This window comes from Canis lupus, chromosome 25 (assembly GCF_011100685.1).
Source record: "Canis lupus familiaris isolate Mischka breed German Shepherd chromosome 25, alternate assembly UU_Cfam_GSD_1.0, whole genome shotgun sequence".
In the NCBI taxonomy this organism is placed as follows: Eukaryota; Metazoa; Chordata; class Mammalia; order Carnivora; family Canidae; genus Canis; species Canis lupus.
In genome coordinates, this window is record NC_049246.1 from 17,461,618 (window position 1) to 17,749,975 (window position 288,358).

At 39.2% G+C, this 288,358-nt stretch overlaps 3 protein-coding genes, 2 long non-coding RNA genes, 1 other non-coding gene and 1 pseudogene across 15 annotated transcripts in view; 2 read left to right on the plus strand and 5 right to left on the minus strand.

Moving 5' to 3' along the window:
• Nucleotides 1-4,241: 4,241 nt before the first annotated feature.
• IL17D (interleukin 17D) lies at nt 4,242-23,472 on the minus strand. Its single transcript, XM_038574495.1, has 3 exons — nt 23,458-23,472; nt 22,825-23,120; nt 4,242-4,551 (listed from the first exon to the last, which is right to left on the minus strand). The coding sequence occupies exons 1-3, from the start codon at nt 23,470-23,472 to the stop codon at nt 4,242-4,244; spliced, it is 621 nt and encodes a 206-aa protein (XP_038430423.1).
• A 7,923-nt stretch (nt 23,473-31,395) lies between these two features.
• On the minus strand, nt 31,396-166,981 carry IFT88 (intraflagellar transport 88). Of its 7 annotated transcripts, none has more exons than XM_038573513.1 (26): nt 166,814-166,981; nt 162,258-162,353; nt 158,494-158,556; nt 145,203-145,259; nt 144,000-144,053; nt 143,067-143,130; nt 142,060-142,129; nt 132,010-132,100; nt 130,091-130,195; nt 128,667-128,769; nt 127,503-127,617; nt 125,203-125,434; nt 123,578-123,648; nt 116,890-116,976; nt 102,484-102,583; nt 97,548-97,634; nt 91,133-91,319; nt 89,265-89,373; nt 86,252-86,402; nt 85,597-85,712; nt 70,720-70,772; nt 69,121-69,186; nt 65,625-65,731; nt 58,654-58,720; nt 31,930-32,040; nt 31,396-31,698 (listed from the first exon to the last, which is right to left on the minus strand). In XM_038573513.1, exons 2-26 carry the CDS (start codon nt 162,345-162,347, stop codon nt 31,577-31,579), a joined length of 2,478 nt encoding a protein of 825 aa, XP_038429441.1. In that variant the 5' UTR covers nt 162,348-162,353; nt 166,814-166,981; the 3' UTR covers nt 31,396-31,576. The 7 variants fall into 7 exon arrangements, with proteins under 7 accessions (XP_038429441.1, XP_038429437.1, XP_038429436.1 ...); XM_038573509.1 differs by lacking the exon at nt 166,814-166,981 and adding an exon at nt 166,528-166,546; XM_038573508.1 differs by lacking the exon at nt 166,814-166,981 and adding an exon at nt 166,500-166,519.
• Nucleotides 166,982-167,143: 162 nt separating this feature from the next.
• LOC119865923 lies at nt 167,144-193,146 on the plus strand. Of its 3 annotated transcripts, none has more exons than XR_005378501.1 (4): nt 167,144-167,476; nt 178,348-178,461; nt 190,072-190,224; nt 190,973-193,146. It is a non-coding gene; the product is annotated as an uncharacterized LOC119865923 (long non-coding RNA). The 3 variants fall into 3 exon arrangements; XR_005378500.1 differs by having other exon boundaries at nt 190,072-190,091; XR_005378499.1 differs by lacking the exon at nt 190,973-193,146 and having other exon boundaries at nt 190,072-190,961.
• On the minus strand, nt 178,133-187,997 carry LOC111092289. The gene is made up of 2 exons (XR_005378502.1): nt 187,686-187,997; nt 178,133-178,554 (listed from the first exon to the last, which is right to left on the minus strand). It is a non-coding gene; the product is annotated as an uncharacterized LOC111092289 (long non-coding RNA).
• A 4,013-nt stretch (nt 193,147-197,159) lies between the features above and the next one.
• On the minus strand, nt 197,160-197,267 carry LOC119866021. The gene has a single exon (XR_005378959.1). It is a non-coding gene; the product is annotated as a U6 spliceosomal RNA (small nuclear RNA).
• A 6,383-nt stretch (nt 197,268-203,650) lies between these two features.
• CRYL1 (crystallin lambda 1) overlaps nt 203,651-288,358 on the plus strand; it is a 145,313-nt gene continuing 60,605 nt past the window's right edge. The window contains exons 1-3 of one of the 2 annotated variants that reach the window (XM_038573515.1): nt 203,651-203,669; nt 215,329-215,436; nt 234,571-234,697. In XM_038573515.1, coding sequence (XP_038429443.1) covers nt 215,354-215,436; nt 234,571-234,697 — 210 coding nt within the window. In that variant the 5' untranslated portion in view covers nt 203,651-203,669; nt 215,329-215,353. Of the gene's footprint in view, nt 203,670-204,046; nt 204,205-215,328; nt 215,437-234,570; nt 234,698-288,358 lie in introns of those variants that run through there. The other variant, XM_038573514.1, reaches the window with a different exon arrangement.
• Nucleotides 254,571-255,002, minus strand: LOC100688761 (annotated as a pseudogene).

The following is a 288,358-nucleotide window of genomic DNA, read 5'->3' on the forward strand; positions in this document are numbered from 1 at the left end:
CCTTATTATTTCCTCATGAGTCAGTTTACTAGAAATTACCTAGACCAGTAACAAATTTTAGTAACAAATAAATCATGTATAGAAGTGTAATGTGTAACTTAGGAACTGTGGGCAGGCAGCAGCCTAGAAATACAGGATTTTAGTTATACTGCAAGTCTAGCGTCTAGATGAGGAGGAGAAACCGCATTTCTTTGTGGAGGGAGGGTAAGGGAAAGGCAAAGCCTGACTCATTAAACATTTAATTAAATTGCTGTATAATAAGCAGCCAACATGTGTTTTATTACTTTGGACCCCTTGTGATTTAGCAAACCTGTGTTCCCATGCGATCCACTTCTGGATTTCATAAAAGGTCAGCCGCTCTGCCTCCGCAACCTTCAGAAACCTGAGTCAGGGCTGCCCCACTGCAGGCTGGGGCAGAGGAAGGCAGGTGCGCCCTGCATGGCCTGCCCAAAATCAGCTTCCTGACTTCTTAGGAGGCACCCTCACCTCCTACACTCGACCAAAGCACTTTAAAAACTAAAAAGAACATTTTAAGAGACCCCTTTTTAAAGTCTTTGCTAATTCAAAGATTTGCACTGAGACCCAAAATAACCATAGTAGGAGTGGAAAGAGGATAGTAATTTCTGTTTTACCCACGATCCAAAAGTCCACACAGCGACTTGGGTTGTTTAGGGTAGCTGGGAAGCACAGACAGGTGGAACACTGAGATGCCAGAGTAACTTGGGAGCCCCATTTCACAGGGCGGGGGGAGGCGGGGGGGAGCATCCTGCTCTTCCATTCCTCTCTCAACTCAGCGCAGGAACCAGTGGCTAAGCATGACCCTTCTCTCTCCTTCGCTTCGCTGGTAAACCGAGGAGTCTGGGTGACTGGCCCCTGAATGTGGAACTGTTGGCATTTGACTGTCAGTTGGCTGGAAAAGATCGTCAGTACCCAGCAAGACACGTCCATCCTGAGGGCTGCCATTGGAGCCCTCCAGAGAATCACTGGAAGGAAATGCAGGCACCGTGGCTCTTCTTGGAGAGGAGGAAGCAGCGATGAAATTCCCACCAGCAAAGTGGCCGCTCGGGAAAGCCTGAGGGGGGAGCCTGAGGCCTGCGTGCCCTGGCCCTGGGAGTGGGGTGAGGGGGTTACCAGGGCCCACGCAGTATTTCCGCAGATGTCTGATATGACATGAGAATAATCACTCTCCAAAAAATCCGTTTCATTTTAACAAGGGAACAAAATTGTGTCCCAGTAAACTCCCATTAGTCACTGAAACAGCATCTCCTCAGGAGAAATCACTACCCTCTCCCCGCAACACATTCTCTTTTCCCCGTCTTTAATTCCCGTTAGTTAACATTCACTCCAACATATTCTATCTGGTCGCAGCTGCCTAACGAATAGATTTTTTTTTTTAAGATTTTATTTATTCACAGAGACAGAGAGAGGAAGAGACATAGGCAGAGGGAGAAGCAGGCTCCATGCAGGGAGCCCGATGTGGGATTCGATCCTGGATCCCAGGATCATGCCCTGAGCGAAAGGCAGACGCTCAACCTCTGAACCACTCAGGAGTCCCGATCTTTTTTTTTATACAAAAAGTTTAATGATCTATCCTTGCTAAAGCAATAAACAATGTGAAGAAAGAGTAGCTTGATATTTATTTTCCATGTAGCTTATAAATCATTGGGGCCCATCAATACATTCTCCTACTTCCTACATGCCAGGCCCTGTGCTTTACAAAAGGTGTTCGGGCCTCATTGATGGAGGGAAACGCAAGGTCCCTCTCTAAGCGCTGCACATGGCTCGGGTTCTGGGGGCAGCGCTTCCTGCGGGGAGCGGCCACCAGCCCCAACTGGGCCCTCCAGCCAGGGCGGGTCTACTTTTGGCTGAGGATCGGACTGTGCCTGGTTCACAGGTGGCTTCTGGGGCTGCTCCGTGCCTGCAACAGGGCAGGTGCTCAATAAATATCTAGTGGCTGAATATTCCATCCAGCGAAAAAACACAAAGAAAGAAAGGTTGCCTTTCTGGTTCTATAAAATGGAAAGCTCAGTTTCTTCCACGGGGAATGTGCTACCGTTTCACAAGCGTAGTTCAACAATACTAATAAAATAGATATTTTCCCCAGATATTTACTCTCCTGAAGTCTATTCTCTGAGGTTTGCACTATTTATATTTAAGGAGTAACTGGAAAAAATGCTACCCAACAGTGGTGATGGCTGCAACGATTACCCAAATCACTGGTTTGAAAAGGAGTTTTTTGGGAGTGCCTGAGTGGCTCAGACCTCTGTGTGGCTCCCTGCTCATTGGGGAGTCTGCTTTCCCTCTCCTCCTGCCCCTCTTCCCTGCTCATGAGCACACTCTCTCTCTCAAATAAATAAAATCTTTTATTTATTTTTTTAAAGCACTGGACTTCTTCTTTTTTTAAAGATTTTTTACTTATTCATTTACGACAGACATAGAGAGAGAGAAATAGAGACACAGGCAGAGGGAGAAACAGGCTCCATGCCAGGAGCCCGACGTGGGACTTGATCCCAGGACTCCAGGATCTCACCCTGGGCCAAAGGCAGGTGCCAAACCACTGAGCCACCCAGGGATCCTCTCAAATAAATAAAATCTTTTGAAGCAGTTTTCTTTTTAACTTATGGACTTGATGTTACTGTTGAGCTAGGAATGGAAAATTGCTCTGAACCTTCTGTTTTCTGGACAAGAATGTATTCCAGATAAACTGGCACTAAGGATACTTTTTTTCCCCACCTCCCCACCCCAGGTTGAATGGAGAAGTAAAATTTCCCCAGACTGTGCAAAACTGTCCACAGCTAGCACTTTGATCTTTGAATTTCCGAATTTTTGGAAAATCTGGATTTTGCTCAGGAATGTATTTTTTGCATACAACTTCTGTCAGTACAAGTTGAAAGTTTTCTCAGTGGACCTTCCAGGTAGATCAAACTAAGGCTGATACTTGGTAACTAGGGAGCGGAAGCTCCGTTACTGACAGCTGAAGTTTGAGAGTGAAAGACATATAAATAAGGGACAGTCCTTGGCTTGGTCGGGGTGTCCCAGAAGAGAGACTGACTTTGCAGGAATAGTTGATCTTTCAAAGACCAATTCAGATCTTAACTTAAACTTCAACCATAAAATTAAGTGAAGACTTTAGTTTCCTCAGAAACTGTGTCAAGCCCATCAAAGCGGACGGAGTCCAGAGAGAAATGCACGCAGCCAACATGCCCTTCACCTGTAATTGCTTTAATGACTTAGAAGAACTCATTTACAAACGACTGTGTTCAAGGACAGACTTTCAGCCTACAGAAGGGAGTATGGATTCAGCTCACATTGCAGGATGTAGACAAAGAGGCTCCCAACATTGATTTCTGGAAATCCTAAGCTGGCCTGCTGCTTCTCATATTTGGCTAGTTCCTGAAGCCCTTAAAACTAAGATTAAGACCCGGATTCTTCCGAGAACTGGCAAAGATATGCCAGTTGACCTCTCACCTTCTCCCACCACCTCTTATTTGGCCCCACTTACTTTCAAAAGTGAAAACACTGCTTAATTATATGAATCTGTGGCCATTTATACACTCATGAACATCACACGTTTGCGGTTCCTGGAATCCCTGGCCTGTCTGCGGTGAGCACGAAGCAGCCCTGGAAGCTCCTCGCTGGAGGCAGTCACCGCAGCCCTGCCCCTCCGGCGGGGTCCGCAGGGGCAGCCCGGGGCCAGGGCAGGGCAGGGCCAGGGCAGGGCCAGGGCAGGGCCAGGGCAGGGCCAGGGCAGGGCAGGGCAGGGCCGCGCTGCTAAGGCACCCGCCAGAGAAGTGGAAACAGAATGCTTATCAAATACTTAAACGTCAAGTACAAAGATTTTAATACAATTATCCAAAATCGCTAATATAAAAATAGTTTCTGCCTCACTGAAAACACTGAGCAAAAAAAAGTGGGTATATATTCTACAATTTTTTTTTAAAGGATTTCTTTTAGAAGCGCTTATCGGCCCCGGTCCTGTGAGGCTCACCCCCTCTTCTCCGCGTGCCCCGCCGCGGGGCGCCGGCGGGCGCGGGTCTGAGCCCGGGACCACGAGGACACCTGTCGGCCCCGGGTCTCCAGCCCCCGCCCCCGTCCCGGCCCCGGCCCCGGCCGCCTTCCGGACCGCGCTGTCCCTGAGAGGAACCCGGGCGGCTGCCGAGAGACCCGCCGCGCTGGCGTGGTCGCGGGGCCGCCGCGGTGGCGAGCGAGCCCGCCGAGCGCCGAGCGCCGGGGCTGGGACGTCAGGGCCGCGCCGGCCGCTCGCTGGGGCTGGGGCTGGGGCTGGGGCTGGGGCTGGGGCTGGGCGCGGGCGCCTCGCCGGGCCGGCCGGGGACGCAGGTGCAGCCCACCGGCACGCTGACGTACTCCTCCGCGTACACCGCGCGCCCGCCCGCGCACGCCGCCGTCCGCCGCAGGACCACGGTGGGCACGTAGACCGGGGCGCTGCGGAAGCGCGGGTCCTCCTCGCCGAGCGGCCCCGTCAGGCAGCCCCGGCACAGGCAGTAGGCCTCGGGCAGGTACTTCGGGTACCTGGCGGGGTCGTAGGAGATCCTGCGGGGAGAGAGCGGGGCGTCAGCGCAGGCCCCGGGGCTCGGGCTCGGGCTCGGGCCGTCGGCTGGCGGAGCGGAGCTGAGGGGAGCCGAGCGGAGCTGAGGGGAGCCGCCTAGGCCCGTGCTGGGCGCGGGGCCGGGCCGCCGTCCGCGCAGCCCCCGAAGCCTCAGGCTCTGTGCTGATACGCAGGGAGGGAAAACGGACCTGTTCACGCGAGGGACCGAGACTCGTTGGCAGAGCCAAGGCTGGACGGTTAGGTAGGTGCACAGCGCCGGGCGCGGCCTGCGGAGGCGCGGGGCGGGCGGCCTGCGCACCCACCAGCGCCTGAGGCGCCCCGGGCTGTGGGCCCCAAGGCCCCGGATCCGCCTCCCTCCAGACGCCGGGCTCCGCGGCCCCGGGTGGGGGCCATGCCCCAGGGTGCCACCGCAGTGGTCCCCAGGAAGCAGCTGGCCCAGCTGCCGGACAGTGCAGACACTGGCCACCCGGCCTCTGACAGCCGTGAGCGAAGGCAGCAGCGAGACACCTGCCCAGAAGGTCACGAGGTGTCCCTGCGTCCACCATCTGTCGCGGTCCGTGTGCCCTCCTCCATGACTGGGTCGGCGGCCCGGCGGCCTGGGACATGTGAGAAGCCAACGCTGGTTTGAATGTGATCGTTTCCGCCCTCCTCCAAGGCTATTTTCTGGTCAGATGTGAAGAACCAGTGTCCACAACCTACAAAAACGCCCACGATGCCAGGGGCGTCTAGGGCTTGGCCCGGCGGTGGCTCCCTGGGAGAAAGAACAAAGCACCTCCAGACAGGACTCTGCCCTCCGCCACCATCCCCTGCAGTGAGCCAAGAGGTCAACACTGCCTGGTCACTAATGGAGCCCCAGGGCTCCCCCTGAACGTCCCCTCGCACAGGGAGGGACCGTCCCCATTTCTCATGGGATTGCCGTGACCCCAAATTCTCATTTCCATGAATCTCCCCCACTTAAAACACATGCAATCAATCCTCTTACGAGTGTTTCTTTTTCTTCTGGAGCTAAATCTTAGGAACCCTAAACCCTAAATTCTCAGAGTCAGAAGTCAGAACTGCTAACCTGTCAAGCAACACACAGACATTTGTAGATGCACAACGTGCCAAGCCCTAGGGGCCCCCCAAAAGTGCTGTGCCGGTGGGAGCCTATGATATAAATTTTTTTTCAAGATTTTATTTATTTATTCATGAGAGACAGAGAGAGAGAGAGAGAGGCAGAGACACAGGCAGAGGGAGAAGCAGGCTCCGTGCAGGGAGCCCGATGCGGGACTCGATCCCGGGTCCCAGGATCACGCCCTGGGCCAAAGGCAGGTGCTAAACCACTGAGCCACCCAGGGATCCCCCTGATATAAATTTTTAAAAATGAGGTGTACCTAAAGGTTTTAACAGCCAAGAAGTTGAGGTATGTATGCTTTCTCATCCAGGTTCCTGTTAAGGCATGCTCTGACGGCAGAGTGTGTCTCCACAGGGAGGGGCAGCGGCCTGGGCTGGCCTGTCCCTCAGGAGGAAACCCCTCTCATAGGTTCTCTTGTAGGTCCTCACTGCTAATGACTAAAACTCACCCACAGGGTGAAGAAATTTCCAGTTAAGTATGTTTGGACCGTCCAGTTAAAGAATGGGAAGTAGGGGACTTGGGAAAGGTAGGGGGCAGGGGAGCAAGCAGTGCTTGGGGTGTCCAAGAACACAGCTGAGGGATGGACAGATGCGCGGTGCTGACTGGGGCAGCTGTGGCCGGGTGGGGGTGGGGAGGCAGAAGCCGGAGGGGCTTGCAGCATGGGAGTGACAGGGCTGTTCCAGGACGGGCCAAGACACTTCTCTCCTGAGGAGCTCATGTCAAGAGGCCGGTGCTAACCCTCGGCGGCAGGGAGGGTGGGTGGCTGCAGAGGCGTAAGGGAAGTTCATGGTGTCTTTTTCTGTTTGGATCCAACATCTTTAGACATTAGTGGACTAAAGCATGATGGGGGGGGCGGGGAGTCGAGAAATAGTTATCTTCACGCAGCAACAAATGTACTCACCGCCAAAAACAGGCCATTTACACAGTATGAAAGAACTCAGGAAGCCGAGCCTCTCAGAGCGCAGAGCTGGGGTCCCCCCAACCCCCAGGCACTGCGGCGGGGGAGATGGGTAACACCGGCCCATGTGGGCGGAAAGGAGGCCAGGGAGGCCAGGAGCCGGCAGTTAAGCTAGAGGACGGAGCTTAGCTTGCCACTTGGGCGCTCAAAGCCAAGAGGGACGTGTGCACACACCCCGCCGCTGTCTGAATGTGCGCGGGGAGGTCAGAGTCTGCGGGGACTCCACAGCTGCCCGCGGCGGGACCAGAAGGATGGGAGTAGCAGGGGGCGGAGCTAGAAGGCCTGCGGTGGGGGGCGGTCCCCGCGGGGCTGGAGCGCTCGGCCCAGACCCTGCACCTCCCTTCTCGCTGCCGTACTTCCAGGGCAGAGTCGAGGGTGGAGGCCGATACACCTGTTCTGTGCAAACGAGCAGGGCGGGGTGGGGACCGTCTACACAATGTAAGTCGTAAGTCGTCTCTGAAGCCAAAACACTGAGATGTATACTGATTTTGTCTACTCATCCTTCCCTCCAACATGAACACAAAAAAAGTAGTTGAAAACTATCTTTTAAGTTTCTCATCACTACTTTTTCCTCAGTTCTGCCATGAGGAGCTTTTGGAACACCATGAGCTCTATTCTTGCAAGGGCTCCTAAGGCTGCCCACCCTTACCGTTCCAGCTTTTTCAGCCTCCTCTGTAAAGCCTTGTTCCTACCCCCCAGCTGGGGTACGTGGAGGCAGAGCTGTGAGGGTACAAGTCAGGACAAATCCAGACTCCTCTGCTTTGCCTCCAAAGGCCTCCACAGCGTGGTCCCTACACATACCTTTCGGGCGTTCCTTCACTGTCTCCTCCGAGCGTCCTCGCCTCCAGGCATCCAAGATGCCCTCTCCCCAAGACCAATATCAAATCTCGCTGTATTTTAAGGTCCAATTCAAATCATTAAGAGTTTTCAGATTTCCTTAGTCAAATTGATCCTCTTCATCCCCCATATCCTCGTAACAGTTGGTGCCCATGAGATAGAGCGTCACTGGTTCTGTGTTCCCCTTGGAGGGAGGATTCAGGATGGTACTTTTACTCAACCTTGTGCCCTAACAGAGTAAGGGTTCGGAAGATGGTGAGCTGTGACAATGAGTCTAGGCTGCCCAGCTCCCTGTCCTTCACATCCCTATGTTCATATAAGGCCCTAACTTAAAGTTTGAAGGGAAAGGAATTTATACTATCCCCAGCCGCCTTCAGTATTTATTCAGCAACATCTGAGTGGCAGTGATGTTTCAGGCAATGAGGATAGAGATGAAACACAGACCTACCATCCAAGGACTCACCATCTGGGGGGATGAATGTACAAACACCAGAGAGTTCATCCAGCTGTGGCAGCTAGGGAGGCTTCCTGGCAGAGGTGGTTCCTGGGGGGATTGGTCCAGATGAGGAAGGGAGAAGGGGCAGTTCAGGGGGAAGGCAGATCCCAGAGCCTACAGAATAGCATCAGGAACTGCGGCACAGGAGGGGCGCCATGAGATGAGGCTAAGGGCAATGTGTGGAGGCTGGGTCAAATTCAGGTAGGGAAATTGGATTTAACCCTGAGGGCAATGGGGAGGATGTTAAAAAGGGAAGTGACCCAATCAGATGGAATTTTAGAACTCTAGACTACAGAGTAGAAGATGGTCTGGAGTCTAAGAGCTACTACTAGCTGAAGGTGGAGATTTTTAAGTTATATAAGGTCATTCGGAGAAGTGTATGGAGAGACACAAAATGAAAGAGAAAACCAACTTTTTTTCTTTTTAAAGATTTATTTATTTTAGAGAAAGATCGTGCATGAGTGAGGGGAGGAGCAGAGGGAGAGGGGGAGAGAGACTCAATCAGACTTCCCACTGAGCATGGGGTTCGGTGTGGGGCTGTACCCTACGACCCCAAGATCAGGACCCGAGCCAAAAATCAAAAGTTGGACGCTTAACCAACTGAGCCATCCAAATGCCTGGGAAAACCAACTTTTAAGGGAGAATATGTCTTATTGTGGAGAGTGACAGAATCAGGAGCGGCATTCCACGAGCCAAGGAAGGCAGAGGGGCTGGCCAAAAACTGGGATTGATTGAGTCAGTTTCCTGGGAATACAGGGTTGGAGGAGCACGTTAAATGGCACTTTGAGGACATAACCAACAGCATACAGGGTGTTGGAAATTCAGCACGTTTGTTCAAGGGGGAAAGGGAGGGAGGGAACCCAAAAGGGCATGGAGTAGAGTGACATGAGCACCGGGCACGGGGCATCGCTGACCTGCCTGACACCTGCTGGCTCAGTGCAGTTGTGAACAGAGCACCTCTTTACTTGCAAGTGTCTCCGTTTGGATGAAAACTTATGGTTGCTTAAAAAACACATCACGCCCAAACGGGGACATTCCACAAACGACTGACCAGTACTCTTCAAAAGTGTCACAATCACAAAAGACAAAGAACTGAGGCACTGTGGTGGACCAAAGGCCACAGAAGGGCCTGACCATCGGGAGGCCGAGTGTCAGCCCCAGGCAGGGGTCCTGGGCAGACAAGGGGTGTGCGCAGGCCTCCTCTGGACGAGGTCTCCAGATTCCAGTGTTGTTACCTACATGTATTTCCCGATCTTGCTAATTCTGCTGAGTTATGATGCTGATATTTGGGGAATCTGGGTAAAGGGTACACAGGAATTCTTTGTGCTAATTTCACAAAGGTTTTTTGTTTGAAACTATTTCAAAATGTAGACTTAAATAATATAACAAAAAACACAGAGAAAGAAATTTTAAAGTTTTAAAAAAACACTTATGAGATAACCAGGGAAATTTGAACCTGATGGATATTAAGAAAGTATTAATTTCCAGGTGTGTTAATGGTATTGTGTGGTTTTATTTAACAGAGTCCTTATCTTTTAGAGATGTACACCAAAAACAGGAGTGTACACAGACACCCACATGAACAGTGCTACATGTTCATGAAGTTACAGAGTGCCCTGGGGATTTGCCAAATGGAAGGATAGTAGTGATCATTAATTCAGCAGAATTTTCAAGCTCCCAAGGCAGGCGCTGGGCAAGGGAATAGCCTGTCCTCCAACGCTCAAGCCAGCTGGTCAGGACAGAGCAACCAACGCATAGCGCACAGACCTCTGCGAACACATGGGTGGCTGAGGCTCCCGCCCCAGGGAGGTCTGAGGTGGGTTTATTTTATTTTATTTTATTTTTTATTTTTTTTTCTGAGGTGGGTTTAAAAAGGAGGGCTGAGCTGGATGAAAAAAGGAGCGGGAGGAGGTGCCAAGCAACCTACACCAGGCAGGACAGCAGGGGGCCACAGGGCTGGCCGGGGTAGCAGGAATGACGTGTGTGCACTCTGCCGCCGTGTGCAGGGGGTGCTCAGGAGGACGTGGGAGAGGTGGACAGGAGCCTTGAAGACCAGAGCTGTTTCAGCTTCCAGGTCACGGGAAGCCAAGCGAGGACCGGAGGCACGTAGAGATGTGATCGGTGGACATTTACAAACACCATTCTGATGGTGGCATAGACCCAATTACAGGACAAAATTGGGGCTGAGGCAGGAAGGTCAGGAACAGCCTCTTCAGACTCAGTTTCCTCCTCTGTTACGCTAGTGTGACCTGGGAGCATCCAAGATCCCTCTCAAGTCCAAGTCCCTGGGATTTATCTTTTCTACACACCACAGCAGGCAGGTAAGAATCTCTGCACCAATCCCCATACCATCTGTTAATGATGAATAGAACTGACGTCACTTGGATGCTATGATGGTCAGAAGGCTCATCTGATTAAAAATATCTGCTCAACCCCCACCAGTCTGCCCCCCAGGACTGAAATTTCCACTGTCACAGTGACACCTGTGGGCTAAGGCTTTATGACAAAGAGACATCTGCCTACCCCCACCTCTGCCTCGTACGTGGCACATGATAAAAAGGCTTAAGGACTGATAGTTTTCATATTATGGTTTTATGACCAGGAGGTTTCTCTTAAAACAGAATTGCATGGGGACGCCTGGGTGGCTCAGCGGCTGGGCATCTGCCTTTGGCTCAGGGCGTGACCCCGGGGTCCTGGGATCCAATCCCACATCAGGCTCCCTGCATGGAGCTTGCTTCTCCCTCTGTGTCTCTGCCTCTCTCTGTCTCTCATGAATAAATAAAATCTTAAAAACAAAATAAAGAAAAACACAGAAATGTGCTACCAAGGGGAGGAGGGAGGATATAGTGCAGATCATAGCCCAGACACCCGTATGGTGGGTTATCAATGCCAGGAGGGACCATGGTAGACAGCACAGGACAGACACATTCTGAAGGACACTGGTTGTGGGAGGTGGGGAGGAGATCAGGAGAGAGGTCTGAAAGCCTAGGGACAGCCAGGGGACAGACACAAAGCTAAAGCCTGTCACCCCAACCTCCTGCCTTAAGAGTCTGAGGACATTTTCAGCCTGGAGGGCTTTCTGGTTACAAGAATGAGACCTCAAGGATCTCCAGCAGGGATCCTCTTCTCTTACCAAACATGGAAATGCAATCGAGTAAGAATCCTTCACGGCTGTCTCGCCTCCTTGTGAGCAATAATTCTGTTGTCTCTATGTTTTCTGCATGTTGCTCTGTGGAAGGTTGGCACCGGGACACACTTGAATCAAACCAAGTTTTCCTTTCTGATGGGATCCAAAAGTGTCCCTGGGGCCACGTGTGAAGCTTGGCTTGACTGAGTGACAGCTGGTTCAGCTTAATCCAAGAACAAAGGACAAGTCCTCCAGGGATGATTAGAGGTGATGGAAACTGAGCTGTGAGAGGAATGTGAGTGACAGCCGAGACGGAAAAGAGCACTGCCCCAGGGAGCCTGAACGTGGTAGGAAACAATTCGAAGCGGTTCCCGAGGACTGCCACCTGGAGAACAATGAGTCACATTCCAGTGGGCAGGGCTGAGGCCACCTGATGCGCTCTGTCCGCTGCCCAAGTATAGCTGTGGTATCTACTGGCACAGGGTCCCCACATGGCTCACCTTCCTGCTTTGCAAAACATACAATTATTTTGATCTCAAGACAACAAAGGATAAGTATGACTGTTTCGCAGCCATTCTAAGACCCTGAACCCAGGAACAACGTTGGGGACGGTGCCTTCTCCAGTTCAGACTGGAGACCCACCAGGACAGAAGCAGTTAAGTGGAAACAGATCTGCCTCAGGAGTCACGGTTGGCCAGGACTCAAGGTCAATGAGTTCAACTCATCAATTACTTTTTAAAAAGGGCAGAATGGAGTTAATAAGAGTCTTGAGCATAAAATTTCAATCCAGTTTAGTTATCAACAAGTGCCAGTGGGCAGATCACGGCCTCTGCCTGCTTCTCTGAGGTGAAGGGGATGATCTGATGACCAGGCTAACTCCTTCAGCTTCTTCATGGCGGGACGCTAATGTGATGTGTTGTTTTTGTTTTTGTTTTTTTAATCAATGTTTTCTGCCTTGAAAGGACAGCTGTCATCCATTGATTTTCCGAGATACTAGAGAATTCCCTGAATTAATCTATAAAGTGCAGTTCTAAGCAAAATCCCAGTAGAGTTTTTGCAGAACTTGGCAAGCTGATCCTAAAATTCGTAGAGAGAGAAAAAGTCCAAGAATACTCAAGACAATGTTGAAAAGGAAGGAGGGGGCCCCACTTTCCCAGAGATCAAGACCTTCTGAAACTGTGGTAAGACTAAAACATCTGGCAGCTCTCTGGGGAAACTGAGGATAACCAGTTTCCCTTCCTAAGAGCTAAAATTCCTCTGAAGAATACTGGTCTTTTTGTCCAGGAGGTGGGCAATAAAGAGAAGGCATAAACAAGATTTCCAAACTGTGCTTTTCAGGCCCCCTGTGTAAGAACCAAGTGGGAGTCACAAGCTGCCCGAGAGATCTGTCCTGCTCACTCGAAGTGGGCACACCTGATGGGCAGCGGAGGCCCGGTCCACGGCACAGTTGGCAACGAAGTCAGCAATACCTCCGAAAGGTGGTTAGCCACTCTCGGATTGGCTCAGTGGATAGCAACAACTGGATGCTTGCATTTTCCCTGGTACACCCACAGGTCATGAGTCTACCAGTGCGGGAGTCCCTACGCTGAGAAACGTAACTAGGCCACTGCCACCCAAACGAGCAACTGGCATTGCAGGGAGGATGGTGTGTGGATCTCAGGTGGAGGCACACAAATGAGCTTTCACAACTAGTGATCACTATTCCCCCACCGTGGAGACTCCGAATTCATGGTTCTGGCGTGGGGCCAGGACATTGGGGTTTTTTCAAGCTCCCCTGATAATTCTAACATGGGGCCCTGGTAGAGGCCATTAGGTCTCCAGATCTGAGAGGGAGAATAAGTCACTGAGATGAGGTTTGTGTAACCTTCCAACCTCTTTTTCCCTTTGGAACCAGCCCCACAGCTGGGAGGGGGATGGTTATGAGACTATGGGGGAAAGAATGGTGCGTGACGAGGCCCAGGGCCGGCCAGGGAGTAGCCAGGGTCATGAAGACCGTTTCCCTCTGCTGGAAAGCTGGAGCCAGCAGCCCCAGCGGCTCCACCCTCTCTCCATTCCCTAGGGCGCGAGAGAGCCAAGATCTTCAATACATGCTGCCAAGGAGCTCTGAAAAATGCTCCTCTGGCCCCCACAAGAAAACATCAGTTGTGCATTTCTCCTGAAAGAGGACATGGAAAAATCAGCCTCGGGGAGCAAAGTCTGACCTGGCACAGATGCCCTGGAGTCAGAGCCCCGGCGGATTTCACCTGGCCCTCTTCACCAGCCAAGGAGAGCTAGGGGTCAGCTCTACCCCCGTGTGGGGACCGAGGCTGACTTTGGTGTGATCCTGAACTTGGCATCAAGGTCAGCCCTGAAGGCGAGCCAGTGAGGCCAGCTCCAGAACTGACCGGGCTCTCCTGCCAGCCGCGCTGGCTCTGGGCTACTGGGAACCAGCAAGGACTCAGCCTGTCCGTCCTCTCCCTTTACTGGGAAGGAAACCGAGGCACCGACAGGGTGAGGGGCTTGTCCAGTCTCCCCCACTCACCTGGCTTAGTCCCACCCACTGCCCCACCCTCGCAGCCACGTGGTGAGTCAGCTCTGCAGTTGGGGATATTTAGCAGTTAGCCAGATGCTTGGTAAGTGCTAAATCTACAACCAGGAAACCCACAGATACCATGTAAAATCTGTTCTGGAAGATAAGGCAAGACTGGAGAGAGACAAATGGCTTGGAAAAGAATTTGAAAGATAATTTAGAAAAAAAGCTTTCCCAGAGGGAAAGAGAGAAAGAAATTCGAATGAGGGCCAGAATTTCTCAAAGGGTTTTATTCTTTTGTCATGGCAAATGCCACACATTCAGTGCAGCTGGGAAATACCGCTTCAAAGGGAAAACATAGCTCATGCCCACGGGGTGGCTTAACTATCTGTCCAGGGGAAGCTGCAGAATTTGCGTTCAAAGCCATCTTTGATGTGTCCGTCCTTGGGGCAGGCGGGAAGCGCCTGTGTGCACCAAGGGTGGAGCTCACCTTGATCTGAAATGAACCAGCTGTTGCCATACGTTGGTTATGAGAATTCATATCAAAACATTAGGCCAGAGTCTTTATTTAATTCTGGAAGTGTCCTTGGTAGATTATTTTTGCTTTGACCTCGTTAATCTAGTGAGCAATGTACTCATTACCATCCTTCAAAATCTTCATGTGTCCTTTCTGGAAGACAGACACCATAAGGAATTTCACTTGGTGGTATGTGTGTTCCTTCCAGGACTTGGCACGGTTCTTCAGTTGGTATTAAGAGTACAAACATTCTATTCAGGTGAGGAAATTTGGGAGAGTGGGTGACGATGGAATGAAATAGTATCATCATCCCTGGTTACTCTAAGAATGCCAAAGTAAAACCCGGGCAGATGAGAATAACTATCAAAGCAAAACGAACGTATCTATTTTCAGAAAGAGAGACTTTAATCCCATGACAATGCTCCATGACAATGCTCTTATTTTTACTCTGTGAAACAGTGATAGGTGCAGGAGAGCCTGCTAGATTGAGTGGCTCAGAGAAAATAAATCCACATAGTACTTTGGTCAGTTAAAGGTCACTCACTTATCCATACAAAGTTTTTTGGGGCTGGGGCGCCTGGATGGCTCAGTGGGTTGAGCATCTGCCTTTGGCTCAGGTCATGACCCTGGGGGTCCTGGGATCTAACTCCCCACCCCCAGTCGGGCTCCTGGCTCAGTGGAGGGTCTGCTTCTCCCTCTCCTTCTGCACCCCCTCCCCTGCTAGTGCACGTGCTCTCTCTCAAAATCTTTTTTTAAAGATTCATTTGGTTTGTGGTTCAGTGTGTTTAATGCTACGAGGAACCTGACAGTGGCTTGAGAGGTTGAGAAGTTTTTGTCTTTCAAGGTGGCTTGGTTGCAAAATTGCTGAGCTTGCCAAAAGGCAAGGAGAATCTTTATTTTTCATTGCAAATGTGCCTCTATCCAGTAATGACTTTGACCCTGAAGCCCCAACAAAGAAAGTCAAGGGTCACCCAGGGTGAATGAAGACCCTACTTGTCCTGTTTAAGGCTATATGCTTGTTTACTTAACCTCTCATCTTCTGTCTTGGCATGCTTTACTTTCTTTTTCTTTTTTTTAAAAGATTTTATTTATTTATTTATTAGAGAGAAAGAGAGGCAGAAACACAGGCAGTGGGAGAAGCAGGCTCCACGCAGGGAGCCTGATGTGGGACTTGATCCCGGGTCTCCAGGATCACACCCTGGGCCGAAGGCGGCGCTAAATCGCTGAGCCACCAGGGCTGCCCTTGGCATGCTTTTTTCTTTTTCTTTTTTTCTTTTCTTTTTTTTTTTTTTTTAAGATTTATTTATTTATGATAGACACAGAGAGAAAGAGAGAGGCAGAGACACAGGAGGAGGGAGAAGCAGGCTCCATGCTGGGAGCCCGACGTGGGACTTGATCCCAGGACTCCAGGATCGCACCCTGGGCCAAAGGCAGGCGCTAAACCACCGAGCCACCCAGGGATCCCCCTTGGCATGCTTTTCAAACCAAAGATCTACATCACCTGTTCTCTTGTTCTTTCTCCTACCCCTCCAGAATCCTGAGGCTAGACAAAGGTAAAGTCCATGAATGACATCTTCTCTCACTGAATGCAGAAATGATTTGGAAAGAAGCACAGTAGTTTTAATGGTGATGAAATCCTTAGTTTCTGACAAGGAGCTGCCGTCTCTTTGGACATAGTTAAGTTCAAGCACATGAATTCCCCTGGACAATATTATACTCATCACAACCTCTGTCACATATGGTTGTATAGGTTGTGCACTGCACAAGGGAGACACGTCTGAGGAAGTGTTACATTACAGATACCATAGATTTGGTACTTATAACAGTGATAAAAATAATTTTTCAGAAGATGGCAGTAAAGTATCTTGCTCTAAGAAATATCAATACATTATGACAATTTTCTGCAGATGGAAATATAAGTGTCTCGAGGAAGAAGTGCTGTTTAAAAACGCATAGAGGCATGAATTTGATGATCACTTGCACAAATTTGATGATCACTTAGTCCTGCATAAAATCAAATCTCTGTTATTAGTGAAAGTGAAACCGTGCAGTTTAATAGGTAAAGAAAAGGAAAAAGAATTACCAATGATATATATTGAAATTCTAGCTTCCAAAATGCTCTTTTGTTAAAATAGTGATATCATTATACTATATGAGATATATAGTATAAATAATATAGTGTAAGTCAAGCTGCCCTAGGCCTCATGGGAGTGTGGGTACAAACGTGATTGGTGTAAACAGAGAGGAATATCTTTCTGTTTCCTCAAAAGTCTCCCCAATGCATACAAACTGTCTTCTATCTTTGGTTCCCTCAAAAGAAAATATATAAAAACTGTGATGTTAAAGAAGAAAAGGTGGCACAGAAAAAAATCCCTAATTCAGTTTGTGACATGTTTAAATCATTTTGTTGTCCTTCAGAACTGTGGTCTTTCTGGTACGTCAGCTCAACCGCTGAGCCACCTAGGTGCCCCAATAAAAAATGTTTTCAGGATCCCTGGGTGGCTCAGTGGTTGAGCGCCTGCCTTCAGTCCAGGGCCTGATCCTGGAGTCCCAGGATCGAGTCCCAGGATCGAGTCCCAGGATGGAGTCCCACGTCGGGCTTCCTGCATGGAGCCTGCTTCTCCCTCTGCCTGAGTCTCTGCCTCTCTCTCTGTGACTCTAATGAATAAATAAATAAAATCTTAATAAAAAAAAACTTAAAAAAAATAGTGTTTTCTTGGGGGAGTGTGTGTACCAACATTTCTTAAACAAACTGCTTTGAACCGTGAGTGTCTCCCTTTCTAAGACCTGGGTTTGCCGCCGAGCAGCGCCTCCGCCAGCCCTGCTAGCGGTACCTGGAGAGCGGCCAGGGCAGGCCGGCGCCGCCTGGGCCCTGCCCCCTCGGCCCCCTCGGCCCCCTCGGCCGCCTCCCCAGCCCTCCTGTCCCGAACCCAACGCCGAGCACCGCGCCGCCGGGACAAAGAGCCGCTCCTCCACCGCGTACAGTCCTTGAAGGCAGACACGCTGTCCTAGTTGTGGCTCTGAAGCAGAGACCCAGGAAAGAGTGAACGAAGGAGAATGACAGACCGGGAAGGACGCGCCGAGTCCCAAAGGTCCCGCGGGCCGGGGAGAGGGCGGCCGGCGCGGTGCTGCCCCCTGTCGGCCGCGGCGGCCCCGCGCAGGTGCAGCGCCCGCCCCGCCCCGCCCCGCCCCGCCCCGCCCCGCGAGGGGGCTGCAGGCGGCGCAGTCCCCGCGCGGCCCCGGAGGGGGGGGGGGGGCGCCCTGTTCCCGGGCCGGGGACACACACGTGCAGGTGCCGCCGCGCAGGGGGCATTTGAAAGAAGGGCACTATGTAAAAGGGGGCCCGGCGCGGCGGAGAGGACTCTCGGATGCGCGCTCGCCTCCTCCAGGACGCAAGCTGAAGGATGCCCGGCCGCGGGGGGTGCGGTGAGCCGCGGGGCGGCGTCCCGAGGGCCCTCCCGGCGGTGTGCGCAGCGGGGGCCCGGGGGGCGGGGCCTGGGCCAGCTCCACCGAGGGGCAGCGGACGCTGATGCAGAAATACCCCTTTTAGATCAACCTTTCCTGACGAAAACCTTTCCACTAAATATCCGACGAGCGGTTTACCGAACCCTGAAGGTCGTCCCCAGAGATGGGCATCGCGGGTCAGGCCCGGGGGCAGCGCCGACCTTGCCTGACTCCACAGGAGCCAGAAGCTGCAGCTGCCGCTGGGGCCCCCGCCCCTAAAAAGTCAACCGCTGGGTCGCCTGGGTGGCTCGGGGGTTGAGCATCTGCCTTCGGCCCAGGGCGCGATCCCGGGTCCTGGGATCGAGTCCCTGCAGGGAGCCTGCTTCTCCCTCTGCCTGTGTCTCTGCCCCTCTCTCTGTGTCTCTCATGAATAAATAAATAAAATCTTTAAAAAGAAAAAGTCACCTGCTGAAGGTTCTGGCTATAGGGACTGGTCCCCACTTGGGTTCTACGTTGGGGCTGGTGGCTCTGGGACTAACCCTGTTGGCCCCGGTGGCCGTCCCCCTGCTGAGGCACCCCCTCCACCGGCTCCTCCGTCCACAATTTAAGTCACTCCCCTGTCCCATGCCCTGTCCTCTCTTCTCATTCCCTGTCCTGTTACTTCTTCCTTGCATCTATTCCCTTGCTGTTCTTGATACCCCATGGAGTTGTTTATTGCAAAATCAGTTGAGGTGTAGTCTCATAAATTCACAGGAGGAAAGGAGTTATATAGGAAAGTAACAAAGCCTAAAATTAAATTGTTGTGCATTAGTCATAGCCTAGAGAAAATTTATCTTTAGCTCATGACCCAAAATTGAAAAATATAAACAATTTAAAAATTACTTAGAGTATTGGTAGGTGTTTATCTTTGGGGTTCCAACGTAGGTGAGTGATGTGTACCTTTAAACTTTAATAAACCTCAGTGGTCTTACAATATATTTCTTACTATGCCAATTTGGCTTAATGAGCAATTGCATTGATTTTATTTTTGGCATTTTTGTCTCTAAAGCTTAAGGGAAACAAACATGATGCCACAAAGTAAATGAGAAAATAATTTTATATTCTGGGAGTTGAATGCTGCTTTTCTACTAGCATGAAAGTCGGGAGCACGGGCTAGACGAGTCCGAGATCTGGGATGAGGTCCTGGCTCTACCTTGTAACGCCTGTCCCTGGGCCCAATTCCTCCCTGTCTCCAGGCTCCTCGTCGTGTCACAGCCTGGCTGGGAGGGCACAGGGCGCCCGGAAAACTGCAGCGCCTCTGCCGGCAGCCCCACGGCCTGGGAGAGCAAACCATCCTCTTCAGACCGTGCTCTGGGAGAACCAAAGGCTGCTCTTACCTGCTGAGTTTCGGGTCTTCACTATCTGCCTTCTCCTCATGGTTGGGGAATTTCCCTTTCTGCTCCCAATTTAAAAATTAAGACGTTTTTGAAATAAATAACATGGGCACATGGTTGAAATTCAAAAGGTACAAAGGAGTGGAAAGGAAGACCTTCCTGCTCCGTCCCCAGCCTTCAGCTCCCCTACTGACAGGCAGGGTGGTACCACGTCCACAGATGCCCCTAAGTGTGTGGGGTGGGGTGTGCACGCATTTAAAAATAACATATGTGTATGTTATGTAATAGCTTCTCTTCGGCAGCCTGCACGCCGCGCTGCACCTTGCCTGGTGTCCCTCTACGTCTGTGATGGGCTCTTCTCCTCAGGCAGGGTTAGGGCTGCCCCATTCCTTTTCTGGCTGTTTGATGGCATTTTATTGAACATGCTGGGGTGGTGTCCAAGCCCTGTACTACCGCGATGGACACGCTTGTCCCTACAGCATTTGGGACCCAGGCAAGTGTGGCTGGAGGAGAAAACCAGCAACCGAGATTCCTACCCTCTGCGGTGTGAGAATGCTGCTTTCCTCACTCCCTTGCCAACAGAGCCTGATGGGTACCCCCCCCCCCCCCAAGGAAAGGCTTCTCAGCATCCTTTTAATATGCATGTCACTTTAGGGTGCCTGGAGCTGGGCATTTCACATGAGTGAGGCATTTGACTCTCCTTCCCTAGGAACTACCCACAGCCTTTGTTCCTGGTTTATTATGTCTTTTTCTTATTGATTTGTAGGAGCTCTTTAGGAAATGAGCCCTTTGTGACAAGGGTTGCAAATATTTTCTCCCAGTAAGCCCTTGTATTTTTCTAATTTTATTTTATTATTTTGCCAAGAAGAAATGGCATATAATTGTGTAGCTGAATTTAACAGTCTTGTTTTCTTATGGCTTTGGGGGTCTGCAAGCTACTAAATAGGCCTCTCCACTCTGAGACTGTAAATATAATTGACTGTATTTCTTATGTGTTTGTGGTTTTATTTTTACATTTAAATCTGCATCATTTGGAATTTATTTGTATGTTTTTCCAGCTGGTTTCTCAGTTGTCCCAACACTATTTATTGAATGACCCATCTCTCCCTTAAAAGTATGAAAAGCCACTTTATAATCCAAATTTCTATTTGAATCCTGTCCTATCCTTTCTGTGCCATGCAGTATTTCTGACTGGCAGTCTGTTTCCCCATCCGTTTTCCTTAGGAGTTCTCAGTTTTTAGCCTTACATACTACTTCTGATTCCACACTGACAGTTGCACAGGTGAGCATACTCTCCCCTCCCCAGGCTGCACGGGTCCCACAGTGGCACCACTAAGAAACCAACCCTGTCCTTCTAGACACCTCTTGTAGAAGAGGTTTTGAGCTTCTACCTGCAATGCTTTTTCCAGTCTTCCAATTACTCAGGAGGTAGTAAGAAGTGACCAGAAGCCAGGTGAGCAGAGAGGCGGTCTCCTGGTGGGAGAAGGCAGGGCCAGCTCTGGCACCCAGCAATCTGGAGTCCTGACCTAGTGCCCATCCCTAGAAGACCATCCTTTCTTCAGAGAGTGTAAGCCTCCATTGGCTCACTGGGGGAGCAACTGCATCAGTGTTGTTAAATAATAAGAAAGGTAATGCAGATGATACCATCCGCCACCCGATTCAGATGTAGCTCAGGTCCCAGGCCCCACAAAGGCTCCATGAGCAGACTTGGGCAGCCCAGGCAGGACCGCTATCTGTTATGTGTTGTTCTTGCCCATGACCTCTCTTAGCCATTCCCTCTTCCCTGCTGCCCTTGGATCGTTCCTAGGAGACACAGGTAAGGTAGTAGGGGGAACCCAACTCAACTCACTACGCAGCATCCTAGGGCTGACAACTCCTGCCTGGTACTTCAGCCCCAGTCGTTCTTCTGAGACCACACTTCCAGGCCAAGTTGATAATTTATACCTGTGCTCCTCTTAGGCACATAAAACTCCTTGAATTTACTTCCCTCCAAAAAACTCACTCCTCATTCAGTTTCTCCATTTTGCTTAAATACTGTCAACAATCCAAGCCAGAAACATGGGAGATGCCCAACTGGAGGTCTTGAAAAATCACTTCTGTGTGTTCTTCTGCTTTCAGCCCACAGCCTAGTCTGGGAGGCATCCATTTGCCAGGAGAGCTTAGAATTCATTAAATAAAGATGTAGACATTGCAGCTTCTGTCTGGAGAAGCCAAGCCGCTATTTTGAGAGATATTCCAAGTTTCTTTAATGCTATTTAGCGTATCAAAGGTATAACATGAGGTTGGAGGAAGAAGGATAATATAAAATCCCACCCTTTTGGACTCTGGGAATGATAGGAAGAGGGAAAGCCAGAGAATGAAGCCACCAGAATGAACGGTTCAACATGTGGGTCCTGAGGGCATCAGATGAATGAAGAGAAAATGAAAGCAGGAGGGTGCTCTGGGCCTGACTTCCAGGGTGGGAGGGAGCTCAGCCACAAGTGAACTTGGTCCTCTGCAGAGCAGCCAGGCGCAGGGAGACCCCCACCCAGCAGGTGGAGGCTTGGATAAGCCCAGATTGGTTTTTGACAAAATCATTACATTTTCTCTGCACCTCTTCATAGCAGCGTGGACTGAAGCCTTAAGCCGTTACTCATTTTATGCCCTCCCCTCCCTCACTCCCACATATAAACATCATCCACTAAATCCTGTCACTTTAACTTCTTTAAGTAATATCTTTCAAACTGATCCTAGTCTCACTTTTTCCACTTCCACTGCCTGAGTGCAGACCCTAATTGCTTTTTGCGGGAAGAATGACTGCATGCACTGCATGTCCTGTATCTCCTCTCGGATCTGTCCCTCAACACAAAGTGGTCACATGATTTTCTTTATCAAAAAACGTCCTGCAGGATACACTTCAAATCTGTGGCATTGCTTTTAAGGCCAAATCTAGTTTCTGGTCCCCTCTGTAGGCTCCTCTCTTGCCACCCCCAGCCACACAGAAACACACCAGCGCTTGTGATTCTTTGGTCTCCTCCCCCTTGTCATATGCCACCCCTTCCCTCTGAACCACCCTTGTCCTGTTCTTTCACTGAGGGCTTTTCCACATCTTTGGCAGCAAGGGCTCCCTCCTTGTACAGCTAACTGTGAGCCCCTTGAGGGTGATGACACCCTGCAGTAACAGCAGGGAAGGGGACAGTCTCCAGCCACACTCTTCCCTACCCAAGCCCCAGAACACCCCAGACTACCTGCTTTGCATGTTGTTCCTTTCTTCTGAGATGACCTCGTCTCCAGGCCCATCTCAGAATTATGGCCATTCTCCAAAATACATCTCAGATGCCATTTTGATCCCTCTCACCGCTTTACACTATCAACACACTAAAGTTTTCGTGTCAAATCGTGTTCTGCCTTGATAACTGGGTTTCCTTCTCAATTATCTCCACGCGTCCCTTAAACGATAAGCTCAGAGGATGGGCTTCGGAGGGTTTAACTCTCAGCAGTGTCTGGACCACCACCCAGGCACTCAAGACATGTCCGCGGGCTGCCACATGAGCGCCTCGCAGGCCTCCTGTACGAAGTCCTGTAAAACTTACTGAAGGCCCACTCACTCGTCTTGGTCCCTCGTGGAACCCACTGGATCGTAACCCTGGCAAGGAACAGGCACCAAGAAACATCTGCTCCAGTGGAACAGTGAAAGGGTAATAACGGGAGGCAGGTTTCCTTCAAGGGAGGCGAGGAGACGTTTGTCTCCGCGCTTGCTCCGCCCTCCCCACCTGTCCCCCGCCGCTCCACCTGTCCGGCTCCGGGCTCCTCCCCGGCCCCGCCCCCGCCCCGCCCGCGCGGCCCTGCGCCCCGCCCCGCCCCGCCGCGCCCCGCCGCGCCCCGCCCCGCCCCGCCGCTCACCTGTAGGCCCAGGGCGACACGCTGCGCAGGTTGGTGGGCGGCCGGAAGCGCCGGTCGCCGGGCCTGCCCCCTGCCGGGCAGCTCGCGTTGCGCGCCTGCTCGCGCGGCCCCAGCTGCAGCGTGTGGTGGAAGGCGCCCAGCACGCCCGCCGCCAGCCGCCCGTACAGCTGCTCCAGGAGCTCCTCGGGCCGGTCGGCGCAGCCCCGCGGCCGCGCAGGCCGTCTGCTGGCCCTCGGGGCGCCCGCGGCCCGGCCCAGCGCCAGCGCGAGCAGGACGCCGAGCACCAGCATCCAGACCTGCGAGACAGGCCGCGCTCAGCGTCCGCGCGGCGGAGGAGCCCGCGCCCCCCGCCCCCGCCCCCCGCGCGCCGCGGGACCGTGAGGCCGTGAGGCCGGCCCGGAGGATGGGCGCGGACCAGACGGGCCCCCGAGCGCCGCCGCCGCCCGCCCGCCGCCCGCGGGGGCCCCGGGACCCCGCCCTGCGCCGGCCCGCGCGCCCCGGGCCGCCGCCGCCGCCGCCGCCCCGAGCCGGGGGCCGCGCGGGGGGCGGCTGCGGGGTGCGCGTGTGCGTGTGCCTGCCGGGCTGCTGCGCGCTGGGCTGCGAGTGCCTGTGACGGCCGTCCGCGCCGCTTACCCCCGCGCGCGCCATCCCCGCCGCCGCCTCGCCGCGCCGCGCCGCGCCGCCCCGGCCGGTCCGCGCCCGCAGACTCACGCCCCCACGCCCGCGTCATCCGCCCGCCCCCCCGCGGGGCTGCGCGGCCCAGGAGGGGCGGCGCGGGGTCTCGGCGCGCACGGCCCCGGGTGCCGGCCGGCCCCGCGGCGCGCGGCTCCCTCGGCGCTGCCCGCCCCGCGTCGTCGCCGGGACTGGAGCGCGGCGGCCCCGGCACGGAGAGCGCCCGGCCGTGAGCCCGGCCTCCCCCCGGGGCAGGGCACGGCCGCGGCACCTGAGCGGGGCGGACGTGGCGGCTGCCGAGGCCCGGACTGTGTGTGCGCGGCGGGCCTGGGGCCCGAGGGGCGCGAGGAGGACCCCGAGGACCCCGAGGACCCCGAGGACCCGCCCGGCCCCAGGAGGCCTGCGAGGAGCTGGCCTGCAGATCTCCGGAGCTCCAAAGCGGGGCCACCCTTGTGGAGTCGGGGGACGCAGATTTTGGCTCAGGGCAAAAAGCTGCTTCTAGTAATCAGAGCTCTCCAAGGATAGAACAGGCCTTCTGGAAAAACCTAGAAGGATTCTGTTCCTTAGGACGACTTCCTCTTCTGAGACTATAGTTCAAAGAAATACATTTATTAGATACTAACAACTTTCTTTTTAATAGGGCGAGGGGAGGCTGCATCTCCTTTCCCCTACACTCTCATGAAATGAACCTTCTGTGCCTCTTCCAGCAGCTCTCACGTCAAAGTACTGAATCCCCCTACTCGTACTGTTCCGTCTGTGAGTGGGCATCAGTTGGGCTGTTACAGTGTTGGAGCGGTCCTGCTCCGTGGGATCTGTAAGTGCAAGCAGTCTTGTAAAATAAGCCTATTCTTCTGTGGATAAATTGAAATATATTTAAATGAAGGAACTGTGTTGTACTTCAAAATCACAAGATAACTTGTTCATTTGTTCATTCTACAAATTAATGCTTTTTAGGTGGCAGGCTAATGAATATGGCCATTTAACAGCAGTCTTCGAAAATGAAAACAAGAGACTGATACCAGCTGAAAGTGTAGAAAATAGGTGATTTATGCCTCCCTGAATGGTTTGAAGCTTTGGTATTTGACTATTTTGTCAAGGTTTCTGTCTACTTGATTAAACTACATTTTAGTTGTGCTGTGTAGAAAAACATCACTTTTTACATGCCTTGAACATTATGTAACAAGAGTTTCAGAATTAACTGCTAAAAATCCCACTGAGATCTTCAATTTAAGCAATTTACAGCTCTTGGTGAGTAAACATTTGTCTTGAGGTTATAAAACACCTTTTTCCTGACTAGTGGATAAATTGTTCATGTTCTCTGTTTCTGGTAAAATGGGAATAAAGATCAGTACTCAAATACTGTTTATTTTGTATTTGATAAAAAGTGTGGGAGTCCTCTAGAAGAAGGAGACTATCATCACAATTGTTTTCCTAGGAATATTCACCATGGCTCATTACAACAACATCCTTTCATGTGTAAGGTGACACACCTTAATTGTGCCGGACTGTTAATTATCTGTATTTCAACAAAATACCGTATATTGACTGATAACATGGCAATTTCTCTCTTCTTCCTTGATTATCTTGGAAATAGAAAATAAAATATTCACTTCCCAACAATTTCACCCGAAAAGGCTCACCTATTTTGATGAAACATAAATTTTATCTTTGTGAGACTAGAGTTGAGAAAATTTCTTATAAACGGGCAAAATGTTTCATCAGTTACCCTCCAGTCTGAATGTACATGAGAAATAAACATGTTAATTATTAAATCCAAATTTAAGAAAAGTCAGAAAAAGGCAACCAAGTTCTTCATGTTCCCTTAGAAATTAATTCCTCTCTGGTGCTCTTTACAGAAGATGTCACCATCCTTCTAGTCACAAAATCTTGATCTCAAGTCATCTTCCATTCCTCCTCCTCACTGCTTCTCTTACTCAACTACTCCAGTACCAGGCACAACATATAACAGACCATGCTGTCAGGAAAGATCCTTTCGGCACCGTAATTCCAAAAGCCAGTATGAGGTTGGCCACTTCCATAGTCAGCTTCTTGGGTTGCTGATGTACCTATCTATCCAAGCTTCCTTCCCTCCTTTAAAGGACTGTCACATTTTCCCTGCCAGTAGTTCTCTTTATTGCTGTCATCTTCTTGGGTAGCACCTGGATCTACCACTACTGCTCATCATGCTTGGCACCCCTAACATCCACACAGATGATTTATTCAATACCCTGGCTTCTAAATGACTAACTTCCAATCATCTTTTCTCCCATTGTATCTCAGCTATCAAATCATATGATTATGCTCATTATCATTACCAAGAACTGCACCATATGCAAACATAATTTCAAATACCTACTCTCTGATACAGGCACTTTGTCTTTTCATCCACTCCTGTAATTCTCTGATCGCATTAGGTCTTCTAAACCTACCACTTTCCTACTAAGGTCTTCTAAACCTACCACTTTCCTACTAAGCATCCCATTCTTGAGTCCTTATTTCCTCCTTTGTCTAGTTTAGAGTTCATAATTCAGCACTATTACCACATCCTTGCAAACACTCTTAATCTCTTGTTCTCTTTTTCCTCTTAATATCTGCCCATGATAATCCCAACTTCATTAAAATCCTACAACTTGTTGACTAGACTCCATTCTAATTTCTGACCACAAATCTAAGATTAGCGTTCAACACAGTCTTATTCCCTTTTACCAAGATGACTAATTTACATTTCCTCTCTCTCAAATCTCTGCTACTCATTTCCCTCTTCATCAAATGTTCCATACCCACAGATGAGAGCTAGTTTTTTTTTTTCTACCACTGAATATACTAACCTGTTTGCATTCACTTTCACATATCCTGCCTTCTTTCCTGATATATTTGATAAGCCCTTGACTCCAGTTGCCATTCTATCAATCGTTGAATTTCTTCCTTTTGTAATAAAGTGTTCTGAGCTGTCTCCATTCTCTGGCTCTGAAACCTCACTTCCTATTTTCTGCTCAACCCACTCCAGTTGGGTATTTATCCCCAATACTTCATTGCGATAACTTTTAACAAGATTGAAATGATACAATTATTGCCAAAGTTAATTGTGTTTAACTATTAAATTCTTTTTTTTTTTTTAAGATTTTATTTATTTATTCATGATAGAGAGAGAGAGAGGCAGAGACACAGGCAGAGGGAGAAGCAGGCTCCATGCACCGGGAGCCCAATGCGGGACTCGATCCCGGGACTCCAGGATCGCGCCCTGAGCCAAAGGCAGGCGCCAAACCGCTGCGCCACCCAGGGATCCCTAAATTCTTTTGCTAACATATTTGACCACTCCCTTAGTCCTTACTCCTTTTGATTAATGTTTGTATAGTGTATTTTTTCCCATCTTTTCATTTTCAACCTATCTATGACTTTATATTTAAAATGTGTCTTGGGATCCCAGTCTGCTACTATCTGAACAATATAGTAACCTTAGAACAATTTAATACTCCTTCCCAACCCTTACTATTGTCATGTAATTTCTATATATGTTAAAACCCCACAAATCATTACTATTGTTGTTTTAAGTAGTCACTATTCTTTTATATATCCTGGTACCTCTTGGGTGCTTTTCACCCTTTCTGTCTTTCATGCTTTTGGGGATAATTTTCCTTTAGCCTGTAGAAATACTTGTAGTATTTTCTATAGAGCTAGCCTATGGTAATTCATTTCCTCAAATTTTGTTTGAGAAGTCTTTAACTTTAAAGTATGAAAGATATATTCAGTGGGATAGAAATCTAGGTTGGCAGGGTTTTTTTCTTTCAGCACTTTTAAAGATACCATTTTATTGTCTACTGGTTCCATAATTTCTATGGAAACGTAAGTCTTATGTCGTATTATTGTTCCTCTGAAAGTAGTGTGTTCTTTTTATTCTATTTTAAAGCAGTTCTTTGTCTTTGGTTTTCAGCATTTGAGCATATCTCTAGGGTGCAGTGTTCTTTGAATCTACTCTCATTGTGTTCACGGAGCTTCCTGCATCTGTGGGTTGATGCCTTTCATCAATTTGGGATAATTTTAGACACTGTCTCTTCAAATGTTACTTTTAATCCATTTTCTTTCCTTTCTGAGATTCCTATTATATTTATTTAAACTTCTGACCATGTCCCAAATATCTTATCTGCTTTAATCTTTAAAAAATTTATTTTACTTAAACTCAATTAATATATAGAGTATTATTGGCAGAGATTGAGTTCAGTGATTCATTAGTTGCATATAATACCCAGTGCTCATTACATCATGTGCCCTCCTTAATTCCTATCACCCAGTTTCCCCATCCCCCCACCCACCCTCAGTTTGTTTCCTATAGTTAAGAGTCTCTTATGGTTTGTCTCCCTCTCTGATTTCTTCTTATTTTATTTTCCCTCTCTTCCCCTATGATCTTCTGCTTTGTTTCTTAAGTTCCACATTTGGGTGAAATCATATGATAATTGTCTTTCTCTCATTGACTTATTTCGCCCAGCATAATATCCTCTAGTTCCATCTACATCATTGCAAATGCCAAGATTTTTTTTTTTTTTTTTTTTTAAGGGCTGAGTCATATTCCACTATGTATATTTACCATATCTTCTTTATCCATTCATCTGTTGATGGGCATCTGGGCTCTTTCCATAGTCTGGCTATTGTGGACATTGCTGCTATAAACATTGGGGTGTAGGTGCCCCTTTGGATCACTATGTTTGCATCCTTTGGATAAATACCTAGTAGTGCAATTGCTGGGTCATATGGTAGTTCTATTTTTAACTTCTTGGGGAACCTCCATACTGTATTTCAGAGTGGCTGCACCAACTTGCATTCCCACCTATAGTGTAAGAGGCTCCTCTTTCTCCGCATCCCCACCAACATTTGTTGTTTCCTGAATTGTTAATTTTAGCCATTCTGACTGGTGTGAGGTGATACCTCATTACAGTTTTGATTTGTATTTCCCTGATGCTGAGTGATGTTGAACATTTTTTAATGTGTCAGTTGGCCATTTGTGTCTTCTTTGGAAAAATGTCTTTTCACATCTGCCCATTTCTTGCCCGGCTTATTTGTTCATCTGCTTTATTCTTTCCATTATTTCATTTGTGCTTCAATTTTGGTATTTCCTAATGACCACTTCACTAATCCTGACTTTTGCTATGTCCAGTACATTGTTAAATCCATTCAAATAAATTAATTTCAAATATTGTATCTTTCAGTTCTAGGTTGTTCATAGATTCCAATATACTCTTGAAATTCTCTACTTTTCATTCATTTTGTCCATCTTTCTCCATTTTATTTAATATACTAATCATAGTTGTTTTAAAGTCCATCTTTAGATCTATTATCTGGATTATCTAAGGGTCTGCTTCTATTTATGTTGTTTGTTGGCTATTTTCTTGCTCTTATTTTTTACTGTATGCTTAATGTTAGATATATAAGAACCACAGAGGCTACAAAATGATATTGTCACTAGAGAAAGTTCTTTCTTCTGCTGGCAGAGATTATTTGGGACCAATGATGTTGGTTCAATCCAGGATTGAGCTAGGTTGGGGCTGGGTTGCAGTTTTTGTAAGTCAGTTCACCTCTGGTTCGAATCTGTCCTTCCAGGCTTTTGGATTGAGAGCTTGGCAGATCTGTCTCCTCAGCTGTGAAAGACGGCAAGAGAGTCAAGTCAGCCCCTGGAGGTTTTGAATTTAGATCATTAGCCTCCTACCCCACACAGCTCACAAAGGAGCAAATGTCTTGAGGATAGACAAATTGCGTAATTGTGGAAAGCCCTTCCCTATAGCAGAACTTTGTCCCCTAAGGACCTAAGATTGTGGGACATTTAACTTTAAATCTCCTTAGGCTTTAAAAACTTTAACAGCGCAGTTCCCCAGACTCCAGGACCACCATAGAGCTCAGCAAATGCCCATGGTGGAAAACTGGTAAAAAATTAGGGGCTTCTCAAAGTTTTTAGTTTGTTGTGCCAACCACAACCACACAACTACTGAAAGTTCTGCTAGTTTCTCTTTTCCCTGAAAGACCCCCTTTTTCTGGCCAACCCTTATTTTCAGCCCATGCTCAAAACTCACAAATGTCTCCAGAGATGAAATGAAGACAGTTAGGATCATCAACTCATCAGAAAGAGTTCTTTTCAATCTAGAATTATAATCTTATTGCTTTCACAGCTGTGACTTTATTTATTTATTTATTTTTTAAATTTTTATTTATTTATGATAGTCACACAGAGAGAGAGAGAGAGAGAGAGAGAGAGTCAGAGACACAGGCAGAGGGAGAAGCAGGCTCCATGCACCGGGAGCCGGACGTGGGATTCGATCCTGGGTCTCCAGGATCGCGCCCTGGGCCAAAGGCAGGCGCCAAACCTCTGCGCCACCCAGGGATCCCCCACAGCTGTGACTTTAAACATGATTCTTTTTTTTTTTTTAAACATGATTCTTACAATGATTTGTTGCTTTCCCCCCATAGATGTTACGGTGGGAGCATTGGCCTAATATGACCTCTTGCATCCTTTTTAGAACTGGAAGTCTCATTCCCCTCAAATATGAAACCTCCTACATCACTTACTGCTTTTTTTTTTTTTTTTTTTTTTTAAACTGACCTCCTTTTTCCTGACCTCCAGGGCTGGTCACTTAGACTTCTCTTTTACTTTTTCTAAATGGTCTCATTCAATTGCAGTGATATTGAATACTATCTCTACACTGAGAGTTCTCCACCTTGCATCACCAGCCCTTACCTCTTCTAATTGCCAAGTTTGTAAATCTAACTGCATTGTTTCTATCTCCAATTGGATGCTGAAGAGACATCTCAAATCTAGGATGGTTAAATCATAGCTGATCCCCACCCCCACATCCACTCCTCTCAGTTCCTCATCCTTTCCTCTTTCCCTTGCAACCCATATCCAATCCATTGGATAAATATTTTTATGTCTGCCTCCAAAATGGATGCTGACTCGACCAATTCTTATTTTTATTGCTAAAAACCTGGTCTCAGGGGCACCTGGGTGGCTCAGTTGGTTAAGCATCTGCCTTTGGCTCAGGTCATGATCCCAGAGTCCCAGGATGGAGTCTGGTGTTGGGCTCCCTGCTCAGTGGGGAGTCTGCTCCCCCATCTGTCTCTGCTGCTTCCCCCGCTTGTGCTCTCACTCTAGTAAGTAAATAAAAATCTTTAAAAAAAATAAAAATAAAAATCTGTTCTCAGTCTTGCCCAGGATACTAGGAGTTCTAATCTTTCCCTTCCCCTCCAACCTGCCTACCTGTCAATTCATCTTCACAGCAACTGATACAATTGCCAGTTCTTTTCTTTTTAAAGATTTTATTTATTAATGAGAGACAGAGAGAGAGAGAGAGGCAGAGACACAGGCAGAGGGAGAAGCAGGCTCCATGCATGGAGCCCGATGTGGGACTCAATCTCAGGACCCCAGGATCACACCCAAGTCATGAATGGGAAAAGCGCTATCATTGCTCAGTGCTATTGGTACATGCTACTGGACTGTAGAAAGGAAATACAGAAAAGAACAATACGGTTATGGTTTGGTATTTTCTCTCACTATACTATCCAAAACATAATTGTTTTAATAGTATTATAATCCCTGTGAGGGAAACCTTCTAAAGACTTAACAGTTTCTAAACTCTAAGTAATTAAGCTTAACTGCAGATCCATCAGTGGTATGTCCTAGCACTGTATTTTACAAGCTGTGAATGATGAAATCAATGTAGTGTTTTCATTGCTAACACTTTATTTTAAGGAAATCACAGAAAATATTAGCATACACTGCAGTAGTAAGGGTAAATTTCTGTGAGCACACCCACATACTTAACATGTATGTGTAGGTACTAGGCGGTGCTAGCTTCAAAATGTAATTATTACTGTGGTCAATGTTTTCAAGAGTAAGGAAGTCACTAGCCTAAAGCATTAGTTTCACATATTTTTATTCCATATAAAACAAAACTTAGACCCATCACGTAGAATACACTTATTTAAGGTTTTGACAGTGTACAAAATTAAAATCTGGGTGTTTAATCCAAAATTTCACATAAGTATTATCTTGTCTGGTAATTTCTTTCATTTAGTAAGTAAAATTTTAAAGTGTATATTATTCTGGAAGCAAATCATCTCCTAATTCTTCATCAGCAAAATCATCCTCGTCGATTCTTTTTTTGGCTGCAGTTTTTGGTCTTTCTATTTGAGGGCCAAGTGGATCCACATAGGAGGCATCTAGGTTTCAAAACAGATTGTTACATTAGAATAATAAACACAATAAATGTGAAACCAATTAATCTCATAATCTAAACTGAACTGAGTGAGCAGAAATGCTCTCCCAAGTCATTAAAATTTTGTCTGTATATAAAAAATTCTTAATGCCCAGTTATACATTTTGCCATCTCACCAAATCTTCTCCAGATCTGATTAAGCCTTAGGAACTAGGTGGGGAGCACCAGCACTTGCCTATTTCTTTGTTACTGCTACTTTCATAAGGTTCATTTGTTCCAGGTAAAGCTCTGAGTTTGGCACTTAGTCGTTCACCTTTACTACTGGCACTACAGTTCTGGCCACTATCTGAAAACACAAAGATAAAAATGCATTTGTTTTACATGTTGACAAAACATAACGCTATATTATGAATCTTAAAGTATAGTTATTTGCCAAGAAACAGGTTGCAAAAACAAACAAACAAAAAAACAGGTTGCTTCATTTGGAAGCCAACTTCTGAGGAATATAATTCTTGTTTCCTGAAACTTAAAAAAAGAAACCTCTTATTGGCAATCTTTAACATAGATAAAACCACTTAGAAGTACTCTTTATATGTAGGCTTTCGCATGTATGAAACCTGTATACAGGTTTCAATTTTATAGATTCACTGGTGAGAAGTTAGAGACCATGTTGACAAGTATAACCTAGGAAAGAACAAAGAGCAACTGGAGAAGGAACAAACTGGAAGTGGTAAGATGAGTATGAGCTGTATTATCAACCTCATTATCAAAGCTGGTGAGTGGTGCTAAAATCACATCAAATGAAAAACAGCAGAAGAGGTAGGAGAGGACCTGGATCATATAATTACTTTCTTCAAACATTTGGAAAATGTTCATGTAGAAGAGGATTAGATTTGCCCTATACAGAATAGATTTTAGCTTAGTATAAGGAAAACCTTTAAAAGGATTATAGCATCCAAATATGGACTGGCTGCTATGGGAAAAACTGCAATCCATATCACTGAAGATTTTCAAACGGGGCTGAATACTCACATTAGTAGGAAATACTAGGGAGTAATTCTCAACCTTAAATTTCCAATATATTTTGTAAAAGAAACACTCCTCTAGCTCTACAGTTTTTATTTCTTTCCCTTAAAATTCCCATAATGCCATTTTTTCCTATTATGGGAGATTCACTTTTAATAAGTGTATATGTCCATCAACATATACTGATCATTTCACTTTTAATAAGTGTATATGTCCATCAACATATACTGATCATTTCTTTGCTGAGTATACTTCATATTTTAATGTATTGATAACGTCTCTGGGATTAAACCAAAACAAGGCAGTCTTTAAAATCCCCATATTTTGATGGTGGCCAACCAAACAAAAATTTTGAGTCTAAGTTCTTATAAAAAGCATTACTATTTCCCCCCACTGCTATTATTGGAAAATAAAATCCTTAGTTTTAGACACTGAATGGGTGTAAACATTTTAGTATTTTTTAAAATAATTTTGCTCCCTTCTAATTTTTTGTTATAATTAGGCCCATCTTTTCCATCTGTAAGGATAAATGGGTATCTTTCAACGGGATTAAGTGAGCTCAAGTCAAAGAGTTTGAAAACCATTGTAGGCACTATTTCTTTTTTCACTTTTCATATTCATATACGTTATCTATATGAATAAAACAAAACTCTGACATCTCCTTCAGGCATCCATAGCACTTCTGAAATCCTAACATACTGAAGGGTTCCAATTCTGTGGAAAGAGCAAACTTTAAAAAATAAAAATAGACTTCCTTATAAGAACTTCCAAATGCCCAACTGAAAAGCCATGAATATGTTTTTTAAACATTTTCTATTATAAAACATCAGTGAGGGCATATCATGAATATTCTCATTTCATAATTTTCAATCAACTTTCATGGAGTAACATGGGCAAGTGTAAATGGATCAATAAGCATTTATAAGTATGGGTGAGTTTTATGCCTAAATAATGAAACAAGTTATTATATTTGTTTCACCATAGCAACAAACAACAATTACTATTTCCTAGAGAAAAGTTAACATATTAAATAGCTTTCAAAAACAAGAATCTGGAGAGCAATTTATCTGAATTATCAATCAATTAACATTAAAACTTCCAAATGATACTTTTATAAGAGAAAAATCTTAGAATCATAGAATTTAGAGTAATAGGATTCTTGAAACTTACCTATACCAGAAAAAAGAGAATACCCAATGAAATAGGCAATGTATATAGACCATTCCCAGAGTAAGCAATACAATTGGTTAATAAACATAAAAATATTTAAATTTACTTAGCCTTTGAAACATATTAAGTGAAGAAAGTCAAGTCAGAATTCTAGATACCATTTTTATAAAGCTTAAAAAAAGCAAAATTAAAAAGTGTTTGCATACATGATAAAACTGTATGTGAAAAGGCAAACTAAAAAAATATAAACCTGGATATACATAAAACATAAAAAAAACCCAAAACCCTCTCACAGTGGTTACCTGTAGGGAAGGCAGGAGGTAGTGTGAGAAAAATCACATAGATAGGCATAGGAGTAACGTTCTGATTCTAATGCTTTATGATAGCTTCATTAATTTTAATTTTATATGCTTTGTAACTGAAGAGTGCTAAATTGATTCTTTTGTAGGTACCAAGTATTACATAATTTAAACCTCCACATAATTCTAAATGTAAGATTCAACATTGCCTATTAAAATGGCCAAGATTTAAAAAATATCAGGTAAGTGAAATGAACAAACCTTCAAAATTAATGTGGTAGTATATATCAACACTTAATTTTGTGGTCACCAAGATAGAAGAGGAATCTCCAGAACTTTTTCCCTCACAAAGATACCAGCTTGACAATACACAGTCCAAAATACCTTTATGAGAATTCCAGAAACCAGTTTATCTGCAGTACCCCAGATAAACTCAAATCCAAGAACAATTGCATTGAAACAGGTAAGAAAAGCCATTTGATGTCAACCGTGTCAGTCCCTATCACAAACTGGCATAACTCAGATTGGAAGAAAAAGTCCCAACATTCTCCCTTGGGGAGGAAAAAGTAGGATGGAACATACATCCAACATCTTGGCTTTTTAGGGAACCATGTGAGAGACTGGTTTCTGTTTTGCTTTACTTGGAGTGCTGATAAGGAACCAACATACTCTTGATGATAACAAAAGAGAGCTTGGTGGTTTGTTGCAGTGCCAGAGTACATTCTCTCACTATGCCCAGAAGCTAACACAGCTTGCTGTGATCTAGGGAAAGGATCTAGCTAGCTCATGGCTTCTTCCTGAGCAAGGAAAAATTAGAGTAGAATGTACATCCAGTAGTCCAGCTTGTGGTGTTGGCAGTGATTCCCAAGGGCCTGGTCTCACCTGACTCAGAGCGCTAATGGGGAATTGGCACATCTTGGATGCATGGGGGCTGCCCAGAACAAAAGAGGGCTCAGTAGCTTATGGTAGTGCTAGAGGTCCTACAGCACTATAGATATCAGAGGAAGTAACAGATTACAGATCCTGAAACCTAATTGGGAAATTACGTATAAAAGCTGAGAGAAGATGCCATACCATACCATAAAAGCTTTAAGAAACTCGCATTGTCTCTAGTGGGGCTGACATGTGACAGTTTCCCTAGTACACAGCCAGGCACCTAAACCAGAGAAAAGTAGCTGTTTTTTCATATGAAGAAATAGCAAGAAACATGAAAACATGGCCCAATGAGAGAAACAAAACAAATCTTCAGAAATTGACCCTGAGGAAATGGAAATCTATTGATTACCCGACAAAAAATCCAAAATAGATGTCTTAAATAAGCTCAGTGTGCTACAGGAGAACACAGACAGACAATAAATAAAATCAGGAACATGAAGCAAGAATGAAAGTAAACTATCAGAGACAGAAACTAAAAAAGGACCAAGCAGAAATTCTGAGGCTGAAGAATAAAACAATAACTGAATTGAAAATGCACTAGAAGGATTCAAACACAGCTGTGGTCAAAGAGAATAAAGGATCTGTGAGCTCGCAGAGAGGTCATCTGAAATTACCATCTCAGAAGAACAAAAAGGAAACAGAATGAAGAAATGTGAGGAAAGCCTAAGAGAATTATGAAACATAATTTAGATTTTGGGACATAAATAAATATATGTATTATAAGAGTCCCAGAAAGAGATCAATATACATATTATGGGGCAGAGAGATTTGAAGAAATAATGGGTGAAAACTTCCCAAATATGAGAAAGGAAATGAATATCCAAATTCAAGAACTCAAGGAACTCCAAATAGGATGGACATAAAAAGATGCCCATTGAGACCCATTATAATCAAAGTGAAAATTCAAAGACAAAGAATCTTAAAATGAGCAAGAGAAAAGCTAATTCATCATAAACAAGGAAGCCAGCATATAATGATGAGCTTTCACAGCAGAAACATTACAGGCTACAAGGGAATGGGGTGGTATCTTCAAAGTAAAGAAAGAAGAAATATCTGCCAACCAAGAATACAATATTTGGCAAAACTATCCTTCAAAAAGGATGGAGAATCAGACTTTCCTGGATAAAGAAAAGCAGGGGAATTTATCACCACTAGACGTGCCTTGCATGAATTGCTAAATCCTTCAAGTTGAAACAAAAGGACATTAGATTATAAGAGAAAAATCTGGGGATCCCTGGGTGGCGCAGCGGTTTGGCGCCCGCCTTTGGCCCAGGGCGCGATTCTGGAGACCCGGGATCGAATCCCACATCGGGCTCCCAGTGCATGGAGCCTGCTTCTTCCTCTGCCTATGTCTCTGCCTCTCTCTCTCTCTCTGTGACTATCATAAATAAATAAAAATTTAAAAAAATTAAAAAAAAAACTTTAAAAAAAAAAAGATTATAAGAGAAAAATCATACGAAAATATAAAGCTCTCTGTAAAGGTAAATATAAACACAGAATCCTGTAATACTGACATGGTAGTATATAAATCACTTTTTATTTTATTTTATTTTATTTTTTATTTATTTTTTATTTTTTTATATATATTTTTATAAATCACTTTTTAAAAAAATTTTTTTTATTTATGATAGAGAGAGAGAGAGAGAGAGAGGCAGAGACATAGGCAGAGGGAGAAGCAGGCTCCATGCACCGGGAGCCTGACGTGGGATTCGATCCTGGGTCTCCAGGATTGTGCCCTGGGCCAAAGACAGGCGCCAAACCGCTGCGCCACCCAGGGATCCCTATAAATCACTTTTAATTCAGGTGTAGAATATAAAAGAAAGATAAAATCATAAAAATAACTATGAAATTATGTTAATGAACACAAATGATAAAAAGATATAATTTGTAATATTGATAACACAGTGCTGGGGCAATGTAAAGGAGTAAAGTTTTTGTGTGTAATTGAAGTTGTTATTAGTTTAAAATAAATTGAAATAGATTGTTATAAGTATAGGATGTTTATGTAATTCCCATGGTAATCACCTACAGAAGATACACAAAAGAAAATCAGAAAGGATTGAAAGTACGCTGCTACAAAAAAACAAACAAGTGAAAAAAGCAAAGACACACAAAAGAAGACAGCAAGAGAGGAAAAGGACAAAATAACTACAAGGCATACAAAAATTTAACATAATGGCAATAGTAAGTACTTATCTATTTGTAATTATTTTAAATATGAATGGATTAAACTCCATAAAAAGACACAGAGTGGCTGATAGGTTAAAAAAAATTTCCAGCTATATGTTATCTATAAGAAACTATACTTATTTTAAAAATATTTTATTTGAGAGAGAGCGAGCGAGCACACATTTGAGGGAGAGGCAGAAGCAGACCCCACTGAGCAGGGAGCCTGACTTGAGGCTTGATCCCAGGACCCTGAGATCATGACCTAGGCCAAAGGCAAATGCTTAACTGACTACGCCACTGAGGTGCCCCAGAGACTAACTTTAGATACAATGACACACATAGGCTAAAAGTGAAATGATGAAAAAAGATATTCCATGAAAATGGTAACAAGAGGAGAATAGGAGTGGCCATACTTATTTCAAACAACATGGACTTTAAGTCAAAAACTGTCACAGAGACAAAGGACATTATATAATGATCAAAAGGCCAGTTCACCAAGAAGATATAATAATTATATATGCACTTTAACAGCAGAGGACCCAATATATGAAAGGAACATTGACAGAAAAGAAAAAGAAAAGATAGTAACATAGTAATACTAGGAGGTTTCAATGTCTCACTTTCCATAATAGTTCAGTGAGCAGAATATCAAAAGGAACCAGAGGACTTGCAACACTATAGATTAATTAGACTGAACAGATATTTACAGAATACATCATCCAACAACAGCAGGATAAATGTTCCAGTGCACATGGAACAATTAATTATCCAGGATAAATCATAGGTTAGCTATTAAACAAATTTCAACAAATTTAAGAAGTTTGAAATCATACCAATCACACTCTTGAACACTCAATGAGACAAAGAAGAAATCATAAGGGGAATTTAAAAGTGTCTCAAAGCCAATGAAAACAAAACTGGATGTGGCAAAAGCAGTGCTAAGAGCAGTAGAGTTATAAATATATGCATTTAAAAAGAAGAAAGATTTCAAATTAATAACCTAAATAGGTTCGCCTGGCTGGGTGGCTCAGTGGTTGAGCATCTGCCTTCAGCTCAGGGTGTGATCCCGGGGTCCTGGGATCGAGTCAGGCTCCCTGCAAGGAGCCTGCTTCTCACTCTGCCTATGTCTCTGCTTCTCTCTGTCTCTCATGAATAAATAAATAAAATATAAAAAAAAAAACCTAAATAAACACCTCAAAGAATTAAAAAGAGAAGAACTAAACCTGACTTAGCAAAAGGAAGGAAATTATAAATATGTGAAAAGAAATAAACACAATATAGCAGAGAAAAATAATAAAAAAAAATAAAACTAGGAGTTAGTTTTTTTTTAAAAGTTCAAGAAAACAAACCCTTAGCTAGACTGAGAAAAAGAGAAAAGACAAAATAACAAATGAAGATGTGAAGACAAATAAATCAGAAATGAGAGGAGACATTACAACTGATGCCACAGAAATAAAAAGGATCATAGAAGACTACTGTGAACAATTTTATGTGAAAAAATTGGGTAACACAGAATAAATAATTAAGTTTCTAGAAACATACAATGTACTAAGACTGACTAATGAAGAAATAAAAAATATGAACGACCTAGAAGTAACAAGTGGATTTAATCAGTAATCAAATACCTCCCAACAAAGAAAACCCTTGGACCAGATGGCTTTACTGGAGAATTCTATCAAATATTTAAAGAAGAAATAACACCAATACTTCTCAAACTTCCAAATAAAACTGAAAAGGAGGGAACACCTCCAAACTCATTCTATGAGGAAAGCATAGAACATCTATACCCAAATCACACAAAGATACTATACGAAAACTATAGATCAATATCCCTGATGACTACTGATACAAAAATCTTCAATAAAATGCAAATTTATGGGGCAGCCCGGGTGGCTTAGCGGTTTAGCGCTGCCTTTGGCCCAGGGCGTGATCCTGGAGACCCCGGATTAAGTCCCATGTCGGGCTCCCTGCATGGAGCCTGCTTCTCCCTCTGCCTGTGTCTCTGCCTCTCTCTCCCTCTCTGTCTCTCATGAATAATAATAATAAAAAAACCTTTAAAAATGCAAATTTAACTTGACAACATATTAAAAGAACTATGGTTCTTCATCATGTGGACCAAATGGAATTTATTCTTGGAATGCAAGGGTGGTCCAATGTATGAAAACCAATCTGTATAACATATCACATTAATAGAATGAAGTAGCAAAATCCATGTGTACAATGGAGAAAGGACAGTTCCTTGAACAGTGTTGGTAAAAGTGTATATCTATATCCATATAATGAGGTTGGATCCTTATCTCACAATATGCAAACATTAATTCAAAATGAATTAAAGATGTAAATGTAAGACCTGAAATTATAAAACTCCTAGAAGAAAACACAGGGTTTGGAAAGCTTCATGACACTGGATTTGGCATGATTTCTTGGATGTGACACCAAAAGCACAGGCAACAAAAGAAAGAAAAGACAAATGGGATTACATTAAACTTTAAAAACTGTGCAGCAAAGCAAACAATCCATCAGGGTGGAAGACAACCTGAGGAATGAGAAAAAATATTTGCAAGCCAAATATTTGATGAGGTTAATATTTATACTTATTAAAAAATCCTACAACTCAACAACCATAACATAAACAACCCAATTAAAAAGTTAGGCAAAGAACTTGCATAGACATTTCTCTAAAGAAGATTTTTATATGGCCAACAAGTATATGAAAGGATGCTCAACATTACTAATCATCAGGGAAATGAAAATGAAAAGCACAATGAAACATGACCTCACACCCATTAGGTAGCCAATACCAAGTAACAGAAAATAACAAGTGTCGCCAAGTACAGTATCTCTACACTTCTGGCAGAAACGTAAATGGTGTAGTGCTATGTAAAACAGTAAGGTTTCTCAAAATATTAAAAATAGAATTGCCATATGACCCAGCAATTCTGCTTCTGGGTATATATTCAAAAGGATCTTGTAGAGAGATCTGCACACCTCCTGTTCATTATTATTTGTAATAGCCGAGAGATAGCAGCAATCTAAATGTCCATTAATAGATGAATGAATAAAGAAAATACTGTGTATACATACAAGGGAATATTGCTCACCCTTAAAAAGGAAGAAAATCTGGTCATATGCTACATCATGGATGACCCTCGAGGACATTATACTAAGTGTAATAGAAGCTAGGGGGTAGGAGAGGATTGTTGTTAAATGGGTACAGTTTTAGTTTTGCAAGAAACAGAATAGACAGTGGTTGCCAGTGGTGGGGAGAATAGAGGGGGAAAAGGGCAGTAGTTGTTCACTGCGTATAGAGTTTCAGGTTTGCAAGATGAGAAAGTTCTAGAGACCTGCTGCACACCAATGCAGCACTAACACTGTACACTTAATGTTAATTAAGATAGTACTTTTTTTGGTTTTGACCATGATTTTTTTAAAAAGGCAAAAGTTTGCACATCTTTACATTTGGCAATTCTACTCCTAAAATTTACTAAGGATATGATGGCAAATAAAGGAAGCATGCTACAACATTTAGCAGCATTATTATCTGGGTACGAAATTTTGAGTAACCTTAGTTTTTTCCTTTGTTTTTGTCTGAAAGTCTACATTTTCTGTAATAGTATTCATTTTTGGTAGTATTTTAGGAAACTATTATCTTTCTGAAGTTAAGAGAGTTCATTGGAGAGAGCAATGTGATGCTTTAAGGCTCTAGCAAAGGAACAGATTCGACTCACGTTTCTCTCATGTAAATCTTTTCTTTACACTGTGTATCACAAGGGAGACCAACCCTGTCCCTGCCCCAGTTATATGTAGTTATAATCAACATACAAAAGATGGCACATACTTAATGTGTAGATAGAGGAGTCTCATAAAGCCATCAATATAATGAGGATGAAGTACAAATCTATCACCCTCCAAAGTTTCCCTTTGCCCCTTTGAAATTCCTCATTCCCACTTCCCGCCCCATTCATCCATCCCAATCTTCAGGTAACTACTGATCTGTTTTCCATCACTACGTATGTGTGTGCTCTTTTTAAAAAAACCTGGCTTCTTTGATTCAGCAGAGATTCAGCTATGTTGTTTCAGGTGTTTTTCCATTTAATTGTGTAGTAGTTGTGTAGACATGCTACAATTTATTCCTTTGTTGATGACTTTTGTGTTGTTTCCAGTTTGGGGGTATTTGAAATAAAGCTGCTATGAATATTTTTGTCCAAGTCTTTGTGTGGACACATACTTTCATTTCTCTTGAGTAAAATCTTAGAATAGCTAGGTTATATGGTAAATAGATGTCTAACTTTAAAAGAAGCTGTCGGGCAGCCCCGGTGGCACAGCAGTTTAGCGCCGCCGGCAGCCTGGGGCGTGATCCTGGAGACCCGGGATCAAGTCCTGCGTTGGGTTTCCTGCATGGGGCCTGCTTCTCCCTCTGCCTGTGTCTCTGCCTCTCTCTTGCTCTCTCTGAATAAATAAATAAATAAATCTTTAAAAAAATAAAAAAAACTGTCAAACTACTTTCTAAAATGGTTGTGCCATTTTACATTCCCATCAACAGTGAATGAGAGTAACAATTGCTCCACATCCTCACCATCACTTGGTTATGGTCAGTCTTTTCAATTTTAGTCATTCTACTGGGTATCTAATGATGGCTTTAATTTCATTTCCCCAATGACTAAGAAGTGGCCATATTTTCATGTGCTTAATTAATTTTCATCTGTATACCTTCTTTATCAAAAATTTTTGATGACTTAGTTTATTTTAAATAATTAATATGGTGTATTGTTCAGAATGTTGAGGACATGTTTTCCTTTCCTAAATCCCTGTGAATAAAAGTAAATCTATATAAAAACTACAGCAGTACAGAGCGTATGTTTGTGTGCTATGGGGGTAATAACAGGGGAGGCACCAACATGAATAGATTTTGGAGAACTATTCCTCCCACCCCAGCTTTATTGAGATGTAACTGACATATAGCATTATGTAAGTTTATGGGATGCAATGTGATGATCTGATACACATATATACTGCAGTATTATTACTAACATAGCACTAGTTAACACCTCCATCATGTCACATAATTACCATGAGGTGGGGGGTTGGGAACACTTAAGTTCCAAGCATCTTTTTAGTATATAATACAGATTTGTTAGCTATAATCACAATGTTGTACATTGTATTTCCAGAACTAATTTACCTTCTAATTCCACTCCTGATAACCACGTAACCATGATTCTACTCTCTGTTCCTACAAGTTTGGCTTTTTATTCCATATGTGAGCAATATCAAACAGTACTGTCTTTCTGTCAGACTTATCTCACTTTGTATAATGCCCCTAAGGTCCATTCAATCCTATTATTTGTTGTTGCAAATAATAGGATTTCCTTGTTTTAAATTAATTTTTATGATGCTTTTTTAAAAAGGATTTTATTTGAGAGAATGCTCAAGAGAGCATGAACAAGGGGGGAGGGGCAGTGGCAGAGGGAGAAGCAGACTCCCTGCTGAGTAGGGAGCCCTGCTCAGGACTCCATTCCAGGACCCTGGGATCATGAACTGAGCCAACAGCAGATTCTTAACTGACTGAACTACCGAGGTGCCTGCAAATGGCAGGATTTCCTTATTTTATATGGCTGATTAATACTCTTATTGCACATATACACCACATCTTCATCATTTTATCTGTTGACAGAGACTTAGGTTGTTTCCATATCTTGGCTATTGTGAATAATGCTACAATGAACATGGGAGTGCAGATATTGCTTTAATATCCTGTTTTCATTTCCTCTGGATATAAACCCAGAAGTGGGATTGTTGGATCATATGATAGTTCTATTTTCAATATTTTGAAGAGTTTCCAACTGTTTTCCATGGTGGTTGCACCAATTTATATTCTCAAAAGTGTACAAAGTTTCCCTTTATTCCACATTCATACCAATACTTGATATCTCTTGTCATTGAGATGACAGTCATTCTAACAGGTGTGAAGTGATGTCTTATTGTAATTTTGATTTGCATTTCCCTGATCATTAGTGATGCTGAACATCTTTTCATGTGTGTTAACCATCTTTATGCATCCTTTGGAAAAATGTCTATTCAATTCTCTATTTTAAAATCTATTTTTTTTGTTATTGCATTATAGGTGTTCTTTATATATTTTAGATATTAGCCCTTATCATATATATGCTCATTCATAGACCTTCCTTCATGAAGTGCCTGTTCAAATATTTTCATGACGGAGCACCTGGGTGGCTCAGTGGTTGAGCGTCTGCCTCTGGCTCAGGTTGTCATTCCAGGGTCCTGGAATCGAGTCCCACATTGGGCTCCCGGTAGGGAGCTTGCTTCTCCCTCTGCCTATGTCTCTGCCTTTCTCCCTGTGTCTCTCATAAATGAATAAATAAAATCTTAAAAAATATATTTTTTCATGATTAAAAAAAGACAATTGGGTTGTTTTCCTACTTACTATTGAGTTGTAAGAGCTCTTTTTATATTTTAGATACAAGTCCCTTGTCAGATATGTATTTTTCAAGTATTTTCCTATTTTGGCTTGCCTTTTCACTTTTATAGCAGTGTCTTTTGAGAAGTAAAAGTTAATTTTGATGAAGTTCAATTTATCCATTTTAAAAAAATTTATGGATCATAAGCTTTTAATGTCATAGCTAAGAAATCTCTGGCTAGCCCAAAATCATGAAGATTTTCTTCTGTGTTTTCTTCTGCAAGTTTTTTTTTCTTCTGCAAGTTTTATAGTTTTCAATTTTGTGATCTATTGTTTTTCTTCCAATTAATTAACATATAGTGTATTATTAGTTTCAGAGGTAGAGTTCAGTGATTCATCAGTTTTATATAATACCCAGTGCTCATTACAACATGTGCCCTCCTTAATGATCCATCTTGAGTTAATTTTTGTATATGGTGTAAGGTATAGATCAGTTATTATTATTATATTTTGCATGTGGATGTCCAATTATTCCAGCACTGCTTCCCATAAAATTGCTTTTCGCACTTGTTAAAGGTTAATTGACTATGTATGTTTGGGTCTATTTCCAGACACTATATTTTGTTCCACTGCTACTAATGAATGTATCAAAAGAAAAACTTTTGATGTCCACATTTCTAGAGTCACATATAACATCTGTTTTACCTGTTCATTTAAATATTTACCTTTTGCTAGTTTGGAAGTTATACATCCCATTTCACTTAGTTTTATACTTACTAGATATTTTAGGCATTTTAATATGTGCATTTAACATAATCTAAAATTAATCAGTCTCTTTACCCTCCTCCCAAACAAAGCCAGGATCTTTGAATGCTTTATTAAATGACAACTTACATCCCTGCCTTAAATGGTACCGTGGTCTAGGAATTTAACTGTATCTTGATTTTTAAAAATTCTACAACACAGAGTATTGCCGTTATTTTAAATATTGAACATATACTTAGATTTAATAGCCTATTTGCCATCATACTTGCTTTCTTTTCTTTTTGTACTTCTGGCTTTCCCCCCTCAACTTCAAGTACCCCCTTTTCGATTTCTTTTAAAGAGAACCTGCTGGTTAAAAATGCTCTAAAATGGCTTTGTATTATGTTCATTCTTGAAATACAGACTCAATGGCATACAATTTCAAGTTGAAAGTCATTTTCTCTGCACACATTGAAGATATTCCACTATTTCTGGTTTTCTTTTTAGGCTTTGAGAAATCAGCAAGAGTTTTTCTGCCTTTCATATATTGTAACTTGGCTATAATATATGTATTTTTATCCCATTTGAGAGTTATTTAGCCTCAATAATCTGAGCATCTTTTTTTTTTTCAAAGATTTTATTTATTCATGAGACACACAGAGAGGCAGATACACAGGCAGAGGGAGAAGCAAGTTCTTTGCAGGGAGCCTGATATGGGACTCCATTCCAGGACTCCTGGATGATGACCTGAGCCAAAGGCAGACATTCAACCCCTGAGCCACCCGGGTGCCCCCTGAGGATCTTATTAATTCTAGAAAATCTCAGCCATTATTTATTTCCTTTTCCTTATTCTAGGAATTATATCTAGGCTAGACCTTATTCACCACATCCTTCATGTCCCTCAATCTCTCCTGCTTTCCATCATTATGACCCTCTATCCTTCATTCTTAGTAATTTCCTCAGCTCTATCTTCCAGGTCATGTATTCTCTCTTCATCTGATCTAATTTGCTGTTCAGGGCCAGCAAACTTTTTCTGTAAAGGACCATTTAGAAAATATTTTAGGCTTTGTGTGCCATATGGTTTATGTTGCAACATTAAGGCAGAATGAGTATAGCTGTGCTCCAGGAAAACTTTTATTGACAAAAATAGGTGGTAGCTCAAGCCAGATCTGATCTATAAACTGTAGTTTTCCAACCCCTGGTTTAAACCATAAATTTTCAGGGCTCCTGGGTGGCTTAGTCAGTTAATCATCTGCCTTCAGCTTGAATCATGATCCTGAGGTCCTGAAATCAAGCCCCATGTTAGGTTCCCTACTCAGTGGAAAGCCTACTTCTTCCTCTGCCTTCCCCCCACTTGTGTTCTTGCTCTATCTCAAATAAATAAAAATCTTAAAAAAAAATTCTCAAAAAACAAAACAAAGCAAAAAAACAAAACAAAACAAAAAACAAAAAACAAAAAAACCCCAAAAACAAAATTTCTAATAGAGGAGTTTATAATTTCAATTATATTTTTTAGTTTTGGAAGCTGTATTTGGTTCTTTTCAATCTGTGTAGTAACTTTTATATTCTTTTATCCCTTTGTCATACTTAAAATACACAAGTTTTGCCCACTATCTTGATCTGATTCCTGAGTTTGTATAGTGAGAATCTGGACAATGAGGGAGGGATTGTGCTGATTCTTCAATTTTAGATAGCAAGTGTTTAAGAGCTCAGGTACCAGAGGATAAAAACACATCATCAAACCCCCCACCCCAAACACACAAAAAAAAAAACAAATTCAATCCATTCAGTTCTAGAGTTCAAATAACAAGAGATATCTCCATTCTCACTTTTATATTTTTACCTGATAATTAGAACATCTGTAGTCTTTGAAAATTGGATTCTACAGCTTCTGTTGTTGCTCATTCATAGTGCTTTTTCCTCATGCGCTCAGACATCTTTAAATTGTATGTTCCTGCTTTTTTAAACTTTATCTGAAGGATGTATTTGAGGTTTATTTACAGTTTATTACTTCAGGATAGATTTAAACTTGTTTCTCCTTAGGTACCTGGGAGCAGCACCAACTCCGTTCCACTTTGTGCCAAATTTTCAGTGTGGGGTTCCTTCAGGTCACACAGGTAATATATATTCTAGCTCCCAAAGTCTGTGATTGAGGGTTTATGGTTAGGAATTTTCCAGGGAGCTTTTCCTGTTTTTTACATTCCAGTAGTGCCAACATGGAAATCCATCCTTTGCAGGGTGGATTTTTTTTCTAGTTGACCTACTGCCAGTATTTCCTATTAGGGGTCCTGGTTTTATAAAGGGATTCTTTGATTTGATCTCTGACTTTTTGGGGCCCCTCACTGCATCCTTTGTTCCTCATGAATGGCCTATAAATCTAGGTTCTAGGCCACCAGGGATTAGCTAGAACCAATGCCAGCTTCTACACAAATTTATTCCTTTGGATTTAAATTTACTACCTTTTTTTTTTTTTTTTTTTTTTTTTTTAAGGTTCCACATCCAGCAAGGAGCCCAATGTGGGGCTTGAACTCATAACCCTGAGATCAAGACCTGACCGTGAGATCAACAATCAGACACTTGGGCACCTGGGTGGCTCAGTGGTTGAGCATCTGCCTTTGGTTCAGGTCGTGATCCCAGGATCCTGGGATTGAGTCCTGCATCAGGCTCCCCATAGGGAACCTAATTCTCTCTCTGGCTTGTGTCTCTGACTCTCTTAAAAAAAAAAAAAAAAAAAAAGAGTCAGACACTTAAACCAACTGGGCCACACAGGTGCCCCTCTACTCATTTTTAATCTCCAAAGATTTTCCTTTTTTCTTGCCATTTCAGCCATGCATTTAAAAACCTTTTTCATTTTCTTATTTTCTTTCCTCTCCACCAAACCCCCCGTCCAATACTGAATTCACCATTTTTAGGAGTGCTATTCCTGGAGGAGTTTCCCTGAATATTTAGTCCATCTTACTGTCAGAAATAGAAGTAATAATTTTATAGTCAGCAGGAAACACATAATGTTACTAAAAAGATTAAGCCTAACCTCTTTATGTTTCAGATGAGAAACAGGCCTAAGGAAGTAAAGTCACTTGTTCAAGAGTTCACAGTTTAAGTTAGTGCCAAGGCCATCTGTGAAACCGAGGATTCCAATTGCCAACCTAGTCCTTGCCCATTCTACAATTATGCCTTTTTAGCAAAGGACCTATGTAAAGTGTGGCACTTTCCATCCAGTTGTGGAAAGTTTATATGAGTAAGCACAGCCTTATTCACGTACACGTACCTATCCATACGCTATTCCAAGCTTAACAGCACAGAATATGGCTGTCTTAACAATGTATCAAGGCAAAGTAAACTCACGACCTCTTTTCATAGCTCTATGTTTTAGACCCTTCTCCTATCTCCAGAATAGCCTAAGTCCTCTTGTCTTATAAAACAAGCTTGCAATCTTGAGATTTGGGGAAAAAAATCTCATAATACTACTACTGCTAGAGGAGAGACTACATCCTGCCTTGACCAATGTTTTTACAAGGTAACTCATACTAGGAAGGCAAACTGTTTGTAACATTTTAGAAAGTAAAGGCCTTAAAATACGAGTTCCTTTTCTGGTAAGAAAGTGAGTTTTATTACATAGGCTCTATTCATGGCACAAATTAAATAAAGAGGCTCTACATAAATTTTCAGCATTCTCTTCAAATAAAAATGCAATCACTTTCCAAGGGAAGACAATCTCTACTTATTTAGAAAGAATATGGTTAAGAGCATGACAATATTTATAGTTGTAGATAAAATGAAGGCAGAAAAAGTAACTATAAAGAGAAGATGAAAAGCAATATGCTTCATTTTTGTCAATTCTTTTTTTTTTTATGCAGTTCTTTTTTTTTTTTTTTAATTTTTATTTATTTATGATAGTCAAAGAGAGATAGAGAGGCAGAGACACAGGCAGAGGGAGAAGCAGGCTCCATGCACCGGGAGCCCGATGTGGGATTCGATCCCGGGTCTCCAGGATCGCGCCCTGGGCCAAAGGCAGGCGCCAAACTGCTGCGCCACCCAGGGATCCCCATTTTTGTCAATTCTTTAAACAGAATCAGATTACAGCAAAAATTTTACAAAACTGAGTCCATACTACATTTACAGGAATCATGTAAAAATAAGACAAGTATATAGATTTATCTTTCATGCCATCAATGATATTTTAAAACCCTGATGAGTATAGGGGTGCCTGGGTGGCTCAGTTGGTTGGGTATCTGCCTTCAACTCAGGATATGATCCCAGGGTCTTGGGATCGAGCCCTGTGTTGTACTCCCTGCTCAATAGGGAGTCTGCTTCTCCCTTTCCCTCTGCTCATTCTTTCTTACTCTTTTCTTGCTTACTTTCTGTCTCAAATAAGTAAATAATAATAAAATCTTTAAAAATAGTAAAATAAAATTCTGATGAGTATTAATTGCGCTCCTCCTCTCCTCAGTACCTGAAGCTGTTCCATATGGCAGAGGAAAGATAACATGGCCACTACCTTCAAATCCTTTACCGTCTGTGGGTACTTTTATTTTATTTTTTTTTAATTTTTATTTATTTATGATAGTCATACACACACAGAGAGAGAGAGAGAGAGAGAGAGAGAGAGAGGCAGAGACACAGGCAGAGGGAGAAGCAGGCTCCATGCACCGGGAGCCCGACGTGGGATTCGATCCCGGGTCTCCAGGATCGCGCCCTGGGCCAAAGGCAGGTGCTAAACCGCTGCGCCACCTAGGGATCCTCTACTTTAAATAATCACTATAAATAATTTCTATGATGCTCTATCTTTAACATATTTTTAAAAATCCAACAAAAGATCTGATTATTTTGCCTTCTTCCTATTTTGTTGATTGCGGTATGCTTTTAACACTTCTGTATAAATTACAGACAAGTAAAAAGGAAACCATGTTGTATAATTACTGTTATTCACTACATTCTAATTGCAAATAAGATTCTTTTTCAAAAGTTCTATCACCTCTGGAAGCTGTCATATTCAATGTTTGAAGGCTTTGGTGTTCTAATGGCAACATAAGTCCCTTAAAGAGTAGGCAAGGAAGCATGATGTCGGATGTCCCCACAGTAGAGAAGCGCAGTGATAACTGTCACAGTGATACACTGTGGAGAACAGAATTAAACTTGGAATTATTTCCAGTTGAACATTTAGCTCATTCTGATGTTTTCTATCACAAATAATGTAATCAATATGTGTATATATAATTCTTTGTCCAAAACTAGGGTGTGGACATTTAAAAGTCTTAATGAATACTACCAAATGTTCCCAACAAGGTATACCACTTAGAGTTCCCACCAGCAGCATTTAATTTATAGAGAATGCCCATCTCATCTCATCCTTGTTATCCTACAGTATTATCCTTTTCAAAATCACTGATTATTTTTTAGGTTAATTTACATTTAATTCTTGGTGATGCTGCATACTTACCACCATACATGAGAGAACAGTTTTTATCCTCTTCTCCACCTTCTTGCATCCTATACATTCCTTAAGTCATTGGAATTCGATTTTTGCCTCCAACAGTGTACTGAGGCCACTTTCCTTAGTTACCAACAGTATCCTAAGTGAAAAATCTAATGGCCTTCTTTAGTTTTCAAGGTCAAATTAACCATTATCTGATAATTCTCTAATATCCTTCCCCCTTCCTTTAGGGCTAGGGGGAACTGTCCCTGATTTCTTATTTTTTAAAAGTGCTATCCAAATGAAATCTTTAAAAATTCTTCCTACTGCCCTGAATATGTTACAAACACACTGCCCTTACTTTTTCAATCTCTTCTTAAATTATTCTCTTTTGGTGAGCTGTAAACTCTAATTTCACTATCCATTAGACATTAAAAAAATATTTTTGGTCTTTCTCCTCCATCTCCAAGATGATACTCACTTGGCACCTATGAAGATGCAATCACTATGGGAGATCTTCTCTCATTCCGAAAGTATAAAGAAATTTTTGTTCATACCTAGAAATACTAAAGAACATCAGACAGTACTTTTGAGACCTGTAGCATGAATCTATTGTCCGAATTACTTCTAGGTACTTTGTAGTCAGGCTTATAAATGATCTATTGTCTTATGAGGAAGCTGATCTTCCTTTGCCTCTGCCCCTTCTGAAAGTTAAGGGCCGTGTACCACAGCCATGGAGCCAAAGTACCCTCCCAACCCCTTCCATCCAAGAAAGGAATGTGGCATCATCAGCTCAGATGATGTAGTCCTCACATAATTTTACAAGGCCCATTGCTTGGACCTAGTTTTACTGTGAAAACTTCAGCTCATTTTTACATTGTTACAGCTGTGAGTCTCAGTTTAACTCCTTATTCTTATTCATCTAATTGTATTTATTACCCAACAAAACAGCCAACAGGGATGTATGAAAATTGGAAAAGTTGACTGTGATAGCTCCTATAACAGGCAACACTCAGTTGAAGAAGGCTGTGGAAGGAATCAGTGAAGATATATGCAAAGTACATAACTGATTTATTACATTTTATTAAAGCTCAATTAGGCTGAGCATGGAGCCCAATGCAAGGCTTCACTCACATGACTATGAGATCAAGGCCTGAGCTGAGATCAAGAGTTGGACACTTAACCAACTGAGCCACCCAGTTATATTTTGCATATCTTAAATGCTTAATTCAGTACCTGGTATATAAAAAACATGGGAGAAGTTGAAAGGGAATTGGTATTTATTAATATACCTGCTATGGTCAGGAACTTGATAAATGCTTATTTACTGATAAACGGAAAGACAAGAAAGGAAAAAACTGATGGAATATATGTTGTGTATGTGTATATGTGTATGTGTGTGTGCACACGTATATATATAAATATATATATTTTAAAAATATATATTATATGTTTTACATATTCTATCATTTAAATACATATATTACATATATCAGTAAAACGTTTAGATTGGATTTCCTTTGCTTCCTGTAATCTGTCTCTGATGGAAATCCCAAAAGAGGAGTTTCATGAATGTTTTGACTAACAGCATTACTGGAATAAATATTCAGCTTTTTCCAAACTGGTAACTTCAAATTATAGCTCATTTGCATATATAATTTCTAGAATTTTTGCTTAAAGAAATCCTTTTATAAACTCTATATTCTGTAGTAAGAGGTACACTTGACATTTATCTTCATGTATAGCTAAATGTGATCCTGTGGTGGTAGGAAACACTGAGAATAACCAACTCCAAGATCATATATGCAGTAGAGGTAAGAACATGGACCCTCACTCTACACAGATGTGGACACCAGAATTTCAGGTACTGCCTCTGTTCTCTTTGGTCAAAGAGGAATCACCCTTATTAGGTGCTTGCCTGTGTCAGGCACTGTGTTAAGAGCTTTCTATGTATTAACATATCTCTCCCTCTCAAAACCCTATTAGGTAGGTCCTATTTTCACTCCCATTTTACCTATAAGAAAACTGTGACAAAGAGATTAAGTAATTTGCCCAAGATCACATAAGATGTGGTGACTTAAAAAAAAAAAAGGGTCACAGATGTTGAATGAATACCAGGATTGAGGAATTAATTACAACGATCTCAAATGTAGGGCAATAAGCTAAGGGCCAGAGGAAGGACCATGTTCTATGAAGACACAAAACCTCAGACACTCTGTTATTATGTGTATGACGTATCTGGAGGTGGCTGGGATGTAAACAGCTAAGTCATATAGCTGAAATCAGCGCTCTGATTAAGTGGGTACACGGAAGGTCCCCACCTGTCGCACTCAAGAATATTCATGGAGAGGTTGGCCTGGAGCAGGAAGTAGGCCAACTACAGTTTGGGGCCCAAACCTGGCCCATCCCCTTTTTTTAAACACCCAGTGAGCTAAGAAAGGTTCAGACATTCTTTTTTTTTTTTTTTTTTTTTCCCTCCAATTTTAAATACAGTTTAGGTTCAAACTGGGGGAAAAAAACCCAAAAGAATAACAATATTTTGTGACACATGAAATTTACAAGATATTCAAATTTCAGTGTCCACAGATGAAGTTTCAGAGAGCCCAGCTGTATCCATTCACTTACATGTTGTCCATGCCGGTCAACACGACACAGCAAGTACAGGTACAGCCCTGGAGCCTCAACCATATATTACTTGGCTCTTTACATAAAAAGTGTGCTGACCCCTTGGCTTAGAGAAACACTGTACCAGAGAACATATGACACATAAGCAGATGAGACCAGCAAGGAAGACAGACACAGAGACATTTCTTCAGAATCTGTGACATACAGAATACTTTGGTGCTACAGTCAGTGCTATCAACTCTCTCCTAATATTTACTGCTAATAAAGCTCACTTTGTGTTACACACCAGCTTTCAAATGCTTCAATACCAGGGCATTCAGCACAACTACTCTATGACTTTCTGAGGTGAGGAAGGTACTTGCCCTGGGACGAAGTTGACAGGAGTAACAATCTTGCAAAATATGAGTCCTCAGTCCCTCTGGCTTCTCCAGGCTGCTTTTGCCCTACACATACTCAACCCTCTTTCTTCTAGAGGCCAGCTACATTTTGTTGATGTGATTCTTTGAATTTAGGTCTATTTATATATGCTTTTGCTATTTCCCCTCCTCAGAATGTAACCTTTGGCTGGTCCACAGGTGGTGGGCACTGAGCATGAGTGATCACTCTGCCTGGGATACCACTGAAGTCAGCAAAACTGTGAAAAGATATTCTAGTAAAAAAACATATCCTTGGAGTATATAATCTGAAAACAAAACTTCAAATTAAAAAGAAAAAAATGGCTACAATGTATTTTATAAAGCACACATTCCTCAAAAAGTTAACCATAAAGTTAATTTCTGTTCACTGAGTCATATTACCCTACTCACTTTCAATATAAAATTATTTTTAGTGTAAAACTAAGAGATATATTGTCACAGGAAAAGTTCACACCCAGGACAATAAAAACTAAAAAATGCAGTGAACTATTAAGTAGCACCCAGAATAAATAAAAACAATTTTAAAATGAAACCTTAATAATGCAGTACTGAAATCACAAAATGCAACCATCATGCTAAAATGGAAGATGTAAGATGCCTTATAAGAAGGCACTCGTTTCCTGAGGACAGATACACATGAGAAACAGAGGTGTTCTGTGGATTTCCTGGTTTTTTTAATGCAAGCCAGCACATTGGACAGGAATCTGATCACTCCTTTCATCTGGTCTATCCATGGTCTCGAGACCATACATCTGCTAACTATGGAGACCTGGAACTTGTCAAATATAGCTCTCCTTGTGGAAACTGACTTTCACTGTGACTTAACTTTTTTCTGAATTGTTTGATGTTTTGGCACTGAGCAACTGGAACCTTAACTCCAAATTTGGCATTTAAAAGTCATGTATTTCTACCTCAAGGAGTTAGATTCATTTCATTTTAAGTTCATTCTACAAAAACATGGGATCCCTGGGTGGCACAGCGGTTTGGTGCCTGCCTTTGGCCCAGGACGCGATCCTGGAGACCTGGGATCGAATCCCACGTGGGGCTCCCGGTGCATGGAGCCTGCTTCTCCCTCTGCCTGTGTCTCTGCCTCTCTCTCTCTCTCTCTGTGTGTGACTATCATAAAGAAAGAAAGAAAAAAAATATTAAAAAAAAATTCTACAAAAACAAACTAATGTACTGAAGATCCTGGAATGGATAATTCAATATCCTAAACCAAACACTATTGCTTTGCATGCAGTTTGTATATAATAATAATAATAATAATAATAATAATAATAATAATAACTACTACTCAGTGTGTGCCAGGCATTGCACTGAGCCCCCTTCCATGAGTTGTGCATATAATTTTAAGTTAGTCTCAAGCTCACACCACCTCCCAGGGTAATGACACTTGGGAGTGACAGAGCTAGGGCATGAGGCCAGAGGCTGGATAACTGCTGCTACTGTGAATTTGAATTTGGTGGTAATACTTGTAGCAACCTTTCTATACACTGTATCACATTTACTCTTGTAATATCTCGTTTAAGGTCCCATCAGCTGGGACCTTGTCAGAAATACAAATTCCTTGGTGTGGCCCAGACTGGTTCAGAAATGCTGGACTTAGAGGAGTTTGGCAGGCTATTTTTACAAGTGTTCCAGGTGACTCTGCCATATGCTAAAATTGGAGAATCACTGAAGAGGACAGGAGCTGGGGCTTATTAAACAAACTAATAGCAAAAGTAAGGCTGTAGTAGGACTAGCCTGATCCACAAAAAAAAAAAAAAAAAAAAAAAGGCCAAATTTCAAGGGCCCTCAAGCATTTCATTTTATATAATCTAATCATTCTGATATTTAAGTTCCCTATGGTCCTCTCATCTGGGCAATACTTTAAAAACCTAGATGCAGGCACTACATTTATTTTAACATCTTAAGGCTGGCCTCTTGGATGCATTTAGAAAATCACCCCTTTCCACTATGTGATCTGTGGATCAAATCCAGAGAGAAGTGCCAAATATTTCCATGTTACTACATAAATGTGCATCTCAAGGTTTCACAGGCAGAGGCAGAAGATGGGTAAGATTGGGGTCTGTCACATGTGGGTTTGTACTGGGAAATCCTGAGGTATAATAGGTAAGTGATTGGCACTGTTGAGTGGGAGGGAGAGTGCTGGTGAGGATGGAGGTGCATTGGCAGTGTGCTGCAGCAAGCTCTGAGAGGGCCCCATGAGGTGGAAGGGAAAAGAAAATGAGACAGGCATCCACAGCACACTTTATTCACACTTCAAAGCCAGGACATCCTGCACTGTGCAAGAGCTGGAGAAAAAAAGTCAGAAAATATGATTCTTGAAAAAGTGTCAGGGTAACCAGCAAGGTCACCAAAAGAGGCATTCCAACTTGGGCTGCAGGAGGGAATGAAGAAGTCTGGGATGCCATGTATCTCAAGGGATCAGGAAGTAAAGAACAAAAAGGCAAATGGTGTGGTGGGGGGGGCGAGAAAGAAAGCAAGAACCCTAAAAAGGAAGTATTTAATGCTTTAAACTTGTGCCAAGAGGACCAAACAGCATGAAACCCAGCTTGTAAAAGTGTCTCAGTAACACAGAATTTCGACTCCAAGATTCCCTCCTGTGAGAATAAGGCTTATTTGTACACCAGAATTGTTTGTGTTGGACTTAAAACAGACTGGATGAGAGAAAGGAAAATTTATTAAAAAAGAGAAAGGCAATGGGGGAAGGGCAGGACCAGGAAGCAAATTTGTAACAGAAAGGCCTCTCCTGTGCACTCAGATATCAGATCTGAGGTAGCCTCATATTTCTCTATTGTGAGTCTTTTCTTAAAGATTTTATTTATTCATGAGAGACACAGAGAGAGAGGCAGAGCCATAGGCAGAGGGAAGAGCAGGCTCCCTGCAGGGAGCCCGATGTGGGACTCAATTCTAGGACCCTGGGTTCATGACCTGAGCCAAAGGCAGATGCTCAACTGCTGAGCCACCCTACTATGCTAGCCACCTAGGATGCTGAGGCATCCCTACTATGAGTCTTTTGTTTGCTGCACTAACCCTGACCATGGTGGAGGTCCCAGGTCCAAGTGAGGCATTTTGTTTTGTTCTGAAACATAGTGTGATATAAGGAGTATTAGGGAGAGGTCACCTTGGGAGGCTGAACAGCTCTACACGTTGAAGGACCTAGCACCTCAGTGGCATCTGAGGCATACTTTGATCCTTTTGATGTTCTGAGAGGCGGATGTTAGTCTGCCAGGGATAATTTCTTGGGGTGGGACTGTGGACACTATCCTATGGGCTCTGGCTTAGCACCAAACTATTCAAGGTTCTTAGAGCATGCCGTGGCATTCTGTTAGGAGGTCCTTATGTTTTTGAAGCAAATTTTCAAACATCTCAGACATCTGGGTAACTCAGGCTCAGGCTTAGGGGTTAACACTGGTGACATTTTGCAAGCTTACAAATTACCAGGGAAGGCTCCGAGAATTTAACATAGGCTGTTGGGGGTTGTTTGGGATGCGCTGGTTGGTTACTCTGAACTTAAGAGTTATTTAATTTATTTGAGAGAGAGAGAGACAGAGATAGTGACAGAGATAGTAGGAGTGGGAGGAGAGCAAGAAGCAGGCTCCCCACTGAGCAGGGAGCCCCATGAAGGGCTCAATCCCAGGACCCTGGGATCATGACCTGAGCCAAAGGCAGACGCTTCACTGACTGAGCCACCCAGGCACCCCTGAACTTCAGATTTTTAAGAGGAAGTGTAGAAAACTTAGAAGATAGTGAATCCAGTCCTAGAACTTTAATAAATATTTAATACTCCCCTAGGGGTCACTTAAGACAATTATTCCCTACGGGACAGTCAATTTCAAAAAAAAAAAAAAATCATATCATAGGCTACTTGTTTCCTAAAAGAAAAGGATGAACAAGGACAGCAAGTTGGTCTGGTGAACCTAAGTTCCTCTTAACTGATGCACAAACCTTGTGGGCTGACCTCTTGGCCATTTGGGACATTTTTGGTACATGTTCTCTTATATACAATTCCAAAATCAAAAGCTCCTGAAAGCCAAGTTTTCAGGTGACAATATGTAAACTTCATGGGCATAAAGCCTGACTTGACCTGAAGCTATTTTTAGCCATCATTTATCTTTAGTGTTATTATTCATGTTTCACGAATCAGTAATAGTTATGTTTGACTGAGATGCTCCCTAGGGGTACTATATATGGGTGATGCACCATACAACTTTTCTAAACTCCAAAAAATGTTGAATTCTACAACACATTCAGCCCTATGGGCTTTGGAGAAGAGGTTGCAGGCCTGTAGTTCTCCAGCTTATTATGAGAATAGCTAGAACAGATCTCTCACAACCAGGACTCAGTTAAATCCAACCCCACATGAAAGCAGAAGTGGGGCCAGGGAAACAGAACTGAGCTGACATCTGAGAGTTAGGGGACACTATGGAGATGCCAATGCCCATCATGACCATGGAGGGCTGACCAGATAGTAAATGGCGACTTCCTGATGTGGCAGATGCCCCTTGGCATCCCTGGGACTCAAGCTGAAAGCTACTTCTACTAATTTCTGAAGCTCTGGTAACGACTCCTGTGACCTAAGAGTAAACAGGTGAGGACTGTGAGGTTCAGCTGGAGAAGCTGGACTATTCCTTAGAGAATCAAATTGTCTTGTTAGAACTAGATGCCACTGACGATTGTAACTGCTTAAACCCATCTGGCAAAGCAGAGCTTAGAACTCAGGAAAGAATCTTTGTCCCAACTGCAGTTTCTATCTACAGGAAGTTAGAACACACATGTGCATTTCTCTAGCACAGCACCTGAAACCTGTGTGTCTTTCTAACTAGATTTTAATTTCCCTGGGCACAGGGATCATGTCTTACTCATCCCCATGTCCTTGGCACTTGGCACAGTATTTATCTGGCACCTGATGTGCATCTAATAAATGTTTGTGAATGAAAGGCCTATCTGAACTAGGGTCGCATTTGCCTTTGTCCTGACTCCTAGATCACAGAGATAGGAGAATGATGTTGGGTAGTGCATGGATTTGAATCATGTATGTATGATGGTGCTAAGTATGGATATGAGAGATTATATATGTATTTATAGATCCCACTTTAGCATTTATTTTTCCACTTGGTTTCCTTAAAACCACCAAACTTCTATTACTCCCCTGACAAAGACACAGAAGCCGTATTTTGAGGAATGAGGGAAGGAAAACCTAACAATCTTATTAAGTAATGGTGTGACAAGCAATCAAAGTCAAGGAACTGAGAGATTCAAACAAATTTAGAAATCACCTGAAGCCTACAGTATTTACAGTTGGTCCAAAGACAGTTAGCTGTCATGATCAAGACAGGGACTAGAACCATGGCTCCTAATTCCCAGACTGGCACTATTTCTATAAGAAGAGTGTAAAGACTCAGGACTGCCAGCATTCTTTAAGATCATCTTACTTCTCAAGGTACTGCCTTAAAATGTAAATTTAAAAAATGTAACATAGTAAAACCTCATTAGTATGGAAATCTATATTAATCTATCCAGCATGAACTTACTTAGAAATCACTTAGCAGAAACAGGTATGGTTACTTAAGAAAGTGAAATCCACTAACATTTATAGTCATTTACATAGCAGACTGCTTACAAAATTAATTAGAATAAGTGAGACTTTACTGTGTATGGAACAAAGGATATATTTTTCTGGATTATTCCAGATGTTTCTAGAAGCCTGTGTACTACACATCTGTCAGGAAATACTTACCACTGCTGGCACTGCCCTCTCTTCTGCTGCGGGGACCCCCACTGCCATCTCTGCCAGACTTTATGCGCTAGAACAAGAAGATGAGTTTAAAAGAATAAATATTCTCTCAGAGTTGAATATAAATAAATATTGATTTTTTAAATTAACATTACGTGTAGTGTTTAAGATTCGCTGTTCTTACCCCCTAAAAGCTGAGTTCAAATTGCTCCTTATCTGAGAGTTGATTCTATGGGAGAGATGAGGTTGTTCTGTAAGTAAAGGATTCACAGCCTGCCCTCTACCAGGGTGCTCAGTCTTTATTAAATACTCAAGTGGGACCTCCACTTTTAGCTTTTGAAATTCAACTTCTACAATAAAAGCATGATTAAAACCTCACAAAACACCTAAGATCTGTTCAGTAGTCCACTTTCCCAGGTATAAACTCACTCTTAAAACATAAATATCTTCAAGCTGTGACATTCTTAGGTTTCTTGAAGCAATTTATGGTTATTTTGTGTTTTGCTTAAGTGTTAGACATTTTGTATTGACATTGAATCTGTCTCAGTTCACACTGCCAGATTCTCGTATGTCTAATGCTGTGTTTAGAGACACAAGGCAGTTAGTGACCAGAATCAGACAGCTTTTGATAAATGTTTACTCTACAACTGACTGAAAAATTTTAAACATAGGTTGGTAGTACCTTATTTAGATCTTTAATAATATAAACACAATTTCATATTTAATTCAAAGGACAAGGGACTATTTATTCCCTCAACCCTGACAACTCCCTAGATATTTATAAATTATTAGGTCATGGATGGAATTATTGACATTGTGGTCTGCTAGGAAGAAACAAATTTCCTTTCAATAACTTAAGACTTGTTTCTGTAAAATGGAACACTCTCCTAAAACTCAGGACTTTCACATATATGTAAACATGCTCACATTTTTTGTTAAAAAAGAAACCTCCCTTGAAATCCCATCTCTCTTCCTTGACCCTTCACTTTTGAAAATCTAAAAATGATTTAACAAAATAAAAATTTTAAGGTCTATAATCAGATTTTATCTCAAAACTTGTTTTTCATCTCACCATAGATTATTTCTAGCATATCTAAAAGACCTATATAATGCTAAAATAAACTCACAAAGACAAATGCCCATGTAACTTGAAATTTTTTCAAATCAAATGTGAGAAAAGATCTTGCATCCTGTTTTAGTAACCATACATTTAGAATAGGACAATTTAAGAAAGTGAGCACTTTCCACAATCACCATTCTTCACCCCTTCACACCTATTCTTTGCTCTCATCTAGAACTTCCCAATCCTTTAGCTCCTATCCATATTTTCCTAATTAATTCCCTTAAATCTTTATTTTCATCCTAGAATCACCCCATCACCTTAAGGACAACTCCATCAGGACCTCCAGGCCCCTTGCTTGCCCACCTGTCTTTCTGCTCTACTCACCAAGAAACCTAAAATCTGGCTTGATTCAATGACTTCTCTTCTTCCTCTCCTATTCCCAGGACACTGTGCTCTACTGGACACATATCACATAAGCACATGACAGTGCCAGCCTCCAGGGGCCTCCCCACTGCTGGTTCAGCTCTGTCCCCACGGAATAAGCATATTTTTAATACACCACGTTCTGTTCTTCTCACCTTTGGAAACTGACTGTGCCCCTCCTACTTTGTGAATAAAAGGCAGCCTGCACCCGCTGGATGTGCCAGCTCCCTCCTTCCATGGATCCTGTCTGTCTGCCATACCCTTCTTCATCTTCTTCCCAGCTCCCACTCATCCCTTAAAGCTCAGAGCCACTCTCATCTCAGGGAAACTCCCCAGCACCCATGCCCTCCTTACACTCATGGTCTGCCCTGCTTGTCTTTTTCCTTCACTACTCTCCTGTGGGCAGAGAATGTGGAGTTTGTTTTGTTTGGGGTGGGGGAGGGGCAGAGGGGAAGAAGGGAGAGAGAGGAAAAGAGACTAAGAGAGGAGGAGCAACAAGAGAGGGAGAGAGAGACAATCTTAAGCAGGCTCCATGCCAGCATGGAGCCCAGTGTGGGGCTACATCTCACAACCCTGAGATCATGAGCTGAGCCAAAATCAAGAGTTGGATACTTAGCCACTTGGGTGCCCCAAGAATGAGGGTTTTTATCCCCTTCCATCTGAATACCTATTTGCTGCTGAAAACAAACAAATTCCACTCCTAAATCTTATGGACTTTGTTTTCTAATCCTCTTTGAATTTCGGCTGATACTTTTCCTTTTCTATTTAGATTACTAAGTCTTTAATTCCTGCTCCTGCCATTTTGTTCTTTTCCAGACATACAGTCAAGTTTGACAGAATGCTTTGCAGCTAACTTTATGGGTTCAGTGAAGAAGAAACATAAAACATCTCTTTATAAAGTGGCACTATGAGGCTCACAGTGCTAAGGGCCAGGTCACACTGCTCCAGGCCCGTAGTAGGCAGGTGTGGCAGAGAAGGTCTCTCTTGCCTGGCCAAACAGCCCAGTGCCTGGAACTGCTTACTGATGGCACTAATGAATACTTGTGTAAAGTTTTCTTCCTACTCTGGAATGTAGGTCCCCCAAGCACAAAGGGGAGAACAGTCTTTTTTTTCCATAATAGTTCCAGGAAGAGAAACAAGTTCTCTGAAAAATCAGTCTAAATACATTTCTCGCTTTAACATTTTAAAGTAGGAGTTAAGGATTCAGGGGGATACTCTACCCTTGACCCAAATAAACTTGAATCAATTTATCTTTCTTTCTTTGGTCTAAATAAATCCTTCTCCATTTTTAAATAATTTTAAAAAATCCATGGCCTGATTTATTTTACATCCACTGCCTACCTCCCCACCCTCCAAATCAGATTCCACACCCTGAGCTGGTATTTGATCATTTGCATGATGACCCTGTGGGAACATATACTTTAGATAAGTGCTTTTCAAAATTTAGTGAATAGAAAAATACCTGGAGGGGCTTGTTTGAAAAAAACAAAAACAAAACACAAAGAGATGCTTGAATTTAACTCTGGGATAGGTTTTGGGTAGGTTTGAGGTGGGGCCCAAGACTGTGTAATGCTAAGACATGCCCAGGTGATTGTGAGGCTCCAGTGGTCCATAAAGCATGCTTGAATAGCACTGTTTTGAGACCTTAACGCCTAATCAAATTCTGGTGAGCAAGGTACATTTTCATTTAATTCATGGTATGAGTTCCCAACTTCTGTGAGTGCAGAGTAAGGACAGACTATGTATCAACTGAAAATAATGATTTGCATCATCCTTTTCCAGTACTATTCATAAGGTAGTAAGGCATAGTAGTTAGGAACCTGGACTTGGGAACCAGCCTCCCTGGAGTTGAAGCCTAGGTCTGTCCCCAAAAGGTGTGTGACCTGGAGGAAGTTACTTAGCTACCATGGGTCTCAGTTTTTCCGTCTGTTTAAAAAAGTAATAATAAAGCCAAATCCAACATCATAGGTCTACTGTGATGATTAAATTAGTTAATACATAGAGTGCCTGTACTTATCATGCACTCAGTAAATGTTAGCTGTTGCTGTTATTAATGTCTAGTTAAGCAGATGTAATCATATGGAATTAAAGGGAAAACTGTAACCAGAACCATGAAGAGTGCTAACTAACATTCACGAACATTCATCCAGCATCTTCACTTCTTTTCCTTCCTGCTGCCAAACTTCCACGACTATTAGTACTTCCAGAGGAAAGGAAGGGATAGGACTTGGGGTCAACTTTGTATTCCTTTCAGCATCTCTAGGTAAACATTTGATGTGATTATCTATGATATCCCTGCTTTCCATTAAACGTCCATTTCACAAACTGTCTCCAGTTCACAATACAGAAATGTTCTTCTTCAGCAAGAAACATCAAAATTAGACTGATTGTAGAGAGTCACCAACTCTAAAAAAGATAGTTGACTAACTGTGAAGATGTTTAAAGAAATCACGGCCTATCTATACAAAAGTGCATTAGCAGGCATTAACAATGATTATATGAAGACATTCTGATGACATAGAAAATGTTAAGTTTCTGCATTAGGGCAGATTCTAAATAAACACAGGAAAAATAACAAGTTTTAAGTTCAGATTTAGAAAAGAAGAGTGTCCTTAACTCAGAAGTTTATTTATTATACTTTATGTACTACGCAAACCAGGAAATAGAATGCTCTGCCCATGGGCTCACAATCTCAGAAACACAAACTGAAATGGGATATGCAATAATTAAAAGATAAATTAGCTCTCAGTGAGAACTCTTTTTAAGTCTCTTCTTCCTAGGACCTTTCTCTTCCTTTATTTTTTCTCTTCCACTGTGTATTTATAAGCAAAACATAAGTGAGAAAACTTTAAGAAAATGTTTCTTTTTAAAAATTTTTAAAAAGATTTTATTTATTTGACAGAAAGAGAGAGAGAGAGAGAGCGCGTGCGCGCACAAGCAGGGGGAGTGGCAGGCAGAGGGAGAGGGAGAAGCAGCCTCTCACTTGAGGAAGAAGCCTGATATGGGGCTTGCTCCCAGGACCTTGGGACCATGACCTGAGCTGAAGGCAGATGCTTAACCAACTGAGCCACCCAGGAACCCTGAAAATGTTTATTTCAGATTTAATGAAAAGTACCAAAGAACAAAGAAATTGATTTCAAGGGCACTGAAAAAAGAGTGCTTTGTGGATGAGGACTGTGACTTTGACTGTAAAGAAAGATTAGGCAGTAACATTTGAGGGAAAATATTAAAGAGAAGCTATAATGAGAGAAGATATCTAAGTGATCTTAGGTTTTATACAGATTACAATGAGGACAGTGATAAAATATTACCAAAAGAGACACTGCTCAAGTACTGTGAGACATTAATAATCAGAGTAAATATGTAAGAGAAACACTGGATAATCTAAATGCATCTAAATGCATCAATAGTAACTTGTATGAGTTTACTAAAGTATTCTTAATTAAATCATTAAGGAATTATTTTAGTGAGGACAGTGGAAGGATATCAGGTCTATGAGAGAGAAAGATAAAAATTGATTATATTCAATGTACATATATTTTGATGGAAGAGGAATCAAAAGGCTGGGTACTAACTAGAAAGAAAAAGCAGTCTCAATGACATTACGTATTCATTCATAATAGTATCCAGTAGCCCATAGCAGTCAGCCAGAGGAAGAAAGAGTTTAACACCACAGAGAAAATGCATAAAGGAAAGAGGATACGATAAGAGGAAAGGCAGAAGGAGAGAGGAAACCAATAAAGAGGTGAAGTACTACAAAGACTAGAACCAGCACATGGGGAAATCAAGTGATAAGAAAATTGTGTAAAAGCAACTCTCATTTCTTTAAAGGGGGCATATTTGGTCTCTAATTTCCCAGGGACTCCTCATAATCAGGGTTTCCTACACTGTAGTTATATCCCTTGGAAGCCAGCTGCAAAGGAAGTCCCAAGGAATCCGTGTTTCTTACACGTGGAATTCCCTTGTGGGCTGCCTGCAAGGCAAGTCCCAGGGGGTCAGAAGGGCTGCTACTTATTGTGTAAAAGGGGGCCACACTGGAAGTCTACTAAATCAGAGATAGCAATACATATGTCAGTCTTCCTGTTTAAGGTTATAAGTTGTGAGAAGTATATTATGAAAGATCCATAATTTGTATTAGTCGTGTGTTCTCTGTTCAGTATAAACTTAAACTGCAGATGATTAAACTTAGGAAGTCTTAAGACTTTAACTCTACATACCTCTGTGGTTCTATACTAAGTAACTTAACGAATCTAATTTTAAGCTCCAAATAATGTTCTTGGTTTGAAATATATAATTTTTTTGATTCTTCTTAATGAAACACATTTAATAGTGATTATGATAACAATTATGATAACTTGAACTCTGATTTATCTCCATTTAATTTTACAAAGCTTTCATACAGGTTACCTAATTTAGCAATTGGTACATGGTAGTAAATTGGTTTTCACAGCAAGTTTTAAACTATTTACCCTACCATGGCATTTTGATACCAACTTGATGTTTTATAGAATTTTTAAGGTAAAAATCTATGTCATGCTCATAATCCTTAAACAACTGATACTTTAAAAAACAATAAAACAATCAGATCACATCTCCAAAGCAAAGACAAGATAACCACATTTTGAAGCAAAGACAAGATAACTACATTTTGAAAGCAAATATGGAACTTAGATTTAATTATCTAAGATAATTTCTTTAAAAAGTCTAACCTTAAAGAATATATTTTTCTGTGAAAGGCAGACACTCAAAAATCATGCTAAATTTTTAAACATTCTAGGCTCAAACTTAGGAGAGATTATTTTCTTAAAGAAGTAAAACTAAGAACACTGTTATTCCATATATTGCATGAAACACAGAAATACACTTAAAATGCTTCCATGTATATTACTAATATTCTCAGAGCCATGCTCTACTACATAATGAAACAGCTTAAAGAAAAAGTACTATTATCATATACAATTGCCTCTTAGTTTCCATGGACCACTGGATACTCCAACTGAAATTAACTGTATAAATTAACCTGTAATTTATTTTGTATTGTGGAAAGTTACAGTGATTTGAGTAACCTCCACGAAAGTATGTTGACTCTGATGTACTTTCTCCTATTAAGAATTGGTTCTTCATGAGACTCCTAACTCTGGGAAATGAGCAGGGGGTGGTGGAAAGGGAGGTGGGTGGGGGGTGGGGGTAGCTGGGTGGTGGGCACTGAGAGGGGCACTTGATGGGATGAGCACTGGGTGTTATGCTATATGTTGGCAAATTGAACTCCAATAAAAAAAGAAAAAAGGAAAAAAGAAAAAAAAAGAATTGGTTCTTGATAAGAATTTTATCTTCAAACTAGAATTTTAGGTATTCTTCCTTTTATGACACAGCAGAAAAAAATTCAACTTTATTTTCCTAAGAGAAGCTCTCAGAATCACCGTTCGAGCTACAGAAGACTGACATTTTGAAAATTAACAGACAGCAGTTTTTGGCCCATATGAGATACCTGTTCTCTTATTTCTTTCATTTTTTCCAATCTCTTGAGTTTTGTTGCATATTCTTGAACTTCTTTTAATCCAATATCTGTACAGAGACGAACCAAGAAACGGAGACCTAAATTGCAAAATATAGTTTTAGAAAAATATTAATGCCCAGTGTTGAAAATATAACAAATCAATAAAGTCAGTCTTTTGGGACACAAGTAGGATTGATACTTGCAAATAGTGTTTGTTTCTATTAACAACTACAGTTTGTATTCTCTGGCCCTAAGGTGACAGAACCTCCTGGGAAGGGGAGCTAAAGGGATGGTTCTCTCCACCTGCCCTACCCTCAGGCGAGGCCACACCATCTACTTAGAGCCCTTCCCATACTCTTCACGTCCTTATCTGCTTTTCCTTTACACCATTTAGGACCACTGACATGTATATTTGTTTATTATCTTTCTCTTCCCAGGGGTTTTCATCGGTTTTACTTTTCACCATATGCACAGTGCTTCAACAGTGCTGTACACCAACACTCCACAAGAATTTTTAAGAAAGTCAACAATTCATAACCACTGACATATTGCAAAAGTAACAGTACTAAAATAATTTAAAATGTCACACATTACTATATAAATTGCCCACATACATATTTATCTTAATAATTCACACTAAGGTAATTTTTATATATTGTACAAATAATACTAAAATATTTCTCTTACCAATCTGTCCTTAGAAAGAGTGGCTTCGGGGTATTTATTTAATGTAAAATAAAAATCAATGTTTTTGGTAGATGTTCTCTGAAATTTAGCATGTCATCTGAACTCTATAGAGCAGGTTAACTTTTGATAACTTAAGAATACATTTTAAGAATGGAATTATCCTGTTGGGTTTATCAAAAAACTGTTCTGTTCAAAATGAGATATTACATGAGTGCAAATGTTTTTTTTTATAGCTATAGTTAAGAGAGACAAATTGTATTTGCTGTGAAAATGATCTAGGTCAAAGCCATCTTGAACACTCCCTATGGCATAGATAATCATTCAAGTTTTTAGAGTGAATCTTTTTTTAAAAAAAGATTTTATTTGTAAGTAACCTCTACACCCAATGTGGGGCTCAAATTCACAACCCTGAGATCAAGAGTCACATGCTCCACAGACTGAGCCAGCCAGGCATTCCCTCCTTAGAGTAAATCTTAGACTCTCAATAAAGAAAGAAATTTGGATTTGGCTGGAGATTCTCCCTTTACTGGTCCAGAGCAGAGGTACTAAGCTACTGCAGTGGTTCTCAATCAGCAGCAGTTCTGTCAATGCAATTTGGCAATGTCGGTACATTTCTGTTTTTCACAATGAGGGGGTGTAAGTGCTAGGAACATCTGGTGGGTAGAGGCCAGGAATGCTGCTAAAACATTCTATGATCCATATGATGGTCTCCCCCAGTACAGAATTATCTGATCCCAAATGTCAATGGTGCCAAGGGAAAAGTCTTGCCTAGCAGACTTTCGGGTTGCTTTATTTTTACAAAATGATATTATTGCTACCTCTCAATCTCTAAATCACCAGTTTCCTAAAGTGATCGAGATTAAGAATCACATCAAAAAACAAAAAACAAAAAACAAAACAAAACAAAACAAAAACAAAACAAAAAAAACCCCCAAAACCTTCTAAAAGAAATGGGAAGGGAGCCTGGGTGGTTCAGTTGGTTAAGCCTCTGATTTTTTGCCTAGGATCATGATCTGGGGCTGCCCCCCACCACTCCTGTGTTCTTTTTCTTTCAAATAAGTAAACAAAAAAATCTTAAAAAAATTTAATAGGAAATGAAAGATATCTGCATCCACTGCAAATTTAAATGAGGATCCCTGTAGGTTGGGCTAGAATTTGTGCTTTTTAAAGTTTTACAAGTAATTCCACATAGCCTGTTTCCTGACGGCATTTGCAAACCACTGCTGTAAATGAACAAATCTGCTTCTAATCAGCATTAGAAAAGCCCTTGCTCCTAAACTGCTACCAAAGGCCATAATTCTGAGCTCTCTGCTGTTGACCTTTCACAAAAGCCAAATGGAGAAAAATATTAATGAAGGAACATTCAGTACATCTCATCACTGGATCAGGCTGAGCCATGGGAAAACTTGGTATAGAAAAGATTTGTCTTACTGAACTGAAATGCATTGTTTAGTGCTGTCACTGAAGGACAAAATTAAAAAGTCTTTCAAACGTTTTATTTGCTGTAAGGATGTCATGAAAGCCAGGAGCTGCTGTAGCTTTAATTGAGCTTATCTAACATATCTCTTGGTTTCAAAACATAAATGAAAAGTCAGAAATGTTTTCTTCTTCCCCAAGAATTACTTTATGTTTCCTCATAAATAGAAAATATTATATAACTGATTATATTTTTTCTCTTTCCTTTAGCTGCAAAGCTATTCAGGGCCAAATACACAGTTTAATGGGAGTATGTCATGTGAATATGGTTATTTTGTATTTTTCTTTTCTTTTCTTTTTTTTTTAGATCTTATTTTTTTAATTTTTATTTATTTATGATAGTCACAGAGAGAGAGAGGCAGAGACACAGGCAGAGGGAGAAGCAGGCTCCATGCACCGGGAGCCTGACGTGGGATTCGATCCAGGGTCTCCAGGATCGCGCCCTGGGCCAAAGGCAGGCGCCAAACCGCTGCGCCACCCAGGGATCCCAATTTTGTATTTTTCTTGATCATGACTTTGTTGTTGGTACTCCTGTTATACTTCACATTATTACTTTAAGTTACATCAAACCTTTTGTGCAACAAGATGGGGAATAAATGAGTATTTTCTACAAAGCTAACTTCACAAAAGGGAAATAAGTAACATACCAACATAATATTTTAAACTTAAGGTAACATTAAAATTCATTTGCTATCCATATGAGCAAGATGATTGTTCTATTTTCATAAACTCAAAGTATTTTTCAACCTCAGAAAGCTGCATACTAAGTAGAGAGTTAAAAATGCCTTTTCTGGGGCGCCTGGGTGGAGCAGTTGGTTAAGCCTTTGGTTAGGCATCTGCCTTCAGCTCAGGTCATGATCCTGGTATCCTGGGATCAAGCACTGGGCTCCCTGCTCAGCAGGGAGCCTGCTTCTCTCTTCCTCCGTCTCTCCTCCTGCTCATGGCACACACCCTCTCTCTTTCATTCTAGCTTTCAAGTAAATAAATTTTTAAAAATGCATTTTCTATAAAACATCAGTTTATGAACTTTAAAAAATAAAAAATAGTCCAAAATTTATTCTTCAAATTTCATAAAACTTTGAAATAGAGATCTGTTTACTACTGAAGAGAACCTAGTGGTATACTTAAATCCATCAAAAATTAAATTCTATAAAATGTACTTGCATAGTCAAATTTTGTGATCCCATAACCACATGTGTAAACATGTATCACAAATTATAGGCTGGTGGCTATATATGTAATTACTGTAGCAAATGTAATTATCATACACAAGGACATAAAATGTGAGAACGGATAGCTTCAAAGTTACAAGACATAAACTCACATTCAACATTTTCTGGAAATTTTCTGTGAATATCCTTATAAGTGTCTAATGCTTTTTGGTAGTTACCTATAAATAAAAAAGGAGAAAAAACCACACTAGTAGATTATCAAAATTAGTAAGATTCAGCAAAATAGTAATTTTAATCCAAGACACTGGCACCATTTATTGGTTTAGTAAGAAGACTTCCAGGTTTGCCACAAGCATATATAAACCATTCTTAATATAAGTTCTGGAAAAAAATGTACAGATAAAAGAAATTTGAAAAGGGCAGAGCAGAAGTAAATGGGTGATGACTAAAACTTAGTTTAGTTCTTAAAATAAATATGTTAGTGTCAAAGATTAAGATCTATTCAATTTCTTAAAAATTAATGATTGTTTTAGAAGAACAACAAATTTAAAAATAATTTAAGTGATAAGCTAACATTAATTTCAATGTCATTCACTTAGTTGGAAAAGATGAAAAATAACCTTTTCTGGTAGTTTTTATTTTGAAATATTAAAAAGTTTATCCAAAGCGTTTTGTTTTAGAATATAACTTAGCTTCATAGCAGCAAAGAATAGGAAAAATGAATTTTAGATCAAGGATTTTTGCTAATATCTCAGTAAACAAGTAATATCAATATCTCTGAGCCCCACTACACACAAGGGCCAGCCATGCTGATCCTCTAAGAGCTGTGGTAAGAATTGGATGCAACAGAGTCAGGAAGCCCACAGCACCCAGCATCTCTCAATAAACATCAGCTTCTCTTCTTCAGATCTGTACTTCAGTAACATAAGGGAGTTTCTGTTTTAAATCACTCAGAATACCTTATATGTACATTTCACATATGGCTGACACTGTAATGAACACTGGTAATTCAGAACTCACTCTAATAGAAATAACATGTACATACAGTACAGTGATATTCTAGGTATCATAGGAAATACAACAACAGCAAAGAAATCATCTAAATGCTCTGAGGACTCCTGTGTATATATTCTGATCCCCATTCTAAAGGAGTTCACAGACGTAAAGAAAGAAACCTTCTACACAACAGGATGAGAACACTGTTAACACTGTCACAGTCTGTGCTCCTCTGGGATCAAGGAATTTCTTTTCCTGAATCATTTGCAGGCTCTACAAGAGGGATTACAAATCTGTTAACATTTATCTCCTTGCTTAATCTCTGATGAGAGATTCTACTTCACAGTTAGTCCAGCACTACTACATCTCCATGCTTCAGGACAAGTGTCAGCAGTACAAGATATAATAAAAACAGTTACCGAAAACACAAAGATACCTAGTTTTATCTGGTATACCAGTTGTTCCAGCTCTGGGACTTCTTCAGGCTTCTCAGGAGTGAGACAGTCTTACAAGTTTGGCAGAGCATACAAGGATGTTTAGACTTATGTGAATAGAAAATGGAAATATAAACTATAGAATGTCTATTTTTCTGTGACTAACTTATGTTTCTCATATAATGCTTTGAGTATGTGTAGTAATCAAAAGCTAATGTTTTAATAAACAAATATGCAGTTGGAACACAGTTACATGCATAATTACCTAAAAGATAGAAAGAAGCAAGTTATATAAAAAATGAATAAAATTAAAGCATTTACCACTTCTTCTAAAACAGCTAGCTACCATCAGCTGCCATTTCACTTGTGTAGGCCTATAAAAGGAATAAATTATATGAAATCAGAGATGAAATATAAATAATCTGTGATTATTAGTTTTATAAAGCTATATATCTACAGTATCTTTCAAGTACTGTTTTTTTCAAATACTTTTTGACCTTTGATTAGATCTTTATTATTGACACTAGCATACAATTTCCTTCGTTATTACCTGTCACATGCATATTAGAAAATTTAAATTTAAGAGTCCTTCAATCCAGTTCATGCCTTTATTTAGATTTTATGTGAACCACTTAGCCTGTTTGACTAAAGATTCTATTTTATTTTATTATTTTTTAAAGATTTTATTTATATATTCATGAGAGACACAGAGAGAGAGGCAGACATAGGCAGAGGGAGAAGCAGGCTCCATGCAGGGAGCCCAATGTGGGATTCAATCCCAGGACTCTGGGATCACACTCTGAGCTGAAGGCAGATGCTCAACCACTGAGCCACCCAGGTGTTCCTAACTGCATTCTATTTTAAACATTATCACTACCTTTGTCCTAATTTTATACTTTGAGAAATTTAGGCTTGCAAATTTAGTACCCATGAGGCAACTTTTGACCTTGTGTGTGAAGAATTAGGCTTCAACCAAAGACAGAGTAAAAAAAAAAAAAAAAAAAAAAAAAAAGAATTGTATTTGTCCTTTTTTTTCCTCTTAAAAGAATTTTTCTTTCTTTCTTTTTTTTAAGATTTTATTTACTTATTCATAGACACAGAGAGAGAGGCAGAGACACAGGAAGAGGGAGAGAGAGCGGGAGAAGCAGGCTCCATGCAGGGACTGGATCCCAGGTCTCCAGGATCACACCCCAGGCTGCAGGCGGCGCCAAACCACTGCGCCACTGGGGCTGCCCAAGAATTTCTTTTCTAAAATAAGTATCATGACCAGGATTTCTAAAGACTGGTATAAATAAAAATAAAATTAGAAGAACTGAAGACTAATCGAATGCTTTTCTCATTTCTTTTTACTCTTCCTTCTATTTACCTGATGGCTTCAAAGACAGATACCCTCATTCCTACTCAAAATGATGGCACACCTATCAGAACTTTGGAGTTAGATTAAATCACGATTTAAATCACAGCCCTACTACTTGGGCAAATTACTTAACCTCAAATCCACTCCCTACACAGCTCTCCACTTTGATCTAAAGAAAACATGTATCTAACCACATTAATTCCCTCTTTAAAATATGTCACCTCTTCTCCAACTACATGATAAAACCCTAGGTCCTAATCCAGTTCATCCATGGTTAGCCATTTGCTGCCTCTCCAACTCCACTTCCATGGTGCCTGAACATTTCATGCTATAGCAAATCAAAACAGGAAACCAAGTCCCCTGCATTCACTGGATTTTCTATCTAGACTCCCAATGTTTCCACATACCAGCATCTTCTCTTAGAGGCTCATTCTAACCTCATTTCTGCTTTTCCATGCTAGACAGGATTCGATTGTTCTAGGCACTCTTCTAATGTCCTAGAATCTCTTTAGTACTGCATTTACTATACTGTATTAGTTTCCAAATACCGTATTAAACTATTAATTCCTGAAGGAAGCAGAGTTTTTGTATTCCTAGGATTGGCATGATGCCTGATATATACAGGGTGATCACTAATCATTAATTCCTCTTCATTTACATATTTAAGTACTTATCTTGATTATTTCCTTCAAGGTTGGGATTTGGTAATCTATTAATTCTGTGAGCTTGGTAAGTTATTTAAACTTATGTCTCTGTTTACTCATCTACAAAGCAAGGACAATAACAGGACCTACTTTGTAAAGCTATTGTGAGGATTAAATAACAATATATGTAAACAATAAACACTGGTTATTATCATAACCACTTCTCTCTTCTTCAGGAAAGCCTTATTTCATGAATGCCACCTACTGGGAAATTTAAAAAATAGCCACCAGAGCAGTTGTTAAGTAGTGTGTGCACGGATATGTGCGCAAGGTTATATGGAAAATGGATTAATTCTTTTCAACCACTAAAATAGGGAAGAGTTATTATCTCCATATTTGGAATAAGTAAGCACCACTGGAAAGTAAATTTCTGGATTTAAGATGGCAGAGTAAAGACCTTTTACTTCACAATGTCTTTTCCGGAAATTAAGCCTGCCAAAACAAGGAGAGTAAGACAGATAAACTCCATCTCAGATGAAACTCAAATCATATAAAACCATATATAAATGATGGATGACAGATAAAAAAAATGGAAACGGACTTTAGTAGGGCAAAGAAAGGTAAAATTCAAGTGCTTGTAAACAGCATACTGAAGACAGGTGCTCAGATCTTCCCTGCAAACACCAGAAATGCTCAAGAACTGGAATCACCAGCATTGAGGAAGGAGGCATAAGGCATAAAACTACAAAAAAAGGAAAATAGACTGGAAATGTGATGGAGAAGCAGTGGGACACCCCCTCTGTGTGGTCAGGGAATAACTCCTCACCTCCAGGAGCTTCTCAGGAAGGCTCCAGCCCAGGAGCCCCAGCTGATTGGAGGTGCTGGACAGAAAACTGGAGGATGAAGCAGAGAGTCTGCTTCTGGAACAATGGAATCCTCAGCCCAGCCTTTCAGCTGCTGGAATGGTAGCAGCCAGCCTTAATTCCTGATGCACATCAGAGGATGCTTCTCTGAATACACTGGCCCCAGAGAAAAGACTTTAGAGCTTTAAGATTAAATAATTTTTATTAAAGATTTTATTTATTTATTCATGAGAGAGAGAGAGAGAGAGAGAGAGAGAGAGAGAGAGGCAGAGACACAGTCAGAGGGAGAAGCAGGCTCCATGCAGGGAGCCTGATATGGGACTCAATCCCGGGTCTCCAAGATCACACCCTGGGCTGAAGGTGGCGCTAAACGCTGAGCCACCCCGGCTGCCCAAGATTAACTCTTAAAACACAATCATACTATTAACATGTTCTAATGCAGCATTTGGTGAAGGTGCTATTGGCATTTAGGCTGAGACAACTCACGGTACAGGTCCTGTACACATTACTGAATGTTTACTGTCCTTGGTGGCTGCCTACCTAATGCCCACAGTGCTTCCCCATCATCATAATAAAAATGCCCCTCTCCCTACATTTCCAAATGGCTCCCCCAGGGTTGGGCAAGGTTGCCTTTCTTTGCTCATATTGTCTTTATTCTTTAATTTTAAAATCTTTTATTGTGAAGTATAACACATATGTAAAAGTACACAAAATTATACAGCTCAATAAACTATTATAAAGTGAATGCTCATGTAACTATCCTAGAGTTCAAGAAATAGAATGTTGCCAGAAGCTTCCTTCACACTTCCTTCCAACATTACCTCCTTCATCTACAAAGGCAACTACTATCCTGACTTTTTTTAAAATTTTTATTTACTTATGATAGTCACACACACACACACAGAGAGGCAGAGACATAGGCAGAGGGAGAAGCAGGCTCCATGCACCGGGAGCCCGACGTGGGATTCGATCCCGGGTCTCCAGGATCGCGCCCTGGGCCAAAGGCAGGCGCCAAACCGCTGCGCCACCCAGGGATCCCTATCCTGACTTTTTAACACTGATTTAGCCTTTCTGAACTTTACATGAATGAAATAATATACTAGGTACCCTCTTTTTATAGCTTTATTGCAATACAATGCATTAATATATAATACACCCATTTAAAGTGTATTATTCAAAGGTTTTTAGTGTAGCACATTAATTTTTAAAATTATGATGAAAATAAACAGAATTTTTGCCATTTTAGGACATTTTGGGGTGGTACAATTCAGTGGCATTAATTATATTCAGAATGTTGTGCCATCATGACCACTGCCTTTTCAAAACCTTTTCCAATAGCCAAACAGAAATCACACAACCATTAGGTAATAACTCTTCATTTCTCCCCCCAGATTCTAGTAACCTCTAATATGTGATCTATCTCTGTGAATGTGCCCATTCTAGATATTTCATACAAGTGAGATCACACCATATTTGTCCTTCTGTGCCTGGCTTCTTTCACTTAGCGTGTTTTCCTGGTCCTTCATGTTGTAGCATGTGTAAGAATGTCATTCTTCTTTATGGCTGAATAATATACTCCATTGCATGTGTACAACCACATTTTGTTGCTTATCCATTCATCAGTGATGGTTGTTTCCACCTTTTGGCTATTGTGAAAAATGCTGTGGATATGCATGTACAAATATCTTTTTGAGTCTCAGCTTTCAATTCCTTAGTATACACCTACAAGCTGAATTGTGGGATCATATGGTAATTCTAAGGATAGCCTTCTGAGGAACCACCAAATACTTTTCCATAAAAAAACACCACTTTAAAATTGAACACCAATAAAAAATTAATTTATTAAAAAAAAAAAAACACCACTTTAGGCACTTGGGTGGCTCAGTGATTGAGTGTCTGCCTTTGGCTCAGGTCGTGATCCAAGGAGTCCTGGGACAGAGTCCTACATCGGGCTCCCTCTGCATCCCCCACCCCCTAATGCACTCTCTCAGATAAGTAAATAAAATCTTTATATATATAAAAAAAGTCTTAGCTCTCAGGCCATTAAAAAAAAAACAGGCAATGGGTGGTAATGGGTAGTTGCTGACTCCTACTTTATTTAAAATTTTTTTAAAAAAGATTTTCTTTATTTATTCATGAGAGACACACGGGGGGGGGGGGAGGGCAGAGACACAGGCAGAGGGAAAAGCAGGCTCCAGGCAGGGAGCCCGACATGGACTCGATCCTGGGACCCCAGGATCACGCCCCAGGCTGAAGGTGGTGCTAAACCGCCGAGCCACTGGGGCTGCCCTATTTTTAAAATTTTAAAAGATTTTATTTAAATTCTAGTTAACATACAGTGTTATATTAGTTTCAGGTATACAACAGAAGATTCAACACTTCCACACATGACCTGGTGCTCATCATAACAAGTGCACTGCTTAATCACCATCACCTATTTAACACACTGCCCTGCCCATCTCCCCTCTGCTAACAATCAGCTTGTTCTCTATAGTTAAAAGTCTGTTTCTTCCTTTGCTTCTCTTTTTTCCCTTTGCTTATTTGTTTTGTTTCTTAAATTCCACATGTAAGTGAAATCATATGGTATTAGTCTTTCTCTGACTGGCTTATTTCACTTACCATTATATTCTCATTGCAAATGGCAAGATTTTATTTTGTTGGCTGAATAATATTCCAGTGTACGTACACACACACACACAGTTTTCTTTTTTTTAATTTTTTTAAAATTTTTTTTATTTATGATAGAGAGAGAGAGAGAGAGGCAGAGACACAGGCAGAGGGAGAAGCAGGCTCCATGCACCAGGAGCCCGATGTGGGATTCGATCCCGGGTCTCCAGGATTGCGCCCTGGGCCAAAGGCAGGCGCCAAACCACTGCGCCACCCAGGGATCCCCACACACAGTTTTCTTTATCCAGTCATCAGCTGATGGACATTTGGGCAGTCTCCATAATTGGCTATTGTAAATAATGTTGCTATAAATATCAATATGCAAATATCCCTCTGACTTATTATTTTTGCATTCTTTGGGTAAATACCTAGTAGTGTGATTGCTGAATCATAGGGTAGTTCCATTTTTAACGTTTTGAGGAACCTCTATATTATGTTCTACAGTGTTTGAATCAATTTGCATTTCCACCAATAGTGCAAGAGGGTTCCTCTTCCTCCACATTCTAGCCAACACCTGTTATTTCTTGTGTTGTTGATTTTTAGCCATTCTGATAGATATGAGGAGATATCTCATTGTGGTTTTGAGTTGCATTTCTCTGATAAGTGATGGGCATCTTCTCATGTGTCTGTTGGCCATCTGTATGTCTTCTCTGGAGAAATGTTTGTGCATGTCTTCTGCCCATTTTTTAATTGGATTTGTTTTTTGGGTGTTGAGTTTTATAAGTTCTTTACATATTTTGGACACTAACCTTTTATTGGACAGGTCATTTATCTTCTTCCACTCTACAGGCTGTCTTTTAGTTTTGTTGATTGTTTATTTCACAGTGTAGAAACTTTTTGTTTTGATGTAGCCACAATAGTTTATTTTGCTTTTGTTTCCCTTGCCTCAGAAGATGTATCTAGTAAGAAACTGCTATGGCTGATGTCAAAGAGCTGTGCTCTCTTACTGCCTGTGCTCTCTTCTAGGATTTTTATGGTCTCATGTCTCACATTTATGTCCTTAATCCATTTTGAGTTTATCTTTGTGTATGGTGAAAGAGAATGGTCCAGTTTCATTCTTCTGCATGTGGCTGTCAAGTTTTCCCAACACCGTCTCTGTTTTCCCAACACAGTGTCTTGTTGAAGAGACTGTCTTTTCCCCATTGGATATTCATTCCTGCTTTGTTGAAAATTAATTGACCATATAATTGTGAGCTCTTTTTCTATTCTTTCCCATTGATCTTTGTGTATATTTCTGTGTCAGTACTGTACTGTTTTCTATTCTTTCCCATTGATCTTTGTGTATATTTCTGTGTCAGTACTGTACTGTTTTGATTACTACACTCTGTAACATAACCTAAAGCCTGGAATTGTGATCCTTCCACCTTTGCTTTACTTTTTCAAGATTGCTTTGGCTATTTGGGGTCTTTTGCGGTTTCATACAGATTTTAGGACCGTTTCTTCTAGTTCCGTGAAGAAGGCTATTGGTATTTTAATAGGGATTGCATTAAATGTGTAGATTGCTTTGGGTAGTATCGATATTTTAATGGTATTTGTTCTTCCCATCCATGAGCATGGAATAGCTTTCCATTTCTCTGTATCCTCTTCAGTTTTGTAGTGTTCAGAGTACAGGTCTTTACAATTTTGGTTAAGTTTCTTCCTAATTTTATTATTTTTAGTGTGATTGTACATAGGACTAATTCCTTAATTTCTCTTTCTGTTGGTTCATTCTTCGTGTATAGATTTCTGTACGTTGGTTTTGTATCCTGCTACTTTATTGAACTCCTGTATCAGTTCCAGCAGTTTTTTGACAAAGTTTTTTTGTTTTTTTTTTTTTTTGGTTTCTACACAGAATATCCTGTCATTAGCAAACAGTGAAAGTTTCCTTGCCAATTTGGATGCCTTTTATTTCTTTTTTTTGTCTGACTGCTGTGGCTAAGACTTTATGCTGAATCAAAGTTGTGAGAGTGGACATCCCTGTCTTATTCCTGACTGTAGAGGAAAAGCTGTCAGTTTTTCTCCACTTAAGATATTAGCTGTGGGTTTTTCATATGTGGTCTTTATTATGTTGAAGTATGTTGCCTCTAAACCTACGCTATTGAGGATTTTTATCAGGAATGGATGTTGTACTTTGTCAAATGCTTTTTCTGCATCTATTGAAGTGGTCACATGATTTTTATCTTTTCTCTTATTAATGTAATATATCATGTTGATGTGCAAATATTGAACCATCTTTGCAAACCAGGAATAAATCTCACTTCATTGTGGTGAATATATTTTTTTATGTGTTGTTGGACTTGGCTTGTGAGCATTTCGTTGAGGACTTTTGCATCTATGTTCAACAAGAGATACTGGCCTTTAGTTCTTTTTCAGTGTTGTCTTCATCTGGTTTTGGTATCAAGGTAAAGCTGGGCTCACAGAATGAATTTGGAAGTCTTCCTTTCATTTCTATTTTTTGGAGTATTTTGAGAGAATGGGTATTTACTCTTCTTTAAATATTTGGTAGAATTTGCTCGTGAAGTCATCTGGTACTAAAGTTTTGTTTGTGGGGAGTTTTTGACTACTGACTCAATTTCCTGGCTGGTTATACTGGTTTCTTCCGATTTTCTATTTCTTCCTATCTTAGTTTTGGTAACTTAATATGTTTCCGGGAATTTATGACTTCTAGGTTGTCCAATTTGTTGGTATATAGTTTTTCTGAATATTCTCTGATAACTATTTCTGTGGTGTTGGCTGTTATTTATCCTCTCTCATTTGTGACTTTACTGATTTAAGTCTTTCCTTTTTATCTGGATAAGCCTGGCTAGAGGTTTATAAAGTTTTTTCAAAGAACCAACTCCTAGTTTCATTGATCTGTTCTATTGAGTTTTTAAAGTATCTGTATAATTTATTTCTGTCCTAATCTTCATTATTTCTCCCCTCTGTTGGTTTTAGTTTTTTTTTTTTTTTTTAAGATTTTATTTATTTATTTAATGAGAGACACAGGCAGAGGGAGAAGCAGCTCCACACAGGGAGCCCAATGTGGGACTTGATGCTGGGGCTCCGGGATCACGCCCTGGGCCAAAGGCAGATGCTCAACCGCTGAGCTCACCCAAGCACCCGTGGTTTTAGGTTTTATTTGTTGTTCTTTTTTCTAGCTCCTACAGGTGTGAGGTTACATAGTTCACTTGAGATTTTCCTTGCCTCAAGGAAGGTTTTGGGGCCTTGTGTTTTCATTTTCAATTGTTTGCATGTACTTTCAAAATTTCTTCTTTATGTCCTGGTTGACCCATTCATTGTTTAGTAGCATGTTGTTTAACCTCCATGTATTTGTGGTCTTTCCAGATTTTTTCCTGTGGTTGACTTCTACTTTCATAGTGTGTTAGTCAGAAAAGGTGCATGGTATGATGTCAATCTTCTTGAATTGGCTGAGGCCTGCATTGTGGTCTACCATGTGATCTATGTTGGAGAATGTTCTATGTGCACTTGAAAAGAATGTATATTCTGCTGTTGTAGGATAGAGTATTCTGAATATATCTGTTAAATCATCTGTTCCCAAGTGTTGTGCAAAGCCACTGTTTCCGTGTTGGTTTTGTTTGGATAATCTGTCCTTTGATGTAAGTGGGGTGTTAAAGTCCCCTACTATGATTATATTATCATCAGTTAGTTCCTTTATGTTTGTTATTGCTTTATGTATTTTGAGTGCTTCTATGGTGGGTCCATAACTATTTATACAATTGTTATATCTTCTTTTGGATTGTCCCTTTTGTAATTATTTAGTGTCCTTCTTTGTCTCTTGTCACAGCTTTTGTTTTAAAGTCTAGTTTGTCCAATATAAGTATTGTTACTCCAGCTTTCTTTTGACATCCATTTGCATAGCAGATGTTTCTCTATCCCCTCGCTTTAAATCTACAGGTGTCTTTAGATCTAAAATGAGTTTCCTGTAGGCAGCATATGGAGGGGTATTGTTTTTTTGTTTGTTTTTTAACCGTTCTGACACCCTATGTCTTCTGGAGCATTTAGTAATTTACATTTAAAGTAATAATTGATAGATATATATTTATTGCTATTTTATTACTTGTTTTGCAGTTGTTTCTAGAGATTTTCTCTGATTCTTTCTTATCTTTCCTGGTTTGGTTTTCTTTAGTAATATGTTTGGATTTCTTTCTCTTTATTCTTTGCATATTTATTAGTAGTTTTGATTTGTGGTTATCATTAGCTTGTATTTGGCATCTTCTGCATGATGATTGTTCAAATTTCAACCCATTCTTTAAATCTTTCCTCCCCTTGTTTTAGGTATATGGTGTCATATTTTACATCCCTTTGTGAGTTCCTTGAATGATTTCTTTTTTTTTTTTAATTTTTATTTATTTATGATAGTCACAGAGAGAGAGAGAGAGAGGCGCAGAGACACAGGCAGAGGGAGAAGCAGGTTCCATGCACCGGGAGCCCGATGTGGGATTCGATCCCGGGTCTCCAGGATCGCGCCCTGGGCCAAAGGCAGGCGCCAAACTGCTGCGCCACCCAGGGATCCCCCTTGAATGATTTCTTATAGAAACATTCATTTTCACTGCTTTTGTGTCTCCTACTTTCTTATTATCACTTCTGGTCTTTCTTTTCCACTCAGAGAATCCCCTTTAGTATTTCTTGCAGGGCTGGTTTAGTGGTCATGAACTCCTTTAGTTTTTGTCTGTGAAACTATTTCTCCTTCTATTTTGAATATTAGCCTTGCTGGATAGAGTATTCTTGGTGGCATATTTTTCCCATTCAGCACTCTGAATATATCATGCCACTCTCTTCTGGCTTGGAGAGTTTCTGCTGAAAAATCTGCTGATAGCCTTATGGCTTTTCCCTTATAAGTAACTGTCCTCTTTTGTCTTGCTGCTTTTAAGATTCTCCCTTGTCACTATATTTTCCCAGTTTAATTAAAATATGTCTTGGTGTGGCTCTGCTTTTGTTGATTTTGATGGGGATTCTCTGTGCCTTCTAGATCTGGATATGTTTCCTTCCTCAGATTAGGAAAGTTTTCAGTTATTGTTTCTTCATATAAAATTTCTGCCCCCTCTTCTCTTTCTTCTTCTTCTGGGACTCTCATAATATGAATGCTATTATGTCTGATGGAGCCACTGAGGTCCCTAAGTCTATTTTTATTTTGCATAATCCTTTCTCTCTTTTGTTCAGTTTCATTGCTTTCCATTACTCTGTCTTCTAGGTCACTAATTTGTCCCTCTGCTTCTAGCCTGTTGTTCATCGCATCAAGTGTGTTTATTGCACTCTTCATCTCTGATTCTTTTTTTAACTCTTTTATCTCTGTGGTAAGGGTCTCATTGATGTCTTTTACTCTTTTCTCAGATCCAGTGAGTATCTTTACGATCACTGCGTTAAATGCTGCATTAGGCATATTACTCATATCTGTTTCACTTAGATCTCTATCTCTGGCCTTACCCTGTTCCTTCATTTGGGATAAATTCCTCTGTCTTTTCATTTTGTCTAAGTCTCTGCATGTTTCTGTGTGCTAGAAAAAGCAGTTGTGTCTCTTGTTCATGAACCTTATGACCTTATGAAGAAGAGTTCATGTAGTGCCCAGGGCCTGGTTCTTCAGGGAACATTTCCAGAGTGTACGGTGTGTGCTCTGGCTGCTCTACCTTCAGGCTAGTCATCTGCAAAGACTTTCCCTGCCTACTGTGGGCACTGTTCGGTCCCTGGCCTGAAGGTGATAAATTTTAACTAGGTATATTCTGGTCTGCTTGTGAAATAAGATTTGTCATCACCTCCACCAGAACTGAGGCCCTGCAAAACTGGTTGGGAGATGGGATGTGGGCATGGGATTGTGCTGGTTTTCTTAGGGAGGGGGCCTGCCATGCTGGGGCTGGGGTAAGCCAATCTTAGAAGGGCATTTCTACCAGAGCACCAAGGGGTGGGGCTTAGCGTAAGCAAGTTAGGTAGCCAGTGTCAGTGCTGTGCTGCTTCCTGTAGGAGGCCCTGTGCTTATACTGAGGTGAAGGAAGTGTTGCTGGCCAGCTCCTTTTTCCTGGAGAGTCCTCTCCGTGAATGCTGCCTTTCAGGGACATGCTCTGAGAAGGCAAATAACCTCCTCACTATGTGCCTTAGGCACTCTTTAGATCGTTTTTTCCACACTGTACGGCCCTGGGTAGTTTGCCTGCTTTCTTTCCAAGAGCAGTCCAGCCCTCTGACACTTAAAACTTCAGGCTTTAAGCACCTCTGGTTGCAAGAACTCACAAAACTCAGCCCCTTTCACTTTCCAAGCCAATGGCTATACGGAAATATTCCCTTTGTGCATTCCTGTGTGCTCCCCCTTCTCTCATCCTTCTCTGCAACCCTGGTTCCCTCCCCTGTACAGCAGCCAGGATCTATTTCTCCCAGAAGCCAGGCTCTGTTTCTCCCCTAAACCACATCTCTATACATCTTAGATTCTTCAGTGTGGCTTCTTCATTACTTGAAGTTGTGGTGTCTTCTGCCAGTCTTCAGGTTGATTTCTGGGGTATTTTGGATTATTTGATAGTTATCTAGTTGTATTCCTATGATGAGGCAAACCTAAGCATCTTACTTTGCTGCCATTTCTGCCTTACTCCATTCTTGAAGGATAGTTTTGCTAGATATAGACTTCTTGGCTGACAGTTTTTTATTTTAGCACTTCGTATCATCTTGCTGTTTTTTGGCCTCCAAGATTTCTGGGAAATCTGTTAATCTGAGGATCTCTTTTACACGATAAATAACTTTTTTCTTGTTGCATTTAAGAGTCTTTGTCTTTTGACAGTTTTATTTTTTTAATTTTTTTATTTTTTTGACAGTTTTATTATAATGTGCCTTGATGTAGGTCTCTTTAAGTTATTCCAACTTTAAAATCATTGAGTTTATTGGAATTTTAGATTCATGTCTCTCCTCAAATTTTGCAAGTTTCAGTCACCGTATCTTGAGTCACTCTGCTCCGTTCTCTATCTCTTCTCCCTTTGGAACTTCTATAGGGTGTATATGGGTCTGCTTGGTTGTATCCCATATTTATTATATTCATAATCAATATTAAGAAACAATTTCCAGTGCATGAAATTCTCTAATAATGAGATTATATTAAATGGACTAGTTATGACTAAGATTTCTTGATGTTTTAAGACATGATTTTTGGATAAAGAGAAATAGGAACCAATAGTATATATAAGCTTAACACATTTGCCAAAAATATCAGATTACTAAGAACCATAAACATCTAAGAAATACAGCAAAGTGAGGAGTTTCTACAGTAAAGGAACACCAATGATTGGTCATGTAGTTCAACTCAACTATATGCCAACTACTCTGGGATATGTAAGAGCTATGTGACATAAGAACCAATAAACCAACCAATTTATATTTTTAAAAAATTACCTAACACAAATTCCACACAGATATCAATCAAATTATTAAGCATTCCTTTATCATTTAAATGATTCAAAGTCACATTTAATGTTAAAATTCAATTTGGCCAATACAAAACAGACCTCTCCACTGCCCCCAAAGCTTAAATTTTAATGTAGAGGTAGAATTTCCCCGACAAAAAGACAGCATATAAAAAAAGAGAAAAAGTGGAAGTTAGATGTATGGTACAGAAAATAAATGTTCAAACGCACACTGAATGTCTCTGTCACACAGACAGAAGGAGATGAAAACGGGTGGGAAGAGAAAGTAAATGAACCAGAAAGCACGAAAAGGGAGATATTTAGGGAGTTCCTAGAAAAGACTTCTCTATTTTCTGGGAAATTTAAGTTTAAAATAGAGAGATTGAGGAGATCTGTGAGGGATAGGAAGGGCAGTTACTTAGGACCACTTAAGACTGATGAATAAAAATAAATAAATAAAGATTGATGAGTAGTGTTCACAAAATATTTATCTGTATGGCATCAACCCATCTCGTTACATAATTTATGTCCAGTAGTGCTTCCCATGCTATGTATAAGTATGGGAATAAATGGTTGGATTAACCCATGAACTGAAATGTATTGGACAGATGGGGTGGTAAAACAAGAGAAAAAGTAACCAAGTAAGCAAGAAATGGAACAGATGTGATCATTTAAGCAGCTTAGAAAAAAATAGGCTCAGAACTAATGCCAGGAGACACTAAGACTGTAAGAGAAAGGAAGGTCAAAAGATTGGAGGTCTTACCAAAGAAAGGCATACTGGAAAGTAGGTTGTATGGAAGTTGGAAAGAGAGGAGGTTATGTTCAGACAAGTGGATATTAATGAGATTTTATTGGTATAAATGGCTGGGTGATAAACAGAATCCGGTAAGATGTAGATGGCTGAATTGCAGAGGAGGTAAAGATCAATGAAGTTAGGGAAGTTGGGCTCCCTGGGTGGTGCAGCAGTTTGGCGCCTGCCTTTGGCCCAGGGTGTGATCCTGGAGACCCGGGATCGAATCCCACGTCGGGCTCCCGGTGCATGGAGCCTGCTTCTCCCTCTGCCTATGTCTCCTATGTCTCTGCCTCTCTCTCTTTCTCTCTGTGTGTGACTATCATAAATAAATTTAAAAAAAAAATAAAAAAATAAAAAAAGAAGTTAGGGAAGTTAAATTTGTGAAACTAGATGACTGATGGCATAGAGAGAAAGAGTATGAAATAGACTAGGTAAGAGAATGACTATGTGGTCAATATATAACATCCACAAACAGGAGACAAGGATGGAATAGTGGCAGATGGAGCCTCAAAGTAGGAATGGTGTTACATGAGCTAATGGGCTAAGGCTAGGGGTATTAGTATTAAGTGTAATAAAAAGTTACATTGTTATTACCTATGTAGCTTTAGTCCCAAGCAAACTTAAAACTATCCCTTAGTATTGGTGATTAGTTTTATAATTCTCAAAATATTTATGTGATTTAAGAGATTAAATGACATTAAATTTTATGATGTTAGCTTCATTAAGCTAACAAATTAATTGTCTGGGGGTGCCTGAGTAGCTTGGTCAAGTAAGTGTCTGCCTTTGGCCTGGGTCATGATCCCAGAGTCCCAAGATTGAGCCTGTGTCAGACTCCTTGCTCGGTGGGGAGTATGCTTCTCACCCTGACCCTCCCCCTTCTCATGCTATCTCTTTCACTCCCTCTCTCTCAAATAAATAAATATATTTTTAAAAAATTACCTAACACAAATTCCACACAGACGTCAATCAAATTATTAAGCATTCCTTTATCATTCAAATGATTCAAAGTCACATTTAATGTTAAAATTCAATTTGGCCAATACAAAACAGACCAGAATTTTTCAATTATTTTCGAATCAGGCATGTATAAAACATTTAGATATGAACTTAGAGACAGCTTTAAAGTTTTTAATATACAATGTAAATTGATTATAAACTGAAATCAATACAACTTATTTCTAGTAGGACTCTTTCAGAAATGAAACCTTGTCCTAGGACCAAGTCAGTAATTTTCTATTTGATAATGATATAATATTTGTTTGCTGAAATGTGAATAAGAAAAATACATAAAGAAAAGTACCTTAAGAAAGGTATTTTTAAAATATTTTTGCATAAAAGAGTAATATATTTATCATAATAAAGACCAAGTAAAATGGAACACCATTCAAGAAAATGGAAATACATGGATGCTCATTAATATTTGCTCATGAATGTAATATGTTTATCAGATTCTAATTTAGGGATATAATAAAATCCCAACACAAGACATTTAAGTAACATGAAATCAGAATAATTAACTTACTGTATAAGAGAAGCTCTTTCAAAGTATTGAATGGCTTTTTCACAAAACTGGGTGTCAATGTAATAGGCTCCAAGCCACTCAATGACTTCAATGTTAGAGGGGAAATACCTGTAAGACTGGAAAAAATGAGGAATGTGACAATACAACATCAGTGGCAACATATAATTCATATCTCAACATTTTACCCACTGAATGGATTAATTTATCCAATGTGAAGTTTATTAGCAAAAAAGTATGAGCTGTCATAAGCACTTTATAAGTTTTGAAACTATATGATTGAGAAAATTTAACATTTGATATATTTTTAAATTACGTATCAGTAGCTTTTTGATGTAGACAGATGATGAGTTAAATAGGTAACAGAATTAACAAAGGGATGAAAATCATGATCAAGGAATCATGTATCAAAAATCATGTATCAAAAAAAATCATGTATCAAGGAATCATGTATCAAAAGTACATTGTTTCAACAATGTACTTTAAATTTTTAAAAAATTAATAAAAAAACTAATAGTAAACAAATGCTTTATTTATTTTAAATCATTATTCATTTAAAAACTAGTAATTATTTCTAAATTTTAAAAATTGAAAGCCTTGCTGTTTTATAACAATGCATAAAAACTAAAAAGTAGATAGAAAATAAGATTACACCTACCTCATAGTAATATTGAAATGCTTGGGATTTATCTCCTTCGCTATCATATAGTTCTCCTAGTTTAGACAAAGCTCTAGAATCAGTTGGAACAACACTGATTAATTGCATTAACCATTCAATAGCTTGATGAGGATCTTCCATTAATTCATATCTTGGACAATTTTAGTTAAGGATAACACAGTTATTCTAGATTCACTGATCAATAAGGAAACCTAAAACAACATTACAGCAAAAATATTCTTAGCCTATAGTAATGTGCTATTTAATACTATTTACTCTGGATTTCTTCAGGGATGCAGATGGAAAGTGGAACACTGTAACATTCATGTTCCCTATATACCTTGCTTTTTCCTTTTGCTTCATTACTATCCACTAAGATCAACTCCCAAACTTCCAGGAGAATTAACAGTTAGCTCTTTTATTCAAAGCACTGTCCAAAATTTGTCCTTAATAAAAATGCCTGAAAGTTGTGTTCAATTATTGTACCTCTCTTAATATGTTCAACATATTAAGGGAAGAGTTTCCATGTATTTTCCTGAGTTTTCCCTAATTAGATTATAAACTCCAAATAGAGAGTTCTCTTTTTTTGTAGCTTTTGTGCCTAGTAAATCCTCTGCATACACTCAAATAATTTATTCCCCCCAACACTTATCGACTATTTATTTTTATATTAAATGTCTGTGAAATGAGAGTATTCCAACCCAAAAGTTTTATTGAAAAAGAAGAATCTTCTAGGGTTTTTGTTTTGTTTTGTTTTTTTGTTTAGATTTTATTTATTTGAGAGAGAGAGAGTGAGAGAGAGCGTGCACAAGCAGGGGGAGAGGCAAAAAGAGAGGGAGAAGTAGACTCCCTGCTGAGCAGGGAGCCTGAGTCAGGGCTTGATCCCAGGACCCTGAGATCATGATCTAAGCTCTAGTTAGATGTTTAACCAACTGAGCCACCCAGGTGCCCCAAGAATCTTCTGTTTTTAATGGTGACAAATGTGATACCATAAGAGAAGCATAAAAATAAGGAAATACATTCAAACAGCCTTAAACATATCAATTGCTTAACTGAATCCAAACTGATCATGAACTGGGCAGTATTAGATTATTACAGTGGCAATTTCAGAGAGATCAAATAGACAAAAAAACAAAAAAGCTAAAAGGAGTAAGCATGAAACCATCTGCTTGAAAAATGACTTTTACCTAAAAAAATGTTTTATGTGCTGTAACAAAAGTAGAGCAGATTGTACTTAAAATTATCAATGGTATACATGATAACATACTTTTCCCTAATATTATCTGTATAAAATTTATATCAAGATAATGCTAACTTCGGGGCAGCCCAGGTGGCTCGGTGGTTTAGCGCCGCCTTCAGCCCAGGGCCTGATCCTGGAGACCCAGGATCGAGTCTCATGTCAGGCTCCCTGCATGGAGCCTGCTTCTCCCTCTGCCTGTGTCTCTGCCTCTCTCTCTCTCTGTCTCTCTCATGAATAAATTAAATTAAATTAAATTAAATTAAATTAAATTAAATTAAATTAAATTAAAAGATGATGCTAACTTAAAAACCTACAAAAGATTTTAACCTTGGGGTTCATGGGTGGCTCCGTTAGGTGACTAACTCTTGATTTTTGCTTAGGTCATAATCTCATGGTCATGGGGTTGAGCCCCTGTTGAGCTCCCCAGTCAGTAGGGAGTCTGTTTCTTTCTCTCTTCTTCTGCCCACTCCACTCATGTAAGCACCTGTGCATTCTCTCCCCAAAGATAAATAAATAAAATCTTTAAAAAAAGGAGGGAGAGAGATTTTAACTTTTCCTGGGGCACCTGGGTGACGCAGTTAATTAAGCATCCGACTCAATAAAGTTGTATGCTGGGTTCTGCGCTGTGTGTGGAGTCTGCTTGAGTTTCCCTCTTCCTCTCCCTGAGCCCCTCTCCACTGTGCACACTTCCTCATCCATGTGCGTGCTCTCTCAAATAAATAAAATCTTAAAAAAAAAGACATTTTAACCCTTCCCAAATATTGTGTGAAAGCTTACTATTTTTAAAATAAGGAAGGAAAATGTTTTTCAAATACTGTCAAAGGTATTAAGAACATTAACAAATTTCTGCTTTTTCAACCAAAGGCAAGGAAAAAAAAAACCCAAACTAAAGAAAGACAGGAGTTGTAGAAGAAATTGACACAGGAGGAATGCTTTCTATTTCAACATTCCCCAGAGTTCTAAACATAATACTGGCACATAGAGCACACAGTCAATAAATAAGTGACTGACGAATGAATGGAATGAATGAGTGAATTCATATAAACTACTGGCTAATTCTGTAGAGTAAAGGTGTTTAAAGAGTTATACTCATTAAACTCACTGGTCAGCTAAAATAATTAAGACAAATTAACCAAACTCAATCAGCAATACTAATCAGTAATTAGCATTATTTTTCTTTTAAATAGTAAGTTACTGTTCCAGAAATACTCTTCAAGACTCAGAGTTAAAACATTCTAAAGTATCTAATCCACAGTCAGTAAATAGCTTTTATGTATTAAACATATTATACTCAATTATTTCAATTATTAATTCCAAAAATTAAGAAATAATAGTTTTAACCTTTAAATAATTCCTTTTATAATGCAAATGATCTTTTAAAACGGGATCATCCAAAAAACAAACTCTTAACTATAGAAAACAAACAGATGGCTACCAGAGGGGAAATTGGTGAGGGGATGGGGGAAATAGATTATGAGCATTAAGGAGGGCACTTATCATGATGAGTACTGAGTAATATAATAGAATTGTTGAATCACTATGTTATACCCCTGGAACTAACTTGTGTTATTAACACTAGTGTGTTAACTATACTGGAATTAAAATAAAAAAAATAAAACAGCATCACTCAAATAATATTTTTATCACATATTAATCTGATAGGTTTTAAAATACTATCCTCATCAGTTACTTCATTGGCTAAGGTTATTTAATGATTGGTACCCAATCGCCAAATGAATTAACAACTGTCCTCAAGTTTTTCACGTAAGATACACATTTGCTATCTGGTAAAGAACTTGGGCACTGTTTCTCAGGATTGTGTGAAGTTTCAGGAAACAATCCAAAGCTTCATCGAGCCGGTTTAGCCTCTTATAGGTAAGGCCTTAGAAAGAAGACAGAGAAAAGCTATAAGCATTATTACTGGTAGTAATTTTCTCAAAGTCACAGAATAAATCCTTAAATATTATGTAATATTCATCCAAAAGAGAAAATAAGTAGATTTTTTTAAAAAAAGAACAAGGTGGGGGACGGGATTTCTCACTAATGTTTGGGAGACACCAAAACATGCTATAATGGTCTAGAGATTGTAAAGTGTGGGAGGGGGACAGGAAAAGACAAACACATCAGTAGAATACATTGTTCAGAAACTGACTCAGTTACAGAATTTAGTTAATGGGCATTAAACTCAATGGGGACTATGGGACTAGTAAACGGTGTCAGGACATTTGACTACACATGAAACGAAAAATGTAGATTCCTATTATGAATACATTAAAAACATTTTAAAACTAAACAAAAAACAATGATATAAAAGAATGAAAAGAAAATATAGGAAAATGATTTTATAATCTTGGGGAAGGGAAGGGCTTCATAAAGTAATAAACAAATGAAGCCACAAATTTTCAAAAAGTCAAATTTGACTATATAAAAATAAACTGTTTGACAAAAGAAATTACAGTTAAAAGTCAAGCAATGGACTAGGAAAATTACTTAAAACTTATATGGAGAACAAATAAATATATATCTAGCCAAGAAATCTCCTGCATTAGGCTTTTAGTATTCACTTCCCTCTGCCAGTATAGCTCTTTTCCAAGTTACTGGAATAGTCATATTTTTCTTTCTTCCAACATGACTTTAAACTCTCCTGGACTCTGTCTAAAACTGCTAATTCCTCCCTGCCTCCTTTCCTCCCAACCTAGCAAGTTCTTCTTTTCGCCTCTGGCAGGAGATTAAAGACCTCTTCTGGGGGAGAAAGGATCCAACTGGCTAACCGGCAGTTCCCCAACAACACAGATCGGACAGATGGCCCTGTGGCAGGGTGCTAGGGCATCATTTCACTTGTGGCCTCAGGTATCCCATTCAGCTTTTAGCTGCAAACTCCTAAGTGAGAGGAGACAGGCCAGGATCATCAAACACCTGAGGCAAGTTTGTAACATGAAACATAGAGGATAAAACAAACAAGCAAACCAAAAAAAGCAAAACACACCTATGCAAAGAGAAGAAAACTTCAAAAGAAATTTAATTAATATCCTATGAGATAAGACATTGCATCAACAAGTTTGCCACAGTGCAAACTCATGAACAGGAAGAAATGACACCGATTTCAGATGACTTCTGACAGGCAGGGAAGGGAATAAGATGGTGGTACGCCTCTAGGTCTTATAACATTTTGTTTATGAAAAATACCTGATGTGAATATGACAAAATGTTCAAGTGTGTTAAATATAGTTGGGAGGAACATGCATATTTATTTATTCATATTTTTTTATGTTTGAAATTGATAATTAAAAAGGGAAGAAAATGGGTTTTTTCCCCACCTATCAGTCTGGCAAAAGTTAAAAATATCCAATATCAAAGGGAATCTGAGAACTCAGTCTCATAGACTATGGTAGCACATAAATTGGAAAACTCTTTCGGAGGGCAAGAGACAACATCTATCCAAATTCTACATGTGCATTACTTTGGAATAATTAATTCCATTAAAAATAATCTATGATCCAAGAACCTTCTTTTCAATTTTTTGTTACAAGGAAGTCAACTCTATAATGAATTGGAGCTCTTTAAGCCAATTTAAAAAAAGAAAAGAGAAAAAAGTTGTAAAAGAGAAAAACAAAAAAAGCAGTTTTGCCTGTTTTACTTACCAATATTATAAAGTGCTTCAGTACAAGAAGAATCATTTCTTAGAGCCTCTTTATAGAATTCAGCTGCCTTCTCATAATCACCATTTGCAAAAACTGTATTCCCTTTATTAGTCAGAGCTGAAGGATTATATCTATCAGAATTCACAGCTAAATCTGCATAGCTGCTGGCTTGTGCAAATTCATTTTCCTAAATAAAGTACAAAACATACACAAATTACTTGGGAGTTCATCAAATATCTTTTCTGACTGTTCTGGATTATATATAGACATATAAACAGATTTTCTGAGATTACAAATATGATAAACAGAAGTATTTTGCATATCTTGGTCTTTTTTTTTTTTAAGATTTTATTCATTTATTCATGAGAGACACACACAGAGAGAGAGGCAGAGACATAGGCCGAGGGAGAAGCAGGCTCCATGCAAGGAGCCCAATGTGAGACTCGATCCCAGGACTCCAGGATTGCGCCATGGGCCAAAGGCAGGCGCCAAACTGCTGAGCCACCCAGGGATCCCCCCCATATCTTGGTCTTGATAGGCTTATTCTACAAAAGATCTTTGATCAGCAAGCTTTTTTAACTCCCTAAGTTTCTTATGACTGACTTCTTCATAGTCTCATGGTTTGAATAACAACACTATTTACAATGCCCAAATTTCACATCACAACTGTAGTACCATGCTTCCCAAACCTAAAGCTACTTTTTTTTTTTTTTTTTTGGCTAAAGCTCTTAAATGGCTATAAAGGCATCACTATCTTTTCTGCTATTCAATTAAATTGGTTGCGTCATCTACTAGGACTTGCATTTCTAGCAATGAATTGTCTCCTCTCTGTCACCTCTGCCAAATGCTCCATCAGGACCTTGCATTGTTCACTTAAGCTGCATGGACCTCTCAATTCTTCAATAGCATGGTATTTGTGCTGTGTCAGCTTGCCAGATTTTCTTGAATCCAGATTTTCTTGAATCCCCATCCCCCCTTTATCTAGAGTTGGCTGAAAGGAACTTGTAGGACACATGGAATGCAGACACGAAGCAGCAGCTTTTACTCTCCAAAGGTCTGTTTCTGGTCATCAGTGGCAGAACTGATGCAAGAAATGCCTATGGATTCCAAACTGTCCTCATTCACTCTGACTCCACATCTGGGTCTTCTTTCCAACTGTGTTGTCCTTGCTGACTGCAGTAACCCAAATCCCTGATGCGGCTTGGCTCTGGACCCATAGAGGAGGCAGTCGTGCAGAGGCAACTGCTTTCCAGAGGCCTCTTCATGAAGGTCCCCCTCTGAGTGGCTGATGGACATGCTTGGCCACTCACTCACTGATTGGTGATCCCTTCGCAAATCCCCTGACCCTCCTTCTGCACCTTCACCTCCATCACTCTGCTACTACGTAAGTTCTAGTTCCCATATCCCTTCACCCATAACACTCATAGTGACTGCTTCCCTGATTGAGCTTTTAAAAAACTTAGATACAATTCACATTTCACAAAAATGTACAATTCTGGGGCGTGTAATACATTTGCAAAAAGTTGTACCACCATCACCAATATCAATTCTAGAATATTTTTATCACCCCTGCAAAAGATATCCTGTACCCATTAGCAGTCATTCCTCATTCTCCCTTATGCTCTGGCCCCTGGCAGCCACTAATCTACTTTCCATCTCCATGGGTTTGCCTACTCTGGACATTTCATAATAAATACAATCATATAATGGCTAGCTTTTTTATGTCTGGCTTCTTTTACTTAGCAGAATGTTTTCAAGGTTTATCCATGTTGTAGTATGCATCAGTACTTTATTCCTGTTTATAGCTGAATAATATTCCATTGTATGGATAGAACACATTTTGTTTATCCATTCATTGTGATGGATACCTGGGTTGTGCCCACCTACTTTTATTTATTATGATTAATGGGGTTTTGAACATTCACATATTTGATATAAAAACTGGTGTCTAAAAGTGAGGTGCTGCTGTCATAAAAACATACAACTTTGTCTTTTGAACTAGGCAGCAGACAAAACTTAGAAAAGTATTAGAACCACATTAGTGGAGGCTGGAGAGGTAATAAGAGGCAGTAATTGTTATCAGAGGCTGGGTAAGGGGGATGAGGGGAAAGTCATGTTTTGCAGCCATGAAATAACTGGGAAAACTGGCATCTACACTGACCTGGAAGATAGAAAGTGTACTTAGTAAATGTGTGCATGTGGCCAAGGGGGTTTCTAGGCAGGAGGTTAAAAGTGCCAATTAACTTACTTTAACTGGTATGATAAAAGTACACATAGAAAAAAGGAGCTTAAGAAAGAACTGTTCAGATTTTCCAACTAGAATTTAAAAGAAATATTAGAAAAACCAGGACTTGTTGGGGTGGCAAATAAAATTATTTCATATCTCTAGTTTCTCTTAGCAGTAAGAGTGTCAGAGTAAGAACTAATTGCAGGATGGAGATTAAATCAAGGGTGTGGCTGGAATACCCTTTGGAAATATTTTAGAATGATTTAAGGTAGTGCCTAGCAAAGCAGCCCTTCCCTCTTAGGCAGAAAAAAGCTTCCAAGTATCTTTGGGGGTCTATTCCACAAGAGCCTTGTACATCTACATGGAAAGGAGTCTGCCTTGGAAAGAGTTGTGGATGTGGCTTTTGGGGCATGTAGGCACCCTCAACAAGATCTACAGAAAACCTGCCAAGTCGTTAAAGGGAGTTGTACCATCTTAGTTGTTGTCAGCTTGGCTTTACGGGACACAATCCAAAATGAAAGAAGGCCTTTGGGTCCCCAATTTTTCTGGGTAGAAAGCAGGCTAAGAAAGTTAATCAGCTGCAAGTACAGATTATTTTTTCTGTAAAAGGAAGGTGTTCTCTGAAAGCAGAGCCAAGAGCCACAGAGCCTGAAGGATTGGGGGAACATTCCTAGGGATCAGAGCTAGGTCCTAACTAAGGACTTTAGGGGGCACTGGTCACATATGCTCAGCTGGATTTCTCACCCATTAAGGACCAGTGACTGTTAGGTACCTCCATCTCACCTCTTTTGAGTAAGAGTATCTGTCCCACTTATCCTATTCTTATCTCACCATAGGATGTTAAATCTATAAGGGAATGGTGTGTTTTTCTGTTCCTTTGGAATCAAGAGGCCCTGCACCGGAGAAAGCTCCATTTCTATCTAGATCTCATGTAGCCAATGGGCCTATGAGCCTGGTGCTGTGACTAGTGAGACTATGGGTGTCCTTGGAAGGGTAATCATTTTGCATATGGAAAGAATGAACTGAATGCAGGTACAGATAAACTGTTAAAATAAAGGCCCCAAAGAGTCACACTTCCCAGTATTCAGGCCCTTATATGGTTCTCTCCCATGTTTGTTTTGCCCAGTAAGACTAACAATAAGTTCAATGCATACAGGAGCCTGGTAAGCACTGGGATCTCCTCCTGTGGATCCTATCCCATGTAAGTCCGGACTCCTCTGCCAGAGAAGGAGGAGGAATGAGATACTAGTCTACAACCTCAGCTGTTGATATGAGGAAAGCATTGGGACCATGTAGCCTCAGTCAAGCCTCAGAAGATGGCACCAGGATGATGATCCCAGGCCAGACCAGCAGAAGGACCACTCAAGTGAACCCAGCCTTTTCAGGTAGATTATGAGCAAATACAGGTAATTTTAAGTCATTACATTTTGGAGCGGCTTATTACAAAGCAACAGAAACTGATACAACCATACACTGGATACCAACGATATATGTCCAGTTATGTATCATATATATAACTATGTACAAGACTCATAATTTTGCCTCAAAACAACTATTTTCCTCAGAACTACATGCAACAGATTATTGATCAGATACTATGATGACTCTGCTCACTTGACTAAATCTAACCATTTTTCTCCCTTTAAAAAAAGTCTTCTTGGTCTCTTCTATATACATTCATCAAATTGGGTAAAGATCTGGTCACTAATTAAACCATTTTCACAAAATTCACAAATTATTTTTTTTAAAAGATTTTATTTATTCATGAGAGACACAGAAGGAGAGAGAGGCGGAGAGAGAGGCAGAGACACAGGCAGAGGGAGAAGCAGGCTCCATGCAGGGAGCCTGACGTGGGGCTCCATCCCAGGTCTCCAGGATCACACCCTGGGCTGAAGGTGGCGCTAAATCGCTAAGCCACGGGGGCTGTTCCACAAATGATTTTCTAAATTCAAATGTAATGGCTGTAATGGAGACTGTGCTTCAGCCCCTCAATACTGGTCCTTCAAAAGTGCTGGGAATGTTGCTGGCTACCAGGTTCAGCTGTCAGCCCTCTGTGAATCACTAGCTCAAAGAGAAAGAGGTGCCTTGCCCAAAGTCACACCCACTTCCTGGTGAGCAGGTTGTATCAGATGACTGGTTGCTGTGGAGGTACAAAGACACAGCCCCCTCACCCCAGTGGGAGAGAGTGCTAGTGACCATCCTAATTCAGGGGGTCCCCTAGGGTTGGCTAAGGCCTGTGATGACTGCATCACAGCCCAATTTCCTTTTCCACCCAATGCTGCTTCCAACCCCTCTCCCTGAGGGGTTGATCCAAAGAGATCTTCCCAGTAAACTTCATGCAAGATAATCTCCAGCTCAGAGTTGCTGTCTCACCAGCAAAAGTGGCCTTTTCTGAGCCTTCATTCTTGTGTACCCCCTCTCTGATTTCAATGTTACATACTTGTTCTGCATGCCTTCCTTTACTTCAAACATACTATAGCTTTTTCCCTGTCTTCTTGATCTGATTCTTATTCTTGCATCTTTAATATATGAGAATCCCAAAGTTCGTTCTCCGTTCTGTGCTACACTCTTACACTTGGAGATACCCTCTATAGTCTTAGTCCAGGAGGTTAGCAAAATACTACAGACTGGCTTAAATAGCAAACATTTAGTTGTCATAGTTCTAGAGGCTGGGAGATCCAACATCAAGGTGCCAGCAAATGTGGTGTCTGGTGAAAGCCACTGCCTAGTTCACAGATGGCTTCCTTGCTGTGTCCTCATGTAGCAAAGAGAGGGATCTGGTTCTTCCTTTTCTCTGAAGGGCACCAATTCCAGCAGTGTACTCCCCTGTCATGACTTCATCTAATCCTAATTATCTCTCAAAGTCCCTACCTCTACATACAGTTACATTGGGGGTCAGGGCTTCAATATAAGAATCTAGTTGGGGAGGGAGACACAAATAGCCCATAGCTATTATCAAAGCCTTAATCTCTACAGAAATCATCATCAAATTTTATCTCTAGCCCTAACTTCCCATCTGAGATCAGTTTCACATGTTCCTGGACTTTTCTATTTAAATATATTTGTTACAAAGAAAATTGTAAAAATATAATTAAAAACAAACTCAGCAACTCTCCCCCTAATCTGCAGCCTCCTCTAAACCTGCACCTGGTACCACTCTTTGTCAGACTTAAAATACTGGAGGCATTCTTCACCAGTGGTTTTCATCTCTTTTCCATCACAACACACGGGATAGAACATCCTTCCACCATACAGTAGTTCAGCACAGCAGTAATTCTCAGTGGTACACAGATCAGGAGCTCCAAGGGGGACTAGAAATATAGTTTGACTAAATATACTGATCCTTATGTACACATCCCCTCCCAGCTTTTCTGCCTCTGTGCTTTTATTCATTCCTTTAGTCTCCCAAAATGTTACCTACCTTTACTGAATTTATGAAACACTCATTATCTACATTCGTTTATTGTTCTCTACTTTCAACCAACCTTCCTTTCTTCTTTCCTTAGGCTACTTGCATGCCGCCTTTGTTCCAAATTAAGAAAGCACCCTTTAGTGAGCTTCCAAGCTTTTGGTATTCCCTATGACTGGGATTCAGCAGATGCTCAAAGTATGTTTCTTATAGATGACACTGTACCTAAATCATTTAATCTTTACTACTTTCTTTACTACTAACACTTGAGCTAAAATCAAGAGTCATATGCCTGGGTGGCTTAGCTGGTTAGGCATACGACTCTTGATTGCAGCTTAAGTCATGATCTCAGAGTCATGACATCAGGCCCTATGTGGGACTCCACACTGCCGGGTTGGGGGCTGCTGTGTGTGTGCCTGCTTAAGATTCTTTCTCTCCCTCTGCCTCCTCTCTGCTCCCTCTCAAATAAACAAAACAAAACAAAAACCCTCTAGCCCATCTTCCAGATCTACATTCTATAATTCTTTGAGTGATGCTTAACTACCATAATTTTTCTCCCTTCCTTCTACTTCTGAGATAGTCTTCTTCCTCATGTCCACAAACTTGATGCCTGGCCCAGAACTTGTCATGAGCAGACCCTCTAGACACCTCATTCTGCTAACAATCTCCACCAGTCTTCTTTGGAACCTCTCTCTAGGCATGCTCTTTAGGCAGAAATTTAGCAACATAAAAACACCATATTATCAAGTCTTAGTTATTAAAAAAAAACCCAGACTTACCAAATAATACAGAAATGAGAGATTGGTTGCAGCTGCACTTTTCACTCTACTGTCCTTTTTTTCAAACATTTTTAAGGTCTCTACAGCCTAGAAATGAAATATCTGGAAGTTACTACCATTGTAATATGTCAGTATTCAGTCTTAAGGTTGGGGTAAAGATCAGTGTATCTAGAGCCTAAGGGAAAGACACAAAGGGATAGATTAGTATGTTTAAGAAATAGATGACAAAATGAGAATTTAATTTGAAAATTAAAATTTATAAAAAAAGAATTTTAAAAACCCTAAGAACAAATAACTGAAGTGAAGAACACAACAGATGGGTTTAACAGCAGACTATATTAGCTGGAGAGAGTAGTAAATATTGGGCCTTGTGAGTCTTATGACACAGTTTATTTTTTTTTCACAGTTTAGTTTTTATCTTGCATAATGGGGTGTCAGTGAGTTTTTACCTAAGAAACACAATCAAATTTGCTCTTTATAAAATAATTCTAGAATTTCTGCTTCTGGTTATCGGAGACCAGCCTATAGAAGACCATTCTACAGAGAACAATTAGAAAAGATATTAAAAATATCTTTTGAAGGCACTGGAGAACTACTGAGGGCAATCAGAATCTGAATGTCAACCTTCCAGAAAATGTTCAGACTAAATAAGCAAAGCAAAAAAAGAAGCTAAGAAAAGGTCTCTGGAAAGAACATAAAAGATATATGGAAACATAATGAAAAGGTCTAACAGAAATGTAACTGGAGTTCCAGGGAAGCAAGAAACACGAATGGTCAAGAATCTTCCACAACTGATGACAGAAACTAATTCTGAAAGTATTACAAAAAATTGTCTTAAGTAGGTCCAAATATAATTATATTCTCAAACCATGAGAAATGAAAGTGCATTTTTAACCATTTGGCAGGTCTGAGATAATCCTAACCAAAAAGGACATTTGGGATGGTCAACCACCTTGTATGAAACCTGAGTACTCAAACCAGCAATGCCTGAGAAATAACAGAAAAAAAAAAAAAAAAAAAAAGAAAAAAAAGAAAAAGGCAATGGGTTTTCCTCCCTTCCTTCAAAATACATTTACTGAATAGAAAATGCTTGGCTTCTTGGCACCTCCTGATCTTGGAGAGAGTTGAGTCCAACCAAAAACCCTGCATTAACTTTTATAATGGTCAAGAGCTGCTGCTATTGAAAATATCTAACAAATCTGTGTCATGCAAGTGTTTGACCTCAAATGAGGGACCTCAAATGAAGAACCATTAAGTGTACTGACTCAATTTTTTTTAAGATAAAAGATTTTAAAATACTAGATTCTACATATATTGGTTATAAGTAATTATTCTTTTCAAGGGTTTTTGCTTATTTTAAAGAAAACCATTGGAAGTTTCTAGGCATTAGCCAAAGTAAACCCTGGAAAAAATAAGATCCCAACATCATATGCTCACTCTTGAGATTCTCTATCTCACTTACTTTCTTAGAAGGATCTCTGACAGAATTGCCAAGAAGTTCCTAAAACATACCTTAGAAATTATTGCTGCTTACATTGTTCATTCATCCTGTAGAAGTTATCTCATTGACTCTTTACATAACCGCCATGGCTATTAATGTAAAAGTCAGTGCTGTTTTGAATCTCTAAGTTTTATAAGACTGCATTTCACTTTGAATAAGAATTGACATGTTTTAATCTTTACCATTAGAGTGTGTCACAACAAATTTATGAGTTAATTTAAAACAACATTCATTTAAAGAGTTATTTATTTGAGAGAGAGAGAGAGAGAGAGAAAGAGTGAGCACGAGTCAGGGGAGGGGCAACGGGAGAGGGAGAGAAAAACCCTCAAGCAGATCCGCTGGGCATGGAGATGGAGATTATAACCTGAGTAAAAACCAAGAGTCAGCCACTCAACCAACTGAGGCACCCAAGCACCCCAAACTTTGCAACATTCATTTAAAAATATCTGAGGGAGGGGGATGGGATAACTGGGTGATGGGCACTGAGGAGGGCACTTGATGGGATGAGTACTGGGTGTTATACTGTACGTTGGCAAACTGAATTTAAATTAAAAAATGTAAAAAAAAACCCCAATGTACACTAATTAAAAAATACTTTATTGTTAAAAATCACTAAAAATTTTTAAAAAAATAATCAAAAAATATCTGAGAGAATAAAACATATTTTGTACTTTAACTTTCAAAACTATAAATTATTCTAGAAAAGCTAAAGAACAGTCTCAAGATTTCTAGCTTTGAGATGGGCTGCTTTCATAACTGTTTTTTTTTTTTTTTAAGATTTTATTTATTCATGAGAGACAGAGAGAGAGAGTCAGAGACGTAGGCAGAGGGTTAAGTTGGCTCCCCATGGGGAGCCCAATGCAGGACTCGATCCCTACTAAGGGATCACACCCTGAACCAAAGGTAGATGCCCATCCACTGAACCACCCAGGCATCCCTCATAACTGTTCTTTACATGTTCAATGAATTCATAGCCAATATTTTGGTTTTTAAAAATAAAATATTATACATCAATTCATTTACAAGTGAAACTGATAAAAGTACACCTAATAAAATTAAAGTCAGTTATAATAGCAAAACAAATAATGAAAAAAACATTCTTAGTTTGGGTTGTGTTTCTCCCCTGCCCCTCCAAACAATTATGAAAATAGAGATATCTCCATTTTGGGTTTCTTTCCAGACTTATGCCATCTAGCTACTGGTTTCTGCATTCCACTGCATCTGTCCATACACTATCACTGGCCTTCAGACCACACTACTTCATTTCATCCACCTTTGGCTTTTCAGTGGATTCCTTCTCTATTACAAAGGTGACTACAAAACACTATCATCACAAAGGTTCACACTCTGAGACTTCAGCATCTTTACTTAGCCATAGAATTATAACCTCATATAAGAAGGTGTATATTTTTCTCTTTTACTTTGAATTGTAAACAAAGTAGTACTTATCAAATGATCATTGGGAGTCATGTCAACCCAATCCCTTTTAACCTAACAGTGCTCCTTTCAACTAAGGTTGTATTATACCCACCTCATCATACTTACAATATACAAATAAAAGAAACACAAAGTCAAAGCAGCAATGTTGAAAAGAAAGCAGAAATTATATTTTTAGACATAGGTAAACTAATTGAAATCTTGAAAATGCAAATGGAACATAAGATATTTTAAATGAGGATAGCTAGGAAAGCAGTAAACAATAAGATCTGGGTTAAATGAATTTTAAAAAGAAGAAGTCATAGTTTATCCTTTAATGGATAGTTTTAAAACATAAACTATGGTAATATATTGTTAAATCTTTCTAAAAAGACCATTTAAAAATATAGTATCAAACTGGCAAATATGGTTTTCTCTATTTTGTCACCTATACCAGTACTTACCATACACATAAAAATTTTTTTTTTGTGCATAGATGACTTTGGAAAGATAATAAAGACCAATTTGTCTGACTTCACTTCCACTGGAAAAAGCATTATAACAGTTATAGAGTTATTACTGGCATTTTAAATGACCATGAGTGTGATGATCAAATGACACGACATAAAGGTACTCTGAAAGTCTTTCTAGGGCTTTACAAATGCCAAAAAAAGGTTAAGCATACTAAATGCATATACACAATGGAACCAGTCTATGGGGCTGCATCATATAATGATTGTATGAACTCTGGGGCTGCATCTCCCCCCTCTTCTAGAAAGAGTCATTTCTATTGTCTCTCAGACTAAAGAAGGTCCCTAGGTAAGAAGAAAAACTGAAAACGTAGGCTTGGGATAGGATGCAGGAAAAATAACATAGCGTCCTCTGGCCCTTGCTCTCTGGGCCTAAACGTGGGAGGGGCTGAGTTTTTTGGTTTTTTTTTTTAAGATTTAAGATTAAGATAAGAGGGAGAGAGAGAGTGAGCAAGAGGCAGAGACATAGGCAGAAGAAGCAGTCTCCATGCATGGAGCCTGATGAGGGACTCGATCTGGGGACTCCGGGATCACACCCTGAGCTGAAGGCAAATGCCCAACCACTGAACCACCCAGGCATTCCCAGGGGCTGAGTTTTCTAATTGCGTGCACATATAACACTAATCATTGGCTTTATAACCAGGATATCAAGTTTTATTCTGTTTATTCTCTTCTGTTATTGCCACTTCCATTCTTCCTTTTCAAAGCTGTTCTATGTCTTGTTACAACTATGTCTCATTTGAGACAGACTACTGAAGGTGGAGTACCCACCCATTCCATTGTGACCCAAGGTAGCAAGGTAACAGTGGTACCAGCAAGAGATCCTGGAGGATTCTGAAACTGTGCTTAGCAATGGGACCCTTTTATGCCCAATGCAATGTTAATGAGTAAACCAAATATACAAAACAGGTAACAGGAAAGCTACTCGGGTGAGAACAGCAGATGAAAGCATCAGGCTACTAGATGGGCTCCTAGCCTTCCTTGATTCTAAAAAATCTTAGGGCTTTAGAGAACAGTTTGAAAACTAGGGGAGGGCAGCCCTGGTGGCTCAGTGGTTTAGCGCCACCTTCGGCCCAGGGTGTGATCCTGGAGACCTGGGATCAAGTCCCGAGTTGGGCTCCCTGCATGGAGCCTGCTTCTCCCTCTGCCTGTGTCTCTGCCTCTCTTTCTCTCTCTCTCTATGTGTCTCTCATGAATAAATAAATAAAATCTTAAAAAAAAAAAGAAAACTCTGGGGGAAAATTGATCTTTAGACTAGAATATGGTTTAGTAATTTAAGAACCATGCTTTACATGGTAAGTATTTACATGAGGACAAACAGGTCAAAATTAAAGTAATACTATATTATCGGAAATTATGTTAAGACAAGTAAAAATATCACTCAATTTCAGAATAATCACAGATAACTATATTCTAGAAAAAGTTTCCCAACATTATTGCTTTGACCAGTTAACATATAAAAGTTTATTTAAAACTTTAAAAAACTTACTTGGTTAAAGTCCTTTTGTCTCAAATATGTAATTGCTTTGTTTATTTCCAGATCATTTGCTAGCTCTACATATTGAGAAGCTTTCACAACTTCAACACACCTATAATGCAAAGCATAAAAAAAGCTACTTTATTTTGTCTCTGCATATTTATGTTGTGTTGGTTTCCTTATGATTTTTCAAAAAAATTTTTAGTGCTCCTCGTGCTATCTAAGGTTAAGCACTTGATTTCTTCCAATGCAGGTAGTAAGTTACTGAATTCTTCAGATCTAAACTAATTTTCTTATCTAACTTTTCTTTAGATTATTGTCACTTCTAATTATTTATGGTATTTTAAATAAAATCAGTCCCATTTTTTAAATTAACTCCTAAACAATTTCAATTTGTAACAGGCAAAAGTATTTCTCTCTATATATTTTCATCTTAAATGTTATGATGGTGAAAAAAATTCAATAGAACTTGTAGAATACATTTAAGTTTTGTGTCCAACTTGAATGGACTATCATAGATCTGTTCCCCAACGCACACAGAACATTTGTTTTTAACTATATATCAGGCACTGCACTAATTCCTTTATAAGCATTATCACATTTGATCCTCACAATAACCCTGAAAGATAGGCATGATCTCTGTTTTATACACAGGAGAGTGAGAGATCTGAATCACACACCCAGAAAACTGTCAAGTAAGAATTTGAACCCAATTTTTCTGATACCAAAACCCACTGCACCAAGACTTTTCTTCAAATTGAGGTCAACTGAAACCAGTAGTTAATCATGACTCTTACTTAAAAAAAAGAAGAGAAAAAATATCAAAGGGCATCATACCTAATAAGGACAAGTGTTGTTTCATGTAACTTGTTTCAGTAAACAATGTAAATTTCTTACTGAGGTTCTGTTTCAAAAATATTTAAAATCCACTGGCTTAGACAAAGAAATACATATTTTTTAAGACTTTATTTATTTATTCATGAGAAACCGAAAGAGAGAGAGAGAGAGAGAGAGAGAGAGAGAGAGAGAGAGATTGGCACAGACACAGGCAGAGGGAGAAGCAGGCTCCATGCAGGGAGCCCAACGTGGGACTTGATCCCGGGTCTCCAGGATCACACCCTGGGCTGATGGTGGCGCTAAACTGCTGAGCCACCCAGGCTGCCCAACAAAGAAATATTTTTTAAAGATTTATTTATTTATTTGACAGAGTGCATGAACATGGTGGGGAGGGGCAGAGGGAGAGGGAGAATCTCAAGCCGGCTCCCAATGGAATGTGGAGCCCGATGCAGGTCTTGATCTCACTACCCTGAGATCAAGACCTGAGCTGAAATCAAGAGTTGGATGCTTAACGGACTGAGCCACCCAGGCACCCCTGACCTGGACAAATATTTTTAAAACATTATAGCAGAAGATCCTTTTCTTAAGGTAGAATCTTTTATTTTATCCTTGACTTAGAAAACAGTCTCTCTGCTTGTGGAGGGAAAGAGGACAGGAAGCCCTGCCTGCATAGTACCCCTTTGAATGGCCCTTTGTCCCCAGCCCTACCCCCAACAAAGTAGCCTATAGATATGGCTAATGAGACTGGTTTAGATTCACTACCCTTGCATTCTTATATTCCTTTATAATTGTTCTTGATTTATTTATTCATCAGAGACAAAGAGAGAGAGGCAGAGACATAGGCAGAGGGACAAGCAGGTTCCCCAAGAGGAGCCCGATGTGGGACTCAATCCCAGGACCCCAGGATCATGCCCTGAGCTGAAGGCAGCCACTCAACCACTGAGTCACCAGGCATTCCCCCTTTATAACACTCCTTACACAGATATTAATTTGCTGGTCTGCTACCTTGTAAGAGCATGAACCACATTTTGTTTATTCTTTTTGTCCCTGTACCAAATATAGTATCTGACATCTAGTAGACATTCAATAAATGTTTGCTGAATGCATTGGTGTATCAGTGGTTTCTAGGTCATTCTCTTGGAGCCCTTGCTCCAAGTCTCATGACCTTGGGGGTCACAGGATCAAGCCTCCTACCAGGCTCCGTGCTCAGTTGGGGGTCTGCTTAAAATTCTCTCTCTCCCTCTGCCCCCCTATTGGCACTTGCTCACTCTCTCTCTCTCCCTCAAAAAATAAATCCTTAGAATAAAAATTTCATCCTTCTTATTAATATGGATGCTAAAGATTAGTAAATCAAATCTAGTGATATTGTAAAATGATAACATATCACCATCAAGTAGAATTAATTCCAGATGATTTAATATTCAAAAATTAATCTTATGAGTTTTTGATAGATGGATTTTCATAAAAACTCTTAGCTAACCAGAAACAAAGGACACATTCCTTAATATGATAAAGAGTTATTTACAGAATCCTATAGCAAGCATCATATTTAATTACAGTCTGTGGGAAGCTTTACCCTGTGAGATCAGGAATAAAACAAAAATGCCTATTCTATCACTACTTCTATTCTGACTGAACTGGACATCAAAGCCAGGGCAAAGAAGCAAGAAAACAAATGAAAAGAAACATAAAGATTGGGCAGAAAGCAAGAAAACTGTCATTATTTGCAAATGGCATAAATGTGTACGTAGATAATCCAAAAGAATCTAGAGAGGACTATCTGAATTAATAAGTAAACTTATTAAGGTCAATGGATAAAGATCAATATCTAAAATTCAAATATATGTCTATATGCTAGAAAATCACAACTAGAAAGTGACAATTTAAAACTATGCCCTATCCATCAAAAACATCACACATGTAGGAATAAATGTAAAAAAAAAAAGGCATGCAGCTCTCTAGACTTAAAACTAAAACATATTTGAAAGGAATTAAGAAGACCTAAAAGGAGGAATGTATTGTACTACAGATTTGAAAAGTGAACTTTTTTTTTTAAGATTTTATATATTTATTCATGAGAGACACAGAGAGAGAGGTAGAGACACCGGCAGAGGGAGAAGCAGGCTCCCTGCGGAGAACCTGATGTGGAATGAGATCCCGGGTCTCCAGAACCATGCCCTGAGCCTGAGTTGAAGGCAGACGCTCAACCTCTGAGCCACCCAGGTGTCCCAGTGCCTGTTGGCTCCAGTGGCCACTGGTGGCTCCTACAAACCTAGGTCCCTGGCCCGACAGGCAAAGCAGGCTCCAGTGGTTTCAGAGAATCTCCAGGTTCCCAGCAAGCTCCCATGACTGTAGCCCCAACTTCCAAACCATCTCAATTATCAGTTCAGCCCCCAGGGCCCCAGGTTCAAGCAAGCTCCCATGGACCCAGGTTCGTGGTCCATCCAAATGCCATAATGTCCTCTGCAAATCCAACCTCCATGCCATCCCCTGAGGGCTCCAGGTTACAGGCCAATTCCTGCAGTTCCAGACTACAGATTGGCTCTCACAAAACCAGGCTCCCAGCCTGTTTCAGTACCAAACTAGCCTCTGTGGACCTAGATACTAGGCCTACCCTAGTGGTCCTCAATACCTGGCTGGTACCTGGAAATCTAGGATCCAGGTCTGCCTACACAGACCAAGTCCCCTAGCCCATCACTACAGATTCAAGTACCAAGCACACTCCAGTGAACTCACGATTCAGGTCCACACTGTGGCCTAGGCGTCAGGCTGATCCTCACATACTCAAGTAGTATGCTTGCCCACCTACTAACCCAGGCACTAGACCTGTCCACTCAAGACTTCACCAGATGGTCCACCCACAATCTCTGGACAGGCTGATTGGTGAAGGGCTTTGCCTGATAAAGCCAGTCTGTAAAGGCTGGAACAGGTGCCTACTTTCTCAAATATACAGATATCAACACAAAGACACAAGGATCATGAATAATCAATAAAATATATTACCACCAAGGGAAACTAATGAAATTCTAAGGATGCTAAAAAAAGGGAAGTATATGAATTGTCTGACAAAGAATTTAGAATAATCCTCTTTAAAAAGTTTAGTCAACTTTAGACAATAGATAACTAAATGAAACTAGAAAAATAACACATGAATAAATTGAGAAGTTCCATAAAGAACTAGAAACCACAAAAAAAACCAGAAATCATAGAGTTGAAAACACAACTAAACTGAAGAACTTGTAAAAAGTTTCAACAGACTTGATCAAACAAAAGAAAGATATAGTGAATTACTAGACACATCATTTGAAATTATCTCATCAGAAGAGTAGAAAAATAAAAGAATGAAAGAAGCCTATGTGAATTGTGGGACAGCATTAAAAGAAACAACTTATACATTATTGGAGTCCGAGGAGAAGAAACAGAGAAAGGAGAAGAAAGCTTATTTAAGGAATAATGGTTGAGGGCAGCCCGGGTGGCTCAGTGGTCTAGCGCTGCCTTCAGCCCAGGGTGTAATCCTGGAGACCTGGGATCAAGTCCCATGTTGGGCTCCCTGCATGGAGCCTGCTTCTCCCTCTGCCTGTGTCTCTGCCCCTCTATCTCTCTCTCTCTCTCTCGGTCTCTCATGAATAAATAAAAATAAAATCTTAAAAAAAAAAAAAAAAAGGAATAATGGTTGAGAACTTCCCAAATCTGGTGAGAAATTAGACATTCAAGTTTATGAAGCTAACAGGTAACCCCAAAATTTCAACACAAAACAATCTTCAAGACACACTATAACAAAATAATGTCTAAAATAAAAGATAAGGGGATCCCTGGGTTGCTCAGCAGTTTGACGCCTGCCTTTGGCCCAGGGTGCGATCCTGGAGTCCCGGGATCGAGTCCTGCATCGGGCTCCCAGCATGGAGCCTGCTTCTCCCTCTGCCTGTGTCTCTGCCTCTCTCTCTCTCTCTCTCTCTGTGTGTGTGTCTATCATAAATAAATAAATAAATCTTTAAAAAATAAATAAAATAAAATAAAATAAAATAAAATAAAATAAAATAAAATAAAAAGAGAGGAATCCCTGGCTGGCTCAGTCATTTGGGCATCTGCCTTCGGCTTGGGTCATAATCCCAAGGTTCTGGATCCAGCTCCACACTGGGCTCCCTGCTTCTCCCTCTGCCCCTTCTCCTGCTCATGCTTTCTGTCCCTCTCTTTCTCTCTCTCAAATAAATAAATAAAATCTTCTAAAAAATAAAAGATAAAAGAATTTTAAAATCAGCAAGAAAATAAAATTCCTCACATATAAAGGAACCCCTATGAAACTACTAGCAGATTTCTTAGCAGAAACCCTGTAGGCCAGAAGAGAGTAGGATGATCTATTCAAAGTGCCCAAAGAAAAAAGCTATCAACCAAGAATACTTAACCTGGCAAAATTTTCTTTCAGAAAAGAAAGAAAGAGACTTTCCCCAAACAAAAGCTAAGGGAATTCATCACCACTAAACCTGCCATATAAGAAATGCTGAAAGGAGTTCAAGATGAAGTGAAAGGATGCTAATCAGTAATATGAAAATATATTGTTAAAGTTAACTAAACAAATTTGGAATACTGTAATATTATAATACAAAGATGTGTTAATCACTCAATTAAAAACTATAAAGGACAAAAGTATTAAAAATAACTATGGCTACAATAATGTTAGTGAGTACACAATATTTAAAAAGGTAAATACACATACAATATAAAAAGAGGTAAAATTATAGGGAGTGTAAGAGTAGAGTTTTTGTATGCAGCTGAAGTTGTCATTAACTTGAGGCTATTATAACAACAAAATATTTTATGTAAACAAAAATCTACAGTAGATACACAAGAGATGGAGAGAAGAGAAAGCATACCACTATGAGAAAATCATCAATTCAAAAAAAGAAAAACAGCAAAAGAAAAAACAAGAGAACTACAAAACAGCCAGAAAATAATAAGATGACATTAGTACCTGTCGGTAATTATTAATATTATTAAACAAGTATTCAATTATTAAGTTAATAATTATTAAACTTAATAATCACCTATCAATATTCTTACCTATCAATAATTACTTTAAATGTAATTGGATTAAATTCTCTAATCAAAAGCAGAGAGTGTCTGAATACATGAAAAACAAGTCCCAACTATACAAGAGACTCATTTCAGCTTTAAGGAGACACACAGGCTCAAAGTGAAGGGAAAGAAATAGTCCTTAAAAAGAAAAAACCAAGAGCTATACCTATATTAGATTAAATTGGTCTTAAGTCAAAACTGTCACAAAAGACAAAGAAGGTCATTATTTAATGATAAAGAGATCTTTCATCAAAAAGATAGAATAATATATATATGGATTCAGTATCACAGCACTTAATTAAGCAAATATTAACAGATGTGAGAGAAGTAGGCAGCAATACAACAATAGTTGGGGATTTCAGTACCCCACTTTTAACAATGAATAGATCGTTCAGACAAAAAACCAGTAAGAAAACACTGGACTTGAAATATATGTTAGACCAAATGGGTATATAAAACATTTTCTCTAACAACCTCAAAATACACATTCTTAAGCACACAGAAGAAATTCCCCAGGATAGATTATATGTTAGGTCACAAAACAAACATGGCAAGTGTAAGAAGACTGAAATTATACTTAAGTATCTTTTCCAATAATGGTATGAAACTAGAAATCAATAATAAGAGAAAAATTAGTAGATTCACAACATGCAGAAATTAAAAATAACACTCCTGAATAATCAGTGGGTCAAGTAAGGTATCAAAGGGAAATTTAAAAAAATACCTTGAAACAAATGGAAATAAAACATACTAAGAGTATGCAGCAAAAGCAGTTCTGAGAGAAAAGTTTATAGTAGTAAGTACCTATGCTAAGAAAAAAAAAATCATAAACAACCTAACTGAATATCTCAAGGAACTAAAAAAAGACCTAGGTTAAAAATTAGTAGAAAGAAGTAACAAAGATCAGAGCAGAAATAAATGAAAGAAACTACAAAAACAATAGAAAAGATTAACAAAATTAAGAGCTGATTATTTTCTTAAAAGAGTGAAAAAAATGATAAATCTTTAGCTGGACTATATAAGGAAAAAAGAAAGATGAAAATAAATCAGAAATGAAAACTGGAGAACTAGAAGAAAACATAGGTGAAAAGTTCTTTGACATGGATATTGGCACCAATTTTTTAGATATGATACCCAAAGCAGAAGCAGTATAAAAAATAAACAAGAGGGACTACATCAAACTAAAAAGTTTCTTACAGCAAAAGAAACTACAAAAAAAAAAAAAAAAAAAAAAAAAAAGAAAAGGAAAGAAGGAAAAGGCAACCCATAGAATAGGAGAAAATATTTGTAAATCACATATGAACATATCTTGAAGATACTGTGGGTTCAGTTCCAGACTCCTGCAATAAAGTGAATATTGCAAAACCATAAGTCAAATGAATTTTTTGATTTCCTAGTGCATATAAAAGTTTACACTACACTGTAGTCCATGAAGTGTGAAATAGCATTATGTCTAAAAAAATGTACATAACTTAATGAAAAATACGTTTTTTTTAAAAAAAAAATGCCAATCATCATCTGAGCTTTCAGCAGGTTGTAATCACTGCTCACAGATCACCATGATGAATAAAATAATAATGTAGGACTTCCGGGGAAGATGGCAAAGTAGGAAGACCCTAGGCTCATCCTGTCCCATGGATACATAACACCCACATTAGTGTAAATTACCTAGAAAATAGCCCAAAGACTGGCAGAACAAATTCCACAACTAAAAGTAGAGAAGAGGCCACACTGAAGAGGGTAAAATGGGCAGATTTGCCATTGGGAACTAAATGGGATTTCAGGCTTGGAGAGGGGAGAGAAACAGACCTTCATACTGGGGAGCCGGCCTGGGAAAAATGAATTTCCTAAACATCTGACTTTGAGAACCAGAGGGACTGAATTTTATGAGTTCTTAACAACCAGTGGGATTTAAAATCTGGAATTAAAAAAAAATTAACAGGCTTAGCTCTGGGAGAGCCTATGAACAAGAGGAAACTGAGTACCCACCCTTAAGGAGACAGCACCACAAACAGCTTGTGGAATACAGCATAGAAACAGCAGTTTGAAAGGTACCTGGGACATATGGGAGGAAGTTATTTACTAGTCTCAGAGTGTATCACAGAGGGACAGAAATCCCTGGGGAACTCCTCCAGGAATAAAGGAACTGGCAGGTGACATTTTCCTCCCCTGCCCCCCAGTATAAAGACATGTCTACCTACAGGTCTTGCTTTCTAATTTGTCAGCACTATTGCCCCCATCCTCACCTGTTGTGCTTCCACCAGTCCACCCCTCCAGACAGCCTGCCTTACTTAGCCTAGGTACATCAGGGCCTCTCCTGCAGAGGCAGTACTGGAGCCCCACCAGCCTGTGATGTGCATTAGCAGATCTGTCTTCAACACACTCCTGGCCAGAGTCCATATAGGGCAGTGCCACAGGCCTGGCAGTGTGCAAGTCCCATTCCAAAAGCAACTCTTGCCATGGAAAGAGGGCAATATAACCATACCAGTGAGATGGCAGCCCCAATGGAAGCTTCTCAGGGACAAGACAGGGCAAGCACCCTGCAGTCTGGTGCTACTGTATCTCTGGCAAATGCCTGGTCCAACCCAACTGAAGCCCAAGGCATCTGCGGACTGGCCCACTGAACCACAGGGATAAATACAGCCCACGACAGGCAGAGAGAGCCCTACCCATGCCTGACTCGAGGCAAATGCAGCAGAGCCACAGCAGCAGGGTGCACACACCATACACAGGAGACACTCTGAAGCTGCAGGTTCTGGTAAACAGGGGACACTGCACAGCAGGACCTCTTCTTCATAAGGCTAGTACTCTGAAGAGCAGGGGATGTAGCTGACTTTCCTGACACACACACACACACACACACACACACACACACACACACACATACACAGACACAGAGAGTTAGACAAACTGAGGAGACAGAAGAATGTATCCCAAATCAAAGAACAGGGCAAAACCACAGCAAGAGATCTAAATAAAACAGAGATGTGGGATTCCTGAGTGGCTCAGCGGTTAAGTGCCTGCCTTCAGCCCAAGGCATGATCCTGGAGACCCAGGATCAAATCCCACGTCAGGCTCACTGCATGGAGCCTGCTTCTCCCTCTGCCTATGTCTCTGCCTCTCTCTCTCTCTCTCTCTCATGAATAAATAAATAAAATCTTAAAAAAAAAAAAAACAGAGATGTAACATGCCTGATAGAAAATTTAAAGTAATGATCAAAAAGATACTTACTGGACTTAGGATAAGAGTAGAGGAAATAAGTGAGACTCTAAACAATAAGATGAAAAACAACCTCCCTCAATTATTATGTATCTTGGTGCGGACCTCCTTGGATTCATTTTGTAGGGGAATCTTTGTGCCTCCTGAACCTGAATTTCTGTTTCCTTCCCCAAATTCAGGAAGTTTTCAGCCATTATTAGTTTAAATCAATTTCTGCCTCCTGTTCTCTCTCTTGTGCTTCTGGGATCCCTATAATGCCAAGGTTGTTACGCTTGATGGTATCACTGAATTCCTTAAAGTCTGTTCTTTTTTTTAAAAAAAGATTTTATTTATTTACTCATGAGAGACACAAAGAGAAAGGCAGAGACATAGGCAGAGGGAGAAGCAGGTTCCCCAGAGGGAGCCCGATGGGGGACTTGATCCCAGCACAATCTGAACCAAAGGCAGATGTTCAACCAATGAGCCACCCAGGTGCCCCGGAATTTTCCCTAAGAAGACCTACAAATGGCCTACAAATGTAATATTATCAAAATGATGAGACGTGAGTGTTGGAGAAAAAGGAGCTCTTGTGTACTGTAGGTGGAAATATAAACTGGTGTAGCCACTCTGGAAAACAGTATGGAAGTTTCTCAAAAAATTAAAAAGAGAACTACCATAAGATCTGGGTATATAGCTGCAGGAAGTGAAATCTCTAAATCAAAGAGATATTTGCACCTCACATTCATTATAGCATTATTCACAAAAACCAAGAAATGTAAACAATTTAAGTGTCCAGAACAGATAATGGACAAAGAAAATGTGACATACACAGACACATGCACACAAAGTTGTATTATTTAGCCATAAAACAAAGGAAATGCTGCCTTTTGACACAGCATAAATGAACTTCAAGGGCATTATGCTATGTGAAATAAATCAGATAGAGAAAGACAAACAATGCATATTCTCACTCATATGAAAAACCTAAAATAGAAATAGAGAGTAGAATGGTGATACCAGGGGCTGAGAGGTAAGGGAGATAGGGAGATGTTGGTTAAAGGGCAGAAATTTTTAGGAATAAGTAAGTTTTAGGATTTAGTGTATAAAATGGTGACTATAACTAACAATGCTGTATTATATACTTAAAAAGTTAAGTAAAAAATCTTAGCAGCACAATTTTAAAAAGATAATTATGTGAGCAGATGGAGGTGTTAACTAACTTTACTATGGTAATCATTTTATGATATATATTTCAAACCACCACACTGTACACCTTACATCTGCATATATTATATGTCAATGATATCTCATAAACATGGGGAAAATGCTGAGCTTGGATAAAACAATATGTGAGTGCAAATCTGGAACCTCAGTAAAAGAATGGGTCTTCTACTTAGATTCCTTCTTTCATTATATCAGTATCCACACCAAAAATCTCCTAAAATCTATCTTTAACATAAATGTAAATATGTTCATTTTCATAGTTCACAGTAGTTTGTGAATAATTCTTAAGTGAATCTACCATTTTTCTAATACAAGGTATCATTTACCAGTAGAGACATATTCTAGAAAAACCATACACCTAGGTAAAAGTAAAATGGTATTCGAGTAGAACCGCTTAGTCTGGTTTGATCTCAGGTCTAATATGACAAAAGCAATGACTTTTGATGAGTTAAAACATTAATTTAGTGGAAGATGTTAAACTGGTTGAGGTTTGATAAATGTTCAAAATTTCACTCAATTGCTAGCTTGCAAAGACACAATTATAATCATACTTTTGAAAATGTAAAAACATGAAAAATTAATATGTACTCCTAGTAAACCTTAAGATAATTCAGGTTAGACTTAGTAATAGTAAATAAGTAATATATACTACTCAGTAAATTACAGATAAATAAACAGTTCATTTATTGAGAGGAAGCTTCCCCCCTCCCCAGATGAAGGAGTTCTTTGATTAGAACCATGGTTTGATGCCCACAGAAAGGGATATAGTGATTCTGTTGTACGATAACACTAGTCAAAACAAAGTGGAGTACTGTGTACACATTTTAAGGGACTCATTTATAAACTAGGCAGGCAACTAGTTAGGTAGAAAACCAGTCATTTTAGAAAAACACACTATATCTGAAATGAATAAAGAAACTGGGACTGTTTATCTGAAAAGAAAAAAAAAAAAAAACTCTGAAGAAAGTCCTTTCATCACTATCGGCACCAACTGGCAAAACTTCAGATTCAAAACAGCAGCAGACATATGAATTTATCTCTCTGTGAGCAAATACAACTTCTGGAAGAATGAGAAAGTGCTGGCTTATAAAGCAGAGAAAAGGAAGCTTCCTTTTCCACTAAGAAAGCAGCAATGGAGGAGTGAATTTCCTGCCCCACTGAATCCAGGTGAGATTGGGGTTCAGGGATGGGAAATGAGGGGCTGAGCTAAGAAGACGCCTGAATCAACATGCCTGCCTACAGGGCTCTTACGGAATCACTGAGCACTCCACCTCTACATGCAACAAAGCTCATAGACTCCCCTTACCCAAACAACCAGAAACAATGAAAGTGCTCTTGTAAATATAAAACAAAAATGTACTGACAAAATAATTAATGGAAGGATTGGATGAGAAAGTCAAGAAAATCTCCCAGAAAGCAAAGCAAAGCAAAGTTGAAAAATATAAAAGAAAGATAAGTGATAAGAAGGTCCAAAAACCAACTAATAGAAATTTGTTTATATATATATAATTTATATTACATATAAATGTAAATATGTGTGTGTGTGTGTGTGTGTATATATATATATACACACAAAGATTTTTTTTATTCATGAGAGACACAGAGAGAGAGAGTGAGAGAGAGGCAGGGACACAGGCAGGGGGAGAAGCAGGTTCCATGCAGGTAGCCTGACGTGGGACTCAATACTGATTCTCCAGGAACAAGCTCTGGGCCGAAGGCAGCGCTAAACCACTGAGCTACCCAGGCTGCCCCTAACTAATAGAAATTTATGAGTAGAGAAGAAGCAAGTAAATTATCAAGGAAATAATAATACTATTTCCGCAAATTGAAAGGAAACAATAGATTACAAATTGAGGAGTCTATTGAGTGCTTAGGAGGAAGACAGGAAAAAAGACAAAGATACCATTATGAAATTTCAGAATAACACAGCTACAGAGGGAATTCTAAAAATCATCAGAAAGAAAACATAGGTCACCTACAAATAACAAAGATGAAACTAGAGTATTAGACTTCTAATTAATAATGCTAGCTTGTTAGCAATGAAGAAATGCTTTTAAACTTCTAAAAGAAAGTTACAAGTTAGAATTTAAAATTTTTTGCCTGATCAAATAAATGCCCAATCAGGAATGAAAACAGAATTAGATGTTTATAGATGTACACAAAAAGATCTTAAGGGGGTTAATTAAGAATGAAATTAAGAGAAAAATAAAGAAAATGTTAAACAAGAAGAAAAATCAAAACCAGAAGAGAAAGGACAGTAACCCCGAAGATGACATTTAATACCAGGCCAAGACAGTAACCTTCATATAGAAACTGAAGCAAGAGAGAGAGATTCTGTAAGGGAGAACTCCAAGAAAAACCTGAATCTGCGACAGAAGCAAAGAATGCAAAAAAAGAGAGCCAGGCAACTGAAAATATCAATAAAAACAAAACATCAAGAATCAACTGTGAAGCCACTAGTACAAATTAAATCAGGGAAACAATGTATCTCAAGAAACAGAATGGACAGGGGATCCCTGGGTGGCTCAGCGGTTTGGCGCCTGCCTTCGGCCCAAGGGTGATCCTGGAGTCCTGGGACCGAGTCTCACATCTCACATCAGGCTCCCTGCATGGAGCCTGCTTCTCCCTCTGCTTCTGTCTCTGCCTCTCTCTCTCTCTCTCTCTCTGTGTGATCCCAGGATCCTGGGTGGAGTCCTACATCAGGCTCCCTGTGGGGAGCCTGCTTCTCCCTCTGCCTATATCTCTGCCTCTCTCTGTGTCTCTCAAGAATTAAAAAAACAGAATACAAACTTCTAGTTATAGAATAAATAAGATATGGGATATAATGTATACCATACTGATGGTGGTTAACAATACAGTATTGCATGTTTGAAAGTTGCTAAGACATCTTAAAAGTTCTCATCACACACACACACACACACACACACACAAAAAAAAAGGTCTCATCACAAAAAAAATTTGTAACTATGTACGGTGACAAATGTTAACTAGACTTATTGTGATTATTTTGCAATATATACAAATATCAAATCATTACGTTGTATGCTTGAAATTGATATAATGACACATGTAAATTATATCTCAATAAAAAACAAAAAGAAAACTAAGATAGTTAACTCTTCTGTACTTGACTTTATAACTGTACAATAAGATTCTGTAAGGTATCATACTGAAGAGATCATAGACTCAGTCTATGTTTGCTTGAAATATCACAGAAAAAAGTTCCACAAGGGGCAACTTTGGGTTCAGTACAAAGAAGATTTTTCTACCTTTAAAGATGTTCAGAAATAAAACAAATGAATTGAATACCAGAAGACTCCAAGCAAAAATTAAATGGCCACCTATATGTGATGCTACAGAAGGGATTCCTGTACTGGGCGGAAGTAAGAATCAAATTCATTACTCATTCAACAAATGATCTAAGATTTTTCCAACTCTAATAAAACTTTTCACTTCTATTTAGGAAGTACATTACATCAGGAGACAACAGACCCTTTAGGTAGGAGAGCTATTGCTTGGGATAGAAAGTTTTAGTACTACTGACAAACTTAAGGTAGAAAAAGGAGAAAATGAGAAAAATACAGTAAAATGAAAGAGAATACAGGTTAGAATTTATACAGTGGAAGTAATTATGTATTCTTTTTTTTTTTAATTTTTATTTATTTATGATAGTCACAGAGAGAGAGAGAGAGAGAGAGAGAGAGAGAGGCAGAGACACAGGCAGAGGGAGAAGCAGGCTCCATGCACCGGGAGCCCGATGTGGGATTCGATCCCAGATCTCCAGGATCGCGCCCTGGGCCAAAGGCAGGCGCCAAACCGCTGCGCCACCCAGGGATCCCTAATTATGTATTCTTATATTGAATGGTAGCATACTTGTCATAGTAGTTAAGAAATAATATAAGCAATAAGAAAAATACATTAGAACTTTTAGAATGTCCTACATTGATTTTACCACACAATATTATTTGTCTGGTAAGTAGAAGTCAATACTAATAATTACTCACTTTTCTAATACAAGGCTAAGTCAATAAAGTATAAATTATGAAAACAACATATCCATCCAGTTATATTGAATTTCTCTCTTACCAATCATAACCTACAGCAAAAGATGTTTCAATTACAGGAGCAATGAGTTTTGCGGCTGTCATTATATATTTTTCTGCCATGGCTTTCCTACATCAAACAAACAAAAAAGTTTTATTGAGAAACATGAGAAGAGGAGTTTGGATTTTTGTTAAGTATAAACATTACCTATCAAAGCTAACACACCATGAAAGCCTACTAAATGGTGGACAGTTACACTAGAAATTTGTTGGTAAGTCAGGCTAACAATCATGGCTAGGAAATGGGATTAGCAAGCCACCACTGCCATCTAGATCAACAGTTCATTTTTTTTCAGTTCATGCTGACAAATGGAAAAAAAAAGAAACACTGGAGAAATAAAGCTCTGCATCTGAAGTTACATAACCTACACTGTCTATGGACCTGAAAGGGTAAAAATGAAGAATAGTGCAAAGTAAACAGTAAAACTGTACTACATGTTTCCATTGATTTGTCTAATCCGTACCTTTCTCTTAAATGGAATCATAGAATATATAGTCTTTTGTGACTGACTTCTCTCACTTATCATGATAATGCTTGTAGGGTTTATATGTATTGTAGCATATATCGGCACATCATTCCTTTTTACGGCTAAATAATATTCTGTCATATGGACAGACCATATGTTATTACTTATCCATTCATCAGCTGTGGACACTTGGATTGTTCCCACTTTTTGGATATTATGAATGCGGCTGCTATGAATATTTGTGTATAAGTTATTGTGTCAACATATGCTCTAATTTCTCTGGGGTGTATACCTAGGAGGGAAACTGCTAGGTTAAGTGTGAGGAACCTTTGTTGGGAAACCTTTGGAGGAACTTCCAAACTGTTTTCTAAAGTGGTTATATCATTTTACATTCCTGCCACCAGCATACAAGATTTCAATTTCTCCACATCCTCACCAACATTTGTTATTATCTGTCTTCTTGGTTACAGTCATACAAGTGGGTATGAATTGGTATCTCATTGTGGTTTTCAGTTGCATTTTCCTAAGAAGTAAAGCATCTTTTCATGTGCTTATTGGGCATTCACATATCTATTTTGAAGAAGTATCTATTCAGATCCTTTGTATGCTTTTAATTGGGTTACTGGCCTTTTTATTACTGAACTGGAAGAGTTCTTTATATATAGGAGAAATAAGTCCTGCCTTGGATACATGTTTGCAATTTTTTTCTCCCATTTAGTACATTGTCTTTTCATTTTCTTGATAGTGTCCTTGACAGTGTTCTAAGAATGAAAGCTTTTAATTGTGATGCAGTCCAATTTATCTATTTCTTTTTCTTTTGGTGTCATATCTAAGAAGTAACTGCCTTACACAAGATCAATAATATTTACTGCTTTTTTTTTCTAAGAACTTTATAGTTCCAAGCTGTTACAATTAGGTCTATGATCCATTTTGAAGTAATGGATCATACTTCATTGGGACAGGCCCAACTTCATTCTTTTGCATGAGGATATCCAGTTCTCTCAGTACCATTTGTTGAAAAGACTATCTTTTCCCCATGAAATTGCTCTGGCACTTTCATTCATGTAATGTATAAATGTAATTTTCATTAATGTAATAAATGTAAAAGTTTATTTCTGGACTTTCAATTCCATTCCAGTAATTTCTATGTCTATATTCTACCAGCATAAAATACTACTACACTTCATTGGTGTACTTTTGTAGTGTGAGCCCTCCAGTTTTGGTTTTCTTTTTCAACATTGTTTTGGCTATTTTGGATCTTTCAGATTTCCATATGAATTTTAGGATCAACTTGTCATTTTCTAAAAACCACTGCTGGGATTTTGATATGGATTATATTGCATATATAAAATAATTTGGGGAACACTGCCAACTTAATATTAAGTGCCTATCCATAAAAATGTGACGTCTTCCCACTTAGCATATCCTTCAGTAGCATCTTATAGTTTTCAGAGTATAAGTTTTATATTTCATTTGTTGAACTTATTCCTAATTATTTTTATGTTACTGTAAACATAATTAGAAATTTCACTTTGGATGGTACATTGGTAGTATATATTGATTCTTATTTTTTAAATTTTATTTACTTATTCATGAAAGACTGAGAGAGAGAGAGAGAGAGAGAGGCAGAGACACAGGCAGAGGGAGAAGCAGGCTCCATGCAGGGAGCCTGATGTGGGACTCGATCCTGGGTCTCTAGGATCAGGCCCTGGGCTCAAGGCGGTGCTAAACCACTGAGGCACCTGGGCTGCCCTATAGTATTGATTCTTACATGTTAATCTCTTCCTCTGCAAGCTTGCTGAAGTTGTTTATCAGCTGTGATTTTTTTTTTAGTGGATTCTAGAATTTTATGTAGGATATTTCATACACAAGGTCATGTGATCTGTAAACAGAGGTAATTTGCTTCTTCATTTCCAATCTGGATGTCTCTTACTTCCTTTTCTTGTCTAATTTTCACGGTTTAAACCCCGAGTGCAATGTTGAGTTAATGAGAGTGAATATCCTTATGTTATTCCTGCCCTAAGGGGAAAAGCATTTAGTCTTTCACCATTAAGTATGATATCAAACTGTGGGTTTTTCACAAATGTTCTTTATCAGATTGAGGAACTTCCTTTCTACTCCTAGCCTGTTGAGGTTTTTCTATTTACCATAAAAGCATATTGTTTTTTGTCAAAAATCTTTTGCTTTATACTGAGATGATGATGTGGTTTTGTCCTGCACTCTACTAATATCCTGTATTATACTCATTGGTTTTTACACAGTAAACCAATTTGCATTCCTATGATAAATCCTATTTGCTTATGGTACACAATTCCTTTTATATTTTGTTTCTAGTTTTGGTTTACTAGTATTTTTTTAGGGTTTTGGCATCTATAGTCATAAGATATTAATCTATTGTTTCCCTTCCTTTTTTTTTGTACTGTCTTTGTCCTGTTTTGGTATCAGGAATACTAGCCTCATAAAATGAACTATTTTCTGGAAAAAGTTGTATAGAATTGATGTTAATTCTTGTTTAAAACACCTGCTAGAATTCTCTAGTAAAACCATATGGGCCCAGAGACTTCTTTTCCAGGAATTTTAAAATTACAAATTAAATTTGATATTTACAGGGATATTCAAATAATCTATTTCACATCAGATGAGTTGTGCTCGTTTGTGTTTTTTGAGAAAGTGGTCCATTTTGTCTAAGTTGTCAATTTCGTGGGTGTAGGGTTGTTTGTAGTATCCTCTTATTATCCTTCTAACGTCTGCAGAGTCTGTAGTGATAGCTCCTGTTTGTTCCTGATATTAGCAATTTGTGTCTTCTTTGTCAGTTTTGCTATAAGCTTATCAATTTTATTCATCTATTCAAAGAATCAGCTCTGTTTCATTGATGTTACTTTCTTTTCAATGTCAATTATTTCTGTTCTTTATTATTTCTTCCTTTGGATGATTTTGCTTTTCTTTTTCTAGTTTATTAATCTGGGAACTCAGGTTATTGATTTAAGACTTTTCCACTATCATTCTAATTGCTTTCCCTTAGGTGTTGTTTTTCATTGCCTCTGTTCAAGATTTTATCTTTAATTTTCAGAAGTTTAATCATGATGTATCTTGACATGGATTTCCTTGGGTTTATTCTCCTTGATATTTATTCAGTTTCTTATATTGTATATTTGTTTCTCTTGCCAAATTTGAGGAGTTACCAGCATTATTTATTTAGTCCAATCTTTCTCTTCTCCAAGACATTGATGACATAAATTGTGGATCTTTCGTTATAGTCCCGATGTCACTTAGGCTCTGTTCATTTCTGTTTTTTAGTCTATTTTCTTTCTGTTGTTCAGATTGGGTAATTTCCATTTTCCATCTTCCAGTACACTGAATCTTTTCATCTCCTCTTTATTCTCCTGTTGAGCCCATCCACTAAGACTTTTATTTAATTATTATAATTTTCAGTCTCAAATTTCTATTAAGTTCTTTATATTTGCTGAGACTCTTTTTAATGAAAGTTTGTATTTTTAAATTTGCTTTAACCATGTTCATAATTGCTTGTTGAAGCATTTTTATCATGGCTGCTTTAAAATTTGTCAGATAATTCTGACATCTCTGTCATGTCAATGTTGGCAAAAATCCAGTGACTGGATTTTTCAATTAGTTTTAAATCATCCTGGTTCTTGGTATTCTTGATCAAAACAGGACATTTCTGCATTATAATACTGCATATTTGGGGCAGCCTGGTGGCTCAGCAGTTTAGCGCTGCCTTCAGTCCAGGGCGTGATCCTGGAGACCTGGGATCAAGTCCCACGTCAGGCTCCCTGCATGGAAACTTGCTTCTTCCCCTGCCTGTGTCTGTTCCTCTCTCTCTCTTTCTGTGTGTGTGTGTCTCTCATGAATAAATAAAATCTTATATATATATATATATATATATGTATCATAAAATATGCAGTATTTTATACATCTATTTAAATCTTCTATTTCAGCTGGCTTTTCTGACACTGCTCTAGTAAGGGGAAGGAGAGACATCACCTCACTTTGCCAGATAACAGATGTCTAGGTTCCCCACAGGACCTGCTTTGATATCCAAGGTGCGAAGAATTCCTTGTTTCTGCTGAGCGGGATGGGAGTTCTTACTTCTACCATGGTCCCTACTGATACCACGGTGGGATGGCCTTGTTACCAGTGAATGATGATGAAAGTTCTAACTCTCCACTAGTTTCTCTAACACTAGGAGAAGAGGGGAGTGACTCATTACTGCTGCATGGAGTGGAATTCCAGGCTCCCAATATGCTGTTTGTTGACACTGCAGAGTGGTGGGACTCATTAAGGGCCTGTGGAGATTAAAGTCCTGGCTCCCTATTTGGCCTTTTGGGGTATGGGTATCTCTTTATAGCCTTATCAGGGTGTAAAGCTAGGCTCCCACTTGACTTTTGCTGGCATGCATGGGAGTGAGGGGTCAAAGTTTGTGTGTGTGTGTGGTATTTGTCTCAAATTTTTCAGTCTTGCTAGCCTACTCCCTTACTTGTCCTTTGACTAGAGAAAGCAGGCTTCTCTTGGGGTTATGTTTTTTAAAATTTGACCATTGTCATTTTCTGATCGCCAGCTTCTTCAGCTCCAAGTTTGGGAAACATGAGTGGAACTCACTGCCATGTTGTTCCTCAGGTCCTGAGAGGTCCCTTGCTGATCTGCCCTCTTCTCTCCATCCTTCTTCTTGTATTTGTTATATATATAGTTTCCAGGGTTTCTATTTGTACTTAGTGGGAAGAACAGGGAAAACTATGTCTATTTCATCTTCCCAGAAGAAGTAAGTTATTTTTAATATTAAACTAATTCCTAAAAATTAAAGGCCTTCTATACATACCATGGAATACATTCAGCCTAAAAAAAGGAAGGAAATCCTATTACATGCTACAACATGGATAAACCTTAGGGACATTATGATAAATGTAATAAGCCAGTCACAAATACTGTAATTCCATTTACATGAGGTAAATAAAGCCAAATCATAGTGACAGAAAGTAGAATGGTGATTGACAGGTGTTGGGGCAGGGTCAGAGAGTTGTTCAATGAGTAGAACTGCAGTTTGAGAAGATACAAAAGAGTTCTGGGGTGAAACAGATGAAGGAGATTAAGAGTAAATTCAACTTGATGAGCACTGACTAATGTATAGGATTGTACACTTAAAACTAATATAAACTTACTTATACTGGAATAATAAATAAATCAATAATTCACATATGACCCAATACTTATACACACACACACATCCACATGAGTTCTGAAGACTGGTTATAAAACAATGTGAATGCACATAACACTACCAAAACCATGAAGTCTTGGGGAAAGCTCATCCCCTCCTCCTATACAGACCTACAGAAACATGGTAAGTTGCTATTGATTCAGGGGCTGGTGTTGGAGGCCAAGATGCCTTGGTGTATTGGGAGGGAGGGCGGATCAGTGCCTACCCTGTCCCCAGGTAACAGGTACACAGTCCTTAGGGAGCCACTGATGGTGGGGCCAGGGTTCCAGCTTTCCTGGGGACGCTGTGAATTTCTCCTGCAGGAGAAGCCATTTGAACTCTTGCAACTGTATCAGTAGCACAGTATTTTTGTATGAAAAGTGGGAGACTTCTGAACAGTAATTCATTTAATTGCAACATTTTGAAATTAAAAAAATAAAACTCATTGCAAAAACAAAACCATGAAGTCTTATGCACCATAATTGAGATGGCAAATTTTATGTGGTGTGTATTCTACCATAATTTAAAAAATTAAGGGCCCTCTATCATGTGATATACTCCTAATATATACAGTAAATATTAGAACTTTGAAAACATACTTGCAGAGACTAGGTACCATATTGAAGGAAGGAAGAAATGAGCACAACTTTGCCTTGGGAGTTGAAATTTAATTGGGAGACCGGGAAAAAATACATAAAAATATAATTTTTCAAATAAAAGTAATATAAGCAATGTTCCAATATTGCACCAAATGCAGACGGAAAGCGAATTACAAGAAAATAGAAGAGTAACTGAGTAATAATAACTGGGGTCAGACTAAGGACTATTATTCTGAAGAAGAAAAGAGAATCTAGTAATGTAGAGAAATGGTGAAACAATAGCCTTACTGGAGAAATATACTGACTATAACAAGTTTTGAGAGAAATAATCAGAATGTACATTCAATTCTTTTATAAAAATTAAACCTATATTACTAAGGTGCAAAATATTACCTTTCACGTTCCATTTGCCTTAGACGATCATTTTTTATAGCTTCAATCACTAAGTTAGTGTGTGGATCATCCTAGGAAATAAAATTGGAAAAAAATTATTAATTCAGAAGTAAATACCAAGAACTTAGATTTCTAATCAACCTTACCATGAGTCGTTACATAAAATGGAGAGTAAATTAATCTTTCTAAACTATTTTCCCTTATATAAAGTAGAACTTTTTAATTTCTGATTACCAACTACATTCTCCTTAAACTAACAGATTCTGAGGAACTGATAAAAGGTCGGATTGGGGGATATCTGGGTGGCTCAGCAGTAGAGCGTCTGCCTTCAGCTCGGGGCGTGATCCTGGGGTCCTGGGATCGAGTCTCACATCAGGCTCCCTGCATGGGGGCCTGCTTCCCACCTCTGCCTCTCTCTCTGTGTCTCTCATGAATAAATAAAATAAAAATCTTTAAAAAAAAAAAAAAAAAGGTAAGATTGGATAGAATAGGACTAAGCATACAGAAACTGTGTGACAGTATAAACTGTAAACTCAAATAATGATCGTCAAATTCCTTAGTAGTCAATATCTCTATCAAAATACAGATGATTTTTTTCACAATATATTGTTTTCTCTCAATATGAAAATACTATATAATAGTTAATAGCACTTACTATGTTCCAAGTACTATTTTAAGCATTTCACTTCATTACTTCATTTAATTCTCACAACCCTATAAGGTAGGTTATTATAATTAGTCCTATATTGTGTATAAAGAAACTAAGGCATAGGAAGAGTAAGTACTGAGTGATAGAGCCAACCACTATGCTGTAATAACCTTAAAATCTATTAAGAAAATCTATTAAGTTCAATTTATGAAACTGACATTATTATACCATTTTCATCTATAAATACAGGCAATTTCATATGGTTTGGCTTAATATAAAATAATACAGCAGTATACCAATACTTTATATGTAAGAACCTGAAAAATATTTTAAAAGCATTCAGAAAAATTATCTCACTGCCTGGAAATTACTGTTTCTATTTTGGTATATTTCCTTCTAGTTTATGTTCATGTATGGATATATATATATCTATGTGTGTGTGTATGTATATATATATATATCCTTTTTTTCACTTGGATTTTCACTTAACATTGTGTAATATTTCCTCCTCAGGTCTTTGAAAATATAACTTTTGATTTATGTTCCACTCTATGCAAAAGATAGGGAATTCTTTTCATTTTTTATCTATTTAGTACACATAGTTTTAGTTTCCTCTGTTCAACAATGACTAAAAAAAAAAAAAAACAGTAAAAAAAAGGCTTTAGGGAAGGTTCCTTAGTCAAGATATTTTTCTTAAAAAATGGCATGTAATCTTATATTCTGTAAGATTTTCTCTTTTTTCTCTAAAATTGTAGTCAGTTTTAATCATAATCTCTAGTCCTATTTCATCGGGTCCCATTCTCAACCTAATTTAAATAATAAACAAAACTGATAAAAGCACACAAATTAATTTAAACATTTTAATATAGGGCTAGATGAAAACTAAAAAGCCATCCATTCCAATTTTTTCATTTCTAGAAACAGAAAAGCACGGGTAACTAACAGCTGGCTATTCAGCAGTCTTCTTCATACTCACACTTGGTGAAATATATTTATCATCTTCATCAATTTCTAACGGAACAGCAATCAATTTTTGGAATGCCTTCTTCATTTTGTCTCGATCTCCAACAGCAAAGTAACTAAGAATTAGGTTGAAGCCTGCCTTCAGATTTGGTGCCATACTCATGATGTGCTCAAATGAATTAATGGCATCTGAATATTGACCAGTTTTTATAAATGTAACACCAATGTTCTGCATGATTTTAATCCTAAAGAAAAACAAACATAGATGAGCTTTAAAAGTCTCAATTCTTTAGTATGGTAATCAAAACATTTCACAGTTTTCTTCTTTTCTTTCCGACTTTTTGCTTTGTTTTGTTAAAGCTTTACTGAGGTTTAACTTTCACATCATAAAATTCACTTGTTTCAGTATACAATTCAGTGAGCACTGCTATATCTATACAACTGTGGAACTATAACCACATTCTTATTTTAAGTAGTCTCCATTATCCTAAAAAGAAAATCTGTGCCCATTAGCAGTCACTCCCCATTCTCATCTCCTGCCCTAGGCAATCATTAACCTACTTCTGTCTCTCCAGATTTGCTTTTTTAGACATTGCATATAAATGGGGCCATATAATATATAACATTTTATATCTAGCTTCTTTCAATTAGCATAATCTTTTGAAGTTCCTCCACACTACAGCATATTTCAGTAGTCCATTCCTTTTATATTTCCAAATAGTATTCCACAGTATGAATATATCATATTTTATTCATTGCCTACTTGACAGATTTGGGCTGTTATGAATACTGATATGAATATTCCCATACAATCCTTTGTAACAGCATGCTTGCATTCCTCTTGGGTATATACCTGGGAGTGGAACTGCTGGCCCACTGGTAAATATGTGTTTAACTTCTTAAAAAACAGCCAAATTATTTTCTGAACTGGCTGTACCATTTTAGATTCCCAGTGTATAAGGTTTCCAATTTCTCTATGTCCTCTTCAATGCTTGTTATAGTCAATCTTCAGATTATATAGCCATTAATAATAGATGTGATCTCATCTTACTTCTAACCATTCTTCAACCTAATACCTCTGTTTCAACTAAATGTGTTTATTCATAATTCTCTGATCAGAACATGAACACTGTTATTTCCTTGACTCTTCCCAATTTTCCCTTTGTCTGGAATATTACCCTTTCTGCCCTCGTCACTTAAGTAACCTATCACAAGTACACCTCTTTCATAAAGCCTTTCTTGACCATTCTTGTTCTTAATAATCAGTCTCTCAACTTAGTTGCTATAGTACCTCTTAATTATTGATAATTAAGCACCTGATATAACTCTAATATTATTATCTTTTTCTACAATGCTCAAAAGTCTTGGCCTCAACTGAGTTAAAAGTGCTTATGGGCATTGTGCCCTAGAAGCTAGATATTTCCGGATGATAACAGTATATTATTAAAAAATGATCACTTGGGGATCCCTGGGTGGCTCAGCGGTTTGGTGCCTGCCTTTGGCCCAGGGTGTGATCCTGGAGTCTCGGGATCGAGTCTCACATCAGGCTCCCTGCATGGAGCCTGCTTCTCCTTCTGCCTGTGTCTCTGCCTCTCTTTCTCTCTCTGTCACGAATAAATAAATAAAATCTTAAAAAAAAAAATTGATCACTAAAGATGGCATTCACAAGTAAGTTAACTTTCAAAAAGGAATTGTACTTAAGCCTAAGGAAAATTATGATTGGTAAATATCCTGGAAATCTTCTATATTCTCAAGGTCATAACCAGATGATAAGGTAATTTACTGTTTCTGCTCTTGAAATATTATAGGAATAGAAAATATTCCAGCTTCCTTCCCCCCTCCTCCTTTCCCCTCTTCTAAAATTCAAATGCAATCTTCTTAATTATTTAATTCTCAATTTACAGCAAGAATATAAGGTAGTCTTAATTTCTGGCCTTTTAGGAATTAAGACATTCTAAAGTCTACTATGTTCTAAAGGACTGCTGTTTTGATTTTATGTTGGCAGTGACTTTTATTTGCTGCTAATGGCCTGCTAAGTTATCCCATATGTAGGCCAATTAACTTTATTTCAATTGATTACATATTGTCTTTAATCTTTAACATGTTATTATACAAATGTGTGCAAGTAGTCAGTAAGGGAACAGACCAAAATACTACAGATACAAGATATACCCAACACCTCACATATGCAAACACCTCAAAACATTTCCCCATTATCAACAGGTCAGGAGAGTTATCTTGTTTCTGAAAGCATCATTTAAATTTCAGCAAGTTATCATGTAAACTTACCTCATTTCTTTTTTTTTTACTTACCTCATTTCTTTATGGACACTTGGAATTTGATCTAGTGCCATTCGGTAGAATTTAATAGCTTTGGAATAATTTCTTTGCTTTAAATAAATATTTCCCATATTCACTTTCAATCTTCCTAATAAAAAAATAATGAATACATAATATTCTATTTTCTTCACTTTTTCTGTATTTTAGATGACCTTAATTCATATTCTTTGAAGCTTTTCTCAAGTTACAAAGCTTCAGACACTACCTTATATTCTCACTTTAAAATACTTATACTGTTTTCATGTATTTACACATTAATCTTCTATAAGGAAATAGAACTTAAGACAGATGGGGTCCTGAAAATATGCCTAGAAAACAAGTGATTTATGTTATAAAACCGGAATTGTGTTATTCTAAAAAAATCAGATTTTAAAATTAGATTCAATAATGCCATACACATTTTAATACATTAAAGAAAATGATATTCTGATAAACTTTAATACTACTACCAAAAATTATACAATATAAACAATACATGTAAACTGTAGACTCTTGGGAATAGATTTATAAGGGAAAGGACGTTTGTTTGTTTTTTTTTAAGATTTTATTTACTTGAGGAAGAGCACAAGTGAGAGGGAGCATGAGAAATGGGGAAGAAAAAAAAAAAGAAATGGGGAAGAACAGAGGAAGAGGGATAATAAGCAGATTCCCTACTGAGGAGAAGCTCAAACCCAAGACCCAGGGACCATGACCTGAGCCAAAGGCAGATGCTTAACCAACTGAGCCAGCCAGGCACCTCCTGGGAAAGCATGTTTGTTTGATGGGCCTGCCGTGGCTCATTCTACTTGTGATGAAAGAATACATTTTTTGGCTAATGTTAGGCAATATACCTCACACCAACTGTCATTTGTATTTATGTGGATTTTCGTATAAACAGTACCTTTAAGCAGGATACTTCTATAGAAAAAACAAATTTGTTTAGAGCATAGATTATTATAAGGAAACATAAAGTGGGGAAATGTAAATTAACACTACAAAAGAACTACCCTGGGGTGACTGGCTGGCTCAGTCAGAAGAGCATGGGATTGATCTTGGGATCATAAGCTTGAGTCCCACCCTGGGTGCAGAGATTACTTAAATAAATAAACTTTAAAAAAAAGGAACTACATTTATTGGAAAAACTGACTATATACCTACCTGCATTGCTAAACATCTTATTTTTCACTATAACTTGAAATGTGGTTAGTGCTTCAGCATACATTTCATTAGCTGAATATTGACTAGCCAAGTTCAAAAGAACCTAAAAAATAAACAAGGCAAAAAGACATGTAATGACTAATTTAGGCCCCTTTTGCCTAAAATCTTTTCAAGATTAACATCCTATAACAAATTTAGATGCCTACATCAAGATACCCAACCAATTAGAAAGTAAAGCATGCAGAGAAGTATCTCACATTCAAAATGAACCAGAACATGGGGATCCCTGGGTGGCTCAGCAGTTTAGTGCCTGCATTCAGCCTGGGGCATGATCCTGGAGTCTCGGGAGTGAGTCCCACATCAGGCTCCCTGTATGGAGCCTGCTTCTCTCTCTGCCTGTGTCTCTGCCTCTCTATCTCTGTCTCTCATGAATAAATAAATAAAATTAAAAAACAAACAGTACATTAAGTATAGCTATCCTCTAAACTGTACCTTAATTTTCTAAGCATTCTTTCTAATTTAGTTAGTATTTGCCATCCATTCATCTCAGAAAGACCTACAAAGAATAAACTTGCATTATTAATGTTGCCAGTAATAAAAAGAGTGAGATAGTGGACCAAATTTTCTTTGTAAATAAAAATTAAATATTATGTGGAAATATCTTAAGCCTTCATTTGTGTACTTCATTATATGCAAAACTGTAAAAAGTATTTCTTTGCATGTAAAATTATAATTTAAGTCACTAAGGTATAGAAATTTATCTTCCTACAGGTAAAATAAAGATCATTAGAAACTATTCCCTAATCTAAAGATTTCATGGAACTTAAAGATAATTAGTACCAAGAGTGAACATCTAAAACTTCCTATTCAAAGCTTCAAATGCCTTTTTTTTTTTTTTTTCCATTTGTTTGGTAGATGAACACTTTTCCCACTAAAAATACACCCTTATAACACAGTGGTATAAACATCAAGAAAGTGTCTTTTCAGAGTTAAAAAGATTCTGTAAGAAATTAGCTTTTATTTTTTTCACTACCCTTGCAGAGCATTGTATTATTTACCTAGTTGTAAGTTCTTAAAAAACACAAACCAAAAGTCCACATTAGAATCTCATTAAAGTAACCACACTAAAAATAGAGCATAAATATTAGCAGTCTTCCAGAAATAGAGTCATCGGGTGGCGAGTTTGTGGGTTCTTGCTAAATTATTAAAAACTAATTAAATTAAAAAATAAAAATCTTTGCACAAAACAAAGAGTGCCTCATGAACCTCAAAATCTATTAATTACTATTAATCTGTTAATATTAATCTGAGTACCTAAGGTCCAGTAAGATTTAAAACAGAAAGAAAGAAAAAAGGAAAAAAACCTTTTGGAATCTACAAATCCTAGCCAAAATAATTTTACTCAACAGGTATTTCATACTTACTGAGTAAGTTAAATCCAAATTGATATTTTCTGGAGTTGTAACTTGTTCTCGTTGTCTCACCAAGATCCTCTCTTTTCTTCCTGCATCTTTTGCCTTTTCTAAGGCCTGAAATCAAGTTCATGCTTTGTAAATTCCTTTAATCATTCATTATAAGCATTTTATGTATTTGGGAGATACCTGCATGAATTTGGTTGGATGCATTACACTTTCTTAGATTCCCAGGATGCCCTGCTATACTCTAATAATAAACTCTTAAAAACAAAAGAACCCAGAATATTTATTTAAAGTAGAGCTAACTATTATAAAAATGTCATGCATTCCGTCCCCTGCTCCTCAGAAAGAAGAGCAAGTGTAAGTGATAAGATGGAGAGTATATTAGCCCCAAGTTTCCTTATTATCAGACCTTCCACCACTATTTAGATTTGACTCTCCCAACTTTTTCCCCCCATCCAGCCCTGAGCCTTTGGGTATTTTAATTCCAACTCATGACAGAAATTTAGATGTATCTGTTTGGTTTCTGGGATGTTAAAAACACAGAAAGTCAAAGGATAACTGCTCTCCAATATTACAATAGATGCTTAGTTTGGCTCTTATATATCCTACTCAGAATGCCAAGAACATTTTGTTGATTTCCACCAAGGGACTAACCATAGACAGATTTGACATGGGATTCTTTTTTTTTTTTTTTTAGTGCTAGATAAAAAACATATTAGTTCTATGAGCAATAAAAGTAGCTTTTATACTGAGCAATTCTTTCTGATGGCATTCATTAACATAACTAAGTCACAGAAATTACATTTATATGGATGACAAAGTAATGAGAACAAAGTAAATTAAGAGAAAATATTTAATTAAAAATAAAAAAGCATAAGGGATGCCTGGGTGGCTCAGTGGTTGAGTATCTGCCTTCCACTCAGGGCGTGATCTTGAAGTCCTGGGTTGTTTCTCTCTCTGTCTCATGAATAAATAAATAAAATCTTAAAAAAAAAAAAAAACACAAAAACAAAAAAGCAGAGCATGAAAAACCAGAGTTGGAGTCCCAAAAAGCAAACCATGATTTTGCAGTTTACTTAAGAAAAAATATTTTAGGGTAGTGAGGCTTAAATCAGAAAACAACCATTAGTACTGCATGTGAATCATGGTAGCTATGCCTTTCAGCAGGCTCAGTCTAATTTGATAGTCTATCAGGCTGCAAAATTTAATCAACTGATCCACCACCATTTGTTTTCCTATTGAAATGACTGATGTAAAAAATTACAAAATTGGTCCACTATTTTGACATGACAGTTTTTATGAAATAGCTGCCTATGTTTTTTAAAAAAAACTACTTCAGTGAAAACTCTAAGGCCTATCAACAGCAAAAGAAACATGTTTATTCAGGTATCCCCCACTTTTTGAAAGTTCACATAACACTGCTTTTAACAAAAGACCTGTATTAGCACCTATTTTTGCTAACTGAAAGAAATCTGAAGAGAATTTTTGCTTTCATGAAAAAAATGCAAGAAGTGAAATAGTGTGCAACATTTGTTTTGTAGCAAACCCTTATAGAGAGGCAGTGCACACTCCCAGCAGTGAGAGTAGCCCTGCCACACGTGGCATCTCAGCATCAAGCCATGAGAGCTCTGAAGTGTCTGTGAGCATCTGTGCTTTATCTAGATTTATTCTGTGCATCCTTTGGCAAGATGTGCCGTAAGATATCAGAAAGGCCTAAGAGAGATTAGTTTTGGGGTCTAGAATGCTCAAAAATGTTTCAATATAAATTCACGATAATTGTTTGATGCCATTTCAGTTTATGAAAGTTTTGCTCTACTTCTGGATAGGAGAAAACCTGCACATGTGCTTGTATTTGTGCATATATAAAAGCAGACACATACATATACACACACTTCATCTTGAATCCTTTAAGTTCATGAACTTACCAATTTTAAGTCTCCGCAACTGTTGGCAATACAGCTTTCTTCTACCAATTCATTTACTTTTTTCTCTAATTGTCTAATCTTTTCTTCTGGACTATTAAAGAAAAAGTAGGTGTACTTTGACTCATTCAAGCACTAATAATACATACTAAAATTTAATTTATCTGTAACATTGCCCATTATGTGCTTTTGTAAGACTAGGTTACAAGTAAGACAAATGTATAAATGGCATTAAAGAGCAAATGCACCGTTTTTAATAATTATATAATTAATAATAACAGTAAAAACAACTCTTTTGGTTAATAAAAGTAAACATTCACTTAGCACAACTATAATTTAACAGAGCTAAATGCTTTACCCTAATTATGTCATTTAATCCTCCCAATAACATTTGATGTAAGTACTATCATTACTGTTATTTTACTGATAGGGAAACTGAGGTTTAGAAAGTTAAGTATTATGCCCAAGATCACACAGCTAATTAAGTTACAGAGCCAGGATTTTACCTATGTAAGGTAATTCAAGGACCCATGCTATTACATTATCATCCCCAAAAGAAAGCAGATTCTTTCTTCAGATCCTATGACAAATGAAAACTTTACTTTATGGTGAAGAAAACCAAAGCCCACATAAAAGAGTTGAAAAGTATCAGTTACTACCAGATGGGTACTCTAGAGAATATTTCCAACAATGTGAAGAAGTTAAAAAATCCTGAGTCCATTAGTAGTAGACATAGTACTCCCAAATCAGTCACATTTCAAAAATAACATGTCATTTTGCTACCTTTTCTTCCAGCAAATTACCACAATACTCTGAATGTACATCAGTGAGTGCCTAAATAAAATTTTACTAGGAATATTTCAGAATACACACTAGTGTATTGTCTCTACAAATGGACTTTTAAAAAATACAGGAATAAATTTAATAGTATAGTTTTGTCTGTAGAGTATATTCTATGGTAGAATCTTATTACAAATTTAGTCAGTGGGATACAAATTTTGTTAGTTTACTAAAAGCAAAATTTTAACTGAGCAATGAGCATAATAAAAACAGTTTTATAAAGATTACAATAAAGTAGACTTCTATTTTATACTACAAAACACTCTAATAAATGTCTTCCAATATTGCTTATAGATTGTTATTAAATCTAAAATATAAATATAAAATTTTAAAGTTATAAATGTTATAAAGACACTAAAAGTAATTACCCTGTCCCTAACGAGTACCAGGAAAATAAACTTTATATGCAGAAACTATTGGACACCTACCCATACAAGAACCTGCCACCATTCTTCCTCCTTGCATACAGGATCTGAGCTAGTCAAGAGTTTTACTCTCTTGCCAAAGGTTTGGTTCATTCATGCACATATGATGCACTTCTGGCCAGTAAGAAATGAAGAAAGGTTTGCTTCGGGTAGAGAGTTCCTGGGAAGATTTTCTTCGCTTTTTAAAAGGATCCAAGACTGGGAACTGACTCTAGGCTTTATTAATTACATGGAGATTCTGAACTCTCTCAGTTCTTCTGTCATGATAGGATGGCAAGCTCTTAGAAAGACCAAGGGAATCACAGAGAAGCTGAACTAGGGATGATGCTATTGAGCAGTTAAATTAACCATTTATTCCTAGAAGTGCCCTTCCTCCAGACCTCCTATTATATAAGATAATAAATGTTCTTAATTTGTGTGTATGTTTTTCTGATGTCCTCTGTTGTTGGAAACTGAAGGGATTCCTAAATGAATTGGTATTTAAATAATGTAATACACTTTTATTAGCAAACATGCTGTCATTAACTAGGACACAAGGTAAACAGATTTTCTATAGAGATTCTTCGTTAGTGAAAAAGAGAAATTATGTAACTCCTACAATAGCTCAAATACTGGGCTTAAGAATTACAATTTAAAAATATCTATTATAGGGAACCCTGGGTGGCGCAGTGGTTTAGCGCCTGCCTTTGGCCCAGGGCGCAATCCTGGAGACCCGGGATCGAATCCCATGTCGGGCTCCCGGTGCATGGAGCCTGCTTCTCCCTCTGCCTGTGTCTCTGCCTCTCTCTCTCTCTGTGTGACTATCATAAATAAATAAAAATTAAAAAAAAACTTTAAAAATCTATTATATAGAAGAAAAACAGTGGGCAGCCTGGGTGGCTTAGCAGTTTAGCGCTGCCTTCGGCCCAGGGCGTGATCCTGGAGACCCAGGATCGAGCCTGCTTCTCCCTCTGCCTCTCTCTCTCTCTTTCTGTGTCTCTGGTAAATAAATAAATAAATCTTAAAAAAAAAAATAAAGAAGAAGAAGAAAAACAGGGCAGTATTTAATAACATGAGCTCTAGAAACAGCCTTGGTTCAAATCTGTCCTGCCATTTATTAGTGCCACCAGGTAAAGATGTCTCTCTCTATGAACTAATGATAAAAACAGCTAAGTCTTCATTTAATATATAGCACCTCACAGCAGTACACAGTGAATACTCATTAAATGCTGGCTTATGTTACTAATTGTAAAATGTTTATGTCAATGGTATATAGATATGAGTAAATACATATACCTGAATTTATGCCACCACTTTGGGCTACTCTTTAGCCACTAGCACAAAACTAAATTAATTCTCTAAAAAATTAAAATTTTCAAATTGATATGATGAACTTCCTATATGTTCTTTTTTTATTGAAATATTTTTTCTATTTTTTCATTTTTAAAAAAATTTATTTATTCATGAGGCAGAGAGACAGAGAGAGAGAGAGGCAGAAACACAGGCAGAGGAAGAAGCAGGTTCCTCACAGGGAACCCGATGTGGGACTCAATCCCAGGATCACTCCCTGAGCCAAAGACAGATGCTCAACCACTGAGCCACCCAGGCATCCCAAAACATTTTTTGAAATAAGCATATCCTATTACATTTTCAATTCCATTTGGCCTCCAAAAGAATATTGGTACCCGTAAAAATTAGACATACCTTCACATCAAGTAATATTACAATAAAACTGCATAGAACACACAAGCTGTTTTTCTTAGACTTGATTCTTTTGATTGTTCCAAGAAGCAGGGATAATGTTTTGATTACTATTCTGCTGATGTGAACTTTTGTTTTTGAGGACACATGATAATTTTTTAAAGATTTTATTTACTTGACAGAAAGAGTGAGCATATATAAGCAGGGAGATCAGGAGTGGGAGAAACAGGCTCCCTGCTGAGCTGGGAGCCCGACATGGGGCTTGATCCCAGGTCCCTGAGATCATGACATAAGCCAAAGGCAGATGCTTAACTGACTGAGCCACCCAGGTGCCCCTTAATTAAGTCTTAAAAAAACTATTTCTTCTAATCACCCGTTGCTCATCACAACTGCATTTCTTAACCCCCATCATGTATTTCCCCCATTCCCCACCCATCTTCACTCTGGTAACCATCAATCTGTTAAGATTCTCTTTCCTAGTTTGTCTCTTTTTTTTTTTCCTTTGCTCATTTGTTTTGTTTCTTAAATTCCACAGAGGAGTGATATCATCCGGTGTCTTTCTCCTATTTGGTATTACACTACCTCCACCCATGTCATTGCAAATGGCAAGATTTCATTCTTTTTATGGCTAAATAATATTCCAACATATATATATATATATATATATATATATATATATATATATATATGCCACATCTTCTTTATTCATTCATTGATCTATGGACTGCTTTCATAATTTGGCTATGATAAATAATGCTACTATAAACACAGGGGTGTATGTATCCCTTTGAATTCGTGATTTTGTATTCCTTGGGTAAATACCCAGTGGTGCTACTACTAGATTGTACAATAGTTCTATTTTTAACTTTTTGAGGAATCTCCATACTGTTTTCCACAGTGGCTGCAGTTTGGATTCTAACCAACAGTGCATGAGCGTTCCTCTTTCTCCGTGTCCTCGCCAACACCTGTTGAGTCTTGTGTTGATTTTAGTCATTCTGACAGGTGTGAGGAGGATAGCTCACTATAGTTCTGATTTGTATTTCATTGATGGTAAGTGATGAGGAGTAATCTTTTCTGTGTCTATTGGTCATCTGGAGGTCTTCTGCCCATTTTTAAATTGAAGTTGTTTTTTGGGTGTTGAGCTTTTAAGTTCTTTATATATATTGGACATTAACCCATAATCAGGTCATTAGCAAACATCTCCCCTTCCGTATGTTGCCTTTTAGTTTTGTTGGTTGTTTCCTTCATTATGCAGAAGCTTTTTATCTTGATCTAGTCCCAATATTTTAGGTTTGGTTTGATTTCTCTTGCCTCAGGAGACGTATCTAGAAAAATGTTGCTATGGCTAATGTCCAAGAAATCACTGCCTGTGTTCTCTTCTGGGGTTTTTGTGGTTTTAGGTTCTTAATCCATTTTGAGTTCATTTTTGTATATGGTGCAAGAAAGTGCTCCAGTTTCATTCTTCTGCATGTTGTGTCCAGTTCTCTCAACATTATTTGAAGAGACTGTCTTTTTCCCATTGGATATTCTTTCCTGTGTTGTCCAAGATTAACTCACCATATAGTTGTGGTTTACTTCTGGATATTCTATACTGTTCCACTGAACTTTGTGTCTATTTTTGCTGTTTTGCTTACTATAGCTCCATAAGATAACCTGAAGTCTGGAATTCTGAAGCCTTCACCTTTGCTTTTCTTTTTCAAGATTGCTTTGGCTATTCAAAGTGTTTTGTGCTTCCACAAAATTTTAGGTTTGTTCTGTGAAAAAGGCTATTGGTATTCTTTTTTTTTTTTTTTTTTTTTTTTTTTTATTTATGATAGTCACAGAGAGAGAGAGAGGCAGAGACATAGGCAGAGGGAGAAGCAGGCTCCATGCACCGGGAGCCTGATGTGGGATTCGATCCCAGGTCTCCAGGATCGCGCCCTGGGCCAAAGGCAGGCGCCAAACCGCTGCGCCACCCAGGGATCCCGCTATTGGTATTCTGATAGGGATTGCACTAAATGTGTAGCATGCTTTGTGTAATATAGACATTTTAACAATATTTGTTCTTCTAATCCATGAACTTGGAGTATCTTTCCATTTCTTTGTGTTGTCTTCAAGTTCTTTCATTGATATTTTATAGTTTTCAAAGTAAAGGTCTTTACCTCTTTGGTTAGGTTTATCACAAAGTATTTGATCATATTTGGTGCAAGTATATATGGAATTGTTTTCTTAATTTCTTTTTGCTGCTTCATTATTGGCATATAAAACTGCAACAGGGATCCCTGGGTGGCGCAGCGGTTTGGCGCCTGCCTTTGGCCCAGGGCGCGATCCTGGAGACCCGGAATCGAATCCCACATCAGGCTCCCGGTGCATGGAGCCTGCTTCTCCCTCTGCCTGTGTCTCTGCCTCTCTCTCTCTCTCTGTGACTATCATAAATAAAATAAAAAAAAATTAAAAAAAAAAAAAAAAAACTGCAACAGAGGGCAGCCCGGGTGGCTCAGTGGTTTAGCGCCACCTTCAGCGCAGGGTGTGATCCTGGAGACCTGGGATCCAGTCCCACATCGGGCTCCCTGCAGGGAGCCTGCTTCTCCCTCTACGTCTCTGCGAGCCCCCCCTCATGAATAAAAAAATAAAATCTTAAAAAAAAAAAAACTGCAACAGATTTCTGCAGTTTTTGTGTCCTGCAACTAAATTTGCTTATCAGTTCTAGCAGTTTTTTGGCAAAGTCTTTCAGGTTTTTCATATAGAGACAAAAATGTATCTGCAAATATTGAAAGTTCTAATACACTGCCGATTTGGATACATTTCTTTTTGTGCCTCACTGCTGTGGCTAGGATTTCCAGTACTATGCTGACTAAAAGAGAGTGATGAGAGTGGACATTCCTGTCTTATTCCTGAACTTTAGGGAAAAAGCTCTGTTTTTTCCTATTTAGGATGATGTTAGTTGGAGGTTTCTCATACATAGCGTTTATTATGTCCCCTCTAAACTTACTGTTGAGGGTTTTAAACATGAATGGATGTTGTGCTTTGTCAAATGCTTTTTCTGCGTCTACTAAAATGATCCTACGGTTTTTATTCTTTTCTCTCATGGACTTGATGTAACACGTTGATTGATTTGCAAATACTGAACCATCCTTGCAACCCAGGAATAAATCCCACTTGCTCATGGTGAACAATTTTTAAAAATATACTGTTGAATCCTGTTTCTTAGCATTTTGTTAAGGATTGTAGTATCTATGTTCATCAGAGATACTGATCTATAATTCCCTATTTTTGGTCTCTTTATTTGGTTTTGGTATCAGGGTAATGCTGGTCTCACAGAATGAAATGGAAAGTAATCCTTCCCTTATTTTATTTTGGAATAGTTTGAGAAGAATAGATATTAATTCTTCTTCAAATGTTTGGCAGAATTTGGAAGCCATCTGGTCCTGAACTTGAAAAGAATGTGTATTCTGCTGTTTCAGGATGGAATGTTCTAAATATATGTTAAATCCATCTGTTCCGGGGCATCATTCAAAACCATTGTTTCCTTGTTGGTTTTGTGTTCAGATGATCTATCCACTAATGTAAATGATGTTCTTTTGTCTCTATTGCTACAGGTTAGTTCCTTTAAGTTTGTTATTAACTGTTTTATGTATTTGGGTGCTCCCATTTTGGGTGCGTAAATATTTATAATTGTTTTGAGAGTTTTTAAAAAAGATTTTATTTTTTTGACAGAGAGAGAAGGGGTGGGGAACACAAGTAGGCAGAGCTGTAGGCAGAGGGAGAAGCAAGCTCCCTGCTCTAGGCTCAATACCAGGACCCTGAGATCATGACCTGAGTCAAAGGCAGACTCTTAACCAAATGAGCCACACAGGCACCCCTATATTTATAAATTGTTATATCTTCATATACCTTGTTAGATTGTCTCCTTTATTACTATATACTGTCCTCTGTGTCATTATAGTCTTTGTTTTAAAGTCTAGTTTGTCTGATATAAGTACCACTACTCTGGCTTTCTTTTAACATCCGTTTGCATAGTAGATGTTTCTCCATTCCCTCACTTTCAGTCTGCAGGTGGCTTTAAGTCTAAAATGAGTCTCTTGTAGGCAGCATATAGATGGGTCTTGTTTTTTTTTATCCATTCTGTTACCCTATATCTTTTGATAGGAGTGTTAGTCCATTTACATTAAAAGTAATGATTGATAGATGTGTATTTTTTGCCATTTTATTGCTTGTTTTGTGGTTGTTTCTGAAGATTTTCTCTGATCCTTTCTTATCAGTCTCTGTTTCATGGCTTGCTGTTTTCTTTAGTGATACATTTGGATTTCTTTCTCTTTTCTTTGTATATAATTCATTAGTAGTTTTTGATTTGTGGTTACCATTTGGTTTGTATATAGCAGCTTCTGCATGTAGTAGTCTATCTTAATGGTCGTTTAAGTTTGAACCCATTCTTTACTCCTGTCCTCCACACGTTTTAGGTATATGGTGTCATATTTTATATCCTTTTATTTTGTGAGTTCCTTGGCTGATTTTTTTTATAGAAATATTCATTTTTACTGCCTGTTTCCTACTTTCTTACTGTCGCTTTTGGTCTTTCCTTGCCACTCAGAGAATCTTTTTTTTTTTTTTTTTCCACTCAGAGAATCTGCTTTAACATTTCTTCCCAGGCTGGTTTAGTGGTCATGAACTCATTCAGTTTTTGTTTGTCTGGGAAACTCTTAATCTCCCCTCCTATGCTGAATGATAGCCTTGTTAGATAGAGTAATCTTGTCGGAAGATTTTTCCCATTTAGCACATGCCCCTCCCTTCTGGCTTGGAAAGTGTCTGCTGAAAAATCTCTGGCTAGCTTAATGGATTTTCCCTCATAAGTTACTGCCTTCTTTTGTCTTGCTGCTTTTAATATTTTTTCTTTATCACTATATTTTGCCATTTTAATTATAACATGTCTTGGTGTTGGTCTACTTTTGTCAATTTTGATGAGGGTTCTCTTTGCCTCCTGGATCTGGATGTCTCTTCTTCCCCAGATTAGGGAAGCTTTCAGCTATTATTTCTTCAAATAAGTTTTCTGCCCCCTTTTTTCTCTTTTCTTCTGGGTCTCCTATAATATGGATGTTACTACATTTGGTGGAGTCATTGAGTCCCTAAGTCTATTCTCACTTTGCAGAATTCTTTTTTCTCTCTTTTGTTCAGCCTGATTACTCTCCACTGCTCTGTCTTCTAGGTCATTAATTCATTCCTCTGCTTCTTCCAGCCTTTTGTTCCTTCCACCAAGCATGTTTCTCATTTCATTTATTGTACTTTTATCTCTGCTATGTTATTCTTTATCTTGTGTTAGGGTGTCATTCATGTATTCTACTCTTCTCAAGTCCACTGAGTCTCTTTATGATCATTTCTTTAAATTCTCTATCCAGCATGTTACTTATATCTGTTTTGCTTAGATCTCCTGCTGTGGCCTTCTCCTGTTCTTTCATCTGGAACACATTCCTCTGTCTTCTCATTTTGTCTAAGTCTTTGTGCTTGTTTCTGTGTGTTAGGAAAGTCTTCTTCTTCTATCATGTCTTCTGTTCTTGAGGGTAATGGTGTGTAGTGCCCTGCCATGTAGCTTCCCCTGCTCCCCAGAGCCTGGAGCTTCCAGGAGTGTCTCCAGCGTGTGCTGTGTGTACTTGCTGTTGTATCCTGGCCACTTTATCCCTCAAGCCCGTTGTCTGCAGAAGCTCTCTTTGCCTGCTGTGGGCAGTGTCTGGTCCCTGGCCCGAATGTGGCAAATTTTAATGAGGTGTGCTCTGACCTATTTGTGAAATGAGACTTGTTGCCACTGCCACCAAAACCAAGGCCTCACAAAATTCCTGGGTCAGGAGGTGTGGTGTTGGTAGCGGTATGGGCTGGTCTTCTCAAAGGAAGGGTCCGCTACACTTGTGACTCAGGCCAGCCTGAATGGGAAGAATGGTCCCACTAGAGCATGCAGGTGTGTAGCTTGGTATAAGCAAGTTAGATAACAAGTGTTGGTGCTGTGCTTGTTCCCACAGGTGGCTCTGTGTTTATGCTGAGGGGCAAGGGAGGAAAACAGCGCATGCCAGTTCCATTGTTCCCAAAGTGTGTATGAATACTGACCCTCTGGGACACACTCCAAGATGAGTGAATAACCTCCCCACTGTGTGCTCCCAAGCACCCTCCAGATCACTGTTTCCATGCCATAAGTCTGCGTGATGTTTATCCTGGCTTTTCTCCAAAAGCAACCCAAATGTCCTCTGACTTCAGGCTTTATGCCCTGGTGGTTGCAAAAACTCACCAAATTCAAGCGTTCTCACTTTACAAGCCAGTTGCTAAGGGGATTCTTTTTACCTGTGCATTGCCGTGTGCCAGTTTGTCTCTCACCCTTCTCCACAACCATGGCTCCCTCTCCACCACAGCAGCTACAATCCCTTTCTCTTCTAAACTATGCCTCCACACTTTCTACTTTCTTCAAATGTGGCTTCTTCTCAACCTTTAGTTGTGGAATATGTTCTGCCAGTCTTCAGATTGATTTCTGGAGTATTTAGAATGATTTGATAGTTATTGAATTGTATTGCGGGATGAGGTGAGCCTCATGAAGTGGGAGTAGGGTCCTCTTAACTCTGCCATCTTCCCTTCCCTGCTTTGTGTCTTAAATTTCACATATGAGTGAAATCATATAGCATATTCTTTCTCTGACTGACTTATTTCACTTGTACTATACTCTCTAGTTCCATGTCATTGCAAATGATAAGATTCCATTTTTAATGGCTGAATAACATTCCATTACACACAGACACACACACACAAATATATATATGACATTTTTATCCATTCATTGATTGATGGACACTTGAGCTGCTTCCATATCTTGGCTATTATGAATAATGCTGCTATAAACATTTGGGTGCTGTTGACATGAACTTCTAAAATATCTGAAAATATTCAGAAGAGGAGGAGAGTGGGGGGATGGGGTAACTAGCTGATGGGCACTAAGGAGGGCACTTGATGAGTTGAGCACTGGGTGTCATACTATATGTTGGCAAATTAAATTTAATTTAAAAATTTTTTAAATAAAATACCTGAGAATTATGTATTTGGGAAATGTAAATTAAAAATATGCAACAACAATAAAACAACATGAGAACTTACATACCTATCTTCATTTTTGGCTTCCAAAGGAGGAGCAGGGCCCCTTGACTGACCAAGTGGGTCAAATGCAGAGCCTGAGACAATTCAAGAGTTCATACTGAATTTGTGATACAGCATAATTAAAGAAAATATAAAAACTTGCACAACATATTTAATTTACCTATTTATTAAATGGTTTAAATTACCTATTTATTAAATGGCCAGGACATTTATTATGTCTATATAAACATTTTATATATCAAAAAATTGGTAAGATTTTAACATATATCAAGTTACATAAATAAAATGTGAAAACAAAAATGAGTACTCTCTCAGTGTTCACTTCTCCTCCACAGTAATCTATCCTATTGTGAACTTTAAATTATCAATCATGTGAGTAATGACCTAGTATTGAGTTTTTAACTTTTTTTGGTATAATATTAACTTTTGTCATAATCATCTTATTTTTAAATTATGACTTACTTACATATTTATTTATTTATTCTTAAATTTATTTTTAAGATTTTATGTATTCATTCATGAGAGACACAGAGAGAGAGAGAGGCAAAGACACAGGCAGAGGGAGAAGCAGGGTCCACGCAGGGAGCCCGACATGGGACTTGATCTCAGGTCTCCAGGATCATACCCTGGGCTGAAGGCGGCACTAAACCGCTGAGCCATCGGGGCTGCCCCTACTTACATATTTAGATACCGATTTCACCTATAATATTTTGAGATTTAACTTATATAAAATAAATTGCACATTTTTTAGTTTTTTTTAAATGCACACATTTTTAATGTACACATCAGCACATTTTGACAAATTACATGCCAGTATAACCACCATTCCAATTGAGATGCAGAACATTTTCATTACCCCTTTCCTTTCTTCATGGTACCCAAAATAATGATATCCCTTTTAATCAAAGGCATGTTAGGTTTTATTTAAAATTCTAATAACATTTACCACAGAAACACATTAACAATATTAATACATCTGAAAAAAATTATTAGAAGAGATAAATAACAAACCTCTCAAAGCTGCTTTGGTAAAACCAGCTGCTCTCACTGCTGTCATTGGTCTAGTAACTCCATCCTTGAAAGAAAAAGAATCAATTAAAAGGTATTCTTAAATAAGATTTACTTATTTATAGTTCTGAACATGGCACATGTATTAACATAGTCCTTTTTTTGGTACCAATTTTTAATACTGATTTCTAAAAATAGAAAGATTTATTTATTTGAGAGAGAGAGAGAGAGAGAGAGAGCGCAAGAGAGAGTGTGGTGGGGGAGGGAGAGAAAAATTTTAAGCAGACTCCACACTGGGTGCAGAGCCTGACGCAAGGCTCGATCTCACTACCCTGAGATCATGACCTGAGTTGAAACCAAAAGTCAAACGCTTAACCAACTGTGCCACCCAGGCACCCCTTAATACTGATTTTTAGTCACTCTCTACTTATTCCTTACCCCTGCCTCCTCATATGTCAGTCCTGTTTCTACTTTCCCTTTCCCCTATAAAATATCAATTCCTTGCTTTAACTGTGCTTACTCCTAGTTTGAAAAGAAAACCTCAAGGATTTTTATATAACACCTTATATAAGTTATATAGGTTATCAGTTGGCTACTCCTCTGCTTTTTTGGTCTCCTATATGCCTAAGAGAAAAACTACAAAAATTGTTGCAAGTGATAGCACAGGATAAATGGGAGACAGAGTTCACTACACAAGCAAATTACCCGTTCTATGTGCATTCCCCAAAAGGATTTTATTTGAGACCTGAGTAAATCCAAGGAGATTTTGCCTCCAAAGATTCTGAACAGTCCAACCTTTAGCCCACAATTTAAAGAACTACAGTCATTATATAAGAAACACCTTCTTTAACATTTTAAAATAATCTAATAAAAAAGACTGGCAATAATATTCTAAGTCACAAGAGAGGCCCAAAATGAACCACATGACAGAGATACCTGAATAGCCCCTGTCATTGGTCTTCCCATCGATGATGCCAGGGATGTCTTGGACTAGTAAACAGAAAACTAAATTAAAATGATTCCAAAAAAACATCTATATTTAATTTTATAAAAACCAAGTTATAAAAGTTTTCTTCATAACTTTTTTCTTTATTATATTGGCAAGTAAATCTAATTCTTTCCATTTATAACCTGAGGATATAAGACTAAACAATAAAACTCTAAAACAAGCTTCAGCAAACTACAACCTTCAGTCTTTGTCAATAACATTTTATTGGAATATAGCCATACTTCGCTGGTCTGCCCATGGTTTATGGTGGCTTCTGTACTACAAATGACAGAGTTTGGTAGCTGCAACAGGGGCTATGATCTGCAAAGCCTAAATTGCCTGGCTCTTCACAAAAAATGTTTGCTGTTTCCTGTTCTGAAACATCACCAAAAATGAAATTTGTAACATGCTTAGGTTGATTAATAAAATCATGTTCCATTTGACACAGTAACATTATGTATATGATTACTTTCTTTATTCATATAAAGAAATAGTATGAAGTCAAGTATCTTGGACCTCTCTAGGTACTAAAACCATTTTTCTGACCCCTACAGAATATTGTAATAAAGACTAGGAAATGCTATTCCACCTCATTCTTTCATTTTTCTCACATTTCCTTTTTATTTCATTTATGCTAAGACATCCAAATTTGGGCAAGAGTTAAAAATTTTCCTTTATGGATTTTTACATAACATCTTTCCTCCAAAGATCTCAGATAAAAGCAAGACCCAAATATATGCTTCTGAAATTTTTCTCAAATGTTATTTTTTCAAATTTTATTTTTTATTGGTATGTTTTAAGATGTTATAAACATCATTACTTTTATATAACATTCAACTCGACATAAAATATGAATGGAATACACATGAGACTCGGTAATATTACACAAAAAATGAAAGGAAGTCAAACAACAAACACAAGATTTATAAACAGAAATGATAATAAAATATTTAATGATAAATTTATAACCAAAATGACTAGATTAGTAAAGCTATTTATCAAATTAGACTTTTTAAAGGTTTGTAACTATCCAAAATGAAAAATATATCTGGGTTACGGACTGAAAGATACCCCAAATTATTTAGAATTGCCTAAAGTAAACTTATGGATGAGAAAAAGCACCTTAATATTTTTAGCTTAAGTAAACCTACCCCATATCCAGTAGCTACAGGTCTAGTAACTGCTGTGCTTGGTATTTTAGCAGTTATCTTGGGGAGGAAAAAAAACATAGTTAATAGAAATCAGATTAAACTATCAATAGAAAACTAGAAAAACAATGGGAAATATAGACTCATTGATACAGAAATATTTATATAATATTCAGGATAACTTCTCTTAAATTATCCTAAATATTAAGGAGCCCAGGTATTTTTTTTAAAGGTTTTATTTATTTATTCATGAGAGATACAGAGAAAGAGGCAGAGACACAGGCAGAGGGAGAAGCAGGCTCCTGCAGGGAGCCCGATGTGGGACTCCATCCTGGGACTCCAGGATCATGCCCTGAGCTGAAGGCAGATGCTCAACCACTGAGCCACCCAGGTATCCTGAGCCCAGGTATTTTAAAGTATTAAGAAGGAGGCATATTCTGGAATTCATTTTAAAGGAGAAAAGAGACTTTAGAATTACTTGAAGTATAAATGAGAAAGATTAGTTTTCATGGCTGCATCTATCAGTCATTAATATACTTATTACTGCCAGCCAGTAGCCCTAACAATAGACACAGGATTTGGCATCAGAGAATCTGGGTTTGAATCTCAGCTCTCCTATTTTATTATTATTTTATTCGTATCTTTTCTCATCTTTGAAATAAGGATATCTTGATCACAAAATGGTAGTTGAAGTCAAATAGGATTATATAGGTGGAAATATCCTATACGTGTTAGTTGTTAGGCATATTTGAAATATTTGATTAAAACATCATTGGTAGAATAGCTCTACCTCTGGCTATGATAGACTGCTGTTTTAAACAACTTTCCCACTAGGAACAACTAAATATTTTTATATTTAGGACAAAATATTTTTATAAATTTTTTTATGAAAAATCAATTCAAATGTATTAAAGAACCAATAAGGCAGTGAAGAATTAACAAGGTCTCAAGATAAGGAAAAGGGAAGGCTAGAGAGTTACACCTGCAGTTGAGCCTGCTTTTCTCCAAAAGGCATGGCTGAAAAGCTGAATATAGCTCTCTACAGACTCACAGGTCTTAAGAAAGAAAATGGTGGAGTTGGCGGGGCTTGCCAAGGTGGCAATCCTGATAATCCTTTAGGCTTTAGACTGTGATCTCAAAAGGCTACAGTCTACAACTGAAAAGTAAATGAGAAGTATACAAGCCCTCATAAAATTGAAGTCCAATTTAGAATCATCTTAAACTCAAAAGGATTAAAGTAAGCCGGACTCCTAGTGCCTCTAGAACCATAAACAAAAGTAAATTCCGTAGTGAAAGACAAGATCCTCTAGAGCTGTGCTATCCAGTAGAACTTTCCTGCAGTAATGAAAATGTTCTATATCTGCCCTGTCTGATAAATCACATATGGGTGTTGAGCATCTGAAATGTGACTGGTGTGATAAGGATCTGAATTTGTATACTTTATTTTATTTTAAATAATTCAAAGGTACATATAACCAGTATGGTTATCATACTGGATAACTTAGACACACAGGCTTAAATTATTTCTAAAGATTTTCATTTACAATACCTGGCATTGAATCAAAAACAATCAGACATATAGGAGGCAAGATTACCTAACCAAAAGAGAAACAAAAGAATGGAAAGAAACTCATAAAAGAATACATATAATGGAAATGTCAGACACAGACTTTAACACAGACTTTAACTTTAACTGCTTAATACAATCAATGAATTAAAAGACAAGATTGACAATTTCAGTGGAGAACTGGAAAATATAAAAAGGAATAAATAGAAATTATAGAAGAGAAAGATAGCTGAAAATGTAAAATTCTGGCATTGCCCAGGAAGTTATATAGTACTAAGTTTTACTAGACTTTAATAACTTAAAGAGGAGTATTATAATTTTAAGAATGTATTATAATTTTAAGAATGTAATTTTAAGAATGTACAAAGAATGTATCAAAAGATAACATTGGGGAAAAATGGAATAACAAAAAAAGGAACAAAAGAAGGCAAGAAATGAGAGAAAATGATACATAAAAGAGCCAGGAAAAACCAAAACGCAAACAGTAAGAGAATGAATTAAAATTAAATCAGCAATTTCATTAAACGTAAATGGATTAAATGCTTCACTAAAAGAGTAAGATTATCAAACCACATTTAGAAAAGAGAACTGAATTACATTCTGCTAATGAAAAATACATCTTAAAAATATGGATATGTAAAAATTGGAAGTAAGCAGATGGGAAAGACATATCATGCAAATGCTAGACAAAAGAGAGCTTCTGTAGCCCTATCAATATATTTATATCTGACAAAATAGACATACAGCAGGACTAGAGATAAATGATTTCAAAAATAATAAAAGGCTCAATTTACATCAAAAATACAATAATTTGAAGTATTTTTTGCTCCAAATATATAAAGCAAAACCCTGAGAAAGAAGTAAATCCACATAGTGTAAATTTTGACATCTTTCTAACAGAACTAGTAGGCCCCTCAACCCAAAAAAATCAGTAAAAAATATAGAACTCTTGAACAAAACCGCTAACAAACTTGATCTGACATATCTTTGAAAAAGCTGAAAAGGAAGGATATGAGTCTCAGCAATTTTTTCCATAAGAACAAACTGAAGGAAAAGGACCATTATTCTTTTAACTACTTACAACTAAATCAGTGTTTTAGTTTTTTCATTTTTAGTATGGGATTGATCCCTTCAGATAGAGTGGATTTTAAACTGTCTCTTTCCTTATTCACCTTATACCTTCATCTGCAATGCCTTTCCTCCCATATCTAAAGGTCTCTCTTAATTATACATCCCCTTTAATATGCAACTGTAAATTTATCTTATAAGCAGCTTGTCTGATTATCCCAACTAGTGACAAATAACTTCTTTTTGTGGTCCCACAGGAATTTGTACTTTTAAAAAAAATATTTATTTTGCTTTGAATACATGTATCCATTTTATTTCCTTCCTAAGATTATAAAGTCCTTTGGAACTAGTAGAATTTTATCCCTTAAGTAAGCTTAATATCTTTCACATAGAAATTATATGATTTCTCCCTGTTTAACAGAGTAAGTAGGATGTGATGAAAATATCATTCAATAGGGGGTCAAGAGACTTAAGCTCTGCTCCAGTTATGGATAACTGTGAGACCTCTGGCCTCTCTAGGCTATAGTTTTTTCATCTATAAAATGAGGATCTCTAAAGAAGGGCCAGCATAATAAAATGATTACCTGATGTCTGATACTTGAAATCACTTAATAGAAGACAATGTTTGTTTATTTACTAAGTCACAGAATAAAGATTTATGAAGCATCTACAGTAGGCAAAGAAAATAATACTGAACAAGACAGCATGCCTCTTCAAAAAAGCTTAAAATCTAGTATTAGCTTAGTGAAAGAACTCAATCTATTCTTTAAAAAAGATTTTATTTATTTATTCATGAGAGACAGAGAGGAAGAGACATAGGCAGAGGGAGGAGGCTCCCTGCAGGGAGCCCAATGGGGGACTCGATCCCAGGATCCTGAAATCACGACCTGAGCCAAAGGCAGACGCCCAACCACAAAAGCCACCCAGGTGGCCCAACCTCTGATTTTTCTTCCATGATGAAGGTAACCTTAAAATTAAAATACACATTGTGAAAGGTAAAGTCAAGAATTAATATTATCCAAAGAAAGGTGTGGCTTTGCTCTTGGCTACTGGGAGTGATCTCTAGGCCCTTGGAATATCCTGCCTGATACGCATAGCTTTGTGTGCCAGGGGCTTCAGCCACCAGAGAATTGAACAATGTGTTTTATGAAGGGAGCTTTAGGACACATAATATCAGTTTAACTTCCAGAAGTATTAGTCTAAACCCCCAGGAGGGGCTGGAGACTAAATGTCAGCCATACAGACAGTATATGATAGAGCCCCAGTAAAAACTCTGGATACGAAAGTTGTAAGTGGTCTTCCCTAGTAGATAATACTATGTAAGTAATGTCATCACACACAGTGGCCAGGAAAAGTTAATTTCATGCAGGATTCCACAGGAAAAGGATGACCAGATGTTCCACATTTAGACGCCCCCCTCAGACTCTGTTCTATGTGTCTCTTCCCTTTGCAGATTTTAACCATATCCCTCTTCTGTAATAAGCCATGAATACAACAGCCTTCAGTGAGTTCTGTGAGCCCTTTCAAAGAATTACTGAACCTGAAGGTGATTTTGGGAATCCTCTAAATGTAAAATTGATGTCAGAAGTGAGAATAGAAAAAAAATTAAAAAATTAAAAAAATTAAAAATTAAAAAAAAAAAAAAGAAGTGAGAATAGTTTTGTGGAGGACTGTGTCCTCTAAATGTATAGGTGGTTAAATTTATGTAGGGAACCAAACTAAATTCATTTACATAAATGTGATGGGAAAGCTACTCACAAGATCCTTTCCATTGTAAGTGGTTTAATACTAATCACTTATTTTTGGTAAATAATACATATGGCAGAGAGGAAAGAGAAAGTAACAAAGTGAGAGAAGATGAAAGCAAAAGGACACTTTTTCTAAAGCAAAAGAGTTGCTATATATCAGTTTCTTAACTTTGTAAGCCCCTGGCAAACAAAGATACACATATCAGGCAGGATATTCCAAAGGCTTAGAGATCACTCCCAGCAGCCAAGAGCAAAGCCATACATTTCTTACAGAGGTGTGTGTGTGTGTATGTGTGTATGCTCTGCATTGTCTGATGTTTGGCAGCATCTCTGCTGGCTATCCCTTAGATACCAGTGGCAGTCACCCAAGTTGTGACAATCAAAAATATCTCCAGGCCAAATGTACCTTGGGACAGTTGTGGAGGAGGACTGAGAACCACTGCTAGATAATAGTGAAGAAGTTCGGAAAAGCAGTTCAAAAAAGGGAATATTTGACATAGAACATTACAGATAGAACTTTCTTTTCTTTGCTATTTTACTTAGTGCCAACCTTGTTTATTTTCAACTATAAAAAAAGCTTGACAAATTTCATGCACTGCAGAAAGCAAATGCCTATGCTTTGCATGACACAAAAATGTTAATATTACTACTGAAAAACATCACTCTAACAATTCATGCATTGGTAGAATGCATAATTAACAGATTAATTAACAGAGGGGATTAATCCAAAGGAGGAGTAATTTGTAAATTATGTCCTGATGTTTTGGAGGATCAATATCCATGTAATTTTAAAAACTAGAAAGGCAAATATTTTTTAAACAATGAGCCTTTAAGGTAAATACATTCCAATGCTTTATATAATTAATACATTCTCAAGAGTATCAAGAAGCTTTTTGATCTAAAATACTTTAAAATTCACTGGATACACTGAAAGCTACAAAACACTGTGGAAAGAAATTAAACACAAAAATAAAGTCATCCTACATTGAAGGACTACAAAACTTAATATTAAGATGTTGATACTACTCAAAACAATCTAGAGATTCAGTGCAATCTCTACCAAAATCCCAATGTCCTTTTTTGAAGTAGTAGAAAATTCATCCTAAAATTCATTTCATTAAAGCTACTATATGTAAACAGTGTGGTAATGGCATAAATACAAACAAACCAATGGAAAAACCTTCCTATTTATAGTCAAATGATCTTCAACAAAGGTGTGAAGACTACATAATGAGGAAAGGTTAGTTTTTCCAACAAACAGTGCTGGGAAAGCTATATATCTACTTGAAAAGAATGAAATTAGAGCCTACTCTTATACTGACACACAAAAATTTAACTCAAAGTGCATTAAAGGCCTAAGCATAAAACTTAAAACTAAAACTCCTAGAGGAAAACACAGTGGAAAAATTTCATGATATTGAATGCAGCAGTGATTTCTTGGATTTGATAGGTAACAAAGTGAAAACAGAAAAATGACACTATATCAAGTAAAAACTTTTGTACATCAAAGGACACAAACAAAATGAAAAGGCAACCTATGAAATGGGAAAAATATGCAAATCATATATCTGATAAACGGTTAATATCCAGAATATATAAACACCTATAGCTCAACAACAAAAAAAATCAGATAACCTAGTTAAAACATTGGCAAAGAACTTGAATAGACATACAAATGGCCAACAAGGCCACAAAAAGAAATTCAGGATTACTCATCATTGGAGAAATGCCAATCAAAATCACAATTAAGAATCACTGTATGCTCATTAAAATTGTTACTATCAAAAAAATAGAAGGTAAATATCAGTGAGGTTGTAGAAAAAATAGAACCCTATTATTGTTAGTGGGATTGTAAAATGGTGCAACTGCTATGGAAAAACAGTAGGTTCCTCAAAAAATTCAAAATAGAATTACCATGGGATGTAGCAATCTTACTTCTGGGTATACATCCAAAGAACTAAAACCAGAGTTGGGAAGAGACATTTGCAAACCTACGCTCATAGCAGTAGTAGTCATAATAGTGAAAGGTAGGATACCCCAAGTATCCATGGTAGACAACATATCCATAGAAGGCAATGTGATATATATAAATACAATGGATTATTAATCTTAAAAAGGAAGAAAATCTTGTTACATCCTACAATATAGATGAACTTGAAGACATTATGCTAAGTGAACTAAAAGCCAATCACAAAAAGACAAAGACTGCATAATTGCACATATACGAGGTACCTAAAGTAGTCAAATTCAAATTCATAGAGGCAGAAGGTAGAAAGATGGTTGCCAGGAGCTGGAGGGATGATGCACAGTTCTTTAAATGGGTAGAGTTTCAGTTTGGGAGGGCAAAAAAGTTCTGGAGACCTGTTTCACAAGAATGAGAATATACTTAATGTACTGAACCATGCATTTAAAACTGGTTATAATGAGGAGGGACTGGAGAAGATGGTAGTAGATAAAAAGGACTCTAGGCTCACCTCAGCCCACAAACAGAACTAGATAACTATCAAATCATTCTAAATACTCCAGAAATCAATCTGAAGACTGGCAGAACAAACTATAACTAAAGGTAGAGAAGAGGACACATTGAAGAAGGTAGGATGGGGTTTAGGAGAGAAACATGGCTGCTGCAGTGGAAAGGGAGCTATGGTGATGGTGAAGGGTGAGAGACAGACTAAACACAAGAGAGTGCATGGGGGAAAACCAATTCCCATAGAAATTGGCTTGGAAAGTGAGAAGAGTCAAATTTCATGGATTCTAGCAAGTAGTGGGTCTTAAAGCCTAGAGTTTTAAATGTTAGCAGGCTTGGCTAGGATACACCCTGGATGGCATTGTGCTGCTCTTGCATAGAAGGCAGTAAACAATCTGCAGACACAAGGCATAGAAACAGCGATCCAAAGAGTGCCTGGGGCACATAGTGGGCAGGTTATTCACTCAAGTCAGAGCCCATCCCAGGGAGACAGTGTTCATAGACCACTTCGGAAACAAATAAATTGACTGTTGTCATTTTCCTCTATTGCGCTTCAACATAAGCATAAAACTACCTGTAGGAACCAACACAGCGGAGATCTTTATTAATTAACTTGCTTACTTCCACCCCTATCCTCACATATCAGTGAAAATGCACTTTGCAGTCAGGATTGTGTAAGTCCCAGCACTACAGACCCCTCCCTTGAGAAAACCAGCCCATACCGCTACCAACACCACACCTCCTGACCCAAGAATTTTGTGAGGCCTTGGTTTTGGTGGCAGTGGCAACAAGTCTCATTTCACAAATAGGTCAGAGCACACCTCATTAAAATTTGCCACATTCGGGCCAGGGACCAGACACTGCCCACAGCAGGCAAAGAGAGCTTCTGCAGACAACGGGCTTGAGGGATAAAGTGGCCAGGATACAACAGCAAGTACACACAGCACACGCTGGAGACACTCCTGGAAGCTCCAGGCTCTGGGGAGCAGGGGAAGCTACATGGCAGGGCACTACACACCATTACCCTCAAGAACAGAAGACATGATAGAAGAAGAAGACTTTCCTAACACACAGAAACAAGCACAAAGACTTAGACAAAATGAGAAGACAGAGGAATGTGTTCCAGATGAAAGAACAGGAGAAGGCCACAGCAGGAGATCTAAGCAAAACAGATATAAGTAACATGCTGGATAGAGAATTTAAAGAAATGATCATAAAGAGACTCAGTGGACTTGAGAAGAGTAGAATACATGAATGACACCCTAACACAAGATAAAGAATAACATAGCAGAGATAAAAGTACAATAAATGAAATGAGAAACATGCTTGGTGGAAGGAACAAAAGGCTGGAAGAAGCAGAGGAATGAATTAATGACCTAGAAGACAGAGCAGTGGAGAGTAATCAGGCTGAACAAAAGAGAGAAAAAAGAATTCTGCAAAGTGAGAATAGACTTAGGGACTCAATGACTCCACCAAATGTAGTAACATCCATATTATAGGAGACCCAGAAGAAAAGAGAAAAAAGGGGGCAGAAAACTTATTTGAAGAAATAATAGCTGAAAGCTTCCCTAATCTGGGGAAGAAAAGAGACATCCAGATCCAGGAGGCAAAGAGAACCCTCATCAAAATTGACAAAAGTAGACCAACACCAAGACATGTTATAATTAAAATGGCAAAATATAGTGATAAAGAAAAAATATTAAAAGCAGCAAGACAAAAGAAGGCAGTAACTTATGAGGGAAAATCCATTAAGCTAGCCAGAGATTTTTCAGCAGACACTTTCCAAGCCAGAAGGGAGGGGCATGTGCTAAATGGGAAAAATCTTCCGACAAGATTACTCTATCTAACAAGGCTATCATTCAGCATAGGAGGGGAGATTAAGAGTTTCCCAGACAAACAAAAACTGAATGAGTTCATGACCACTAAACCAGCCTGGGAAGAAATGTTAAAGCAGATTCTCTGAGTGGAAAAAAAAAAAAAAAAAAGATTCTCTGAGTGGCAAGGAAAGACCAAAAGCGACAGTAAGAAAGTAGGAAACAGGCAGTAAAAATGAATATTTCTATAAAAAAAATCAGCCAAGGAACTCACAAAATAAAAGGATATAAAATATGACACCATATACCTAAAACGTGTGGAGGACAGGAGTAAAGAATGGGTTCAAACTTAAACGACCATTAAGATAGACTACTACATGCAGAAGCTGCTATATACAAACCAAATGGTAACCACAAATCAAAAACTACTAATGAATTATATACAAAGAAAAGAGAAAGAAATCCAAATGTATCACTAAAGAAAACAGCAAGCCATGAAACAGAGACTGATAAAGGATCAGAGAAAATCTTCAGAAACAACCACAAAACAAGCAATAAAGTGGCAAAAAATACACATCTATCAATCATTACTTTTAATGTAAATGGACTAACACTCCTATCAAAAGATATAGGGTGACAGAATGGATAAAAAAAAAACAAGACCCATCTATATGCTGCCTACAAGAGACTCATTTTAGACTTAAAGCCACCTGCAGACTGAAAGTGAGGGAATGGAGAAACATCTACTATGCAAACGGATGTTAAAAGAAAGCCAGAGTAGTGGTACTTATATCAGACAAACTAGACTTTAAAACAAAGACTGTAATGACACAGAGGACAGTACATAGTAATAAAGGGGACAAGCCAACCAACAAGAAGACATAACAATTGTGTAAATATTTATGGACCCAACATGAAGCTAATGGATAATACAATAGTAGTATGAGACCTTACTTACATTGATGGATAGATAATCTACACAGAAAATCAACAAGGAAACAATAACTTTGCATGACACATGGGAACAGATAATTTAACAGATATATTCAGAACATTCTAACCTAAAACAGCGGAATACACATTATTTCAAGTGCACATAGAACATTCTCTAAAATAGATCATATATTAGGCCACAAAACAGGTCACAACCAGTTCAAGAAGACCAATGTCATACCATGCACCTTTTCAGGCCACAACACTATGAAACTAGAAGTCAACAAGAAAAAATCTGTAACGACCACAAATACATGGAAGTTAAAGAACATGCTACTAAACAGTGAATAGGTCAAAGGACATAAAGAAGAAATAAAGTACATGCCAAGTAATGAAAGTGAAAACACAAGAGCCCAAAACCTCTGGGATACAGCAATCGTGGTTCCAAGACAGAAGTATAGAATAACACAGACCTATCTCAAGAGGCAAGAAAAGTCTCAAATGAACAACCTAATCTTACAGTAAAGGAGCTAGAAAAAGAATGTAAACAAAGAATCAATTAGCAGAAGGAAGGAATAAAGATCAGAGCATAAATAAATTATACAGAAACTAAAAAAACAATAGAGCAATGAAGCCATTGCTGGTTCTTTGAAAAAATTAATAAAATTGATAAACCTCTAGCCAGGCTTATCAAGGAAAAAAGAGAAGGAATCCCAATCAATAAAGTCATAAATGAGAGGAGAAATAACAACAGTACAGAAATACAGTTATAAGAGAATGTAATGAAAAACTATATACCAACAAACTGGACAACCTAGAAGAAACGGATCAATTCCTAAGTTACCAACTTTAAAAAGGAAGAAATAGAAAATCTGAAGAGACCAATAGCGAGCCAAGAAATTGAATCAGTAATCAAAATATCCCAAAAAACAAAACTCCAGGACCAGATGGCTTACAGGCAAATTCTACCAAATATGAAAGCTCAAACTATTCTAAAAAATTGAAAAGGAAAACTTCCAAATTTATTCTATAAGTCAGCATTATCCTGATACCAAAACCAGATAAAGGCAACACCCAACAAAGAGAACTACAGGCCAGTATCTCTGAGGAACATAAATGTAAAAGTTCTCAACAAAATACTAGCCAACTGAATCCAGTAATACATTTTAAACAACCTATTGACTATGATCAGTGGGATTTATTCCTAGGCTGCAAGAGTGGTTCAATATTTGCAAATCAATCAATGTGATATACTACGTTAATAAGAGGAAGGCTAAAAACCATGTGACTATTTCGATAGATGCAGAAAAAGCATTTGACAAAGTACAACATCCATTCCTGATAAAAACCCTCAACAGAGGAGGTTTAGAGGCAACATACTTCAACATAATAAAGGGCATATATGAAAAACCCACAGCTAACATCATCCTAAATGGAGAAAAACTGATAGCTTTTCCTCTACAGTCAGGAATAAGAGAGGGATGTCCACTCTCACTTTTATTAAACGTTGTAGTGGAAGTCTTAGCCATAAGCAATGAAACAACAGAAAGAAATAAAAGGCATCCAAATTGGCAAGGAAGAAGTAAAACTTTCACTATTTGCTGATGACATGATATTCTATGTAGAAAACCCAAAAAATTCCACCAAAAAAACTGGTAAAACTGATAAACGAATTCAGTAAAGTCAGAGGACACAAAATCAACAGAGAAATCTGTTGCGTTTCTATAATGAAGCAGTACAAAGAGAAATTAAGGAATCAATCCCATTTACAATTGCACCAAAAATAGTAAGATACCTAGGAATAAATCTAACCAAAGAGGTGAAAGACCTGTACTCCGAAAACTACAAAACACTAATGAAAGAAACTGAAGAGGATACAAATGGAAAGATATTTCATGCTCATGGATGGTAACAACAAATATCATTAAAATGTCGATACTACCCAAAGCAATCTACACATTTAATGCAATCCCTTTCAAACCAACAGCATTTTTTACAGAACAAGAACAAACAACCCAAAACTAGTATGGAAGCACAAAAGACATTCAATAGCTAAAGCAATCTTGAATAAGAAAGGCAAAGTGGGAGGCACCACAATTCGGATGTTAAGTTATATTACAAAGCTGTAGTGATCAAAACCGGTACAATACCGGCACAAAAACAGACACATAGGCAATGGAACAGAAGAACAGAAAATACAGAAATGAGTTCACAACTATATGGTCAATTAATCTTCAACAAAGCAGGAAAGAATACCTAATGGGAAAAAGACAATCTCTTCAATAAATTGGTGCTCGAAAAACAGGACAGCCGCATGCAAAAGAATGAAACTGAAGTATTCTCTTTCACCATACACAGAAATAACTCTCAAAATGGGTTAAAAATTTAAATGTGAGATCTAAAACCAAAGACATCCTTGAAGAAAGCACAAGCAATAATTTCTCTGGGATTGGTCATAGCAGCTTTTTTCTAGATTGGTCCCCTGAGGCAATGAAAATTAAAGCAAAAAAAAACTTTGGGACTACATCAAAATAAAAAGCTTCTGCACAGCAAAGGACCAATCTAATAAAACCCAAAAGGCAACCTATGGAATGGGAGAAGATATTTGCAAATGACCTATCCAATAAAGGGTTACCATCCAAAATATATGAAGAACTTATAAAACTCAACATCCAACAAATAATCCACTTAAAAAATGGGCAGAAGACATAAACAGACATTTCTCCAAAAAAGACACCCAGACACATGAAAAGATGTTCATCATCACTTATCATCAGAGAAATGCAAATATAAACTACAATGCGCTACCACCTCATACCTGTTGTCAGAGTGGCTAAAATCAACAACACAAGAAACAACAGGCATGGGCAAGGATGTGAAGAGAAAAGGAATATTCTTGCACTGTTAGTGGGAATGCAAACTGATATAACCACTGTGGAAAACAATATGAAGGTTTCTCAAAAAGTGAATAATAGAACTATCCTATGATCCAGCAATTACACTAGTATTTACCCAAAGAATACAAAAACACGAATTCAAAGGGATTCATGCACCCCTATGTTTACAGTAGCATCATTTACAATAGCCAAATTATAGAAACAGCCCAGGTGTCCATCAATTGATGAATGGACAAAGAAAAGGTATGTATATATGTATGTATATGTGTATGTATGTATATATATATGTGTGTATATATATATAATTGATGGTATGTATATATATATTTTTGTTATATATATAACAAAATTATTTATTTATTCATAAAAAGGAATGAAATCTTGCCATTTTCAAGGAAATGGATGAAGCTAGAGAGTATAATGCTAAGTGAAGTAAGATGAAGACAAATGTCATTTGATTTCACTCATATGTGGAATTTATACAAAGGGAAACAAGCAAACAAACAAAGGAAAGACAAATCAAGAAACAGACTCTTAGCTATAGAGAATAAACTAATGGTTACCAGAGAGAAGGTGGGTGAATGGATAGGTGAAATAGGTGATGGGGATTAAGGAGGGCACTTGCTGTGATGAGCACCAAGTGATATATGTAATTGTTGATTCACTATACAGAGTACCCGAAACTAATATAACACTGTATTAACAACTGAAATTGAAAAATTAAATTAAATAAATAAAAATGGTTAAGATGGCAAATTTTATGTTGTGTTTTTTCACCACAGCAAAAACAATTTACTTACTGGAGGTCTTCTGCCATGGCTAGTTCTCACTGCTTGCTGAAAAGCTGTGTCATTCTCTAATTCCTAAAATGAAAAGGCAAATTTAACATTCAACATGATGTGAGAATTAAAAAAAAGTTTAATGTCTTCTGTTTGGTATTCATGATCCTCTATAATTCATCTTACCCCATGTGTTGACAGCCAGGTAGTGGCTCAAGAACTGCTGTCCTCAAAGCTCCCCTTCATGCTACCCAAATATCAAGGCTCCTTCCTTGTCTAGGAAGAGTAGTACTGGTAATGTTGATCAACTGTAAGGATATTTTATTGACCACTGTTTAAATGCGTAGTACCATTATCCCTGGTTACAAGATCAAGTACAGAAGGACATGGCCTTTCTTCTGTTTCTTTCTTCCAAATAGCTAGAGCAGTAAGAGCAGAGACCCACATTTCTTCCTCTCCCACTCTCTCCTCCTCTATATGCTGGGACCATGGTTAATAGCCCCATCTTGAAAAACCTTAGGTCATTTTATTTTGCTGGAGAAGTCAAGTATGGAATTCAGAATGGAGCTGAGCAAAGAGAATGATCCACAGGGTCCAATCTGCTGTCCCACTTGGAACCAAAGCCTCAGTTGAAGTAAGATGTTATTATGCTTTGCTGATTCCTGTGTGTATTCATATTCTTTATCAGGAAAGATGAGGAAAGTAGCATAAAAGCAAAGTACAAATGTTCCTGGGTTTCCATCACAAATGCCATTTTTACACTCTCTCAAAAGCACCCAGTCTTGCCAACCCCAACCTTCCAAACAGCCTTTATTTCCTAGTCCTTCACCAATATAAACTCTGGCTCTAACCCCTCACATACATGTCACGGGCAATTGTCAAACTTGCCTCTAGTTTATGTCAGTCTAGTTCCCACAAAAACATACTTTCTGATTGTTAAAGAAAAAAAAATACAAACAGTAAGTTAAAAGAGTCACTATCAATTAACTTTTAAAAACCTCTGCAAATAAAGTAAAATGTTTATATAACCAGGATGTTAATAAAATGCACTTTAAACGTGATTTTATTATGCCCAATCATTCTTTAATTTTTACCTTAAATAATCCTTATGACCTTCCATATCAACTACACAAAATTAATGAGTACACAATTCTCAGTTAGTTATGGAAACTAGGCAATTTTCATATGAAGTATAAAGCCAACGGCAACCTTTAGCATAATTAATTATCCTACTCTAGCAGATCCCTTAGGAAAAGGGAGGCTTCTAATATTCCTAAACAATAAATAAAATTTGATTAATCAGCTGAATGAATTCTAACTAAATGACAAACTAAAAATTGTCAACAAACTCTCTAATTACAAATACCACACTAACAAACTTTTGGAATTTTTCTTTATGATTTTATCAGCAATTTGCATAATCTATGAACATCTTAGAAACTATTTCAATTAATTCATTTATAAATTAAGTTTGTTATTATTCTAATTAATTAAGATATAAGAAAACCATGGGTAAACCAAGTGTCCTTTTACTTTACTATTTTTTTTCCGTGTCTGGCATTCTGAATATTCTCTTTGAATTAAACAGTGAAGCTACATTGATGATCTGAGAAGTTAGGAAGTTTCTCTGGTTCTTTGAAAGTGATCATATTCATGATCTATTAATTCCACTTCTGGGACTCTAGTCAGGAAATGTTTGCTCAAAATACAGAAAGTCATTTATGCATAAAATTGTTCATAGTTGTTATTTACAACAGAAGATTGGAAATAAATATCTTATGATCTAAAAATAGTTCTAATCAACTATACATATTCAGTAAAATGCAGCAATTAAAATTATACAGTTGACCTTGAATAACATTCGGTTTGGACTGCGTGGGTCTACTTATACATGGATTTTTTTCCTCAATAAATATATTGGGAAATTTTTTGAGATTTGTGACAATTTGAAAAAAACTCACAAACCATCAAGCCTAAAAATACTGAAAAAATTAAGAGAAAGAAATTATTGTTAAGAATTCAGTATATGATGTATATATAACATACAAAATATGTGTTACTTGATGATGTTATCAGTAAGGCTTCTGGTCAACACTGGGTTATTAGTAGTTATGTTTTGGGGAAATCAAAAGTTATATGTGGAATTTTGACTGCATGGGGGGAAGGAGGAGGTGGGTTGGTATCCCTAAACACCATGTTGTTCAAGGGTCAAATGTATTTAAATTTTTAGTATCATGAGACATTGCTTATGATGTAGTTAAATGTAAAAAAGCAAATAGAAAAGTAAATAAATGCTAGTTCAATTCCAAATGTGCAAAAAAAAAAAACAAAAAACTGTATATGTATGCATGAAGGAAAGAAAGCAACCAAATGTTAACAGTAATTATTTGGAGTGATGGGATTATTTTGTTTTCAATAGTGAGCATGTACATTTTTTATACTTAAAACTTTCAAAACCCAGAAAAAGGGCAAGAGTTCAGTGGTTTTCAAAATTTATGCAAACTTAGGAAAACATCTATGTTTCAATATAGGTTTTTAAAAAGGAGTCTATATAATATCTGTGTATACACAGTGTATATAAGGAGAGAAACAAACACTTGTGTATATTAAAAGATAGCAAAATGTCAGGTGATATATACTTAATATAGGTGATCTTTGGGTGATAGGATTTACATTGTTTTTCTTCAAACTTCTGTATTCTTTAAATTTTCTGTAAATGATCATATCTCTTAGATTTTTATTTCACATAGAATAAACAGTTTCTGTAATATTTCCTTGTTTTGTTTCTAGGTCTCACATTCACAGACTACCATTTTTCTCCAGAGGAAAAAAAATGAAAAATGACTAAAAGCTATATGAAAAACTCTAGAATAGAATAATATTTCCTAACTTCATATAAAGTCCTATAAAAGCTAGCATTTGATTATAATATACTAGCAAAAAAATTAACAACCATATGCTTCACCCTAACTTTTTTCAGGCACTAATTCAAGATAACTTTATAAAAAAGTTTTGTTTTGTTTAACGGTGTAGAAACTCTAACTCTCACAATGATATAAACAGATTTACAAAAAACAAATGTTTTTGAAAACATTCAAATTTCTTTTTAAAAGTTCAAATATTTGTCTTTTTTTTTTTTCAAATATTTGTCTTAATAACAATTTCATCTTTTAGTTTACTATCCCATTAAATACTAAGTAGATAAATAATTACTGACATGAATTTAAATATTTATATAAGACAAAAAGCAGGTTACAAAACAATACACATAGAATGATACCATTTCATCCAAAAATATATAGAGACACAAATAAATTGTATAGAGAAATGTTTGGTGAGATAAGCATTATATGTTAGTTAACATTTATCTCTGGATAGTGACAGTTTCTGTGATATAATTTTTCTTGATGCTTATTTCTGTTTAAGTTTTCTATAAAAGACTCATATAATTTAATTAAAAAATCACTATATAACATTCAAAATCAGAGCACTTAAGAAAACTGGTTTTAGATACTTTAAATGATTTAATTCTTTTTACTTACACATTCAGATAGCTAGTGCTGGAAAAGACAAGTATATAATTGATCCTAATTTGTTTATGTAACTTTTTCATGGTTTCCCCTTTTGCTGCAATTAGTATTATTAGAAGGTAGTACAGAATTCAGTAATAGCACTTTTCTAGGCTTTTAACCAGTTTATTTAATCTAAAGCATAATAAAGCAGAATACTCAAATCCAAAGTTTTCATAAAGACCAACATAAAAAACCAGATTTTTTTTTTTTTACCTCAGTATCATAGGTTGGATTGTAGTCATTATAACCAGAATAAAGATCATCTTCATCTGTCTCTGGAGCCAGGTGTACATTTTGCATCATTTGTACCTATGAAAAATTGGCAGTGTAAATATATTCCTGATATATGAAATAATTCATAATTGAAATAAAATATAACTACTTAAAACCTTTCTGGTCAAATTTATTGCTACATATTTTTATGACTTGAAATTTTTTTCACATCAAATTCTCAAAACTAGGTGTTAAAACATGCATTTGTTGCTCTCATTTCACATTTATTCCATACTTATTACATTAAAAGGCCAGTGACAGGCACTAAAGGAGTACAGTTGGTTGCCCTTATTTTCAAAGAACTTAGTATCAAGTGCAGAAAGAAGAAGGTATGTAAATTATAATGCAATGCAGAAACCACTACGTACCTGCCACAATGGCTAAACTTAAAAAACCAACAACATAATAGGTCAGCAAAGATATGGAGTAATCTAAACAGTCATACATTGTTTTTGGGGGTGTAACATGGCACAATTTTGGAAAAAAAGTGTGGTCGTTTCATAAAATTAACATTTCTTTCTTATGAACCCACAATTCCATCCCAAAGTACTTACCTGAAGGAAATGAAAACAGAGGTCCATAAAAATATTAATATGCAAATGTTCATAGGAGCTTTGTTCTTAATAGTCGAAAACTAGGAACAGGCCAGGTGCCCATCAACAGAAAGGATAACCAAAATGCAGCATATTTATGCAATGAAGTATTATTCAGCAATAAAAAATAATGCACTGACGACACATATAATATGGAAGAATTATGTTGAGTGAAAGAAGTCTCACAAAACAGTACCTTATGTATGGTTTCATTAATTTAAAATTATAGGACAGGCAAAACTATTGTAGAAAACAATCAGAACAGTGGTTGCTTTTTAGGTATGGAGACTAGAGATTGAATGGAAAAGTGCAGGATTATAGAATTTTCTAGGGTGATAAGTATTCTATATCCTGTTAGGGGTTTGAGTTATACTGGTATACACTTGCAAAAACTCAATAAGTGCATACTTGAAATTTTTCTTTTCATTATACATTTTTTCTTAACAGAAAAAAAAAAGAATTTTTTTAAAAATTCAAACTACAATTAATATGCATACTTAAATATTTAAGGGAAAGCTTAATATCTGTAATGTAGTTTGATGTGCATAAAAATAACATGGAAATAATGAATAGGTTTGTGATAAAGCAAGTATAGAAAAATGTTAATGGTAGAATCTATGTAACAGTTATGATGTTCACTGTAAAATTCTTTAAGCTTGGGGATCCCTGGGTGGCTCAGCGGTTAAGTGCCTGCCTTCGGCCCAGGGCGTGATTCTGGAGTCCCGGGATCAAATCCCTGCATGGAGTCTGCTTCTCCCTCTGCTTCTCTCTCTCCCTGTGTCTCTTATGAATAAATGAATCTTTAAAAAAAATTCTTTAAGCTTTACTGTACATCTGAAAATTTTCATAATAAAGTGTTGAAAGAAAAAATGCAAGACAGAATAAAACAGATGTCAGAGCAAAGTAAAATAGAAGTGTGGAGGAATTATAATTACTGTATACATATACTGTAGATGTAGTACTGTAGATGTAGTAATTACTCAAGAATTCTGGAAGAATTCTCAGACAAGGAATCATTCAAATGGAGAAATATTTTAGGCAATTTGGGGGAAGGGGCAGGCTAGCTAACCAAGAAATGTAGTATTGAACTACTTTACCTTAAAATACTTATTCTCTTTAAAGCCTGTACAATTTTAAGTGTGCCAGTAAATTCCATCAAAAATTTCAGCCTAATCTTAATGCTCAGTATAACACCAAACATATGTAGCTACTTGTAACCATTAAAAAAATTTTTAAATGTGAAATATAAAATTATTAATTTTTTGTATAATTTACATACAATAAATTTTACCTTTTTAAGGTGTATAATTCAGTGGTTTTTAGTATATTCACAAGGTTGTGCAACCACCACCACTATCTAATTCCAGAACGTTTTCATCACTCTATACTCCGGGAGCCTGTTAGCTGTCATTCTTCATTCGTCCCTCCTCCCAGCCTATAGCACTAATCTACTTTGTCTCTATGGATTTGCCAACTCTGGACATTTCATATGGAATCATCAATCAAAATTTTTTTTACCAATCAAATGGAATTATCCAATACATAGCCGTTTATGTCTGGTTTCTTTCATTTAACATAATGTTTTCAAGGTTCATCCATGTTGTAGCATGCATCAGTACTTCATTCCTTTTTATGATTGAATTATATTTTATCTATTTATTAGTTAATAAACATTTGGGTTGTTTCACTCTATGGTTATTAATACTGAAGCTGCTACAAACATTGGTGGAGATTTAGTGTGGACATAAATTTTCAATTCTATCGAGTGTAGACTAGGAACGACATTGTTGGGTCATACGGCAACTCTACATTTAATTTTTGGAGGAGCTCCTAGATTCCAAAGTGGCTGCACGTTTTACATTCCACCAGCAATGCATGAAGATTCCAATTTCTCCATGTCCTAACCAACACCGGTCATTGTCCCTCTTTTTGATGATAGCTATTCTAATGGGCATTTAACGGTATCTGTGGTTTTGATTTGCATTTCCTTGACGACTAATGATGTTGAGCATCTTCTCCTATGCTTATTGACATCTTGTATGTCTTTGGAGAAATGTCGTTAAGATGCTTCGCCCATTTTTAAAACCTGGGTTATTTGTTTTACCTGAGTTACAAATATTCTTTATACATTAATATTTTTATCCCATTCTATGCACTGTCCTTTCATTTTCTTGATAGTATTCTTTGAAGTATCCTTTGAATTTTGATGATGTACAATCTACCCATTTTTTTCCCTCGGTTGCTTGTGCTTTTAGTGTCACATCTAAAAAAAACCCACTGCCTAACCTCAAGAAGATTTACATCTGTTTTCTTTTAAGAGCTTTATAGCTTTAGCCCTTACATTTAGGTCTTTTAAGTTAACCTTTCATTACTTTTTAGAGATGAAAACTCACTACTATGAAAGAAAATGTCAATCAGGTAGAAACGTTCACTTCAAATACCACTAATGGCATTAAAAGTCACTGGTATACAAACTCTCAGCTATAAAATAAGTCATGGGGATGTAAATTATAGCAAAGAGATTATAGTCATAATATCGTAGTAACTTTGGTGACAGATGGTAACTAGATTTATTGTGATCCTTTTGGAATGTACATAAATTTCAAATCACTGTCTTGCACACTTGAAATTCACATAAGGTGTATGTCAACTACAAGAAATAAAAATTTAAAAAATAAGTCATTCATATAAGATATAGAAAATATCTTTAAAACATTAGCTCAGAAAATGCTATGTTAGTGGTTCTCAAACTTTAGCATGCATAGGAAACCTCGGGGATTGCTAAAATACAGATTGTTACTCCCCCAGCAGCAGAGTCTGTGACTCATTAGGTCCTGATGGGAGTCACGACCACCCCTCGGCCCTCACAGTGTGCATTCCTAACAAGTTCCCAAGTGTTGCTGATGATGCTTGTCTGAGAACCCCACTGTGAGGGTTTTTGCTAACCAAGAACCTTCTGAGTATGAGTCCTATTTCCGTCCACACAGCTTACATGCACGTCATGAAAACAAGTAACTTTTAGAACTAGATATCCTTCCTGCTGGGTTGCAAGCACAGTGGAATTAGTTTACGTCCGAGACTTTTGCTGAACAGACATATAGTGAGCAAATTAATTTAAAAGATGTAGAAAGTAAGGCCAGGGGAGGTGAAGTACGGGTAGCAGAACAAATACAACTTCGGTTTTCTGGATCCCCCAAGCCATCAAAAGCAGTTTGTGCACCTAGAATGCCACTCATGTTGAAACAACCTGGGGATAATACTACCACAATATAAATCAAATGCCGATAACACCTTTTTTAAAAAAATGTAAAAGTCGCCCTTTTTTTTATGATACTCTACCACAGACTATGGCGAATAGTCCACATCCAAGATGCCCACTGTAGTTCCTCAGAAGCTCACAACCAGAAAACCCACTTGGTAAAAGGAAAAGTGGAACTTTAGCCCTAGAAAGAATCTTGGAAAAACAATACTCCAAGTCTTTGGAATTCTGCTTCATCTTTGTGAGACCAAGCACAGGTTTACGGCTTCTGCGGTGTCCTCTCCTAATTCACAAATTAAATGTTTTATTGGAAATCTTCAAAAGGCTTACATAACAAAAAACTAAGGATGAATGTGACCTGTATCTGCTACGACATGCAAAGGCTGGAGGAAAGGTCTCCTGTGGGTCGAGCCTGCCAGCGGAGCCGGGCCGCTGTGGGACCGCCGGCCGGTGCGCCGCCCCGCCGACAGCAGCAGCACCCGGTCCCGAGGGGCGGGGCTGGAATGGGCCGGGGGGGGGCGGGCGGGCCGCGCAGCCGGGCAGCCGGGCGGGGCGGAGGGAGGCGCCGCCGGGGAGGTGCCTCCCGGCCTCCCACCACCGCCCGCCGCGGCTCAGGCGCTCCTCCGCCCTGGCCCTTCTCCTACCTCGCGGTGAGGGGAGCACGACGACCGCGAGTCTGCCGGGGAACGACGCGGCTTTCTCGAGAATCTACTAACAGCCCGCCTAGGCCAGAGCGCTGCGCCCGAGTCGTTGCCACGCGCGGAATCCAAGGAAACGGCTCCCACAGTCCTCCGCGCCAGAGCCGGGCGGGGGCGAGGCCAGAGAGGAGGGCGGCCGGGAGGGGGCGAGCCGGGGGCGGGGCGGGGCCGGAGAGGAGGGCGGCCGGGAGGGGGCGGGGCCCGGTGGGGGCGGAGCCAGAGAGGAGGGCATCCGGGCGGGGGCGGGGCCCGCGGGGGCGGGGTCAGGGAGAAGGGGGCGGGGCCGTCCCGAGCGGGACTAGGGTGAAGGTGAGGATACCCGGTGCGATGGCCTTTGTTTGGAGTGTGAAGGAAAGAACCCAACAGTTTGTAAGTCCTGATGAAATCTGCCAGAAGGATTACTCAGAAATGATACTGGATTAGAAAATATCTCCTGTAGCCGCCACATTGATGTGAGCTGAGAAGCCGAGTCGTGCAGTCATTGACTGTCCTTCGTCACCCTGTAAAGTGGCTTAAGTGAGATCCTGTCTCGGAGGCACCGGCTTCTCTCCTTCCTCGTGTGCAGGTGTTTCCACAGCATCCTGTATACACCTTCTGCAGGTTCTCAAGGTAATCTTGTCTGGTGTGAGCCTTAAAGGGCAGAACTGAAAGTTTGTGTCCCAAGCACCTAGAACCAGGTTCATACTAAAAATAAAGGCGCAGTATGAATGAGAAATTCATAATTGTTTAATATCATTAAAGTTTGTTTTAAATTTTGAAGATTAATGGGGGTTATGCATGGGAAGTCTAGATACTAGTAAATAATGAGTTTCAAACATTAACTGTATGTTAGGAGACTACATTTTTAGCAATACATTTTATGTATGTCAATATAGTATTTTAATTATTATTCACAAGGTTATCTTGAGGGAAAAATGATGTACAGTAAGGAGAGACCTTTTTTTTTTTAATGAATCTCAGGACTACTGTGGTTAAGTCAACTAAACTAGTCTCTAGTACCTAGTTTTTTGTCAAACACTAGTACAGATGTTGCTGTGAGGATTTTTTAGGAGATGAGTAACAGTTAAGATTTTGAGCACAGCAGATTACCCTATATAGTGTGGATGGGCCTCATCCAATCCATTGAAAGACTTATGAGAAGAGACTGATGTCCCTGGAGGAGGAGGGAATTCTCCCTCCAGACTGCCTTCAGTCCCCAGCTGCCATATCAACTCTTCCCTAGGTCTCCAGCCTGCTGTCCTGCCCTGCATATTTTGGATTTGGCCATACCACAATTGCATGAGCCAATTCCTTAAAATAAATCTTAATATATGCCTCCTTTTGGTTCTCTTTCTGTGGAGAACTCTGACCAATAGAACTACTCAAGGATGTTTGTACAGGAAGAGTTTTGGGACATTGAGATGGTTGCAAAGGCAGGTGTGTTGCTGTCCTAAAGATAATGTCTCTCTGATGCAAAGGCTGAGCACTTTGGCCTGCAGTCCATTATAAAAGATTGAAGTTCCTAAATTCAGGGTTCCTCAGCTGTGACACAAACCCATTGCATGTGCAGCATCCACCTGGGCTACCATCATGGGACTTGGGAGGCAAGGAGAACTGAAGCTCAGGCTGCTTACTGTACTGTGAAGAATAAAGTCCTTTGGCTCTGATCCAGTACTTTCTGCAAGCATTTATGAAACTGTGTTAGATTGTTAGCGTGGAAAGAGGGTAAATCCTTACACAATTTTTGATAGTATCTAGCTACAATGCCTAGCTTAAGGCATGTGTTTATTATATATTTGTTGAATTAATTAGGGAACACTGTACAGCTCTTCTCTCAAGTTGTTGCACTTCAATATATAAGACAATTTTTGTTATCTTTTTAGGTCTCCAAGCTATAAATTTCTAGTTCTCTCAGAAAAGAAAATTGTTGAAAATGAGTTCAAGTTCCTTTATGCTTGGTTGCTCTTTAAGCATGATACATTTCCTTACCTAGAGAGTGATCAATCATCTCCTTCATTTTAAATATTGTGATGCAGCTACCACTTATTGAACATACTCATATTGCCAGACAAAATGTTGGGGTCACATAGCTTGTATTTCTCAAATAAAAGCACCACAGAAAGGATGCCTGGGTGGCTCAGTGGGTTAAGCATCTGCCTTTGGCTCAAGTCATGATCCTGAGGGATTGAAGCCCACATTGGCTCCCAGCAGGAATCTGCTTCACCCTCTCCCACTGCCCTTCTCCACACTTGTGCTCTCTCTCTCAAATAAATAAAAAAAAAATCTTAAAAAAATAAAAAGCTCCACAGAGAACAGAAATTTTGTCTTTTTTGTTGTAGACTATACCCTAGTGCCTAGGGAAGTGCCTGAAAATAGTGGGCTCTCAATAATTATTTATTGAATAAATTGTCAGGGCTTGTAACATATAAAGGCAGGAGTGAATGAGAAGCAAGCAACAAGCATGAATCTTACATTTAGCATAAGTTATGGGGGAAAAGCTAATGCCACTAGTTAATACAAGAACACTATGGGAGAAGCAGATTTGAGAGAGAGAATAAATTTAATTTTGAACATGAACCTGTTGAATTTCAGATGTCTGTGAAATGTGCAATAGAGATGTTTGAGTAGGCAACTGTATATAATGATATAAAGCTCAGAGAAGAGATTCCATCTGGAGATATACATTTGGAATTCAGAGGCTTCCAAAATTGATGAAGTTGAAGCCTGGGAGTGAGTGAGATTCTTACTGGGGAGGAGAGTAGGTGGGATGAGAAAAGAGAGCCTAGAACTTAGCCTCAGAAACTTATCATTTAAAGATTTTGATCAAAAATAGCCAAACTAAAAAAAAAAAAAAAAAAAAAAGCCAAACTATGAAAAGAGCACAAATGTCATTGACTGATGAATGGATCAAGAAGATGTCGTATATCTACATAATGGAATATTATTCAGCCATCAAAAGAATGAAGTCTTGCCATTTGCAACAACGTTGATGGAGCTAGAGTGTATTATGCGAAGCAAAATGAGTTAGAGAAAGACAAATGATTTCACTCATGTGAAATTTAAGACACAAAGCAAATGAGTATATGGGAAGGGGAAAAGAGAAAAACATACTCTTAACAATAGAGAACAAACTAAGGGTTGGTGAAGGGAGGTGGGTGGGGGATGGGCTAAGTGGGTGATGGGTATTAAGGAGGGCACTTGTTATGATGAGCATCGAATGTTATGTGTAAGTAATGAATCACTAAATTCTACTCCTGTAACCAATATTGCATGCTGTTAACTTACTAGAATTTATTTATTTATTTATTTTTATAAATTTATTTTTATTGGTGTTCAATTTGCCAACATATAGAATAACACCCAGTGTTCATCCCATCAAGTGCCCCCCTCAGTGCCCGTCACCCAGTCACCCCCACCCCCGCTCACCTCCCTTCCACCACCTCTAGTTCATTTCCCAGAGTTATGAGTCGCTCATGTTCTGTCTCCCTTTCTGATATTTCCCACTCATTTTTTCTCCTTTCCCCTTTATTCCCTTTCACTATTTTTTATATTCCCCAAATGAATGAGACCACATAATGTTTGTCCTTCTCCGATTGACTTATTTCACTCAGCATAATACCCTCCAGTGTCATCCACGTTGAAGCAAATGGTAGGTATCTGTCGTTTCTAATGGCTGAGTAATATTCCATTGTATACATAAACCACATCTTCTTTATCCATTCATCTTTCGATGGACACCGAGGCTCCTTCCACAGTTTGGCTATTATGGACATTGCTGCTATAAACATCGGGGTGCAGGTGTCCTGGCGTTTCATTGCATCTGTATCTTTGGGGTAAATCCCCAGCAGTGCAATTGCTGGGTAGTAGGGCACATCTATTTTTAACTCTTTGAGGAACCTCCACACAGTTTTCCAGAGTGGCTGTACCAGTTCACATTCCCACCAACAGTGCAGGAGGGTTCCCCTTTCTCCACATCCTCTCCAACACTTGTGGTTTCCTGACTTGTTAATTTTCCCCATTCTCACTGGTGGGAGGTGGTATCTCATTGTGGTTTTGATTTGTATTTCCCTGATAGCAAGTGATGCGGAGCATTTTCTCATGTGCTTGTTGGCCATGTCTGTGTCTTCCTCTGTGAGATTTCTGTTCATGTCTTTTGCCCATTTCATGATTGGATTGTTTGTTTCTTTGGTGTTGAGTTTAATAAGTTCTTTATAGATCTTGGAAACTAGCCCTTTATCTGATAGGTCATTTGCAAATATCTTCTCCCATTCTGTAGGTTGTCTTTTAGTTTTGTTGACTGTATCTTTTGCTGTGCAAAAGCTTCTTATCTTGATGAAGTCCCAATAGTTCTTTTTTGCTTTTGTTTCTCTTGCCTTCATGGATGTATCTTACAAGAAGTTACTGTGGCCAAGTTCAAAAAGAAATAAAAGGCATTCAAATTGGCAAAGAAGAAGAAGAAGTCAAACTCTCCTTCTTCACAGATGACATGATACTCTACATAGAAAACCCAAAAGACTCCACCCCAAGATTGCTAGAACTCATAAAGCAATTTGGCAGTGTGGCAGGATACAAAATCAATGCCCAGAAGTCAGTGGCATTTCTATACACTAACAATGAGACTGAAGAAAGAGAAATTAAGGGGTCAATCCCATTTACAATTGCACCCGAAAGCATAAGATACCTAGGAATAAACCTAACCAAAGAGGTAAAGGAACTATACCCTAAAAACTACAGAACACTTCCGAAAGAAATTGAGGAAGACACAAAGAGATGGAAAAATATTCCATGCTCATGGATTGGAAGAATTAATATTGTGAAAATGTCAATGTTACCCAGGGCAATTTACACGTTTAATGCAATCCCTATCAAAATACCATGGACTTTCTTCAGAGAGTTGGAACAAATTATTTTAAGATTTGTGTGGAATCAGAAAAGACCCCCAATAGCCAGGGGAATATTAAAAAAGAAAACTATAGCTGGGGGCATCACAATGCCAGATTTCAGGTTGTACTACAAAGCTGTGGTCATCAAGACAGTGTGGTACTGGCACAAAAACAGACACATAGATCAATGGAACAGAATAGAGAATCCAGAAGTGGACCCTCAACTTTATGGTCAACTAATATTCGACAAAGGAGGAAAGACTATCCACTGGAAAAAATACAGTCTCTTCAATAAATGGTGTTGGGAAAATTAGACTTCCACATGCAGAAGAATGAAACTAGACCATTCTCTTACACCATACACAAAGATAAACTCAAAATGGATGAAAGATCTAAATGTAAGACAAGATTCCATCAAAATCCTAGAGGAGAACACAGGCAACACCCTTTTTGAACTAACTAGAATTTAAATAAAAATTAGGAAAAAATTAAATGCTTTGTAGAAGAGGATCCCCTAATGATTCTCATTAATAGCCTGATATATTGAAGCAAAACAAGGAAAATGAAAATAGAGGAAGCTAAAGGAAGAAACTGTCAAACAGATGGACAATGATGGTGCATGTGGATAAGAGATCAAGTAAGTTGTACTTGGCAATATGGAAGTCACCATTGGCTTAGCTAGAGTCCTTTCACTGAATGGTGATACAGAAGACTCTACCACATTTATTGGCAATTGGTGATGAAACAGAGACTGGATATTGGGTCTCAGGAAGCCTGGCTATTAATGGAAAGAGATAAAGCAGTAGTAGATGGCATGGGGTTTGGGAGTCCAAGTAGAGTTTTTGTTGGTCTGTTTTTTTAAGATGGAAGATACTAGAGCATGCCTGAATGCTGATAGAAATAATCCAGTAGAAAGTGGTTGAGGATGCAGGAGAGATAGCTGATTTTGAGGGGACTGCGGGAGATTCCAAGGTTTGCAAAAGGTGGAGAAGGTATAGAATTGGCAGAGAAGAGAACACACTAACTAGAGAAATATAGTAACATTTCTTAGTAAGTGTGTGGGTTCAGTTGATACTGATGATCATGAATAGGTAGCGATGCTCGTCTCCCCTATTGTCTGGTACTTTCCTGGTCCCATTTTCTTGACTGGATTGTACTTACTTCACTAAGTAGAGACATAAAGAAGGCAATAGTGGATTTCATCCAAGGTTGGAATTTGTTAGGTAGTTGCAAAGAGAGAGCAGAAGGGAAAAAAGAGTTTCAATGGTAGAAATGAAATTTAATATAAATAAAAGGGGAACTGAATTAAAGGGATCTAATGAATAGGAAGAAAGTAGAGGAATCAGGTTAGAAGTGCTGATGAGATCAGAGGAACAACTGGAATAGGGTTATTTCAAAAGATTAGAGAGTAGTCCTTCTGAATGAATGATGATGGAAGCAGTACAGCTTTCAGATGGTCACAAGGTCCAGGATTTGATGATAGGTGTGATCCGGAGGAATTCATTTGGAACTAGAAGTCCAGAGTTGAAGTCACTGGAATAAGGTATACTGAGACAGGTGGCAAAAAAATTGAAGGAGAGCAAGGAGAAAGTTGGGAGATGTTTGAAAAAAGGTATACCAGATGGCTCAAGATTCACAGCCACAGAAGGGTTGCAAGTGGGTGGGGAGTAACCAGTGGTCTGGAAGCAGTGTGGGGAAGTCAAAAGAAGCTACTAACCCTACTTCCTGCCTCTGAGTTCCGTGAGCAGTGAGTGAGTAACCAGAGAGGTCTTCATGGGAAGCATTGTCCTTGGAGGACAGCCGGTTTTCCCCATGAAAGCAGAGAGGTGGGAGAGCACTGGGGAAAGACTTGAAGATGTGGGGAAACCATCAATCACAGAACGAAAATTCCAGTGGACTAGGGAAGGCTTGGACCAGAGTATGACCACTGACAGGGACGACTTGTTCTCTGGGTAGTGACCAAGGACAACAGGAATGTGAAAGGGGATGGATTTAGACTGGACACTCTCTGGGAGGGCTTGGGCACATAGTCCTAGCATAATTCATAGTCCTAGCATAATAGCATAAGTCCTAGCATAGCATAGTCCTAGCATGTGACATCTGAAAGAGAGATGCAGTGTTTCCTTTTTGCATGGTCAGCTGTTGATGGTGGTTGCAGGTCATCAGCAGTGGCTGGCAGCCAGGAGCAAGTGGGCACCAGCCTCGTGGACATTTATTCAGTGGAAGGTAGTGGAGAATAAGTATATTCAGTCTGGTTTTTGACAATGGCTTGATGCTCTTACAGTCGCTGGGTCGGTGCTCCTAAAGGTCTGTCAATAGAGATTGTCTGTCATCCATCAATGATTCTATCTTGCCTGCTACATTTGTCTCCAGTCATTCCTCCCCTCTCCATCTCCCTACTACCTACAGCGTCTGGGCAACCATCTTCTCTCATCTGTCTGGCTACCATAACTTCCTAATTTTTCTCACTGCTTTTTCTTTACTCTTCTATATTGCTCTCGTTCAATTTATTGCCGCACTGTAGTCAAAGTTATGATCCTTATGTGAATATCTGATCACAGTATTCCCTGCTTAGAACCTTTTTGTGCCCTCTTTCCCCACTCTACTTTGACCTCCAGACAAAGTCTAAGCTCAGAACATGGTTTATGAGGCCCTTCACAGTCTTAGTACTCAGGATTCTTTGTTGCAGCCAAGAAAAACTAATTCATGCTAACTTTAGCAGAAAAGGAATTCTTAAGAGAGATATCAGGTAACTTACAGTTTTGTCAGAGAGGCTAAGGAATGAGGCTTGGAAAACAAAAGAAACTCAGGGAGGTAAGGCACAGACAAAATCAAATCAGAGGAATAACCTGCCTAAATCATGGAGAGCAACCCTCAAAGTTTGCTCAGAACTGAGGGAATCTTCAGGATGTTGGATTTTCAATCATAAAACCAGGAAAATCCTGGGCAAACCAGGATAAATTGGTCACCTTACTGAGTCTGCTGCTGTAGGGATGTGTCATCTTGATACCTTAGTATTTGCTCTCCGCTTGATTCCTGCCATCTTGGACCCTTGATGACACATAGCTGTATTCTGCTGTTTTCTGACACGGTCTGCCTTATCACTGGACACTGGGTTCTAAGCACCGTGAATTATTTCTAACCATCCTGCCCTTCTTTTTCCTCCATCCAGAGTCAAAAAGTCCCAGCTGGGAACATGAGCTGACTGGCATTGGCTCAGAACACCAGGTATCAGGAACTCAAAGACAGGGTATCTGCTCCCTTTGAGCTTCTTCCTCCTGATTTTGGAGGAAGTGCAAAATGGAAAGGGTATTCAGCTGTGAGACGCCCAAAATGACTGACATCCATGATCCTTCCCTCTTTTTTGCCCTCTTCACTTGCATATTATGCCCCAGGCTATACTTAACATCTTTCAAGGCACTGGAAACAATCCTGATCTCTCTCACCTCCAGGCCTTCACACAAGCTGTTTTTTTTTTTTTTTCCTGTTTTTGTTTGTTAAGATTTTCTTTATTCATTTGAGAAAGGGAGAGAGAGAGAGAATGAGCAGGAGGGAGGGGTGGAGAAAGAGAGAGAGCAGACTCCCTGCTGTGCAGAGAGCCCAACCCTAGGATCAGTACCTGAGCTGAAGGCAGACGCTTCACAGACTGAACCACCTAGGTGCTCATTTTGGTTTGGGTTTTTTTCTAAAATGGTCTTTCTACGGTCCTCTCAACCTAGCCACCTCTTTCTCCAGGATGCCTTCCCTAGTCCTTGATGTATTAGTTTGCTACGGCTGCCAGAACAAAATACCATAGCCAGGGTGGTTCAAACAACAGAAGCTTATTTTCTCACAGCTGTGGATGTTGGAAGTCCATGATCAGAGTGTCCGCAGGGTTGGTTTCTGCTGCACATCACTCCTTTGTTTACAGATACTGCTCCCTTGCTGCTTCACACAGTTGTCCCTCTGTGTGTGGTACCCCTGGCATCTCACTGTGTGTCCTAATCCCTTCCTGTAGGAACACTAGTCCGATTAGATTGAGACTCATCCTAAAGGCCTCATTTTAACCGAATTACCTTTTTTTTTTTAATGTGGATCCCTTCATGAATTAGTGTGTCATGTTAATCTTCTTCATATCATTTCAGTGTTAGTATATGTGCTGCTGAAGCAAACACTTACCTAACACTACCTCTTTAACCAAATACAGTTACATTCTGAGATACTAGCGGTTAGGGTTTCAACATACGAATTTGGGGGGACAAAATTCAGTCCACAACACCTAGTTTATGTTGGGTCGTATATATGCCTAGAGCATGTTGATTGTTTGCTATCAGTGCACATAGCACAGTTTTATAGTTACTACTTATATATGTAAAAGTTCACCCAAATCAGCCACATATTGCTGTTCACCACTGGGTTCCTACCCTAGTACAATAAAACTTAGTTTATCTGATAAGTAATTTAGGCACTGTGAAAACTCTTCATCTATTCTTCCCAGAAAAATACCATGAAATGCGGTTATTGCTTGTTAAATATTTAAAATTATCATGATTCTTTTCTACCCTAAAAGTTAAAAGCAGGGATGCCTGGATGGCTCAGCGGTTGAGCATCTGCCATCTGCCCAGGGAGTGATCCTGCAGTCCCAGGATGGAGTCCTGTACTGGGCTCCCTGCATGGGGCCTGCTTCTCTCTCTGCCTATGTCTCTGCCTCTCTCTCTATGTCTCTCGTGAATAAATAAATAAAATCTTAAAAAAAAAAAAAAGTTAAAAGCAAATTTGCCTGAAAATGCAGGGGGAAATTTTTTCAAATAACAGACCCATTCTTTAATGGGGCTAATGACCTGACCAGTATAATCCCTTTTATCCTTATTAGGAAGATAGTCACTGCTCAGTACTTTGAAAATATGATCACTGATGTTCCAGATTCTCTTTTCCTTTTACTGTTTGTATGATACAGCAGTAACCTATACTCCTACCTGGATGTTTTATTAGGAGCTTGCTTTGTGTTGAAAAGTGCAAGAAAGAAGTAGTAGGCCTAATTTTACAGTTTCTACATCAAATGTACTGTACTCTCTCCCTTTAGAGGCACTTAAATGAGATTCATATTCCTTAATATGAAAAACACTGCTTTTCCAACTGGCACCAACCGAGTCTGAAGAAATCCTTATGGCTTTGGGAAGGATCTTTAGATCCTAAATTGTAGGTAGACCCTGTACTCACAGTTTAAATAAATATCACACTTTGTGCTGAGACTTTTAAGATTTCTTACTTGTGAGTTACAAATTAACTTTAGCCTGCTTGATAATTTTAACCTGTTCTAAAATAAATGGACATTGGACTGTACATTGCCATAATAAGAGTCCCATTCCATTCACAACACAAAAACTAGAGGCATTAACAAGTTGAAATTAATGTGTAATATATAAGGAGGCAGGAGGTGCTTCAAGTTGTACCCACACTATCACATGCCCCAAGGGTAGCATCTGAAATGGACAAAACACAGTTTAACCTAGGAGATTCTAAATTATGACTAGGGAGTGCTCACTAAAGTCCAACCATTAATTTTATAGTATATTGTTTTCCAAAGGGGAATCAGCCAAATAGTCAATGACTGAACGTTATCACAACTTACAACTTTACAAGGTTGAAAAGGCAAACTCTTGGCCTTCTAATGGTAAAGTAATCCAGTTCCAAGGCACACATAAAAATAAAATTAACGAGGGGTGCCTGAGTGGCTCAGTGCGTTAAGCGTCAGCTCAGGTCAAGATCCTGGGGTCCTGAGATCATGGAGCCCAGTGTCCGGCTGCCTGCTCAGTAGGAAATCTGCTTCTCCCTCTTCCTCTGCCCCACCCCTCACTCAGCACGCTCTCTCTCAAATAAATAAATATTTTCTTAAAAATAGAACAAAATTAATGACAATGGCTACCTATCACTCAAGTATGCTAGTCATACAGCCCGTACAAAGCACTTGGTTGCTTTTGCCTCTTTCCCTTTTGAATTCCTCTCTCTCACCCTGGATCATTCCTTCTATCTTAAATCTAGCTCTAAAATCTTATTACTACCAAAAATTCTTAATGTATGCAGCAAAGAAGAGCCTAATAACTAAATTGATTGGTGTAAATCTTTAGGATTATCCACATTTTATCACAACTCTTCAATATTCTTTTGGATTTTTCATCCAAAATTGATAGTTTTCAGTAAAAAAAAAAAAAAGTGTCCCTTAACTAGAGATTTCACGGGATATCTAACAGTTGTGTTGAGTTTACCACTTTCTAGGTATAAACACAACTTCAGTTTCTATTCCTATTAATTTTGCCGGTATTTACTCCATCTACAGTCAAAACCCTCCATTTCTTGGACTTCACCTCCCCTTCTAACCTTATTTTCTTTTGTAAAGAAGAAATAATGGTTTTGGAAGCGAAGATGAAGTACTAAGAGAAGGTTTACTGTCAAACAACGGACCTGATGCAGATCAAAAAAATTGGGCTCCAGGAATGAGATTCTGTGAACTGGGTCTCAGGAAAGCAGAGTCTCTGAGGTCTGGAGATATCCAAGCTAAGTGGCTAAGCGTTGTAGAAGTGTATTTCTGTGTTTTGTCAGAAGGCAGTCTTTCCAGTGGGTGTGATGTTCTTCTTTCAGGGTCGCAGTGCCTCAGTTGTCTTTCCTGATTCAGGATTATGGAATCCCAGCTGTTGTTACAAAGGAAGTCAAGTCTGCATTGCCTCCTATCCCTCAGATGGTATCATCATCATTGTAAGTTTCTGGAGATGGGGGCCGTGCCTTGTATTTCTTGGCATCCTCTATGGATGTGTAGAATAAACTTTATATTGGTCTTAGCTTTTTCAACTATAAAAAGAAAATTGGAAGGTTTTTAAAAATGCTCAAATTAAAAATTTTACTTATAAGGGATTGCAGGCAACTTCAATAAAATTTCTGGACCTGAACATTTTTTTTTAAGATTTTATTTTTGTTTATTCATGAGAGACACACAGAGGCAGAGATATAGGCAGAGGGAGAAGCAGACTCCCTGCAGGGAGCCCAATGCGGGACTCAATCCCAGGACCCCCAGGATCACTACCTGAGCCAAAGGCAAATGCTCAACCACTGAGCCACCCAGGTGCCCCAGATCTCTGGATTAATCCAGTCCATAAAGCTTACTTATACTGAATCCAAAATACATGTAATAATTCAAGTTCACTTACATTAATTATAATAGTACTAGCCATAACATTAGTGATTAATAGTTATCATATATTGTGTTAATAATAATATAATTATATATAAGAATTGTATAACCACAGAATAGTATATAAGTATAATATTAATGATTATAATGATATAATTTTGTGACATAAAATTAACCAATTTAATTTAATGATTAAAGCATATTTATGCTTAGTCCAAATTATATTTAATAATTCCACATTTTTGCTCAGTCTAAATTAGATTTAATAATGCAACGTTTTTCCCCAAGTTTATCTCCATCTTTCCAGAAAGTATACAAATCAGGAGACCTTCTTTTAGCAAAGTTGTGCCCTATTCTTTTTATCACAAGGTTAAGAAAACAGAAGGTAAAGATGACAGTAAAGAAACACTATGACTTCCTTCCATAAGCAAAAATACTATTCTTCTTTAAGAAGCTTTATTTATTTATTCATGAGAGACACACACAGAGAGAGAGAGAGAGAGAGAGAGGTGAGGGAGAAGCAGGCTCTATGCAGGGAGCCTGACATGGGACTGGATCCCGGGTCTCCAGGATCACACCCCGAACTGAAGGCGGCACTAAACCACTGAGCCACCCGGGCTGCCCACAAAAATACTATTCTTTTTTTTTTTTTTTTTTTTTTTTTTAATTTATGATAGTCAGAGAGAGAGAGAGAGGCAGAGACACAGGCAGAGGGAGAAGCAGGCCCCATGCACCGGGAGCCCGACGTGGGATTCGATCCCGGGTCTCCAGGATCGCGCCCTGGGCCAAAGGCAGGCGCCAAACCGCTGCGCCACCCAGGGATCCCCAAAAATACTATTCTTAAGCTTAATTTGAAACGGCAATATCAATAAAAGGTAAAGATAATTCAATATTTTTCAGCCTAAGGCTTGGTTGCTGCAAAGTTTAATGGACCACTGCACTTCTCAAATACATGTAGGGATCTGTGGCATTATGCCAGGGATATGCAAGAAAAGGAATTTTGCTGAAGCATCAATTTTACTAGACTATATTTTGGGGGAAAGTGTATATAATTTAAATTGGTAAAGAAATTTATATATTTTTTTATTGAGGTATAATTGACATAACATTATATAGTTGGCCCTTAAACAACATGGGTTTGAACTGTACAGGTCCACTTATAAGTGGATTTTTTTCAATAAATACAATACTGTAAATGTATTTTCTTTCTTATTTATTTATTTTTTTTATCAGGGGGAGAGGCAGAAGGAGAGGGAGAGAGATAATCTTAAGTAGACTCCACACTCAAAGTCTGACATAGGGCTCAGTCTCACAACCTGGAGTCATGACCTGAGGCAAGATCAAGAATTGGACACTTAACCAACTGAGCCACAAGACACCCCTCTTTGCTCTTTTTTATGGTTTCTTAACAGCATTTTTTTTTCTGTAGCTTACTTATTATAAGAAGTAGTATATAATACATATAATATCCAAAACATTTGCTAATTGTTTACATTTTTGGTAAGGCTTCCAGTCAACAGTTGGCTATTACTAGTTAAGTTTTTGTGGAGTTGAAATTATATGTGGATTTTTGACTGGGCAGTGGGTTAGCACTTCTAACCCTGCATTGTTCAAGGTAGGTGGTATTAGTTTCAGGTGTAAAACATAATGATTTGAAATCTGTATTATTGCAAAATTGTCACCTCAATAAATTTAGTTAACATTCATTACCAGACATGGTTACAAAATTTTTTTCTTGTGAAGAAAATTTTTAAGAGTTATTCTCTCAGCAACTTTTAAATATGTAGGGGCACCTGGGTAGTTCAATAGTTGATCTATCTTTGGCTCAGGTTGTGATCCCAGGATCCTGGGATCAAGTTCTACATCAGGCTCCCGCTGGTAGCCTGTTTCCCCCTCTGCCTATGTCTCTGCCTTTCTCTGAGTGTCTGTCATGAATAAATAAATAAAATCTTTAAAAAAAAACTTTTAAAATTGCAATACAGTATTAACTATAGTTGCCATGCTCTACATTACATCCCATGACTTCTTTATTTTATAACTGAAGTTTGTAACTTTTGGCCTCCTTTGCCCCCCTTTGCCCCGCTTCACCTACCTCCCACTCCCTACCACTCACTGACATCCAGTAATGTGTTCTCTGTATCTATATGCCTTTTTTTTTTTTTTTAGATTCCACATGAATGAAATCATATGGTATCTGGCTTTCCCTATCTGTCTTATTTCACTTAGTATAATATCCTCAAGTTCCATCCATGTTGTGGCAAATAGCAAGATTTCCTTCTTTTTTATGGCTGAATAATATTCTATTGAATATACATATGACATTTTCTTTATCTATTCATCAATTGATGAACACTTACATTATTTCTATAAATACATTATTTCAATAAATACAAATCTTGGCTATTGTAAATAATGCTGAAGTGAACAGGGGATGTGTGCATCTTTTAAAGTTAGTGTTTTCATTTTCTTGGAATACCCAGAAGTGAAATTGCTGGATCACATGGTAATTCTATTTTTAATTTTTTGAGGATCCTCCATACTGTTTTTCAAAGAAGTTGCACCAATTTACATTTCCATAAAGAGTACACAAGAGTTTCCCTTTCTCCACATCCTTCTTAATATTTGTTAATTCCTGTCTTTCTGAAAACAGCCATTCCAAGAGATCTGAGGTGATACCTCACTGTGGGTTTAATTTACATTTCCCTGTTGATTAGCAATGCTGAGCATCTTTTCATGTTCCTACTACCCATCTATATGTTTGAAAAAAGACCATTCAGATCCTCAGCCCATTTTTTTTTTAAATCAGATTGTTTCTTTTTCTTTCTTTTGTTTTTTTAAGACTTTACTTATTTATTTTATTTGAGAGAGAGCACAAGTGGTGGTGATGGGGAGGGGTAGAAGCAGAAGGTAGAAGCATGCTCCCTGCTAAGCAGGGAGCCCAAGGTGGGGCTCAATCCCAGGACCCTGGGATGATGACCCTCTGAACCAAAAGGAGACACAACCAATTAAGACACCAAGGCGCCCCAAAATCAGATTGTTTCTTTGCTGTTGAGTTGTATGAGTTCTTTATGTATTTCGGCTGTAAACCACAAATCAGATACATCATTTACAAATATTTTCTCCCATTCAGAAGGTAGTCTTTTCGTTTTATTGATGTTTTCTTTTGTTGTGAAGAAACATTTTAGTTTGATGTAGTTTCTTTATGTCTTTCTTGCCTTTACTTTTGGTGTCAAATCCAAAAAGACATCACTCAGACCTATGTCAGGAGCTTTCCGGCTCTGTTTAGAATTTTAGAATTGCTTATTATCATTCTGTGAAAAATGTCATCGGAATTTTGATAAGAATTGCGCTGAATATATAGATTACTTTGGGTGGTATGGACATTTTAGCAATGGCAATTCTTCCAAACCATGAATATGAAATATCTATTTATCTGTATCTCCCTAAATTTCTCTCATCAATGTCTTAAACTTTGCAGTGTACAGGTTTTTCACCTTCTTGGTTAAATTTATTCCTAGGTATTTTATTCTTTCTGATGCAATTATAAATTGTGCTCTTAATGTCTTTCTGACAGTTTGCTATTGCTGTACAGAAGCCCAACTGGTTTTTGTGTATCGATTTTGTATCTTGCAACTTTACTGAATTCATTTCTTAATTTTAACATTTTTTAGGTAGAGTTGTTAGGGTTTTCTATATATAGTATCATGTCATCTACAAATAATGACAGGTTTACTTCTTCCTTTCCAATTTGGATGCCTTTTTTTTTTTCCTTTTTCTTGCCTAATTGCCCTGACTTGAATTTCCAATACGATGTTGAATAACATGGCAGGAGTGGGCAACCTTGTCTTATTCCTGATGTTAAGAGGAAAAAATTTTAAGCTTTTCACCATCAAGTATGATGTTATCTGTGGGCTTGTCACATATGGCCTTTATTATGTTAAAGTACTCTCCTACTATACCTACTTTGTTGAGAGTTTTTATCACAGATTGGTGATAAATTTTGTCAAGTGCTTTTTCTGCATCTGGTGAGATGGTCACATGATTTTTATTCTTCATTTTGTTATGTGGTGTGAAATGTTGATTGATTTGGCTGATTGAATCATCCTTGTATCTCTGGAATAAATTCCAATTGATCATGTTGTGTGATCCTTTTAATGTATTGTTGAATTTAGTTTGCTAGTATTGTTGAGGATTTGGGGATTTATGTTCATCAGGAATATTGGCCTGTAATGTTGCTTGTGGCATCCTTGTCTGGTTTTGATACCAGGGTAATGCTGCCTTTGTGAAATAAGTTTGGGAGCACTCCCTGCTCTCCAATTTTTTTTTGGAAGAGTTCGAAAAGAATTGGTTTTAATTCTTCTTTGATAGATGTTTTTGTTTTGTGGTTACCATAAGGGTTACATCTAGCAATTTAAATATATATATTTTAAGTTGATAATAATTTAATTTTGAATGTATTCTAACGCTTTGCATTTTATCCTCTCCCTCTGCATTTTTAAAAAGATTTTATTTTAAGTAACCTCTGCACCTAATGCAGGGTCTGAACTCACAACCCTAGGATCAAGAGTCACCTGCTCTTCTGAAAGAGTCAGCCAGGTGCTCCTCTGCATTTTGTTTTTGGTGTCATATTTTATATGTTTTTAACTTGCATGTCCCTTGACTAATTATTGTAGTTACAGTTATTTGTTCCTACTTTTGTCTTTTAAACTGCATACCAGCTTTATAGATGAATAATTTACTACCTTTATTAATATTTGTCTTTACCAGTGAGAGTTATACTTTCATATGTTTTCTTAGTATTTATTAGTGCCTTTTCAGAGTAAAGAAGTTCCTTTAACATTTCTATAAGGCCAATGTTGTGTTGATCAGCTCCTTTGGCTTTTCTTATCTGGAAAAGTCTTTATCTCTTCTTCAGTTCTGAACGATAACTTCATCATATAGTTAGTTATTCATGATCAGAAGTTTTTTCCTTTCAGCATGTTGAACTTCTGGTCTGCAAATTTCTGCTGAAAATATGCTGACATTTTTCTAGGGGCTTACTTGTATGTAACAAGTTTTTCTCTCGTTGCTTTCAAGATTCTCTCTCCTTGTCTTTAACTTTTGACATTTTAATTATATTATGTTTTGGTGTGTGTCTCTTTGGGTTCCTCTGATTAGAACTCTCTGGGTTTTCTGGATCTGAATATCTGTTTCTTTCCCCAGGTAAAGAAGTTTTCAGCCATTACTTCTTCAAAGAAATTTTCTGTCCCTTTCTGTCTCTTCTACTACTGGAACTCCTATAATGTGAATGTAGTCTGCTTGATGTCTCATAAATCCCTTACACTATCTTTCCTTTTATTTTATCCTTTTTTTCTTTTTGCTGCTCTGATTGGGTGAGACTTTGAGTTCACTGATCTTTTCTTCTGCTTAGCCTACTCTACTGTTGAACACTTCTAGTACATTTCTTCGGTTCAGCTATTGTATTCTTCAGTTCTGTGACTTCTGTTTGGAGCTCACCTTCTCTTTTCTATCTCTTCATCATGAAGTTCTCACTGTGTTCATCCATTCTCCCAAGTGCAATGAACATCTTTATGACTATTATTTTGAACTCTTTATTGAATAAATTACTTATCTCTTTTATTAATTCTTTTTCTCTGACATTTTATCTTGTTCTTCCTTTGGAATGTATTCCTGTGTTTCTTCATTTTGCTTGAGTTTCTGCATTGGTTTCTATGAATTAGTTGAAGCAGCCACCTCTTTCAGTCTTGAAAGTTTGGCTTTGTGTAGGAATTGAACTTCTTGTTAGGCCCTGCCCTATCTGATCTTGGTTATCTCTCAAACCTTCGTGATTGTTCAAGAAGGCTATTATATTTTTAACAGCCCAGTACTTAAGGGTGTACAAAGACTAGTCAGTGTCCCCAGGGTGGTAGGCGACCCCAGTCGGTCTGTAGATTCAGGCTGATTGGAAACCAGTGCTCAGGCAGCAATTCTTAAAGAACTTAAATATATACAGTCCTGTGGGACTACATGCATAAGCCTGGCTGGCTTTCAGAGCCAGATGATTTGGAGGTGTCTCCTGGGTGGCAGTTGCAAAAATCGGGACTCTGGGTGAATTTACAAGCTCCTTTCTGGGGGATACCAGTAAGCTGTAGTGAGACAGAGAGAGAGAGAGAAAGCGAGAGAGAGAGCGCGCGCAACAACGGTGTCCCCTGGCCTGTGTACCCCACCAGCGCCTCTGCAGCCTCCAGATGTACTCCGGACCTGAACTGAAGCCTGCCACTGAAGTCAAGTCCCCATGGCTAGCAAGCAATTTCTTTTTCACTGAAAGCCTGGGGATCTACTTTCCATCTGCTGTCGAGGCAGCTCCCCGGGGCAAGACTACCCAGACTGTGTCTCCTCTCGTTACAGACGCATGGGACCCAGGAAAGGAAAGCCTCCTGGTCACCAGAGCCAGGCAATCAAGGGGGTATCCCTGGGACAGCAGCCACAGAAACCAGGGCGCCAGATGTAAAAAAACTGGGCTACTGGCCACATATAAGAGATTCCCTCTGACAGATGCTAGGGCACGGCAAAGAGAGAATGTAAAGAAAGTGCCCACTCTCTAGGGTCTCAGGAACGGTTACAGACAGCCTCTAAATGTGTATTTACTTAGAAGCCTGCCCCTCAGCTAGTAGGCCACTTCCAGACAGAGGATGAGCTCCTGGGGCTGTTGTTTCTTGCTGTGCCCTGGGGATGGTAGCTGTTTAAAATCTCTTAAAATCTCATCAGTTAAAGTCCTGTGGAACCTGAAAGTGTAAACCCACCAGAACCTGGTGATATCAGAGGTGTCCCCTGGCAGCAATCATAAAAATCAAGGCACCGGACAAAGGTACAGAGTCTTCTGGAAAGCCAGTGAGCTGAAAAGAGGCAGAGGAAGAGGCAAAGATGGTGTCCACTGGCCTCTCCTTCCTGAGAGCCTGTCCATAGGTCCCTGTAAGTGTGCCAGACCCTGTAAGTGTGCTAGAGGCTTGCCTCACAGGCCAAAGCTCCTGGACAAGCCAATGGGCCTCTTTCTCAGAAAGTCTGGTGTGTTTCTATTATCTGTGAAGTGCCCTGAACTGTTTCTCTAATTGTTACAGTTATGTGGAGACTCATGAACACAAGCCCCCCTTGGCCTCCAGAAGCAGGTGATTGAGGGGTGTCCCCTGGGTGGCAGCCCTAAAAGTTTGTAAAGACAGAAACATTCATAGAAGCTCCACCCTGGAAAGCCTGGTGGTCTGGAGTGTGGCAGAGGGAGAGTGTGAGGATGGCACCTATGGAGAAAAAAGAGGAAAATGGAATAGAAAAAGAAGAAAGAGGAAAAAGAAAGAAAGGAAAGGTGGCTGCCCACATTCGTAGTGCAGAGGGAGCGTGTGCAAGATGGTGCTGCCACCTCCAGCCCTGGAGAGTATCCCAGCAAGCCCTGCCCTCACACCAATGCTGCACAATTAAGAAATAAGTCTCTTTCACATAGAGTCTGGGTGCTTCTCAGAGGGCTGCTTTTGAGCTGGGCTTGGGGTGGGAAGAGTCTGTGGGTGGGGACCTCGAACTGCTGCTCCTCTGCTCCAGAGGGTCTTATGGGGAAAAAGCCTCGTTTGTCTTCAAGGCCAGATGTCTTGGGGATTCATCTTTGAGGTGCTGATTTTATTTTATTTTATTTACTTACTCTTCCAAATTTTTATTCAAACTCAAGTTAGTTAACACCTAGTGTAGTATTAGTTTCAGGAGCAAAATTTAGTGATTCACTTACATACAACACCCAGTGCTCATCACAACAAATACCTTTCTTAATGCCCATCACCCAGTTAGCCCATCCTCCAACTCACCTCACCTCCAGCAACCCTCAGTTGTCCTCTATAGTTAAGAGTCTATTATGGTTTTTGCCTCACTCTCTGTTTTTATCGTGTTTTTCCTTCCCTTCCCATATGCTCATCTGTTTTGTTTCTTAAATTCCACACATGAGTGAAATCATATGGTATTTGTCTTTCTCTGACTGACTTATTTCACTTGGCATAATACACTCATCATAGTTAATGGCAAGATTTCATTCTTTTTGATGGCCAATATTCCATTGTGTATATATATATACACACACCCTCACACCCACACATACACACCACATCTTCTTCGTTCATTCCTTAGTCAATGGACATTTGGGCTCTTTCCATAATTAGGCTATTGTGGATAGTGCTGCTATGAACATTGAGGTGCATGTGCCCCTTCAAATGAGCATTTTTGTATCCTTTGAATAAATATCTAGTAGTGTAATTGCTGGGTAATAAGGTAGTTCTATTTTTTAACTTTTTGAAGAACTTCCATGCTGTTCTCTAGAGTGGCTGCACTTTACACTGCAGTGTGCATTCCCACCAACAGTGTAAGAGGGTTCCCCTTTGTCCACATCCTGGGGTGCTGCTGGTTTTAAAAGTCAGGGTGCCCAATGGGAGGTACAAACCCATCACTCCTTAGGGAAAAGCTCCAGGTTTTGTGTTGCCTCTCAATTATGGGTCCCTGCACAGGGGAGGGGTTTATGGCAAGGTAGTATCTCAGCCTTTCTTACTCACTTCAATGTGATTTCTTTTTTGTTTACCTGACATGAAGAGGTCATGCCACCAGTTTTTAGGGTTTTCTCAAAGGAAATTTTCCATATGTAGCTGAAGATTCAGTATGTCCACAGGAGGAGGTGAGTTCAGGATATTTCTACATTACCATCTTGAACCAGAATCTCAAATATCAGATATTATTTTATGTTAACACAAATATGGATATATTGTAGAATAGGAATATAAATTCTTACACATTCTTAAGAAAACACTCAAACTTCAATGAAACATTAAGTTTGGAGGAAGTGTCTTCTGGGACCCAAGGAAGGAAGTATCTTCATTCTCTGCCATTGCTGTTCCTTGGTGGAAAAAACTGAGAAATGTTGCCATAGGAGCTGACTTTCCTGAGTGAGGGATTCTGGCTTCTACTTCCAGCATTGCTACTGAGTCATTGTGTAACACTTGGCAAGTCCCTTTCTTCTCTAGGACTGAGTCTTGTCGCTTGTAAAAGGAGGAGCTGGCCTTGGCCTCTTCTAGGACTGTTTCTGGACTCTGATCTTATCTGACTTCTCTTCATGTGTCACAATGATTACTGTGTGTCGGCACAGTATTACCAGCTAATTGGACTGATGTTTACCTTGAAAGGGATTTTAATGATTGTTAAAAGGAGGCTGTGAAGTATAAATGTATGTCTTTCAGTACGAAAGTAAACTTCCCCTTTATACAAATCTCTCACTTTTAAGAACCCATAGAGTACCCTAGATTGAAGGTAGTAAATCTGTATTCAGTGTGATAGGTGATTACTGATTCAACAAGGGAGTTGGGCAGAGGGAGAAAAAGTGGAAAAATACTGTCATAAATATTGAAGCAACTTTTATGGGTGGAAACTAGTAAAAGGTGGCCTAAAGTCCACTCTGCTGCCTATGTAGTCTCCTTTGTGCTTGGAGCAGGGTTTCTTTAGAAACCAGCACACTCCTGTCCTTTCATAAGCCCCAGACACTGCACTGTTGTTAGAGCCGTGGCTTTCGTGCCACACCAAAGCTAATTTCTAAAAGGGCTGTTTGTGTAGGATACGTGCAAAGTAAATTTCCATCACCTTGGCTTTCCTTTTTCTGCTTTCAGAAGAGCTTGTTTATAAGAAGCCTTATTCCCTAGTATACAACATGTCAATTTTTTCCACTTGGTTGAGTCAGTAATTAAATCAGTTTCATCATAACAGATGTGAGTTTAGCTTTTTTCAAAGATGTTTGATCACATGAAACAGTGGAAACTAAGTGCATTACACTGTCAGCATCAAATATTTTTATAAGAGAGGGAGGAGAGAGAGAGAAAGTGAGGGGGCAGAGATTGTGAGCTGGGGAGGCGGCAGAGGGTGAGGGAGCCTGATGTGGGACTTGATATCATGACCTGAGCTGAAATCAAAAGTCGGACACTTAACCAACTGAGCCATGAGGTGCCCCCAACATCAAATATTTTTAGTGATCTGCATCAACTCTATACAGGTATCTACCTATAACATATTCATTCATTCATTCATTCATTCATTCATTCGAGTTTCATTAGTGGATAAGCCAGAAATAAGGCTTTTCTGGCAGATGGAAGAGTATGTGTAAGCTGCACTGTCTAATAGAGTAGCAATTAGCCACAGGTGACTATTTAAGATGAAATTTAAACTAATTAAAATGAAATCAAAATAAAAATTCAGTTCCTTAGTCTCACTAGCCACACTTCAAGTGCTCAATAGCCATCCATGGCTGGTGACTGCTCTTTTAGAGAGTACACATATAGACCATTTCCATCATTACAGGAAGTCCAATTAGCACTGAGAGGAGAGAGAGAATATTCAAATCACCTGACTGAACCATTTAAAAACAATTTTGAATAAACTATATATGCTTGTGAGCCCAAAGCATGGTCCAAAGAATGTTAGTTTTTTTTAAAGATATGTGAGGTTAATTCTTCTAAATATCTATATTATAATACAGAATATTGAGAAATAAATTAGTGTTTTATTGACACACCGTCCTCAAAATTCTCCTTTTTTTTTTTTTTTTTAAAGTTGTTATTTATTTATTCATGAAAGACAGAGAGAGGCAGAGACACAGGCAGAGGGAGAAACAGGCTCTTTGCGGGGAGCCTGATGTGGGACTCAATCCCAGTACCCCAGGATCACTACCTGAGCCAAAGACAGATGCTCAACCACTGAGTCACCCAGGTGTTCCTCTTTAAAAGCCTCCTTATGAAGAACTATATGTCACTTCACTGACACATTGTTAGCCTTCCCATTCATTTGGTCTGTGGTTCAGTGTGTTTAATGCTACGAGGAACCTGACAGTAGCTTGAGAGGTTGAGAAGTTTTTGTCTTTCAAGGTGGCTTGTTTGTAAAATTGCTGAGCTGTGCCTAAAGGCAAGGAGAATCTTAATTTTTCATTGCAAATGTGCCTCTATCCAGTAATGACTTTGACCCTGAAGCCCCAAAAAGAAAATCAAGGGTCACCCAGGGTGAATGAAGACCATACATGTCCTTTCTGTTTAAGGCTGTATGTTTGTTTACTTAACCTCTCATCTTCTGTCTTGGCATGCTTTTCAAACCGAGGATCTACATCACCTGTTCTCTTGTTCTTTCTCCTACCCCTCCAGAATCCTGAAGCTAGACAAAGGTAAAGTCCATGAGTGACAACTACCCACTTCTTCTCTCACTGAATGCAGAAATGATTTGGAAAGAAGCACAGTAGTCTTAATGGCGATGAAATCCTTAGTTTCTGACAAGGAGCTGCCATCTCTTTGGACATAGTTAAGTTCAAGCACATGAATTCCCCTGGACAATATTATACTCATCACAGCCTCTGTCACATATGGTCGTATAGGTTGTGCACTGCACAGGGGAGAGACACGTCTGAGGAAGTGTTACATTACAGATACCATAGATTTGGTACTTATAACAGTGATAAAAACAAATTTTCAGAAGATGGCAGTAAAGTATCTTGCTCTAAGAAATATCAATACATTATGACAATTTTCTGCAGATGGAAATATAAGTGTCTCGAGGAAGAAGTGCTGTTTAAAAACGCATAGAGGCATGAATTTGATGATCACTTGCACAAATTTGATGATCACTTAGTCCTGCATAAAATCAAATCTCTGTTATTAGTGAAAGTGAAACCGTGCAGTTTAATAGGTAAAGAAAAGGAAAAAGAATTACCAATGATATATATTGAAATTCTAGCTTCCAAAATGCTCAACTTTTGTTAAAATAGTGATATCATTATACTATATGAGATATATAGTATAGATAATATAGTGTAAGTCAAGCTGCCCTAGGCCTCATGGGAGTGTGGGTACAAATGTAATTGGTGTAAACAGAGAGGAATATCTTTCTGTTTCCTCAAACGTCTCCCCAGTGTATACAAACTGTCTTCTATCTTTGGTTCCCCCAAAAGAAAATATATCAAAACTATGATGTTAAGGATGAAAAGGTGGCACAGAAAAAAAATTCCTGATTCAGTTTGTGACATGTTTAAATCATTTTGTTGTCTTTCAGACCTGCAGTCTTTCTGGTACCTGAGTGAATGATCATGAAAACCCTATTTCTTACCTTAACCCAGTCTTATCATGGTAATATTTCATTATGTTTCATTCACCTTGGAACTTATCCTCCTTTCTTTTTTTTCTGCCTCTCTCTACTTTCTTCTTCTTAAGCAAGAAAAATATAGGCAAGGAATGGATGATGAGAAAACATTTTGTAAAGGGAAAGGGCTATATCAATGTGTGGGTTACTTGTGATAAGGGCATGAAATTAAGGTGTGTCGACAGGGGCCAGGAAGAGATGCAGGCAACAATCTGTGTGCACATTCGTTTTATGAAGTAGTTTGCTATGATATTGCAATGCTTTTGAATGTTCCTGGAAGGTATTCCCGACTTTTTTTGGTAAAGATTTTATTCATTTCCTCATGAGAGATACAGAGAGAGGCAGAGAAGCAGGCTCCCTGCAGGGAGCCCAATGTGGGACTCCATCCCAGGACCCCGGGATCACGACCTGAGCCAAAGGCAGACACTCAACTACTGAGCCACCCAGGTGCCCCTATTCCTGAGTTTTCACATTTCAAACCCGAAATTCAAATTTCAAGTCTTTTGAGAAACTGTGTTTAAGCTTAAAATTCATGGTATTTTAACTGGAAAGAAAAGTTCTGATCCAAGAATTACAGGCCAAGTGGATTTCACCACCTTCATGAGCCTCTGGAAGTCTCAGAGCGCTCCCGTGTGACAGAGTGAGGCTAGAATCTGCTGCCCATGTTTTGCAAGGAGGTTCTGGGGAGGGGGCAGCCGGGGGAATGTGTGGAGGAGCTGTCCAGCCAGTGGGAGCCAAACAACTACCCAGCACTTGCGTGTGGGCCTGACACATTTTTAAATAATCACACTGAGAGGGAACCATCACTGTGCCCATTTTACTGCTGAAGAAACTGAGTTTTGAGCAATTAATGAACTTGTCCAATCCTACAACTGGTAATAGAAGGATTTGCCATTGAAACCCTGGCAGTCTGGCTCCAGGGAGGGCCCCCATTTTCAACCACCGTAAGACTGCCTCTCTGATACTGACACATATACTATTACCCATGTTGTGTGGAAATAAACTTCCAAGCCCAGAAGGGAGCTGCTTCAAGAGGGAGTTATGTCAGCAAACTGAAACTTGGATGACTTGTGTCCCTGTAAGTGCTTGGCTTGAGCAGAAACGCAGTCTCTTCATTCAGCCAATCCCCAAATGCCACACCAGCTCTGGGCCTTCTCACCCCAAAAGGGTGGACTTCGCTACCCAGGCCAATCTGGTACTTTCTATTTGCATTTTCTTCCTTCTTTATCCTTTAAAAGCTTCTTGTCTTCCGCCCCACTTTGCAGTTCTCTGAAAGGAGACTGTTCACTCAATGAAATGTCAAATAAAGTTTGTATCACCTAAATTGTCTCCCGTAAACATTGTTTAACAGAGGTAAGATGTTAAATGGGGGACGACAGCCAGTACTTTAAGATGGCCAATGTTAGATGTCAAAACAAATTGCTGGACCAAAGTGCATTTTTTCCAAATTGGGTTGGTGAGCATGTTTTAGAAATTGCAAACTCTTTACCAGCATCGGGGTCAAGGGTGGACAGTTGGGATAGAAAGGAGATGTGTGCAGAGATCTGGGGGGAGCTGTTGCCATACTCTCTCCACCCTCAAGGAGGCTGGGCAGTGCTCAGGCCTTCACCTCACACCTGGACACCGAGGCATAGACAGACTCCTCAGAGAACTGAGGTTAGGGAGATAGGGGACTGGCATTTGCTGCTCGGGGAATCTAGAGAACAGAATAACTGGAGGGTAGGACATGGGTTGATGGAGATTGGTGTTACACTGAGAGAAAACTCAGACTTTGTTTTTCACGGACACAGAGGCAGCCCCCATGGGAGAGGGTAAGTAGTCGGAGCCCTCTGGCTTCTAGTCAAAGCCCTTTGACTCCAAATCAAGAGGACTATCTAGAAGCCACTAAGAGGGCCAAGGTGACCTCCCCACTCTCCGACCCTGGAGGGAAAAGTGAGGGTGGCTAGTGAGTGGCAGCAGAGGCCAATGGGAAAGAACGAACCGGGACCGGCTGGTTCACCTTCTGTAACTGGTCCCAGCTGGCGAAGGGGATATTTAGCTACCTAATTAAGACCACTGTCGTTGCAACTGAACTTGCCCTTTAGCTTGAATTCCCTGAAGATGGCCAGAAAAGTCAGGGCCTGATTGAGCTTTCTTTAATTAAGGACCAAGGAAAACACTCCTTCCGGTGAGCAAGCTTGCAGGGGGAGAGGAACAGAAAAAGTCAGGCTTTGATTCAGTCCCAGGAGCTATTCTTGCTCAATGGACCTCATACGTGCTGCACAGAGTTCTTTATATTACCTGAAGCAGTTAATGTCTATGTTAATTTTCTTAAATAAAAGTGTTTATTACAAAAAAGAAACATTTTCAAAACTTCATGTTTCTTTTTTTTAAAAAATATTTTATTTACTTATGAGAGAGAGAGAGAGGCAGAGACACAGGCAGAGGGAGAAGCAGGCTCCATGCAGGGAGCTTGGTGGGGGACTCCATGCCTGGGCCCCTGGACCCCACCCCGAGCCAAAAGGCAGATGCTCCACGGCTGAGCCACCCAGGCATCCTGCTTCACATTTCTTTTACAATAACATAGCCTTGTACAAATCTTATCCAACGTAAACAGTTTTTCTCAATCGTCATTCTAATGACATGGTATACTAAAATGGTAAAATATTTTGCTAATATGACCTATTTTTTGTGCCTACCACTTCTATAGTGGCTGCATCACTTCTAAAAGACTGTTCTCCAAAACCAGCTTCATTCTCCATGTTGGAGCAGGGTCTTGAAAGATGAATTTTCATTATTATTTTTTACAGATTTTATTTTTAAGTAATCTCTACATCCAACATGGACCTCAGGCCTACAACCCTGAAATTAAGAGCCATGTACTCGAGACACTGAGTACTCGGACCTCCCTGCAGTGAGCCTGCTTCTCCCTCTGCCTATGTCTCTGCCTTTCTCTGTGTGTCTCTCATGAATAAATATAAATATTTTTTAAAAAGTCGTGTGCTCTACTGACTAAGCCAGTCAGATGCCCTTATTTTTCATCATTTTGAACTGTATTTCTTCTCAACATCTGTTGAAATACAACTTTCTTTGCGCTTTCTCTGTATCCCACCTTTTCATTCCATATTCTGCTTTGAGGTTTATTGGTTTGTTTTTGCATCCTATGGTGGGAAGAGGATAAAACCAATCTAATGCTTTCCATTGAAAGTGGAGTCATGTCCTATAAGGTGTAGCATCACATCAAACTAAAAAAAAAGAAAAGAAAATGGGGAGAATGCTGTGTTTTGGAAATAAGCTGAAGAACACTTTCAGTAGTGTAAAGAGTATACCTATTAAGTGCTGAGTAAGGAAAACTGGTACATAGTCCTCAACCTGAAGAAGTTTACAATTTAGTAAAAGACTAAACATTAAGCATTTCTTAACACAGTGGATTGTACAATAAAAACCAGAGTGAATGAATGACTAAGTGTACCATGTAGTAAACAGTAAGCTTGGGAGCTCAGAGAAAGGAGCAACTTTCCATCATGGGGTGAAGTGGTCATTGCTTCAGAAGGAAGTGGGTTTTGACTATGTAAAAGAAAAACTTTTGGATAATTTGGATAATTTTTTTGGGGGGGATCTATATCTGTCTTGTTCACCCCTGTATCCATTGTCTAGAACTGAGCTAATACAGTAGCCACCAGCTACATGTGGCTACTTAATGTAACTTAGAATAAATTAAAATTAAATAAATATTGATTTCCTCAGCCACTCTAGCCTGTGTCAGTAGTCATGCATGACTAGTGACTACCATATCAGACAGAGCATATTTAGAACCTGTCTACCCTGCAGAAAGTTCTCCTGCACAGTGCTGATTCAGATTAGTGACTGGCATGTAGAAGTGCTCAATAAATATTTAGTGAAAGAAGTTAAATCAATGAAAGTTGATGAACTTGTCTCTTAGAGCCTCCTGCTTTCTCATCTTACAGATGAAGAAAATAACAATTAAAAAATTGTGAGGTTCAAATGAGATAATGAGGTGAAATTACTTCATGCACTAGAATGACACTAATATGAATTATTGTAATTCAAGCTTCCTGGAATAGTGGGTACAAATGGGATTACATAACTAGGAAGGACTCAAATTTCACTGGCATCTGCCCTTGCCTACCTAATACATGTGAGTTCTCTCACGTGGCCCTTCCTGATGTCTATCCCTTGAGGGTGGGAGAGCCCTCACTGGCCACTCCTGCCAGTGAGGAGCTTGACAATGTTAATAATGGAAACACGAATCTGTCTCCAGGAGTATTCAGATTCACAATTAAAGAAAAATCTACAGGTCAGACAACAACAATGGCAAGTTTGTGAGCTAGATTCAACCAACATTGAGGTGTATATGATCCCCTAGAAGCCTGCAGGGACCCAAAGAAATGCTTGCTTATCCAGTCTTCATAGTCTTGCATCTTCCACGCCAACTGGAAGGCATGTTCCTTTCCCCAAGACCTCTCAGTCTCAAGCTTTCCAATGAACACCAAAGCTCAGCTCTGCCCCACAGATTCCTTATAAACACAGTCCTGCTCTGCCTGCAGCTTCTATTGCCAAGATTTGGCCAGATGGGTGGGTGGGTGGGGGGTGACATGTAAAAAAGATGATCACCAGGTTGAGTCTTTCATGCCCCCACTCCTGCTTCAGGGGCCCTCTCACAAACCTCCTTGCTGTCCCCTTTTACCTGTATAAATTATTCATGGAAGTAGATGTTTACAGGCTGCAGAGTCCAGAGCAGTTAATCAGACAAGCTGGGCCAATTGGCATCCGTATCAGTTCATCTGACCAGGGCCTCCACTGCTTTGGTTGTGCAGTGGTGTTTCTAGTCCCTTGGCCAAAGCCCCTATCCCCCTTACAACTTCTTGGAGGATAAAGTAGTTAGCTGTTAACTTGTTTCTTTGGATTCTCGTCTTGGGCTTGGATTCTTGGACTTAGCTTCATTGACAGGTGCTCTGGTTGTATGAACTTAGTGATGCTGAGCTGCGTCTACCTTGTCTTGGCTGTCCTGAAGTGGGAAGGCAGCCTAGACCCCGGTTCAAGGTCTTGTACACCTTGTACTTGTGTGTACCCCACATTGTGTACAGGTCTTGACAATATGACTTGGCCCTTTCTGCCCAGCTGTGCCTCCTTTAGGCTGGAGGACCAGGACTGAAAGTGGGCACTTCTTTCTTCTTCAAGCACTTTACAATTCAGGTTTGTGGCTGTCTTTAGCTCAGAGGCAATTCTAAGGATTTGAGGCTTTATTTCCAGGAAGTATCCTAGTTCTCCCCATTGATAGGAGTTTGGGGGTTGTTTTAGGAACAGAAAAGATGATTCAAGAGTTCATTTTTTATTTCTTACTCAGACTTCTTAGACTTTGAGAGTCAGTTTGCTTTTCTTTTAAAAAACACATCAAAATTCAACAATCACTTTTAAGGGTCTTTTGAATTTACTAAGTTACTTAAATAGTTTCACACCATTTTAAAACTGCATTTATAAATTTACTGTATTTCTTTTTTGGATATTTCAACTGTCTGACTTCATAAAAATTCCCCAAATGCTAAATAATTCTTGTAAGTTTAATAAATAAAACTTACAAATGATACCAAGTAATTCCAGTTTTCTCAGATGTTCTGAAGCCATGCAAAAAATCAGGAAGATTTTATCTTAAAAATTATCTAAATTAATTTCTTGATACATTTTTAATAACAGTTGCAAGGCTGTTCCTGGGACTGAATTTCTCAAACACTAAATATTACCATGGATGCACAGATCCTTTCTTAATACAAGGTAATAAATATTGTGGTCTTTATTCTGAACCTTTATATACTTAATGCCTAAAAAGAGGTATTTTAATATGATATTTGCATATACTGTGAAATGATTACAATATGACTAACATCACTATACAAACATACAGAATGTTTCTTTTGTGTAATGAGAACATGTGAATTTACTCAGTAACTTTCATATAGGCAACATAATATTATTAAGTATAGTTGACAGGCTGTATACTTTATCCCCCTGACTTATTTATTTTATAACTGGATATATGTACCCTTCACACATTTTGCCTGCTGCCAAGCCCCCACCTCTGGGAACCACCAATCCCTTCTGTAAAAATATGAACTGCTTCACAAGTTTTCATGCCATCCATGGGCAGGGGCCAAGCTAATCTTCTCTATATCATTTCAATTCTTAGCATATGTGCTGCTAAAATGAAGACTTAATAATCCAATTCTTAAAGGTAAACTGAGGTCACTTAAGAGCAGAGCAGTTGACCAGATATCCCAAGTTAATCTTATCATTGATAATTACTTTGTAGGCTGAGTCTGATTTCCCCAAGATGCCATCCCAATGATATCTGAAAGCTTTCTTGCCTCTGAGCACATCTGTCCCGGGCCAACCTGGTACCCTTCCTACTCCAAACATAACCATTTCTCCAAGCAGTCCTGGTTCCTTGTAGTGAAGAACGTAGAGATCAAGGCTGGGACATCAAGCAAGGTTTCAGGCCAGATTGTGATATTGGGTGGTATTGATCTTAGAAATTCAGAGAACTTTCCAAGTTGGAAAACACTTTAATTCAGTTATTCACTCTCTCTCTCTCCATCTATCTATCCATTCATCCATTTATCTAATTAACATACCATTCCCTCTAAATTCTTTGTTTCTATGATTATACCTTATTTTGTCTTATGGTTAAATCTTCATATATATTTGATTTCATGTCAACATACATATTTAATTTATCCAAACAAAAAAGTAAAAATAAGAATATGATATTGGTATGAAAAATAAAACCACTAAATGAAATTCAAGATTTTTCTTTTTTTTTTGCAGTTCTTTTTTTTTTCTTAGAATATATCCCAGTGAGTATGGTCTCTAGAGTCACTTGTAATTCCTATTTTGTATGGTTACATAAGAACCAATTTCAGTTTGAAATGTTGATGTTTAAACAGCTACAAGTTCTTAAAAGCTAGCAACTTTTAACTTCTTGTCATTTCTTGGTGGTAATACTGAGCTAGTTAGTAAAGAAGTATAAAAATTAATCCTAACTGACTTTATGAAATGAGTGGAAAACACAAGGAATTCAGCCTCTGAAGTCTGTTCCAAGTTCAGTATAACCATCATCTGGCCAATTTTCTTTTCTTACCTTTTTTTTTTTTTTTTTCTTCAACTGGCCAATTTTCAATGGATGAATACTGGCTAGATGTGCAAGATTTTTAATAAGGAAATTTTGGCTGTGCAGACCCATTCTGCCTAATAGCATTTAGTTTCTAGTAATATAATATTACTAGCTACATGTTTTCATGTGCTTAATTCTATTTTAACTTTATCAAGTTTTCTCAGTACTTTTATCTAGTACTTGTATCTCATACTGCATAAATTCAACTTCCAAAGACTGATCAGAATTTTAGAAATATATAATTGAGGTACATCAAGATCAATTTTCATTAAGTTAATTAAAAGAAAGGAGAATATATCAGATATTATTCATTTAAACTTTAGCTAGGACATTCATGTGAAAACCTCTCTCTAAATGCATATGGATTTCAGACTACCTGGATTCCATTAGAATCAATTTATAATCACCAGCTTTTAACATTTAGAGAACTCCAAAGTCTAGTTTGGAAACAAGAAACCACATTAGATATTGCAATGGAGAATTAGTTCAATAGTTCTTAGAGGACTGAAAAGCAAGTTAATTTAAATTCCCCTGATGATTAATGATGTTTAGCATCTTTTCATTGCTTATTAACTTTATATATGTCTTCTTTGTTGAACTGTCTCTTCAAATCTTTTGCCCACTTTTTAATTGGGTTGTTTATATTTATTTATTTATTCATTTATTTATTTCATTTAAAGTGAAATACAAACTCTTCATGACAAGTTCCCAGATGAGTTGGTCCCTGCCTGGATCTCTGATACTATTTTTACCTCTTTGCCCACTGTGCTATGGTTATGTTGGCCTTCTGTTTATTTCTCACACCTGGCAAGCTCACTGCTGATCTTTATGTTACCAAATATTTCTTATCAATTAGTCTGCAGCTAAACAATCATATTCTCAGAGAAGACTTCTATTCAAATTAAAACAGCACCTCTACTACAGCCTCCTACTGGGTAGTCACTATCCTTTTACCTCTTTCTAGTTACTCAACAGAGACTACCAAGTTCTGAAATTATCTGATCCATTTGCTTATTTCTTGCTGACTTTCAAATATACAGTCCATGAGAGCAGCATATTGTTGGTCTAATCCTTCTCACCTGGCAAAGTGACTGGCATAGGGTGGGACTACAACACAAGTATTGATTGGCTTAAGAATGAAGTCAAACTTTCACTATTTGCAGACAACATCATGCTCTATGTAGAAAGCCCAAAAGACTCTACCAAAAAAGAAAATTGCTAAAACTAATATATGAAGTCAGCAAAGTTGCACAATATAAAAATCAATATACAGAAATCTGTTGTATTTCTATACACCAATAACAAAACAGCAGAAAAAGAAATCAAGGAATTGATCCCATTTGCAATTGCACCAAAAACAGTAAGATGTCTAGGAATAAACCTCACCAAAGTGGTGAAAGACCTGTACTCTGGGTCCAAGTCCCTGCTCCACTGGGTATACTTGGACCCAGGCTCGAGCTTGTAAATAACCCTCGTGTGATTGCAAAAAAAAAAAAAAAAAAAAAAAAAAAAAAAGACTTGTACTCTGAAAACTATCAAATGCTGATGAAAGAAACTGAAGAGGATACAAAGAAATGCAAAGATATTCCATACTCATAAATTGGAAGAACGAATATCATTAAAATGTCTATACTACCCAAAGCAATGTACACATTTAATATAATCCCTATCAAAATATCAACAACATTTTTTACAGAACGAGAACAAATAATCCCCAAAATTGTATGGAAACACAAAAGAATTTGAATAGCCAAAGCAATCCTGCAAAAAAGAAAAACAAAACTGGAGGCATCATGATTCTGGATTTCAAGCTGTATTACAAAGCTGTGGTCATCAAGACAGTATGTTACCAGCTTGAAAACAGACACATAGATCAGTGGAGCAGAATAGAAAGCCCAGAAATGGACCCACAACTCTATGGTCAAAGCAGGAAAGAATATCCAATGGGAAGAAAGACTGTCTCTTCAACAAATGGTGTTGGGAAAACTGGACAGCAACATGCAGAAGAAAGAAACTGGACCATTTTCTTACACTATACACAAAGATAAATTCAAAATGGATGAAAGACCTAAATGTGAGACAGGAGACCATCAAAATTCTAGAGAAGAACACAGGCAGTCACGTCTTTGACCTTGGCTATAGCAAAGGTCAAATGTCTCCCAAAGCAAGGGAAACAAAAGCAAAAATGAACTATTGGGACTTCATCAAGATAAAAAACTTCTGCACAGTGGAGGAAACAAGACATCCAGATGGCTAACAGACACATGAAAAGATGCTCAACATTACTCATCATCAGGGAAATACAGATCAAAACTATAATGAGACACCATCACACACCTGTCAGAATGGCTAAAATTAACAGCACAGGAAAAAACAGATGTTGGGGAGGATGTGGAGAAAGAGGAACCCTCTTACACTATTGGTGGGAATGCACATGGTGCAGCCACTCTAAACAGTAGAGAGATTCCTCAAAAAGTTAAAAATAGAACTACCCTACAATTCAGCTGTTGTACTACTAGGTATTTACCCAAAGGATACAAAAATGCAGATTTTTGTAGGGATATGTGCACCCCAATGTTTACAGCAGCATTCTCAACAGTAGCCAAACTATGGAGAGAGACCAAATGTCCCTTGACTGATGAATGGATAAAGAAGATGTGATACATACATACAATGGAATATTTCTCAGCCATCAGAAAGAATGAAATCTTGCCATCTGCAGTGACGTTGATGGAGTTAGAGTGTATTATGCTTAATGAAACAAGTCAGTCAGAGAAAGACAAATACCATATGATTTCACTCATATGTGGAATTTAAGAAACAAAACAAAACAGAGCAAATGGGAGTGGGGGAAAGAAAAGAGAGAGAGAGTGGAAAACAAACCATAAGAGACTCTTAACTCTAGGGAACATAGAGACTCTAAAACTCTGTGTGTTGATGGAGGGAGGAAGATGGAGGATGGGCTAGAGGGATGATGACTATTAAGGAGGGCACTAGTGATGAGCACAGGGTGTTACATGTGAGTGATGAATCACTGAATTCTACTCCTGAAACCAATATTGCACTGTATGTTAACTAGAATTTAAATAAAAATTTGAAAAAAAAATCTCTTGGTCATTTAAAAAATTGTGATAACTTACACAACATAAAACTGTCACTGTTGGGATCCCTGGGTGGCTCGGTGGTTTGGCGCCTGCCTTTGGCCCAGGGCGCGATCCTGGAGTCCCAGGATCGAGTCCTGTGTCGGGCTCCTGGCATGGAGCCTGCTTCTCCCTTTGCCTGTGTCTCTGCCTCTCTCTTTATGTCTAATAAATAAAAAATCTAATTCTTAAAAAAAAAAAACTGTCACTGTTTTAGAAAATTAAATTTAAAAACTTTAAAAAATTGTTGAGCTTGAGATCTCTTTATATATTTTGTAAACAAGGACTGCAATAGATACCTAATTTGAAAATATTCCCCCCAGCTTGTGGCTTTTCATTTTCTTGATACTGTCTTGAAGTAGTACTATAAATTTTTAATTTTGATGAAGTCTGATTTACCAACTTTTTCTTTGCCTGTTAAACTTTTTGTGGCATATCTAAGAAATGTCTGCCTAACTCAAGGTCACAAAGTTTTATCCTATGTTTTCTTTAAGAAATTATGTGGTTTTAGGTTTTACATGGATGCATTGGATGTTAGTGTTTTATGGTTATATATGGTATGGGGCTATTATTATCATTACTTATGCATACCCAATTGTTCCAGTACCATAAGTTGAAAAGACTCTCCTTTGCCATTGAATTCCCTTTATACATTTGTTGAAAATCAGTAGATTATGTATATCTATGGACTCAGGAATCACAATTCAAGACTCCCTCTTGTCTGATATCTGAGGCCATTTTTTCCTCTATTTTTCTATTTTGGTGGTGGCAGTGGGGTGAGTGGGTGGGTGGAGGGTGGGTCTTCTGTTTAAGGCAGGAGCTGAAGTCTGGCTTCTGTTACTCCATCTTGGCCAGAAGCAGAAGCTCTCTGTACCATAATCTTTAAAACTATTTCTTATCGATAGATATTCATCATGTTTTCAATGTTTATTTTAACATTATATTAAGATTCTATATGATGTTTTAACATTTTTCTCTTCTATTTTATAAACCATTTTGTCTAACTTCATGTCCACTTATATTTCTATAAAACAGATCTCTAGGACTGGAATTGCAAAGCCAAAGTGCATACTTTAAAAATTTTGATATGTCAAGAACTGTGAGGGGTCTGAGATTTTTATCTTATTACAAAGTAATGAGTTAGCTTGCCACAGTTTTGTGGAAGCTGACAGAAGACAGGATATTCCTGGATTAAAGATAAAAGACCCTGCTACTCACAGCAAAAGCAATAGCCAGCGTGTCAGCATATTTGCACCAGTTTTTGGAGCCCCAATTTCCACAGGGTTACATGGAGGGCCAGATGACCCCAGCATTTGCAAGGGGCCAACGGACCAGTAAGTGTTCAGCATAGAGCTGACACTGTTGTGAGCAGCAAACAAATCAGTCCCCTTTCACTCCAGGAGTGAGCAGTTACAGGGTACTCTGCAGGAGCCTTGATCTATTTAGCTGCCTGCGTGCATAGCTACAGAAGGTACTTAGCTTCAGGAGATGGATAAACCTTGCAGTCTGCTATATTCAGCAAGAAAGTGCAGGAACCTAGGGGCTCATGGCTGACTGCTCTCCCAAAAGCATTTTTCTCCTTTATAAGCCTGCCTTCAATTGTATATTAAAGGGTTGTCTGTCTGAAACATTTCGTTACCAACATGAATATTTTATCAATCTTTGTCATTTTAGCAAATTTGATGGGTGAAAGATGAGTTTCACCATCTGTTTTGTTACTTTTCATTTATCTTAAGTGAGTTGAGCACCTTGTTTCAGATGTTTATTGAAACTTTGTGAAATTGTTCTTTAAAGCCTACCCTCCCTCTGACATTATCTTTTAATGTTCTGACCGGGGAAAACAAATAAAGGAAGAGCTCCATTTGTCATCTGAGTGGGTCAGTTTTGCTCATGTTTGTGGCCTGAGTCCTCTCTGATCATCGTGACTTGGATGACTGTGGAAATTCCCTTCAGCTTGTGCTGTATGAACACAAACTGTCCTGAGATGTATGATGCTCTCTCCTCTTGGTCTGTTTGTTCCTGTCTCTGGAAAGAGCCCCGGGTCAGGACTTCTTTTTTGTCCTACAGAAACGCCACTCTGCCTCTGAGGGAGGAAGCACAGTTCAGAGAACCCCTGTCCTCACGGTCCCCTCAGCACAGTGCAGTGGGATCAGATCCGTCTTCCAGTTTCACTGGAGTTCCAGTTTCCCAGAGTTCCTGGGTCTCATTTCTCATCTGCGGAGAAAGGCAGCGAGGATCTTTCTAGAAACGAATTATGAGTGCAAACTCAGCAAAACCACCCTCAGTAGAAAGGCCAGAACTGGTATGTATTAAACTGGTGTGTATTTCGGAGAGGAACTTCTACTGCCAGTTTCCTTGGGGTCAGCTAGAGGCCAGGCCTCGTGCCAGCCTGGCGGTATCCCCGCTACGTACGCAGGTTGTAGGGTGCACGGTTGGAAACTAAATCGTGAACAAATGAATTGCGGGAGTCCGAAGGCTCAAGTTTTCGCGCTTCCTACCCCCTTCCCCGCCCCCCCCGCGGGTGCCCCCGCCGCGCCCCCGCTCGGGTCGGCGCCTGGGTCTCCGCTGCAGGCCCCGCCCGCCGAGCACCCAATGGGGACGGAGCAGCGGCCCGCCCCCGGCCCCCGGGGCCTATCAGGGTCCGCGCGCCCGCCCCCGGCTCAGGGGACCAGCCAATGGGCGCGGAGGACGCCCCTCCCGGCGCGGGGACCCGGCGCTACGCGCGGCGCGCGAGAGCCGGTGGGCCTCAGTCCTCTGCACTGGCGGTGGGGTCCCGGGCCGGGCAGGTGTGCGGCCATGGCGTCCTCGGAGCCCGGCGACGTGCTGATCCTCGGCAGGTAAACGCCCCGGCCCGCCGACCGTGTGCTCTTGCCCTGGCTCTGGGGAGACCCGGGGGGCGCGGGAGCGAGGGGCCCAGGTGGCGGTCACCCCGACCAGCGGTGCGGACGCGTGCTGGAGCGCCAGCCGCCCACCCTCCAGGACCCTGTGCGCCCTTGCGGCCCTCCCTGAGCTGGCCAGGCCTGCGGGAGCGCCCGGGGGCGGCGTGGCTTTTCAGGATGAAGCACACTGTCGAGTGCTGTTCTGTTTCACTCGGCGCTGACTTACCCGCCAAGCTGACAGCTCAGGCTGCGGTGGGAACGGTTTGTGCGATTAGTTCAGTGATGCCAGGCCTACCAGCAAACACAAATAGACGTGCCAGGAAGTCGGACAGAGATTCTGCAGAAGTGTGTGTGTGTGTGTTTAAGGTTTTATTCATTTATTAATGAGAGACGCACACACAGAGAGAGGCAGAGAGACAGGCAGAGGGAGAAGCAGGCTTCCTGCCGGGAGCCCGATGCAGGACTCAATCCCGGGACCCCCGGATCATGCACAGAGCCCAAGGCAGACGCTCAACCACTGAGCCACCCAGGGGCCCTACAGAACTGTATTCCTAGCTATTCCCACTTTATGGATGTGAAAACAGATGAAGCAGTTTGCTGCTGGTCGCAGGCAGTACGTGGCCGAGATGGGACTATCCCAGCAAAGAGGGCCTGTTGAACACCCGTGCACAGGGCTGCCTGCAGGGCGTGAGGATGTGTGTGTTCTTGTCCCCAGGGGTGTCCTCTGGGTGGCAACAGGTGCTTGGCGGACACATGCGGCAATCCTAATTCATTCGTGATCCGTGGGGAAAGGCACATTTCCTTTTTTTTTTTTTATTTTAAGATTTTATTTATTCATGAGAGACACGCAGAGAGAGGTGCAGAGACACAGGCAAAAGGAGAAGCAGGCTCCATGCCCGGAGCCGATGTGGGACTTGATCCCAGGTCTCCAGGATCGCGCCCCCTGGGCTGAAGGCGGCGCTAAACCGCTGAGCCACACAGGCTGCCCAGAAAGGGACGTTTCCAAAGAGGAACGCTGGAGCTCAGAGTTTGCTAGGCTGTGTCAGTTTAACAGCCTAAATGCCATCCAAATTTTTCTGATTGGTGCCCCCATTCGGTCTTTTAAAACTTCTGCTGTTTTCGTAAAAAAAGTATTTATGCATACCTTTATTGACAGGCTGTGATAGCAATCTGTAGACATGTTAATCCTTGCTATATATAGTTGGAAGCACCTTTTTGGGGGTAGTTTTGTGTCTGTTTATGCCACTGAGGTGTTGGCCTACCTGACCTGCCACCCAGCGACAATTCCAGTGTCAGGGTTTTCCGTTTAGAACCTATTGAAAGAAGGAATCAGGATGTTTTTTGTCAGCTTCCTCTGATCAGACCGTGGAATTACCTGAACCTTTGACCTTTGCAGGCGTGTGGGTGTGTGTGGCTGCCTGGTGAAGGAATATAAAAATATTTTTTAAAAGTGTACTTGGTATTGGGTACAGTGACTGTGCTCGATTTGTATTTTACTTGTCCAGGATCAAGGGCTGGAGTTTTGTGTCTCTCACACCATGTGTTGGGGTGTTACTCTGTTTTCACCTAATACATGTTAAGTTTGGAATTGACTATCCCTGTCTGGCTCTGGTTCTTTCATGAAGTACAGTCTTTCCAGAAGGAGATAGGATTGATGAGTCAGTTTATTTGATTCCCCAGAGGAAGGTTCATAAGGAAGTAGATGAGGGTTGGCAAACTTTAATGACCACAGGAACTGGCACAGGATAGAGATCTCTTCCTGTCTATCCTATACCCTCAGCACCTCAAGAGAACACCCATCTCTGCTTTCCTTCCCTTCCTTCTGCTCCCTTTCCTCTCTGTTCCCTCTCTCACCTCGCTCCCCTACTCACTTTTCCTTTCCCTTCCTCCCCGCTCTTCAGCCCTCTTCTCTCTCTCCCCCCGCTTCTGGCCCCATGGGTGATTCCATGGAACATCCATTTACAAAATGAGGCTGGGAAGTGTAAATTAGCTTCCTAAAACCTGGTTTAGTTTCATTCTTGGATTTCAACAGACCAAAAAATGCCTATTTCAATTTCAGGGACATATTGGGCCATTGTTTTTCCATCTTTTCCTAATAATTATCAGGTTCCCTCTTGAAGGTACTTGCTAGAAATATAGTCCCTATTTAATTCTTTTCCACTGATTTTTTTTTCCATAAAGAACACTTTTTTTTTTTTTTTTTTTTTTTAAGATTTTATTCACTTACTTGAGAGAGAGAGAAAACATGAGCAGGGACAGGGGCAGAGGCAGAGGGACAAGCAGACTCACTGCTGCTGAGTGGGGAGCCAGGCATGGGGCTCCATCCCAGGACCCTGAGATCACAACCTGAGCAGAAGTCAGATGCTTAACTAACTGAGCCATCCAGGCACCCCAGAAATGAGCCAATTTTATTACTTAAATTTTCTTCCCTGCTACTTTGCTGCTATGTAATAGAATAAATGTTCACCTTCAGTAGCTTTGCGAAGTACTAACTCAGATTTATGAATTTCGAAGCTTTAAAGCATATCATAATAGTCAGAATGGTAGGGACCCAGAATGGTAGGTCCTCAGGTATCTAGGAGTTCACAAAAAGTTAACAGGATGTCACAGGCTCTAAGGGCAGGAAACTAATAGAATTTGGGCCCAAAGTAAGGTAGTACTAGGAACAGAAAGCTGACAGAACTTTCATTCTGTGGCTGTGGAATCTGATGTTTGTTTGTACCTATTTATATTAGTCTGTGTAATAGATTCCCCCTGCCTTTACTTGCTCACTTTTCCTCTCTCCTGTGCTGCTTTTTTTTTGCACATTGTTGCCAACCCCAGCATTATAATCTTTCACCTCCAGTGTCTATTACTGACTTAGAGTTTCCAATTTTAGGTCCAATTTTCAGGAGAGGAAATCTGATTGGCTTGGCTTGCCTGTGCAGGCCAGGCTACAGGTAGAGTAGTTCTGGTAAGCCCGCTGATTGGCTGCTTTGGATCATATGTCCATGTCATGCGCAGTCATTAGTGACTGAGTGTGTGTGAGGGAGAAGGGATGCCAGCGGGTTCCCAGGAGTCGGCATCGTGCTCTTGGTGCCTCCTCTAGAGAACTGTGGGCAATGCAGACTTTGAAACGATTATGCCAAAAAGAAATCAACTTTGTCTTTAATGCCTATTGTATGGAACATAAGTCATTTCTCCCCCAATTTTTTTCTCCCCAAAGTTTTACAAAAATTCTCAAATACACAGAAATGTAGGAATTATGGAAAAAAGAATACCCAGAGACCCACTTTTTTAATTCAATAATTGTTAAAAATTTGCTCTGTTTGCTTTGTGTGTATATAGTTTATTTAACTAATGCTGAATGTTACAGGGTTAATTTTTTTACTTTTTTGCTAATATATATTGTACTATAAGTGAGTGTCTGTGTGTTGCCCATATTAACCCAAGATCAGTTTTTTTAATCTCTGCCATTTGTATATATATTATTTGCTATTATTAGACTAAGGCAGTAGAATATTAGTTTGAAAGTTAGTTTGTTCACATACTTTATATGAGTCCCTCTCCTTGTGTTTGGTGTATTTATCACTTATTTCTGCATTTATAGGAATTTTTGTGTATTTATATGTTACAAACATTATTTCTTTTTGGACATTTGTCTCATGTTGATTTTTTGGTCATAAACAAATTTACTTAAGATCAGTTGACTTATTTGGCAACCAGCATTCAAACGTGAGGTCCATGGTGGCTTGGATTATTGTAAAAATGTCTTTGATAGAAAGGTGAGAACTACTGCTCTAGAGTAAATGCCACCCACCCCAACTGCATTTGTAGATGAAGGACTAGAGCTCTCTCAGATGTGTGACTGAATTCTGTATTATTATGGTGTAGTTGCATAGCTGGGGTGGAACTAAGTGTCCTGACACCAAAGAAATAACTAAGATAAATGATCGAATTATGATACCAGATAATTGTTTAAGTCATTGCTGCCTGTTAGAAACATAATGTGAGCCACCAGTGCAAGTCACATATGTAACTAAATTTTGTAGTAATTACATTTTTAAAAAGGTGAAATTAGGGATGCCTGGATGCCTCAGTCAGTTAAGCGTTTGCCATCGGATCAGGTCATGATCTCAGGACCACCCAAGCAGTGGAAATAGATTCATTGAGCCCTGTGTGCTCGGGTTCACGGCTGCATGGGGAGTCTGCACCTCTTTCTCCCTCTGACCCTCCCTGCCCCCCCAACCCCTGCTCATGCTTTCTCTCTCTTCTCTCAAATAAAATCTTTTTTAAAAATCGAATTAATTTCAATGTGTTATTTAGCTTATTTCTAAGTATTATTATTTCAACAAGTAATTGATGTAAAATTTTACTAGTGAAAGAGTTTATATTCTTTCTGGGGGGGAAAATAGTCTTGAGAATCCAGCATAGTTTTTATACTTGCAGCACACCTCATCACACTAGTCACTTTTCCATTGCCTGTTAGCGCCATGTGGCTGTTGCATGGCTGCTGTCCTGGACGATGCAGGTATAATAATGATGTAACCTTTGTGAATCAGGAAAGCCTATCCTCAGAAAACTCCCTTCTCTCCCTTCTTATGCCTCCCCCTGCAATGCAGGCTCATTTGAGAGGCACTTTATACTTATTTTGAAAAGGCAAGTCTAGTTGTGGGAGGAGGTGAATCTCCTCTGTTCCCCTTCGTGGGAAGTCTTCTCTGTAAAAGCAGCTACAGTACTTTGGGCTTTTATAGAAAGGCCAACTGAGGCCTTTAACCCTTCAACCACGGATGGCCTGTTAGCCCTTCCTGGCCTGACACTTTAGTTACATTTTGTTGTGTGGTGGACACAGGATGTGGGGGGACTTGGCTGATAGTGTAGTCTACTGCTGCGGCTGCTTCAGAGGCCCTGTGAGCTCTCACCCCGAGGGGATCTGCCTGACAGGCTCCGGTGTCTGACCATGTGGGCGAAAGCTTTCACATGGATAGGGGAGATGAGTCATTTTGGAGGGGGAGGTAGTTTCTTGCAGCTCTGGAGTGTGTGTGTGGGGGGGGCGGGGGGGGAATGTTTGAGGAAGAGAAAGAAGTCTTTGCTCAGGACTGTCTCTTTCAAACTCTGGCTTGTGATCTCTGGGGTTTTTTCCCCCTCATATAGTTCTGAACAGCTCTGTCAATAGAACTTTCTGCAAAGAGGGAATATGTCAGTATATGTTCAGGGATATGTTCTGTTCAGTATATGTTCAGTATATGTTCAGGAATATGTCAGTATATGTCAGTATATGTTCTGCAAAGAGGGAATATGTTCAGTATATGTCCTTGCTGTCCAAGTTGGTGGCTACTGTCACATGTGGCTTTTGAATACTTGAGACATGTCTAGTACTATTGATAAATTGATTTTTTAAAATTTATTAACTTTAATTTAAATAGCAGCATGTGGGTAGAGTCAACCGTATTAGACAGTGCAGGTCTAGCACATTAAGAGTTTAATAAAAAATTTATATATACATAATATGTAAATTTTACGTTAATTGTTAAAGACTTTGATATTGCAGAAGAATATGGAGTGAAACATTTTGTATAATTCTGCTCCCTCTCCCAAAGTTGAGTAGAGGTGGTTTTAGTTGTTTCCACTCCATTTTCCCAACAAATGGCTTCACATAAGATACCTTGTAACAAGATAGTAGACCCTCTCAATAACCCCTTGTATATATTAAAGGCTTAGCTCAAGTGGGCATTGTGTGAGGGCTTTGAAGCTTGGAAAGCACTTCTGTGGCATTAACAGGATTTTCAGGTCAATAGGAGGCATGCCATGCTTTCCCTTCATTGCTTGGGCCCAAGCCCTACAGAAGGTGGGGATGTAACTGTTACAACTCCAATGTAACTGTGTGGAGTACTTTTTGTACCCAGAGCCTGAATTACAGATTAGCTAAATAAGGATGGGGGGCCGAATGGAGTGGGGATAATACTTATTAGAGCCCATCCGATCCCTGAGTGGCGCAGTGGTTTGGCGCCTGCCTTTGGCCCAGGGCGCGATCCTGGAGACCCGGGATCGAATCCCACATCAGGCTCCCGGTGCATGGAGCCTGCTTCTCCCTCTGCCTATGTCTCTGCCTCTCTCTCTCTCTGTGTGACTATCATAAATAAATAAAAAAAATTTTAGAGCCCATCCGTTGACTATTATCCTAACCCCCCTCCTCAAAGCAGCATATGGTTACTATAATGAAATAACACGTCTGAGACAACCCTGTCCTACTGAATGTTCTGTGTACTTGCAAGCTAATAATTTAGCTTATTACTATTTCCTGGATGCTAGCAGAGAACATGAGACTCACGGGTGAGAGACGGAGAACTTTCTTAGTCATAGGAGAACAGGCAGTATGAGGATCCCATTAACATTGTTCCCTTTGGTCTGAGTCCAATGTGGGAGTATGGAGGTTCCAGGTGGATACCTGCAGGTTCAGTGATTATGTTCCAGGCAGGAATATTGAGCTTGGGGAAACCACTGCTTTTATAGTAAGAGGTAAGCAAGCTTGCTTTTTATCCTTGAGGGATATATTTCTGCAAAATAACTCCGACAAATTGTCTGCGTGTAGAACAGCCAGGGCCTTATGTTCTTGGCATACTCAGTAAGACATGTGAGTACTCATGGAAAAGTGCCTCCCACCACCTAATGTCGGCCCCTCTGGAATGGGGAATATGTTGCTGCTGATATCTGGATCACATTTTGAGAAACTTCCAATTTAGAGGAATCCTAGAGAATGTTGTTGATTTGTCTCTGAATTGCACGAAGAGTACCCAGGACACTTTGTGAATCAGATGCAACTCATTTTTGGTATCTCAAGTGGCATTGGAAAATCTCAAGATTGAAAGAAAAATGGAGCATAATCCAACCATCTTCCCAATATCTGATGCCAAGTGATTACCTACCTCTGTGTAGATACCTCCAATTCCAGGGATTTTCCACCTGCTTGATTATTGGGGTTGCTTCTTCTTGAGTAACATCAAGCATCAGGACCACCCAAGCAGTGGAAATAGGTTCAGGAACCTCAGACCAAAGTGCTGTGTTGTCTGCAGGGTTTCATGCTCTATAGCATGTAAACATATGGTTATTTCTCCTAGCCTAATAAATATCCCCACTTGACCTCATTTCTCCTTCCAGTAACTGTCACATGTTTCTTCAGACCTAAATAAAATTGTCTGTATTCTGTCTCTACTTCCTTTCTTCCCATCCATATTATTTATATTATCGAAAAGTTTCAAATCATATTAAAGTTCAGAGAATAGTACAATGAAAACTTTGTACCCCTTCTACCCCTAGTTTCAATAATTATTAACATTGGGCTGATCTAGTTTCATTTATGTTCCCTTCCATGGATTAATTTGAAACAAATCCCAGACATTTCTGTCATTTCACCTACAAATATGTCAGCATGAATACCTAAAAGACAAGGACTACAGTTGACCCTTGAACAATGTAGAGGTTAGAGGTGCTGAGCCCCCTCCCCCATGCAGCTGGAAATCCATGTATAACTTAATTACTAACAGCCTACTCTTGACTGGAAGCCTTGTTGATAACATCAGCAGTAAATTAACACATATTTTGTATAAGTATTAAATACTGTGTTCTTAAAGTAAGCTAGGGATAGTATGTTATTAAGAAAATCATAGGAAGAGAAAATATAGAGTACTGCAAAAAATACCATCATTGTGTATCAAAATTAACAAAATTCCTTAATATTATCAAATAATATCTTTAAAGATCCCATCAGTATTCACCATTTCCCTGGTTCTCTAAAAACTTTTTTTTACCCTTGGTTTGATTGATGCAGTTTCCAGGTGAGGATCACTTATTATATTTAGTTGATATGTTTCTTAGCTTTTTCAGTCTATAGGTTTCCCCATCTCTTTTTAGAACTTTCTTGCAGTTTATTTGTGGAAGAACATGGGTCGTTTGTTCTGTGAAATTTCCTGAATTCTGGATTTTGTTGACTGTATCTGTGTCATGTCATTTAATGTGTTCCTTCCCCTGTGCCTTCATTTTCTAAGCTGGTAGTTCCATCTAGAGGCTCATCTCTCTTCTACATAGGCCAGCTTTCCTCCAATCAGTCTGTCAGAACTGCTCTTGTCATACACCGTCCCCCCAATTCATCTCACTAACCCCAGGGATCAGTCCTCAGTTTTGACCCAGATGGTCACTGTCTTCTCACTGAAGCTTCCTTTCACTTCCCTGACCCCATGCCTGGTTTTCCTCCCCTCTCCCGTCCCTATCCTTCACTGGAGGAGGAGTGTTCCAAGGCTCAACCCATTGACTTCTTTATTACCATTCACTTCCTTGGTGATCTCATCTGGTTTCATGCTGTTACATGCCATGGCTATGCAGTAATACAGCATTCATAGCCTCAGCCCAGGCCTTGTCCCTGAGCCATGAGATCTCTGTCCTGTTGTTTCTTAGATGTACCGATGGGGCATCTTTTTCATACTTAAGGCCTCCCGTATGGAATGCCCGATCTTCTCTCCCTACATCTACTTAAGTTATATAGTCTTCCCTGCCAGAGGTAATGGCCTCCCTGTCCTGTCTGCTTCTATGCAAAAGAAACTTGATATTATCTTCAGTTCTTTTCCTCCCACCTACTATGGTGTTCCATAGCAGTTCTTACAGTTTGTGCCTTGAAAATACCACATATTTGGAACTCAGCTGGCTGTTTCCTGTCTCCACCTCTGCTTCTATCTTGCTCCAGCCTACCATCATACTTCATACTTCTAGCTAGTCTGTTTACTTGCATCTTTGCCTGTCTTCAGTATATTCTTTAAATTTTTTTTAATTTTTAGTTTTTTAAAGTTTATTTATTTATAGAGAGAGAAAGAGCACACTTGTGCCATGTGATGGCAGGGAAGGGTTAGAGAGGGAGGGAGGGAGATAATCTTAAGCAGACTCCACATTGAGTGGGGAGCCTGATGCTGGGCTTGATCTCACAACCCTGACCTGAGCTGAAATCAAGAGTCAGACACTTAACTGACCGAGCTACCCAGACATCCTAGTATATTCTTTTTTTAAAAAATATATGTGTGGATTTTTAAAAAATTATTTATTTGAGAGAGAGAGAGCATGAGCAGGGGTAGAGGGCAGGGGCAGATAGAGAGGGAGAGGCAGACTCTCTGCTGAGCAGGGAGCCCCATGCAGAGCTTGATCTCAGGACTCCAGGATGATGACCTGAGCCAAAGGCAGATGCTGAATTGACTGAGCCACCCAGTCTCCCTGCCCCAGTATATTCTTATTAAAGCAACCAGAACCTTTAAGAACTGAAGTCAGAGAATGTCTTTCCTCTAAAACCTTCTGTTATTTGTTCATCTCACTTGGAGTCAAAGCCAAAAATCTCTGGGTCTCCAGGATCACGCCCTGGGCTGAAGGCAGCACTAAACCGCTGAGCCACCCGGGCTAAGTTTATTTTTATTGTGCAACTAATCTCCAGAACTTTTTTCTCTTGCAAAACTATAACTCTGTCCCCATTAAATAACAAGTCCCTGATCCTCCCTTCCTCCATCCCCTGGTAACCACCGTTCTGTCTCTGTGTCTATGGATTTGACTACTCTCGGTACCTCACGCAAGTGGACTCATACAGTATTTGTCTTTTGGTGATTGAGTTAATTTTATTTTGCATGTCTTCAAGGTTGATCCATATTGTAGTATGTGTCCACAATTTCCTCCCTTTTAAGTCTGAACAATTTAGTGGTCATTTTTAAAAGTAAAAGATGCTGACTACAGATAGCTGTTCTTTGCGTCCACAGTTGGATTACTCAGTAGGCCAGGTGAGTTCTCAACAGCTCCACCACTCGTTCTGCCCTGTGGAGCATTATCAAACATATCTGTAGCCTGTGGGTCCCTTAAGGGGAGACTGTGGTATACCCTTTTGGATTGGTCCACCTGGAATGTAATGAAACAGTGCAGAATTTAGAATGGAGATATTTAAGTGGTTGTTGTTGCCTATTAGCTATATGAACAACCTTGCTGTGTGTCACTTCCTCTGGAGAAATCCCTTGATTATCTGGGCCATAGATGCATCTTGAGAGGACATGTTTTCCTTCCTCTCACCTCTAGCTGAACATTCACATAGCAGCCAAGCACCTTTGGAGAAATAATTGTAATCACACTTCAAGGTAACTACCCGCATTCCCCCAAGTGTGATGTTCAATTCCTCTTTGCCCTTCTATTCAACCAAATTTAAGAGCTTACTAAATATTATTGCTTTACATTTGTGTGGCAGGAGGATTTTCAAAGCATTTTCACAGTCATTTTTTCATAACAGATTTATTGAAATGTAATTGATCTAGCACACAATTCACTCTTTTAGTAGATTCACAGGGTTGTACAACTGTCACAGCAGTCAATTTTAGGATATTCTAATCATCCTCAAAGAAACCCTACATCAGTCAGCTGTCGCTCCTGTTCCTTCCTCTCCAGCCCTGGGCAATCACAAATCCACTTTCTGTCTCTGTAGATTTGCCAGTTTCTAGAAGTGGAATCATGCAATATGTAGACCTTACTTACTGACTTCTTTTGCTGAGTATTTTTTTAAGGTTCTATGTAGTGTGTATTAGTACTTTATTCCTTTTAATGACTGAATAACTTTTTATGGTATACCACATTTTATTACCTGTTCATTAGCTAATGGACTTATGGATCATTTCCATTTAGCTGTCATGAATAACGCTCATATAAACGTATATGTACAAGGTGGGGTTTTTTGGACATATGTTTCATTTCTGTTGGGTACAAACCTAGGAGTAGAATTGCTGTTATAAACATTCTTTTTTTTTTAATAGGCTTTATTTTTTATATTTACAGAAAAATTGTGAGGATAGTACAGAAAGTTCCCATATACTCCCTCACCAGTTTCCCCTATTATTAATATATTAGTGTGGCACATTTATTACAATTAATAAGTAATATTAATATTAATATATTATTAATTTCCTGAGTTTTTACTTAATGTTCAGGATGCCATCCAGGATACCAAATTACACATTTACTTTTCATTCTGGGTTAGGAATGAAGAATTGTTCCATTAAGTTAACCAGAAGCCTTTTTTAATTTTCTTTCCTTCAGTGGACTCATTGGGCGAAGCTGGGCTATGTTGTTTGCCAGTGGAGGCTTCAAGGTGAAACTCTATGATATTGAGCAACAGCAGGTAACAAATGCCTTGGAAACCATCAGGTAAGTTGGCTGGCACCTTCCAGGAGGAATTGAAATGGCTCTGTTGCTCTCAGTGGGTCTTCTTTATCGTATTCTCAAGGCTGTAAATACCTGTGATCTTATTCTTCCATTTGATGTCTGTTATAGTGCCTTTGAGGTAGTAAAGGCCAGACCCACAGTGGTCAAGCCATGAATTAACACTTACAAATTAAGAGAGGGCTCAGGTTGTGAGGAAAGGACCATTAGGATTGTAAAGACACATGTAAAGACATGTGATGTGAGCAGAGAAACTGAACGTACCTCTTGGGCTTCCAGCCTGAGGGAGTAGGCTTCTCCCTGTGTGTCCTGCAGGGCTGGAAGTCTGGGTTTCCTGTGTTCTCTCTGGGCAGGTGAGCCAGCTTGTAGCATGTAGTAGTCAGAGCTGCATGGGCATCACATTTTAGAACAGGGGTCCTGAGGTTTGTTTTGAACTATTGATTTAATGATGGCAGGACTCAAATGAACTGTGTTAACTGTTAATGGTTAATGGTGTCAGAGTAGGTGAACTTACATATGCTAAGCATGAGGAGGGCCAAGTTTTGGAATAATCACAGGGGGTAAGCAGAAAAATAGGAGCTGAAAGAAAGAGGCCAAGAATGGGGGGGTGGTGGTGGTCAAAGATAGAAGCACCAAAGTAGTGTAATATGCTGGAAGGTAAAAGGGCCCTAATTCATGACACCTTCACCTGAGAGGATTGTGGCTGAATACGGTTTTGACCATCTCACACATGGTATTGCTCAGGTAGTTACTCTCCTTCTTCGGGGATATCCATGATATAACTTGAGTTCGCATTTTGGTTAACAAAAACACACTGACTTTTTTGTTTACTTTTTGAAAAGACTAATATGTATGGTGTGATGATAGGCTATAGACACCAAGAAGTTATATACCTTAGTCCAGTTTTGTTGTACAACAGATTAAGAACCCAAAACCCAGAGAAGTCAAGTTACATCTTATGTTTAGTAACATTCAGCCAATGCCAAGATGAAATGTTAATCTGAAAAGCAAACAAACAGGGGTGCCTGGGCTGGCTCAATTGGTGGAGCATGTGACTCTTGATCTCGGGATTGTAAATTCAAGCTCCATGTTCGGTATAGGGATTACTTAAAAATAACATCTTTAAAAATAAAAATCAAAAAACCAAACAAAAACAAAAAACCAGAACCACTCTAAAACTAAACACATATACTGCTAACACTTTCTTCTGTACTCTTATAGAAGGAAGAGGAATTAGCATAAATACCTGCTATGTTCCAGGCATGTGTTATCTACTAGGGATACATAGATGAGTAAGAGAGATACAGTCCTATCCACCATGGAGTTTATAGTCTAGTAATCTTACCATATAAATTCTCACAGTAAGCTCCATGAGGTGGGTATTATTGTCATTATTTTATGAGAAAACAGGTCTATGAATGGTCAGTAACCTGCTCAAAGACACAGTAAGACAAGATTCAAGCTCTGGTTCATCTGACCTGTTAAGTGTGGATCTGAGTATCTTTGGCAGCCATCTATACTATTTGTTTTATAGAGATTCTGCAAACATTACTTTTAATGTAATGTTTAATATATATAATATATACAAAAGAATAGATCATTTATGCTAGTTTATGAAGATATAATGAAATGAGCTTTCATGAAGCTACTGTCCATCTTGAGATCTAGAATATTGTCAAAACCCCCTATACACCTTTTGAAACCAATTTCCTGTCTTCCTACCAGAACTAACTGATATTCTTTATGTTGTATCTACCTTTGCTGTACCTTAGAGAAATTTTACTATTCATATGTATCTAAATAATATATGGTTTAGTTTTGCTTGTTTTTGTGCTTTATAAAATTTTTTTTGAGATTCATCTGTGTTTATTTCTATATAATTTTCTTGTGTGTGACTTCGCTATTATTTACATATATGTTATCCTTCTGATGAACAAGAAGCTGTTTCCATTTGGGGGCTATTGTAAACAGTGTTGCCATTTGTGTCATTGCATATGTCTCCTGATGTGTTAAGTACAAGAATATCTACAAGATACATATCCAAGACTGAGACTCCTGGATCTGTTTTTCCTTCTGGGGTTCTGATTATATGTCTATTGAACCAACTCATTCTAGCTTTCATATCTTTTAACCTCTGTTATATTTTCTGTCTCCCTGTCCTGTTGGAATATATTTTGGATGCATTCTTTAGGTTTTCTTCCAGTTCACGAATTCTAATTTTACCTATGTCTAATCTGTTATTTAAGCGATCCACTGAATTTATTTCAATAATTAAATCTTCACTTTAATAATTATGCTTCTTTTCCAAATATACTTATTCATTTTGAGTAGTTTCTCATTGTTTGCTCATTCTTTATGGTTGGCAGTATTTGTGGTTGGTGGATTTGGAGCATAGAGATGTCAGGTCAGTGACCAGCCTGGTGTTGGAGGAGAGCACAACTTCTGATCAAGTCAGGTGTGAAGCCAGCTGCACCTGCACTCTAGACCAGGGGCTGGCTTACTCTCTGTAAAGGCCAAATGGGAAATATTTTAGGCTTTTCAGGTCAGAAAGTCTTTACAGCAGCCTCTCCTTGTAGAGTGAAGCAGCCACAGACAATATGTGAACAAATGGACCTGCCTGTTTTTCAATGAAACTTCATAAATTGACATTGAACTTTGGAGTTTGTATAATTTTCACATGTCACAAAGTATTATTATTATTCTGTGTTTTTTTTAACCATTTAAAAATGTAAAAGCCATTTTCATCTTACAGGCCATATGAAAACAGGTGGTGGAGAGCAGCTTTGACCAATGGGTACAGTTTGCTGATTTCTACTATCCAGACATCCTACTTCTGTTGCTATTTCATCTTTTATTTTGTTAAGCCAATTCTACTTTGTCAGAACCAAGAGAAAACTCTAAGATTCCTAATTGAAAAGTTTTTTGTTCTATTTCTTTGGATGTTTATATTTTAGGCCTCAGTTTTTAGATATATCATTTTAGTGTGTTACTCCCTTTCAGGCATCAGGGAATTATGTGTGGAAAGTTTGAGTAGGGTTTTTAATTTTTTAAATTAAAAAAATTAAAAAATATATTTGTTTGTTGGGGCATCTGGGTGGCTCAGTTGGTTCAGAGTCCAAGCCTTGGTTTTAACTTGGGTCATGAGATTGAGACCTGCTTCAGGCTCTGCACCCAGTGGGGAGTCTGCTTGGGATTCTTTCTCCCTCTGCCCCTGCTCCCTGCTTATGTGCTCTCTCTCTCTCTCAAATAAATAAATAAATAAATAAATAAATAAATAAATAAATAAACAAATCTTTAAAAAATGTATTTGTCTGTTTATTGTTAAGGCCAGATAACAGACTTTCCTGTTATCCTACTGCTTTCCTTAGTTAAGAGCTAATATTTCATAATACAATTGGTACCCAATTAGATTTAACTTTTAGATGTCTGTAAGAGTTTTGAACCAAAAACCCCCAATTTATTGCTATTAGCAGCTTTATTAAAGAAAAACAAATCTACTGAATTCTTATGTATCTAAGATTTAAGAAGTACACACAGATCTTTCCTTTATAGCAGTAGCTTTTTTTTTTTTTTTTTTTTTTTTTTGTGATTCATCCACACATATGCTGAGTTAACTTAAATATGTAGAACTGGTTATACTTCTTTGGCAGGAAGTAGAGATCTTAAGGTATCCTGTGACTGACTATATCTCTCTTCTCAAATTATTGCTAGCAAATAGCAGCAGGAAAATAAAGTTGAGTCGTATTGTGTTGCCCTCCCAGGGAGGACTACATTTTGGGTTGTCATTTAAGTAAAGCCACCTGCTTCCCTTTCTTAAGTCACAGGATTTTCAGATGTTCCATTCCTGTACACAGAGACCACGTTAAGAGGATTGAGTCCAAACCTTATTTTTGTAAATATGTTGGTCAGTAAGAAGAGTTCTGAGTTTTAAATTGTTTTCAGTCAGGAAAGAATTATTGCTACTGCTTTCAGTAAGTAAACTGTGTCACCTTGCAGATCAACAGTAACTATTAGCTCAGGTCAACAACATTGGGTGATTGGCTGTAGTCCTTAGATGTTTAGAAACAAAAACTAAACAGTCCCTGATCATGTGTTAGGCATGAGGTATACGGAGAACCAACTTTATCCTTTTTGTCAAGAAGTATAAACAATGTCTCTTCTCTTTTTTTTTTTTTTTTTAAGATTTTATTTATTCACGAGAGACACAGAGAGAGAGGCAGAGACATAGGCAGAGAGAGAAGCAGGCTTCCTGGGGGGGAGCCCGATGTGGCACTCGATCTCAGGACCCTGGGTTCACCACCTGAGCCAAAGGCAGATGCTCAACCACTGAGCCACCCAGGTGCTCCAACAGTGTATCTTCTTGATTGGGTTGAACTGACTGATGGGTCAAAATAGTTTGTGCCCACCAAGCAGCCTTTTAGGACACTGGTTTGTGGTCTTCTTTCATCACAACAGGTTTGAGCCCAGTAAGGAGACTATATTATAGTCTGACTACTTCTGTTGAAATGGTGTGTGATCTCTGTACTAGCCATTATGGCCACAGAAAGAGGCAGCATGCACATCTCTTGTCTCCAGAAATAGGCACTAGCTCAATAATTGTTTTAACTGAGTCATGGGAGCCTTTTCTAGAGTTTCAAAAAGTAATTTTTTTTGCCATATTTTTCATAGACTTTTCCCCTGCCATCTGTTCCACCCTTGCAGTTTGGCTCACTTCCCAAATTCAAATCCTTCTGAACATTTATGTTGGAAAATACTTCTGCATGAAAATTCTACTTATGTTAGACCTATTAAACACTAATCTTGAGTAGAAATGGTACAACTTGTTTCTGAAATTGTAAAAATGAACTTAAGCTGGGTGAAGTTGATTTTTAAAAATATTACATTAAAAGATTAGAGAAATTATCACAACTGATACCATGCCAAGAGATCATAGGGAATTAAAAAAAATAAAAAAGGTGTCATCTAAAAGTAATCCTTTTTTAACAGAGCAGTAAAATGAGAAACTTAATACTTAACATATTTAAATCTCAAATAGAAGGGTAGCTTGACCTTGGAAAACCTTATTAGCAGGTGCTTTACAATTTGGTTTTTGTTTTCCATTATATGTCCGATGCTTGGCATGTGTTAGGTCTCAAGAATTTGAGACTATAAATGCATTGAAAGAAGAAAAAAATCAAGTAAAAGTTATAATACAGACTCATAGATCAGGACACGACTTCATGGGTTTTGGATCCAGTGTAATTTCCACGTAGTGACAGGGCCATTCTAGCCATCACTGGACCAGGGCCACCTGCTGTGACTCAGTGACTGCCTCCATTCTAAGGCAGAGAACAAACCACCTTGTTTCAAAGGAGTCCCAATCCAAAATTATGGTATTTTGGTAAACTTACTCTTTTCAGTTTCTCTAGTGCCATATTTTTACCACCTGTAGATGATCATTCTTGTATGCAAATCGTCCCAAGCCAAATCAGCTTTCTAAATAGGTTAGGATTTAATAAACCTCCAGAAGTGATCCCTGGAACCAGGTAGCTGCCCTGTACTCCTGTCTCCTGAGTGACTGAACTCCTTGTCCCTGGACTCGGGCATTTCCAGGCCCTGGGCTTCTGGAGGGTGTTTTTAAGTTCCTACCCAGACCTAGACCTCTGCACTTGCTTAAGTATCTTGTATTCAATTAACAATTTTAGTATATGTGCTGCCAAAGTGCACACTTGAATTCAATTTCAATCTGGATTCCTTTTGGATTGATCTGGTTTGAAAGGGGCATTTATTAGTTTTCTCATATATCTTTGGCTAGATGAGCTGAGTGTAATAGGTCACAAAATGGCTACAAATTGCATGAATCCTGTCTGCACATCTCTTTGCAGTATGACTTTGCTTCTCTCACTGCCTGACTCTGGGCTTGTCCACGGACTTGCGGACTTGCGGACTTGCATTGGTCAGTGGGGCTGATAGCAAATGTGATGCAGGCAGAGGCATGGAAAGCACCTGTGCATTGAGAGTGTACTCTTGCTTGCTGTTGCGAACCCTTCCCGCCATCCTTCATCCTGTCAACCAGTTCAGTCTGACCACCCAGAGATATGTGGCCCAGCTGTCAGCCAGCAATAGCCAATACCACCAGCACCAACTGCTAGATAGATAAGTGAAGCCATAGTCAACCAACAGCCTTTAGCTAACAGGCCATATGACTGCAGCCTCATGTGTGAGCCCAGCTGAGTGCAGCCAAATTGACTAATTGACTAATTCCCAGAATTATGACAATAGATTGGTATTGGTACTAATTGGTACTAATATACCAAACTTTGGTTGGGTTCCTGTGGTTAGGTAGGTATCCTTTGCTGATTATAGGTTCTGAGGGTTTCTGGTTTTGTTTTGTTTTGTTTTGTTTTGTTTTTAAATCTTTTTTTTTTTTTTTTTTATTTATGATAGTCACAGAGAGAGAGAGAGAGAGAGGCAGAGACACAGGCAGAGGGAGAAGCAGGCTCCATGCACTGGGAGCCTGATGTGGGATTCGATCCTGGGTCTCCAGGATCGCGCCCTGGGCCAAAGGCAGGCGCCAAACCGCTGCGCCACCCAGGGATCCCTGTTTTGTTTTTTAATTTCTTTTTAAAGATCTTATTTATTTGAGAGGGGGCAGTAGAGAACATAAGTGGAGGGGGGAGTTGAAGGAGTAGAGTGAAGAGGAGATGTAAACTCCCCGCTGAGCAGGGAGTTCTACATGGGGCTTGATCCAGGACCCCAGGATCATGACCTAAGCTGAAGGCACTTAACCAACTGAACCGCCCAGATGCCTCCCATTTTGTCTTTCTACAGCTGTCCTCTAGTAGGAGAATTCCTTTTCTGTAGGAAGTGTTGCAGAGCTAAAGATTCCAATCCCTGTCTTAAGGGAACATACCATACATGAACTTTTACTGGGATACAGCATGCCCATTGTTTACCTATGCCTGTTTTCACTACAACAAGTAGTTGCAACAGAGACCAAATGACTGTATTACAAAGCCTAAAATATTCACTATCTCCCTACCCCCACCCAGGGAAATAGAGCAGCAGTGTCTGAGTGATAATTAACATGCCATGACATTTCAGGAGAAGTTGAGCAGACCTAGCAAAATTGGTAGCAAATGCTTTATTATAAGGTGAAATTCAAACATAGATTGTGTAGATAAAACTCCAAGGCTGGGGAAAATGTAGTTAGGTAGAAAAAATTTTTTATATCTATATATTGGCACTACATGGTTAGAAAATAGTAGAAAATTTGCTATAGTTACCAAAAATGTAAGTAATCTAGGTATAAATATAAGAAGAATGTATAACACATTCATGATAACATTTAAAAAATTTTATTCAATGACAGGAAATAAAACTTAAATAAATGGAAAGACATATACCCTATTCATGAGCAGGAACTTGTCTTTGGTGGTTTAATTGAAGCTCCCCTAGAAGTGGGGTACAGGGAATGGATTCATTAAACCTAACTACACAGAAAAGTTCAGAAGGGATCTGAGGTCCTAATGCCAAAAGTTCACACCAACGGGCTGTGGGTTCAGCCAGGTCATTCAACTTGACTTATCTATGTGTTCACAGATCATGCTGTCACTTGGCTGTCATTAGGGCAGTTCAAATGATTGCTTCATTCCAATTATTTATTTTTCTTCCCAAACAGAAATAGTGTGGCTTTATCTAATAAATAAAAGTTATATATGCTAATTGTGTACATTCAGAAAATTGGGAGAAATTGGAATACCTGGATTGTCTTTGAGTGGTGGCAATAAGAGTGACTGTTGTTGGACATTTTGAGGATATATGCTTATATCATGATCCCACATGCTTCTGTGCATGGGAACATGCACATATTAACAGTGAAAGTAGGGCTATGAAGGCTTATATGGTATTAGGGTGTGGACTCAAGAATGGTATGAATTCTGCTTTGTCTGGTCATTGTCTCTCCTTGAGGTTTCCAACAGTGACAAACAAATGAAAGTACAGGTATTAACTGGGCCAAGGCTTGATACGCATGTGTAAACTTTGGTGAAATCAACAGACTGGACACATTCACAGGCCCTCTGCTCCCCAGAGTATCTCCCCACCCCCTAAGACCCAATGTCACCATCAGCCTAAGGGAAGAGCATTTCTGAGTGCCCTGGTGAGGAGGGGAGATGCAGGGGCAGTGATGGCGGGGACCAGTGGGGCAGTCAGATTCCCACTCTCCTGTGGGGCAAATGAGAAAGTTCTCTTTCTTTCCATAGTACATTTATTTTTTTATTTTTTATTTTTTTTTCCATAGTACATTTAAACTTATATACTCTACTGAGAGATTTTCAGATTCAGGTGACTTGAAAAACACTGCTGTCAAGCAAAAGAAGTCTGGGGCCACTCTAATAGAAACTTTTGTATTCTATCTTTTATCCCCACTTCAAAAACATTAGGAATGATTTTTAGGATCCGCCCAATATCCCACTAGGGGAGATGGGCTGCATTGTCGGACATCTATTCACCCACTTTCCTACTGTAGTAACTAAATTCAGGATTTTTGTGGAGCTTCAACTTAATCTGCCCATCTGTAGTTAGAGGGGTCCCTGGTGGCACTCGGGAAGTCCCACATGGGCCTCTGCCAGGGCAGCGGGGCCAGGTTAAGGGACTGGAAACAGCAAGACCATCTCTAGGTATTTGTGTCTGCATGTCTCCTTTCTTTGACTCTTCAGTTTGTCCAGAAGAGAATCTGCTAGTGTCCATCTAGCATTGTTATTGCTCATCAATTGAAAGTGCCTGGAGGGGTGTGTGTGTGTGTGTGTGTGTGTGTAGGGGGGGTGGTTCTTTTTCTTTTCTTTCTTTTTTTTTTTTAAAGATTTTTTATTTATTTATTTGAGATATATATATCACATGAGCAGGGAGCAGGGGCAGAGGGAGAGGGAGAAGCAGGCTCCCCGGGGAGCAGGGAGCCTGACACGGGGCCCCATCCAGGACCCTGGGATCATGACCTGAGCCAAAGGCAGATGCTCAACCAAGTGAGCCACTCAGGGGCCCCAAGGAGGGGTGTTTCTAAAGTATATATAATTTATCTTAACTCCTTGTTTTCCATAGCAGAGTGTCTCCACTTCTAATGTGTCTTGTATGATCTAGGAGTGAGGAGGGGAGGAGATTCATTAGCTCTCAGGGCATTCCGACTTCCAATACTGGGCTCCTGCTTCTAACTTGTGCCATCTGGCACATCTGGTGTCTGCAGATTCTGGCCTTTGCTGGGTCTCTTGGGATACTTGCTTCTCACTGGCATTCCTTTCCCCACACTTAAATCTCAGCTTTCTTTACCCTGTCAAGTCATTTACTGTACCACTTTTCCATTATTTTCCACCTCCCCCCAAATTAGATCTTATGTCCATTATATCTTCTCCCGATGTCTTTGATCTTGTAGGCCTATATATATGTACACACACACACACACACACACACACACACACACACACACACACATTAAAAGATTCCTTTAGTTTGATTCCATTGAGGTTTTTGGAGGGGCAGAGATAAATGTATGTGTTTTATCCAACGTATGTAGTTAGAAGCCCGAAGACTAGGTTATCACATTCATCAACTGGAATGACACTAGCTAAAATGGTTTTCTACTCATTCTACAAAATCTACAAGTGGTTTAGTCCCTTAATTTATTTCTGAATTCTAGTTCCTATGGAGTTTTGTTCTTTGTTGTTTACCTTTCAGAAGAGTCAAGTTCAAACAAAACATAAGTAACCACTCCTTTAAAAAGAAAATATATTGTTTTTATCTCTAATTATGGTAAAAGAAAGTAACATAACATTTACCTTTTTTTTAAAAAAAGATTTTATTATATTTATTTGAGAGAGAGAGCCAGTGAGAGAGAGCACAAGTAGGGGGAGGGGCAGGCAGTGGAGCAGACTCCCCACCGAGCAGGGAGCCCAACCCTGGATCTATCCCAGGACCCCAGGATCATGACCTGAGCTGAAGAAAGATGCTTCACCAACTGAGCCACCCAGGCACTCCCAAATTTCTTTTTTAAAAACCATTTTAATTGTACAGTTCAGGAGTGTTAAGTACATTCACATTGTTGTGCAACAGATCTCCAGAACTTTTCATCTCTCAGAGAGAAACTATACCCATTAAACAACACCTCCCCATTTCCCCTCCTCCCAGGCTCTGGCAACCACTATTATAGTTTCTTTTCCTGTGAATTTGGATACTTTAGATACCTCACATAAGTGGACTCCTGTAATATTGGTGTTCTTATGACTGGTTTATTTCACTTAGCATTATGTCCTTAGGATTCATCCATACTATAGCATCTGAAAGGATTTCTTTCTTTTTAAAGGCTGAATAATATTCCATTGTATGGATAGAATACATTTTTTTATCCCTTCATCCATTGCTGAACATTTGAGTTGCTTCTACCTGTTAGCTATTGTGAATAATGCTGCTATGAGCATTGATGTACAAATATATCTTTAAGTCCCTACGTTGATTTCTTCTGAATATATATCCAGAAGTGGGATTGCTGGGTCATATGGTAATTCCATTTTTAATTTTTTGATCAACCACTACACTGTTTTCCATAGTAGCTGCATGTCACAGTCCCAATGATAGTATACAAGGGTTCCGATTTCTCTATCGTCTTTATCTTTTTAAATTGCTCCTTTTAATAAAACTTCAAAAACAGAGATATGAAAAAATTAAAACTACCCATATTTTGCCCTACCGTGAAAATTGTTAACATTTCCTTTTCTCCAATTTTAAATGAAAGTTCATGGAAGCTGACATGGAAATATTTTGACTTCTAGTGCTAGGCTGTCCTCTAGAGGTAGAACTGGTATGCTGCAGCCACTTACTAATGAGCTTTGAATGAAGTGCGTTCGTTAACTATTAAATAAGTGTAAGCTGCAACATTCTGGCTTGAGGCTGCTGACAACCCCACTCAGAGCCCTTCCTTTTTCAGATGTTTATTGTTAAGTTTTCCAAAATACACTATGAGAAATATTGGAACTAGTCTACCTGGGACAAAACATTGCCAAATGTCTAGTTTTGATGTATGGACATAGTTACTGAGCTTGAAGAGAACATGAGGGATTGTCTGAGTATGTCTGAAAGCTCCTCCAACCGTTTCATCTGGTTTTCTTTTGGGATCCCTGCACAACAGGGTTCTGGAGTTTGTAACCATGGAGTGGTCAGTGGGTTCATGTGTGGCCAGGTCTCTCCCCTCATGCCTGTGTCTTTTCCAGGGGCAGAAAGGGCTTCGAGGCCAAAATGCTTATATAGATTTTTTACCCTGAGTCTAATCTGCATGAGGCCATTGGTGTGGTTATTCTGGCTACTATCTTCTGTCTCCTTTTCCTTCCTCTCTCCAGAGGGACAGTCCCTGGGATGTCTATAAAACAGTAGCTCATCAAAGAAACAAGAGCCTCTTTATTTGATCTAATCTGACTCACTGGAAGAAAGGCTGAAAGTTTGCTTTGGCTTACTGAAGCTTAAAGCAGGTGCTTTTAAAGCACATTAGCTACTCAAACATAATTCTCTAAAGGATGAAATGGGTAATCATTATGTTTTCAGGCTTTGGCATTTAAAAACCGTGTCTCAGTAGAAAATAGTTGTGTGAGGTTGGTGGCTAAAAGAACTTTAATGGTTTGCTTATTTAAAAACTGACAAGAAGCACATATGTTAAGATTGATTGTTATTAGTTCTCAGTAGAAACATGGGGATGTTTATTATACTTTCTACTTTTTTTTAACTTTTAAAAATAAGTTAATGAAAACAAAGCCTTTCCAGAAAAGGAACAAGGCACCATATCTCTGTAACAGTAAATATATTTTATTGAACAGAAATGATTTTTTTGTTTGGTAGCTATAAGCAGTTCTTCAGAGATATGAACATTTTTATTCTGGTTATATTTATGGGCAGCATAGTTGACATTTACCAGTGTTATTGGTCCCTAGGCTTAGCCATTGCTGCAGGTCTAATTTATATAAATCATATAGTTTAAAAATAGGCAGTTTAGATACGTTATAATTTTCTTCAGCCAATAATTCCATCTAATTTCTGAACAAAGTAGATGCGAGGCCCTTTTGGGTTGAAGTACCCAGATTACATCTGTCAGTGGGGATTTATTGTGACGCTCTGATCAGGGAAGCAAGGGATACTGGGAGCTACCCCTGGAGCTATATCACTGTTGCAGAAATGGGACATTGTTCAGGTGACACCAAGCTTCTGATAGTCAGACAACAGCTCTGGTAGCATTTATTTATTTATTTATTTATTTATTTATTTATTTATTTATTTATTTATTTATTTATTTATGTAGCTTTTAGAAGAGTTCTGGGGAGGACTCTTTCATAGCAGGTCCTTGGCTGAGATCCTGCCTTTCTAAAGCCCACCATTGCAATGACTCTACCACTGGGGTATGTCTATGGTTCCACCTACCCTTGACCACCCCACTTTGAGGATCTTCATTTCAAACTGCCCATAAGGGATGAGCTGATTGATGGGCCATGTACCATATGGCACAGGCTCCTAGTCAGCTGAACTCTGGAGAGCCAGGCTGTAGGGCAGCCTGGCACACCTGTTGGTAATGACCTACTGGAAGGAGTTGGTGGTTTTGCTAGGTACCCCAGGGCTCCCCAGATGGAAAGCAGGAGCCCTGTAGTCTGAGTTCAGACTCAGCAGGCTAGGACTTTGGCATTAGCAGTATTCATGAGAGAGGGAGTAGATGCAAACTCTTCTCTATTTTCTCCAGCAAGTTGACTGCCTTGAATATACAGATTTTTAGCAAATAAACTGTGTCAATTAGTCCTATAAATAAGTCCCACCAGAAGGATTTTTTTTTTTTTTTGAATGAGAGAGCTATCATGTTTTAGTAGGAAGAGGAAGGAAGAGGAAGCAGTTCCTATACAAGGTGTTTAAGGGAAGGAGTCAGAAGACTGGTTTCCATCCCACACACAGCTAACACTTTATGTCTTTGAATGAGTCTGTAACCAGTTTGGGCCTTGATTTCTGAAGCATCAGAGTAAATAGGTAGATTAAATAAAATACAGAAACATTCTTTATGTTTTGATGCATTTCAGAAATATATATATATATTAAGATTTTATTTATTTATTCATGAGAGAGAAAGAAAGAGAGAGAGAGAGAGAGAGAGAAAGAGGCAGAGACACAGGCAGAAAGAGAAGCAGGCTCCATGCAGGGAGCCCGATGTGGGACTCGATCGTGGGACTCTAGGATCATGCCCTGGGCTGAAGGCAGGCACTTAACCGCTGAGCCACCCAGGCATTCCTATATGTTTGTTTTTAAGGCTAAGTTTATTGAATTCATATTGGTGTAGGTATTATTTATATTTGTAAATATATGACACAAATATATTTATATATGTAAATATTATTATATAACACAATAATATATATAAAAATCTATCATCTATCTATCTATCTATCTATCTATATGTATTTTTTCAAGTGGGCAAAACTGGGAAACAGAAGAGTAAGGCCATAGCAGTGGTAACTCTAAGAACCAGTATTGCTATATGCATGAACAAGAACCATGATGTAATCAATTAGCAATTGTATGTTATCAATTTATATGCATAGTAGAGATCATATTCACATTGAATAAAATATTACTGAAATGGATATGGTCAGTATTTCTCTCTCTTTTTAAAAATTTTTATTCATTTGAGAGAGAGAGAGAGACCACAAGTGGGGGAAGAACTGAGGGAGAGAGAAGCAGACTCCCCGCTGAGGAGGGAGACCTCCTTGAGGCTTGATTCCAGGACCCTAGGATCATGACCTGAGCTGAGGGCAGATACTTAACCAACTGAGCCACCCAGGAGTCCCAGTATTTCTCTTTTCTCATGAAATATAAAATGCACATAATAGCTAAGAATATTAGTTTTTGTTTATTCATGAGAAACAGGTGGGGGAGAGTCAGAGACAGGATGGAAGCAGACTCCTCGCTGAGCAGGGAGCCTGATGTGGGACTCAGTCCTAGGATCCTGGAGTCATGACCTGAGCCAAAGGCAGATGCTTAACCAACTGAGCCACCCAGACGCCCCAGAATATTAGATTTTAAAGAAACAGTCTAGAGTTTAGTTTCTGGCAATATGGCAAAGTACGTATCCTGAAAACCCTTTCCACTTCAAAATACTTAACAATACTGAGTAAATGTATAGTTTATAATGCATAGCTGGGCTGGCAAGAAAGTGATGGAAATGCTGAGAGGCCAAATTAGGAAGCACACATCCCAAGAGATGTGTGAAAGTCACAACTGCTCTAAGATACTTGCCAATCTTGCTTTAGTTCTAACAGAAATCCTTAGTTTGTGCAGGATGGGAGATCAAATTGGAGACCCACAAATGAAGCTAGTATCTAGAGGGTGACATTGTTGGTGAAAGGAGTGTTAGGAAAAAATAGCTAATCTATACACGGGGGCTGTCTGTTTGGCCTTGGTTCTTGGATGGGAGAAAGAATTTCTCTGAGAATTTATAACCACAAACAGGCTCCCTAAGAGTTTTGGAACCCACATTCATATTACTTGTGTGGTCTCAAAAACTCCAATCCAAGAATTCAGATTGGTCCCTTGGTTAGTAGTACCTGCAGTACCTGCCAGAAGCAAAACACATATCATCTCCAGAATCATGTACCTTAAACCGAAGGCTCAAAGAATTCCCACAGACAGATTTCAGTGAACATCTGCTCCCAACTAAAAATCTCCAAACATGTGAGAGACAAGGTTTTATGAGCATAGTAAACTAGAGGCCAGATGTGAAGATACTATTTAGCATGGAATTCAGGAGATAAAGAGAGAATGTGGAAAAGTAGTTAAGAAATATGGAGGATACAGAGAAGATGTCTAACATGTCTCATTAGAGGTCTGAAAGATTTAGACAGAATAGGGAAGAACAATTTATGAAGATATAATGATTGAGACCTCATTTGAGTTGAAGACAGGAATCCTCATATTCTGGAAGAACCAAGTGTCCTAAGCAGGAGAAAGAAAAAGGCTATCTATATCTACATCCCAGGTGTAGATGTGATGTATCTTTCCTATTTATACATCACAGGGAAACTATGAAACACCAAGGGACATAAGAAAAGTATTAAAAGTAGTCAGACAAAGACAGACTACCTATAAAAGAATGACAAATTGACAACAAACTTTTCAACAGATAGAGGAATTCAGAATATGGTGGAAAAATATCTGCAGGGTACAAAGAGTCAAACATAACCTAATCATCTGATTTGAGGCAGCTTTAATAGATAGAAGTCCTCTGTTCTGTAAGCACAATTTTGAACAGTCATTTTACAGAATTCTACATACATTATGTATTCTATTTGCTCTAAAAGTTTTTGTTTTTGTTTTTTTAAAGTAAGTGTGATAGGCAAAACAATGACTTCCCCAAAGATGTCTATGTCCTAATCCCTGGAACCTGAGAATATGTTACCTTACATGGCAACAGATCATATGTGATTAAGTTGAGAATATGAAAGATTATCCAGATTGGCTCAATGTAATCACAAGGGTCATTATCAGGGAAACAGAGTCAGGAGAGCCAAAGAAGGAGGTGTGATGAGCAGGGGTTGAGTGGTGAGCTTGCAGGCTATGAAATAGGAAAGGATCATGAAGCCAAGGAAAGTGGTGATGGGGGAGCACTAGGAGCTAGAAAAGGCAAGGAGCAGTTTGGCTTCTAGAGCCTCCAGAAGGAATGCTGCCTTGCTAATAATTCTATGTTAGTGTATGGAGATTTCTGATCCCTGGAAACGTAATATAATACATTTGTATTGTTTAAGCCACTAAGCTTGTAATAATTTGTTACAAAAGCAACAAGAAACAAATACAATAGCTTTATTGAGATAGAATTTATGTAACATACATTTCACTCTTGAAGTATGTAGTAAATGGTTTTTAGTACATATATAGAGTTATGTAACCGAAAACTTTCAGAAGATGGATCAAAAGCATGAAATGAAAATTAAATGATCTTGGATCACATGGTGCTTTCCTCACTGGTTATTTGAATGAGGAATGCAGCCTGTGTTCAGGAGGGTTGGGGGGATACTACTGGTGCATAATCACAGGAACCTCTAGGACAAGTCAACTTTCACTTTTCCTTCTTATCTTAGTAGGGTAACTTTTTCTGGTAACTCTTTTTACTGTATTCTCATGATGGTGTTTAAAATACCTACTTTCTGCCATTTAAGTCATTTTAGCTTATCACATGTATCAAACTTAAAAATCGTCAGTTTTTAATCTGTTGCTAAGACACCGTACAGTATACAAACTAATACAAACTTCTTGATGAACTGGCTAAGAAACAGACCCTGTTTTGTATATTTTCAGTAACTTTATAAACTTCTACTTCAAGGAATGTGTTATATGTAAAAATATTTTTCAAATGCTTGCCCATTGGGGGTGGTGATCAGCTCCCAATACTGAGTTCCTTGTTCCAACGAGGAACTTCTGCATCTGTATCCTTAGGATCCTCCAAAATCAGGTCACCATTTTCTGGCCCAATTTTAAGGTAGATTTTTTTTTTAGCTAATATATTACTGATCTTCCGAATTATCTATTTGACAACAGATTCTCCTTCTCCTTTAAAAAAATTCGGGTTCGGTTTCCATGTGTAATGATGACCTGCAGTGGTGTTTTCACGTTTGCCGACTCAGAAGCAGGAAAGATTTTGAATCTGCCTGATTAGTTGACTCATTATTTTTGCCGTGAAGCTTCTTTTGGTTAAGTGTAATAATCTGCATTTCAGCATATCTTTGCTTTGTTTTGCAGTGACAGTAGGAAGAAAGTTTCTGTTCCCCAACTTGTAGCTAAAAGAAAATACAAGATGCATAGCTTTAAGAAAGAGAAAAAACAAAAACAAAACAGCAAAAGCTCAGCCCCTAACATCTGGAGCTGGTCCAGCATTCACAGCTAGGCAGGCCATGGCATTCTCCTGTTGGACATAAGCAGTCTCAAGAATACTCACCTCAGACGAAGTCACTCTTAGACCGTGACAGAATGACACAAAGCAAGACCACATTTTGACTTTGTCTAAGCATGCACAAAAATGAGATCACTGTGCAACCCACAATACTGAGCAGCCTTCTCTTGGCTAAAATGAATGACTGTTACCTCTTTGCCCATTATAGTTTTATCTTCAGTCTAGTCTGTCCTTCAAACATTTATGCTTATTGAGACAATCTTCAAATTGTCTTTGCTTTCTACATCATCTAATCCAGTGAACTGAGATCCTCAGATCCTCTTCCAAGTCACCCAGTCAAAGTTCAGATCCTGCTATATGTTCTCTCTGACACTTTCTTACTGACCCCCCCAGAGGTCCCTCTGATGTGCATTCTCCCTCAGTGCAGTGAGTAACAAAACCAACTCATTTCACTGTAGGTGTGTTCCTACACAGTCTTTGGCTGAAGGCATCAACAGCTTAAAGATCAAAACCATGAACGTGAAATGATGTAAAAATTATTTGACTCACTGGCAAAAATTCACAAATTTTTTGAAAGCATACATTTTGCTTCTTAGGCAACTTCATGTGTGTTTGTCTATGTACTCTTTCTTGTTTATTTAATAGGTAGTGAATTATAAGAAGGACTGACTATGTAATTTGTGAGGCCGAGTGCAAATGAAAGTGTAGGGCCCTTTGCTCGATATTCATTAAGAATTTTGATACTATGACAGCAGAGCATTAAACCCAGTGAAGGCACTTCTGAGCACAGGTCTCAGTGACTGCACGGGTCACACCCCATGAAGCCCCCAGTCCTGATTATGAGGTACCTTCTTTCAACCCTGTCCCCCAGGGATGAACAGAGTGGGTGAAGAACTACTACTTTTTAATCTTACTTCATTGGCTTTGCCTCATCTCTTCAAAAAATAAAAAGAAAAAATTTAATTGTGGTAAAATACACACAGCATCCAATTTATTGTCTTAATTTTTAAGCATAGAGTTTAGTGATATTAAGTTCATTCTCATTGTCGTATAACCGTCTATCTCCATAAGATCATCATACAAAACCGAAACTCTGTACCCATTAAACTACAGTTACCCCCACTCCAGCCCTGGCAGCCACCATTCTGCTTCCTGCCTCTATGAATGTGACTATTCTAGGTACTTCATATAAGTGGAATCATACAGTATTTGTCTCTCGTGACTGGCTTATTTCACTTGGTGTCATGTCCTCAGGGTCCATCCATGCTGTAGCATGTGACAGAATTTCCTTCGTTTTTTTTTTTTTTTTTAAGATTTTTAATTTATTTATCTGACAGAGAGAGAGAGAGACAGAGACAGAAAGAATGAGTGGTGGTGGGGAGGAACGGAAGAGGGAGAAGCAGGTTCCCTGCTGAGGAGGGAGCCTGATGTTGGGCTCAATCCCAGGACCCTGGGATTATGACCTGTGCCTAAGGCAGACGCTTAACTGACTGCACCACCAGGCACCCTGATTTCCTGCATTTTTAAGGCTGAATTCTATTGTATTGAGTTCCATTGTATGTATGTGCCATATTTGTTTTCATCCACATATGGACTTTTGGGTTGATTCCGTCTTTTCGCTCTTGTCAACAATGCTACTATGAACATGACAAATATCTCTTTGAGTACCTGCTTTCATTTTGAGGGGAAGGGGTATTAGCAGAATTATATTTGCTGGATCATAAGGTGGTTAGTTCTCTTTTAGACTTTTTGAGAAACCATCAAACTGCCACAGTGGTTTCCCCTTTTACACTTCCATCAACACTGTACATCCTCAGTAACTCTTGGTTTATTTTCTATTTTTTTTTAATCCTAGTGGGCGTAAAGGAGGGTATATCATTGTGTTTTTTTTTTTGTTTTGTTTTTGTTTGTTTGTTTGTTTTTTTAATTTATGATAGTCACACAGAGAGAGAGAGACAGAGACACAGGCAGAGGGAGAAGTGGGCTCCATGCACTGGGAGCCCGATGTGGGATTCGATCCCGGGTCTCCAGGATCACGCCCTGGGCCAAAGGCAGGCGCCAAACCGCTGCGCCACCCAGGGATCCCTATCATTGTGGTTTTGATTTGCATTTCCCTACTGATTAGTTATGTTTACTTTTGTTTTAAGAATTTCCGTGAATACTCACAGGGTCACTCTTTTTTCTAGGAAAGAGATGAAGATTCTGGAGCAGTCAGGTTCTCTGAGAGGCTCCCTGAGTTCTGAAGAACAGCTGTCACTCATCAGTGGTTGTTCAAATATTCAAGCGGCAGTAGAGGGCGCTGGGCACATTCAGGTGAGTTGACCATATTGCGCCCAAATCAAATCTCTAAGGGTTTGAAGAGATGGTCTTCCAATCTCCTCGGAAGAACGGGGCCGAGGGGCGTGGTTGGGGCGGGGGGAGGGGGAGATGAAAGGGAGTTACAAGGTGTGGGCATCTTGTAACTGAAGGTCAGGATTATGATTTACGTGAAGCATTGTTTTAAAACATCTCTTGTATGGGCTCTCATCAAACTACTGTGATAATGTAGTCTTTCAGAGGTGTTAGAATTTTGAGCAGAAATAGGTTTTCTGGACAACTAACACTTTTATTTTCCTATTGAATGAGAGATTATATTCTTGTTCTCATGTATAATTGAGTAAAAGCTGAAAAGAAATCATCTGAAATAAACCCTTTCTTGTAACATTTGCATTTAGCTTTTCCCACAACTTTACTTAAAGAAAAGAACTGCTTGAGGCGCTGTTTGCACAGCAGAGAAAGTTCCAGGCATGTCTCTTTGGGGCTGTGCCTGCAGTTTGGTGCCTGTCCAGTCAGGACTCATCCCTTCTGGAGCTCCTGTGTCTATAGACAGATACTGCCCCTGTTTAAGAACCTGATCGTATAAATTTGTGTTTTAAAAATGTTACACTTAGTGCCATAAAGTTTAAGTGGATTTACTTAAAACTAAAAGAAACATCACTTCTGATACACCTCCTTGATATTTTGTGTGGTGAGGCTTGCACATTTCTATTTATTCAGTGTCACACATTTCATGTTTCTGTGATGACATTCTAGCTGAGAATTTGGGAGCAAACCAAAAAGACTGTGTTTTAGGTCAGCTGCTGCTCTGAGATTGAGGTCAAATACAGTTAATCTAGATTCTCCATTTTTGTAGCTCTAAAATTTCTCTAGTTCATTAACAAATGAGTGTCAAACAGAACATAAGAAGAGGACAGTTTGTCAATTCCATATCTCTTTTGAGTATTTTCACCTCAATCTCTCATTTGGTTGGATAAAACTGGGAGTCTTAGGAGGGATCAGAGGGCTCCTTTACGGAGCTTTCCAATACTGGCTCTTTTCACCCTTGCTGTGGTGCTTGGTGCTGTAAGGAGGGACTTGCTTTTACAGGAGCACAGAAGCCTTTCAGCCTTTGTAGTGTGGGCTCAGCAGAGAAAGTTCTTCATGTGCGTTTTGTTTCTAAGGAAAGTGTATGCTTCTTATGCTGATCCTGCTGGAGGAGGAAAAACAATTTAGATTTTGTGATTCTTGACATGAGCAAGGACCTCTGGGAGCTTCCTGCCTGGAAGTGGTGGTTGAGGACACAGACTTTAAGTCAAATGGGCTTTGCACTGAGTAGCTGTGTGCCCTTGTGTGTTTCTTTCTTTTTTTTTTTTTCCTTGTGTGTTTCTTAACTGTTAAGCCCTACTTCCTCATCTGTACAATAGACACAGTACCCAGTGTAATGGGGGATTGTGAAGAGACCCATCTGTGCTCATATCTAAGGTCACCCCCATAGAAGGCAGACCTCCATTTTTCCAATGAGAGGATTAAAAAATTCTTTTGGGGGTCAATTTTATATATAATATTTACATGAGACATAAAATATTATAATTACATATATGATGTGATCTGAAATAGGAATATGTAACACATTACCAAAATATTTCTACTTTCTCATTTCATAAAACATTTATTTTTAAAATTTTTTTAAAGATTTTATTTCTTTTTTTTTTAAGATTTTATTTATTTATTCATGAGAGACAGAGAGAGGTAGAGACACAGGCAGAGGGAGAAGCAGGCTCCATGCAGGGAGCCCGACGTGGGACTTGATCCCAGGACCCCAGGATCACACCCTGGGCCGAAGGCAGGCATTAAACCTCTGAGCCACCCAGGGATCCCAAAAGATTTTATTTCTATATTTGACAGAGAGAGAGAGAGAGAGAGAGCATGAGAAGGGAGAGGGGCAGAGGGAGAGGGACAAGCAGACTCCCTGCTGGGTGCAGAGCCAGATAGGGCCATGTGACCCAACATAGGGCTTGATGTGGGACTTGATCCCAGGACCCTGATATCATGACCTGAGCTAAAGTCAGATGCTTAGCCAGCTGAGCCAGCCAGGTGCCCCCAAAAAACTTCTGTTCAAACTCTTAACAAGTGTCTCTGAGTCAGGTGTCTTTGTCTTCAGTAAAGTGATGCTTTTGAGCTGCTTTTCTAAACAGTTTTCCAGAGCACATCATTGTTGCTTTCCTAAGATGTTGCTGTGCAAAGCTTTTTAAAACCCACATATGACATGAGATTAGAAATTTATCTCCAGGGGATCCCTGAGTGGCTCAGCGGTTTGGCACCTGCCTTTGGCCCAGGGCGCAGTCCTGGAGTCCTGGAATCGAGTCCTGCATCGGGCTCCTGGCATGGAGCCTGCTTCTCCCTCCTCCTGTGTCTCTGCCTCTCTCTCTTTCTCTATGTCTATCATAAATAAATAAATAAATAAATAAATAAATAAATAAATAAATCTTAAAAAAAAAAATTTATCTCCAGCCTCAACTACTAATTCTCAAGTTTTGACTGAAGGTGTTTTTTTTTCTTTCTGCAGTAGTATGCTTGTGGTTCCTCCACATAACAACTGGCTATGCTACTTTTTTTGTTTTAAAGTGATCTTTACAAAGTTTACTTGCAAATTTTCTAGCACTAGCACTTGTGAAGTCATGCCCCAGGAATAATTCAAATGTCTATGTTAAATTTCTTTGTCTCCTGGTCCCATTGAAAAATAGATTTTATCAAAAGATTTCTATGCTACCATGATTGAATTAGTTCAGGAGAATGTGTCTTCCACAAACAGTGTATTATTTTTCAAGAACTGGAGAGCCTTTCATAATAGAACTTTGTAATGACTTGAATATAAAGTGAGTCTTTTATGAGATAATTTTTGGAGAATATTCTAAGTTCTAATACATGTGAAATGCTTAGCTACCACACTTGGCACATAGAAAATGCTTTAAAAAATTAAGGAATTTAATAATGTGACCTTTTGTATCTAATTTTGATAATAAATGATGAGGGGCAATATATGTGCTGTGCATAGTATTGAAAATTGCTCTTTAAGGTCTGTCTTTATTTTATAGATTGAATGTATTTATGTGGCATTTACATGTTGAGCAGCATCTATTATGCAGAACAACACTGAGTCAGGCAATATAGGGAGAGGAATATAGAAAAGACAAGTAATTTCTGAAGAACATAATCTCTTACAGGAAATAAACCTAGTAGAGTTTACATGGTCTTTTCTAGTACCACAGAGTAATGGAGAGGGGCACAGATCTGAGCTGGAGGCTTTAGGAACGTTTGATGAAGGTAGGATTTGAGCCTGCTTTGGCCTTTGACAAGTGGGATTTTGGGGAATAGGGTGGGGACTTTGTCTCAGAAGGAGATGAACAGAGAGGTGCCTGTTAGTGTGTTTTAGACAACCAGAGTAGAATCGTGAGGCCGAGTCACAGGGCCATTAGGGAGGTGGAAAAAGGCTGGAAGTGGAAGCTAAGTGGGGGAATGCTTGGAATGCCAAGCTGAAGACTTATTTAGATGAAATGAACATTTATAAAATGGTTGGAGTAATGCATGACACATAGTACTATTTAAGTGTTCTCTTAAAGAAATAAAGAGTTTGGGTTTCATTCTATATCCTGATTAGAATCCTCCAAGGAAGGTGTTCAGTAGGACAGTGAAATCAATCAGAAGGAAAGAACAGGTAAGAAAAAAATTGAGATTTCATTTTTGTCCAGTGCTTTGATTGATTTTTCCTGGGCATGTTTGCTCATTTCCTTATATGATATAGGCACATTTGATTTTCCAAATTTCACAACTAATGCATATCAATTTCACCTTATGTTTATCAAATAAACAAGTAAATAGACCCCCCCCCCCAAATCAAAACCTGCCTAACGTTATGTCATGTGTTTGTTAAATTACATTAGGTTTCTAACAATCTAAGAATGGAACTGGAGGGTATTATGCTGAGTGAAGTAAGTCAGTTGGAGAAAGACAAACATTATATGTTCTCATTCATTTGGGGAATATAAATAATAGTGAAAGGGAATATAAGGGAAGGGAGAAGAAATGTGTGGGAAATATCAGAAAGGGAGACAGAACGTAAAGACTGCTAACTCTGGGAAACGAACTAGGGGTGGTAGAAGGGGAGGAGGGCGGGGGGTGGGAGTGAATGGGTGATGGGCACTGGGGGTTATTCTGTATGTTGGTAAATTGAACACCAATAAAAAAATAAAAAATAAAAAAATCTTTAAAAATATATATTAACATCTCAAAAAAAAGTGCTAAAAATATATTTTGAAGAATAAAGAGTGAAGAAAGTTTAGGAAAATCATGTATAGGTCCATTATTCCAAAAATGTCTTCACATTTTGGTATATTTGTATTTCTTTTCATTTCTCCTATTTCTTCCCTTTCTCTAACATACGTGATGTTATACTGTAAATAGAGTTTTATATCATGATTTTTGTTTAAAACTTAGAGCCCTTCTTGCTGTGTGATTTGCCCAATATTCTATCAGACAGAAGTAAAATTTTTGTATTTAAAATAATTGTTATGTTTATTGGGTGATATCTAACCTGAAAGAACCTTCCATCTAAGAATATCATTAAAGGTGAAGTTCCAAAATACCATCTGTCAGGTGTCTACCCTTTACCAGGCCTCATGGTCTTGCCTTAGCTTAATGCCTATAGACTTCTTTCTAACTGTACCCATGTCAGTTCTTATAATCCTACTTTCCAATTTATAAAAGGAAAAATTCATAATGTAGAAAAATTAATCTAGGCTATTTGTACATTTTACTTACGAAAAGAAAATTATCATTACTTTTGGGAATTGTTCTAAAGCAGAGGGCAGAATTTGTGAAATAATAGGTAAGCAAAACCACATTGCTTGGCACACAGTTGTTCAACTACAGAAAGTCCTACTGTAGGATTTATTAAGTCCCCAAGGGTCAAAGCCCCAGAAATGTGAGTGTAACTGTCTCTGTGGTAGATTTGTCTACTACTCAAGCCCCAGAGGGTGGGGGCATGGATCAGAAAGTTCCTTAATTGTGTGCTGAAATGTGGGAGCATATAAGAATGAAACCTGAATTTCTAGAACTTAGCACAATTTGGAAATCAAATCTTGCCTAGCAAGAAAATCCACCATGCTGGAAAAATAAGTTTATTTTGAAAACCCTGTCTAAAGCTTTGACTAACTCTGAAAGAGCATTAAGGCTCATTAGCTGTGGTACAGAAACTTTATCTGATCTCTGGAACTTAAGACGAGATTGAAGTAGGTGGTAGGGGCCATGGGAATGGCTTATAGAATTAGGGAGTTTAAATGGATTTTCCTTATACAAAATCAAGGACAACTGCTGCAGTCTGGAAGTAAAAATTAAATCATCTGTGTGGATAAGCAGAATTTGTATCTGAACTTTTACCTTTAAAATTTAGAGGACACTAATCATTTTGATGAGGACTTGCAGACTGTCAGTAATTACAAAGTGCAGTATTCATAAACACTGACACCACTTTTAACTTTATGTTCTCTTAAAGGATGGAAGCTTGTTGGACCTTTGGTCTTGGCTCACTGAGGCTCAGAATAATCCTCTCAGTAGGAATGGTGTAGGTGTGGGGTGCTCGTGTAGTGAAGGGCATGTGGGGCAGCCAACACTGAGAATGTACAGGAGTGTACCTGAAAACTTGAATTTCATTTCCCTGTTCTGTGCATTTTTTTTAAAGAAAAATTTGTGAACTCAGGTATACTGAGGTATGACTTACATGTAATAAAATTCACCAGCTTTAACGTGATCAGTTCTATGTATTTTGACAAATGCATATAACCAAGTAGACACCAGCATGTTCAATCTTGAGAACGTCTCCATTAGTGCATAGAATACTCTTCTTCCCCTTGTGTCCAGTCTTCTCTTGCCTTCCCCATGCTCTAGCAAACAGGCATCTGTTTTTTTGTTCCTACAGTTTTGCCTTTTCCTAATATTCCATATATTTCCTAATTTCCCTTATGACCTCCACTTTCACTCATGGATTAATGAAAAGTGGGTTGTTTAACATACAAATCTGGGGAGTTTTCCAGATATCTTTCTGTTATTAATTTCTAGTCTAACTCCATTATGATCCCAAAACATACTTTACAATATTTCATCTCCTTTTATTTATTGAGATGTGTTAATGGTCTCTTTTGGTGAAGTTGAAAAAAATGTCTGTTCCTTTGCTGGGTGAACTCTTTCAATTAGGTCAAGTTGCTTGATAGTGTTATTCATGTCTTTTCCACCCTAATGAATTTTCCCTCCACTTATTCTATCATTGAGAGAAAAGTGTTGAAGTCTTCACTCTAATATGGATTTTTTCTCAATTAATTCAAACCAGGCATATAGTTGAGTCTCGCCTTTTTATCACATCTCACAGACTGTCTTTTAATTAGCATGTTTAGTCCATTAAATTTAATGTAATTATTGATGCAAGTGGATTAAAATCTACCTTATTGTTTTCCATTTGTTCCATTTGATTTTTTTACAAGTTTTTAAATTCCAGTTAGTTAACGTATAGTGTAGTATTAGTTTCAGGTGTACAATATAGTGATTAAGTACTTCCATACATCATCTGGTGCTCATCACAACAGGTGTTTTCCTTACTTCCCATCACCTGTTTCACCCATCCTCCTCCTCCCTCCCCTCTGGTTAACTATCAGTTGTTTTCTATAGTTAAGAGTCTCTTTCTTGGTCTGCCTCTCTGTCTTTTTATCCTTTGCTAATTTGCTTTGTTTCTTAAATTCAACATATGAGTGAAATCATATGACATTTGTTTTTCTCTGACTTATTTGGCTTTGCATAATATTCTTTAACTCCATCCATGTCATTGTAAATGGCAAGATTTAATTCTTTTTTACGACTAGCATTCCATTGTATATATAAAATACATCTTCTCTATCCATTTATCAATTGATGGATACTTGGGCTTTTTACATAATTGGCTATTGTAAATAATGCTTCTATAAACATCATGATACATGTATCCCATCAAGTTAGTATTTTTGTATCTTTTGGGTAAATACCTAGTAGTGCAACTGCTGGGTCATAGAGTAGCTCTGTTTTTAAGTTTTTGAGGAACCTCCATACTGTCTTCCATAGTGGCTGCCCCAGTTTGCATTCCCACCGACCTTGTAAGAGGTTCCTCTTTCTCTGCATCCTCACAAATACCTGTTGTTGCCTAACTTGTTAATTTTAGTCATTCTGACTGGTGTGAGGTGGTATCTCATTGTAGCTTTGATTTGTATTTCCCTGATGATCAGTGATGTTGGCATCTTTTCATGTGTCTGTTGATCATTTTAATGTCTTCTTTGGAAAAATGTCTATTCATATCTTCTGCCCATTTTTAAAATTGGATTATTTGTTTTTTGACTGTTTTCTGAGTTCTTTATATACTTTGGATCCATATTTGGATCTATATTTGGATTTATATTTTTGGATACTAACCCTTTATCATATGTGTCATTTGCAAATATCTTTTCCCAAAGCTAAAAACAACCTGATTGTTCCCTTTGCTGTGCACAAATTTTTATTGTGATGTAGTCCCCAAGGTCTTTTATCTTTATTTATTTATTATTTTTTTATTTACGACAGACACAGAGAGAGAGAAGCAGAGACACAGACAGAGGGAGAAGCAGGCTCGGTGCAGGGAGCCTGACATGGGACTCTATCCCCGTCTCCAGGATCACGCCCCCCCCCCCCCCCCCCCCCCCGCCCCGGGAGAGGGGGTGGAAAGCGGCGCTAAACCGCAGGGCCACTGGGGCTGCCCCCCAAGGTCTTTTTAAAATTTTTAAATTTATTTATTCATGAGAGACACAGAGAGAGGCAGAGGCATAGACAGAGGGAGAAGCGGGCTCCTTGCAGAGAGCCCGATGTGGGACTCGATTCCTGGATCCTGGATTACGCCCTGAGCCGAAGGCAGATGCTCAGCCGCTGAACCACCCAGGCTCCCCCCGCCAAAGTCTATTTTTGCTTTAGTTTCCCTAGAAACAAATGACATATCTAAAAAAAGTTACTGTGGCCAATGTCAGAGAAATCACTGCCTGTGCTTTCTTCAAGGACTTTTATGGTTTCAGGTCCTACATTTAGGTCTTTAGTCCATTTTGAGAGTTATTTTTGTGTATGGTGAAAGATAATGGTCCAATTTCATTCTTTTGCATGTGCTGTCCAGTTTTCCCAACATCATTTATTGACGAGAGTCTTTTTCCAGTTGGATATTCTTTCCTGCTTTGTTGAAGATTAACTGGCTATATAATCGTGGATTCATTTTCTATTCTGTTCCACTGATCTGTGTCTACTTTTGTGCCAGTACCATACTGTTTTGATTATGACAGCTCTGTAATATGACTTGAAGTCTGGAATTGGGATGCCTCTAAGTTTGCTTTTCTTTTTCAAGATTGCTTTGGATTTTTGGGGTCTCATAGTTCTATACAAATTGTAGAATTATTTGTTCTAGTTCTGTGAAAAATGTTGTTGGTGTTTTGATAGGGATTGCATTAAATGTGTAGATTGCTTTGGGTAGTATAGAAATTCTAACAATGTTTGTTTTTCTCATCCATGAGCATGGAATGCCTTTCCATTTCTTTGTGTTGTTTTCAATTTTTTTCATCAGTGTTTTATAGTTTTCAGAGTACAGGTCTTTCACCTCTTTGGTTAGGTTCATTCCTGTGTATCTTATTATTTTTGGTACAGCTGGAAATGGGACTGATTCCTTAATTTTTCTTTCTGCTGTTTCATTATTGGCATATAGAAACACAGCAGATATCTGTACATTGATTTTCTATACTGTGCCTTTACTGAATTCGTTTATCAGTCTTAACAGTTAAAAAATTTTTTTTAAAAACTGTATTTATTTATTCATGAGAGATAGAAAGAGAGAGAGAGAGAGAGAGAGGCAGAAACATAGGCAGAGGGAGAAGCAGGCTCTATGCAGGGAGCCTAACGTGGGACTTGATCTTGGGATTCCATGATCATGCCCTGGGCTGAAGGCAGGTGCTAAAGCGCTGAGCCACCCAGATGTCCCAAGTTTTAACAGTTTTTTATTTTTTTATTTTTTTATTTTTTTATTTTTTTTTTATGATAGTCACAGAGAGAGAGAGAGAGGGGCACAGAGACATAGGCAGAGGGAGAAGCAGGCTCCATGCACCGGGAGCCCGATGTGGGATTTGATCCCGGGTCTCCAGGATCGCGCCCTGGGCCAAAGGCAGGCGCCAAACCGCTGCGCCACCCAGGGATCCCTTAACAGTTTTTTTTGACAGTTTTTGGGTTTTCTATATAGAGTATCATCTGCAAATAGTGAAAGTTTTACTTCTTTCTTGCCGATTTGCATGCCTTTTATTTCTTTTTGTTGTCTGATTGCTATGGCTAGGACTTTCAGTACTATGTTGAATAAAAGTGATGAGAGTGGACATCCCTGTCTTGACTATAGATGAAAGGCTCTCAGTTTTTCCCCATTTAAGACGTTGTTAGCTGTGGGTTTTGATATGTGGCCTTTATTATATTGAGATATGTTCCCTCTAAATCTGCTTTGTTGAGGGTTTTTTTATCATGAATGGATGTTATACTTTGTCAAATGCTTTTTCTGCATCTATTGAAATGATCATATGGTTCTTGTCCTTTCTCTTATTAATGTGACCTATTTCGTTGGTTGATTTGTGAATATTGAGCCACAGTTGCAACCCAGGAATAAATCCCACTTGATTATGGTGAAGGATTTTTTTTTTTTTTAATAGACATGGAGCCAAATGCAGGGCCTGAACTCATGACCTGAGCTGAGATCAAGAGTTGGATGCTCATCCGACTGAGCCACCCAGGCAACCCATGAATGATTTTTTTCATGTATTGTTGGATTCAGTTTGCTGGTATTTTGTTGAGGGTTTTTGCATCTATGTTCTTCAGAGATATTGGCTTATAGTTCTCTTTTTTAGTGGTGTCTTTATCTGGTTTTCGTATCAGGGTAATTAATGCTGGCTTCACAGAACGAATTTGGAAGTTTTCTTCTATTTTTTGAATAGTTTGAGAACAATAGGTATTAACTGTTCTTTAAATGTTGGCTAGAGTTTACCTCTGAAGCCATCTGGCCCCGGAGTTTTGTTTATTGGGATTTTTTTGATTACTGACTCAATTTCTTTGCTGATTGTTCAGATTTTCTATTTTTCCTTGTTTGAGTTTTGGTAATTTATATTCTTCTAGGAATTTATCCATTTCTTCTAGGTTGTTCAATTTGTTGACATATAGTTTTTTGTAATAATCTCTTATAGTTGCTTATATTTCTGTGATGTTGGTTATTTCTCCTGTCTCTTTTGGGTCCTTTCTTTTTTCTTTTTGATAAGCCTGGCTAGAGGTTTGCTGGTTTCATTGTGTTTTTTTTTTTTTTTTTTTTTTTTTTAAAGAACCACCTCCTGGTTTTATTGATCTGTTCTATTGATTTTTTAATAGAACAGATTATTTTATCATAAATGATATAGTTATCATTTATGTCTGCTCTGATCTGTATTATTTCCTTCCTTCTGTTGGATTTTGGTTTTGTTTGTTGTTCTTTTTCTAGCTCCTTTAGGTCTAAGATTAGATTGAAATTTTTCTTGCTTCTTGAGGTAGGCCTTTATTGCTATATACTTCTTAGAACTGCTTTTGCTGCATCCCAGAGGTTTTGAATCCTCATGTTTTCATTTTCATTTGTTTCCATGTCCTTTTTAACTTCTTTTATTTCTTGGTTGACCCATTCATTGTTTAGTAGCATGTTATTTAACCTTCATATATTTGTGGTCTTTCCAGAGTTTTTCTTGTGGTTGACTTCTAGTTTCAAAGTGTTGTGGTCAGAAAAGGGCATTGGCCATGGCTGACAAGAGACATACTGAACATAGCCAACTTTGACTCCACTTTCCTCTTCTACTTCTCTGCGAACAGCATCTTCTATTGTCTCCCCTAATCAAATGGGGCAAAAGAACAAGTAGCTGATGAACATGCCTTGGACATTTTGTGCTCCAAATAGTTCAAACATTTGGAAATCACTTTGGACAGAAACCCAATTCGAAGAATCAGAAAGCACAAGCCTAAAACTAGACTGGAATCCAAAAAAAACATTTCTTAAAGTATATGACCAAGTACATAATCAAAATGCCAGAAAACTTTTCTTGAGGGTCCAAATTTTTCGGCTACAGTGTAAAAATGGTAATTTTTAAAAAATATTTTTAAATACCAGATGGAATACAAATCTCATTATCCTTGGAGGATCAGGGGTTATTTTTTCCCAAGGTCTCTTTGTCTAAATCTGACAGCTTAAATTAGAACCTAACGTCACAGGTGCAAAAACAAAACAAGATCACAAGTCCAATTTTCCAGAGAGCTTTCCCATCAATCACGCCCCTCCCCCAATTTCATGAGTACGTAAAACAAAGAGACCTTGAGGATGGTAGAGAGTGAGTTTGGGGAGAGTTGAGCGAAATTGGAAAAATCTGTTACTTCCTGATATTAGAACTTGATTAAAGCAATCTTGTTATTACAGAGTTAAAGCTAAGAGTAGCATTCTAGAACAGTATGGCTTCAGTCTTTTTGAATTGGTTGAGGCCTGTTTTGTGGCCCAATATGTGATCTATTCTGGAGAATATTCCATGTGCACTTGAAAAGAATGTGTATTCTGATGTTTTAGGATGGAATGTTCTGAATATATCTGTTAAATCTAAATGTTTCACTCAAAGCCATTGTTTCCTTGTTGATTTCCTGTTTAGATGATCTGTCCATTGATGTATGTGGGACATTACAGTCCCCTACTATTATTATATATTCGTTCCTTTATGCTTGTTATTAACTATTTATGTATTTGGGTGCTCCCATGTTGGGTGAAAAATATTTGCAAGTGTTTTATCTTCTTGTCCCCTTTATTATTATATAGTGCCCTTCTTTATCTCTTGTTACAAACTTTGTTTTAAAGTCTAGTTTTCTGATATAAATATGCTACTCAGGTTTTCTTTTGACATCCTTTTGCACGATAAATATTTCTTCATCTGCTCACTTTCAATCTGCAGTTATATAACCTCTTCTGCATATAGCAGTCTATATTAAATTGATGGTTGTTTAAGTTTGAACCCATTCTTCTTGTCCTCTTCATGTTTCAGGTATATGTTGTTATGTTTTACATCTTTTTATTTTGTGAGTTTCTTGACTGGTTTCTTACAGAAACATTCATTTTTACTGCTTTCGTGTTTCCTACCTTTATACTATCACTTTTGGTCTCTCTTTTCCACTCTCTGAGTCCCCCTTAGTATTTCTTGCAGGGCTGGTTTAATGGTCATGAATACTTTAATTTGTGTTTATCTGTGAAATCTATTTATCCTTCTATTTTGAATCTTAGCCTAGTTGGATAGAGTATTCTTGGTTGCAGATTTTCTCATTCAGCACTTTGAATATATCATGCTAGTCCTTTCTGGCTTGGAGAGTCCCTGAAAAATATGGGTTTTCCCTTACAAGTAACTATCTTATTTTGTCTTCTTCCTTTTAAGATTTGTTTCCTTATCACTATATTTTGCCAGTTTAATTATAATGTCTTGGTGTGGATCTGCTTTTGCTGATTTTATTGGAGTTTTCTGTCCCTCCTGCATCTGGATATCTGCTTCCTTCCCTAGATTAGGGAAGTTTTCAGCTATTATTTCTTCATATAAGATTTCTGCTCCCTTTTCTCTCTCTTCTTCTTCTTCTTCTGGAATTCCTATAATACAAATGTTACTACATTTGATGGAGTCACTGAGTTTCCTAGTCTATTCTCATTTTGCATAATTCTGTCTCTCTTTTGTTCAACTTCATTGCTTTCCATTACTTTTTTTTTATTTTTTTTATTTTTTATTGGTGTTCAATTTACTAACATACAGAATAACCCCCAGTGCCCGTCACCCATTCACTCCCACCCCCCGCCCTCCTCCCCTTCTACCACCCCTAGTTCGTTTCCCAGAGTTAGCAGTCTTTACGTTCTGTCTCCCTTTCTGATATTTCCCACACATTTCTTCTCCCTTCCCTTATATTCCCTTTCACTATTATTTATATTCCCCAAATGAATGAGAACATATAATGTTTGTCCTTCTCCGACTGACTTACTTCACTCAGCATAATACCCTCCAGTTCCATCCACGTTGAAGCAAATGGTGGGTATTTGTCATTTCTAATAGCTGAGTAATATTCCATTGTATACATAAACCACATCTTCTTTATCCATTCATCTTTCGTTGGACACCGAGGCTCCTTCCACAGTTTGGCTATCGTGGCCATTGCTGCTATAAACATAGGGGTGCAGGTGTCCCGGCGTTTCACTGCATCTGTATCTTTGGGGTAAATCCCCAATAGTGCAATTGCTGGGTCGTAGGGCAGGTCTATTTTTAATTCTTTGAGGAACCTCCACACAGTTTTCCAGAGTGGCTGCACCAGTTCACATTCCCACCAACAGTGTAAGAGGGTTCCCTTTTCTCCGCATCCCCTCCAACATTTGTTGTTTCCTGCCTTGTTAATTTGCCCCATTCTCACCGGTGTGAGGTGGTATCTCATTGTGGTTTTGATTTGTATTTCCCTGATGGCAAGTGATGCAGAGCATTTTCTCATATGCATGTTGGCCATGTCTATGTCTTCCTCTGTGAGATTTCTCTTCATGTCTTTTGCCCATTTCATGATTGGATTGTTTGTTTCTTTGGTGTTGAGTTTAATAAGTTCTTTATAGATCTTGGAAACTAGCCCTTTATCTGATATGTCATTTGCAAATATCTTCTCCCATTCTGTAGGTTGTCTTTGAGTTTTGTTGACTGTATCCTTTGCTGTGCAAAAGCTTCTTATCTTGATGAAGTCCCAATAGTTCATTTTTGCTTTTGTTTCTTTTGCCTTCGTGGATGTATCTTGCAAGAAGTTACTGTGGCCGAGTTCAAAAAGGGTGTTGCCTGTGTTCTTCTCTAGGATTTTGATGGAATCTTGTCTCACATTTAGATCTTTCATCCATTTTGAGTTTATCTTTGTGTATGGTGAAAGAGAGTGGTCTAGTTTCATTCTTCTGCATGTGGATGTCCAATTTTCCCAGCACCATTTATTGAAGAGACTGTCTTTCTTCCAATGGATAGTCTTTCCTCCTTTATCGAATATTAGTTGACCATAAAGTTCAGGGTCCACTTCTGGGTTCTCTATTCTGTTCCACTGATCTATGTGTCTGTTTTTGTGCCAGTACCACACTGTCTTGATGACCACAGCTTTGTAGTACAACCTGAAATCTGGCATTGTGATGCCCCCAGATATGGTTTTCTTTTTCAAAATTCCCCTGGCTATTCGGGGTCTTTTCTGATTCCACACAAATCTTAAAATAATTTGTTCTAACTGTCTGAAGAAAGTCCATGGTATTTTGATAGGGATTGCATTAAACGTGTATATTGCCCTGGGTAACATTGACATTTTCACAATATTAATTCTGCCAATCCATGAGCATGGAATATTTTTCCATCTCTTTGTGTCTTCCTCAATTTCTTTCAGAAGTGTTCTATAGTTTTGAGGGTATAGATCCTTTACATCTTTGGTTAGGTTTATTCCTAGGTATCTTATGCTTTTGGGTGCAATTGTAAATGGGATTGACTCCTTAATTTCTCTTTCTTCAGTCTCATTGTTAGTGTATAAAAATGCCACTGATTTCTGGGCATTGATTTTGTATCCTGCCACGCTACCGAATTGCTGTATGAGTTCTAGCAATCTTGGGGTGGAGACTTTTGGGTTTTCTATGTAGAGTATCATGTCATCGGCGAAGAGGGAGAGTTTGACTTCTTCTTTGCCAATTTGAATGCCTTTAATGTCTTTTTGTTGTCTGATTGCTGAGGCTAGGACTTCCAGTACTATGTTGAATAGCAGTGGTGAGAGTGGACATCCCTGTCTTGTTCCTGATTTTAGGGGAAAGGCTCCTAGTGCTTCCCCATTGAGAATGATATTTGCTGTGGGCTTTTCATAGATGGCTTTTAAGATGTCGAGGAATGTTCCCTCTATCCCTACACTCTAAAGAGTTTTGATCAGGAATGGATGCTGTATTTTGTCAAATGCTTTCTCTGCATCTAATGAGAGGATCATATGGTTCTTGGTTTTTCTCTTGCTGATATGATGAATCACATTGATTGTTTTACGGGTGTTGAACCAGCCTTGTGTCCCAGGGATAAATCCTACTTGGTCATGGTGAATAATTTTCTTAATGTACTGTTGGATCCTATTGGCTAGTATCTTGTTGAGAATTTTTGCATCCATGTTCATCAGGGATATTGGTCTGTAATTCTCCTTTTTGATGGGGTCTTTGTCTGGTTTTGGAATTAAGGTGATGCTGGCCTCATAGAACGAATTTGGAAGTACTCCATCTCTTTCTATCTTTCCAAACAGCTTTAGGAGAATAGGTATGGTTTCTTCTTTAAACGTTTGATAAAATTCCCCTGGGAAGCCATCTGGCCCTGGACTCTTGTGTCTTGGGAGGTTTTTGATGACTGCTTCAATTACCTCCCTGGTTATTGGCCTGTTAAGGTTTTCTATTTCTTCCTGTTCCAGTTTTGGTAGTTTGTGGCTTTCCAGGAATGCGTCCATTTCTTCTAGATTGCCTAATTTATTGGCGTATAGCTGTTCATAATATGTTTTTAAAATCGTTTGTATTTCCTTGGTGTTGGTAGTGATCTCTCCTTTCTCATTCATGATTTCATTAATTTGAGTCTTCTCTCTCTTCTTTCTAATAAGGCTGGCTAATGGTTTATCTATCTTATTAATTCTTTCAAAGAACCAACTCCTGGTTCTGTTGATCTGTTCCACAGTTCTTCTGGTCTCGATTTCGTTGAGTTCTGCTCAAATCTTTATTAACTCCCTTCTTCTCTTGGGTGTAGGATCTATTTGCTGTTTTTTCTCTAGCTCCTTAATGTGTAAGGTTAGCTTTTGTATTTGAGTTCTTTCCAGTTTTTGTTTTTGTTTTTTTTGTTTTTTTGTTTTAATTTTTTATTTATTTATGATAGTCACAGAGAGAGAGAGAGAGAGAGGCAGAGACACAGGCAGAGGAAGAAGCAGGCTCCATGCCGGGAGCCTGACGCGGGACTCGATCCCGGGTCTCCAGGATCGTGCCCTGGGCCAAAGGCAGGCGCCAAACCGCTGCGCCACCCAGGGATCCCCTTCTTTCCAGTTTTTGAATGGATGCTTGTATTGCGATGTATTTCCCCCTTAGGACTGCTTTTGCTGCATCCCAAAGATTTTGAACGGTTGTATCTTCATTCTCATTAGTTTCCATGAATCTTTTTAATTCTTCCTTAATTTCCTGGTTGACCCTTTCATCTTTTAGCAGGATGGTCCTTAACCTCCACGTGTTTGAGGTCCTTCCAAACTTCTTGTTGTGATTTAGTTCTAATTTTAAGGCATTATGGTCTGAGAATATGCAGGGGACAATCCCAATCTTTTGGTATCGGTTCAGACCCGATTTGTGACCCAATATGTGGTCTATTCTGGAGAAAGTTCCATGTGCATTTGAGAAGAATGTGTATTCAGTTGAGTTTGGATGTAAAGTTCTGTAGATATCTGTGAAATCCATCTGGTCCAGTGTATCATTTAAAGCTGTCGTTTCTTTGGAGATGTTGTGCTTAGAAGACCTATCGAGTATAGAAAGAGCTAGGGTGAAGTCACCAAGTATAAGTGTATTATTATCTAAGTATTTCTTCACTTTGGTTAATAATTGATTTATATATTTGGCAGCTCCCACATTTGGGGCATATATATTGAGGATTGTTAAGTCCTCTTGTTGAATAGATCCTTTAAGTATGATATAGTGTCCCTCTTCATCTCTCACTACAGTCTTTGGGGTAAATTTTAGTTTATCTGATATAAGGATGGCTACCCCTGCTTTCTTTTGAGGACCATTCGAATGATAAATGGTTCTCCAACCTTTTATTTTCAGGCTGTAGGTGTCCTTCTGTCTAAAATGAGTCTCTTGTAGACAGCAAATAGATGGGTCCTGCTTTTTTATCCAGTCTGAAACCCTGCGCCTTTTGATGGGGTCATTAAGCCCGTTCACATTCAGAGTTACTATTGAGAGATATGAATTTAGTGTCATCATGATATCTATTCAGTCCTTGTTTTTGTGGACTGTTCCACTGAACTTCTTCTTAAAGGGGAATTTTAAGAGTCCCCCTTAAAATTTCTTGCAGAGCTGGTTTGGAGGTCACATATTCTTTTAGTTGCTGCCTGTCTTGGAAGCTCTTTATCTCTCCTTCCATTTTGAATGAGAGCCTTGCTGGATAAAGTATTCTTGGTTGCATGTTCTTCTCATTTAGGACCCTGAATATATCCTGCCAGCCCTTTCTGGCCTGCCAGGTCTCTGTGGAGAGGTCTGCTGTTACCCTAATACTCCTCCCCATAAAAGTCAGGGATTTCTTGTCTCTTGCTGCTTTAAGGATCTTCTCCTTATCTTTGGAATTTGCAAGCTTCACAATTAAATGTCGAGGTGTTGAACGGTTTTTATTGATTTTAGGGGGGGATTTCTATTTCCTGGATCTGAATGCCTGTTTCCCTTCCCAGATTAGGAAAGTTTTCAGCTAGAATTTGTTCAAATACATATTCTGGCCCTCTGTCCCTTTCGGCACCCTCGGGAACACCAATTAAATGTAGGTTTTTCTTCCTCAGGCTGTAGTTTATTTCCCTTAATCTATCTTCATGGTCTTTTAATTGTTTGTCTCTTTTTTCCTCAGTTTCCCTCTTTGCTATCAACTTGTCTTCTATGTCACTCACTCGTTCTTCCACCTCGTTAACCCTCGTCGTTAGGACTTCTAGTTTGGATTGCATCTCATTCAATTGATTTTTAATTTCTGCCTGATTAGCTCTAAATTCTGCAGTCATGAAGTCTCTTGAGTCCTTTATGCTTTTTTCTAGAGCCACCAGTAGCTGTATAATAGTGCTTCTGAATTGGCTTTCTGACATTGAATTGTAATCCAGATTTTGTAACTCTGTGGGAGAGAGGACTGTTTCTGATTCTTTTGAGGTGAGGTTTTCCTTCTAGTCATTTTCCTCAGTGCAGAGTGGCCAAAAGCAAGTTGTATTGGGAAAAGGAGAAAAAGAGAGGAGAGAAAGAAGGAAAGAAAAGAGAAAGAGAAAAAAAAGGTAGAAAAAAAACGAAAAAGAAAAAAAAGGGAAGAAGAGAAAGAAAAAGAAAGGAGAAAAAAAGGGGGGTGGGGGAAGGAAACAAATCAAAAAGCAAAACAAAACAAAACAGAACAAAAACAAAAACAAAAACAAAAACAAAAAAGAACCACGGGGGAGTATCTTCTGATTCTGTGTACTTTAAGTCCCTTGGCTTCCTCTGGAAGTTGTCAGTCAGTCTAGCTGGTCTTCTGGGGGAGGGGCCTGTTGTGCTGATTTTCAGGTGTTAGCAGTTGGGGGAGCTGCTGTGCCCCTGCCTGGTGCAGGGCTCAGTGGGGGTTGTTTACCCCGTGAGGCCGCAGGAGGAACAGCCCCAGTGGCGGGGCAGCTCTGGAAACCTGGATTCAGCCCCCGCAGGAACTCCGGAGCTCTCGGTCTGCAGGGCCTGGAGGCTCCGGGGCGGGGCCGCTGATCTGCTCAGCTGGGGCAGGAGCGTCCTTGAGGTCCTGGGCCCTCCCGGCCTCTGCCTGTCCGGGTGGACGCCGGATCCTGGGCTGTGTCCCGGCGCCCTGTGCTCCGGAGCCTGCGCTGGTGGATTCGCGCTCCCGGGCCGCGCAGCCCCCTCCGCGGAGCCGCCGCCCGAGCACCCCGAGCTGCTCCTGGAACCGCGCAGCCCCCTCCGCACGGAGCCTCTTCCTCTGCCCGAGCCCCTCCGAGCTGCTCCCGGGGCCACGCAGCCCCCTCCGCGGAGCCGCCCCCGAGCCCCTCCAGCTGCTCCGGTCCCGCCGTGCGCGCTGCAGCCCTTAGGGAGCTCGGCGCACTCTCCTGGGCGCGCAGGTGTCTGTTACTGTCCCAGGGAGCCCGAGGGCATCCCCGCCCTCCTGGGTCCTGCTCCAGCTCCCTGCGAGCCCCTTTCCCCCCGGGAAGGTCGGTGCAGCTCCTGCGTCTCCGGGACGGGGCTCTCCTGTCCTGGGGACACTCGCCCCGGCCTCAGCCCGGCTCCTCTCGGGCCCCTCCCCCTTGGAGGCCTTTTGTGTCTTTATTTCTTTTTTCCCGTCTTCCTACCTTGATAGAAGCGCGAACTCTTCTCACTGTTGCATTCCAGGTGTTCTCTCTTTAATTCTCAGGCCGAATTCATAGATTTTCAGGATGATTGGAAGGTTTTCTAGGTAATTTGGTGGAGACAGGTGATTTGGGGACCCTACTCTTCCGCCATCTTGCCCCTCCTCCCCATTACTTTGTTTTATAGGGCATTAATTCATTCCTCTGCTTCTTCCAGTCTGCTATTTATTGCATCAAGCATATTTCTAATCTCATTTATTGCAGTCTTCATCTCTGAATTATCTTAACTTTTATTATTTATCTTATATTATTTCTTAACTCTTCTATCTCTGTAAAAAGGTCTCACTATTGTCTTTTTTTTTCTCAAGTCCAGTGAGTATCCTTATGATCAGTGCTTTAAATTCTCCATGAGACATGTTATTTATATCTGTTTTGCTTAGATTCTTGGCTGTGGCCTTCTCTTATTTTTTCATTTGGGATAAATTCCTCTCTCTTCTCATTCTGTCTAATTCTCTGCCTGCTTCTGTATGTTGAAAAGCCATTTATGTCTCCCACTCCTGAAAGTAATGGCCTTTTATGCAAAGAGTTCATGTAGTGCCCAGGACCTGGCACTTCAGCAAGCGTCCACAGTGTGGCTGTGTGCACCCTGCCATTGTATTCTTCTTCTTCTTCTTCTTTTTTTTTTTTTTTTAAAACAAGCTCTGGCCAGTTTTATTAAAGACAAATTTTGCATGATTTACTTTTCACCAGTCTGTTCTGGCTTGCTTCTAATGATATCAGAATCACCTGGATCAATGATAGCCAGTGTGCATACTCTGTTGTATTTCCCACATGCTGTGCCCAATTCAGTATTATTGCCACTGTAGTGATGGACACCAGTTTTGGCCAACATGGCATAGTATTCTATTTCAGATTTCCTCAAAGCAGGCGGTTGTTGGCCAAAATGACCAGTTTCGCTTTGCCGTGTCTGATCATTTTCAGGGTCTGCTTGTACCCCAGCACATACTTTCCACTTTTCATAACCAGTTGGAGCCTAGAGTTGATCGACTCCAGCGACTTTTTCGTCTTCTTTGCGGCCACCATCTTCCTGCCTTGGATGCGGGACAGCCCCAACCAACAGCAGCCGTCCCCTGCCATTGTATTCTGACTGCTATATCCCTCAGGTAGTCATCTGCCCGGGGTCTCCTTGCCTGTTGTGGGCAGTGTTTGGTCTCTGGCCTGAATATGTGTCCTGGTCTGCTTGTGAAGTGAGAACTGTCACCACCTCCACTGTGGTAAGGCCCTACAAAACTCTCTGGTCAGGATATATGGTATGGGCACGGATTTGTGCTTCTGGGGAAGGGGCCCACTGTGCTGGGACTGCGGCATGCGTGACTGAGAAGGGCAGTCCCACCAGTGTACAGAGGGGTGGGGCTTTGGTATAAGCAAGTTAGGCAGCCAGTGTCCATGCTGCTTGCTTCCTGCAGATGGCTTTGTGTTTATGCTGAGGGGTGGGGTAGGGAAGTGGCACTGGCCAGCTCCTTTGTTTGGAGAGAAGTGTCTCTGTGAATGCTGCCCCTCAGGAGCATGCTCCGAGAAGAGCAAATAATCTCCCCACTGTATGCCCCAGGTGCTCTTCAGATCACTGTTTCCATGTTTTAGGTCCCTAGGTTGTTTCCAGGAGCAGCCTCATTGCCTCCAGACTCTCCTGGAGCCCCTTAGAACTTAGGCTTTAAACCTCTCCTGTGAAGAACTGATGAAATTCAGCCCCTCTTGCTTTCTAAGCCAGTGACTATGGGGAAATGTTCTCCTTGTGTGTTCTGCTATGTGCTTGTCTGTCTCTCTCTCACCCTTCTTCTCTGAGACCAAGGCTCCCTCTTCTGCAGCATCTGTGATCCATTTCTCCCCTAAACCCCATTTCCACACTTATGACCTTCTTTGATTTGCCCTCTTCTCTACCTTTAGTTGTGGAATTTGTTCTACCAGTCTTCAGGTTGATTTCTGGGGTGTTTAGGATGATTTTGTTGTTATCTAGTTGTAATTGTGGATGAGGTGAGCCTAGGGTCCTCCTCCCCTGCCACGTTCTTCCCCTTCCCCTCTATGTATTCCACTTGTTCTTTTTTTTTTTTAATTTTTATTTATTTATGATAGTCACAGAGAGAGAGAGAGAGAGGCAGAGACACAGGCAGAGGGAGAAGCAGGCTCCATGCACCGGGAGCCCGATGTGGGATTCGATCCCGGGTCTCCAGGATTGCGCCCTGGGCCAAAGGCAGGCACCAAACCACTGTGCCACCCAGGGATCCCCTCCACTTGTTCTTTATTCTTCTCCCCAACCCTTTGCTTAGCTGCCTTTTAGATTGAATATTTTTTATTATTCCAGTTTATTTCCATCATTGGCCCATTATTTACAACTCTCAAAAATACATTTCGGTGATTATCATAGGATTGATGATATTTTAAAATTAGCCATAGTTTACTTTCATGGATTGTGTAAGGACCTTTCAACAGTATACTCCAATTCCTTCCATCTTTTGTGCTAGTGTCATAGATTCTTCTTTGCACATGCCAAGACACCAACTATAGTGCCACTGCTTTTTCTTTATACATACAACTAACATTTAGAACAATTAAATTAAAACTTGTATTTATCTGCATTTTCACTATTGCAGCATAATTCCTTTTTTTGTGTCTATAAATGCAGATTTCTCCTGGAATCATGTACCCTTTGTTCGAAAGACTTCCCTTAAGGTTCCAAGTCTGCTGGTAAATAATTCTCTCAGCTTTTATCAGAGAAAGCCTTTATTTTTTCTCAATTTTTAAAATGATTTTTTTCTTTTTTTTTTAAAGATTTTATTTATTAATTCATGAGAGACACACACACACACACACAGAGAGAGAGAGAGAGAGAGAGAGAGAAAGAGAGAGGCAGAGACACAGGCAGAGACACAGGCAGAGGGAGAAGCAGGCTCCATGCAGAGAGCCCAACATGGGACTCAATCCTGGGTCTCCAGTATCATGCCCTGGGCTGAAGGTGCCGCTGAACCACTGAGCCACCCGGGCTGCCCTAAAATGATTTTTTTCTTGATAGTATTTTGTGTTGATGCTTTTTTCTTTAGTTCTTTAAATATGTCACTCCATAGTGTTCTGGCTTGCAAAGTTCCTGACCAGAAGTCTGTTTTACTCTTATCTTTATTTTTCTGTATGTAATGTGTCTTTTTTCTCTGCCTCATATCAATATTTTTCACATATTTGGTTTTTAGCAGTTTGAATATGATGTGTCTAGGACTGTGTGTGTGTGTGTGTGTGTGTGTGTGTGTGTGTGTTATCTCTCCTACTTGGTGTTCTGAGCTTCTTGGATATGTGATTTTATGTTCATTTTAGGAATATCTTGGTCATTTTTCTCTTCAATTTTTTTTGTGCATCATTCTTCTTTTGGGGTTCCAATTATGTGTATATTAGAGTATTTCATATTGTTCTACAACTTTTAGATGCTCTGTTCTGTCCCCCCCCCCCCCAGCTTATTTTCTCTTTGTGTTTTAGTTTGGGTAATTTTTACTGAACTATATTTCATTTCATTGAATAGAGTCTTCTAATGAGACTGTCTGTATTAGTTATATATTGTACAAATTACTCGAAAACTGAGTAGCTTAAAACAACCATAAATCTATATTATCTTGGGAGTGCTTTGGCTGAGTGATTCTTGCTTGGAGTTTCTCCTGATATTTCAGTTAAGACCTTGGCCAGGGTTGGTATCATCTAAGACTTGGGAAGGCTGGAGGGTTCATTTGCAAGATGGATCATTCCATCCTGAATGGCTGCCAAATTAATTGATAGGAAACTGTGGTTCCTCCCCCTGAAGACTTCTCTATAGGTATGCTTGAATGTCCTTGGGTTGTGGCATTTGGCTTCCCCAGACGAGTGATCTCTGAGATTACATGGTAAAAGCTGCAATAACTTTTATGACCTAAATCTCAAAAGCCACATATGGTCATTTTTACAGCGTCCTATAGGTACACAGGTCAGGCCTGTTCATTACGGGTGGGAACTGTAGAAGGGCATCCATACCAGGAAACAGGGATCACTGGGGGCTATCTTAGAGCCTGGCTCCCACACTGTCAGAGCCAGTTTTACTTTTGTCATTGTCATTTTTATTTCTTGCATTTCTGTTAGTTTCTTTTTTATACTTTCCAGGTCTCTCCTACAAGTCCTCATTTGTTCACTTTGTCAATAGAGCATTTAACATACTGAATCATAGTTACTTTAAGTTTCCTGTCTGATAGTTCTAACATATGGGTTATCTTTGAGTATAATTCTGTTAATTGCTTTGTCTCTTGATGAAAGGTAGTTTTTCTTGACTTTTTGTGTTTCTCCTAATTTTTCACTGAATGTTGTCAACGTGTATAGAATATGAGAAATTGAGGGGTACCTGGGTGGCTTAGTCAGTTAAACATCTGACTCTGATGTCTGCTCAGGTCATGATCTCCGGGTCATGAGATTGAGCCCTGCATCAGGCTCCATGCTCTGCGGGGAGCCTGCTTGAGATTCTTTGTCTCCTTCTGTCTCTGCCCTTCCCCTCACTCACACTGTCTGTCTCTCAAAATAAATAAATAAATCTTAAAAAAGAAAGCGAATGAGAAATTGAGATAAAGCAGTATTTATGCCTGGAAATGGACACGCCTTTTTTCTGCTAAATTGTTGGTATGGGGAGTTGAGTCAATCTAGTGGAGAATTTAGTTGCAGTTGTATTTTAGTATTTACACCGTTACCTTCAGTGCAGCAGCTTCACATTCTTCTAAGCATTATCTTGCTCTTTGGGGAGGTTGGGTTGCCAGAGAGTGTTTTGCAGTAGTTTGCTCTACTCTCAGCTTTTAGTCTTCCTTCTGCCCCTGCTCCATAGAGAGGATTTCTCATCATCCTCTTGCCCCTCCCACAGAGGTAGGCTACTGTCATGTGTTAGTTCAACTTCAGTCTTAGGCAGGCTTTGTACCTTGACCTCTGTGGTAAAGCTTTCTCAGTGATCCCACCACTCCTCCCTATGGCAGCCAAATTCTATCTTGTATGTTTGGCAAGTGTTACACAGGAGAGTTTTCTGCTCCTCCCTCAGCAGAATTTCTCAACCACAGTGCTATTGACGTTTTGGGCTGGATAATTCTTTGTTGTGGGGGCTGTCCTGTATATTGTAGGATATTTAGCAGCATTTCTGGCCTTTACCCACAGGTAAAGTAGCATCCTCCCTCCAATTCTGATAACCAGAGATGTCTCTTGACATTATTAAGCCCTGGATGTGGACCACTGTTCTAATGGCATCGGTATAGGATCCTTGACCTAGGGTACTTATTTATTCCTCCTTCGGGGTAGAGAGTTTTTTCTTTCTACCAATTGCCTCCCCCCCCCCCCCCCAATTTCAATGGGTCTTTAGAATATACTACCTTTCACTTAGTGGCTTAAGACTTTTGTTCTATTAGGGAATCAGGGCTTGTGGGCTTTGTAGCTTTTCCTGCAGCTTCTCCTTTCCACAACTGCACCAATGAGGAAGGTTATCTCTGCTCTTCTGCCTATTCCCAGTCTTTCTTGGGAGCACCTGGCATAGGATCACAGAGAAGAGCCTGTGAGTAGGAATGAACTCTGCTTTGTGTCTCTGTCTCCTAGTGGTTTTTATACCTTAATGCTAGCTCACACTTGGCTTTCAGCAATTTGTTAAACATTTGAGCTGACTTCTTACCTGCTTATATAGTGCCTGCTGAGACTTCCTCCCATGCTCTGCCACAGGTAACTTAACCTCTGGTCTCTTCTGCGAAGGGTTTTTCCTTGGATTTCAGGGTATTTGATCAACAGGTAGTCTCAGCTAGAAAAGTTCAAGAAAAGTTATGATTCGGTAATTTACCTGGCTTTTTCTTTTTTTTAGGATGGAAGCAACATTTTTCTCTTTTACATCCTAGGCAGAAGTAGAATCCCATAGCTTCTTTATTATCCTTTTTTGTACACTGAAACATAATGTTTGTATTTAAAATAGGAAAAGCCTTTACTCAAACATTTTATTGTTGTCCTAAAAATTTCAAAAGTAATTTGTGCTTGTTGGAAAACAATTAGAATCATAAAGATGCATATAAGTAGAAAGTAAAATTTCTTTTTCCTTCATCTTGTAATTCCTAGGGATGAACATTGTGAGTTTGGAGTTTTTTATCCTCCAAGAATACTTGTAATCCTATATTATAGACTTAATTTTAATAATAGGAAACCATTATAATATAGTGTTTTACAACTTGATTTTTGTACTTAACAATATATCATGACCATTTTATTCCCATGTCCTTACATGCTGAGCTACCAAACAATGTATTTTCTGTAGCTTGGGAAGTCATTTGTGAATACACCATTCAATTAGTAGCTAAATCATATGTTTTCACGGTTGAATGCTATGCATAGGAAATAAAAACAACCCAACACATTGAAATTATAGTTTGAAGACTCAGAAAAAAAGGTAGGGAGAAGTATAAATATATATATGTATATATACTCAGTATTTTGCTGGCCTCCGAAAATTTCTGTGCTTAGTAGCTTTATTAAGCTTACTATAATGCAAGGGTCAGCAAATTCTTTATATAAAAGGCCAAGTAATGAATATTTTAGGCTTTGAGGGCTGGGTACAGTCTCTGTTGCATATTTTATGGTTCTTCAAAAATGTAAAACCCATCTTAGCTTATGTGTCATGCAAAAATATGTCATGGACTGAATTTGACCCAGGGGTCATAGTTTGCTGACCCCTGCTCCAATATGTTGGAAATGCTTTCTCCACCATTCTTTCCACTCTGTCATGACCCTCCACTCCCTCCCTAATCCACCAATTTTATTATAGCTTGGTTACTGAAAAGTCTGAGCTCTGAAATTCAGATCTGAGCTCTACCACTAAATAGTGACCTTTGGCAAAGAACTAACTTCTCTGTCCTTCAGTTTTACCCCCTGCAAAATGTAGATGATAATTCCTACTGCATTGTGACTTGTGAGAATTATTCTGCTATTCACTAGATAAGACCTTGAGAACCTATAATATGTCTGGCACTATTTAGGGCACTATTCAAATACCTGGCCTCATGAAGTCTAGTGGGGGATTCTGTGTTGATCAGGATACTTTAGGTTGCAAGTGACAGAAAATTCAGTTCAAAATGGATTAGGAAAAAAGTAGGTTTTCTTGTTTGTTTGCTGTTGTTTGTTTTTTGGCTTATGTAACTAAAAATTACAGATTTAGGTCTGCCTTCAGCTGTACCTGGATTCTAGTACTGGTTTACTTGGAATCTCTTTCCATTTTGTAGCTCTGCTTTTCTTTCAGGCAGGTTCTCACCATGAGGTGGCCAAATGCCATTGGCAACTCCAAATCTTTATTTTCTTGGCTCATTAAGCCCATTAGGGAGAGCTTTTCCTTCTAACATCCACATAAGAGTCCTGAGATTGACTGTGTACTCTAATTTGTCTTGTGCTCCCATCCCTGTAGCCCAGGGGATGGAAAACTTTGGTTGGCCAGGATAAGTCTGATGCCCATCTCTGGAAACAGGGTGTGCCCCACCTAAACTACAGAGACTAAATTAGAAGATGGAGAAACTGTATAATGGATAGGCAAAAATATGTTCACTATAGATCTTAAATCACTATACAACTGTATAATTATTAACTCTATAATCACAACAAAAGTAAAGTGCTATGATGGTGTTCAGTGGGATGGCCTGATCCTCTGGGTAATAGTCAGGGAAAGAGACTTTGGCCTGAGCTGAGAAGGAAGTGAAACTGTGAAACTAGGCAAAAGGACTATGGTGGGTGGGTAGGATAAGGAGAAAAACATGTGCACAGGACCTCTGCTGGGTGACTGCATGAGAAGTCTTATATGCTTAGAGTGGAAAGAGGGAGAAGGAAGTAAGAGAACTGGAAGAACATCAGGACCTGACTTACAGGGCCTGAGAGGTGTGTTTAGGGGTTTGATCTTGATGAAAGCCATATTAAATGAGATTGAAAGAGATAATGAATTGCAAGTGTTTAGAACAGAGTTGAACCTAATAATCTGGCCTGTTAATCTTATTAACTAAATATCTACTAAAACACTACTGGCATAGATACTCCCCCTTCTTTTCTAAACATGTACTTACATTTATTCATTTATAAATATTTTTAAAAATTGAGATAAAATTCACCTAACATAAAACTAACCATTTAAAATGTACAATTCAGGGGGATCCCTGGGTCGCTCAGTGGTTTAGCACCTGCCTTTGGCCCATGGCATGATCTTGGAGTCCTGGCATCAAGTCCCACATCGGGCTCCATGCATGGAGCTTGCTTCTCCCTCTGCCTGTGTCTCTGCCTCTCTCTCTCTCTCTGTGTCTCTCATGAATAAATAAATAAAATCTTAAAAAAAATAAAATGTACAATTCAATGGCATTTAGCACATTCATCATGTTGTGTAACAATCACTTCTATCTAGTTCCAAAGCATTTCATTACTCCTAAAGGAGACCCCATATTCCTCAGCTGTCACTCCTCATTCTCTCCTTTTTCCCAAACCCTGGCCACCACAAATCTGCTTTCTGATTCTGTGGATTTACTAACTGTAAATATTTCGTATAAACATAATTAAGTAATATGTGATGGTTGTGTCTGGCTTCTTACTTTTTGACAATGTTTTTTGATGTTCATCCAAGTTGTAGCGTGATTTAGTATTTCTTTTTTTTATGGCTGTAAAATATTCCATTCTGTGTATATACTACATTTTGTTTATCCATGTATTGGTTGATGGACACAATAGCCTTTTGGCTATTGTGAATAGTGCTACTATGAACATTCATGTAGTATTTGTTTGAATCCTACTGTATTCAGTTCTTTGGATATACTTGGGAGTGGAATTGCTGGCTCATATGACAGTTCTGTTTAACTTTTTAAAGAACTGACAACAGTTTTTCACAGCAGCTGCACCATTTTACATTCCCATCAGCAATGTATGAGGATTTCAATTTCTCCACATCTTTGCCAACACTTGTTATTTTCAATTTAAAAAAAGATTATAGCCATCCTGGTGGGTAGGAAGTGGTAGCTCTTTGTAGTTTTGATTTGCATTTCCCTAATGATTGGTGATATTGAACATTTTCTCATGTGCTTGTTGGCCATTTGTATGTCTTTGGAGAAGTGTCTCTTCAGAATCTTTGCTCATTAAAAACTTTAGCTGTTTATCTTTCTTGTTATAGAGTTGTAAGAGTTTCTTATGTATTTTGGATATTAGATGCTCTTCATACGTATATGACTTTATTCTCTCTTATTTTGTAGGTTGTCTTTTCATTTTCTTGACAGCTTTTTGTTGCATAAAGTTTTTCATTTTGAAGAAGTGCAATTTGTATATTTTTTCTTTTGCTGATTGTACCTTGAGTGCTCTAAGAATCCACAGCCAAATCCAAGGTTATGAAGATTTTCTCCTGTGTTTTCTTCTAAGTGTTTTTATTTTTAGCTCTTATGTTTAGAACTTTGATGCATTTTGAGTTAACTTTTATATAATCTGTGAGGTAAGGGTTTAACTTGGATTTTTTACAATTGGATATCCAGTTTTCCCAGCATTGTTAAGGAGACTATTTTTTCTGCATTGAAGGTCTTGTTGAAAATCAATTGATCATAGATGCATGAATGATATCCTCTTTTAAAATAAACTAACTGTAAGGAAATAAACCTGTAAAGTTAATTGGTATATAATTATATTGATTTATTTCATAGGTCTGTAAACTTTAAGGATAAGAATATTATTAGGGCTGAATATGTTGTGGTAAGTCAGAAAATAGTAAGGACGAAGCAGTGAGCAAAGCACTTTAAACTCCTCTGTATCCTTGGTTTGCTCATTTGTATAATGGAGGGTTTGGACTTAGATGAGCCCAGGACCTGTCCCAGCTTTCTAATGTGCTTTTCTTTAATAAATATTTACTGCCTGAGTTCTGGGTTAGGTGTTGCGCAAGGGGCTGAGGACACAGCTGTGAGTGAGACAGGTGAGGACTTTTGGCCACTTGGAAGAACAATACATGGTCTTTAGGCTTTGTCTCTACAAAATAAAATATTATATCCCTAAACAAAGCTTGTCAGATAAACAGATGAAAGAATAATGATTAGGGCTGCAGTCTGAAAACTTTGAACATGGAGTCGAGAAATCAGAGTGCTATCAACTACTGTGATTGAGTGCATGTGGTAGGATGAGGAGGGGCTGCAGGCTAATAGTAGAAAGCCTTGTATCCTATTGGACATGCCAGAAAAGCATGCCTAATGTTCTGATACTCATTTTTCTGTTGGCCTAGTAATTATCCTACTATACTTTGATCATACTCAGAACTAATCACGCAAGTTTCAGTTTTATAAAACACTTTAGGATGGATCTGTGGTGTCTTTCAGCTTTAAGGATTTCTTTACTATGTGCTAAATCATATCACTTATAGCCCAATGAATATCAACTAGAGAATATTCAGAAATATGAGGAGAATGTCATTTCTTGTCCTAATGACAGGTGGTGGTAAACTACTGTCATTTAGTGTGGGAAGGGATAAGGATGGTTAATGTCTTACACAACAAAGAAATGTCCTGTACACAATACTAGCAGTGCCTCTGTTGAGAAGCATCCTGTAGCAAAGGATATGTAACCACCCATAGGTGGTTTGTGTTACATTATCATCTTTGATATCTGCTATATGGGGGAAGCAGGTAAATTGTTTTGTTTTCTCATTGACATATGATACTATTTCACAGCCATTTTTTAGGAATCATTGGTTTGGAAGGACAGGAATATTTATATTTTGACTGCAGAATTCCTGATTTAAGCCCATATCAAGTTAAAGGAGTGATTCTACTTGGAAAGAAATGGTATCAGCAAACTAAACGTAAAACTTAAGTGTTTCCTCTCTTTTAAAATCTGATGATAAAAAGCCAAATATGGAATTCTTTATGTAAATGGTTGAATTTTCATTATAAAACTGTGTACTTTGGTCTGGCAAATATTTTGGGGAGGGATTAATTTCCTTTTACTAATGAAATATATATAAAACTTTTATAATTATTTGACTTTTGAAAAAGGCTACTATATCCTGTGGGGATTGGTGACTATGCCTATAGGGTAATTTTGCTTTTTTATTTTTAGACAAATAAATCCATAACAGGGAAGAAGAGAATTATTACTAAATAATGTAATTTAGTTAGAACATCACAACAAAGCACAAAATACCTTTCCCAACCTAACCTCCTGAGTTCTTTATGCTGAATTTTCATTCTATGAGATCATTTTGGTCACTAGGTAAAAGCTAAATTTCCAGCTACTGTCCTTTATGTGTTATTTTTAATAAGAGAGAAATATATCACTTCTTTGACCCTCCTAAATTTCATTTCCTCCAGGTATACAACTGAGTAGTTAACCAAATGTCTGGGGAACAAACACCTTAGTGAAACCAGTGTTTGCAGGATGTGTCCAAAGAGCAAAGAGTGCATTGGTCTGGTCAGAAGGCTGCTTTAAGGAAATCAGAGAAGGTGATGGGAGGTCAAATTGTGTGCAGAGGGCTAGGGAGTTGGGACATCAACTTTTATAGGTAATGAATGTAGGTTTCCAAGTATATCATAACAAAAGGAGAAGGTTCATTTATCATTGTACATCATAGCTCTGGAAGTGAAGTAGGATCACAGCACGTCAGGCTTGAGTTGTGGTTGTGGCAGTAGGGATGTAAGGGAGGGTGGCAGTGGAAAGAACCATTCCTTGGCCATTCTTGGTTCTTGGAGCAGTAGTGTCTCAGAACCTTGCCAGGTGCCTGCCAGGGGCGGAGTGCTGGTTCCTAAGAAATATGTAATTCCCATGGTGAAGGTACAAGCCTGCATCACACTGCCATGGGTCAATTGGAAATCTGCTCCTTCAATGTTTTTACTTGCCAGGTCTGAAAAATATTCTGTCTTTCTAGTCTTACTTCATACTGCAACTTTTAACTTTTCTCATGGTTCACTCATATTCAGGTAATGTGCCTGCAGATCTGGGCCTGATGTCTTACTTTTTGTTTTAGTGTATCTGTGTTTATCTTTACTTATTTGCTTGTTTTTTTTTTCCTTTTTGTGGTATGAATAGCTTTGAAGATATAATATGAGCAAAGAATGGGAAATATTATCACATATATTTGAGAGTCAAGCAAGGTTTACACATAATCTGTAATTATGTCTTTAGCTTCATCTGTAACTAAATAGGATTTGATAAAGTAATTCATTAAAATACAAGAAGACTGAAATAAAGAGATCTTCATTGCATTCAATCTGGTTGTGGCAAGGACTACCAAGTGAGCAGCCGTATGCTTTGATCCCCCATGGTATCCAAGAAAGTTCAGGTATTGGCACAGCCCACGGGTCCTGTGGTGATGAGTGAAGCAGTGGCCTCAACTGTGCCCCAGACACTGTGGGCTCCGTAAAATCACTAGGAAGATATTTCACAGTGATTTGTTATCTTGTGCCTTTAATTTCTGGACTTGAGTATGAAGTTAAGTGTGCTGGAGCAGAATGTTAAAAGTCTGTGGACTTTGATCTTAGCCACAAAATGTGGCCCTAGGTAAGTGTCAGTCTGAATTTCCACTTTACCTTTTGATTTGGGGATTTTTTCCCTTCACACCAAACTGCAAATGGTATAGAGTGATTTTTTTTTCCGAGTTAATAGTAATCTTCTTTTTTGATGTCTTTAAGTCCGGAAGGCTGAGTTGAGCTGTGTTATGATTTTGAGTTAGGTCTAAGGTGTTATTGCTGGTGTGGACCTGATTTGTAAGGAGTGGGGTGAGGTGACATGTTTTCTCAGAGCCGTGTGGGAAGATGCAGTTGTTGTTGGTAGATAGCTGTGGCCTTTGACTTACTGATGAGCCAGATAATGGAAAAGTGTGTGGCCTACCATGACCCACTACTATATCCAGGGGCTGCCCTGGCATACCTGTCTCATATCTGAATAGAATATCATAAGAGAGAAGTAGGCTGTGCTTGGACAGGAGGTAGTAGGGATACAGCTGCAAGTGGGATTGTGTACTTCAAGCTCTACAATGATGTGATGAAGAAGGGCTGATAAACTGCTGTTGAAAGCTATGCTCTGTCCTCAAGGCTGGACAAGTCATTTTTCCTTCCAGAGTGCTTTTAGCACATAAGCCATCCCTGTAAAAAGTGTAGAAAGGGGAAACCCTGCCTAATTTAATTATCCTATTACCTATTTGTTGTGTTTACCTCCAGTTTTCTTTCATGTGTAACTTTTTATAGGGTAAATATAGCATATATGTGTGTGTATACACACATATTTCATATTTTGCTTATCTTAACATCTAACACTTTTCTGTTTAGTAGAGTCTACAGTTTTTCTAGCGGCTGTGTAAAAATCTTTTGAGTGGATACGTTAACTAAATCAAGTACCATTTACCCATTACATAAAATCATTACTGATAGGGGAAGACTTAACTCTTCTTACTATGCTGTTTTGTTGTTTTCTGTGTATCTTGTAGTTATTTTGTCCCTTTTCTCTCTCTTGCTGTCTTCTTTTTTATTTCTTTGTTTTTGCTTTGATTGCTTTCTCATTTTCTTCCATTTATCTTCTATGTAGGTATTTTCTTTGTGGTTATTATGAGGATTGCATAAAATATAACAACTTATTTTAAACTGTAACAACTTACTTCAATGTATACAAAAACTATTCCTTTACATATCTCACCACTTTATGTTATCAGTGTCACAAATTATATATTTTTGTTTTTGTTTTTTGTTTGCATTAACAGTTTTGCAGTTATCGTTATTTTTTATGTGAATTTCATCTTTTAAATTCTGTACCAAAATTAAAAATGATGTATGCACCCTCATTACATTCTGTATTGCCTATATATTTACCTTTACAAGAAAGCTTTATTATTTTCTTATGCATTCTTGCTTATGCATTCTAGCATTTCAACTTGAAGGATTACCTTTAGCAATTTGTAGTGATGAAATCCCTCAGCTTTTGTTTATCTGGGAAGGTCTTTACTTCTCCTTCATTTTGAAGGACAATTTTGCCAGATACAGTATTTTTAGTTGTCAGCTTTTTCTTTCAGCACTTTGAACATATTGCCGCACTACATTGTAGCCTACGATAGTTTTGCTAAGAAATCTGCTGATAATTTTATGGGAGCTCCCTTGTATGTGATAAGTACTTTTCTCTTGCTGCTTTCAAGATTCTTTCTTTATCTTTGACTAGACAGTTTGATTATGTCTTAGTATAGGCCTCTTTGGGCTTATCCTTTTTGGAGTCTTTTGAGCTTTTTGAATTTAGATGTACATTTCTTCCCTCACAATTGGGAAGTTTCTAGTCATTATTTCCTCATATAAGCTCTCTATCCCATTCTTGCTCTTTTCTTCTTCTAAGACTCTCATAATGCGCATATTGATTTACTTAATGGTATCCCATAATTCCTTTAGCTTTCTTCACTTTTCTTTGTTCATTTTATTCCTCTAACTTAATAATTTCAAATGATTTGTCTTCAAGTTTGCTGATTCTTTCTTCTGATTGGTCAAGTCTGCTGCTGATCCATTCTAGTGGATTTTTTTTTAAATTCAGTTATTATATTCTTCAGCTCCAGAATTTGTTTCTGTCTCTTTGTTGGCATTTTTATTCTGTTCATGCATTGTTTTCCTGATTTTATTTAGTTGTCTATGTTCTCTTATAGGACACTGAGCTTCTTAAGATGGTTATTTTGAATTATTTGTAGGGTAATTCATAGATCTTTGTTTCTTTAGTGTTGGTTTCTGGCAATTTATTTTGTTCCTTTAATTTGTTCATATTTACCTGTTTCTTTATGTGCCTTGTTATTTTTTACTGTGATTTGTGCATTTGAAAAAACAGCCACCTCTCCCAGTCTTTATGGACTGGGAAAGACTTTCACTAATCAACCTGGCTAGAGATTCTGAGAGTCTTTCAGCCCTTTTCTGAGGATGTGCCTTCTCTTGGCATATCATTTCCCAATTAGAGAGGTTTATCCTTTTTTTTTTTTTTTTTTAATTATCAAATTTTCAGGACCTTGGCATTTTTTGCTCCCTCTGGAATCTGTGTGCAGTACTGCAGATTTTCTGGCACCGCAGTATACCCTTGAACTCCTTCTATTCTCAGTAGCCCCCAGGCATCCAAAGTATGCCAGTTCCCCATGTTTCTCTGAGTCTGATAAGACAGAAACCAATCCCTCAGGCAGCTCTCCTCCACCTGGAATTTCAGATACATATTACATTTTTCTCTTTCCTTCCCAAGCCAGAAGATTTTTCTCCTGATTATACTGAGCTGGGTTAGCTTAGGGGAAGGGCTATTTCAGATGAAATGCAGTGTTTTTTCTTATCTATTTCAATGCACTTGTTTTTGGCTTTGTGCTTGCTTGGGGTACTGCAACTTTCTAACTGGTTTCTGGAGTTGCCATAAAGGGTTTTTGGACATATTCTGTTACCAAGTTTTTGTCTCTGTGGGAAAATGAGGTATGGGATTTTCTATTCTGTCATCTTGGTGATGTCACTCTGTAAGAGTTTTTATAACAAAAGAACCAGATCTTGAGAGCAGAGAGCATCCCATTCCACAGTATATTTGTCCACATTCATCTCTCTTTTTTTTCCCCTAGGAGAGGCTCCTACAACAGTGGAATTCAATCAATCTAAATTAAATATCATTTAGAAAACATTGATCTCATTGCCATTTCCAGTACTTTGCTTTTATAAGTGAAACTTGGTCATTCATTCTTGTATATAATTTTCCCAAATTTTGGGTTACCTTTATAAGGGCACACTTATTAAAAACGGAATTCCTAGGTATAAGCCCATTTCTGGCTCTTAACATTTGGCTGAGTGGCAGTATAAATGCCCTTTACCCATTTAAGAAAGTACCCAATTAAGACTGTTTGATTTTAAACTTGCCAATATTAGGTATGTTAACCTTTAAAATCCTTATTAAATTGATAAAGCAGATACTTCATTATCCAAATTTGTAATGATAAACATGTCATCATTCTAACATTTGGCATTCTTAATTTAGTTTCTAAAATTAATGTAAAACTGAGTAAGCAATCCTTTTTTTCTCTAAACTTAAACAAATAGAAGCTTAAATCTCTGTTTTAAAGGACACTGCAAAGCTCTTTTAGAAACATGGGGATGACACTTTAATAAAAACTGAAGAGTTGATGTAATATTGAGTATATATTATTTAGATATAGATATAAACCTAGATATCTATCAAAACCTACCTTTTTATTTTATTTTATTTATTTATTTATTTTTAAAGATTTTCTTTATTTATTCATGAGAAACACACAGAGAGAGGCAGAGACAGAGACAGAGGGAGAAGCAGACTCCATGCAGGGAGCCCAATGTGGGACTCGATCCTGGGACCCCAGGATCACACCTTGGGCTGAAGGTAGGCGCTAAACTGCTGAGCCACCCAGACATCCCAGAAACCTACCTTTTTATGGACAGAAACTTAATTGTCCCTTATACCTTAGAACTTGTAGGTTGTTAAATTAATGCCCAAAGTAAAAATAAGCAAGTATCTAATATAAACATTTTCGTTTTGTGAAATCTGTTGAATGACTAAGAAAATAATTTTTTGATCTTATCACTCGAGAACATGATAAGTCCATTTGAAAGTAGCCATGGTATGCATATTTAATGCTTGGAAAATAGTAAATACTTCTGCAGTTGTAATATTAGCCTCTGTTTTTTTTTTTTTTTTTTTTTTCATTTTGCTAAAGAAAGTGGTCATTATTGATGGGTGGTCATTATTTCCCAAAACATTAGATACCACATACTATACAGAACACATGGAATCCTGTCTTTTTAAGAGGTATGTTATAAGGCATATGAGGGAACCTGGGAATTTAATATTAATAAAAAAATAAGGAACACCTGGGGCAAAATTCCATGCTAGTAGAAATCCAAGGGAACCCAGCATTCAGGAGAGAGTGCTGTGTAAGCATCCCAGGATTATTTGTTTGTTTTGCCTCCCCCTCTTGGGCTTCTTACTGCTTGCCTAGTGGCATAGGCACTCTGGGATTCATATCTGCTTACTCTGAACTGCCTTGGTTGTGTTTATTTTCATTTGAAAGTCAATATTCAAAGACTTGTTGCCTAGTATATCTGTTTGGACAACTGGGGGAAAAAATCAAAAGGTTTCTTTCAAGTTGGTGACTTTCACCTTTTAGGAGTTAAGTTGTGCTGTGCCAGTCCCTATTGCCCAGGGGAAATCTTCCTATCATTCAGAAGCCCTGGTCATTAGCAAGCATTGAATTGCACATTTGTGTGAGGGAATGCATCTCAGATACTTGAGTAGCTGTTACTATTGTTTTGGCTGAGGGGGCAGCTACTGCCTGTTCCCTCTGACTAATAATAAATGTTATGACTGAGGGTGGGAGAGGAAGAAAGACTGGCATGCCTTCTGCTTGCCCACTCTAGCATTTGCAGTGAGCATGGTACAGGTGACTCAGGATGAGGCAATGTGGCCTTCCTGGAGAATACCTTATAACCTTTTCATGCTGAGAAAATATACACAAGCCTTCTCTGAATAAAGACTCTTTTCCTGATATTTATTAGTATGGTACACGGACTAGTCCTGGGGACTTTTTATATTTTCTTGCTTTGCTTACAAGTTCAAATGAACTACTACTTACCTTGCCATGTAAGTTGGTAGATGGTAGGTGGAACTCTTCTTCCTCTAAGGATCCTGGGTGTCTCTCCAGGACTCTGAGCATTGCCAGAGCAAGACCTATTTTTTTTTATAAATTTATTTTTTATTGGTGTTCAATTTGCCAACATATAGAATAACACCCAGTGCTCATCCCATGAAGTGCCCTCCTCAGTGCCCGTCACCCAGTCACCCCCACCCCCTGCCCACCTCCCCTTCCACCACCGCTAGTTCATTTCCCAGAGTTATGAGTCGCTCATTTTCTGTCTCCCTTTCTGATAATTCCCATTCATTTTTCTCCTTTCCCCTTTATTCCCTTTCACTATTTTTTATATTCCCCAAATGAATGAGACCATATAATGTTTGTCCTTCTCTGATTGACTTATTTCACTCAGCATAATACCCTCCAGTTCCATCCACGTCGAAGCAAATGGTAGGTATTTGTCGTTTCTAATAGCTGAGTAATATTGCATTGTATACATAAACCACATCTTCTTTATCCATTCATCTTTCGATGGACACCGAGGCTCCTTCCACAGTTTGGCTATTGTGGACATTGCTGCTATAAACACTGGGGTGCAGATGTCCTGACATTTCATTGCATCTGCATCTTTGGGGTAAATCCCCAGCAGTGCAATTGCTGGGTAGTAGGGCAGATCTATTGTTAACTCTTTGAGGAACCTCCACACAGTTTTCCAGAGTGGCTGCACCAGTTCACATTCCCACCAACAGTGCAGGAGGGTTCCCCTTTCTCCACATCCTCTCCAACATTTGTTATTTCCTGCCTTGTTAATTTTCCCCATTCTCACCGGTGTGAGGTGGTATCTCATTGTGGTTTTGATTTGTATTTCCCTGATGGCAAGGGATGCGGAGCATTTTCTCATATGCATGTTGGCCATGTCTATGTCTTCCTCTGTAAGATTTCTGTTCATGTCTTTTGCCCACTTCATGATTGGATTGTTTGTTTCTTTGCTGTTGAGTTTAAGAAGTTCTTTATAGATCTTGGAAGCTAGCCCTTTATCTGATAGGTCATTTGTAAATATCTTCTCCCATTCTGTAGGTTGTCTTTGAGTTTTGTTGACTGTATCTTTTGCTGTGCAAAAGCTTCTTATCTTGATGAAGTCCCAATAGTTCATTTTTGCTTTTGTTTCTTTTGCCTTCATGGATGTATCTTGCAAGAAGTTACTGTGGCCAAGTTCAAAAAGGGTGTTGCCTGTGTTCTCCTCTAGGATTTTGATGGAATCTTGTCTCACATTTAGATCTTTCATCCATTTTGAGTTTATCTTTGTATATGGTGCAAGAGAGTGGTCTAGTTTCATTCTTCTGCATGTGGATGTCCAATTTTCCCAGCACCATTTATTGAAGAGACTGTCTTTTTTCCAGTGGATAGTCTTTCCTCCTTTGTCGAATATTAGTTGACCATAAAGTTGAGGGTCCACTTCTGGATTCTCTATTCTGTCCCATTGAGCTGTGTGTCTGTTTTTGTGCCAGTACCACACTGTCTTGATGACCGCAGCTTTGTAGTACAACCTAAAATCTGGCATTGTGATGCCATGGTTTTCTTTTTTAATATTCCCCTGGCTATTGGGGGTCTTTTCTGATTCCACACAAATCTTAAAATAATTTGTTCTAACTCTCTGAAGAAAGTCCATGGTATTTTGATAGGGATTGCATTAAACGTGTAAATTGTCCTGGGTAACATTGACATTTTCACAATATTAATTCTTCCAATCCATGAGCATGGAATATTTTTCCATCTCTTTGTGTCTTCCTCAATTTCTTTCAGAAGTGTTCTGTAGTTTTTAGGGTATAGTTCCTTTACCTCTTTGGTTAGGTTTATTCCTAGGTATCTTATGCTTTCGGGTGCAATTGTAAATGGGATTGACTCCTTAATTTCTCTTTCTTCAGTTTAATGGTTAGTGTATAGAAATACCACTGATTTCTGGGCATTGATTTTGTATCCTGCCACACTGCCAAATTGCTATATGAGTTCTAGCAATCTTGGGGTGGAGTCTTTTGGGTTTTCTATGTACAGTATCATGTCATCTGCAAAGAGGGAGAGTTTGACTTCTTCTTTGCCAATTTGAATGCCTTTTATTTCTTTTTGTTGTCTGATTGCAGAGCAAGACCTATAATATCGAGTGACCCTCCCTACTCCTCATGTACCCAGGGCTTCCCAAGGCTGTCAAGGCTCTTTTTTCCTTTTGGCCAATGATCCACTGCTAATGATAAGTATTGTGTGTTGATCCCTTATCATTTACTAGATCTTATGTCTTACACTTCACACATAATCCCATTCAGTCTTCACAAGTGGGTACTATTATTTATTCTGTACCTGTCTCTCCTACTCCCCCATTTATTGTAATCTCCATACCTTGAGGATACTTTTGGCTGTTTCATTTACTGCTGTATCCCCAGCATCTAAAACAGTGGCCGGCTTATGGTGGGAACTTAATATTAACATTTATTGATGACTCATTGGATTATCTATTTACAAATGAGACATTAAAAACCTGACCTAAGATTCCACAGATAGTAAGTAATAAGGATGCATTTGTATTCAGGTTCCTCATATTATTATGTTCTCCTGCCCCTTCCAGGGGAAGGGAGGACAGGAGAAAGGGAGTGCAGCAGGGCCTGGGAATAGGGTAAGAGCCTTTCCCCAGCAGTTCCAAGCCTCCTCTCCCTACTTGTCTGGGTCTCTGCCCCTTCCCCACTCCCTTAGGCCAGCACTGGCCATCCTGCAGGCCAAACAAAGCTCTCTACTTTCCATTCTTGGAAGGAGATACCATGAGATGACTTTGCTGCCTGCTGCCCTCTTTTCTTGTGGGCATTAGAGAAGCAATGGGTGGGCTCCAGGGCCAAGGAAGGCACTAAATATCTGACTAACTGTGCGTAGGTTGACATACTTGGCTGTTAGAAACTGGAGAAGACAAACCAGGAGTTGGAGTTGTCATGACCCTGAGGCAAGATGGCCTTATCCCTGGTCCTTTGGGCACTGAATAAGAAAATCCCAAAGTTGAGAAAAACAAGATTGCCAAACTGCTCCTTCCCTCTACTGAAAGCAAAGAAGGCTGGGGCAAGCCTAAGTAGGCAGCTGGTGGATGAGGGGGAAAGCCAGGAAAGGATTTTTCCAGAAAACCTCTCTGGGTTGGAGTATTGGTTGTGAATGACGTGAGAGGGGAGAAGAGGGTTTCATATGTCCCCAATGGGCACAGCTGAGCCACAGGTCCACCTGTCTAAGCAGCATGGAGGCCCAGCAGCCTGGGGGTCCTGCATGGAGGGGCTGGGAGCCCTTTATTTCTTCCCAGGTTTTTTTGCTCATTCTTTCCTTAAGCTGATTCTTGAAATATTTTGTCTGCTTGTGATAAAATATTACTAATGACAGTCAGTTACATGATTGGAATTCTATGCAGTAATTATTCACATTGTCAGATATGGGCTGGGCTAGCTTTTGTTAAGTCTTTGATTGTAACATAAAGCTTCAGTGTTTCTAGCTTTATTAATTTGTCACTTGTGGAGTATAGCCCTCTCTTCCTAACTTGGAAATCAGAGGGAAGACCACATTCTACCTCCTGTGCAAACTGAAGCAGGGCAGCAGGCAGGTGGGCACTGTGAGGTGCCTGCTGCTGGAATCAGTGCTGGCCTGGAAGCCTGCTCTGAGATAACTAGTAAGAATGTTAAAGATACTATGAGGGCTAAAAGTATAAGAAAATATTAAAAATATAATGTCACTACCTTGAAATTTCTTCCTACTGCTGTGCCCTTAAATGGAGCAATTTTCAGTAGCTGTTAAGTCCAGATCTAACTGCTATTCTTTGTGGAATTCAGAACCATGTTGGTAGGTGCACATGCTCTTCTGTTTGTACTCAGATATTTTTATTATATGTATGCTCTCCCTCCAACCTCTAAGTAGGGAATCCCTTTCTTTAGGGGTTAAGAGATGCAAACTGATGCCTAATGGGTAATCCACAACTAAATTATCCTGTTATTTAGATCCCATTGGTACTTTCCTGAGATGTTCCTGAAATGTTATAATAGGTGAGAATCATTGTTTTATTATATAAACAATGATTAAAATGAGAAACAAAAAAGGAGTTATCTTGAGTCTGGCTATCCTCATGAATTACCTTTTTTTCAACCTGTTTTCTTTTGATCCTTACAAAATTTTATGTGAAATTTTATATTGCACTTCCTTGCCCCCACCTTGACCAAGGGTCTTGTTCTTCATTACATTTGCTCTTCTGTAATAGAGCCCACATTATTTGTGATGGCTGGGAAGCTGGGTTGTATGGGCCACCTGGGGAGAGACCTTGGAACTGGGCCTGGTCCCTGGGCCACATGGTCCCATATCCGCTGTCACAGGCTGGGTTTTGTGAGCTAACCTGAACTCCTGCAGTTCTTCTAGGGTAGGGATAGTTCAGAGGCCTCAGGCTGGTACCCAAAGGCTGAATCTGGCCATCTACAGTTTTAAAAATATTTTTTTTTGTTTGAATGACTCACTCATGTTTAAAAGTTAGGAAATTTCCTCATAAAATGTAGATTTCTACCAGTTCTTCAGAATCCTATTACCTGCTGAGATGCCTCCCTTCCATTCCAACAATGCACAGTCCACCGCTCTTCAGGAACTAGGAGACTCAGAAAGCATTACATTAGTTTCCCATGGAAGAACATTAGCTTCTTTCTCCTGAGAGTCTGCCTTAGTGATCCCTTGTCATGACTTGGGGGACTCTCACTCTATCCCCAGCCCAATCAGAATTCTCCTTTTTCAGAGGTGAAAGCAGTGGTAGGAGAAAAAGCCACCACCCTCACTAGCTACCCTCTTGTCCCCACGAAGATATCACAGGAAGTTTAGAAAACAAGTTTGCTCATCTGTAACATGGAGATAATAATAGAAACTACCTGATAAGGCTCTAGTGATTTGGAAATGGGCTCATACAAGTAAAGTGCTTAAAAAATACCTTGCATGTACTGTTACCTATGGTTGTCATTACTATTGATGGGGTTGGAGGGAAGGAACATCTATAAATGTAGTTTCCTATATAAGCATTACTGTCAGTTTGGATTTATTTTGTGTTTCCCATGTACATGTTTTATTTTAGTACATAGTTGTCATTACAGTGGACATGGAGGTTGAGTGACTTACCCAGAATTACTTAGCATTCCATGGGGGAATGGGAGTCACACTGGTTCCTGTGACTTCCGGTTCAGTTTTTTGTTTAATTATAAGCTGTTTTGTGCTGTGAAACTGTATTTATCTGGCCTTTAGGTTGCTTGTGGATATACTTAGTGAATAGATGGGGTATTTAAAAGTCAGGTATCCCCTAACCTGTAGATGTGGTCCAGCCTTAAAATGTCCATGAAAGACTGCTAATAAAATTACTGTGCTCCTCTATATAAGCTATTGCATTATTGGTGTATCTCACTAAAAACAAGAACAAATTGAATGTCAGAAGCACTTTCAATCTTTCTAGTTGACTAAAGAGTTGTATCAAGGGACTTCCCAGTCAGAAAGCATTATCAAGTTTGCTTTGAAAAAGATAAAGAAGTCTTCTTCTCTTCTCTTCTCTTCTCTTCTCTTCTCTTCTCTTCTCTTCTCTTCTCTTCTCTTCTCTTCTTCTCTTCTTTTCTCTTCTCTTCTCTCTCTCTTTTGAGAGAGAGAAAGAGAGAAACAGCATGAGCTGACAGTGCAGGAAAGCAGAGGGAGAGAGAGAATCTTAAGCAAGCTCCACACCCAGCATGGAGTCAGCTGCAGGGTCCATCTCATATCCCTGAGATCATGACCTGAGCCAAAACCAAGAATCAGATGCTTAACAAACTGAACCACCCAGCTGCCCCAGGTGAAGAGGTTTTCTTTCCAGGCTGTGGTGAAGGTGGCTGTGTGCAGGATATTTTTGTCCTGAAGGAGTATTTTTATATTCTTGAAAGTTGTAAAGGCTTTTCTAAGCATGAAATGGAATCTAAAGTGAAAGTGACAAATCTCCTTTAGATTAAAATACTTCTGTGAGGTACATACAGTGAACAAAATCAGCACATGGCTGTAAAATTTTTTTTTTAAAGCTAATATACAAAAGAACTGCTATAAATCAAGAAAGATGCAAGAAACCTTGTGGTGGAATGATCAACTATGAATTGTCAATTTACACACAAAAATATATACAAAGGCAAATAAATACAAAGGGGGGGGCGGGGCAAGATGGCAGAGGAGTAGGGTCCCCAAGTCACCTGTCCCCACAAACTTACCTAGATAACTTTCAAATCATCCTGAAAACCTATGAATTCGACCTGAGATTTAAAGAGAGAACAGCTGGGACGCTACAGAGAGAAGAGTTTGCGCTTCTAACAAGTACAACTCGTTTTTAGCTACTCTGCACTGAGCAAAATGACTAGAAAGAAGAACTTATCACAAAAGAAAGAATCAGAAACAGTACCCTATGCCACAGAGTTACAGAATTTGGATTACAATTCGATGTCAGAAAGCCAATTCAGAAGCACAATTACAAAGCTACTGGTGGCTCTGGAAAAAAGCATAAAGGATTCAAGAGACTCCATGACTGCAGAATTTAGATCTTATCAGGCTAAAATCAATTAAATGAGATGCAGTCCAAACTGGAGGTCCTAATGACGAGGGTTAACATAGAAGACAAGTTGATGGCAAGGAAGGAAGCTGAGGAAAAAAGAAAAACAATTAAAAGACCCTGAGGAAAGGTTAAGGGAAATAAATGACAGTCTTGGAAGGAAGAATTCTATGTTTAATTGGGGTTCCAGAGGGCACTGAAATGGACAGAGGACCAGAAAGTATATTTGAACAAATCATAGCTGAAAACTTCACTAATTTGGGGAAGGAAACAGGCATTCAGATCCAGGAGATAGAGAGATCTCCCCTAAAATCAATAAAAACCATTCAACACCTTGACATTTAAGTGTGAAACTTGCAAATTCCAAAGATAGAAAATCCTTAAAGCAGCAAGAGACAAGAGATCCCTAACTTATATGGAGAGAAATATTAGATTAACAGCAGACCTGTCCACAGAGACCTGGCAGGCCAGAAAGGGCTGGCAGGATATATTCAGGTCCTAAATGAGAAGAACATGAAGCCAAGAATACTTTATCCAGCAAGGCTCTCATTCAGAATAGAAGGAGAGATAAAGAGCTTCCAAGATAGGCAGAAACTGAAAGAGTATGTGACCTCCAAACCAGTTCTACAAGAAATATTAATGGGGACTCTGTAAAAGAAAGAGGTTGCCCAAAGAAATAATCCACTAAAACGGGGACTGAATATGTATTATGATGGGACTGAATATGTATTATGATGACACTAAATTCATATCTTTCAGTAGTAACTCTGAATGTGAATGGGCTTAATGATCCCATCAAAAGACGCAGGGTTTCAGACTGGATAAAAAAGCAAGACCCATCTATTTTCTGTCTACAAGAGACTCATTTTAGACCTAAGGACACCTACAAGCTGAAATGAAAGATTGGAGAACCGTTGGTCATTTAAACGGTCCTCAAAAGAAAGCAGGGTTAGCAATCCTCATATCAGATAAATTAAAGTTTATCCCAAAGACTGTAGTAAGAGATGAAGAGAGACACTATATCATACTTAAAGGATCTATCCAACAAAAGGACCTAAAAATCATGAATATTTATGCCCCTATGTGGGAGCTGCCAAGTATATCAATCAATTAATAACCAAAGTAAAGACATACTTAGATAATACTACACTAATACTGGGAAACTTCAACACGACACTTTCTGTAAATGACAGATTTTCTAGGCACAATATCTCCAAAGAAACAAGAGCTTTAAATGATACACTGGATCAGATGGATTTCACAGATATTTACAGAACTTTACATCCAAACACAACTGAATACACATTATTCTCAAGTGCACATGGAACTTTCTGGGTCACAAATCACGTCTCAACCAATACCAAAAGATTGGGATTGTCCCCTCCATATTTTCAGACCATAATGCTTTGAAACTTGAACTCAATCACAGGAAGAAATTTGGAAGAAATTCAAACACGTGGAGGTTAAAGAGCATCCTGCAAAAAGATGAAAGGGTCAACCAGGAAACTAGAGAAGAATTAAAAAGATTCATGGAAACTAATGAGAATGAAGATACAACCATTCAAAATCTTTGGGATACAGCAAAAGCAGTCCTGAGAGGGAAATACATCGCAATACAAGCATCACTCAAAAACTGGAAAAAACTCAAATACAAAAGCTAACCTTGGACCTAAAGGAACTGGAGAAACAACAGCAAATAAAACCTACACCAAAAAGAAGAGAGTTAATAAAGATTCGAGCAGAACTCAATGAAACAGAGACCAGAAGAACTGTAGAACAGATCAACAAAACCAGGAGCTGGTTCTTTGAAAGAATTAATAAGATAGATAAACCATTAGCCATCCTTATTAAAAACAAAAGAGAAAAGACTCTAATTAATAAAATCACGAATGAAAAAGGAGAGATCACCACCAATACCAAGTAAATACGAACGATTTTAAAACATATTATGAGCAGCTATACATCAATAAATTAGGCAATCTAGAAGAAATGGACGCATTTCTGGAAAACCACAAACTACCAAAACTGGAACAGGAAGAAATGAAAACCTGAACAGGCCAATAACCAGGGAGGAAATAGAAGCAGTCATCAAAAACCTCCCAAGACACAAAAGAATAGGGCCAGATGGCTTCCTAGGGGAATTCTATCAAACGTTTAAAGAAGAAACAATACCTATTCTACTAAAGCTGTTCTGAAAGAAAAGGACGGAATAAACTCATTTAATGAGGCCACCATCACGTTAATTCCAAAACCAGACAAAGACCCCACCAGAAAGGAGAATTATAGACCAATATCCCTGTTGAACACAGATGCAAAAATTCTCAACAAGATACTAGCCAATAGGATCCAACAATACATTAAGAAGATTATTGACCATGACCAAGTGGGATTTATCCCCGTAATGCAAGACTGGTTCAACACTCATAAAGCAATCAATGTGATAGGTCATATCAACAAGAGAAAGAACAAGAACCATATGATCCTCTCAATAGATGCAGAGAAAGCATTTGACAAAATACAGCATCCATTCCTGATCAAAACTCTTCAGAGTATAGGGATAGAGGGAACATTCCTCAGCATCTTAAAAGCCATCTACGAAAAGCCCACAGCAAATATCATTCTCAATGGGGAAACACTGGGAGCCTTTTCCCTGAGATCAGGAACACGACAGGGATGTCACTCTCACCACTGCTATTCAACATAGTACTAGAAGTCCTAGCCTCAGCAGTCAGGCACAAAAAGAAATAAAAGGCATTCAAATTGGCAAAGAAGAAGTCAAACTCTCCCTTTTTGCAGATGACATGATACTGTACATAGAAAACCCAAAGGACTCCACCCCAAGATTGCTAGAACTCATATAGCAATTCGGCAGTGTGGCAGGATACAAAATCAATGCCCAGAAATCAGTGGCATTTCTATACACTAACCATTAAACTGAAGAAAGAGAAATTAAGGAGTCAATCCCATTTACAATTGCACCCGAAAGCATAAGATACCTAGGAATAAACCTAACCAAAGAGGTAAAGGAACTATACCCTAAAAACTACAGAACACTTCTGAAAGAAATTGAGGAAGACACAAAGAGATGGAAAAATATTCCATGCTCATGGATTGGAAGAATTAATATTGTGAAAATGTCGATGTTATCCAGGGCTATTTACAGATTTAATGCAATCCCTATCAAAATACCATGGACTTTCTTCAGAGAGTTGGAACGAATAAGATTTGTGTGGAGTCAGAAAAGACCCCCAATAGCCAGAGGAATGTTGAAAAAGAAAACCATAGCTGGGGGCATCACAATGCCGGATTTCAAGTTGTACTACAAAACTGTGATCATCAAGACAGTATGGTACTGGCACAAAAACAGACACATAGATCAATGGAACAGAATAGAGAACCCAGTAATGGGCCCTCAACTCTATGGTCCACTAATATTCGACAAAGCAGGAAAGATTATCCACTGGAAAAATGACAGTCTCTTCAATAAATGGTGCTGGGAAAATTGGACAGCCACGTGCAGAAGAATGAAACTAGACCATTCTCTTACACCATACACAAAGATACGCTCAAAATGGTTGAAAGATCTAACTGTGAGACAAGATTCCATCAAAATCCTAGAGGAGAACACAGGCAACACCCTTTTTGAATTTGGCCACAGCAACTTCTTAAAAGATACATCTATGAAGGCAAGGGAAACAAAAGCAAAAATGAATTATTGGGACTTATGATAAAAAGCTTCTGCACAGCAAAAGAAACAGTCAACAAAACTAAAAGACAACCTACAGAATGGGAGAAGATATTTACAAATGACATATCAGATAAAGGGCTAGTATCCAAGATCTATAAAGAACTTATTAAACTCAACAGCAAAGAAACAAACAATCCAGTCATGAAGTGGGCAGAAGACATGAACAGATATTTCCCCAAAGAAGACCTACACATGGCCGAGAAGCACACGAGAAAATGCTCCACATCACTTGCCATGAGGGAAATACAAATCAAACCCACAATGAGATACCACCTCACACCACTGAGAATGGTGACAATTAACAAGACAGGAAATAACAAATGTTGGAGAGGATGTGGAGAAAGGGGAACCCTCTTGCACTGTTGGTGGGAATGTGAACTGGTGCAGCCACTCTGGAAAACTGTGTGGAGGTTCCTCAAAGAGTTAAAAATAGATGTGCCCTACTACCCAGTAATTGCACTGCTGGGGATTTACCCCAAAGATACAGATGCAGTGAAATGGCAGGAACTGCACCCCAGTGTTTATAGCAGCAATGTCCACAATAGCCAAACTGTGGAAGGAGCCTCGGTGTCCATCGAAAGATGAATGGATAAAGAAGATGTGGTCTATATGTACAATGGAATATTACTCAGCCATTAGAAATGACAAATACCTACCATTTGCTTCAACGTGGATAGAACTGGAGGTTTTATGCTGAGTGAAGTAAGTCAATCGGAGACGGACAAACATTATATGGTCTCATTCATTTGGGGAATATAAAAATAGTGAAAGGGAATAAAGGGGAAAGGAGAGGAAATGAGTGGGAAATATCAGAGAGGGTGACAAACCATGAGAGACTCCTAATTCTGGGAAATGAACAAGGGGTAGAAAGGGAGGAGGGCGAGGGGATAGGGTGACTGGGTGACGGGCACTGAGGGGAGCACTTGATGGGATGAGCACTGGGTGTTATATGTTGGCATATCGAATTCCAATAAAAAATATATATACCAAAAAAATTTAAAAAAGGAAAAAAAATGGACAGATAAAACTGACATCAGGTATCAATATAAACCAAGAGACTCCAGGACCAACTAAGAATTGTGGTTTTGCAATTATAAAATAAAATCAAGTTTTATTCCTAACAACAACATAAGGCAAATAAAACTATGAAAGTCTTTTTTCCCCCATCAAATTGGAAAAATCAAAGATTGTTAAGATAGTATGGTGAATATATTCTTATGTACTCTAGTGGGATTTGTGGGGATTAGGGATAATTTCCTAGGGATGCCGTAACAAATGACTACTAACTTGATGACTTCAAAGAGCTGGTTTATTTTCTCACAGTTCTGGAGGCTAATGGCAGGGCCATATACCGTCTGAAGGCTATAGGGAAGCATCTGTCCTTGTGTTTTCCTTCTGGTGCTTGCTGGAAATCCTTGGTGTTCCTTGGCTAGCAGCTGCATCACCCTAGTCTCTGCCTCCATCACCATGTTGCCTTTTTCTTTGTGTGTTTCCTCTGTGTCTCTGTGTCTACGTCTCCCTTCCCTTTCTCTTACAAAGACACCAGTCATTGGATTTGGGGTCCTCACTAATTCAGTATGACCTTATCTTGGTTATGTCTGCATAGGCTCTATTTCCAAATAAAGTCACTCTCACAGGTACCTGGGTAAGGACTTAAGCTTATCTTTTTGGTGGGCACAATTTAACCCACAACACCCATTTATCTTAAATGGACACATGCTATAATTTTATCCCTAGGATTCTGCTCTATGAAAATAGTCTCTATTTGCACAAAAGTATACATTCAAGAATGTTTATCACTACTGTTTGCAATAATAGAAAACTCAAACAACTTGTCTTTCAAAAGAAGAGTAAAAAATCACAGGATTTTGTGTAGTGGCATATTGCACAACTTTTAAGGAGGTAGCTCCATCTATACTGATCTAGAAAGGCATAACTTTAAGTCCAGAGAGCAAGCTGTAACTCTCCATGTTTGCCTTTTTATCTGTCTACCTGGCCTGATGCTGTTTTTAAGGATGGACTAACTTCATGCATATGTATATATGGCATGTCTGTGTTATGTTTAGGTACAGACAAAAATCATGAGAAATCCCACTTTACATTACTGGCAATAGTTCTCCAAAAATAGATCAAGAAATGAGGACCATCTCTTTTCATAACGTGAATGGCTTTTTCTTACGACGTTCTTGACAGGATTTGTAATGTTAGGTTGCTTTGTAGGATATATTGAGAAGTTTAAAAATTTTTTTCTGCTTTGAAATATCGATATGACATGGGAATTATGTGTTTATGCAGGCATATTAGTACTCGTTCACAGACATTCCACTCTATCTTATTTTCTCATCAATTATGAAAAAAATTTAAAAACAGAAAAAGTATGGAGAATACACTCACCCACCATCATGAACTAACAAATGTCCAACATTTTGTTTTTTCCTTAGAAAGAAAAAAATATTTTTAAAAGATTTATATTCATTTATTTTCTTAATTTTTAATAAGATTTTATTTATTTATTCATGAGACACACGGAGAGAGAGGCAGAGACATAGGCAGAGGGAAAAGCAGTCTCCCTATGGGGAGCCCGATGAACAATTAGAATCCAGGACCCCAGGGTCATGACCTGAACCAAAGGTAGATGCTCAACCACTGAGTCGCCCAGGTGCCCCAGAAAATAAATCTTTTCAAGATGAATCTTTCTCTTATTTTTTTGAAACAAAACACTGTAAATATAATTGCAGTTCCCTGTGAACCCTTCCCAGATACCCTTTCTCCTCCTTCTTCCTTCCCTAAAGGCAACTATTACTACAAATTTAGTAGGTATTATTTCTGTCCATACTTCAGTACTACTAGTATGTATTTCTGACAATTAATAAACAAATTTTGTAAACTTTAAAGTTTTATTTAAATGTTACCTGTAGAGACACCTGGGTGGCTCAGTGGTTGAGCATCTACCTTTGGTTCAGGGTGTGATCCTGGTCCAGGGATTGCCCGCATCGGGCTCCCTGTGGAGAGCCTGCTTCTCCCTCTGTCTATGTCTCTACCTCTCTCTCTGTGTCTCTTATGAATAAATAAATAAAATCTTTAAAAAATGTTATGTGTAATTTGCATAATGCATAATTCATATATATAGTAATATATGTATTTTTACAACTGCCTTTTTTTCTCTCAGTCTTATGCTTTTTGAGATTTGTTCTCATGGACATGTTAACTCCTTTCCTAACTCTTTTTTGTTACAGTTAATATGAATATATGACAATTTTTACAATCTATTTGATGGACACTTAAGTTGATTTAGCCAGTAGATGTAATGGTACTACATGGAGCTTTGTGTAGCCTCCTGGTGGACGTGTGAGAGTTCTTTGCATATCTACTCAGAGGTAACATTCCTAATTTGTAGGATTTATGCATCTGTAGCTATACTAGATATTGTCATATCATATATCATATTGTGGTTTTGTCCAAAGTGGTTATATCATTTTACACGTTTTCCAGCTGTATTGAGTTTTTATTTCTCTAAATCCTCTTTGACATTTGGTGTCATCATAGCATTTAGTTTTTGCTAATCTGTTGAGTGTGAAACAATAGGTCATGGTTTTAATTTGCATTTCCAGTTAGTGCTAAAATTAAGCAGCTTTTAATATGTTGTTGGTTAGTTGGCTTTTCTCCTCTGCTAGTCACCTGTTCATATCCTTTGGCCATTTTTCTATTGGATTGTTTATCCTCTTCTTATTAATGAGTGTTGTTTTAGACATCTTGGTTTCTTTTCCATTTAACCCCTCTCCCAAATATCCCTAATGCTGATTTTGGTAACATTTTAAAAGTCTGTTTTGGATAGACTTTTAAATCAGTGGTCTAAATTTACACACAATACAGAAACAATGTTCGAATCAGCAGTTACACTCTCCTTATTTCCTATTGCCAACAGCATGAATCATCACCTAGTTTGCTCTACTGTTTTCCTTGACGTGTCTCCTCCACACATTTTGTTTATTTATTTATTTATTTATTTATTTATTTATTTATTTATTTATTTATGATAGTCATACAGAGAGAGAGAGAGAGGCAGAGACACAGGCAGAGGGAGAAGCAGGCTCCATGCACCGGGAACCCGATGTGGGATTCGATCCCGGGTCTCCAGGATTGCATCCTGGGCCAAAGGCAGGCGCCAAACCGCTGCGCCACCCAGGGATCCCCCACACATTTTCTTTTATAGAGTGAGGATGTATGTACACTTTGTCATTTTGGACAGTCTAAGTGTGTGGTTTCCTTGCAAGCACAACAGTGTGCTAAAGGATCCAAGGCAGCTGGTCTCCCTTCAGTTGGATAGGATTCAGTTAGCAACTGAGTACTGATGAATCTCTCAATGAAAAGTCAATTTTCCATTTCTGGATTGTAATTCTTATATTAGGAAGAGTATGGCCAAGTCACCCTGCAAACTTTCTAAGCTGCATCTTCTATCTGAGCTGCCCAACTTGGGACATAGAGGAAGCACATCTGCTCAAGTTGTCACCTGTCCTTATTCAAGGAAAGGTAGGAAAGGCTCTCAGTTTGACCAGTGACTCGGTCACGTTTGCCTTTGGAAAGCCTCCACCTCCCTGGAAGTAAATGGGATTTTTTTTTGTAAGTGGGATTTGAAGAAAACATAACACAGCTCAGGAAGGGGACGGTAAAATTTCTCCAGCCTGTTGGAGGATGAGGGGAAAAACTCATAAGACATGTTATTGATAATAGCTTTCCTCAGAGTGACATATAAGAAAGCTTCTTCCATTTTCTTCCTGACTAAAATCCAGCACTGCCTCCTAACTAAACTTCACTTGGAGTGAGCTCTTCATGCTATAGTGATGGGAAAGTAGAAGATTGCAAACCAGTTTGTATAGTGATCTGAGTTTTTACTGAAAAATGCTAGGGAAAATACACAAAAGTCAATAATGATTATCTCTTTGAGATGAAGTTTGAATGTTTGTCTTCTCCCTTCATCATATTTCAAAAGTTTTCCACAGTGAGCACCTGTTACTTTTGTAAAAGTAAATACATGCTTGTTTTTTAAAGGGCCTCACATGTAGGATCCTCTGGTAGATGTGAGGTGCACAGGTCATCACTGTGCTTGCTTCTTCTTCTTTTAAATATTTATTTATTTTAAAGAGGAAGGGAGAGAGAGAGAGAGGCAGGGAGAGAGAAAGAGAGAGAAAGAGAATGCAAGTATGAGGGGCAGAGGGGGAGGAAGAGAGAGTCTTAAGCAAACTCCACAGTGCGTGCAGAGCCTGATGTAGGGCTCAATATCACAACCCCAAGATCATGACCTGAGCCAAAACCAAGAGTCAGATGGACACTTAACCGACTATCATCCACACATCCCTGGGCTTGCTTCTTTAATGGGAAGCTGAGTGTGTAGTAGTTAAGCCCTTAGTAGATGCACAGGTGTGGTATCAGATCCCATTGCTGTTCTTACTAGTTCCTGAACTAGCAAGTTAATTTACCTGTGTTTGAGATAGACTTCCCATTCATAAACCATAGATAACATAAATACATGATTGTCCTGAGGATTAAATAACAAGGTACAGAAAGTGCTTACACATACCAGGTACTATTTGAAATGCTTGGTAAATGTTAGCATGAAAATGACTTACTTTTAGAGTTTCTTTTGCCAACAGTTTTATGCTTTTTTTTTCTTTTCAGTTATTTCTGTTTTTGTTGTTTTAGCAGAGGATGAATAGGAAGGAAAAATATGAATTGAATCCCTTGGGATGTAGTCATGTAGTTTCTCAAAGCCTCAGTTGGAGTGAAGAGGTTAATGACATGTTTTTTATTGAGGTACAATGGATATACAACATTATAAACATTATATTAGATTCAGCTGTAAAACATAATGATTTGATATTTGTATGTATTGCGAAATGGAGTAAGTCTAGTTAACACCTGTTATTAGAGTTACAGAATTTTTTTCTTGTGATGAGCACCTGTGCTTTTTTATGTCTGAGTTCAATTTAGGCCACTTTAGCTGTATTTCTGATTATGGGGGCTATGTGAATGTACATTTCCTGCCAGTATTAGAAAAATTGCATCATATGCCTATAATTTTAGGAAGGAATAAACTCAGTAGCCTCCTTGCCTGTAGTTAATGAGAATGAGGTGACCTGCCAAACCTGAGGCTCTACCCAGCAATCCCTGCAGAGAATCTTGGCTTTAAGCAGTAGCCACAGGCCTGTACAAAGCCAAGTGGGTAAAACTTGTGATTGTTTCTTGAAAATGTGGCCAAGAGTGAAACAACTACTTAGTTCTTATTTTAAATGTAGGCTGCAAAATGGCTTATGTTGCTATGCAATGGCATCCCAGGTGATGTAGGCTGCCAAGGAAATGTTCACATTGCCAAGTCTGTGAAAATATTGCTGTCTTCCTAAGAGGCCTGGCTGGATTCCAGAGCCCTCTTTCAGGCAGTGCTCAAAACCTTTCATAGTTTATTTTGTTGTTCTGTTTTCAGGCAACAGATTTGGT

Excerpts from the sequence above, each read along its gene's own strand:
- IL17D (XM_038574495.1), bottom strand. Across the intron at positions 4,552-22,824 it reads GTGTCGCCCTGGGCCTACAG|GATCTCCTACGACCCCGCCA; the intron begins GTGAGCGGCGGG and ends CTCTCCCCGCAG.
- IFT88 (XM_038573513.1), bottom strand. The coding sequence starts at position 162,347 with ATGATGCAAAATGTACACCTGGCTCCAGAGACAGATGAAGATGATCTT. Across the intron at positions 130,196-132,009 it reads GTTGCGGAGACTTAAAATTG|GCCTTAGAAAAGGCAAAAGA; the intron begins GTAAGTTCATGA and ends ACTTGATTTCAG. Across the intron at positions 97,635-102,483 it reads GACAAAAGGACTTTAACCAA|GCTGTAGAGACCTTAAAAAT; the intron begins GTAAGTTTTTTA and ends TTTCATTTCTAG.